Source organism: Leuresthes tenuis, unplaced genomic scaffold (genome assembly GCF_036924035.1).
Source record: "Leuresthes tenuis unplaced genomic scaffold, fLeuTen1.0.hap1 SCAF_12, whole genome shotgun sequence".
In the NCBI taxonomy this organism is placed as follows: Eukaryota; Metazoa; Chordata; class Actinopteri; order Atheriniformes; family Atherinopsidae; genus Leuresthes; species Leuresthes tenuis.
In genome coordinates this window covers 3,605,268-3,893,625 of record NW_027325366.1, presented here as the reverse complement: position 1 = coordinate 3,893,625, position 288,358 = coordinate 3,605,268, and the positions used below count along the sequence as shown (strand labels likewise).

Here is a 288,358-nt window from a genome sequence, read left to right as displayed (position 1 = left end):
ATAGGCTTAGACTGCTGGGGGACCTCATCTGTCACATCTTTCCTCACTTTGCTCTCTTTTCCCCCCCGTTTAATTTCACAATTGATTTTATGTACATGTGACATTATTGTGGTCATTAACTTGTGTTTCCCTGTTCCAACAGGTATCCTTTGAATGGTGTTATGGTGTTTTCCCCCCTCTTTTCCTTCTTCTCTGTCTTCTCAAACCCCAGCTGGTCGAGGCGGATGGCCACCCTTCCTGAGTCTGGTTCTGCCAGAGGTTTCTTCCTGTTAAAAGGGAGTCGTTCCTTTCCACAGTCGCCTCAGGCACGCTCAGGACGGGAGATTGGACTGAAGACAAGTTTCGGTGCAATCTGTTGGTTTCCTTAGCTAGGATATTAATTTTTTTAATTGGCTCTATATGAATTAATTGGATTATGATTACAATGAATTGAATTCCAATTGGCTTGAATTGGACTATATTACTTAAGTGCCTTGAGATGACAATTGTTGTAATCTGGCGCTATATAAATAAAATTGAATTGAATTGAATTGACATATTTAGTACAGTATAAGTGATGGTCTGATGGTGTTGGATTTATTACTCAAGATAAATTAAAGAGGGTTTTTAAAACACATCCTTAAGATTGACAACAGGAATATCAAAGAGCAGTTTAACAGTTATTTGAAAACATAAAAACATTTATTAGCAGCTAAAAGATAGAAGAGGAAGGTGAATCATCAGAGAGAAATACAATAGGAAAGCACTGAAAGAAAGACAAACGAAAATCCCAGCAGAAAAAGAAAAAAACCCAATGTGGAATATAATTAATTCATGAAAAGACAAGATTACAAAGAATCCTTTCAAGTCAAGATTTTTTTAAAGCTTATGCTGGAGCAGGAGAGGCACTGACAAACAGGCATGCAACAAGCGGATACAGTTAAGAAGCCACAGACTTGTACCATAGACTTTACAGTTAGCCCATTAGCTGACTGGAGAAAAAAAGACAATTTTAATAGTTTCTTAATATCACGTTGATTCTGTTGTGTGCAACTCATGGTGGCACTATTAAAGTCATATTCATAGAAAAGTAATTGTATCCACATAAATATACAATTTAATCAGAAATTCTCTCAAGATGTGTACACTTCACTTAAATGAAAGAAGAAATATATACAAATAAAAAATGCATACATTCCAGTTTTTTTAATGGTAGATTTTTACGTTACAAAATGTACGATTCTTCACAATGTGGGGTGGCTGCCCACTTCAAATATTTTACCTTTTCACTCACTGTTTTATAGTACATTCCATTTACTTTGGAAACTGGAGCTAGGAATTATTCTCCATTTTAGTTAATAAGTTAAAAAAAAACAATGTTATTACAAAGCAAACAGTTGATAGATTGCATTACGCAACATTTTGCGCCTTTAGCTTACTGATTTTTTTTTTCTGCTTCATGGCTCAATATAATTTCTTTGCAGTGTTCTGCTTTTGTTTTTGGGAAACTGATGTTTTGATTTTAAAGCACCGTTTTCACATTTGGAATCAATTATACCTGTCCTTGCACATTAATATAAGGTTTACTGAGTGCACATGGTTATTTGTCTGTGAGGCCCTGTGATGAACTGGCCTACTCCGGGGTGTGCCCAGCCTCTCACTCAATGACAGCTGGGATAAGCTCCAGCCCCCCGGTGACCCTGAATTGGATTAAGCTGGTATAGAAAGTGGATAGATGGATGACAGGTTAATGGACCATTCAGATCTTTGTCTGTACTTAATTGAAGGCAATAACCTAATTCTTTAACTGCAATTATTTTGTCAAGTTTACTTCTGGGGAAGAATGACGGACAACTTTAGCATATTGGAGTTCATAATATTATGCTTTATATTTTGCTTAAAACACCAGCTGCCATTGTGCTACAATAATGGAAGGAATGTTTAGTATTTTATGTTACATTTCTATTGAAAGAATCTCCTACACAGTTTTTAAGGAGTTTTGGACTCGCTCAGCTTTCTTGTCAATTAAGTATTGACTGCATGTAGCTGTGGGGAACAGAACATCAGTGTTAGAATTTGTATGGAGCTCATTGTTAATAATGTTTCATCTCATTAAAGATTTAACTTTGATGTACATCAATCTGAGACATTTGAAAGGAAAATTAAGGAAGTTTAAAGAGGAAAAAGGGAACATTATGAAAAGATGTAGTGTAACTTTGTTGAAGTGTGTGTGTGTGTGTGTATCTGTGAAACCATGCCTCAAAAGCTACTGTGTCCGCCATCAGTTGTCTAAACAAAAACAATATTCCAAAAGCATAAAACCATGTCTCTCCTGGTGCTGTCTTATCACTTGCAGGACAATAAAGACAATGAAACATTCTAAAGCGGTTGTAGATTTAAATATCAAGAACAACTGTTTGCAAAATCAAAGTTTCATGATATTTTTTACAGCTATCATGCTACTTGTGCTGCCACTGTTTTCTTACAACTCCTTCCTAACAACATCATTTGTTCTTATGTATAAAAATGTCTGAGTGATTGATTCTATGAAACCTTTCATGTGTCTCTGGCATGGAGCAGCAGGAGATATCACTGCTCAGCAGTGCATGCAAAGATATTTTTATCTTTATTTAAGTCAAACTTAACCTGGTCTCCAGGGGGCTGCTGGCTAATGAAGGGCATCATGGTGTTTCCCCCCCATAAGAAAAACAAGGGCTCTTTTGTTGACGAAAGCCTTTCCTTCTCACCAACATTGTGCTCCTTGTGTTTGTTAAATAACTTATGTCCATATGCAAACTGTCTACATCAGATGTCAACAGCGTTTAACACCACTGCGCTTGTGCTGTTATTTATGTTCAGCAAGTATGTGTAATGTTTGCAGCTCACTTTCACAGCTTGTCCGCCAAGAAGTCACTGTGATGTCTCCAACTGGCAGCATAAACCATGTGGCACAAACTATTTTGCATACATTATCATTGCTGTTGGACTTAGCGCTGTCGCACAGCAAGAATGCTCCCAGTTTGAATCTCTGTTGGGACCTTTCTGTGTGGAGTTTGCATGGTCGCCTCATGCCAGCATGTGTTTTTTGCATGTACTCCGGCTTGCTCACACTTTCCAAAAACATGTATATTAGGTTGATTGGTGACTTTACATCAATTGTGTGTCCCTGTGATGGACTGGCAACCTGTCCAGGGTGCACCCTTGCCTCTCACCTGTTGGCAGTGGGAAAAATCTCCTGCACCTTAAATAGGATGGCAAAATAATTAATCATAGCTTCTTTTTAATCATATTTCAAGCTTTCATTCAAATAGAGTTTGTGACATTTCTTGTTAATACATTCTTCTTTCTGCCTCTTTGTTGCCTTCATCTACAGAGTGTGAAGTCTTGAGTTTCACAGCTCCATCAGTAGAATTTTTCATCAGTCTCTACAACCTTTCTTTACATTAGGTGACTGCTACAGTGTTTCCTCCTCATCTTCAGCAGTTGTACTTGTATTTAGCACGGGCAGATTTTCCTTCAGGGAGATATCGTCCACTCGCTTTGGACCACTGTCCTCAGTTTCCTCAGGTATGGATGGATCTGAGTTGGTGATTACATACCCAGGGAGGGTTGCATGCACGTTGATAATAGGGGAACCAGAGCTTCGATAAGCACGACTCGAAGTGAGTGTGGTGGAGCGTGTTGAAGGCCCACCACCGGCCAGATGGGACTGACTGCTGGTGCTGTTGTTGTTAAGACCTACAACCACAGAGCCATAACGGTAGCGGCCACAGACCACTGGGCCCTCCCATTCAAAGGCCAGGTTCCAGCGTGTCCATGTCTTTTTTATTTCTGTCTGGACCTGTAAAGACGTGAGCAATAAAAGCTGAATAAAACAAGATTTATTACACGAGTGGATATAAAAGCATGCGCAAAGTGTTGCAATGCATACTATTAAAAAACAATGGCTGCTTTAGTGGTATTGGAAGACATTGTAAATGGTGCAAATGGAAGAAAGCGTGTTTTAAGAGACTGAGAGGATTTGCTGGCACATGATGAAAACTGGCTCATCAGCCGTTTTGAGGGCAATCCTCCTGGAACTGTGCGCAGAGCTGCGGCCGGCGCTGGAGCGCAACACAGCGAGGGTCCATGCGCTGCTTGTGCCACAAGAGACGTGCACACTGGGGTTTAAGCAACCGAGGCTTTCCAGAGGGAGCAGGCCAACCGATTGGAACTGTACCAGTCGACCCTGAGCCGAGCCATGCCAGCCGAGTGGGACGGAATTATCTGCATCTCAGCAGGTTTATCAAATTCCCACAATGCAGTTGAACAGGCCAACATTAAAGCGTAATTTGCAGCAAGAGCCGGTTTTCCTAATGTAATCGGAGCTATCGACTGCACACACATTGCTATAAAAGCACCATCACATGATGAATTTGTATATCAACTAGGAAACATTTTCATTCCATCAATGTACAGATCGTATGCGATACTTTGTGGGGGTGGCCTGGTTCAACGCACGATTCAAACATTCAGTAACAGAATTGTTGGGAACAGACTACAAGCTGGCACTGTGCGCGACGGGTGGCTTCTTGGTGAGTAACTTTATTGGTGTAATTGTCCTAATATTATTCCCCATGAAGTGCATTGAGCATGTGCGCAGAAAATTTCTATCCCGTCTTCACAGCATCATAGTTGGTTATTAAAGTTAGTAACTTGCTGTTTTTTTCTGGTTAAACAACAGCTTAAGATCTTTCTAACAAGCCCCTGATCGTCTCTGTGTGCAAATGTTAATAACCCCATGCATAAAGTGTGAAATGTCTTAATCAGCCTCACCTTTTCCCCGGCGCACTTCTGCACTAGTTACTGTATGAAGACGTTTGTTGTGAGTTACACAAATATAGGTATTTACCTTTAATCAGTCACCCACACTCCCACCACCCCTGAGAGAGCAGTGTCACCCACAGCTGTTCAAACAGGCTCCCCCGCCTGTTTTAGCCACACTTCGGTGGTGGGCAGCCAGTCTCCGCTTCACATCCACCTTGATATCGGACCACTTCTTTTTCACCTCTGCTTGTGTGAGCTTCTCAGACCCCACAGCATTAATGGCCTAACTCACGCTCTCCCACCCACTCCTGTTACGTTTTCTGCTTATATCGTAAGACAGCATGCCAAAGAGCACATTTTTGCGGGCCTCCGCTTCAGAAAGTAGCACCTCCATCTCGCTTTCCGTTAAGTTATTCTTTTTTCCCCGTCTTACTCATTCTTTTTTCTTTTTCTGATCGTGCAGCGAGAGGAATCGCAGGTGCAGGGCTAATTTAAATATGCTTTGCATATTTAAGAAGGGGCGTGGACAGGAAGGACTCGGTTACTCCGACATGTGCGCTCAATTCCATGTTGATTGGGATGTACCAACGAAATGTGCTTGGATTCATGCGTGCGCACACATTGATACATCCAGATATTTTTGTACGTTGGAGGGCATTTTGGTTTGAGTGTACGCCATGTTTCAGTAGGAAATTCACGCAAGTCTTAGTACATGAGGCCCCTGGTCATTACCAGATGACTTGATATTTAAACCTTAGACCTGAAAGACACTAAACTTAGTTTTTAAACAAGACTGTAAAATATCTAAGAAGATATTTGTCTTTAGTATGTGTTTATTTTCCACTCCCAAGTAGTGTGAGTAACAACACCAGTTACTTTACCCAAACAGGTTGTTGCTGCCTATGGTTTTTATTGGCAGTTTTAATGAGAAACATTCAATGCGGAACACCATATGGAGCTAAATGACAAAATGCATGAAACCCCCACAGACTGGTTGGCCCTTATAATGCCATTAATTTCTATTCTATCTTTACTTTTATCCTTCATGGAGCTCTGATATAACAGAAAACATAGCTCCTTTGCTATATCAAAACTCAGTCAATCCAGAAGCTTTACAAGTATCAAAGTGGGAGCTTCAGATGAGTAGTGCAAAATAGAAAAAAAAAGAAACATTTTACAAAGGTTTTCGTGAAGATGAAACTGTCCAAAATTGTTATAATGGATTATCCTTAGCCATTTCTAGTGATCATTTTAGCAAGCTAAGGTTCTGCTTCTGCTATATTTTGTTGTAAGCTTTTTCCCCCTGATCAATGTAATTTGAAAAGAAAAAAAAAAAAAGCTCACTCACCTCTCCGTTGCAGAAGCAATAAATGATGGACACAAAGAAGCCCTGAAAAGTAAAGATTGACACAAATCTTTGGAACTGAGATCACAGTCATCTATATCTTTTTCTTACCTGAGTATAGAACAAATGCTTATCAAATAATGAAGACTCCAAGTTGTAATTACTTTGCTTCTCATTGCTCTTATCTGATAAAAGAGCGGGAAACTGTTACCTCTGCTCCTTCTGTTCTGACCTGCTTCACTCTGTGCTTCTGCTTCGCACCATGACAGAAACAACTTAGACGCGTACAGGATGATGGGAAGGAGTCTGCCTCAAATTAGTGGAACTTAATTCTATTTCAGCCATAAAATCATGGACATATGATGTCCTTAAGTGGACAAATAATGCAATAATATAACTTTAAATTTAGGGTATTGCTAGTTATGTGTCAGTTAAGGGAAGGGTTAGGCAAGTACAATTAAGTCTCCATGAAAGTAATTGTCATGTCATGTTTTGAGTTTGTTTTTTTGTCATGTCTTGTTTTCAGGTTTTAGATTTATTTCTTGTCATGTTTTTTCCCTTGCCACATTAGGTTCCCTCAAGTCACCTGTCTTTGTTTCACAGCTGTACCCCATCACCAATCACCTCCCCACATTATTTAGTTTCCAGGTTGCCCTCAGTTCATTGCAACAAGTTTCTCGGTCTTCAGGTTTGGTCAGGTTAGGTTTTGTCTTATTTTCCACAGCCATAATCTAGTCTTGTTTTATTTATTCCACAGTTTAAGATTTCATGTTATCCGGCTCAGCCGCGCTTTTTGTTAATTTTGTTAAATAAATCAAGTTTTTCTTTTAAAATTCTACATCTGGGTCCTCCCTCTACACCATTGACAGTAGTATGTCAATGTAATGTCCCCTGAAGTGTTGGACACACAATGCAGTAAGTGCACTCTTCTTTCTTATAGGGTCCAAAACTGGGAGCCTTATCAGAAACTGTAATTGTGGGGTCTAACAGATTTTACGGGACCCAAATGGTTGGTTTGATGGTGAGGGTTCACATTGGGCTATGGTTAGAATAAGGGTTAGGGTTAGCTTAAGCTATGGTGGTCAGGGTAAGGGGCTGGGTAATGCATTATGCAATGGCAGATAAGATAGATAGACAAGGATAGAAAAACAAGTTTATGTGTGTGTGTGTATATGTATGTATGTCTTGGTAACATGTGCCTAGAAACCCTTACACATGAATATATTATGTTATCAAAGTCCCAAGAGTAACAGTCTTCCATACTGATCAAGACTGGCAAGACCCAAACTTGTCTCCTTTTAGAAATCTAATTATTTGGAATTCTGTAGTTTTTAAGAAAACTAGCAGAAAGATGAAAGCTTGAACACCGAGAGCATATGTAACACAGCACAAATGTTGAATTACTAACCCAATTGCATAAAGGCTCCTGAACTACAGGGTCAGTATTTAAGACCCCAACGTCATCTGGCTGATGCTAATTTGACAAAAAATGGGCATCACATAAATGTCCTATACCCACACCTATCGTATGGTTAGAAGTTAAATTCATCAAACTCAACTGAACAAAATAACTGTAAAGTGTGTCCCAAAATGTGACACATAAGGATATGCTATATGTTTATAGTGAGTAACATTCATTTAAAGGTAAAGAGTAAAAAGAAATAAACCTCACTGAAAATAAGAAGCAGCCACCGTGCTCTCAAAAAAGGTGCGCGTGTGACTGACCAAACAGAAATATGTTTGCCTAAATTAGATGTATTACATGAAACTGTCCCTGCGTGTTGCTCAGAATTTGGTTCCGTACAATACTATACTCGGTACCTTTTTTCACCTTGGACTATCTTTCAGTTTTTCTAAAAGTTGACTACTCTCTTGTTAATGATAAATGGACTGTACTTACATACAACTTTTCTAGTCTAGTTGACCACTCAAGCCACTTTTACAAGCCACATTCACTCGCACACTCATCGTAGTCTGTACAGTGTTATAGGCTACATTAACTTTTTTTATCTATCGCACACATTCATACACCCATAGACTCATTAGGGCTGATGTGGGGTTCAGTGTCTTGCCCAAGGACACTTCAACATCTGGTCATGGAAAGCCAGGAATTGAACCTCCAACTCTTTGATAGTCTTCCTCCTGAGCTACAGCCTTGTAAGTGTCATATACAAAGGAAAAATACATTTAGTTTAATGCTGATCAGAATCTTTCCTCTTGGGAGCCAGAATATTTTTTTTACACTTCTTTTTCAAGGCTTAAGTGGATGCTTGCATGATAATTATTTCATGAGAGAAACATTGAAGTCTTTACAATAGAAATATTTACGTAAAATACATCAATTAAATATTAAATGGTACTAAATAAAGCGTAGGCTTCTTTATGTTGTTTAAACTCATAGATCTGGCTGTTGATGTGATGCAGGGCTGAGGTACTGTGTTCAGTATTGTCAGTCTCTATGTCTCCCTGCCAGTCTATCTATCCACAAGATTACAAAAAAACTACCCAAGCAAGTGAAACTTGGGGGAGAGATTGATCTTCATCTGTGGAGGAGCCCCAGTAACTCTTTGGTTTAGATCAGGATCTTTTCATTATGAAACAGGACATTAGCCATGGCAGGGGATGTGTTCTGAAGTTATAACTATAATTATTTATAAAGTTTTAGCTTTTGCAAAAAAGAAAAACAAAATGAAAATGAACCAAGACAAAGGTAAGTATTAAACTATTATGTTAACTTACATGCAGGTACAATCTTTGTTTTGAAATCCATTCTTTTAAGGCCTATCGTTTGTTTTTGAGCTTTGTAATAAGTCTGCTAATGCTTTGTTGGATGAACTAGTGCAGCTGAGGGTTATTTTGGCGTATCGGGTGACCCGTTGTTTTTTGATGGTATAAATTATTGTTCTATTCTTCCTTGTCTCCACATATGATTACCAATGCAAAAGTTGTGTTCATTTTGTTATTATTTGGCAATGGTGCACACCCAGAAATCATTTAATTTCATAGTTTCCTTTCCTTTCCAACTGACTGTAACTATCAGTAACACTGTGTGCTCCAAAAAAAAACAAGTTTACTAAAAGAAATGTACTGACAAGGTTCCTACAGAGTAAGCCCCTGTGAGTCATGCTTCCAGTTTCTTTTACATTACTGTCATCCTTCATTGATTATAATACAACATATTTGTCCTAAGATGAGCACTTTTTTTTTTTTTTTCAAAACAAGAGTGACACATACAGGGCGGCCTTGTCAGTTTTAATTCTGTTAAACCTTCTGAATCAGATCCTTTATTATTAGACTTGCTCTAATGGATTGGAGCAGCATTCGAAGATGATGGAACACCTTTTATCTTTGTCTGGTTCATTCAGTCTAAGGGGGGACTTGTTGTGCTCATTTCAAGCTCTATTCTTTTATTCTCAGTTATAGTTTATCCTGTACATTTATTTATCCTAATACATTTTGTCCACTGTCCGAAATAAGCTGTTTTAGTGCCTGTTTCTTTCAGTCACTCTACCTCTCGTCACTGTGAAAGTTCAGAAAGCAAAGTGCAAACTTCTAGGTAAAGCAGTGTTATTAGCATTTGTATTTTTTGTTGTTTTTTATTAATTTATCATTCATTTTTATTTAGTTGTTTTTTGTTTGATTCTGTTTCTTGCTGCGTTCTTAATATTGTGTTCTTATATAATCTGTTTATATTAGTCTAGTCTTGATGTGTCATTTTGTGTCTAGTCTCTTTTATGATTTGCCTTAGTTGCTGTTCTTGCTTTTATTGATATTCATCTGATGTAGTCTTAGTTGTGTCTTGCCTCAGTCCTGGTTTCTGTTTGTGTTTACGTTTTAGTTTATTTTGTCTTAGTTTCGTGTACACGCCAGTAATGGTCCCCAGTTTCCCTTGGATTTCCTCAGCTCTCTTATAGACCTACCTCCAGATAATTGGTCTCAGCTGCAGTCACTTGTCTCATCAGTCCCTTCTGTAAGCTCCATGGTTTAGCTCAGTCTCTGTCAGATCCTTGCTATTGCTATTCCTATTCCTATTCTCATTTGTCGTCTGGTTAAATAAAGTCTCATGTTCATCATCCATCTGCCTCTGGCTTGCTATTCTGCATTTGGGTCCTCAACAACCACCACAATCCACCGACCTCGTTCTTGACTAAAATAAAGACCTAAAAATCCAAGTTAGCAACTAGAAGGCAATGGCACTGGAATCATTGCAGAGAATTTAAAATTAAGACCCATCTTTAAAAAATGTGTAGTGATAAATAGAGTAGGGCAATAAAGTTGCCACTTTGTACGGTAGGCTCAGTCAAGACAAAGTGAACTCCTTTTTCTGGGGCTTCCTGAAGTTTATGAAACCTGCTGAATTAAGAAACCTCCTTTTTGTTTCATATGACAAAAGACCTTCAGTTTACAGTAAACTTGTTCTGTGGTAAAAAAAAAAATGCATTGCCATGTTTTCAGTGAGTGCAGAATCTTATCATATTCAGCAGATATATATATATATATATATACATTATTTTCTTTAATACATTAATTTTCAGAGCTTAATATATTAATTTTCCTTCTTTAATTTTTACATTAAATTATTTACTTCCCGATTTAGTCATTAATCGGTAAATAGAAATATATAGTCTATAATATTTTAAATACAGTCCATTTACCAGAGTCTGCACATGCTGACTAAGTGTGACCTGATCAAATGAAACTTGGGATATTTGTATAAATTGACTACTATTTGTATAAATTGACTCTCACACAACTCCCCCAGAGCTCGGTTACAGAGCTGAATTAAATCTCATAATCAACCTTCAATACTGTACAATGAAGTGCAACACTGACTCAGAGACAGTAAGAGACAATTATAAATTTGAGATTTTTCCAACTCCGTGACATGGAAATACAGATTACTATAAGTTAGGCTGCAGTTAGTCACTCTATATTTATGGTATGTGTTAACAAAACTGTTCTTATGCTGAATTTGATATGCTGATTTATTGACAGCAATGGTTTAAAAAAGTTATCTACTCTGTTCAATGTATTTCCCTCAAGGAAAAAGTAGTGAAAAAAATTAAGAAAACAACTTTTTTGTTCAACATTTTGTAATCTTCACTTCAAAATACATGCATTGCTGTTCTGTGCTTTTACTAACACATACAGTTTGCAAATAGGGATTAAACTTTGTGATTGTGTATCCTGTTATCTTAAGTGAGTGGTGTTAACCAGATAGTCATTTGACAACCGGCAACTATCAAGCTTACATGGTAAAAGTCAAACATCAGATGTGCAGCAAGGTAAAATGCATCCAAAACCAAGGCCGCATCTCTGTTTTACTGATCACCAAAAAAATGTTATAAGCTCTTTCTTTGGCTAAGCGTTCTCACTGCAACAAGTTTAATTCAAGTTGACTTGATAATTATCATGTAACGTTGCAAATAAACTGGAACAATCCCATTATTTTGCCTATGCTCTTTCTTTGGCAGAAGAGTAACTTTTTATAAGCTTAATAAGCACAACGGTTTCTGTGATAATTATAAGGCAGTCCAATGTTGATTGTGAAATATTCAGCCAAGCATAATTGTGGCTTGTAAAGGCAATCTCTCCAAACAAACAGAGGAGATGTGTGCTGTGCTGCTAATGAGGCTCTAATGTGATTGAATTGATACCTTTTATTCTCACTGGCGTTTATAGCACCAGGTCAGGAGTATGGAGATCAATGTGTAAATGCAATACAGAGCACGCAGTCTTTGCTCCAAACTGGACCTTGTGTCCCTGACAAGTTTTGTCAGTTGCTACAGGTTGTGACAATGCAATCCATTTAAAAGCCCTTTAGCGACAGCACTCTTCATAATGCACTGATGAAAATTTTGTAAACCCAAAAGAATGTTTCTCTTGAAGGTGCCACTACACGAATAAGAACAAAGCTTAATTAAAAACTAAACTAAAGCTGCTGCCAAAGCAGGAATAATGAGCAAAAAACTAAACTCAAATGGAACAAAGGAAGCACAAACTGACTGACTTACAAGCCAATAAGGAAATCACAACATGTACGATAGCAACAGCAACAAACGTAGAATGATCTGGCACTGAACAAAGGAAAACCTGGCAGATATACACCGAGGGTGGTGATTAGATGTGGCAATCAGTAACAGAAAACCAGGTGCGACACAGGAAGTACACACAACAGAATACACACAAGGGTATTTTGAGGGGTCTGGGGTCTGCACTTTGTCAACACAGTTTTGGGCAATGAAACCAAATTTTTTTGAAAAAGCAAGAATTTTAAATTAATCTGACTATAACACTTGTGTGTAAACTGGAAAACCAGGATCTCAGGTTTGCTATATTGGATCGTGCTCCGTTATCTCTTTGATTTAACGTCAGAAGATGTGTCAATATCACCTTATTTTACGTGCATAGGTTGCGCTGGTGCTAACTTTGTAAACAGCCATTTTTTACATTTGCACATATACATGCAATTACTCACCGGCCATATTGAGGAATACAAGCATCAGAACACTTTATTGTGTTTGCTAAGCCTGACAGCAGCAGCTGAGATATGCAGAAAGGAGCATAAAGACTTTCTTTAGGCTTAATTTTCTTTAGGAAGTATCTTTAAGTATCTGCTTTTGGTGATTGTAGTGTGTTTTCATTATCTGCTTATTGTGACATACCTGAGTGCCACATAAATGACCATTTTCCATATAAAACTTCTATATTTGTAAAGATATATAAAAACTTCCCATTCTCAGTCCCTTTCATTTCTGCAGAGGCAGGTCTACCAGTATTATAATTAAAATGCGGAACATGAGGTGATCTTTTTGTTGAGGTTTTAATTGCTGAATGATGTTCGTAAGTCTGTGTGAAGTGTCTCTAATGTGTCAGTATCCAAGACACCTGTTGATTAGCAGTAGAAATGGAAGAAAAATTAATCAAATAGATTAATTGGATGTTCACACAATCAGTTTTCTGTGGAACAGTATTTTGCATAAAACCAGCGGCTCTGCTGTGTGTAATTGTGGTTTCACTGTACACGTCTGTCCAGTCTGGCTAACAGCTTGCTAAACTCGCCAGCTTATAATATATACAATAAAAAATATAATTAAAAAAAAAAAAAAAAAAAGCCCAAACAAGGGATGTTGAGTGAAAGGTTTATAAGGGTGTGGTAATCAAATCAAATAATGTTGCCCGAGTATGCAGGCAGAAAATCCTACTAAATAATCCTTTCTTAACAGAAATATTGCACTGTGTGGCTGGAATGGCATCATCCAGTTATCAAAGAGGTGCAGTTTTACCAAAGTTTTTTTGGTACAACGCAAATTCTGTGCTGTGCCTGGCAAAAAAAAAATGGATGTGAAAAGTACACCGTCTCTCTTACTGTACATTTCAGAAAAATATGCAGAAAGTACCTGAAATGAGTTGAAGAATAGTTCACAGTACATCCGGATCTCCCAGCTTGGTCCCTGAAATGTATGAGGCATCCCAACAAAGATGATGTAGTGGATGCCAAACACGAGCACCAGAACAAGAGTGGACTTAGCCAGTTTCCTGTGAGGACAAAAACACGCCTACAATATATATTTGTAAATAATTCACATCACTAATATATACATTCAATATTAAAAAGGACAATTAGAAAACATTAAAATGAACACAGAACATAACATGTCAGCCCCTCATTCCATTTAAAACAGGCTGCAAATGGCACATTCAGGACTTTTTTCAAAGCTGCTTCAGGATGTGCCACAAACATTTATCAAATTAGATGTTGAACTGAATGAAAGCAACAAGAATTACTGTAGGGAGATAAACAGCTAATTAGTTTTATGTTTGCCTTACAAATGATTTGGCACACTCAAAATACCATGACTATAGAGATTTTTTTTTGTTGCCAAGCTCAAATTCTTCCTGGTTTATACAGAAAAGGACAAGGACAAGATGTCAAATTTGTCACTGAGGCATATCAATTTCCTAGGCTCCCATGGCTCTGTGACAATGAGACTGAAGAATGGAGCATTTTTCAGCTTATGAGTTAGGCGTAGCGTTAGGAACTATTAAATCCTTCAACCAATCTCTGGTCTCAGTTTCCCAAAAGCATGTAGTAGCATGTAGCTTTTAGTAGTCAGATCTGACTCCAATCAAAATCCAGTCACTTAGCTTTTACATCAAAATCAAAAAGCTATACATGCTTGATTTGAGCCTATAAAGTTATTGCTGAGTACAAACTCTTGGAGTGGAGTTGTAGATGGGATGTCTTCAGCAGTTTTATAGGCAGTGTGATTGTGTATAGTGTGCCATGTTCCACACAGGAAATATTTAAAAGCCTTTAGAAGTGTGTGTGAACAAATAGTTTTTCATTATTTTTCCAATTTTAATCCCTGCAGACAGCAGCAAATTGCAAAGCTGTATTTGCATACCAACACAAACACACTTCAGAGTGTGTGCAACAGTTTTACTTTAAACAGATGGGCATTACAAACACGTTGTTAAATCATATTAACATAATGGCTTTTATGGATCAGTATACACAACACAAATTGTCAGTCACACAGAAAAGGATGAACAGCTCCTTTGCCTCATTTTAATTTACTGGTGCAATGACTGCTGCCACATGATTGTCAGCATCTGTGAGATTGCATCTATGGCTCTGGTTGATAACTTCCTGGAGCCTATCCCAGCTGTCATAGGATGCGAGGAGTGGTACACCCAGGAGAGGTCGTCAAACATAACCTTCTATCGTACCACATATACAGAACCCTTAAACAGTAAGTCTATACAAAGATTGTTTTAAATGCATTTTTCAGTCATCAGACGGAACATATTTGAATCAGGCCTATTTTAACTCTTGTTGATCCCATACTCCTTTTGAATACAAACAGATGGAGCACTGAAGCTGCTCTAGCTGCTGCTGCTATGACTGAGGTGCTATTATAAACAGTGAATGATGACAAGGTCACTGATGCTCATACAGTTTGTTGATCGAGTTTAGCTAAAGTAGCTACCTACAACAATAAGCTTGTAGGCCTGTAATATTGACAATAACCCATTCTTGCAAAAGAAAACTACTCATGGAAGGTCATCCGAGATGGATGTTTATACAACACCGTTTGAGAGATAATTTTACTGTTCAACTTTGTTTTCTCTCCCACGTATGTCTGGCTATGACAGAGGTTTGCTTACAACTTCTTGTCTGCATTTATTGCCTGTACAGCAATGTGACTGCATCCCAATTGAAAATAACTGAATGATGTTCCATTAATCCCAAAGGGAAATTAGATTTTTGCAGTATATATCAATCATCAAAAGGAAAAAATTGAAATACAAAATAAGAAAAAGCAGTCAATATAGAGAGTAATACGGCTGGCAGAAATAGGCTTCTGTATTGATCCTTATTGCTGTGGCTCTGAAGAAGCCTTCGGCTTGCTGGCTTCGTCTTTTTGAGATTATGCAGTGTTGTCCATTAAGTTGAGAAGCTTATGCAATATTCTTCTTTCCACAATCAGCACCATCAGCTCTGGAGCAGTCACTGTTATTTTAGTTATTTTAGTCACTAGCTCCGCTCAGCAAGGGACTACCAAGCAGATTGCACTCTACAACAGACATATGCCGTATCGTACTGCTAACACTGAAAGACCTATGCTTTCTCAAGAAGTAGAATCTTTTCTGTTACTTCTTGTAAAAAGCCCTGGTGTAGCATTTCATGTCTGGTCTGTTGTCCAAGTGAACACCTGAGGATCTGTAGTCCTCCTCCACCTCCACTTTTTCTCGCAGGATGGAAATACTGTTCAGCTTTTTCCTTCTACAAAAATCAGCCTAATATTACAGAAAAAAATCTTATGCCAAAGATCAATAATCTTGTCCTGTTTGTTTGTTTTTTTTTGTTAAAGATGAGTATATTTTTCCCACACCATGCCACTAAGCATCCTGCCAGTCACTGGCCCACCCTCCAACTGCAGAGTCATCTGAGTAATTTTGCAGATGACAGAATGCCAAGTTGCACTGAAAGTCTGCGGTGTAAACCTTTTTTGTTACTTTTGCAGTTACAGTGGTACAACTGTTGCAACCAATGGTCATCACTGGGAAAATAAATCATAAGTTGTTAAAGACTGTAGTTGTTACTTTAATCTAGATATGAGCAAGCTGCACAAGCTAACTCTCCTTCGATTAGCTGCACTCAGTTTTATCAACAATTATTTTTGCTCACTCGTTTTCTGTCTTTGTACTTTTTTCTTGGCTGCTCTAACTGCTCCTAGATTTTTGAAGTGTGTAACACATGCTGTATTTGGCTTCTAGTTTCGTGCACCCAGTCAATACACAAACCGTCCTCGCCTGAACCATTCAGCACAATACCGCTGTTGGATTAAACACTGTAATTAAAATGTTTTTATCTGAGACCAGAACTAGCAGGGGAGGAAAAGACTGATAATTGCAAATGTAAAAATGCATCTGCATTTCTGTGTGTGTAAGTGGGAGCACTTGTACATCGAATTTAGTGAGGACCAGTGTTGAAATGTCCTCATTTCTTCTTAAAATGTCTGATTAAGGATTAGTTGTTGGTTTATGGGTTAAAGTTGGAAGCAGTGATGGTAGAAGCTTAGATGCAGTGCACAAAGCACTGCATTCCAATTGACTTCATACTTAAAATAGACTTCATGTTTAGTAAGGTTCATAACAGAAACAGTTCAAAGCGAAATGTGAACTATGTAGGAAAAAAACTAAACAATGGTTCATCACTTCATGTTAAGTTGGATAGCGACATTACCAATCAGTCTGCTCACTCGAGTTCAAAAACTATGAAAAAAGAGAACTTACTGAACAGGTTAACCATGTCTTTGCATAGTAACTAATGTTATCATTAATCAAGTGACATTTTAGTGGTAAAGAGGTTAAAAACAAGATTGTTCAAAACTCTATAAAGAATGATCTAATATCTTCAGGAAAACAAGTTGTTCACATTAAAACTAACCTATGTGACAAGCTAAGCTACTGTTTGTTGAACTAATTAAGTTGTGAAACTGTTAATATTATCTTACCATGTCCTGGATTGAGGAATTTGTTTATTTGTCCCACTAAAATAATATTAATCCTCATACCCATTTTTTTCAATCTTTAGGTTTTTGAGAAAAAAAGTATGGTACACCTTTTTCCTCATTCACTGAATGTGAAACTATGAAACGTTAATCTGGTCCTACCCATAGCTACCCCTAACCTCAAAGGACTAGCCTTATCTATTTAACACTAACTCTGCGATACTGTGATAAGAAGAGTAACCTAAACTATACAAGGTTGCATGCAAATGAATGTATCCGAATGGTGATTTACTCACTATTGCTTTCAAAAGTGTAAGACTAGTACCACTTAATGGTTGGCCAGAGCCGCGGCTGAGTGGCTGACAGCAAACCCAGCTGTGCTTGCAGCCGCAGCAACTAAAAGCTAGAAAGATTGGCCTAAAATCGGCTCCCACTGGTCATAGCTGCTCAGTGACCACTGTTGTTTACTGTGTTTATGGTTTTACAGTCACTGCTGTGGCAACCAGGCATGATAGTTGCTGTTCTCTGAGGTCGGACAACCAGTGAATCAAGATGAACTAGACAATCAGTCATGCAAGTACATCACTTCATAAACAGAATAAAGAAAAGATCATGATTATTGATGTCAGCTATAGTGTGTGATTAGTTATTAACATAAAAAAAAAATCACAACATCAGAATAATAATCATAGTGTAATAATTTATGAACACAAAGACACACAAAATAATTCTCTACAAAGTCCAACTCTGGTATGGGCATGGAAAAAAAAAGCTGGTTTTGTGGACATAACCAGTTGGGTACAAACCTGTACTGTTTCCTGGTGTCGTATCTCCCTGCGTTTGTCTCTCGAATCTTAGTGGCCAACACTCGCACGATATTCACAAACAAAACAAAGTTGAGCTAAAACACAAGAAAAGAGGTAAAACTCATGTTTATGTTGTTGGCAGACACTTTCATCCAAAGCAACTTACACTCATATCCCAGGTAGGCAGGTAGCATAAGGGGTCTTGCCTACGTGGAGGTAGTATCTCTCATGCAGGGGTGTCAGGATATGAACCCAGATCACCCACATGAAAGGTGGCAATCTTACCAACATACTATCCAGTCCCACTCACATTATGCTGTAAATGTGGGAGCTCCTACATCGGCACATTAAACGTAACAACAATTTAACTGTGATAGGCTTTCAAGGGAATTAAATGTCTAAACAAAGACTTGCTTGTGTGAAACAAAAGTGATCAAACAAATGTCATCAGTGCTGTATGGACTGGGTAGCTTAGTGCTCTAGTGCAGTATTTTCAAATCTGTGAATCATATAGTATTAAATACTATTCATTGTCAGATATACAGGCACCCCTTTACAGAGCTAAATGTAGCACTTAGGTCATTGTATCTTCAGAAATAAATGCAAATAAATTTTGTATACTCAAAATATTTCCATAAATTCACCAAAGTACTTTAAAAACAATAAAAAGCTTCAGAGTTTAGATTAATTTAGGATCAAAGGGTAATAAAAGCTGGTTTAGTTCTTGATTGAACCAGCTCTTACATTGCTCTGTCTTTGTAAATACTGAGTAAAATTGTCATCACTGTTAATTTTTAGTGGCCCATTTTAGAGGACAAAGAAATGACCACCATACTTTTCTTATATTAAAAGCTTTTCAAGCTAATGTTCTCTATCAGTGCAAGAATTGTTGAAGCAGCATAAGGTCTAATTAAGAATGGTTTGCACTCTGTGATTTCAGGAGATAATCGGTGAAAGCCTGCAGGGTATTATTCCTGGTACATAATGTAAATGTTGCCTCTGATTAGAATCTGCAAGAGATTTTCCAGTCACAGCATGGCAGCTACTTACTTACCCTTGAATGCACTGACAACCCGAGTCAAAAGTGTTCGTTCAACAACTGAGTAATTTTTAAGTAGTTTAGTCATTAATTCGGAGCTTTTGGGAAAGTTGCCCTCACAGCAAGACAGTGCACGACAAAAGATTCTCTCTTCATCATCTCTTTTCTCAATTTATCTTTTTACAACTAGCTCCAGCGCTGAAAGATTCCTCGACCTCTGGAGGATTTCTGTGCTACATTCCATAGAGGATGAAAGAGAGAGATTTACTGATTTCCATCATTTGGATTGGCAAGCAAGATTTTCGCTCTATACCATGAAGCTCCTTTGATTGTGAATAAGAAAGAGTTATATACTGTATGCAAAAAAGAGAGGAATAGAGATATAGTTTTTTATGTCTTCTGTTTACTCATGCTTCTATAGAGGGCACTTGTTAACCAGCACACATTGTGTTGTCTGCAGTCTCTCTCTGTGCTGTATGCATATTTAGTAGAAAGGATTTTCATTTTGAACACCATCTCTGCATAAGTCTTCTAAGTAATAGAAGAGGAAAGTCAGATTCAGCTTTTCTAATTACCTTTCTTCTTAGTTTCTTTGTTTTTATTTGTGGTGTTGCTTTCTTTTTAGAAGTAGCTCAGAGATAATTAAAGCATTCTCAACTAACTCTGAGGATACATCTTCTCTGAGGGTTAATTGTGCTCACATGTGTGTTTCAGTGCCCTGGTGAAATCATAACACATGCCTTTATATCTATCTGCTTTGTGACCACTACTTGTGTTAACTTGTCCAAAGAGGGACATGTTATGGTGATGAATTTCACCCACTTGAACTTTTCCTTCACCCACATTATTGTCATTGAGGAAAGCTTTTCTTTATTTTAAAATGTGCGGAAAGGGTCAGCGGTCTATTCTACCCATTTCCCACAGACCATAATATATAACCATAATGGAGGATTAAATATATTTAAATATATTCCACTATTGGGTGAAATGAGCACCCAATAGTGTCTTATGTATTACAAGCTGCGTCTTCAAACCCAGTCAGATTTTATTTGGAGGCTGGAGCGGTGGATAAGCAAATAACAGAGAGGTGTAATTAAGTGTACCAAAGAAGATACTAATAGGTCTGTAATATACATATGAGATAAGGTGTATTGTGTGTGTTCTGCATCTTCCAGTTAAATATTTTTGTTTAGGCCAATAGAAGCCACATTTTTATCTGTTGGTCATGGGAATCCCTCAGTTCCACACATCATTCACAATCCAACGTAGAGTTTAGTGTAACCAACTTTTCATTTGGTTTTTAACCTTGGCAAAAAATGTTTTGTATATACAGTCTTGAAAGAACAGGCAGCTCAACGTTTGGCATAAAAAAAGAGAACTGAAAACCAGTATGATGAAATACCAAATGGGAATGAATTATAAGGCACTGTAGTTTATGTTGGCTTTGCTGTCTTTCGGCACAGATAGCATGCCATTACTGAGGTAAAATTTATTCTAAAGTTTATCAAAATATCTCGCAATAAATTTCTACCAACTGAAGCAAATACAATTGTTATGGTGCAGCCATACTGCAGAAATGTGACCCTAAGCATTACAGTAAATCTAACGTAGAGCCAGATCAGACAAAGAAACCCAATCAGAGTCAATATCATTATTAAACAGAGATCATGTGGAATCAACTCAAGAAAATTGTTTACGGTACAAAAGATATAGCTGAGCTGATGCAGTTCTGTAAGGTATGGGAAACTGGTCCAAAACTCCTGCACAAGATTGTGCCAGTCTTATCCATAGATGGCGAAAAAAGGACTTATAGGTTATTGTGCCAAATGAGAATATGTCTGAGAATATGTCAGTTGGTAAATCCAAGAGTTCACTTGCTTTTTCCACCTGCAATGTGAAGTTTACATTGAAGTTCTCAAACGGCTGTAACATCACACACAACCTCCCTGTGCATGTAATATGGCTCTTCCCCACCCAACATGTACATGTAGGCCCCATATGGGTCACAAAGGGGCTACATGGGAATCAAGTGGGCATGGGCTTGAACTGGGAAAATTGTCTGGGACCCATATGATTTCAGGAAAACGGGTCCCATATAGGAAGCCGATGCAGGCTTACCAGAAGCAGGAAAGTTGTGTGGGCCCCATGTGGGTTCAGTGACATGGGCCCCACATGGAAAGCTCATGTGGGCTTATAAATCTCCAAAACAACTTCAGACTTGCTCAAAACTGCCAAACATTCAATAGTTTTCAGGATTTTAACCCTTTAAGTAACATATAAATATAATTATATAATAAATAGTAGGGGGATGGGGTTTTGGTAGTAATGAGAGTCTTGGATATGTCAAAGATCAGCAACAAAATTGATTTGATTGCATCAGTATTTTTCATGTTGCATCAAATACTCCCTTTCAGCACCCTTCAAGCCAAAAATGTCCCATTGACTTCCATGAAAACCACAATTTTTAATGTCCCTGTCATTGCAGTATAAAACCATTCTGTGATGCCAGCATTTCATTTTGAAGAAAGTAGTGATATTTGACATTTTCACTGTATTCTACCAGATTCATCCATATTCACATTGAACACATGGAACCCGCGGACAATCCCATATGGGGCCCATTATTCAACCCAGTTTGTACTCACATGGGCCCAACATAAAAAATGTTGGCTGGGTCCAAGTGTACAGAGATGTTAATCATATTTCAGAATGAGCATATAACTGTAAGCAACACAACCCACCAAGGGTCAGCTGCTTACCTCTGTTTTTATGCCCACAATTAGCAAACTAGCTGCAATTGTCTGTGGCAGGGGTTGCAATAGATTTTTGTGCCATTTGCTACCCCAGAAAATGTGTTCATAATTTCCATTACAAAAAAGAGGTTAATACCAAGGTTCCAATACTACAAGTGAAACATGTAACAGCTAACCGTAAACTCTGTTATCTGAACTTGTAGATTGGATTTTTTCTGGGGGAGCTTGTTTACCACAAAAGGTACCTGTACAGTTTGAGAACCATAGCACTGTGAAATGTTTGTGGTCTGCAGAGCTTCATGTCTCTTTGTAAATATCTGGTCATCAGGTTCATACAGAGGGGAGTGCCTAAGATGTGGAATACCTGCCCTTTTGTCCCTTTTTGTGGAATATGTTTTTCTGTATATCAATCATAACAAAAATATTGCTCTGGCTGCAGTCAGTGATTTAAAAAAAAATAATAATTTTAATTGTAACTATATATCCTTTAATCAAGAACATTGTGCTTTTGGTTTATTTTACTGAAGACTTTCAGCATTTACCCTTCTATAAGTCTCAACACAGACCTGCTCCTCAACTTCCTGGAACCTCAATAAAAGTTGTTAAAAATAAAATAAAAAATTAGTACAATCCACAATTGAAAACAGCCATTTCATGCAGTATAAAACCACCACAAGACTCTTTGTTCAGGCAAGTGCATGTGTATTTGTATTTTACAAATTTTTTACCTAAAGTTTTGCTTGTGATGCAAAGAAGTATAATAGAAAAAGTTCTTGAAGCCAAGGAAAGGAAGAAAACTATTGTACCTAGCACTGAAATATTCACAAAGCCCAAAAATATGGCAAACCTGGCCATGTTTAAAATGGTTTCCTCCTTATTCATACTCAAGCTATCAAAAGAGCTTGAAGTTTCTTGGAAACATTTTAAATCGGATTCACAGCAAACTCTGCTTTTCACACTCTTACCCCAATTGCTGTCAAGATAGGCACCTGGTAGATCCATTTTATGTTACCAGCACTTAACTCCCAGCACCTGCAGTTGACACAAAGCAGAGGGAGGGATAATCAAATTGAAAAGGCAAGAAAAGGGAGACTGAATAGTGAGCTGGAAAGAAATTAATGAAGATGAGTCACTTTTGATTAAAAATAAATAAATAAAAAAATCCATCCATCTACATCCATCCAGAGAGAGTGATACATACATACACTTTTCCAATTTCGTTTTAAAAACACTTCCTGTTTCATAAAGTGTTTTATTTTAATGTTATATTGAACCTTTAACAAATGTTTTACTTTATACAGCGTTTGTGAGAGAAATTCATCACATATTTCAATGGTTTTCTGAACAAAGGACAATGAGAGACATTCCAGGAGCACAGAATATTTTTTTCCCTTTTCATTACAGTGAAAAGGATGTTATTTTCATCAAATGACCCAAACATTTGGTGATTCTTCCTCTACAACTCAGTTTTAACTCTTGTAAACTGCTGTAATATCTGCTTGTAATATATGCATGTTGTTATCATTCAGAATTGTGTAGCATACTAAATTCTCTATGCTTAATTGGATTTCATTGATGACTTAAATGACACTCCAATTAAGTACTTATTTTGTTTGATTTCCTTTTGACCTGGTGAAATATTCAAATTATTTTTGTTCACGTTCTTTGAAACCTTGCTTTCTTTTGTCATTGTTGATGTGACAGAAGTCACAAATACTGTATGAATACAGATAAGACTTGTTCTCTTACCTTGCATCTGCTAGTGTTGCCCTTACAATTGCCCAGATTGCCACAAAAATAGCTGGAACACCTGAAATAAATAACAAATATCTGTGTTCTGATGACATATACAAACCTGATTCCAAAAAGTTGTAACACTGTTTTGTCAGATATAAATAAACTCAGAATGCAATGATTTCTTGGATCTCATAAACCAATATTTTAGCTATAGAACAAAGAAGAAAGGTAGTACATTTATTAGCTCATCTTGAATTTGATGGCAGTAGAACTTTGGGATGTGAGCAACAAAAGGTTTGAAAAGTAAGTGCTAAAAAGAAAAAGTAGGATGATAAAAAGAGCACCTTAGAGAGGCAGAGTCCCTCAGAAATAGAGATGAGGTTCAGCAATGTGCAAAAAACTGCATTAACAAATTGTGAAGTTTTATGTCACTCAATGTGAAATTGAGAAGAGGAAAAAGACCATTCCATTATCTGCAGCATATAATACTATTAAAGATTCTGGAGACATCACTGCATTTGGGATACGGCCAAAATCAATATTAGACGTTCATGATCCCATGGGCTCTGCATTAAATAAACAAGCATGATTCTGTTATTGAAATTTACTGCATTGGCTCAGGAACACTCCCAGAAATCATTGGCTGTGAACCCAGTTCAATGTGACTGTCACAGACCTCAGGACACAGATGCAGGGTCAGTTCAAAAGCAAGAGTGTTTATTTTTAACACAGCAGCAATGAGGCAGGTTGAGGATCTCCAAGCAGAGCAAAGCAAAGGCTGTAAAACTCCTGAGCGCTCTCCTCAGTAACTGTGGTTGAGGACAAGTGCAGCTATGAAAGTTAACATGAACAAAAAAACCTCTCCACTCTAGGAGGAAAACAGAAAAGCTATGAATGATAACAAAACAAGGTCACGCTCTACTATTGAAGCGGATTTAAACAAGAACACTCTTAAAAAAACGAGGTACTATGAAATGTTTAACTTAAAGTTCGCCTTTAACGGCAGCACAAAAAGTCTTAAAGAATACAACACAAAACCGCTCCATTAGGGGAGGAACTATGAAACATTACAAATCAAAACTCTCCAAAAAACGGAGAAACAGAATAGAGCTATGAAACCTACCGTGATTATATAAATTGACTATGGCTATGAATAAATTACAAAACAAGATAGCTCTGCAGGAGGATCGCTCACTACAGGCTATGGAACAAGAGGCAAGTCACAAAACTCATGGGAAGAGGCAACATACTGGCACAAGACAAGGGAAACACAGACTGTTTGAATACATGAGGAGCCATGGGGAACAGGTGGAAACACTTTGGAATCAGGGAAGACAATCAGACACTTGACACAGGAGGAAGAACAAGATACCTGAAACGAGAGGGCTGTTAATATTTCAAAATAAAACAGGAAATGACGAGACAAGACATGAATCAAAGCATAAGTCATGACAGTGACTTTCACCAATGCAAGTTAAAGCTCTATAATTCAAAGGAGAAGCCATTTGGGAACATGATCCAGAAATGCTGGCTTCCTCTCTGGGCCAAAGCTCATTTAAAATAGACTGAAATAAAGAGGAAAACTGTTCTGTGGTCATATTAATCAATATGTGGAACTCTATTTGGAAATCATGAACATAGCATCATTCAGACTAAAGAGAGAGGGACCATCCAGCTTGTTATGAGAGCCAAGTTCAAAAGCCTGCATCTCTGATGGTATGTGGGTGCATTAGTCTTATGGAACTGACAACTTGCACATCTGAAAAGGCTCCATCAATGCTGGAAGGTATATATGGGTTTTAAAGTGACAGAGTGCTTCTACCTAAAACCTTAACATCTAGTAAATGTCTTTTGCAGGGAAGACCTTGCATATTTCAGTAAGACAATGCTGTATCTGTTCCAACAGCAAGGCTTTGTAGTAGAGAAGTCCAGGTGCTAGATGGTCTGCCTACAGTCCAGACCTTTCATTAACTGAAAACATTTGGTGCATCAAGAAAAATGCTGAATACAACAAAAAAGACCCTGAACGGTTGAGCAGATAGAATCCTTAATCAGACAAGAATGGGACAACATTCTTCTCCTAAAGCTCCAACAGCTGGTCTCTTCAGTTTACAGATGTTTACAGACTGTAGTTGAAAGACAAAGTGGTAAACATGGTCCTCTACCAACTCGTTTGAGACAATTTTCTGCCATCAAATTCAAGATGAGCATTTTTTTCATGAAAAAGTCAAATTTTCAGCATTTCATCAATAATGAAACAACATGTCGCAGCATGGGAGTAAAGATATGATGGCATCCCAAGTTAATATCTACACCTTAACAGCTGTTTTTTTTTATTTTCTAATATCCCAAACCCCTCTTACCCTCAACAAGTGTGATTGTGCAAAAGTTAAATCTACTGTTGACATTGTCACGTTATCGTTGTCATGGTAACGGCAGTGTAATCATCACTCGATCGCTATTGCAAGAAAAGCTGCAAAATGTAATATTTGTGTAATTTTAGTCTTTGTAGTTGATCTGCAGCATTTTGAGTTCCAGACCAATGTAGGCATCACACATTTTGTTGTGAGATCACATTGACATGGAATTTCACCAGAAAATATTATCTGGGAGACAAAAGGCACCAGACAGAAGGCACCATGTAGAAATGCTGTCCACAGGATATCTGCTATGATATGAGACTTCATACTGAAATTAAATTTAGCATTATGAAATCCAGTTACTCTCTATTATCATTACCACTAACATTGACAACGCAGTTGAAATTACTTATGGTGTCTCTGGAATATTCAGCATAAGCAGAAGTGCAAGTAGAGGGGATAAGATTGTAATTGTGGTCAGGCAAGATTAATTTCTCCCAGAAGCAAAGCCACTTCCATCTATCATCCTCCAAAGAAACTCTTCTAAATGTGGCACCTTCATTACAGTTAACATAATTATTAACTGAAACTGTATTGGACCATAAGTATTCAACTGTCTTTCAAAATAGATCCTGCTAACTGAATACATTTTAATTTAATTGGGTATCGTATCCGCAGCTCAGAAGGAAAATCGAGAAAAGAAACATGTAGGGATTTGCTGAGCTTCATGGTAGTGTGACACACAGGAAAGTGCAGGGATGTAATTATGATATTATTGATCATAATTACTTATGTCACTGAGAAAAGCTGAGTTCTTACTGCACTATTGTTTGTTCTATTCATAGTTGATTACAGTATATTTTTTCAGCCATTTTTAGAAGAGACAAAGATTTCCTTATGAACATGATTGTATGAATAATTCATGTGAAAAAATTATCTAAACTTTTCTTAAGGCATAAAAAACACTTGCAGCACACTGTTAATAATCAGAGTAATTCTTCTGATAAAAAATAATTGTAGGTTCATTTGACAGTGAAACCTTTCAGACACAGCTTGTCTACAGAGTTTTTTGCAGACAGGATTTACTTCCTCTCTTATCTGTAGCTCAATTCATGCAATCAAGCCAAAGCAGCACACAAAACCTGCTGAAAAACTATTTGTCTCCTAGGATTCAAGAAAGAAAATTAAAGAGTTGATGTGTCATTTGTTTCTTTTTGTCACATGTGTATGAGAAGGAGAAACAAGATCATTCTGGGGCACTGCCTCACCTGTGTTTGCCTTTTTGCTCTATATTCAGCAGCATCAGTTTTCAAGTGACTAAATAATAATGTCCCTTTTAAATGTAGTAAAAACAAATTAAACCCACAAAGAAGAGACGATAATATGTAGAGAAGCTGAATCCATAAACCCTAAGATTTACTATTGGTCCATTCCTCAAGTTAGAAGTCAGATATCCTAGTCATAATATAAAACACCAGATCAAGACCAGATACAGCATTATCTTCTCATTTCATTCTTAACTGAACAGTATAACTGCTGGTAAGAGTTTACTGTTGATAGGAAAGCAAAAAAGGACAACCAAAAGAGCTTCCCATGGGTGGCGGTAACCCTAGGTATTTCTGAGCTGGGAGCCACTGCATATCCAAATGGCTTACTTAATGGGGAGTGAGTGCAAGGGTCTGCTTTTGGAGTTTTCATTGATAGGAAATCTTAAAAATATACTCTAGAGTAAACATATTTCTTGTATCTGCAGAGCATCATGTGATGGAATCACACCGACCATGACACCAACGAGTAATCAAACTTCTTTCTGCAGAGAATGTCTACAAGACTGAATCCTGCCATGAGGGTACTCATGTATACACACATAGCCACTCAGGTGAAAACAATACAAGCAATGCCAAGTTGCTGAAATAACAACTTGAAACCGTTTCAGCAGCTCTGTTTCATGAGAATAATCAAAATGCAATCAAAAACTCGTTTTACCAATCTCGATCAGGTTCACTTTTTTATTATCATCGAACTGATGAGGTTAGAAACACGCCTTGTTTTGAAACCACACAACACTGTGGAAAAGGATTATCTGTTTTCACTTTGTCTCATAAAACTCTTAGTATAAGCATTATAAAGTGTAGAAATACTATTAATACACTTCCCCTTTAAGATAGGCTGTTGAATAAAAACGCTCTGTTACATTTGTGCCGTGTTCCGTGTGTTTTCTGCACTGACTACATATGACTATGACATACGATTATTTGAAAATCATTCAGAACCGATGCTTCAGTTACACTCCATTGTGTCATTAGAGTGACATGAGAAATGCACTTTTATTACTTACCCCATCCAATGAGTATGAAGCCCCAGAGGTATTTTGAATCGGACCGAAAGGCCATGAAGATGAGACTGTGCAGGTAGAGACCTTCCACCAGGATCCAGTAGTAGTTGGTGGCCAGAAAATAGATAAAGAGCAGCACTGTTACCTTGCAGCCAATCTGATGAGAAAAAAAACATTTAGATTCATCCTATATTTGTCACTGAAATGATGCCTTTGTGTTGACACATTTTTGTGATGTTAGCAGTACATCACCCAGACTGCTCCCACACCACAGATCCACAAAAGAGAATAAAGGATCTGTAAACAGTCATGGCTGACGAGCAAAACAAAGCATACCTCTTTCAATTCTAATGTGTCAAAAAGAAAAATACTCTGAGTCTTAGGTCTTAAAATCTTTAGATTAACAACATCATATGACATACCACATACCATGTGTCATTTATTTAACAAAAACTAAACCTAAGTAAACAAAAACTAAACTGCAGAAACAGTGAGTGCAAAACTAAGTACACTTTTATTGCTTCCATAGGAATTAAGAGGGTATGTAGCAACCAAGTGCAGCTAATCAAATGCACTTGATTAAGAGAACATCAGTATGAGCACCTATATAAAAGCACAGGTTTCATATATTTGCTGCTCTGCAGCATTCAGGTGTGTGTTAACATGATGCCAAGGAGGAAAGACACCAGCAATGATCTTAGAGAAGCAACTGTTGCTGCCCAGCAATCTGGGAAGGATTATAAGGACATTTCAATCTGCAGTGAGAAAAGTTATTCACATGTGGGAAACATTCAATACAGTCGATAATCTTTCCAGGAATGAATGACCTAGTAAGTTCACCCCAAATCTAGACCATGCAGTGCTCAGAAATATTTTTTTTAAAAAAAAGCCCAAGAGCTACAACTCACTCTACCTTAGTTAGCATTTTAAATGTTAAAATTCATGACAGAAGAAAAAAAATTAACATGAAGGGCCTGGATTTACCTCTCTTAGCCAACAATACAATGCAATATGGTGGACTCATGGACTTGTGATTATTGATTTCATTCTATAGTCTAAGATCTGTATGAAACATAACAGATTATGAAACTTGAAAGTGTCCGTTATCATCAACACTATACTGTTTGTTACTTTATGACTGGACAAATAAAATGTGAAACAAGTTACTTTTTCAGATTTTTCTTATGTTACAATCAATATTAAAACTTTTGGCTCATTTGTGCACAGCGAAAAAATTCTCTTCATATCTTCAATAGAAAAAAGTAAACATATTCAATCATTGTGCTACAAGCAATTATGCAATATGATACACTTGATAACACAAAAATTGTAATGAAAAAATAGATGCCATCTGGATGTCCTTACATTAAAGCATAAGAGCATTGTATTTGAAAGTGATTTATTAATGACATGAGGGAATCTCACAACAAAAACAAAACAGCATTCTGTGTTTCTTATTCTGTGTCAGTGTGTATTCTGTGCAAGTTTACATAAATTATACAGTTTGCCTTTGTGTACATAACACAGTCTATAGTCTATAAAACAAGTATATGTCCATATACTTGTAGCAGCATAGCAATACTGTGTATGCAGATATATTGAAATTACAGCTCCCACTGTCAATGTTACTGATTATTAAAGAATCATGCTGTGAATGGCTCTTTGATTCAAATGTACCACTCTAATTTGTGTTTTGCTTAGCCTTCACTCACTTTAATGTTTTACCGTCACCATTCAGAATGCTGAATGTGCAGTTTAACACCACAGGGTGACTGCTCTCAAAATCCTCTGATGAGGGCAGAGAGCTGCTTTAAGTCACAAACTACATAAATTACATAAATGATTGCATTTTATTATAAAGTTGTACTAAGAACCAGAAAAGTCACAATATAAAACCTGTCATGGAGTTGTACTGTCAGAGAAATCTGTAATATTGAGAAAGACAGTTTCCCCTCATTCCTCGTTTGCATCTCTATAAATGCCGAGTCTGATGCTACTTTTTTATAGACCCCAGGTAGTTTCATCATTGCTTTTTCCTTTCATCATATGACATGGAGATACTGGAGAGAGCACTCCTAATAATGAAAAATACCCACAAACAATACTATTCTTTATCACTGTCAAGAGGCGTTTTGGCATTAGCTGTGGCAGCCATGTCTAACACGAACTACACTGAAGTAACACAGCTGTTGAATTTTTTGTGGAAAAGACAGGAAAAAGCATTGATGAACAAAATAATGTCTGTTTTCAGTCTTTTTCCTGCACATTCATTGGATTCACTGCCTTATTGAGAAAGTGCCATCTATTTCACTTTCGCAGGTTTTCTAGACCTCAGCTTAGACATCCACCATGGTCACTGGTTTATGTGAGTATTATTTGTAGGAGGGGCAGACCCAGCAGGCTATAAGGCAGAAGTCTGGATGAGCATTTGATATGGAAACCTTGTAGATAATTTGGGGAAAAAAATGTTAGAGCTACAACAGCAAAGTGAACTAATCTGGCAAATTAATAAATAAATTTTTTCCTCACTTGTAAAATGAATCAATTGTGCCTGTTTATGAAAATCCCCATAAAAGTTGCGCATGTGGAGTTTTAAGACTTTTAAAATTTCCCTTATGTGTGATTTGACTGCATATTAATTGCAAATTACCAGGTATGTTTATTACTGGGTCGAGAAAAATGCTTACAGAACAGTAATTAGTTTAGCGTACAATAACTAAGAAATGTTTAAAAGAGAAACAAACAAGAGGAATCAATGAGTAAATAAATGAATGGATTTATGTGTTCAAGGTCCAAACCCTTGGTGAATTACAACACAGTTAAGCTGACATCAGAAAGCCTAATTAATCATGTTGTATAGCACAAGACAGCAGATTAGAGTGTTTAAATTGTCCAAACGTTGTCAGTATTTAAATTTGGTAGTCTGTAGCCAATTAGGTGGTATTTATGTAAAACCTGAACATTAAAGCCAGAAATTTTGCTCAGCCAAGGTTTCTAATAAGCTACATTGACACCATCAAGTCACAGACAGGGACAGACTACAGGACTATTGAGCAGAACATCCCCATTACATATTTGCAATCATTTTGTTTGTAAAGCACTGGGAAGAAAATCAAAGCCCACATATTCTTAGTAAGTATTTACTGCAGTGTAGGAAGAAAATACTCTTTAAAATTAACATGAAGACATTTTGAACTTAAAAGTCAGTGATCCCAATTTATAAATGAAGGTTAGGTTGAGAAACATATGTACATCTGAACAAAAAACATGTTTTATCTATAGACTGTTTACTTCTGTGGTATGACATTTAGAGAAAAAAACTATTAAAAAATGAAGAGTTGTTACTTACATACTGGGACTTGTCAAGTGACGCTATGCTAACTGTTTTTAAGTTGTCCAACAGGGCAGAATCAAAGTCTTGCAATCCGGCACTTGAATACACAACTTTGTCCTTCACAAAGATGCTGACGGCACGTAACATGAAGGAAACAAACAGGTGCATATGGATGTAGTTTCTGGTGCAGTGAAGACGTCTGTCAAAAAAAAAAAAAATAATGCAAGTCAATAGTTAAATCTCAGTCAAGACAATGGAATCCAAACAAACCACATTTGTACAAAGGGCTGAAAACAAAGTTTCCGATAATAACCATGCGAGCAGAAGATAAACTGATCCAAAAAATGCCTACAGCTACAATGTGAACAGTCTTCTTTTAAGTGAGACTACTGTATCATTTTATGTTGTATAGTTGAGTTAAAAAGAGGAGCCATGCAAAATATGGTGTACCCCCATGAGATTTCAGCTCTCAGGTAACTCTTACTGAGATCTCAGACCTTTATTGCCTTGTTGGACTTATGGCTTGTTTCCTGTGGTAGGAAAGTCAGAGCTTATAAAAACCTTGTCCTGACAGAGGCAATGGTTCGATTTATGCAGCTGCCTATCACCCTAAAATTTAAATGACTGATATCCACCAAATGAGAGAAGGCTTTAAGACATGACTGAGTGTGCAACAGATTATATAAATTTATGTGTTTCATTCCCAAATCAATCATCAGTGGCCTGAAAAAAATATTGAACACGAAGAAGAAAGCCTTCAACGAGGTGGACAGGGAGTTGGAGCTCAACAGCTGAAGAGGGAGATGAGAGTGGGTAAGGAAGTGTACAGAAAAGAAATCATCAGAACAACGTGAGGAATGTGTTGTCAGGGATGAAATAGATCACAGGCCTCAAGATTCAGGGGGATACAACTGATGTCTGAATAGAACCGATAAGCTTAACATGCATTTCATTAGGTTCAGGTCAGATCAACACTCAACATGGTCCTCACCTGCCTCCAGCAACTCGGACCTCACATCGTACCTGTACCCACATCCTCCCAGTCACACCTTTACAGTGTCACCCTGCATCCCAGTCATGATTCTTAACATAGGCTCACTGACATCTGCCCCACATCAGTACACACTCAGACCTCCACTACCTCCTCCTCAAGTCTGTCTCCAGCAGTCAGATGAAGAGACAGCTGGAGACACTGAACCCGAACAAGGCTGCAGATGTTGTCAGCCCCACGGTTCTGAAGGTCCATGCAGAACAGCTATATGGGATCCTACAGCACCTCTTCAACCTTAGCTTGAGTCAGGAGAAAGTTCCAGTGCTGTGGAAGACATCCTGCCTTGTTCCAGTACCTAAACAAATCTAACCTGCCCTCAGTGACTTCAGACCAGTTGTCCGAACATCCCATAGCATGGAAATTTGTAAGAAGAAGGGTTGTGTGTCTGAGAAGGTGGTCAGCAGCACAGGGACTATGTTTCTCTCCACTCTGTACACCTCAGACTTCCAGTGCAACTCAGAGTTCTGTCATCTCCAGAAATAATCAGATGACTCTGCAGTTGTTGAATGTATCAGGGATGGAAAAGAAGCTGAGTACAGGGAACTAAGGCTGGAACTTTGTGGTACTGTGTGGCAACAATTATGTTCTATCTTGAATATGAACAAAACAAAAAATGTGATTTTGGGAGGACAAGGAATAAACCAAAGATTTTTTCAATCCTGGAGGAAGAGGTGGAGCTGGTAGAGTACTACGAATACCTGGGAGGTTACCAGGACAACAGACCAGAAGGAAAATGCAACACTTGTATAACTCTGAGAGCACACAAAGAGGAAATAAAATAAAATTGTAAAGAACAAACTTGCTTAAAATGTCAAAGGAATGTTTCATCGTTAGCTATGGCTTTTAGCTAAGGTGTTTTTACTCATTCAGTTATGCACACTTACAAAAATCCAAACATTTGAGTACCACAGTGTGATCACTAACTAAAATTCTTATTATCTTATTTTTACCAAGGCTATCTCTCTCTACCTGTACAGACCGATAAAAAATACAACCAGTTACAATACAACACAGACTGCTTGTATTTTCACCTCTGCTCTTACATACAGAGGAGTTGAACAGTGAATGAGCAAAGTTTAGAGTAGAAATCAGCCCATTTCTGCCACTGCAGATAAAGTGCTGATCCAGCACAAACCTGTACTGCAAACCACCGGCTTAACAAGCATCATAACACAGAGATGTAACTTAAGATTTTTCAATTTACAGTAAACTAGAGGTGAAGACACTGTCAGGGACTTTTCTAACCCACCTTATTATAAATATAAAGCTCCAGCTTTGGAACATTGTTGTTCCAGGAAAATCCTATGATAGAAGCCAGCATAAATGCTGCACATCTCCCTCTCTGAGGTACCAGAAATCTATTTTGCTGCTCTTCATGGATGCAAAAGGAGAATATTCTTGGATGGAAACATTTTCAGTCTAATTAGTGCTATTGTTGCTGCTGCTGCTTACAATTAATTTGAAAAATCATAGTATCTTCCCATTCAATTGCGTGGTTTTTACCTGCATAATTTACTGAGCAGTTAATCTTTACTCATTTGACTTAAGTATCATAGAGGGAAACGTATTCCAGCTATGTTCGTGAAAGTGTAGCGTGAAATTTTTCAGTTAGAAATATCTTTTAGCTACTTTTACTTTGAACTTGTTGTGAGTATACCCTCACCATGTTTTTATTGGTCTCACTGAGCTGCATTAAATATCAGGGATGTAACTGCATTTGTTATCCCTTGAGAAGCTCACTGTTGACTCATTAGGGTTTTCACAAGTTATTTCAATGCAGCTTTGTAAATGAAACTTGGCATTGGCTGTTACTAGCTGTTTACATTATTAGCATATAATAAAGGGAAAAAAGGAGACGAAAGCAAACAGCAAGAGGCTGATGAATATTCAGAGCAAGAAATGATTAAGCATCCTGACAGTCAAAACTAGAAAGGCTGCAGGCTTTGATCATATTTAAAATGACTATGGAAATAGTAGTGGTCCTAAAATCTTATCTTTTTATGTTTTGTCTTTTAATAGGACCCAGTGCTCTGATATAATACCAACAGACTGGGTCACAGTGTCAGTCTATGGGGAAAGGTGTACTGAAGAAGGTTATAGTTAAAAAGGTTTTTGTAAATTGTATATGATTTATATATGTGCTATGGGGGAAATGTGCTTCATAGAAATAGCTCAATTAAGAAGGCTAGTAGAGATTTACATAAACACAGAAATGTTTGGTCCTGAGTAAATGCAGAAAATTGAATTAAATGTTGGATTGGAGCTGTTTAAGCAGTTAGTCACATCTGTTATAGGGTCACAAATATGAGGTGTGAGCCTTTAAGAATGATTTAAAGTTCCTGAAATAAATTCAAACAGTAAGAAGGACAACCTCTAATAATGTGGTATATGGAGACTTGGAAAAAACATTATATTTTGCTATTAAAATGAAAATGATGGTAACTAGGCAAAAACTGGGCTTTGGAATAATAATTGATTAATTGAATAATTTCATGCAAGTCTTCATGAATGTGGATTTTCTAACATATGGCCATGAATAGAACAATCAAGAAGGTCCCAAAATTCAGAACTGAGATTGATTATTATGATGGTTTACTTTAAATGGAAGGTGGTAGGTTTATCATTGAAAGAAATAGGCAACAGTCCATCTTTTCTAACTTTTCTTTGAGGCATACACACGAGTCCTTGTAGTTAAATCTGACTGCTCCAGCTGTGGTGAGGCAGGGAAGGTGCATATTGTCATTGTTAACTATGAGAAAACTAAAAGTTTCACATTGTATTATTTGTAATATGTTTCAATAAAGGCTGCACACTGGTGTGGTGGGTAGCTCCATTGCCTCACAGTAAGAGGGTTCCAGGTTCAACTCCCAGCTGGGGCCTTTCTGTGTGGAGTTTGCATGTTTTCCCCATGTATGCGTGGGTTCTCTCCAGATACTCCAGCTTCCTCCCATCATCCAAAAACATGCATGTCTCTACCAAATTGTCCTTAGGAGTGAGTGTGAGCATGTGTGTGTGGCCCTGTGATGGACTGGCGACCTGTCCAGGGCATACCCTGATGACCACTGGGATAGGCTCCAGCCCCCCCGCGACCTGACTGACGGAAGCGGGTATAGAAAATGGATGGATGGATGGATGATTCAATAAACTGCGGTGATTCAAAGTAATCAGTCCATGTCGTCTCCTGCATTCTCTTCCAAGGCTTTAAAACCAAAGCAGGGACACTTCAGTAAAGTGCATCAGGTTCAAGTGGGCAGGGATTTCCAACAGGCTTTTGAAGTGTTTATAGATTATTGCATCTTCTGCAAAATGTCATAAAATACCAGAGCCTTCCAGTGAAAATTAAAGACAGTTTAAAATGGTGGCCTTTTGTTTTAGATGCGTCTCTCTCTCTCTCTCTATCTCCAACTCTAAGATGTCTGTGGAAAGAAGTAATGCTGCCTTAAAAGCTTTCATTTTCAACTCTAAATTATTTTTAGATCCAGTTCTTGATGGAAGAACATTAGTAAGATAGATCATTTTCAGAGACACAAACAAGTGGAATCCATGGTAACATGACAAACACGGTTCAATATTCAATGCTCAAAACAAACAAAAAAAAAGTCCAGTTTCCTTTTGAATTAAGCAGTGTTTACTTGTTGCTTAATGATTACATCATTGAATAATGTTATTGATAAAATGTTACAGAAATGTTACCAACAACTTAACAAGCTAGATTGTTTGTTCCACAGAGCAATGATGTAATCTAGTAAACACTGCGTTATTCAAAAGGAAGTGGGCTTTACACAGAACTGCATTCTTCTGAAGGAGTTTTGTGCATTGAATTGCTTGTCATGTTACCATGGATTCCACTTGTTTGTGTCTCCGCAAATTATCTATCTTAACGATGTTTTTATAAATGTTTTGTTCCACAGAACCATCTAGGAAGTCATCCATGGAAAGTGTTAAGTCTGACTCTGCCAGTGTTGTGCATGAATGCAATAAGATGAGTGCAGTCACGTGTGGCGTTTAAATTTTCTTTGAGTTTTGTACGTCACTTTTACAACTCTCCTCACTCAACAGTGAATGACAGTGTGTCATGCTGAATTGTGCCGACACGCATGGGTGTGTGCACCAGTCACAGACATAATTATCATATATACAAATACTCTAACTTCATCAGGATAGGCACAGACATGTGCAGTTATAGATGTGTAGAACTGCACAGCAACATTCCCCCAGCAGAAAGCAAGACAGAGACTAACAAAAGGCGTTGTGGAGGTCTCAGAAGACAGCTATACATGAGTGAAAATAGATGACATCAGTGGCCCGCTGAATCTGAGGAATGTTACAGATGACTTTGCAATGCAAAATGCCAGAGCGGAGCACCTGTAATGTAAGTTGTTTACTGTCTTCGGTCCAGACAGCTGTGCATTTATCAACTATCCTCACTTTCGATGATTTTATCTGCCGTCATGCTCCCAGATTTTGTCACAGAGTTGCTGCTCTCATTTGCTTGTTTATTTTAGGTGCATGATGTAATGTTGCAGCTGGAATTTTTGAAGTTGCCTTTTTTCACCAGCTGCTGAATTTACCTTATATTAATGTGTTATTAATTGTGATACTGAAGAGTTTGTCACCAGGCCTCTGCTGGCTAATATGCTGTCACCAATGAGCACAAATGATCATATAGAGTAGGCTGTTCACTAAAGACATTTTTTTCTCACCGTTTCATTTTGAGTGTCTTGATAGGTAATGATACAATGAATACATGCAGAGATGTGGATCTGCTTAGATAGCTGTAGGGCCCATGTTTCATTACCTCATGGCATTCTATTTCACAATGTACCATATGAAGAGGAGAATTGGTGATCATAAAAAATTGACAAATGAACATGAACTAGATCATTTTGAGACTGTGAGCTTAGTTCAGAATTTCAAATGGTGAACAATGAATTAATACAATTTTAACCTATGTGAACCCAACTACTTCTAGTGAAGTGTAAACTTGCACAACACTGTCCTTTGCTAAAAACATTACAGATTATTAAGGATGTACTAATAACAATGTACTGCTCTCAGTGTGTAACATTATAAACTGAGAGCAGTACATTGTATTGAGGGTGCAGAGGACTGGGCAATGTGGATAATGTTGCACAGCATGGCTGCAATGAAGAGAGACCTGTAACACACTTTATCCACACAGCTGTGGGTTCCCTGATTTTAAGAAAGTGGCTGTTAAACTAGAAAGCATTCAGTTAACAATGTAATGATGTAACAACAATGTTAATGTTACAGGCAGTGATAAAATTAACTCCCAGAGGTTTCTTTGCATCAGCTTCATTACCTCAGCTGTGCCCCTTCAATATAGGAAATGTACAATGCTCTGGAGAAGATGAGCTTGTGTTCTGCTCTATCTGGGACTGTAAAAGCCACTCTACTCTTGAAATCTGCATTCGCCTGATCAGATATAGCCAGATCATTATAACATTGATAGAACACAAGCCCGTCTTCTTTAAAGGCATGGTTAATTTCCAATGATGAACAGGAATTTCACATATCTGTATACTGAGGTTTTCATCCAGTAAAAGCTAGAGATGTTCAAAGCCCAAATCAAAATGTGCAGCTCGTAAAATAGAATGCAGATATAATAGAAGAAATATCAGAATCCTTTAGCCCTAGCACTAAAAATAAAGATATAACAAAGGACATCCCCAGGACCTCCATTTGACATTTCCACTACAGTTCCCGCTATAATGCTCTCAGCAGGAAATTAGCGGGATTTTGCTGACATCCATAGCAAGATGTTGTTCGGTCTCTGTGTGACATTCTGAATGAGATGGAAACCAGGCCTTCAAGGATTGATCTCCTTTAGTCACCCTGATAACATTTTCTTCTTTCACCACCCATGTAGTGAAACACCAAGAATTTTCTGTGTTACAACAGACAATTGTATCTGTGTGTTTTCACATGTAAATAATTCAAATCACTGTGACAACGGCTTTCTTTTTTACAGGATGTGTATGACAAATATTGTCAATAAAAATCACAAAAGGGGTGGTGTGGTGGTTAGCCCCATTGCCTCACAGCAGCGGGTTCCAGGTTCAACTCCCAGCTGGTTCCTTCTGTGTGGAGTCTGCATGTTCTCCCCGTGTATGCGTGGGTTCTCTCCAGATACTCCCGTTTCCTCCCACTGTCCAAAAACATGTATGTTAGGTTCATTGGTGTCTCTAAAATTGTCCTTAGGAGTGAGTGTGAGCGTGTGTGTGCTTGTTTCTCTGTGTGGCCCTGTGATGGACTGGCAACCTGTCCAGTGTGTACCACGTCTCTCGCCCAATGACTGCTGGGATAGGCTCCACCCCCCTGCAACCTGACCGACAGATTAAGCAGGTATAGGAAATGGATGGATGGATGAAAAAATCACAAAACTATTTCCCAAATTAACCAGCTAACAGTCCGACTCAGCAACACATGGCAGATATTCTGAGGAGAACTTTAATTAAACTTTTTCTTTCTTTGTTTGCTAAGTGTATTGTTAATACGAGTTATCCATTTAGGATATCCTTATCTGAAGCTTTGATTTGAGTAAACCTGCGATCATAAATTATTTGCTTCAGATAGAGATTTTTTGTTGAAACTTATTGCTGTTCAGAGAGCAAAAGAAAATATTACAAAAATCCCTATTCACTGATTGAGGAAGGAGTCCCGGTCATTCCCAGTGGCGTTATAAGGCTATAAGAGATTTCTTTGTGGCAAGAACTTCAAAACATACAATTTTCAGGAACATAGATGAGTTTTTAGGGGAATTATAGCGCTGGAGTGTGACTTGTCAGCCGACAGGATAAAGCACCTGTCCATAACCACTTGTCACAAATTAATGACAACCAATGAGAGCAGTGAGGCATGATCATTGAAGCAATGTGGTGAATTCAGGCTGTGACTGTTAACATCATTAATAGTACAGGAAGTTTGTCCATACATTCTTCAAATACTAACTTACAAAGTCATCCACATTATTTTTTTCATGTTGATAGTTTTCAGCACTTGCAAACTGTTACCTTTTAAAATCTACAGATGGAGAAAACCATGTCACATGCAGCTTGAAGGCATCCGCTTTTCACCTGAGAGAGCCGAGTTTGGCTCCTGTTGAAAATGATTCTTGTCCTCATCTTCTAGTTTGGATATAAATATGGTAAGTCCTGTCACTGGTATTAATTTAGCCTCAGCCAGGCAACCTTTTCTAATTGGCTCTGTATGAATGAGTATGAATTTAGAATTTAATTAATTTGATTATGATTGAATCAAAATTAACTGGATTATAATAGTCTTGAATTGGACTGTATATTTAAGTGCTTTTAGTGTGATTTGGAGCTATATAAATAAAACTAAATTAAAATTAATATTTCTCTTTTATCAAAAAATACAATGGGATACGTATATATATATATGCACCAAGAACAATTGGTTAGCTTTACAGAATTAAATAAATGGTTAGATTGAAAAAAAAAACATGGTATTTTGATGTGCCATGTAATAAAAATTACAAAATTTGGACTTAAAAATTAGGATGTTCCTCACAAACTATCACTACAGCCGTCTTCATCCATCAGTACCAGATGGTATATATATATATATATATATATATATGTATATATAAATAAGAGAACGTGCAAACAATTTTGTTGCTATTTTTCTAGAAACCTTTCTCTCTCACAGCTTGAAAATGCGACATTTGTCAAGAGCAGGAAGTAGGACATGATGAAAAAAATGACACTGTGGAGTTTGTTTTCTTCACAACATATTGAGAATAGCAGATAAGGTTCTGCCTTGTGTTAACAGCTCTCCATGAATCTGAATGTATCCATAAGAACAAGGAGCGAGTGGAGAGCAACATGCAGGTCAGCAAAAACAGAAAAAGCAGTAGCTCTCACCAGCTCACACTTGCTCATTCGCACAGGGGCAGTAAATGTTACGGAGGATTTGCTGCTACGTTTGTGCACACAGGCTCTCCCACTGATCTTCTGGAGATTTCACTTAGGGCCTGGGTGGAAAATATCTGCAAAAAGTCCTGTGCAAATACAGATTAATAATTGCATGCCACAGTGCCAGAACATCTATAGAATATTTCAGGATTCCAGTGCATGGGGTGGCTGTAGCTACAGAGGCAGAGCAGTCAACTGCAAATCAGTGGTGTCCTAGTGGTTCAACTCCTGGATTCCCTCATGTCAAATTGACTTGGCCAAGACACTGAACCCCACGTTGCTTATTGATGCATTCATCAGTGTATGAATGTCTGTGAACAAGTAGAACACAGCACTGGGTAGGTAGCCTGTAAAAAAAAGCTATATAGACTAAGAAGTGCTGTGTGAGTGAAAAGCACTTTGAGTGGTCAGGTAAACTAGAAAGGCGCCATAAAAGTACAGTCCATTTACCAATTGCATGTGTAAAAACAGCTTATATCACATGGTGGCAGAGACAACAGGCTCCTTTGGCTAAATAATGTACAAATTATATATAATTGTGGTTCTAAGAAGAGACGGAGGAGTAACAGAACTTGTCACAACATATACTGCAGTCTTTAAAACATGTGATTGGTTGATCAAAAATGAAACAGTGATGAACTTTTCTGCTTGTAAATGGCAGGCCCTATTTTATTCACACGCTCTCTTAATTTGCTAATGTGATGCTCTTTCACCACGCTCGTAGTTTTTGTTCTTTTTCAATGTCATAGTAAATGTTGGAGAACAGCTCAGCTTTTGGACATTTTTGTAGTTGCAAGACAAAAGAAGTACAACTGTTTGAGATGTAAATCTGCCACACACCAGCAAACTTTCTTCTCTGACATAATGAGACAATGATTTTGCGTTTCTAGCAGACACTTTCTCCTTTCCTTAAAAAGGCAAAATATGACATGAAGAAACTACTGTGAGCAGCAGCAAGCCAGAGCAAAGCAAATGCAGCTAAAACCGAAAGTGAAGCCTCAGATGCAGCCTTCCAAATGGCTCATAAAACTCATTACCAGACTCCTCTGTTCGTCTTTCTAACCAGAGAAAGCGTGTTATTCAGTAAATTAAAAGCTGAAACTTCGCTAACTCAGAAATAGATGTGCGTGGGTGCTTATGCATCTGTGTGAGTTTTTGTGCACATGCTGCAAGTCTGCCACATCCCAACAGAGAGAAGGGAGTAAGAGGCACAAGGAGGAGACAGGTGGTTTGCTTTGGTAAGAACATCAATACATTGCTATATCTACACATGGTAGATATAGCATTTGTGTTCTAATACAGTGTATTAGAACACAAAGAAACCCTTAAACCTCTTAAAAGTCCCTCTCCAAACTCCTAATGGTTTTTAGCTTACAACAGGAGCTGTCTTGATGCCTATAAGTCTTGTGAATACCTTCTTTCTTTACTACAGTCTCATCTTACTTGAAGAGGACATACTTAGAAATAACTTAATGTGCTCATCAATGTGTGAATATGTTACGTCAAAAAAAAGCATATCATTTGAATAGGAAGCTCTGTATGAATGTGTGGTGGATAAAAAATACAGTTCTTCAAAGAGCCCAGCCAAGAGAGAAATGCATTATACAGGGCAGTGTTGGGCAATTAAAAAATAGTTCCCTTGACCATGGTTCTGTTATTGATGTGTATGCATTAATCGTTGGCTCTGAATGTTGGATATAGTTGCTTTCTGGAGTTAACACATTAAACACTGGACTTCATAATTGTGGCTCTCTACTTAAGCGAACTTACTGGCACATGTGTGGAGTTCAAAAACAAAATGCCAAAGCATTTCCAGTTTTAACTATCAGGATTTGTCAAATGTCTTGTAAATTCTTTATGCTTGTTTTTATGTCCATTTCTTAGTTTATATCTTCTATTGTTTGTGAGTACACACACACAGGCCTAGCATTTCACTCTTTTCAGAAATGTGCGTAAAAATATGGACAGAACTCCTATCATATAAATTTGTGGATGTGAACATAGACAATGGCTGACACTTTTTTTCTAAATAAGCACAATGCAAATACGATCAGAATAAATCAGACTGAATTGGATTATAAAGAACTGGGCAGGATAAAATAAAAAAACAGGATTGCACTGGACTGTATCCGGTTGGAATGTATTGAACAATTCTAGATTCTCCTTGGAATTACTTTTCTTGTGAATTGGTGTTACATAAATAAACTGAATTGAATTGAAAAACAGAATTTAATAGCAGTCATCCATAGCTGTGGAACACATGTAAGGGACCAGTTCCTGCTGACAGTCTGATGATGCAGGTTTCTGTGTCCATTGTCTCATCAGAGGATTTTGTGATTTGTTCTGTGAGTTGTTACAAAGACAATACAGAAAAAGTCATTTCTTACCTGAAATATCCAATGATCATGAGGGCCACCAGCAGAGAGCTGAAGGACACAGCGTAGCCTGTGGTATACATGATATACAGCCTCTCAAAGAAGTCTTGCTGTGAACATACAGAGAATTATTTGCTATTGACTTAATTCTTTCTCAGACAGACTCACAAATTCAAATTATACACAAGCATGGTTCACAGTACCATGTCTAGACAGGATGCTGCAATGAAAACAAGAAAGCTCACATCAATATGTTTTAGGAGCTGAAACAGATAAATGTTTTAGCTTTAAATCCTTAATCTCTGACAAACGAAGAGATCAAACAATTGCTAACTAGATGTCATAGCAGGACTTTTGTTGACTCACCTGTTGGTCTGAAATCTAAGATAATGATATATTTTCAAGAACCTGTCAGACACAGAGCAGCCAGAAGATTTAGCTGATCTCTCCCTGGTGATGTCTATTCATTTTCACAGAGCGTGTGACATCACTCAGTCTGAGCAGCTGCTTTGATCAATACATTGAAAATCAAAAGGTGAATAGAATATTGAAAAATTCCTTAACTTTTCGCAAATTAATACAGAATGACAAGGTAAGCTGCACCTTTAACACTTCTAGTGAAGCAAAGGAGCTGCATCTTCAGTTCTTGAGATATAAGGAAAAAGTCAATCAGGGAATACTCTGCTGCAGAGGTGCACACAGAGAACAGAGTCCACCACAGGAAGGTAGTTCTTATTATTACACTACCTGCTTGGTATGTGCTTAGAGTCAGCATTCCAATGCATGCGTAATTGATCAGTATCCACAGGAAGACTGATTTCAAATGATCACTGATTATGAAGCCAACTGCCTGCCTTTGAGCAAGTTATACAAATGCCACATCTGAAAATATATCTTTTACACTCTGTCTACTTAAGTAATCCTTTAGATGTACCTAGCATTGTCCACCTGTAGCAAACCAAATGGATTTAGTATCTTTTTTTTTTTTATTCGGTGGTGTGAATACCCAAAAAGGGCCAGGACACAGCAGCTCAGTTATACACATAAGCCAAACACCTGGTGTGAAGAGGGACTGATGCTCAGTCTATCACAGCTTATGAATTCCTTTGTAGAGTTGGGGAAAATATTCCTAAACTATTTTAGCAACACTCACTCAATCAATCAATCAATCAGACAGTTATTATTGAGCAGCTTGATGGCATAACAGCCTGCTTGGACTTTAACTGCATAATGTTGACTCTGAGAGAGAAAAACAACTTGTTTAATGAATCAAAATCTGAGCTATTTTGGTTAATATCCAAGCACTTTGGAAAAGACCAGGAGGTCCTTGGGCAAATACAATCCCTACAGTAAAGGACACTGGTGGTAGCATCACACTATGGCAGTGTTTTTCCATCATACCTGACAAAGCTTGAGTAGGGACTTTAAGAGAGAATGGGATATATTGTCCAAATCCAAGTGAACAAAGCCTGCAGAGACTTTGTTCAAACGAAGGTTAGAGGCTATAATAGGTACTCTAGGATTTTCTCTCAAAAGGTTCTGAATAGTTTTATAATAATAGTTTATCATTTATTATTAATGAATTAATTTAGTCATTAAAGGTTATTGAAAATAAATTGATCATCTGAAAAGCACATTTCACTCATTTAAAAGAAAATTTATGACAACACAAAGCATGAAGTGAACAGATTTTGTGCTTAAACCGATGGTGAGCAAACAGGTCCGCACCAAAATGCAAAAGCACTTAGTAGTTGAAAACCTATGTGAGCACTTAGCAACTTAAAAGATTTTTGGAGATGTGGGATAAACTGTGCACATGTACAATAAGGTTATATATGCCTTGTCGGACAAATCCCCCCCCCCTGGTATGTATGAAAATGAACAAAGCATGAGAATATTGCCAGAGCCAAATTACAAAGCCCTGTCTCTTCACAAAAGTCTCTAAATCAATGCTATATCTATCAAAAATCCTATTCATGGAAGCAGATGCGCAATTAGTTTGATCATTTGTGAGGATTTTACATACTATTCGAAAGGCCAAAGCCCACACGGTGTCATCATATTTACAGTTGCTTTATTACTGGAGGTAAATTCTATTTCACCCAGTATTTTCATAACATAAAGCAGACTGAAAGCCACTGAAAATTATGTCCCATAGTTAACATATATCACCTCGCAAGCCACAACCTCAATTGCCAATAGACAAGACAGCATTCTCCGTTTATAGGAGGTAGACATTTAATGGCATGTCGTGGTCAATTTACTAAATCACAGAGGCATTAATGACACACAGGAGGCAAGGTGAACCTCGCTCCAAAGAGTAAAACCAAATACAAATGCAGCTGCTGTACAGCATTATTTGGATGTGATGCAATGAATTAAAAAATGACCAAAACAAATCTTATGTCATCAAGCACATCATTTGTCTTCTTCAGTTAATTGGAAATGTCTTTCACTATATGAGTAATTTATGTGACTCCAGTATTTTATAGGACCCAAACAGATTTCTGGCATCTAAAGTCTAAGCTCAGAATGCGGAGGGACTGTAAGCTGCCCTATGCTGGGCCTCCCATTCTCTTTTCTCCGACACAGATGGGCTCATGGTGGCATCTCTCTAGCAGCAAAATCCCTTGTTTCTACTTCACAGTCGATGCCATTAATTACTATAACATTGTGCCCCTGTGTCCAGCCTCCTCATTATGCATATATAGTTAGAACATATATGTTCATGTGAGTTTTGCATGTAGAATATCAGCCACCTTCTCTTGGTGCCATCAGCTCTGGCTTTCCTGTACTTTCATCTGCATCAGTCACACCTGACACAATCACCCTCTTCCCTCATCTTTATGTCTGCGTTAATGTCAGACTAATACATTTTGTCTGACTTTTGTTCACACACAAGATGAAACATGGGTTTGCCTTTCATCCAGTTTATTCCTCAAAGGATATCTAACATTGTTCTCTGTCATTCGCTTCTGCCGTATATAATAAGTATCTGTGTGCACACACTTTTATGTTGCTTCCACGAGTCAAGTTGGAATAGATAGTTAACCAGTGATACTTACTTTTGCCTCCTTATCACTGAAGGGCTGAAGGAAGCGTAAACACTCTGAGTAGTTGGTCCATGTTTTGTTCCAGTGCTCCACAAATACCCAGGAACCATTGACATCACATTTCCTGTAGGCATGTCCTGTAAACATATACTCAATGATCACGTTTTGGAAAATAAAAAAACGTGAGGTTCTTATTTGGTATTATTAACACAAGCTTTTCTTACTATTGCAAGTCAAAAGATCAAGGACTATAACTGCATGGATGTCTGTCCCTCACTCAGGATGTGAGTATTGTGTGCTACAGAAACATGTACTAATATAAACTAGATAATTCTAGATAACGAGATAACTACTGATAACTACCTTTGAAAATAACTTGATAACTTTGAAAAAAAAAAAAAAGAAACTCAATTTCAAAAAAGAAAACCACAAACTTAGCCAAGACCTCTGGGTTTCATGTGTGAGATTTTAAGTGGTACTTCAAAAAATATTAATCGACCAGAAAACATTTCAGCTTGATTTCAGCTCTTTGTTCAAAGTTTCTTGCATTTTAGTTGTCATTGTTGGGTGATGCTACATGAGAAAAATAACAGTTAACCTTTGTGATTGAAGTCATAGATGTAAGATGGGCAGGGAACCTTCGTAACCTGCCCAGGGGAGCCATGGGGCCAGCAAATAAGGCCGTCCCAGTCTGGAGGGCACACCTCATCTGCAGGGAAAACGAGACAAAGTCAGCACATTCTTCTGTCGAGTGCCTGGTTACAGGTCTGTTTAAAACTAAGTTTTTTTGTTATTTTAAGTTTGCAAGGGAACAGAAACATTGTTGAAACAATTCCAGCAAATGTTCTTCAATCAATAAAAACATGCTAAACCTTCTGAATGGACTTGTACATTATATATTAGATTTCAAAAAATAAGATGATCTTGTCTTTGAAAATTAAGCAGTCTGAAACATGTTGATGGTTTACCTTGGCTGTTAAAAAGTTTCGCATGCCACATCTAAAACACTGAAATGAAACATTTGTGCTAAATTGATACCTTCAGCCAAAACAACAAGCAAAAAAATTATACATGGTATGAATTGTTATATGTAAGAGCCCAATTCCCATAAAGCTGAGATGGCGTGTAAAGTGTAAACAACAAATTTAAAAAAAAACACAAAAAAGTGATAATTTACAAAACTCATTAACTGATATTTTATTCACAATATAATATTGACAACAGATCAAATGGTGACAGTGACACATTTAAATTTTCATGAAAATGGGATGGATAGGCCACAAAAGAAAAGAAAAGTAAGTGGTAACAAAAGGAAACAACTGGAGGTACATGAAAACTATTTGGGTAAATTGTCAACTCGTCAGTAATGTGAGTGGGGATAAAAAAGAACATCATTTAAAGAAAGAGACTCTCTGGAGGACGGCTAAGCCAAGGTTCAGCAATCTGCAAAAAAGCTGTGTACAAAAATTGGGGAGCAATTTCAGAATACCATTTCTCAATGTAAAATTGCAAAGACTTTAAATATTCCAATAATAAGAAATTCTGAGAATCTGGAGACATCCGTGTTCGCAAGGAACAGGGTTGAAAATCCATTCCAGATACCTGTGATCAGGCACGCTTTATCAAAAACAGGCAAGGAAACTATCATGGAAATTACTAAATGGTTCACAGTTCACCGTGCCATCCACAAATGCAGGTTAAAGTTCTGCATATCCATAGTGATACAAAGTAACTAGGACTAAACAGAAAAAGCACCATCTTGCTTACTATTAGCGCTCAGTTTAAAAGCCTGCATCCACAATGTTATGTATTAGTTTCTATGCAAAAGCCAGCTTGCACATCTGGGAAGACCCAATCAATGCTGAAAGGTATATACGGGTTTTAGAGCAACATATGTCCCCATCCAAAGGATGTCTTTTTCAGGTAAGGTCTTTTATATTTCAGCAAGACAACGCTACATTTATTCCAACAGCATGGCTTCCCAGTAGAGGAGTCCAGGTGATGGATGATCTTTCACCAGTCCAGACCCAGGGCTGCTGAACAGCTAGAATCCTTTATCAGACAAGAATGGGACAACTCTCCTCTCCCAAAGGTCCAGCAGCTGGTCTCCTCTGTTCCAGATGTTTACAGGCTGTTGATAAAAGAAGAAGCGATACTACACAGTGGGAAACATGGCTCTGTCCCAACTTTTTTGAGACAATTTGCTGCCATCAAATTCAGGATGAGCTCAAATTTTTCATGAAATAGCAAAATGTCTTACTTCTAGCAAATGATGTTTTCAGAGATCTATTGTTGATAAAACATTGGTTTATAAGATTTGCAAACCATTGTGTTTTTATGTACTTTTTATACAGAATCTCAACTTTTTGGATTGAAGGCTGTAGGTCAGGAAAGCAGAACACCTGGCAGATAGACTTATAATGAACCAAGGTAACTTTAAAAAATTACAAAATAATGAAATAAATTTAAACAAGGGATGCATCAACACCAGTATCGGTACCAATAACGAGCATGTACTCGTACTCAGTACAGACGCGTTCACAAGTCATTTATTCCAAGTCAAGTCTCAAGTCTTTGTGTTCGAGTCCAAGTCAAGTCTCATGTCTCAAATGACTGAAATGAACATTCTATCATTAGACACATGCCATTTGATCTAGATAAGACTGCATTGCTGTATGTTATGGACTGAAAGCATGTCCTGTATTATCAATATATGTAATATCACTATACACTGCAGGATCAAAATTGATCAGAACATGGTCACTTAAAGGGGTTAGCCGACTGTCACAGAGCAAATAAAATGTGCTGCAGGGGGGCTGTGGATGAAGTGATCCCAGTAGAGTGCCTGTGCAGAAATCCCTCCGTTAGCTCTCCTGTAGCCGCAAGTAGCCACATAACAGCACCTATGAGCTAACAGAGCTATAGCACACGTTCGTTCATTCAGTCGTCTTAAAGTATTTGTGAAATAAAGACAGATAATGCCTTTTTTAGAGGCTGCATAGTCCCTGCCCTGTTCACTCCGTTATATGGATATACGCCGATCGCGAGTTATCTAAATAGCTTCCGAAGGACGCTAGTGTTGGGAACTTTGAGTCTTTTGGCTGAATCGGATCTTTAACTCTCGAACAGTAAATTGAACGAATCTTTGAACGAATCATTTCGTTCATTTTTCCAGCAGGTGGCGCTGTAACCCTACTGTGGGCGTTGCACAAAACGGCCACGGTTCTAAACACTTAACACTGAAGGAAACATAGTTTGCTTCAGCTGAGCTGATAAAGTACAATATACAAAATGCCACAAACAATTCAAACCATGTGAAAACCTGGGAAAGCAAACACACAATAAGGTGGCTTGTGTCTGTATCCTCCCTGCCATTGTTGTTTAAAGCCCGACACTGACTCAGTAGCTGTCACGTGACAAATTAACGAACGAGAACGATCGTTCAGCCATGTCACGTGACAGCTGGTAGAGAACAAGTGAATGTAAAACTCACATTGATTTTGACAATTAGTAACACAATTAAGTGAGAAAAAAGTAACAATAAGGTCCCTAAAATGTTAAATAGTGCATTTATTGTGTCTTATTATTATTATTATTATATTATTTTATGGTAGAGTATAACACAAAATCAATATGTTGATATAATTTTCAAAAGTATCTATTCACATTATTACATTATCATTTATCTATTTACACACAACACTATACATATCTACAAGAACCGAAGACCACTAATTAATTATGATTTCATGACAAATGAATGAACATCATTCATTTCCTCCTTCGTTTCTCTGTCTACAGTAGAGTCCTGTGCGGGACTGTTTTCTTCACCCCGCTCCCGCTGAATTTCTGACCATTACCACCGCAACGTGTGTGTTGCTCCCGGCCGCAGCCGCAAAACTTTGAGAATTTATGCCCGCACAATAATAGAAATGCATTGATTTTGTGTCTTCTCCCGTCCCGCAGGAGAAAACACGTCATTTTATAGGCTATTAATAAAGAGATTCACGGACAATTGAGAAACTTCTCCAAATATCACACTTGCCTTGCTTTGTCTTTGTGCTGTAAAGACCTTCTTTGAGCTTCCTTTCCACATCATTTATTGACATCCTGTCGCTAGGCTACATCCCGATCTCACAGTGTTTTTAGCCGCCAGCAGTTCAGTTCAAAACCGTTTCCTGTGCGAGGAGCCGTAACCCGAGGAGTTGACTCGTGAACGAATCAAAACTGTTTCCTCTCCTGCTGACTGAGCTTATGCAGCTGCCGCCTGCCATGTGGCGAGAGAGGGTACTGCATGGAAATGAATTAATCATTTCTGTTTCCTGTCGTGCTGACTGAGTTTATGCAGCAGCCGCCTGTCATATGGGGAGGAAGGGTGCTGCGTGAAAACGAACGAATCACTCACTGAGACTACTCGTTACTCCCGAGTCATATAAAAGATTAGTTAATATCGAACGAATCGTTCGCGAACGACACATCACTAAAGGACGCTAACTTTCACCAAACTGTTCTCGTGAGTAGATAAACGTATTTCATGCCAGAAATAAAGTCTAGGTTTAAAAATTAAGAGGGCTGTTTCAATCCAATGTGTAGAAATGCCATGAAAGCTTGTTTGGAGTATATAAATGAATTTGGAAATATGTGTGCTTGCTCTGCACCACTGGCTACATTAACAGACATATTAATAACTGCCTGTGTAGCCTGAACTTCTCATGCATAACATTTTTCAGCGCAATTTCAGTGCATTTTTCAGTTTTTTTAATAGTGTCAACCTGGAATTTTATCAGGTGTTCCTGAAATTGTAAAAGTAGGCCATTTTAAAACAGAAATTCGATTAACATTAAGCTACATCCACATAGACTTGGCTTAGCAATTAATTTGGTAACTGTTAATCTAGGCTACTTAACCAAAGTCCTTCCCAAATTTCATAGGCTGCTGCAGATAAATCAGCAACGCCGTGTAATGAGCAATGAAACTATAATCTGCATATAGTTTACAACACTGTTTACTTTGATTAGTTTGTTAGCGGTACCTGTCGACACTCGCTAAGTTTCACTTTCACATTACAGAGAGACTGACCTCTCCTTGTGCGTTTCAGGTTCCCGATAAAGTCGGACGTAGTTGAGCCGGCATCATTTACCCTGATACTACACACTTTGCAAGTGGCCGTTCGTGTCACGTTTTAGGTTTTGATTCATGTCTTGTCTCGTCATTTCTAGTTTTATTTTGAAATATCAACTTCCCTCTCGTTTCAGGTGTCTTGCCCTTCCTCCTGTGTCAAGTGTCTGATTGTCTTCCCTGATTCCAAAGTTTCCACCTGTTCCCCATGGCTCCACATGTGCTCAAATAGTCTGCTTCTCCCTTGTCTTGTGCCAGTGTGTTGCAACCTGTCTCGTTCCTCACTCTAGCGTCCTTGGCTCACGAAATCCATAGTCTTGCATCCATGAGCCTAAAGTTGAGCGATCCTCCTTCAGAGCTATCTTTGTTTGTAATTTATCCCCTAGTTTATCGCACGGTAAGTTCATAGCCTGTTTTGGTCCTCCGTTCAGAAGTGATTTTTTTTTTTTGGTTTTCTAATATTTCATAGGACCTCCTATAGAGGAGTGTTGCATTTTTCAGTTATCGGAAGAGCTTGTTTCAGTCCGCCTCAGTAAGAGAGCGTGAGAGTTTAACTGTGATCGTTCATAGCCTTTTCTGTTTTCCTCCAGGAGTGGAGAGAGTTTTGCTTGATAATTTTCGTAGCTGCACCCTCCTCAAATATTGTTATTGAGGAGAGTGCTTAGGATTTTCACAGCCTCTTGTTTTTGCTCTGTCTGGAGATCCTTGACCTGTTTATTTTGAATAAACCTTCTTGCCTTGAAAACGACCCTGCATCTGTGTCCTGTGTGCTGTGGTCCATGACAGTTCGTTTGTTTGCTGTCTGCCTGAACGCTAACTAAATGTGACAACATATGGCACAGTTCCAGATGAGCTTGATGTTGCCATGGTTACAGTAGTTTTGATATCAGACGTGACGTTCACTCAAAATTTTAAATGGTGAAATATTAACAAGAGCTAGTTCAGTTTTAACCTATATGAACTGAACTTTGAAATTGTTCTGTGGAGTGTGAACACTGCTGCTGCCCCTTGGGGACATTACAGATTCACACCTACTCTCTTCCCTTTTAGGAATGTCCAAACAAGGGACAACCAGAGACAATGCCCAGATAAGAAGTACACCGTTAATATAATAAAGTAGGGATGCACCGATACTAATCGGTACCGATACCATGTGCGAGTACTCGTACTCAGTATTCATTAAAGTGTTCCGATACTACAGAACCAATACCAGTGTGACAGGAGCTTAATTTTCCTGCAGTGTGTTTGCGCTAACATATTCCAGTCAAGTGAGGGGTAGGAACATACTACGTGGCTTAAGTGACGTAAGCCACATGAAAAAGACGTGTGGAGGCATTTCTAAGTGAATGATGGTGACAAAACTAAAGCGGTCTGCAATTTATGCTCAGCAAAGCTGTCTAGAGGAGGGACAGAATCTAGCATCTAAATCTAAAACAATATGTTGCACTAATAGTAGTTTTATATTACTAAAATACACAAAGTGCAGTTGTGTTTGGGTTGAATATGCCTAAAGAAAATAATTGTAAGAACTGTAACGGCCTTGATAAGTACTTATATCGGTACTCGATATTGGGAAGCACTAAAAGTACTTGTACTTGGTCAAAAAAAAAGCAGAAAACAATGCAGAGACAAAAGGAGACACTCGAGAGCAAAGGGGTGAATAAGCAGGTGGAAATTAATCTTTGAATATATGGAATGAAACTTTGAATATCAGGCCACTCCTGGGAGGTTGAAGGCATGCTGAGGTTGGCCTGACAAACAGGCCAGGCCTGTTGTCGTAAGTCTGCCACGAGCGAACTTCTTCGTTAGAAGAACGGGTAGGGTTATCGGGAGGATTTTGGCCCATACATGCATTCGCCAGTGTGTTAACGATGTCCTCATACTTTAATATTCCTCCTACGACATTCCGGGCGGACTGACTCATTGTCAATCACTTTTCGCCACAGTAGCCACACCTTAGACAAGATGGCCGCTGGCACTTCCGTGAAGTCTGACGTCAGTCAAGTTTCATTCAATATATTCAAAGGTTCATTCCATATATTCAAGGTTCATTCAATATATTCAGAGTTTCATTCAATATATTCAAGGTTCATTCAATATATTCAGAGTTTCATTCAATATATTCAAGGTTCATTCAATATATTCAGAGTTTCATTCCATATATTCAAGGTTCATTCAATATATTCAAAGTTTCATTCCATATATTCAGAGTTTCATTCCATATATTCAAGGTTCATTCAATATATTCAGAGTTTCATTCCATATATTCAAGGTTAATTCGATATATTCAAGGTTCATTCAATATATTCAGAGTTTCATTCAATATATTCAAGGTTCATTCCATATATTCAGAGTTTCATTCCATATATTCAGAGTTTCATTCAATATATTCAAGGTTCATTCAATATATTCAGAGTTTCATTCAATATATTCAAGGTTCATTCAATATATTCAGAGTTTCATTCCATATATTCAAGGTTCATTCAATATATTCAGAGTTTCATTCCATATATTCAAGGTTCATTCAATATATTCAGAGTTTCATTCCATATATTCAGAGTTTCATTCCATATATTCAAGGTTAATTCGATATATTCAAGGTTCATTCAATATATTCAGAGTTTCATTCAATATATTCAAGGTTCATTCCATATATTCAGAGTTTCATTCAATATATTCAGAGTTTCATTCAATATATTCAAGGTTCATTCAATATATTCAGAGTTTCATTCAATATATTCAAGGTTCATTCAATATATTCAGAGTTTCATTCCATATATTCAAGGTTCATTCAATATATTCAAGGTTCATTCAATATATTCAGAGTTTCATTCCATATATTCAAGGTTCATTCAATATATTCAGAGTTTCATTCCATATATTCAGAGTTTCATTCCATATATTCAAGGTTAATTCGATATATTCAAGGTTCATTCAATATATTCAGAGTTTCATTCAATATATTCAAGGTTCATTCAATATATTCAGAGTTTCATTCCATATATTCAAGGTTCATTCAATATATTCAAAGTTTCATTCAATATATTCAAGGTTCATTCAATATATTCAAAGTTTCATTCCATATATTCAAAGATTAATTTCCTGAACGGCATGCCATAATATATATATATATATATATATATATGTATATCCAAATCACTCTCAGTTTGAGTATCATAAAATCATAATATTTCAGCAGTTGGATGATAATTGTGTTGATCTATCTAAAAAGTGATTGTTAGGTTATCTGGTATTAATGTGTTATATTGTTTTTTGTGCATGTAAAAGGTTAAAAATTTGCTTGGTTTGAAATCCCAAAGCAAAGCCAAGGAGAATTATCCCTGTTCAAAGAGGACATTTGAAGATAAACTGCCTCAAATGCTTTGTTTTTAGTCTGTTTTTTTACCCTCATTATTCCACATTTCAGTGAAAAACATTAACCTAATGTCTACTGAGTGGCTAATGTGACACTATTCAAACAAATAATGACCTGCTTGTATTATGCTTTTGACCAATTAGCAGGAAAATCCCATTTCAGGAGATTTACATCATTTACTTTTTATTTGCTTCTTTTTTTTCAATAATTTTTTTTCAATTTCAATTCAGCAGCTTCAAGGCCCTGCTCCTCCCCACATAATTCCCCCTGAAATTATTTATATCATTTAAATATACATGTAGCAAAAGCAATGTTGAAACACAGAAATCACAATAATAATGAATAATAAAATGACTACACTACAAATTACTGACACATTAAAACATGAAAACCGAAAATCCCCTTAAATGACATAAAGCAGTATTAATCTAAAACTGAAAACATATATAGTCTGAGTTTTACACCATGAACCAACTAATTAAACACTGTAAAAAGTCATCATCTCATACAAATAATATTGAATCCAACAATCATTTAAGACCTTTAACATTACAATTAATATCGTCCACTGTTCGCAGTGCATAGGTGCAAAAATCTGCTGGCTGCTACTTTTGTAACTCATGTTCTCATTCACGGGAAAAGTCTCCTATGGCCCTCCTGTGTGTGTGTGTGTGTGTGTGTACGTAAATTCGGCTGTATTTACGAAATCTAAAACCCACGGTTGCAAATTTACAACATCACTTTTAACAATTCTAAAAAAAGACCTGCACATTTCTTTTTTCTCAAGACCACATTTACATAGTTAATAGATCCTATTATTTGTTCTCACAATGCTATTGGATAGAAGAAGTGTTTATAGGTCATCTGGCCTTGAACTCACTCTACCTGCAAATTTCCTGTTGAGTTCATCTCCTTTTTTTGCATGACTGAATTTGTCAGGATTAAAGTAAGTAAAATTCCTTAAATATTTTTTGTTTTTATTACAATCTGTAGAACATGTACATATTTAATTATCTTGAAAAACATTCATCAAATTTGATTTAGAGCTTGTTATGTCTTTGTTCGTTGGGTCTTTGTTGAGTGGTAGTGAAAATAGCCTGAGCTCCTTACACATTACAGAAGGACACTTCTGTAATGTGTAAGGATGTGATCCTGAGCTATTTTTCTCAAGCAAAAACCCAAGCAGCAGTTAGTAGCACTAAGACATAGATAAACAGGTTCTGAATGTTCTGAAACTGTTGCATTGTTCAGGGACAGGTGTGAATAGTCTTGAATGTGAACCTGTAAGAGCTCCGGGGGATGCATGTGTTCCTTTTAGTATGATAAATGGATGGAAAAGAAGGACAAACTCTGGAAACCTTGGTTGAATTCATTCAGGGAGAAATGCCTGCAGGTGCCTCCAGACAGTTCTGCTCCCAACTATGCCCAACGTTGCAAATTTACAACATTTCCCTAAAAACGTACTAAAATGTAAAAAAACTGAAAACCACTTAATTTCTACATCAGAGGCCTCCTAAAACAATATCTGAGAGGTCAAAAAAATGTTTGCTCATTTTTTTCTATATATGGGTTTTTCATGTAATAGGTAGTAAAAGAAACTTGATTTTTCACACAAAAGACCTTTTTCAGATTCCCATAAAACAGCAGGACTTCACACACAGCAGCACAAATGAACACAAACAAAGTTACACACACCAAGTCAGTCAGTTTGTAAGTCACCATTCATTTCCTCACAATTTCAAATAGTTTAGTTTCTTTTATTTCGTCTTTCATTTTTCAGGAGATATTGACATGACAATATATGAGATTTAAAATAAGTCTTTATAAACCTTGCGGTTCATTCAGAGAATCAGAAGAAGTTGACGTGCACTTTATCAGCCTCACTTGTGACCTCTTATAATAGCTCCTGTGGCCAATTCATGGTCAAATTTGAATTTTCTTCTCAAAATATTTTCTATACTGAGGTCAAAAATAACTCCAAAGAGTTTTAAGCAGATATAAAATTATATAAACACATATATTAAAACATGCCCCTATAGAGCTGGAATAAATTTTTCAGAGTTTTCTTGAGATACTTATTGATTCCACCTTCAAACTTTTTTCTGTTCTCAGGTAAATCAATCATCAGTATCCATCTGCTCCAAAATAATTTCCACATATAATAATAACTAATGTGTGCCTTGATCCATTGTTATCGCCCTTCTATGCACTAAAGGTTGGCCTTTGGCACCAAGACATCACCATGAGCGGATGCCTTACTCCCCTGACTACACCCTGCTCGCTCCGAAAGCATATCCACAATTCCAGTTTAAGCTCATCGACTTACATGTGACCAGCCACCTGCTTCACAAACACATCTCACAAGCTGCTGTTTGCCCAATTTTTGTCCTAATTCAGACACTCAGCACTTCTATGCTCAACAGTTTTCTTGAAATAATTTCAACTGAACTAGCTCATGTTAATATTTCACCATTTTTATGACCACCTCTGAATTCTCCTATGTGGAACATAGTGTAGAGAAGTGCAATGAAGTACTTCACCATGTACCCTAATCCCATCAGAGCAGATGCAAATACATCTTTTTTTTAATCAATTTTATTACTAACCATCAATATATTTAAAATCAAACTGTGTTTTTATTTCATAGCCTAATTTATTTGATAAATTATGCACATTAATGAAAGTATGTTAGCCATCAGAGGTCCAGTGAAAAATGCTTGGTCCCATAATCAACATTTCAGTAACACTAGGTAGGTTCGCCAGCCAATTAAAAAAAATGCAACCTCAAAACATAAAGCAACAATGCCTTGAAGAAACTATGATATAAATGAGAGGAGCATTTCAGTGACACAATCTGGTGTGGGACCACGACAGCAGATAAAATCATACCAGCGAGGGACAGAGGAGGGACAGAGCTGTAGAACCCACAGCTGTCTGCGCTAAAGCAAAAAAGGTCAACTTGCATAAAAGGTGCCCTCCACTGACTTTCTGCTATAAAGTTTGATCTTTTAAATCCTTCAGAATCAGCTGGCAGGCCTCAGCCTTATTTCACTCCTTTACAGCTGTCTTCTGAAACCTCTTTTTATTTTGGTACGCCACATTTAGTCAATTTCTGTCTTGCTGTGTGCTGCGGGAATGTTGCTGATTCTACACATGCATATAACTGCACATCTGTAATTGTTCTAATGCAGTTTAATTAGTTGTATATACAGTATTCATGCCTTTGACTGCTGTAGAAATTATTGCAAGATATGTGGCTGCTGCCCAAGCATGAACCCGCAGCAGTTTGCTTGCAGGCACAATTTAGCATGGCAGGTTCACTGTTGACAAGAATGCTGTTCAATGCCAAAGGAAAGAGATGCACTCACTTTTCATTTGTCACTTGAAAACAGCCTTGTTTGGTTCAGTGTATTTCTGGTTAACTAATAGATCTTGAAAATAAGGCTTCCAAAATTTTTAAATCACTAAATAAAAACAACAAAAGTGTTTACGAGACAGAACTTCTTACATCATAACTAGTGTTTGTTTCTGCTAACATATTAAGAAGATCCCTGCAAATTTTCTCTCATATTAGCTAAATAAAGTTCATGAATGCAAAATCTTTAAAGATAACTTTTCAGATTATCATTTATGACTTACATAGTCATTCACCAGTCACCATCTTATTCACTGTACTGTCCAAATGAGTTATCTCCCATATGCTTGCACACTCAAAGCTTAACATCTGAACAGCGTATTTTATGTGCTGAATTTAATCTTGGCACTACTTTGTTTCAGTAGGACCATATCATTTTGGTTGCTTCAAATGTTCAGAATTGTGTTTTGTTTTACAATATGTTAAAGAACCTGTACCTTCAGCTCCTGGTTCCATGTAAGAAAGGTTCTGATAGCACTGCATTTTGACTTCGTACAGGATGTACATCTGCTCCTGAGCTGAGAGAGGGCCATCAAACCCCATCTGTGGAGCACAATGAACAAGGTCAAAACTGATGCTACATGTCCGTGAAGTATGTGAATAAATCACCCGTTGCTCAAACTTTAAATAACATTTTACACAACTTTGCATCCACCATCTGCTCTGAGCGGGTTGCAGACAAAAAAAGGTGAGCAATAATGTCAGAAAGCAGTAAGAAACATTTCATTGTACAATGTCATTTTAATACTGGTGCTTGTCCATACATATTGTAACTTTTAACTCTAAATGTTTGTTTAAAAAATGTATCAACATTATGGTGAGCGTATTTATGCATTCATTTACTGGGTTTGGTTTAAGTTCTTTTGCAACATGGTTTCTACAGTTTTTACCTTAGTGACATGTCAGCAATATCATCAGCTGAATACATTTTTCTGCAGTTTTATGATATAGTGCCATGCTGACAGTATATTTCAAATGTTGAACACTTTGTGTACAATCAGACGTCCCTGAAACGGTGGCATTCCTGACAAGTATCCTTACTGGACAAGCTGGGAATGAGAACAGGTTGGCTAAAAATGACAGTCACAGCATGACAAAGTAAGTTTAAGAGGTGCCACCTTTAGTTTTGCAAGAATGACACTTACATTTTTAACTTGTAGGTGATCAAATATTAAACAACTATTAGAGCTACAATACAGAATGCACATTGAGGACTTGTTCAGAGTTTTTAAACCTTTTCAGTGCAAGTAGAAGATCTCATTTTCTAAATAACTTAAAACTTTCTATCTCTTAGTGTGTCCAAATTAACGTACTCTGCTAATAAATGCTGATTAATGAGAACTTTGAATTCATTACAGTGAAAATTTAAGGCAAAACTATTGGCATATTTTTTGTTCTGCAGCCTATTAGGATCATCTTACAGTATTAGAATGAATCCATCCATTTTCTATACTTGCTTAATCCGTCAGTTGGGTTGCAGGGGGCTGGAGCCTAACCCAGCAGTCATCAGGCAAGAGGTGGGGTACACCCTGGATGGGTTGCCAGTCCATCACAGGGCCACACAACCACACACACCCCTCAGGACAATTTTAGAGTCACCAATTAACCTAACATGCATGTGGGAGAAAGCTGGAATACCCAGAGAGAACCTAAGCATACATGGGGAGAACCTGGAAACTCCACACAGAGGGATTGAACCTGGAACCTGCATGCTGTGAGGTGACGGTGCTAACCACCACACCACCGAGCAGCCCTCATAGTAAACATCATATGGAAAATTGCTTGGTCTAACCTTGTCCAGCCTCTGTAATGACTTTTACACAAAATTAAGTAGAGTATTTCAGTCAAGACACCAAAATGTCAAATTCATTCCATGAGGACCATAAATGTCACCACAACAATTCATTGAACTCTATCTTGGAACTCTTGGGGTTCTACTTTGGTTTGGGCCAAACTGTTTGACTCGGTCGTCTATAATAAAAGGCTGCCATTTGTTTTCATTTCTACCAGACACTACCCCGCTCTCCTTAGAGAGCTTAGAAAGGATGTTTAAAAAGTCCTTTATCTGTGAAATGCACTGACATTTGATTTTGAGATTGGCATGCTTGTATTTTATCTGACAAATTAAAAATTGAACTCCCATTTGGAGAAATGTACGTCCATGGTTTTAAAGTTTTATTATTTGGCTGATCTTCTCATACTGTCAACTTCCTTTTTTCTTTGTTTAATGTTTCCAATCATTTTACAACCATCTGATACATTTTTGTGTTAAAATTTTGCCTAATTTGCCTAACTTATTTATTTCTAATACTTAATAATAGAAGCAGAATGAAAATCGGCAAAGAAATTGCTTTCAAAGTGACCCACAATCAGGAAGGAACTACTAAACTGCTAAAATCTTCAACATTATGCCAGTGCCTGATATCAGTCCCTTGTGGCCACAAATGACAGAAGAATGCTCATTCCTCCACCAGTTGGGCACTTTCCAGTCAATGACCAGATGAAGTTTGAAGCATATCAAAGTTTTCACAGTGGTTTACAGTTATCTGCAGACCTGGCAATTATTCCAGCTATCGTAATTTACTTTTTACATGCAGTGATAAAAAAATATTTTCATTTTAAATCACTGTCCTCTCACTACCTGTCAGACCGTCCAGGAAAATCACAGTTATTGTACCAGGTCAAGTTTACAGAAGCGTGTAAAATAATTTCTCACAGGCCATTACATAGAATAATCAAGCCTTCTAAATGTTTTTAACAGATTCTTGCACCAGCGATAATATTTGGGAGCTGGTATGAAGCATCACTGTTTCACAGGATTGTAGATTCTATTAATTTATTTAAAGTAATATCCAACAGGTCAGTCAGGACCATGACAGGAAAACCCTGTGACTGTCTTTATTCAAGCATGATTAATGTTTTAATCTTAATCCAGCTCACCGCATTTTGTTGAAATAAGAGGACTATCGCCTTGCTTTCTTTCGAAACTTTGACATTTTTAACTTGAAGCACAAGAAAAGGAAAGTTTATAAAATAGAATATTTCTAGGCTTTACTGCTAAACTAGAATAGAAAGAGATACAAGCTACAACTGTCTCCTTAGCCAGGCGTGTGCTGGCCCACTCTTTTCGACTTTCTGGGGTGCCTGGCCCGAATATTGGGCAGGGCCTCTGCCGCTGCTGGTGTTGTACTGCTTGTGCTTTTTTTTTCTCCCTGTTCGTCTACTTGCAGGCTCCTGATGGCTCTCCACCTGGTTTCCCCACAGAAGCCGTAGGATGTTTTTGGTTTCTACAGATATAGCAGCTAGTAGTCTGGTTTTGTCTTGTTTTTCATTGTTTTCTCCAATCCTTTCTTTCTATCTCTATCTTGTTTCTCTTTCTTTTTCTTTGCTCTCCCTCTTTCCCCCTGTCAGTTCTGGCACTATTACGTGGAAAGTATTGTAACAAAAATAAATAAATGAGCAGTACTTGGGAATCAAGGGGAGCTTTACATTCATAAAGCTTCCCTTGGCAAAGCAAATGGCATAAAATGGTATTCAGATTACAATTCCGCTGCCGTGATGCTGAACAGGACAAGGGGAAAAGAAAAAGATAAAAAAGTAGAAACAAACTGCTGTATGTTTAGTATGATATTGTGCTTTAGCTAAAGTCACACTGTTCAAGTAATCAGTAATCAACAAGCAGTGAATGTGTAGTGCTTCTCCAGGTTTTATAAAAGAAGGACACTTCATTTACAGGTAATTATGAACTGATTAGGTAATGATCAGTTCATAATTACCTATAAATTTGTAAATTAATAGTCCTAATTTATTACATATTCAGAAAGTATCATATGCATGATCTGATTATTGCATCACATTTGATGTACATTATCTTTATTTCTAAAAAAAACTTTGGTTGGCTTTATATTGAGCTGGTTTTACTTCAAACAGAGAACGTGTGACTTAATGCTCAGATGCAGCAGCAGCTCTCTGTTGATACACAGTGTCTAGCCTCATTCTTTCAGCCCATGGTCAACTTACTGTCTCTGAAAACCCTGGAAATCACAGGGACCTCTTGTGCTGCGTTTTTTCCACTTGAATCTTTTTCACACATAAATTTCCTATGTACCACAATATAAACCGTAAAGGAGTTGAGGAGTCCTTTTTGAATTGTCAGACTGCATATTTCCTCCTCCAAATGTGTTTTAATCAGATTTAGGTAAAGACTCAGTGCTGATCATGGTTCCTGTTTGCCTTCTCAACCACTTTTTTTGTGTTATCGAACATGTGCTTTAGATTGATGCTGATAGTGCTGAGGGATCCAAGATCTTCATCTGAGGGCTAGTAACACATTTCACTCTGAAATGCCTTGGTAATCCTCTGATTTTAACATCTCTTTCATATATTTAATGCCTCCTACTCCAGAGGCAGAATGCTTCATGCTTCACAATGTTTACTATTCCTCTTTTCAATACTGCCCACATTTTGTCGCCTATACATAAACAGATGCTTTCGTTTCCAAGGAACTCTTTTTTAGTTACAATATATAAGAAAGGTTTATCTATAAATGTTTGTGCAATGTTTGAATTTACTTATTTGGGCTTTCTTTCAATGGTACTGCTGTGCTTGGTTTGAGCCCATGGAACCCTACTTGGCTCAGTGTTGCATCCACTGTGGATGGAAGCCTCAGTTTGAGATTGCTCCATATCAGCAAGAACAACACTGTCCTATCAGCACTTCCAGATTAGTTTGTTTCCCGATATCTTGAAGCTTACTGTTGTGATTCATTTGTCAGCAGTGGAAGGTGAATTCATCATTCGCTCTGAAAGCCCAGTCTTACCTGAAATCATGTTTGTCCATGTGTCCAAAACATAGTAATATCACAAAAATTGTAAGATGGTAATGTATCTCTAAGCAGTTGTTTTCCGTCAGCAGAATTCATGTGACATGAATGTAATGGAGATGCGTTAAGCATAGAAATATGTAAGCTGGAACTGTTTAGCTCTTTGTAATTCGCAAACTATGAATCGATTGATATGTTAACCATGTTGTTTTAAACCTAAACATGTACAGGTGAGGCACAGCAAACAAATAAGGAGGTAAACAGAAAAGTGCCAGAAGTATAATAAGTATAACATTTTCAAAAAATTTGTGCAAATCAGAGATCTCCAGCACAAAGGTGCTTAGAGTTTCATAAAGGTTCTATGGTTAGGACCTCCTTTTCAATATGTCTGGCCAACTGATTACTAGCAAGCCCATGTCTTGTGGAGGTTGTTACATAGGAACAGGTATGAAGTAGGGTGCTGATGTGTTGACAAAGAATGGGAATGTGCTGATCTAAACTTCAGTTGTATCAAGGTGGGGAACACGGTAAGGACATTATCGTTATTTAACTTTTTTCAGCATCCTAAAATGTTGTGGGTTGTGAACAAATGTAGCCATTTAAAGTTCTGTCATGAAATTAGGTTGTCTCAGGACAAACTGTTGTTGTTTTTACACTGTGGTTATAAAGGCAACAATCAACTGAGCTGGAAATAGGTGGCATGTAGACTGATTGTGTTTTGAAGGCATTTCATGCTAAAACTTTTTAAACTTAGTGAAATATAGACATTTAAGTGTAGTGCTGTTTTTAAAAAAACGTACATCAGTTACTTTGAAACACAAAATACAACTTAAACTCTACATCACCAAAATGATTATTAGAGGGTGAGATCTTTTCAATCAGATGTCCATAATTAAACTATGTCTTACATATTTTCATCTTCAGTTGTTGCCACCCACATTTCCTCCCATCACCTCATCACTGATTAAAAAAATCAAATCAAACGTAAGGACTACATTTACCTGTTGCCATGGTGAATCAAAGTGTGGTAGCTTCATTGATGATGACTTTGTTCTCACCACCCAGTACTTTAACTCAGCCAGAACACGGAGCCGACTGAGCAAACAGATCAGCTGTTTGAGAGCCAAGTTTCTCATTTCAGTGTTGATCAAGAGAGACTTTGTTTCATACAGCTGCTTTCTGGAACAGACTCAACATATGTCTAGTCCTATTTTCAACTTTGTTTGTGGATTTTTAATTCATAATCATATGGGTAGCAATTATTAATCAATAATATATTTTATGTAAGCCTTTTTTTTCGATATGCCAAAGCCTTTTTTATTTATTGTTGAGGTAGTTGTTTTATAACTTTTTATGTTTAATTTAAATAAATTGACAGCCATTATTTGTGAATGTCTAAATTCTCTACTTATCATATTGATATTCTGACCAGAATGCATTCTGAATCAATTTTCCTGAAATAATTATTTTGGCACATACTAACAAAAACAAACCAACACAATATCTGAATTGACCATATAAACAGAGCAATTTCTAAACTATTTGTTATTACATTATTTTTGCCTTGAGTCATCCACCTAAGTGGTGACAGCAGAATTCCTGATATATTTTTGAAGTGCATTATTTTTATTCATTAAATCCTGTAAGGGGTTGCGGTGCTGGATCCAATGTCCATGATTATGTAAAAGCAAGATGACTCTTCTGCCCACAAAATCAAAATGGTGACAAACATTTTGTAGCATCACTCTAAACAACTCTGACTCTTCACTGGTTAATGACTAAGGCAGCATGTCATGCATAATAAATTCAGTTCAACCTAAGCTTATGTCACATTTCTAAGATGTTTTGACTTTTTTCTTGCAGCCCTTCACTGCCAGCATTTAAACTTGATTAGTCTATCACATATTCTCTCTCTGTTCTGCAGATGAACTGTCACATTCACACTTTTTAAGGGTTAGCGCCACATCACATTCATTCATTTCATTGAAAAGTACAGGGTCATCTGAAATGAGACAATTGACCATTTTAAGGTGTTTTTTCCTAAAATTTCAATTTGTGGGGGTCAATAAATACCTGATAAAATGCTTAAAATGACAGCCTTGAAAGTGAATGTTGACCAGACTTGTCAACAGTGGCAGCCTCTGGCGTCAATAATCACTGTATACACTGTATGACTCATGCTACAGTTTTGTCCCTGGGTGGTGACTCTTCAAACCCTTTTGTACCTACAAGGTACAGTGTAATGCTGAGGGGAGAATACAAATGACGGACAAATAAACAAGACAATGTAACTCAACACAGACTGGTGTGTTAGGCCTGACTGTCTGTCTACAATGAAATTAAATCAAACATCTGTTGCTTGATCAGTTGCGCTCACTTTAACAGCTGATGACTAATGTTATAGCCTGTTTTTGCTATGTCGTTATTTTTAATATGAAACTATTTAAAACTCATAAGGTGGTCACTAAAGTCCAAAAAATATTACTCAGAAAGCTAAAAAAAAAAAAAAAAACTGCATGAATAAGAAAAGCGGATACAGTGTTTCCTACCTGTGCGTCGATGCACGTCCAATAAAGGGAAAAGTTTAGGATCCATAAAAGCAAGTTCATAGCTCGTTGGTTTGCTTTCACTCCCAACAGTGTAGGAAAAATAACACCAGAAATACAACGGTGAGATGTCCGTTAAATTAAATCCCCTGTGATATCGGCGCTGCTTCAGATAAGATTAGAAACTTTCCCCTCAAGTTCTGGTCCACAACCTCAACCACCCAATTACACATCTGACTTAATCGAATCTTCAAATCCACCTTTTCCCTCGCAAACGCTCATCTCGTGTGACGTGCGGAGAGGTTACCCGAAATGTCTCCTGTGAAAATCATTCACGATCGCATCATTGCTGCCTCTGCAGAGGAAGAGTCCCGGAAACGCACTGGTGATTCCCGTTAAGGCTGTGATGTGGTGAATACAAACCTGAGCGCGAGGAACAATCAGTGGGCTTCACTTTTTAGGTGCCATACGATTTTCATATAGGCTATCATGAGACCTCTTACCGTGGAAACACTACGCTGTATACAACTGCAGCAAGGCTACCTGCCTCTATGACTGTATTACTGATAGCCACCATGTTATTTGTATGGAAGATTCTCCTTCTTGAGTATTAACTCCTTGCACGCGCTGCTGATTAAGAGCAGCAGCAGTAGCACCATCGATGTATGTCCACGCTATTTGTAACAGGGAAAGTTTATTTTTTTAATTGCGTTTTTTTATGCATTTAGGTTGTGTCCACATACAACATCCAAATCTAACTTAATCTAACTTAATTCAAAATAATTTTAAATTTAATATCAGTTCACTAGCAGAATTTTTTTCATATCAGGCATTTTGCCTTTTAAGTTTAAATCACTGTTACCACTAATAGTCATGATGACATGAAGGATGAATCAGCTTGATTTAGTCTGCTGGTCAACCTTTGTAAAAACAGGCTTTTGTCATATGAAGGCCTTGTTTGCAAATAAAAAGGACTGAAATTACTTCCCTGCATGAGTTGTTCTTAGTATTTTACGGACAACACTTTGTTGTTAGCAGTTTAGCGAGCAGTGTTTGCTAAGGTCCTAAATGAAATTATCATTATGATGCAGAAGTAAACCCAGAATGAATTGTTTTCAATCACTTAAATCTGTTAACATTCTATTTCATTATCAAAGACATCTGAAGAGCCTACATTAACTTGCTGGCAAACATTTACAACACTGTCACTCGTTAGGACCAGCAACTTTATCCATCAGAAAGAACAGAAATCCAGGTATGGAGCTCGGCAAATGCCACCAGGAGAAAAAAATCCAGTGGATTATTAAACTGTGCTCTTGGTCTAAACTGATCTGTGCGCAGGGATTTTTAAACTGTGCTCTCGGTTTAAATTAATCTGTGCGCAGGGATTATTAAACTGTGCTCTGGGTTTAAACTAATCTGTGCACAGGGATTATTAAATTGAGCTCTCGGTTTAAACTAATCTGTGCGCAGGGATTAATAAACTGCTTTCTGTTTAAACTAATCTATGCGAAGGGATTATTAAACTGTGCTCTCAGTTTAAACTAATCTGTGTGAAGGGATTATCAAACTGTGCTCTAGGTTGAAACTAATCTGTGCACAGGGATTATTAAAAGGTGCTCTAACTTTAAACTAATCTGTGCGCAGGGATTAATAAACTGCTTTCTGTTTAAACTAATCTATGCGAAGGGATTATTAAACTGTGCTCTCAGTTTAAACTAATCTGTGTGAAGGGATTATTAAACTGTGCTCTAGGTTGAAACTAATCTGTGCACAGGGATTATTAAAAGGTGCTCTAACTTTAAACTAATCTGTGCGCAGGGATTATTAAATTCAGCTCTTGGTTTAATCTAATCTGTGCGCAGGGATTATTAAACTGTGCTCTAGGTTGAAACTAATCTGTGCACAGGGATTATTAAAAGGTGCTCTAACTTTAAACTAATCTGTGCGCAGGGATTATTAAATTGAGCTCTTGGTTTAATCTAATCTGTGCGCAGGGATTATTAAAGTGTGCTCTCGGTTTAAACTAATCTGTGTGAAGGAATTATCAAACTGTGCTCTCGGTTTAAACTAATCTGTGCACAGGGATTATTAAACTGTGCTCTAGGTTGAAACTAATCTGTGCACAGGGATTATTAAAAGGTGCTCTAACTTTAAACTAATCTGTGCGCAGGGATTATTAAATAGAGCTCTTGGTTTAATCTAATCTGTGCGCAGGGATTATTAAAGTGTGCTCTCGGTTTAAACTAATCTGTGTGAAGGAATTATCAAACTGTGCTCTCGGTTTAAACTAATCTGTGCGCAGGTATTATTAAATTGAGCTCTTGGTTTAATCTAATCTGTGTGCAGGGATTATTAAAGTGTGCTCTCGGTTTAAACTAATCTCTGCTAAGGGATTATCAAACTGTGCTCTCGGTTTAAACTAATCTGTGTGCAATATTAAACTGTGCTCTTGGGTTAAACTGATCTATGTGCAGGGATTATTAAACTGTGCTCTCGGTTTCAACTAATCTGTCCGCAGGGATTATTAAATTGAGCTCTTGGTTTAAACTAATCTGTGCGCAGGGATTAATAAACTGTGCTCTCGGTTTAAACTAATCTATGCGCAGGTATTATCAAACTGTGCTCTCGGTTTAAACTAATCTGTGTGCAATATTAAACTGTGCTCTCCGTTTAAACTAATCTGTGTGCAGAGATTAATAAACTGTGCTCGGTTTAAACTAATCTGTGTGCAATATTAAACTGCGCTCTCCGTTTAAACTAATCTGTGTGCAGAGATTAATAAACTGTGCTCTCGGTTTAAACTAATCTATGCGCAGGTATTATTATACTGTGCTCTCGGTTTAAACTAATCTGTGTGAAGGGATTATCAAACTGTCCTCTCGGTTTAAACTAATCTGTGTGCAATATTAAACTGTGCTCTTGGTTTAAACTAATCTGTGTGCAGAGATTAATAAACTGTGCTCTCCGTTTAAACTAATCTGTGTGCAATATTAAACTGTGCTCTTGGTTTAAACTGATCTATGCGCAGAGATTATTAAACTGTGCTCGGTTTGAACTAATCTGTGCACAGGGATTATTAAATTTAGCTCTTGGGTTTAAACTAATTTGTGCGCAGGGATTAATAAACTGTGCTCTCGGTTTAAACTAATCTGTGTGCAGAGATTGATAAACTGTGCTCTCGGTTTAAACTAAACTGTATTCATTTTAAACTAATCTGTGCGCACGGATTATATAACTGCTCTCGGTTTAAACTAATCTGTGTGCAATATTAAACTGTGCTCTTGGTTTAAACTGATCTATGCACAGGGATTATTAAACTGTGCTCGGTTTAAAGTTTAAACCGAGAGCACAGTTTGATAATCCCTTCACAAAGATTAATGTAAACCGAGAGCTCAATTTAATAATCCCTGCATACAGATTAGTTTAAACTGAGACCACAGTTTAACCCAAGAGAACAGTTTAATATTGCACACAGATTAGTTTAAACCAAGAGCACAGTTTGATAATCCCCTCACACAGATTAGTGTAAACCGAGAGCAGTTATATAATCCGTGCGCACAGATTAGTTTAAACTGAACACAAGGATTATTAAATTGAGCTCTCGGTTTAACCTAAACTGTGTTCAGTTTAAACTAATCTGTGTGAAGGGATTATCAAACTGTGCTCTTGGTTTAAACTAATCTGTGTGCAATATTAAACTGTTCTCTTGGGTGAAACTGTGCTCTCAGTTTAAACTAATCTGTATGCAGGGATTATTAAATTGAGCTCTCGGTTTACACTAATCTTTGTGAAGGGATTATTAAACTGTGCTCTCGGTTTAAACTAATCTGGGTACAATATTAAACTGTGCTCTTGGTTTAAACTGATCTATGCGCAGGGATTATTAAACTCTGCTATCGGTTTAAACTAATCTGTCTGCAGGGATTATTAAATTGAGCTCTCGGTTTAAACTAATCTGGATGCAATATTAAACTGTGCTCTTGGTTTAAACTGATCTAAGCGCAGGGATTATTAAACTGTGCTCGGTTTAAACTAATCTGTTTACAGGGATTATTAAATTGAGCTCTCGGTTTAAACTAATCTGCGGCAGGGATTAATAAACTGTGCTCAGGTTAAACTACTCTGTGCGCAGGGATTATTAAACTGTGCTCTCGGTTTAAACTAATCTGTGCCCAGGGATTATTCAACTGTGCTCGGTTTAAACTAATCTGTGCCCAGGGATTATTCAACTGTGCTCGGTTTAAACTAATCTTTGCTCACTGTTTTTTTTGTTTCTCCTAGTGGCACCTGCCGGGCTCCGTAACTTTGTCTGCTCCATAATACAACTATTTTTAGGCTGTTTATCCGGATTTTTTTATATTACACATGATGTATATTAATTAAATTAAATCTAATTAATTATAAATTAATTATTTATTATTTCATTCATTCCTGAAGAAAATTATCTTACTGCAACATGAATAATTCTTAATGATATCTTATTTTTGTAGATGAATTACAAAATAAAGTAAAATAAAAATCAATTTGCAAACTTTTCAAAAACTGAAGTGTAGCAGAGAGTGAGTGTAGTTGAAATCTTAAGACACTGCTATAAATGCATTGGAATGTTTTGTTGGTTGGCAGCGGATTACATTGGTAAACTCTTGGTAAAATCCGACAGCATGAACAGAAACTCACAGCCAACAGCTCAATATGCAGAGACACAAAGACAGGTAGAGAGACACTATAGCTGTTCCTGTAGCCAAATAACATTGCTTTCCCAATATTCCAGCCTCATCTCTGCCAGTGTCCCAAGCTTGTCCAACCCATTAGCCACTTATTCCACTTTTCCCTCAACGATCAGGTGAAAGCTCCTCCTCCTTTCTGCCTGCCTTGTTCCTGCCCTGTATCCCCAACATCTTCTTCAGCTCATCTGGATTTGTCAGCTTGGACTGATTGAACTTTGGAAAATTTAATCAGCTGCTCCCAAATTTAAACAACTCTCCCATTAAGCATCAGAATGTGCTTAAGAATACGTAAGAATGTGTCAGAATTAGTAGCAGAAATCATTACGGACGGGCTGTGGCTCAGTGGTTAGAGTGGGTCGTCCAATAACCAGCGGTTTGATTCCCACTCTCGCCACTCAAAAATAGATTGGTGGACTGAAAGCTGGAGGGGCAACAGTCCATCTCCTTGCCACGGCCGAGGTACCCTTGAGCATAGCACCATACCCCCATGCTCCCCGGACGCTATGATTAGCTGCCCATCGCTCCAGTGTATGGCATTTGTCTCTATGAGTGTGTGACCCTGTGCATGTGTGTTCAACAGGTGCCAACCTGGATGGGAGAGAAATTTTGGGTGAATAACATGACGATAAAGTAATCTTAATACAGCAGCATTGCATCCAGAACACCAAACATAGGAAAATGTATCAAAAATCAGAAACCCCGGTGGAAAACTTTGCTCATTTGAAAATCTCAAAAGGAAAGAAAAAGAAAGGCAGAAAATGTCGAGAGCTACTGCAGCAGGCTGCCACTTGTTAGGATCTCGGATTTAGGACGCAGATGCAGGATCAGGTTCAAAGCACTAATGTTTATTTACTAAATAAACTTAGAGGCAGGTCGAGATCTCCAGACAGAACAAAAGAACGTGCTGTTACAACTAAAAATCACTCCTGAAACGGAGGAGACAAAACAGGATAAAAACACTGAGAATGATACACGATGGCTACAGAATCAAACTTTAACAAAAGGAATGCTCACTTCAGTGGACACAGGGAATAAATACTACAGATGGTTTGGATGACTAGAATGACGGACTGATGACACGACAATCTGACACTGGACACAGGAAGACAAAGACTATTTAAACACATGAGGATCCCAGGGGAACAGGTGGAAACACTCAGGGAATCAGGGAAGACCGACAATGGACACGGGAGGAAGGGCAAGTTATCTGAAACGAGAGGAGACGTCAATATTCCAAAATAAAACAGGAAGTAACAAGACAGTACATGAAACAAAAACCTAAATCCTGACAGAAACCCCCACCCTCAAGGATGGCTTCCAGACATCAACAGAGGGTGGGAGGGAGCTCTGAAGGGCCAGGTCAGATCTCCGGCGACCCGGACGTCCCTTCAGGGCAGCGATGCGAGGTGCGGTTCTCCCAGGAACAGTCCAGGCGCCCCCTGGCAGCAGAGAGTACAGACGTGGGTCCGCCTGGACTCCCACTAGTGAAGGTGCGCTCACCTGAGTTTCTGCAGGTGATGGCGAGGACACAGCTGCACCCACCCGATCCACCCCGGTGACGCCTGTAGCCTCCTCCTCAAGGAACGGCTTCCAGACTTTCCCCAGATGGGGTGGGCGGGTGGGACCACCGGAGCAGGCTGGATCGTAGGTGGGTCAGGCGCAGACTTGGCATCAGGTGTGGACTTAGAGTCAGCGGAGTGCTGGTGCAGGACCTCTTCAGCAGCAGGATGCTGCAGCAGGGCGACCTCGGCGAAGGCCGTCTGAGGCTCGGAGAGGACCGGCTGGAAGGCCGGCTCGGGCCTGGAGGAGACCGGCTGGAAGAAGGCCCGGCCCGGGCGTGGAGGAGACCGGCTGGAAGAAGGCCCGGCCCGGGCGTGGAGGAGACCGGCTGGAAGAAGGCCCGGCCCGGGCGTGGAGGAGACCGGCTGGAAGAAGGCCCGGCCCGGGCGTGGAGGAGACCGGCTGGAAGAAGGCCCGGCCCGGGCGTGGAGGAGACCGGCTGGAAGAAGGCCCGGCCCGGGCGTGGAGGAGACCGGCTGGAAGAAGGCCCGGCTCGGGCGTGGAGGAGACCGGCTGGAAGAACGCCCGGCCCGGGCGTGGAGGAGACCGGCTGGAAGAAGGCCGGCTCGGGCGAGGAGGAACCCGGCGAGGAGGAACCCGGCGAGGAGGAACCCGGCGAGGAGGAACCTGGCGTGAGGAGCCCGGCAAGGAGGAGCCCAGCGGAAACGCCGGCTGTAGCTTGGCAGCTTTAGCGGTTCCTTGGCGGAATTAGCGGGCTGTGCCTTGGCGGAGTCTGCGGGCTGTGGGAACGGCGACATAGAAACACACACTGGGGAAGCAAAAAGAGAAATAAACGTCTCATGAAGCGCGACCGATACCTCAGTCGAGTTTTCTCCGAACATGTCTATTAGAGCCACTAAATACTCTTCCTGAGCCAAGTCCCAGACTCCCTGGAGTGCGAGGTTCGCTGGAACCAGCCCCGTCCCAAACTTGTCCAGGACAGAGCCAACGGTCTTCCAGCGGATGTACTTTTTGGCCCCCTCGGCCACACAGTGGGTCAAGTTTCTGAATCAGCTCTGGAGAGCAACGAAGACTGCTGGTTCCATTGTTGGGTAGATCCTCTCTGTGGCGTTCTGATCCTGCTGCGTCTTTACTGGCCAGTTTGTACTGTCAGGATCTCGGATTTAGGACGCAGATGCAGGATCAGGTTCAAAGCACAAATGTTTATTTACTAAATAAACTCACAGAGAGGCAGGTCGAGATCTCCAGACAGAACAAAAGAATGAGCTATGAAACATTACAACTAAAAATCACTCCTGAAACAGAGGAGACAAAACAGGTTATAAACACTGAGAATTATACATGATGGCTACGGAATCAAACTTTAACAAAACAAAACTTTGAAGGAGGAATGCTCACTTCAGTGGACACAGGGAATAAATACTACGGATGGTCTGATGGTTTGGATGGCTAGAATGACGGACTGATGACACTGGACACAGGGAGACAAAGACTATTTAAACACTTGAGGAGCCCAGGGGAGCAGGTGGAAACACTTAGGGAATCAGGGAAGACAGACAATGGACACGGGAGGAAGGGCAAGTTATCTGAAACGAGAGGAGACGTCAGTATTCCAAAATAAAACAGGAAGTGACAAGACAATACATGAAACAAAAACCTAAATCCTGACACCACTAATGCAATACCATTCTAGAACATTTGATATGGGCAGACTTCGTAATTAGAGGGTATGACATCTCTTTAATATGTAAAAAACGTTTTTTCAGGGACTTCAATATATGATAATTGAACAAATGTTAACAAAGATTAAATTGTTCATATTGTGTGGTAATGACAATCAAATATCTTACCAATGAACATTACCAAAGACTGGGTGTCTTGCTTTGGGTCTTCACAGAAATCTTCTGTTGTTTGTTTGTGGGATCTCTCTACCTTAAGATTTGACCTTAGTGAATTGTAGTTCCCTTGGATTTGGACCTTTTGATTATGTTGGTCACAGCAGAAAATTCTACTTGTTTACCTTCCAACTCTCCTGGGCTGCTTTTGTTCTGTGTCTTGGGACACTGTTCATGATACTATGAAGCACTGTCCAATCACTTTGTCCGAGTCAGAGCAGACAGTATATCCATGTACACCTCAGAATTTGTCCAGTGGCTTCTCTGTCACATCATCAATAAACACAGTGGCCGTGTGCCACTGGAAGCCACAGATGACCATGCAATTACACTTCCTCCATATGATTTATTGATGCTAAAGTTATTTCAGGCCATCTCCTCAATGTTTTTCATCCTATCATTCATTATATGTTGTTTTCATTTGTCCAAAGAACGCTTTTCCAGAAATCTTTTTAATTTTTGTCTGAATATTGTGAAGGTTTTTTGTTTACCATGGAGAGGAGCCTGTGGTCGCTGAACACTATTGTCTCCCATCCTCTACCTGTCTTCTTTCCTCATAATGCATTTAACTATTAATTTAGACACTACTTATGTTCCTGTTATCTTTCTGATAGATCTGGTTTGACAGCCTAAGGATGAAGACAGAGTTGCTTTTATTACAAGCTGTGAGTTCACAGCAACAGATCCCAAATGCCATTCATCGAATTAACTACAGATCTTTAGCTTGCATAACTGAGTAAAAACCATCAATGGACACACCCACAGCTGTCAACAAAACATATTTTTGGTCAATGGTGCTGTTACACTTGGAACAGAAAAACATCCACACAAATAACATTTTAAAGGTGAACACATTCAAGTTAAGGCTGAGAATCTGCACTTGAAGCCCACATTCACAAGTGTAAATTTAGTATATTCTGGTAATAAGATTTTTTTTAAAACTGTTGGTGAACAAATACTTCAGAATATTATTTTTGACAGAAGTTTTCTTAGTCTTTTCAGACACTTTATATTCCACTGTTATCACTATAGCTAAGGTAGTTTGTACTATTTCTATCTCATTTGTTCTAAACACATTTTGGAGCTTTCTTTTTTTATGAAAATGGCTCTCTGCTCCTGTCATTAATGAATGGATGAACCAAATCAACAAAGTTGTTGGACTGATAACCAATCAGCTCAGAGATGATATAGTCTGAGTTCTCTAAGAGCTGCAAAACTAGGTGATGATTCTCTGCAAGTTCATCACTGTAAACAACAGCCACCACAGTTATCTTTGTGATCCATTGTCAGTCAAATTACGCGATATTCCTTCATTGAAAGCAAAGTGTTAGACCTAAAAATTATACAGCCTAGAGACCAGTTAACATCGACTAACAAAAGTCTGCCTCTTTAGAATTAAAATGTTAAGACATTCATACTAAAGAAAAATAAAATTAAAACATTTTAAAATCATGTACATTTTTCATGTTTAACTTTAGGAATAACAATTTGTTCCACAGTTTTAACTTCTGAGTGGTTTACATATGAGGCTGAGCATATTAAACATCTAAAATATCAAGGAAGTCATATATTTTGTTTTACTAAACAACCGACACAAAGCATGCAATACATTATTTGATAGAGACACAACAATATGTTTGAACATGTTCAAGAAAGATATCATTAACAACATCACAATTAAGAGACTGTTCACAACATTTTTGCCAGTGTGACTTTTTTTGCATTATAATCAATGACCACGACGTTGAAGGAGCTGTCCATGGTGCTAACAATGCATTTAGTATACAAATGGTGGAAAAAGCATTTATTAAGTATGATCTTGCAAGCCTTTTTTCCCTTGTCATACTCATGTTTTGTTTGTGCTGTAATACTGTATGGTTGTGACTGAGAAAGGGATGAGAGGGGATGATATTTCACTTATTTGCACAATTTGTCATGCTTTCCAGCAGTGAATTTGCATGGATGAAAATCCGTTCACCTGCTCTTTTAAAAGGTCTAGAATTGTTCATAATGTGCTTCAGTTGCAAACAAGACCTGAGTGCACAATGCCCATGTGGGCCTAGCCAACTCGGTGACTCATTAATGAGTTAATGCATTTAGTGCTTACGCCGGGGCATCACACTGTGAACAGCAATCTGCTCAGATTGTGACTGTTGATGGCACACAGCTGTCAAATTGTCATCTCTGGGCCAATTCTAACCTAGTGTTTTAAAAAAAAGCTTGTAAAATAAACCACTTAACAAAATTATGTGTAACAACAGAGAGGAGGGACAGAGTGAGACAGAAACCATAAATGAATAGAAAAACGTGTTCTGAGTGTATTCTGGTAGAAAAAGAAAGAGATCCTGGTTACATGCACCCACTGTCATGAAAAACAGTTGAATAGGCTGTGATTATAGTATGACCTTGCACCCAAGAACTCATTTTCCCTCTGCTCCACTGAAGGGAAAAAAAAGCCATCAACTTACACTGACTTTTCTTCAGAATCTCAGAAAGTCATCACCAAAGTGCTGAAGTGATAGTCTGGGCAGGCTCAGTCCATCCACCCTGTTGATTCCTGTATATCTTCATATGTTACCCCATGTTGAGAAAACTTTAAACCAATCTAAAGTTTACCGCTCTGTGGATATTTTAAACAAAAGTCATTGCACTGAAGACACTAAACTCATACCTTGGATGATACTTGTAGAAATCTTTTTTTAAAAAGCCAACTTTTACACTTTTTTTAACTTACTCAGTTAATACTGCATATAAAAATGGAGGGCTTCCTCTGCAGTCTTCTGGGTGGATGCGTGGTTGTCCCTGCGGTGGGCTTCCTGGGTTCTGTGCTCCGTGGGGGCTGCTGGTGGCCTGGGTCTTGTGGCCCTCTCATCCTGCTTCTGATTGCTGGGGGGGGGGGCTGTGGATTGTGGCCCTGTACACTTATACACTCATAACTAACCACGGTTACCATGTAGATCCTGTGCCATGGGTGTTGCATGTTCTCACACACACACACACACACACACACACATTCATTAGCCCAGTAGCATGCTCGCTAAGCAGTTGATGTATTATCATGTCGTCTCAGGTCATCTATATCCACAGCTGTGTTGTATACGATTGCCGCTTCTTGTGCTTGTTTTTGTTTGTTTGTGTGTTTGTTTTTTCTCTGGTTGTCTGCTTTCAGGTGCTCCTGGTGGCGCTAAGGCTGGATTCCCCTCAGAGGCCATGGATTGTTGTCTGTTTGGTTTTTTACATGTGTAGCAGCTGGTTGTCTGGTTTTTGTTTCTATTTTTGTTCTGTTTCCTCTTCTTTCCTCTTCTTCTTTCCTTGTCCCCCGGTCCGGTTCAGTTCTATTACATGTTATATATTGTAAACAAAAATAAATAAATGAAAAAAAAAAAAAAAAAAAAAAATGGAATGGAATTTTTTTAGATAATAATTTGAACAGTGCACACTGTCTCTTTTGCTCTCTTCATGGACTTTTTTAAAACCGTAACCAAAGCCTTCTCAATTTGTTATTAATAGCCAGGAAACAGTGCCAAAATATTGTCCCTTGCCTTCAACTGCATATTCATCATATTCATGTGAAGACATTTATAGAAATAACTATGTCAAGAACAATATATAAGTCAAATTAATTCCCTTGTTATGAAAAAGCATAGTTCTCTTTGTGTTACACCAAGTCTATTCTCAACTTCTTTGAATGTCAGTGTTTCAGCTTTCCCAGCTCCAATGTATTGAGGGTACAATCTGTGATGTGCCATCTTGACACCACCTTGAAGGCTGTCCTAGTTATGCTCAGCTGGCCATTTATTTTTTTTCATGGCAGGCATTTAGACTCCACTTCACTTTGATGACTACAATTAATGATGACTCTTTTTCTGTCTTCTGGCTTCTCTGTGAGTGGAATTCTGCTTTCATTAGTACACTTTATTTAAAAAAAAAGGCTTGACTATTTATTTAATTGTGTTTGTTTTGTTTTAATAAATTAAATTGTTTGAAATGTGATGATTGTGTAGACTCCGCTCCGCTCTCTTGTGTAGACTCCAATTCATTCTCTTCACCTTCCACTTCAGCTTCAATCAAGTGTGTTCACATCATTGTTCATCTCAGAAGCCTGCCTAGCTGAAAGGGTGCCGCTTATCTTGTGCTAATTTTGGACATTTGAGATGTGAAAAACAGTGCTGATGTTTGACTCCTCAAAAAAGACACTTGTGACTAAATGTGAGTCAGTTATACACAGGGGAAATTTATGTAAAAAAAAATTACATTTATGTATAGTACACAAATTGGATCCTGTCATTATTTCTTCTGCCTTCAGACTTATGGTTTCGTGGTGTTTGCCTAAATGTTTAATTTTTTTTAATTTTCACTTTTTGGATTGTTGTTGTCGCCCACTAAATCTGTCTGTCTGTGTTATTTTCCAGGTCCAAGTCCTATAGAGGTTATTATAATTATACAGCCATTCGCAGTCTGCTCTGTGGATCTGAAGTGGAAGGGTGCTAAACATGAATCTTCGCTTTTCTACCAGTAAAACCTGTTTTTTTCTGATTTGAAGCAGTAAATGACACATTTAAGTTTTTAATGGTTGATTCATGTACATTCATATACATTAATTCATATTTATAACTTGGAAACTTAAGATGATAGAGAATCTAGTATTTTAGCATATTTATAGTTTAAATTAACAATGTAAGCCACATATGGTTTGGTCCATAGCTTTAGCCAAACTTGCCACCACCATTGTCTTATTGTGAGCAGAAAAAATATATAAGTGGACCTCCTCCGCAAACTGCTGCTGGTTAAAATCAAAGTTGCTTGTATAGAAATGTTTGCTCTTGCAATACCTTAAAGGTAATGGCTTAACAAAGACTTTGCCTAATGCTCTTCATCCAAAAAGTTCTGCAACAAGATCGTCTTTTGTCTCCAGGGGAATTACCTCTCAAAACCGTCAGTTTCCCGGTGAGTGTGACTGCTCTGTGATTAAATAAGAGGAGCTGATTGAGGCAGAGTGCAAGAGGTCCTTGAAGGACAAAGGCTGTTATGTTGTGATAGATTAGCCACCCGTCATCCTGCCAATAGTTTGAGCACTCCTCCGCTCAATCTCATAGTTGTATGTTTTTTCAGTATGGTTTAAACCATATAGTAAAATATTGTATATGGGAAAATAAAGAATACATGTTAACATGCCACAGTCAGTTCATATAATACTTTCATATGAAAAAAATCTTTGTAACACTAGCCCTGAGGAGTGCTTACAGCATATGTATCCATCACAGTAAAAGTCACATTGAAAAGAACATAAACCTGTATATTCCTTTGGAAGTTTTTTTCATCCAGAGGTCCTGTGTTGTAATAAATACATTATGTTGTGATATTATTTCATGAAAACAGTTCTCACAGCCAGTGTAGTTTTGTCATGTCATGGTTTCAAATGATGATGTAAAGTAATTTAAACTTTCAAACTAGAGTCTTTGATACTCTTTTTATACTTTTAAAAGAACCTATGCTGCCAACAGTAGATATCTGGCTCAAAGCTGTTGTCTTAGACACAGTGGCTGTATATGAACAGAATTGTACGTGCAGTCTAGTTACAGTGTGTGTTCCAGATATGTTATTACTGTTGATGCCTAACTTTTCAAGGCTATAGAGGGTTGGAACTGCATCAAAGTTAAATGTAACAGGGAGGGAAGATGATGTGGTTTACTGAAGATCTGATAGTGTGAAACACTACACTCAGAAGAGATAGAAAGTGTCCTGAAGTGTATGGTTTTACAAAACTTTCACAAAAAGGAACAAGGTTATCATAATAGAGAGCTACATTAATAGAGCTCAGCAAAAGGCTTAGCACTGTCTTGTTACTGTATGCAGCCAGACTGGTTCAAGCACTCCACCCTCCTACCATCTTAAACTTAACACTCAATGCCAAAACTCAGTGCCAGAGTAGGAAGTAATGAAAGCGACACAGAGCAGCACAAAGACAAGCAGACGTTAATACACACAAGCTCGCATCCCTGGTCACACTAGTAGGCAGAAGTCATGCTTTTATCCTTGTGAGACCACAGCTTTACAGACCTACTCTAAACCAAATGGCTTTAGTCACCTAAAATGTAAAAGCAATTTGAATAGTCCTTTGTGTTTTTTTCAGATAACTGGGCAGGGTGCTTATCCCAAACTGGCAGGCTCAAAGAAGCTCAAATTGGAGTCAACACTGAACTGCTGGATGAATAGTTTTTACAAAGTGTCTCCTCTTGTACCAGATAAAAAAAAAGATAATCAACACCTGCAGCGTTTTTCAGTGATTTTCTGCAAAAAATTACTGTGACATTTTCAACATGAGCGCAGAAGTATAATGGTGACACTATCAGGTCTGAATATTATTTCTAAGTTTGAAAGGTACAAAAAAATCTCTTGAATGCTCTGTTGAACAGCACCAAAGTCCTTCACAGTTGGCAGACTTGACATTCTCCATTGCATACATTTGTATGAAGACCCACTGTGGTTGACATGAATATTGTCAGCCGACTTTGTTTCATGTATTTATTATACAGAACAACATTTTCCCTGTCTTGTATATTGATAAAGCTTTCATATAACGATAAAGTGGAGAGAGGAATGACTGTATGAGAGAGAAGTGTCAAGAAATACTATTTTGGAGGTATTTAAAATTCACATGCTTAGTTGAAAGACCCCATACTGTTTCACTGTCCTTGGACAAGACACTAAACTCAAACTCCATTACCACTAGTGTGTGTTGGGTATATGAGGCAAGAACACTGTAAACTTGTTTGGATCCGCTGAGATTACAACCATGATGTAAGAACACTCCATTTATCATTTCAAAAACAGTTTTGTTGACCAATGTATCTTTTGCTACTTGCATAGAAACAACCCTTTTTGTGAGCGTAGTTTTCCTCTGACATTGTAACAGAAATGCTGCTATTTTATGTTTAAATTACTTCTATGGTTTCAAGTTTCAGACTTGACGCATAAAACACACTTCGGCTTATGAAACAGACGAGCATCCATTGTCATACGACTTTGGATTTGATCTTAGCATAAAAAAGGATTTTATAAGACATCTGAATGGAATTATTCAAATGAGTAGCAACACATAATTTCTTACCACTAAATATAACATTTGGGAAATTCATGCAGGCCACTGTGCCACACTGTTTCCATGACTACAAAACGTGTCCAGTTTTAAAGCTTCCCACTTGAAGTTTTATTTGGTCCCTGCTAGCCCATGTATTTTGGACAGATGTGTGAGGATACCGCCTATTCCAAAATCTAATCAGCCAAATTAGGTGGATGATTGCTGCTTTATAGTTGTTAGACACCACTTCCCATCAATCTGCATCATTATGGTTAACAGTAAGTCATATTGCACTGATGGGATACATTATTAGTTAATATCTGCATCATATACCTTATTAACCCAGACCTTCTTGTAACAGAAGACTCTTGCTTTTCTAACTATCACCAGTGCTGTTCGTGTTTCATCAGCAATAGCACTGATTTATTGCTGAGCTTCCACCAAAAGAACTAGGAGAGATCAGTGGTTCACATGCATCATGCTTTCTTCTGTAGAAATCAATATCTAATCACTGCTGAACAAAGCAGAGGATTTTCCCTCCTTGCTTGCCATCTGTGACCACTTTCCCGCTGGAGTTTATGAAACACAAGTTTACACTGGTCTCACTCCATGAACCCTGCTCTGACAGAGCAGAGGACACACTCATGGGACGAAGGGGGGTTAAATCAGGAGTGGTGGCTGGGACTCAACTGTGTATTAGCCCTAAACATCAACGCACTTACAATTTTGACATATAAACACAAAGGGAACACAGCCAAGTACAAAAGCTGTGTGAAATGCCATCCATTATCCATGTCTTTGAGGGAGTAGGGTTTGGGAGGACAGGAGTCTTGGTACATCCTTAACCAATGAACCAGCTTACAATGTAAAATGTATGGTCCCGTGCAAAAGTCTTGAGCCACTCTCAATTTCTTTATATATTGCCAAGAAAACTGGAAATACCTAGGCGCAGTGATTATGTGCTATTCAAACAAACTTGAAAGCCATCATTTGTTATGAGCAACTTTATTGTAATTTCCTTAAGTAGTCTTCAGGAACAGTTCTCCAGGCTTCTTGAAAGACATTCCGAAGCTCTTCTTCGGATATTGGCTGCCCAACCCTACCTTTGTACCCACCGTTCTCTGTCAAGTCATTGATGTTGAGGTCCAGGCTATACACTATACACTATGCCCAGATATATCAAGTTTTCAGCCCTATGGAAATCGACTTGTTGCTTCAAAAATACTAAATACAAAAAAAATTATATATAAATACTAAAACTAGTTTTTATACTATTAGCCTTGCCAATTTTGGGGCCATAACTCAAAAAAGGGGAACAAATGCTGTCTTTGCGACAAGCTCGGATCAATGCATCATTAGTAGGCTTGTGCAGAACTTAACAATCTTTTGAAGAGATCTATCTGAAACAGGTGTGTTGAAGCAGAGAAACAGCTAAAACCCTGAGGTACCGGTACATGGTACACGGTCTTGGCTGAAAATGAGTGAAAAAGTAGCCAATGTCCAAAGAAATATTTTGAAACACATTCAGGAGGCCTGGAGAGCTATTGCTCAAGACCGCTTTAAAAGTTTACAAAAAGGCAGGCTCCTTGGAAGCAAAATACCAAGAAATGAGTGGTGGTTGGAGACATTTTTGTCATATGACAAACGTGTCATGTGTAACATAAAACACTAAGAGATCAGCAGGACTTATAGCAGAGCTCACTTTTTCTGTAAATAATGCTAGATCAGTCATGAATAGTAGGAAGAAACAAACCACTGTATACATTATTCATTTATAGAGCTCAGGAGGTGGCTGGTCATGAGCTTAATATCTTTTTCAGATTTCATGTGCGCCTCAAAATAGTTGCTGTATTACTAATTGATACTATTACATATCGCGAATTAAAATCCTGTCTAACCCAATTACACCAGGTAAACTTGTTTCCCGAGCCTCTGGTAAAACTTAATTCTGATGTATTCTGTGGATATTGCACTTGATAAGATACCTGGTGGTAACAGGTTGCATGCTCAATGCAAAGAGAAGCACATAATCTTTACATATTAATTAGCCCATTACCCAAGAAGACAGAAAATTAATCTTAATGTTCTCCAGTACAGATGGCTGGCATCATATTGTGTATGTATTTTCATTAGGGAACACCGTAATGACTGTACGTGTCAGAAAATAGTAGGGGATGGAAACCATGTGTTTTCATGTCATTATAATGCTGGGCTGCTTGTTTGGTGACTCTTTAATTAGATTCAGGGAATTCTCTGCAATATTCATCCAACTGTAACCTCCTACAGAAGCTGTGATGATACACACTACATGACATGAAATGTACTGATGATTCAGTACATTTTGATTCCACCAAAATCAGCTAACAGGGATTCTGAATGACTGCAACAATCCTGTCAGCCTTTTTGTAGCAGCAGTTTCTGAAACCCTTTCCAAAGGGTTTACAGTAAAGAATCCAAACAATATTTTAGATTCTTAATAATGAATTAATAGTTTGATTGTTATTAGTATGCAGTTCATGAAGAGTGGGAGAGGAACATTCCCCTTTTTCCTCTTCTTAATATCTTATTGGCTAACAGTATGTGGCATGAGCAGGGATGTACATACATGCATATGCAGACACACACACACTTGCACTCGCATTCCCTTAAACAATAACACACTCGAAATCAACACTGTATTATTTAATTAAAGTCCTTTAACCTTTACCAGGTGTTAAACTCTTTGCAGCTTTTCAGGAACCAAAGCTGCAGGTGAGACCCAGCACCAGTGACTAATTACATTTCAAATTATTTTTATAAATATTTAATTTCTAATACATTTGAAAATTTAAAGAGATAGGTGCCCATGCTTGAATATGTGAAAGTAGCATAGTTGGTTATTTATTTGTTTGTTGCCTCAGGGCACCATTATGCAGTCGGACCACTTTTCCAAGGCTGACTTTGGTTAAGCAGTGCTGCTTGAATCTTGCCCTGGGCACTGCTTATTTTTGGTGCTTTCGTGCTCTAACACACCAGACTCAAATGATACCTAATAATACTTGGATTCACGTGAATAATTTGAATCGGGTTCATGTTGGAGCAGAGACTTCTCCCCCGAAGAACTCCTATGTCAGCGTTTTGACAGGCTGAATGATTTAAAGTTAAACCATGCACGCACATGAATCTGTATGCTCTGTAGTTTATCTGTTGGAGAACACCCCACAGTGCTACCTGCACTGCTTGCACAGATTTTTGTTGGGGTTTTTCTTAAGGCATTCTGCATGTAAATTGTGGGTTATGGAACATTGAAATTGATATGCTATACAATGTGACCCCAAAACCAAAGTATTGGAGCAGTTCTTATAGGTACTACGCCACAACCAATAAATGGTAAATGGGCTTGTACTTGTATAGCGCTTTTCTAGTCTAACTGACCACTCAAAGCGCTTCACTACATGAGGATAGAGGATCTTGACTGACCAGGTGAGATGCAATAGCACTCCAACAGTTAAATGTCATCAGTGTGATATCCACTGATACTTCACATCAACCAGAAGCTGCTTCCTGGAGTTACACAGAACTGTTATCTATGTCAGATGAATTCAGTCTCACTTAAAACATATTCACCGATGGGTGGTGGGTAGAGGAGAAGGACCCAAATGTAGACCCAGATAAGGCAGGAGGTACAGGTAAACCAAACTTGATTTATTAAGGACAATAACAAAAGGCACGACTCTGCCAGTACTTCATAAAACTGAACTGTGAAATTACACGCATTTTCAATACCATAGCTTTATTTTCAATAGCCCCTATTTTGTGCTGAACAGTTTGCAGACCACCTAAACCATATGCCTCTTTTATCTCTGACATCTCATAATTACTTTATCTGCAGACATGTCACATCTGTTGGTTTTGTTATGTTTTTAGTTCTTGGTTCTCTCGCCACTCCAGGAGGAAAACAGAAAAGGCTATAAACTCTTACAAATAAACTTACACGCTCTCCTAATGAGGCGGACTTAAACAGAAGACGCTCACCCGATAAACGGGGCACGATTGTTACAGAACATAAATCTCTCCACGAAGGGAGGTACTATGAAACTTAACTCTTAATACTAGGCTCACCTTTAACGGGGGCACAAAGATCTCTATAAACGAAACACAAAATCTCTCCACTAGCGGAGGAACAATGAAACTTTTAACGATAACTGAAACGCAACAAAACAGGCTATGAAAACTTACCGTGACTAAACTATGGCTATGGAATAAATTACAAACAAAGATAGCACTGTAGGAGGATCGCTCAACTATGGGCTCGTGGATTCAAGGCTGGTATTTCTAGAATGAGGAACGTGACAAGTTACAACATACTGGCAAAAGACAAGGGACTATTTGAACACATGAGGAGCCATGAGGAACAGGTGGAAACACTTTGGAATCAGGTAAGACAATCAGATGCTTGAGACAAGAGGAAGAGCAAGATACCTGAAATGAGATTATTTCAAAATAAAACCAGAAATGACGAAACAAGACATGAATCAAAACATGAAATGTGACACTTTCCCCTCAGCTGCACTCCATCACTAATCACCTCCCTTCAGTATTTAGTTTCCAGGTTCCCCCATGCACTCTGCGGAATCCTCGCCATCATTCATGTTTCAGGTTTGTCACTGGTTTTATCGCTCATGACATGACATGACATGACATGACATGACATGGCGAATAACAAACCCAAAGTTACCCTGGAGAAACCATAAAGAGTAATTGTCAAAATTGGAAAAAAAACGGACTGAAAGTTGAATTTTTAAATGTTTTTCAACCAACTGATCATTTACAGTAAGGACATCAAACAGGTGAGATATTCTTAATTCTCAAAATGAGAAAAAGAAAATATCTCGATATCCTGTTCTCAGTATTTTACAGTTTAACTAACAACATTTTTATGAAGTCTGAGAATATGTCCACCAACACTAAATGTAAGGGATTCATAGCCCACTTCAGAGGTAAAATAGAAACTATGAGATCAGACATATTCTATGTTGATGCTTGGAAAGGTCATTTGTTAACTGAAACCTACAACATGGATTATAGATCCCATTCCTTCACCCTTTTTTACACTCAGAATGTAAATTATGAATATACATTGAAAACATTAAAAAAAATCAACATAAAGCTGGCTAAGATAGCATGCAAAACATGGGGGCCTTTGTTCTGCTGTGCTAACTTTATCTTGGTCAAAGGTCAAGTTTCACCTAATGCGTCCTCCTTGAGAATAGTGCACAACCTACAGTGATCCTACACCAAAGAGCAGCATCTCTTAAGCAGGCTTGTTGAATTAGATAATAGTTTGCTGTATTTCTGTATTGCGACTGATGTGTAACCTATAAAGCCTAGAGGGCATGGATTGCCCCAATCACATGCATTTTTTTTTACATTTATTTAATTGTTTTACTGACTATTTCATAAATATATCTCTCTTTTTCATTTTCATTTTGATTGTGGTTCTAAAATACCCACTGACCTTTCATTTTTAAATTTTGCAACATCTTTATCTGTCTCTAGTGTAACCTCACACAATTTTTAATTTGATTTGTGCACCATGAGACACAGAGATATTACAGAGGTCACTTTTAGGTTTGAGGAGCTTGCTTTGTTTTTTCGCAGTACACAACTTTGGTTTCAAGCCTTGTACCACACTGTTTTGCTACGGAGGCTTGACATTTTTGACGGTACATTTGCAGAGCTCACACTGAGATTTGTTATAATGACAGAAGTGTTACATCCCACAACTGTGGGGGGAACCAAAGAGCAAAATGTAACTTTCTAATGTTACCAATCTATTTGATAAGCATATGTTTCATTGGAGTTGAGGTATATTACTCATCATCACTCTGCTGTCACACTGTAGCTCTCACAATCAAGCCAGAGTCTTTCTGCTGTGTTTATTTTAGACTCAACATTACCCAACGTTTCTGTGAACTGACTGTTTATTCATAAGATACACATGCTTTATGTGGCCTGTCCCACTTTGTTTGCCCATCTTCATTTCATGCAGAAGAAAAGCAGAGAAGGATGCTGAAGCAAATACAAGCCAACACCTGCTCTAAACAGTAGCAGATTTTCCCTATCTTTAACAACTCAAACTTCACAAACGTTCATAAACTTCATAAATGGATAGAGCTAAAATTTGAATTTGTACACTGTTTCACTTCAGCATCAGATGGTAGTTTTCTTGGCACGATATTTTCAAAACCGAAAACCATTAGTGTTATTTATTCAATGACCACAATTGATGCCAGAAGAGAAACAAAAATAATTATTACAATAAATAAGTAGATAGTGAAAAATCCTATTTTATTTGTCAGTATCAGTAATGTCACTGGTTCGGTAATACATATTATTGGGATTGTTGCAAGCACAACCATTTCATCTGGGTTTTGAATGATGCAATTAGGGCTTGCATGTTGCAGGAAAAAATAAATAAATAAATTCTCTCATTCTTTTATGAAAGAGCTCCTATACAGGAGCACCACCACGGGTCAACCAAAAGAATACTTCTTTTCGCCACTTTGGTCACTAACAGCTCCCCCCTAAGTGTTATTACCAATAGTTATTATTGCTGGATGCTCCCAAAGCCATAAATATACTTTTGCTACAAAGAAGCCTTTGTCTGTCTGTTTGATCTGACCTCGCTCAATGGTTAAATTAAAGTTTTCTTAGGTAATTATGGATGAAGTAGTCAGTATCTTACCTTTAGCAGAAAGCAGTTTAAGTGCATTGAAAAAAGGCCAGTGCCACAATTTAAAATAAGTAATATCTCCTCAAAAGTTGGTTTGGGCAAAAGCTATATACTTTATAAAATGAGTTTGGGCATTTGCATCAAATAGTCTTTTCTTAACAGATGAAGGTCCAAGTTGCTCTGTGTCATGTACAATGGCTGAGCAATGTATGCTGGACAGTACACCGCCTTCCAAATTATCATGCAAATTGTATTCAAGTTTCATAAAGATTTTTTTTTTGTTTTCCATTAAACTCATGGATGATTTTATGTCTCAGGACTCTTTGGATCACTGAAATCAATCTCAAACACCTGTGATAATTAGTTTGCCAGGTGAGCCCAATTAAAGGAAAAACTACTGAAGAAGACGTTCCAGGATGTTTCAAGCAACATGGGAAAGAAAAAGGACCTGTCTGCTCCTGAAATAGTTTAATGTTTTGGACAAGGTATGAAAACCTTAGATATTCCACGTAAACTTAAGCGTGATCATCGGACTGTTAAGAGATTTGTGGCTGATTCAGAGCACACGTGGGTTTGTGCAGATACAGGCACAATGAGGAAGGTTTCTGCCAGACAAATAGATGTTAGATGTTTATGCATTTAGCAGATGCTTTTATCCAAAGCGACTTACACTGGTAGGCATGTAGGTTAAGGGGATCTAGAATGGATTAAGAGAGCAGCTGCTAAAATGCCATTACAAAGCAGCAAACAGGTATTTGAAGCTGCTGGTAGAATAGAATATAAACTTTATTGCATTATTGTATTAAAAATACAATAAAATAGGAGATACTGGTCCTCGTGGTGCACAACAACATTCCACATAGATACTACAAATGCTAAAAGAAAGCAAGCAAAGTGCAACAAGAGAATAAAAAGATAACATGCATGAATTCAAGAAGCTATTGAAAGTTTAGAGCAGTGATAGCCTGAGGGAAGAAACTGTTAGACGTGTCCGTCCATATCTGGACCTGTGAGTCTTGATGGACCGTTAGCGTCTGCCTGAGGGAAGCAGCTCAAACACTTCATGTCCTGGGTGTGTGGAGTGTTTTGAGATGGTGATGGCTCTTTTGAGGTAGCGAGCAGTGGCAATGTCATGAAGTGTGGGAAGTGAGCAGGCGATGACTTTCTCAGTGGAAATGATCTGCTGAAAAGATTTCTTATCTGCAGCTGTGCTCCCTGCATACCAAACTGTGATGTTGTAGGTTAAGATATTTTCAGTGGCTGAGCTGTAGAAGGTCTTAAGCAGCTTGTCCTCCAGGTTCCTCCTCCTCAGCAGCCTGAGGAAATGGAGATGCTGTTGTGCCTTTTTCCTGATTTCTTTGGTGTTGATGGACCAGGAGATGTTATCTGATATGTGCAGCCCCAGGTACTTGAATGAGTTAACCTGCTCCACACATGCTCCATTAATCCAAAGCGATGTTGGATCGCCCGTGTTCTCTCCTGAAATCCAGTATCCAGTTCTTTTGTCTTTGTTGTGTTCCAGGTTATTTGTACAGCACCACCCTGACAGTCTCTGGATCTAATTCCTATAATTTGACTCATCTCCCCCTGTTATGAGTCCAATCACGACTGCATCGTCCGCAAAATTGATGATGGTGGTAGTGAGGTGGGCCGGGGTGCTGTCATGGGTGTACAGTGAATACAGCAGTGGACTCAGCACACGACCTTGGGGTGTGCCAGTGCTGAGCGAGCTGGAGGAGTAGAGGTGCGTGCCAAGTCTGACGGCCTGTGGAAGGGAGGAACTCAGTAATCCACATGCGGATGGAACAGGGGAGTCCCAGGTAGAGCATCCTCATATAGGTGTCCCGTTGCTCCAGGTCACAAAGCACTGCATGTGTTGCAATGGAAACTGCATCCTCTATGGACCTGTTGGCTCAATAAGCATATTGGAATCAAAGGATGATGGAATACACTTGATGACATTAAAAACCAGTCTCTCAAAATGCTTCATTATGACTTATGAGAGAGCCACTGGTCTACAGCTGTTTAAGTAATCTGCAGGGGCTGTCTTTTTAGGCACAGGAACAATGATGGTGGATTTGAGGCAGGATGGTATAATGTTCTCAGACAGGGATGTCCTAAAAATAGCAGTGAGGACCCCAGCAAGCTCACTCGCACAAGATTGAAATACCTTGCTTGGTATCCCGTCAGGTCCGGCAGCTGTCCTCGAGTTGACTGATCTTAGTACGTGCCTCACCTCGGGCTCCTGTACAGTATAAGGTTCGATGTTGGAGGAGGGAGTAGTAGGCGAAGGAGGCAGGGCTGTTGCCGTTCTCTTAACTTCAATCCTTTAAAGTTGGTGATATGTTTTATCCCCTGCCACATCCTGCTTGTGTTGTTATCTGTGAGATGGCCCTCCACCCTACTCAAGCTATACTGCTCCTTATTCCCCACCGGAATACAGAGTCACGCTTTTTCAGCAGTATTTTTACATCTGCAGACATCCATGGTTTCTGATTGGGAATAGACATACTGTGTCTCTTGACAGTAACACTGTCCACACAGTGCTCAATGTATGCCAGAACAATCTCTGTGTGTTTCCCCACATCAGTGCGTTGGAATAAATCCCATTCAGTCCTGTCAAAAAAGTCTTGGAATTGGGAGATGGCATTTTCCAGCCAGTTTGTTATAGCCCTGGTGCATGGTTTTGTTTTCCCTCTGCTGGAAGCAGAAGTAGTGACAGATGATCTGATTGATCGAAATGGGGGAGAGGAACAGATTTATAGGTGTCCTTAATGCTTGAGTACACTCGGTCTAAGATGCTGTTACATCTGGTTGCACAGTTCACATATTGCACAAAGCTTGGCAGCACAGTTCTTAAACATGCCTGGTTAAAGTCTCCTGCAATGATGTGAACCACCTCTGGGTGACTCTTGTTGTTCGTTTAGCATAATTAGCAGGTGGGAGAGAGCGGTGCTAACATTCGCACTGGGGGTATATAAACAGCAGTAATTGTCACAGAAGATATCTCACAAGGGAGATAAAATGGTCTGCAGAGGATTGACAAGGCTTCTAGGTCAGGGGAGCAGTGGTTCGCAATAATCCTGCTATTAGTGCACCAGTTGTTATTCACGTACATGCACAATCCCCCACCTCTCTTCTTACCGGTCCTCATTCCTGTCCTGTCGGCAGCGAGCACAGTCTGCTCGCTGCACTGTTTTGCCGGGGATGAGCTGGTGTAGCCAGGTTTCAGAGATAATTATCACGCTGCTGTTCCGGACGTAACTGTTAGTAGCGATGGTCAGCTCCAGTTCATCCAATTTTTGCATGATTGATCTGGCGTTGTTTAGGATAATGCTGGGGAGTGCAGTCCGGTGTGGTGCCTTCCTTAGCCTGGCTAGTAGGCCCGACTGGCATCCTCTCCGTTCCTTCTGCCCTTTCCTCAACCTGAGGGCACCGAATACATTCCAGGGAGAGCCTGGAGGTCTGGCGATGTCCTCAGGAAATGTATCGAGCTGTGCCATAGTCCAATGTCAGTGAGGACTTTCTGTTCATAGACGTAGTTTGCGAGACTCGTATATGATAAACAAAAAATGTAGCACCAAAACAGAGAGCAAACAGCAGCAGCAACAGTGCACGCTGCCATCTTGGCCCTCTGGAGTCCTGTGAACATCAAGATGAAGGCTCCTCCAGAGGCTTGAAGTTATGCATAAACCTTCTCTTCGGCCACCCTTAACCAGTGCTCACAGGCAGAAATGGCTGCAGTGAGATCTTGTCAGATCAAGGTCATGCTTTTCCAGTATCGTAAAGCACTCCTGTGTTTGATGTTCGGTATATTATTACCTGTCATGTACTGTGCAGTTCATTCATTTTATAAATGATTTCACAAGACAAACAGTCTTGTCCAGGTGGATGGAGTAGTGGATGGCTGGCGAACGGCCACCATGTCCCAACAAGGCTGTGACGTCAGCAAGGAGGTGACGGGGTCATGTTATGGGCTGGAATCATGGCTGGAGAGCTGGTCGACTTTAGGGCCTCTGAAGGTGTGACCTCTGAAAAGTACCTCTAGAGTTTCTGATTGACTACTTTCTTCCATGGTACAAAAAGAAGAACCGTGCCTTCCGTAACAAAGTCATCTTCACGCATGACAATGCATCATCTCATGCTGCAAGGAATACCTTTGCATCATTGGCTATGGGCATAAGAGGAGAGAAAGTCATGGTTTGGCCCCCATCATCCCCTGACCTCAACCCCATTGAAAACCTTCGGAGTATCCTCAAGCAAAAGATCTCTGAGGGTAGGAGGCAGTTCACATCCAAACAGCAGCTCTGGGAGGCTATCCTGACATCCTGCAAAGAAATGCTCCAAAAACTCACAAGTTGCTGTCAAATAAGGGGTCCTATGTTAAAATGTAACTTGACCTGTTAAGATGTTTTTAATTGAAATGGCTTTAGATTTCAGTAAGTGTGACCTTCTAAAGCTGCAAATTCATCAAATGACCATTTTCAATTCTTTACAACCTATAAAATGTTTTGAAACTCTGTTGTGCATAATAATTTGGAACAGTGTATTTTAAGTTTTTTATTTTTGAAAGAAATACTGTAATCATATAGGGAGGTTTGTTCGAATTCAAATTATACTCTAACAGTTGATGACTTGTGCTGACTGTCATTTGCATCGACTATTTAGGAAAATCAGAAAAAAATATAATTTGCATAATAATTTGGAACACGGCGTAGAGTTGCAAAGATTTAAAATATGGTTTGCATGGAAACACTTTATATATGTTAGACAATACATGCTTGAAGCATGTTTAAAGGCAGAAAAGTGTGTTTTGCACTGTTAAACAGTTTGTCATAGATTTTCTGTTCAGGATGTTCAGGGCAGGAAAGCACAACTCTGTAATGCAGTGGGATTTAGTGTATAAGGTGAAGAAAAGTGGCTGGACCCCTAACACTGTGACATTATGAATAGGTCTACAACAAAAATGCATTAGCCTTGGACAAGCAACTACAATACTCAGTTAAGCAACTAGTGAGCTGGCTGTTTTGAAAAAGCATGTTCTGCTCATTCTCTTAGGATTTTAAGACTTCATTTTTTAAACTTGGTGATTGATAGAATCATTTATTTGAAGCATTTGTGTTATGCTGAGTATTAACCTGTTTAAATGAGAGAAATCAGACTTTCTGCTTTACTCAGAATCTAAAGTTGTATAAACAGAAATAAAAATGAATAAACTAGAATCATTGTTTTTTTTCCTATATGTTCTGGTTGTTCTACACAGTTTCCTGTCCATCAAGGAGATGATTTTAAAATACTGTAGTTGGTTTATAAAGTGTTAAATGGTTTAGGACAAAGTACATTGTAAATCTTCTGGTATATTATGAACCTTCAAGACATCTGTCAGTACCAGAGAGGGATTCGGGACGCAGATGCAGGGTCTTATGGTTGAAGATGGTTTTATTATCAACACAAGATCACAGCGGCACTGCAGGGCGCTCTCCCGGCAGTGCAAAAGAAAAGGCTATAAAACACCTAAGCGCTCTCCTCCGTACCTATGGTGGAGGAGGAGCGCGGCTATGAAAATTAACAAACGTAAAATCTCTCCACAACGGGAGGAAAACCAAAAGCTATGGACTCTTGACAAAACAAAGACTCGCTCTCAAAGTGAGGCGGATAAAACAAAGGCGCACTCTTTCAAAACAGAGGCTCTATGAAACTTTAACTAAAAAGCTCTCCTTTAACGGAGGCGACTATGAATGGTTACAACGAAAAATCACTAAGTGAAAATGGAGGAAAAACAAAGCTATGGAACTTACCGTAACGATAAATAAACTAAGGCTATGGACGTGGAATAAATTACCAAACAAGATGCACTGCAGGAGAGTCGCTCACTGCAGGCTCGTGGGATCATGGAACGAAGACAAGACAAGGAGAGTGGCTGGTAATGACGCTCACACTGAGACAACATACTGGCACAAGACAAGGGAAACGCAGACTATTTGAGCACACGAGGGACCAAGGGGAACTGGTGAAAACACTTCAGGGAAGACAATCAGACGCTTGACACGGGAGGAAGGGCAAGTTATCTGAAACGAGAGGACAAGATTAGTGAATTTTCAAAATAAAACAGGAAATGACGAGACATGGAACGGAAAATAAACCGTGACAACATCTCAGGTCATTAGGACCAGGTCAGAACTAAACATGGAGATGCTGCTTCCAGTTATGCACCATATATGTGGAACAAACTCCCAGATAAATTCAGGTCTGGGTCAATTCTAGCTTCTCTAGAATCAAACCATAAGGCTTTCCCGTTCACCACTGAGGTTAATCAATTGTTTAATTTGAACTGAAGGACTGTCACTACACTGTACCTCTCACCTTGTTTTACTTTTTCTTTTTTTTTTTACAGTGAATTTTGTTTTAATGCTTTTATGTTCCATGTAAGGTACTTTGAATTGCCCAGTTGTTGAATTGTGCTATATAAATAAACTTACCTTGCTTTGCCTCTGCTTTACACACTTTCCATGGTTACGTTTGCAGGAATATGTGTGAGAAGAAAGGTTTGAGATGTAACAATATTTCAGCCGTGAATGTACTTGTATAAGTATGTACTGTATAGTATATATTTTAGTGGATTCACAGGCAACATAGTGTGAAGAGTGTTGGCTCTTGGTGGTAGGCTGAAACCAGTGTTTGTCCACAGGGAAGTCATAATCACTTGTTTTCACGCAGCTTTATTGCCCTGTGGAGGGGGCTGCATGTATTCACCTGTCAAATGTTTTTTTTGCTTGTTTGTAAGTTTTTTTTTATGGTTTTATAGAAAATGAGCCAGGCCAAATGAGTTCCATACTGGAAAAACAGCATTTTCTATTCATTGATTTAGTGAACATTGAAAAGTGGTCTAACAGACCCCAGCACCACATAAGGGGTAATAGTTTTTGGTGGTGAAATCCAGCATGTTGAGTAAGTGCACTATGAGCAACTTCTTTAATTCTCTACTAATTATTTCTGGCTCTCTTTTCACTCTGTCATACACCAATCTGTCCCACAGCAAGAGTCATAGTGGCTCATATTAGAGCTGTACTGCACAAGAAAAACTTCTGTTCACTCCATTTACAGTACAAAGGAGAGCACAACATGCAGTTCAGTTACTGAAATAATTAGTTTTTAATTGTTCTTACATGAACATGACTGAATATCAGCTAAACGTTTTAGAGAGAGATTTTAAGGCAATAAAAGATCAGTGGACTGTGAAATCTCAGATGAAAAGTAAGTTGAAGAATTGTATTTTATGTAAAAAATGAATTCCAATGATTTGAAAAAAAAATTAATAATGAGTTGTAAAATACAAAACGTGAAACTAAATTAAACTAAATCATTCCGTTGTGTTACTCTATGCTGTTGAGTGTCAGAAGTTTAACATACTGTTAACAATGTGTGCAGAGTTTCACATTTTATTTGCCTGCCTTATCTCAACCACAAGGCAAATCCAGGTCCTGCCTTCAATTCACTGGGTCACCACAACGGAAAATTAGTTGGACAAAAACTCAACCTCTTATATTCATAACTTTGTACTTCCACTGTGTTACTTGGTCAAAGCCAGACCCACACCTACACAATAACATCAGACCATCATTTCATCTCAAACATTCAAATTTGATCTACATTGTTAAAACAATGTCAGTGGTGTCTATAGCAAATACTGTACAAGGCAATTGAATAAGCTATGAGATCTGGAGGTTGTCTGTCTGGTGGAGACAGACATTAAGTTGAAGTAAAATGTGGAATCATTTGTAAAATGAATTAACTGCGCAGTACATGATGGGTAATAATATACTGAGCACCAAACACAGGAGTGCTTTAAAATACTGGAAAAGCATGACCTTGATCTGACAAGACCTGTTGTCTTTTCTGCTCTGCACAACTGGTTTATTTCTGTTCATAATGTCTAAATGTATTCAGCATGTTATGCCTCTTAATTCTGGACAGGTCCTCTTCCACAGTGCCTTTTTACATTAAAATGAGCTTTGTGTAACAACACAAACCGTGTTCTTTGTAATTTCTTTAAAAAACAAAATGCTTCTCAGACATTTGTGTTTTAGTAATATGAAGTCTTCAGGGCATTTACTGTGGATTTGGTTTCACTTCACATATTTGTGACAGATTGTGTTTTTAGTGCTCAGGTTATGAGGAAGAAAAGTAAGTACTGACCCCTTGTGGTAGGACCTTCAAACAGCACTGTGAGACTTTGACTTCCTGGTAAAACATGTTGAGTTTTTGCTTTGTTACTCTCTTTTCTCAGTGATTTTTGTGCACTTCGTATTTTCTTTCTCATATTTCTGTCTTGTGAAAGAGAAAGTACACCCTATTTTAGTCCCATGACATAGACACATTTGGATAAAATTTGAAAAAAAACCCAGCTAAATACAACCTAAAGTTAACATGTGCCATATTATCAAATCCAAATCAAAGTACTTTATTTTTGTTGACTATAATATAACTTGATTAGGTGTACTTACTGTTTGCTGCTGCATCAAGACAATTTGCCCTTGCAGAATTAATAGAGGATAAGCCAAAGAGATATATACATAGTATAAAGATAATTAGAATAAATATATATGTTCATAGAATAAAGTAGTTATGAAGCTGTTTTTTTGTGCAAATCAATAATAAACCGAAATAGATAGATACAAACAGAGTAATGAATGTGCAAACTGTTTTATCTGTTGCCCAAAGGAGAACTGTTAAAAAGTCTCATGGTGAACGGAAAGAAAGACTTCTTGAACCATTCTTTGTGACAGCGGAGCTGAATCAGTCTGTTGGAGAATGAGCTCTGCTGTCCTTGTAGTGTTTTATGGAAAGGGTGGGAAGGATTCTCCATGATGGAGAGCAGTTTGTTCACTGACTCAAATGCCTCCAGTTTCAGTCCAATAACTGTGCCAGCCTTTCGTATCAGTTTGTTGATCCTGCTGGCATCCCTGGCACTGATGCTGCTCCCCCAGCAGAATACAGTAAAGTAGATGGCACTTGACATCACAGACTGGTAGAAGATCTCCAGCATCTTCCTGCACACATTGAAGGATCTGAGCTTCCACAGGAAATACAGTCTGCTCATCCCCTTCTTGTACACAGCGTTGGTGTTGGTAGTTCAGTCCAGTTTGCTGTTCAAGTGCACACCTTAATATCTGCACTCCAGCCTCCTCGCCTATGATGTACACAGGCTTGCTCTTGACTCTTGTCCTCTTGAAGTCGACCACCATCTCCTTGGTCTTGTCCACATTCAGGACCAGTTGATTCCGGTTGCACCAGTCCACAAAGTTGTCCACAAACTGCCTGTACTCCGACTCCTGCCCATCCTTAATACACCTGACCACTGCAGAGTCATCAGAGAACTTCTGCAGGTGGCACGATTCAGAGTGGTACTGAAAATCAGAGGTGTACAGGGTGAACAGCAATGGAGACAGAACAGTCCCCTGTGGAGCTCCTGTGTTACTGAACACCACATCACACAGACAACTCCCAAGACGAACAAACTATCTGACAGAAAATCAGCAACCCGGGAGACAGTAGATGAGTTGACATCCATCCCTAGCAGCTTCTCACACAAAAGATTTGGCTGAATGATGTTGAAGGCACTGGAGAAATAAAAAAAACATGATCTTCACAGTGTCTCCACCACCATCCAGGTGAGAGTGAGCACACTGCAGCAGGTAGATGACACCATCATCCACACCCACATGAGGCTGGTAGGCAAACTGAAGAGGGTTCAGTGCAGGTTTCACCAGCGGTCTCAGGTGGGACAGAATCAGTCTCTCCAGGACTTTCATCACATGTGACGTGATTGCGACTGGTCTGAAGCCGTTGAGGCCAGATGGGTTGGTTTTCTTTGGTACCTGTACTATGTAGGGTGTTTTCCATAGGATCGGTATCTTCTCCTGCAACAGACTCAGGTTGAAAATGTGTTACAGGATATCAGACAGCTGAGCTGCACAGGACTTAAAGACCCTCGGGCTGATCAGATCCTGCTGCTTTGGCATGTTGGAGTCTCTCCAGCTGTCTCCTCACCTGGCCAGATGTCGCAGTCATGATGGGGGGCGTGGCTGATCCTGAAGAGGTTGTTGGAATTGGGGGATTGTAGTCCAGGGTACTCAGCAGGGGTGGCTGTGGGGAAAGCAGTGGCTGAGAAGGTGTGAAGGCAGTTCCCGTGTGGGATCGCCCACCAGGGGGTCCTGAGTTGAATCTGTTGAAAAATCCATCCAGCTCATTTGCTTTGTCCTGGCTGCCCCCCTGCTGGTGGTCTTTGATGTTGAAGCCGTTTATCTGCTTCATACCCTTCCACACATCCTTGGAGTTTTTCTGCTGGAGTTTGCGCTATTTCTATTTGACATAGTAACTGAAGGAACTGATGGTTTGTACATCCTCCGCTTCTCCTTCACCCTCATACCTGCTCGACAACCTCGGTTTCTCCTCTTGCTCTCCTCCGGTACCGCGGGCCTGACTCCGGGCAGTCCCACTGTTGAGAGCGCAAGCAGCTGTAGGACATCATCATGGCGCTCTGCTAAGCACCTCTCCCAACCACAGAAAGCATGAAAATAAATAAATAAATACAACGAGCCAAAAAGGCCAACAAAAAGTAAGCGTGGACCATTCCAATGACTAATCACACAGTCCAGGCGAAAAAAAGAGGAAAGAAGAGGGCACATAGTGTAAGTAACAGAAAGAAAGAATCCAAACACAGGAGCTGTTGCAACAGGGTGCCACCCACGCTGCACCATCTTCATCTTCATCACCATGTCATTCTTTAGTTTTCAAAAACAAAAACAAAATGCAAAAGTGGTATGTGCCAAACTAAGCACACGCCATGATTCCTACGACCACTTGATTACTCGAAGTAATCATTTTCTGTATTAAGTTTTTAGTCTCTCACATCCTTGCGAAGGAATTTGGGCCCACTCTTCTCTACATTAGTGCATCACATCATTGAGGTCTGCACTGGTTTATGCAGAGCTCTCTTAAGGTCCCACCACAGCTTTTCAATCAGGACGAGGTCTGGACTTTGACTGGACCACTGCAACACCTTGATTATTGTCTTTTTGCTGCTGTGTTTGGCATCTTCTTCCTGTTGATGACTCACTTTTAGCCAAGCTTTAGCTTGCCAAAATTATCCACCACAGTGCTCGATAGTTGCTTCGAAGTGTTGGTGCTGATATGTTGATACGTATCTTTTCTGTTAAATATGGCACTGTGCATTATAACCAAACATCTTCACTTATGTCTCATCTGTCCAAATGTTCTTTTTAGAGAGAAGAGGCTTTCTCTTGGCAACCCTTTCAAATACTGTCACAAAATTTAACTTTTAACATTCCAACGGACTTCAGATCTGTAGCTTTTGGGGTTTTGCAATTACTCTGAGCATTGCAGGGTCTTATAACCCTTCCCAGATTGATGGGCAGTAACAATTGCTTCTCTTAGATCATTTCTGATGTATTTCCTCCTTGACATTTTGTTAAGACACACCTGAATGCTCCAGACCAGCAATTTGACTAAACTTTGGATTTATAGAGATGCTCACACTTGCTGATGGTCAATTAGTCAAATTTAATTTAATTTGAAGCACCTGGCTACTACTTACCCTTTTAATTCCTGTGGAAGTAGCAAGGGTAGACTTAGTTTTTAACAAACTTTAACTTTGTAACAAGTTTTTGTAAAATAAATAATGACATGCTGAATTATGTCATGAGTTGGCTTTCATTTATAACTGTATTTGACACATTTTAAGACACGGTAAGGACCAGAGGGTTTTAAATTATGTTCTGTGTAACAATTTTTATATGCCGGAGATGTATTTACTTTATTACATTATGTTTGCCTTTCTGGTCAAATCAGTGTTATGTTGAGGTTGATTTCTTAACTTTCAAGCTGTCTTGTATGTCCATGTTCAAATGAATTAATGGAAAGAGTTGTATTTTTGTAATTCAGCCCTTCAGGGTAGAAATTATATGATATGAAATGATACCCTTAAACCTATCACTATCTTGTCACCCTTGGTTCATGTTGAGCACCCTTCTTTACCAATTTCATTCTGACAGGAACATGAATGTAAATCAATTACAGAGATGAAGTAGCTGCTCTGGGTGTCGACCTTCCTCGCTTCCCTGAGGGCGTGAAATCAATGAGGCAAAATGGAATATTCAGCATTCTTGCAGAGCTCAACTCAATGGACTTTGGCGGCTCTGAAGATTAATGAGGAGAGCTTCTGATGAGCAAGGAAGCTGATTATTGAAACACACGTGGCCACGCTCACCATGGCCGCTGCACATGAATTTCATCACAAGTCCTTCACCAAAGATAATTTGGACATGTTTACAACCTGCCATGCAACAAAAGGTAAATCAGCCAAACATGTGAAGTCACACTACTTGTATGTTTTTTTTTTATTTTATTGACCCCTGAGGCTAGATTTTTTTAAAAAAAGGCCACAGTTCATTTGTGCCTCGTCTAGCTCCTCCGTCCGACATCGCCAGTTTGAACAAAACTGACATTCCACTTCCAGTTATGGCGCTGTACTGAACACACGTGTGTCAGAGCTCCCATGAAAATTTAGAGAATACACCAGACAAGCAGCCTGCATAGGACTAGTGAACAGTCACAATGTGTTCTGAAACAGAACTACCAACCCAGATGCTTCCGAACCAGCCAACAGAAACAAGGTGTGGTTCTCCGTGATAACCAGAGAGTCACATTTTCCCGACGTTTCTGCTGGTCTGGTCAGATGGAGGAAAGTTTTCGATTCAGTAAAGAAAGAACTAGCTTCCCTCTTCATCCAGACTCTGCGCTATGGGAAAATTCATCCTGTTAAGGATCTGGTGACTGGGGAGAGAAAGGGGAGACTGCATGATTTTGACACCGCAGCTGGAGCGGAAGTTCCCTTTCAGTCGATTCACACGGTACAACTGACTCGGGTTAAGTTTAGTGTTTCGCCATGAGCACACAGCTAAACAAGCAAGGCAAAAGTCTTCTATTCACCCCTGTCCTCAGGGGTGCAGCTTTACACTAAGGAACAGCACAAGGTGTGTCCCATCTATCTGGGGGCCGTCCACGCCAGGAGAGCTTTGGTGGTCCGGAGGTTTGTGCATTCTGTCGCCAGCTTCGGTGTTCAACCCTGGAAAGACGGGTCACGTTTCTGGACAAGGTGCTGGGAAAGACAGCTGTTGCTGCTGCTGACCCCCTACTCTCACCGAGTCGAGGGAGAGACTGGAGACAATCTTTCGGTAAATGTCCCTGTGTGTAACTGGGCAGACCACAGGAAGTATGTTGCGGGGCTAACCAAGACTGAGCAGGAGCACCCCGAGAGCGCCATCATGCCCCAGTTCCAGTTGGACGCTCACCAGGAGGACAATGACGTCCTGGACATAGGCCTTAAAGTTCATAGCTTGTCAGACCACGACCATGACGGATTATTCTCAGGTCAGTGTACTGCCGCTGCTGCACCAGCGAGCCAGGATTACACATTGTTCCTCTCGCTGTACTGCCGTGCAGCTGAAAAAGTGGACTTTTATGTGGACTCCCTTCCTTCTGCTGAAAAAGCGTTGCGCTTTGCCAGATTTGATCTCCTGCCTTCCCTACCACTCCCGCCCTATGGTGAAGAGGCGTCTGCCAATGTATGCAAACTTTGTCTCAGAGCTAACATCATGTTGGATTAAAACCACTGTCTACCCACGTCAGTGTCCGGCTATGGACAGTATTTGGATTTGGAAGGCGCTGAAAAAACTAGGCTGGATAACCCGCTGCCCATGGAGCCGTTAGTGCCTATTTGGCCCCGTTCCACAACCATGGTGTGCCCCACCACGCTTCCATCCAAGCCCTGCAGATTTTCAGCGTCTCAGCTGGACAAAATCTAGTGGGCACAAGTGGCCACGGCACGCACACTGAGCTCTGTAAAAAAGCTTCAGACGTACCAGGCCATATGTCTGGCAGAGCCTGAAGCACAAGTAACTCCAGAGAACCCACTGTCATCCCTCCTGAATGAGGACGGATTACATCCTTCGTGTATCCCGCGTTGCGGCTCTTTCCCCGGGAAAGGGGATGGCATACACGGTGGTGGCGCAAAGGCACATGTGGCTGACTCTCTCTGACGTCCTTGACAGGGACAGGGTTGTTTATTTGGACGAGCCGGTGTCTCCAGATGGGTGGTTTGGGTAATCACTCGATACCATACAGGCTAAGTTTGAGCTGAGGAAGAAGCAGACTGAAGCGCTGCGCAGTGCTATTCCCAGTGGCGATGTGAGATCCAAACCTGTGATTGTTAGCAAACCTACGGTACCACCACCTACCTACCTGAAAGAGGCCAGTTTTCTCTGTGGGTAAAGACCTCCAGTCAGTGAAGCTGCAAAACCCTAGTAGGACTCCCCGCCAGTGGGGCCTGGGGTGAAGGTCCGCCACCTTAAAACACAAGCAATGTAGACTGGAGATGGAACAACTCCTTTGCAAATCCTTCTCAACACTTATTTGCGGAACTTAATGAGCTAAGAGCTAAATATGATTTTCTATCCACAAATAAGGCAACTAAAAGCTTGTTGAAGCTGAAACAGTCCTATTATGAACAGGGTGAGAAAGCCTTGCTTGGCGTATTAAACAGATAGAAACTGAAAGGGCAATCATTACAATACAAAAAGATAAAGGTTTGGTAACGAGTGACCTTAAAGAAATTAGAAGACTTTTGAAGTTTCTATGAAAATTCATACAGTTTGGATTATTCAACCTCAGCTTTGCAAAAACAAAAGAAATTTCTTGATTTATTAGACTTCACCACCATAAAGGAAGACTCCCCAAATGCTCTAGAACTCGACTGGGAGGCTGAATAATTGTCTGTGGCTATAGGTAGCATGAAAGGGGGGAAAAAACCCGGACCAGACGGGATGCCCATCGAAATATTTAAAACCCTTAGAACCAAAGTAATGTCACCTTTACTCAGGAGTCTTTAGACAGCGGATCGTTTCCTCTTTCTTTCAATACAGCAGTAATTACTTTGTCGTTGAAGCCAGTAAAAACACCCACCCTCTATGGATCTTGAAAAAATTATTTACCCTTGCTATCAAGCCACTTGGCATGACACCAACCTGAATGGATAAAGACAGGAGATATTGAACATCGCATAGCTTTATATGTGGATGATGTAATTATGTTTTGTTCTATTTTGAAACAGATTCTCTCTACTTTACTTGATCTGCTAAGCACTTTGTAGGTTACAAAATAAATAGCATCAAATCAGAAATATTATTAATGAATGGAAATTAGATACTCAACCCTCCAGTTCATACTCCTTTTGCGGTGTCATTAAAAGGTTTTGTGTATTTCAGTGTGAAGATCACTCTTACCATCGATAAAATTGCCCCAGAGAACTACAATCCCATAACAGATAAAATTACAGAGCTTATAAACAGGTGGACAAGATTATCTGTCTATGATGGGGCTCACCAACGTTTTGAACATGTCAATTTTACCCAAGTATTTGTATCTTTTCTAATCTATTCCACTAGCTCCCCCACTTTCATTTTTCCATTCTCTTAAAAGGCTCTTTGCCTTCTTCATTTGGATCAATAGGCATCCCAGGCTCAGGCTCTGTGTGATATCTACCCTATGAAAGAGGTGGATTGCAGCTACCAAATCTTGTGTGGTATTATTGGGCAGCTCAAATCAGAGTAAGAATGTTTTATTTTGTGAATGACCATCCCCCAGCCTGGGTTTCAATAGAATCTCAATCAATTAATATTCCTTTAAATTTGAGTCTATATTCAGCCAACAAGAACTAATTAATCAAACAGACCAAAAACCCCTTCCTCATAAATACAGTAATGATTTGGCACAGCGCTTTGGTGTACTTGGGAGAGACTTCCAAAGGATCCCAGTTTTCTCTTATCTTTGGTAATGATGACTTTCAACTTGGAAGAGCAGGTTCAAAACTTGGGCATCTCAAGGTGTAGCAAAAATATCTAATTTCTTTAAAAACAATCATACATTTATGTCTTTTGAAGAACTTCTGACCACATATAGAATACCCTCAAAACATTTCTTTAAATATCTTCAGTTGAGAAGTTTCATACTGGCCAGGCAGTGTAAAGGTTTGAAACTTCCCCCGCTGTCTACCCTTGAAGACTTTTTAGACTCCAAGGGACAGGTGTCCTTTTTATATGATTTGTTTGAAAGTAAATCCAAAGTGTCATGACAAAACATATTAGACTCATGGAGATCTGCAAAAAAATTTGGCAAAGGAAGAATGGTCCAGAGCCTGTTTTATAGTTCAAGTTATTGCAATGCGAAGGGATAAGCAGACAGTATATTACCCCAAGTAAGCTGTACATTTATTTATTTTTGCCATTTTTAGTTTTTCTCTAACATCTTAGTTGTTGTAGTACATACACAGTGCTAATACTTTGGGTGGGTATTATAGGTGTCCTTTGTTGTTGTTTTTTACTTGTATTAAACTTTTCATTTTCATCATTATTATTGTTTCTTACATGTGCCTTTTTTTTCTATTGTTCCCTGTTTGTAAAACTAACACATTGTGCAATAAATATGTATTTTAAAAAAAAAAACAGTACGCGATTAGTCTGAAAACTTTTTTTTTCTGTCATAATTCAAAGTTCACACAGCCCTTCACATACTGACAGTCTGACAAGATGTACACAACTCAACTCATGACTTCAACTACAAAGAAAGAACAAGAGGACTAAATTTGGCTCACATAATCCAGGGTCAAATCATTTGATATAAATATTCATTTTAAACATTTATTTTTATCAACAGGTAAAAACCCAAGTAAAATGGACAGCACCTGTCTGTTTGAAGTGCATAAAGAAAAACACTGACTCACCAATTTGCTGCAAGTTAGAGGAGAAGACTGCTTCCACTCTCCTGTGTGTACAGTAAGGAGCTGAAGCCAGCAGCAGGTCAGTTTAGTTTAGTATTACCCAAAACAAGGGAGCATTTTTTTTTTCTTTTGTCACACTGTTTTAACCCATTGTGGACTTTTGTTGTCAACTTTGAAGCCATCCACATGAGGTCCAGTAAAGCTGAAATCCATTATCAGTTCAGAAGTAAATCCTTTTCTTTATCTTGACCCTCAAAAAGCATAAAGCTTGGGTACTCAAAAAAAAAAAAAGGGCAGGGACACAATGAGGTAACATAGACTGTAATAAATTATTCAGTTGGAAAAAAAACATTTTGCAAGAGTCATCAATAATACAAAAATGGTATCAAACACACATGATGCAACATTTTCATCAAACACATTGTTCTTTTTCAGCCGTCGTGTCTGTTGCTTCACTGTTAAACAATCCTTTCTTTAAAGTTTTGAGTCCTCCTCTGAAGTCCCTTTAACAGTAGTTGTAGATTAATTCTGTGTTCCTTCTCGTTGAGGCTCCACTTCCAGGGGAAGGTGAATTTGTATGCCATTTATCAAATACCAAATGAGACTTTTCATAGGTAACCTTCTAAATTCAAAACTGGCAAATGTAGAGCTTAACTTTCTATGCTTTTCTTATGATAAAATCCCAAATGATTTCATATGTGTTACAATCAACGCAAAGGCAACAGGCATACACAGGCACACAAGGCTACAACTCTAATCAACGGTTTGCTTGTTTTGTTATTAGATTTTACATTCAGATATTCTTTTGTCTGTGCCTTTCAGTTGACTTACAGTTTTGAAAAGAAAATGACATGCCAATAGGAAAGTCAGAAATTGTATTAAAAGTGCAAAAATGTATTCCTTCAAGAGTAGATACACATCCAGACGAGAAAGTTGTCCACCCACACTAAAGTCCGATAACAGTACTTGCCATTTCATAGGTTATTAAATTGTACACATTCCCATCCACCTCACCATGACAAACATGGATACAATGAATGTATTCCTGCTTCATCTGTGAGGTTTTCCTTCAACTAACATGGTTTGTAGCTACTGTAGGTTAGCATGGCTTCAAGCCAGAGCAGTGCCACACTGCCCACTTTAGATAGCCTTTGGAACACTGACGTATTCCCAGGGCTACAGTATTTTTTTTCCTCTGTCCTTTACCGAGTAGGACTTGTCCATTAAGACTGTCCTGAATTCAGAGGTGGAGTTGGAAAAGCCCCTGGATTGGAATAAAGTGACATCACATTATTTTGGTTAGTGGCCAGTGCAAATCAGCTTCACCAGCCCGTTTCAGCTCTGAAGCATGAAGCTCTCATCATCCCTTATCTATTCTATTTATTTATCGAGTTCTATAGGATTCTTTGTAAAACAGCAGTGAATTTTTCTACTTTGCCACCCATATTTAGATACTTTTTATATCACAAATATTTGTATTACACTTTAAGATACAAAAAATATGAAAAGAAAGAAGTTTGTTATTTTGTTAAGAAAGGAAAAAATACACGAGGACTACTGTTCATACAGTACTGATCAAGGATCAGCAACTGACAATGATTAAAGAGGCAACCAAACCATCGATAACTATTTCAAATAATTGAAAGGGCAAATAAAGTGGCTCTTTTATACTGTTCATGTACATGTGGGAAAATAATCTTCAGTAAAAATCTCTGTAAACTTGGCTCTTAACAGATCAGTATTGGTATAAACCTTATTACATGTACTGTGAGGATTTTTTTTCTCCATTTTTTTTAATGTTACAACACATAAACAGCCCATATGGCCACAATAGATATGTCACATTTTCTCAACACATCACATTTCCTTCATCATCTCCCGGCTGACATCACAAAACCAAAGCATGACCACAAAGTACATGCTATTATCTTTGTACTCGCACTCCACGTAACAACATCCCAACGTCCTCCAACACCACCAAAATCACCACTCATATTCATCCACCGTGCTTAGAGGTCCACTCTGCAATGGAAGAACACACAGAAGCCAGTGTGGGGATGACGGGGCTCCTCTTCCACAAGCTGCAGGAGTGTGACGTAGAAAGTGATGAACAGCACTATGTTCTCTGTGAAACACAAGGAGCCACTTTGAGCCAGTTACTCCCTTTTCCTCCATTCTCTAAAGAAGACAAAAGTTTTGTCAACCCCCCCCGCCCGCTAAGTTTTGCCTCTTGTGCAACTTTTAATGCTGAGGTCAAAAATTACACTTGATTTAGAATCAATTATCTGACCAAGTAGTTCTGGGTTAAATACAGAAATAGGAGGACAAGGGGTCAAGAAAAACCTTTGAAAGTGAGGAGAGAGGGTACAGCATTCATTCCAAGGCCTTGTGAAGGGACACCGGCCCCATGTTTCAGGTTCATTTCAGCCTTCGTCGCTCTAGATCCATCAAGATGATATTCTGTAGCCATCTCCCCCCTCCTTTTTGTGCTCCAGCAGTCAAATACTGCTGGGGAGTTCCCTGACATCCAAAAGTGTGTTGGTGTGCATGTGGGTTTGTGTGTGTGTTGTGCGTTATGACTGACAAGGAGCGTAAGGGGCGGGGTCACAATATGGCACAGTGGAACCTGTGGGAACCCGTGGAACGCTCCGCTCTCCATTTCATCTTCTTTTTCTTCTTCTGGTTTCGCTCTGGAACCTGTTGTCTGCAGATGGTGAAAAAAAAAAAAAGCATTGACAGAGCAGGTTGTAAGAACAAGGACAACTCAAGAGTCATAATCTAAGAAAAAAAACAATGAAAAAGCCCTCATATAAGTCAAAGCTGGTCTCAAAGGAATATCTCTACAGGAAGTGAATTGCCACACTGTAAAGACTTAGATAAAGAAGATATCACTCTCAAGCCCACTTAAAGTTACCACCAGAGGCTAATTAGATTAGCATAGCATAATTATGCTACAATTGTGTGCATTGCCAGATTTATTGATTTAGTTGAGTGTGTGCTCTGATTTTGCATTTTCCATGTAAAATGTATTTCTTCAAGCATCTATAATTCTGCTGCAGCATTTCCAGTAGCTCCTACTGTAAATCAGTCAGTGGCAGCAGCATAAATGGCTCAAACTTAAAAAAATAATAATAATAATAATCCAATGGCAAGGAAAAGCATGAACTCAAGATATATCATGTTTTTGTTTTTTTTGCTAACCACATTTGATGTGTTATTATACTGCTATTTTTGCATTTAAAGCCTGCAGCACATTCCAAAGAAAAGCTGAAACTAGGGCATTTTGGGCTAGTAATGCTGCAAAACAAATAAAGGAATTAAAAAATAATAATAAAAAAAAAGTTAAATTAATAAATACTTTCAAACAGATTACCGTTTGAAAATCATGATTTGGAGTGTACCATCACACAGTGGAAGAAACATTTATTGTGATCAGACTAATCAGCGTTTAAGCTTGTTTCAAAGACAGAAATAAAAATGTACTTTGGACCAAAGAAGAATAGAACCATCTAGACTGTTATCAGTAATTAGTTCAGAAGGCAGGCTCTGTGGTGATCAGGGAGTGCGTCGGTGCCCTTTCAGATGTGTTTGCAGGATGAATGTTACAACCGAAACAATAGACAATGCCTGGTATCCTCAGTGCCAGAAAGTCTGAAGTGTTATGAGAAGGAATGGAAACATTACAAAGTGATAAAGCTTCACTGTGCCAATGTGTTGCAGGGCAGAAACACTGGAATGGACATAAATTAACTAATGAAATAGAACTGAATAGAACAGCTGGAGCTGGTGCGGGAGGTTGAGAGGTACTGGCTAGATATAGCAGTTGGGCTCACGTCCACGCACAGTGTCGGCTCTGGAAACAAACTCCCTGATAAGGGATGGTCTCTTGCTTACTCAGGAGTTGCTCAAGGTGGAAGGCACCCTCCCACTCACAAGCCCCTGGCTAACTGCCATAAAGTTGGAGTTTGTCCCGGTGGATGAGAGGGTCGTCTCTATGTGGCTTAAAGTTGCTGGAAGGAAAACTCTTGACTTTTGTTAGGACTTATGCACCGAACAGCAGTTCAGAGTATCCAGCCTTCTCGGAGAGAATGGGTGGGGTTATGGAAAGGGCCCCACCGACGGACTCCATAGTCCTACGTGGCGACTTCAGTGCTCACGTTAGCAATGACTGGGTAACCTGGAAAGGGGTGATTGGGAGGAATGGACTTCTGTGCTCATCATGAATTGTCCATAAGTAACACCACATTCTAACACCAGGATCCTCATAAGTGTACTTGATACCAGAGTTCCTTGGGTCAACGGTCGATGATCGCCTTTATTGTCGTTTCACCTGACCTGAGACCATTGGTTCTGGACACTCGGGTGAAGAGAGGTGCTGAGCTATCAACTGATCACCATCTAGTGATGAGTTGGATCAGATGGCAGAGAAAACTGCGAGCTAGACCTGGCAGACCCAAGTGTGTCATGAGGGTGTGCTGGGAAAGGCTGGCAGAAGAACCTGTCCGGAATGATTTCAACTCCTAACTCCGCAGGTAGGGGACATGGAGTCTATGTGGACCCTGTTCAATACCTCCATTGTGGAAGTGGCGGCACACAGCTGCGGCCAGAGGCTTGTTGGTGCCTATCACAGCAGCAACCTGTGAACCCCAACGATTCAGGAAGCCGTCAGGTTGAAGAAGGAGGCCTTCAGGGCCTAGTTGGCTCGGGAGGCTCCTGATGCAGCAGATGGGTATTGACGGGCGAGAAGGGCGGTGGCAACTGAGGCTGCGGCAGCAAAATCTGTGGCATGGAAGGAGTTTGGGGAGGCCATGGAAAGTGACTTTCGGTTGGCCTCAAAGAGGTTCTGGGGCACCATCCGGTGACTCAGGAGGGGGTCGGAGTGGTCTCGCTCAATCTGTGCTCAGCAGGAATGGCGTGTCTCTCCAATTTCGCTTAGGACCTTGGGACATGGGAGTTTGCTAATCCAGTCTATGTGTTTTGTGGACTTGAAGAAGGCCTTGTGGGAGCTGCTTTGGGAATATGAGGCCGCTAGTGTGGGCTATTCGGTCTCTGCATGCCCAACGTGAGAGCTGCATCCGTATACTTGGCATTAAGCCGTACTTGTTCCGGGTGTGTGTTGGACTCCACCAAGGTTGTGCCAAGTCTCCACTCGTGTTTGTGATATTCATGGACAGGGTGTCTAGGCATAACCGAGGTCAGGAGGGTGCTGTGTGGGGTAGTCTGAGGGTTTCATCGCTGCTGTTTGCAGATGATGTTTTCCTTTTGGATCCGTCACATGAGTGCCTCCAGCTTACACTGGAACGGTTCGCAACTAAGTGTAAAGCAGTTGGTATGCGGATCAGCACCTCCAAGTCTGAGGTCCATGGTCCTTTCACAGAAAAGGATGGCATGCCCTCTCCAGGTAGAGGGAGATAACCTACCCCTGGTGGAGGAGTTTAAATATCTTGAGGTCGTATTCATGAGTGATGGGAGGAGTGTTGGTGAGATCAGCCGCAGACTGAGACAAGCGGCAGCAGTGATGCAGTCGCTGTACCGGACTGTTGTGGTGAAGAGGGAGCTGAGTCATAAAGCAAAGCTCTCAATTTTCGGGGCAGTTTAACACCTCTACCCTCACCTATGGTCATGAACTCTGGATCATGACCCAAAGAATGAGGTCACGGTACAAGTGGCTGAAAATGTTTTCTTGGAAGGATGGTGGGTTTCACGCTTCATGATAGGGTGAGGAGTTCAGCCACCTGGGAGAGACTCAAAGTAGAGCTGCTACTCCTCCACATTGAGAGGAGCCAGTTGATGTGATTCAGGCACCTGATCAGGATGCCTTCTGGTCGCCTTCCTTTGAAGATGACCAACTAGGACAAGGCCCCGAGGTCAGCCCAGGACCCGCTGGAGAGATTATGTCTCTCGATTCCCCTGGGAACAGCTCGGGGTCACCCAGCATGAGCTGGAGGAAGTAGCAGGAGACGGGGATGTCTGGGTTTCTCTACTCTCTATAATGTCACCGCGACCCCATGTGGCCTAAGCCGTTAAGAAGATGGATGAATGTATTCGATTGTCAGTGTTTTCTTCAGAAGTCTCTCTGAGGAGAACAAACAAATAAAGAAAAGGTGAACCTGAACAGACTGGTTGAACAATCAATGATGTCATCATTACACCATATGATGCATCATCTCATTGCTCACAGATGACACATTGAACTAATGATCAATCATATTTTGCATCCTTCTCCAGTAATGCCTGGGTTTCTTAAGACTGGCCACAAGGGGGCATTGTGGATTCATCCAGGTAATTTTCTCAGTTTTGGTACATTATGAACCAAACCCCCCCCACACAGGTACCCTTAATACTAGTCTTCTGCTGCTCTGTATGCAGGTATACACATACAAACCTTAAACAACGGGACAACAGTTCTTTTTGCCGATTGGTCCTGATAACACTTTACAAAGAATATGACCACATAGAAAATATATACTTGCATATTCTGGTATAAATAAATGAAATTACATGTCAAGATGAGAAATTGTTCAAACATTTTTCTCCTTTTCTTTCCAAAATCACTTTCACTACCCTAACATTTCCAGCATTACACTCCTCTAATGCCACTGTCCACTAAAAACAGTCAAATAGCCCCTGAAAAGGTTGGAAATTCACAAAATGAGCTTTCGCCATAAAATACGACTGACTGCACTCTCATTTGGAAGCTGTTTCCAAATCAACCTTAACAGCAAATTACTGTCCTTGCTTTTCTCATATAATATTTAGTGAAAAGATCTCAAATTTTCACCAAAAGAAAACAAGTGAAAACCTCAAGTGAACCTGAAGTTACCTTATTACTCGGACCAGTTCATGAAAGGCTTTGTCCACATTCATTGGGGGATCCTTGGCACTGGTTTCAATGTACGTTATCTGAGGAAACATGAAGAAATATTCCAAACTGAAATATGAGCAACTTGTTTAATATTTTTGGAATTTACAGTACAGGGAAACATAAAACAACTATTAAACCCTTGGAAAAAGAACAACTACATGCTACACGGTGGAGAATCAATAGTGGACACAATGTTCCAGTCTGATTACCCGGACCTGGCATTAAATCACATCCTATGAGTCATGGACAGTATAGAGCTTAATCAGCAGCCTCTGACGGTAGTAAGTGTGGATTGTACTTATTCTTTAGGCAGCAGACAAACAATGGAGAAATGAGAAAATCAATTAAAGTCAAATGTGATATCATGAGTTTTGCTAAATGAACCCTTATTGAACAAAGTGATTCACCACCACTGGAAGAAAGCCTACCCTGCAGCTTCATTTGCCCGTCCCTCTTGCTGTTAATGGTGTTCACTTTATCTGTATCATTAAGCTTTTTTCAGCATTCAATTTGCTATGAATAGTCACTGATAGGCCAGCTGTGGGAATTAAATAAATCCTGTCGAGGAGAACTTTTGTCTACCTCTTCTAGTTGTTCCATTTATCACGTACGTTTAAGATGGAAGAAAAACAATTATTTTTCAACTGGAGAATCAGAAGCTGTCATTGGACGCACTCTTGAGTTATTTTCCCATTGGCTCTGGCATTCTCCTTGTTGCTGAGGATTTCTGGTTCTCTGTCATTATGGCGATCCATTCTTCAGCTCTAAGAAATCTAAAATACGCTAATGCCAATTTACCAGCTCAGAAATGTCACCAAGGTTTTTAAAAGCTGGTGTACAGCCAAATATAGATAGATTTATCTGGTGTAGATGGGCTTACTGGGAGAATAACCATGCAAGTCGCTGACATTTCGTCCTTCAATTGAAAAGTTGGCGGTTCTATACTCTGGGCCTTGACAAGTATGCAAGACAGAGAATTCCCACATTACCCCTGATGCTCATGGGTGTGTGATTGTAGAGGAACAAACTGCATCATACTGAACATAAATAACATCAGTGCTGTATGAGTGTTTGTGTAAATGGATGAATCAGCACATTGTTCAACACTTTTTAGAACCTGGACAAGGTTAAAAAGATGTTACACAGTGTGAACCATTAAACATTCAATGAGTATCATATTCATTTGTTTGGCAATGTTACATAGGTTAACTTAGATTTCAAGCTTTAACAGTTCATTTCAATCAGAGTTCACCGATTTTAGATTCAGTTATTTCAAATATAAGGACACAGCTCTGAGGCCAAAATGCATTATAAAAAAAAACTGGTGCTGCACATGACCAACAGTAAATCTGGATTCAGGAAGTGATTCAGAAAAGGTTCACGACTCACATTATGCTTTGCAGCCATCTCTTGGCCCTGGTCTGATGTGACTTTTCTCAGATGGACTAAGTCCACTTTGTTTGCTACCAGCACCATGGGGAAGGCCTCCCTGAGAGTGAGAGGAGACAAACAGAAAATGTTAGCATTTCTGTGAAAATATACAATTCATATTCTAACCTCCACCTCATCACAGTGTTAATATTCCTCAGGATTATGTCAACAACAGGTTTGGTGAGGGTGTATACAGCTTTTGGTACTATGTAACATTAATGCAGAACTCAGATGCTCAAGCACACTACAAAGTGTGTCAGTGAGTTGTCAGGTGTTAGATTTCTGAGAAAATGTGTAACAGTTTGAGCAGCACCAAATACGGACAGATTGCTGACACTTGCTGTCATTTCCAGTTTCTATTTTTGTTCAATCTCAGATTCAGTTTTATATCAGTTACTCTCAGTGATTAGGTGCTTTTCTTCTTCTAAACTTAATCTCCAACTTAACAGATTCTATTTTGAAAACAACTCTGATGTTGTGCAAACTGTTTGCATTTTCAGGACAAGTAAACAATCCCAAATAATATGATAACCCAAAATCATAGTGGCACTTGAGTCATAGCACCTGACAAAAGCATCCCTGACTAAGTAAGCTCAAACTGACCCGACAGGAGAGGTGGCGACACCACACAGACCATATATGATAGGATGTGCCATATCTGATGGAATCCTAAAGGGGATTTATTATTAGGTGTTGTTTGTACAGCTGACAGCTTTCCTAACAACTCAAGCAGTGCAGTAAAATAGCAAGAATTCAATGGAAATATGCAACTGGGCTGTAAACAGATTCTCTGTATTGCCAGAATGTAAATGCCTGTTTCATCTGACAAAACTACTTCCTCTTTTGTTAAATCTGTCTTTCTATATTTACCATTGTTGTGCATGCATATTTTGCAACCTTGTCAAGGTTGATGGTATAATCAATTCAGATTCATTTTTAATCTTGTTTTCACACTTGACAGACAGGGTAAATGAGACCAAACGATCCATCTCCCAATCTTCACCTCTACATAACCTACCTTTATTCAGCAGACCAAACAAACTCAGAAGTGATTTCTGTACAGTTTCTCAAAGACAAAGAAACCATCTACTGTTCATCTACAAACCAGTTCATCCAATCACAGAAACAAACACTAAAATACGTCCTAATCAGAAGAACTGATTCTAAATCATAACTCAATAACATTCCTGCTCTACATCATAAAGCCAAGTTGTTGCATCCTACCTGTCTTTGACCCGTAGAATGAGTTGATGGAATCGGTCAACATGTTCAAAGCTGGCCTTGTCTGTGACAGAGAACACAATGAGGAAACCATCTCCTGTCCTCATATACTGCTCCCTCATTGCACTGAACTCCTCCTGACCGGCTGTGTCCAGTACTGGGGAGACGTGGGGACACAAATGCATCACTTCACACAACAAACTTTAATGGGACAAATATATAGACACAGACACAATTTATCACCATTTCTTTTTCTTATTAATAAAATTTTGTCTTCTTGTAAGAAGTCGTTAATTGTCATAAATATCATACATAAAAATTATATATTATATGTTGTATATCAATCAAACATAAAAAAAAAAGAAAAATTCCATAAACTAATAAATCCTAATAACACAATTTTTCTCATTTGTTAAATGGATTTCCAAAGTAAATCGATATTTTACAGGGGGAAAACAACATTTTTCCCACATGCAGAAAACATCAGCAGCATCTTCTTAAGGTTCCTAATTCTGTTTGAGAATAACTCGGTATAGAAATCAGCTACCATAAGAGGGAGGTTAGAAGTTTCAAACAAAGTCAACTCATTTGACAGTGGCGGACATGTTCAACTGAAACCAAAAGGGAAATAAGTAAGAGTGAAATCAGCATGGAAAACTGAATCCTTGCTCCTCACCATCCAGTATTGCCCACTGTCCGTCTATTTCAGTGTGTTTAAGATACGAGTCCTCAATCGTGGGGTCATAGTCTGGCACAAAGATCTTCTGGAAAAATTGGATGGTTAGAGCACTTTTCCCAACACCACCATCCCCCACCACCACCAGCTTGTATGTTGGCAGGTTGTCGCTTGGCACAGCGCTGGTCGCCATGGCTACCTCAACAGTGGTGGTACAGGTGGGAAGTAGGCTAGTCGGTGGCTGATGAGACACACCTGACTGAAAAGGAGGACATAGAGAGAGAAACAATGGGAGATTGTCAACAAAGAGGAGACGGAAGGAGAACAAGGCAGAGATGAGTTAAGTTTTTTTTTTTTGTTGCAGCTGCTTTCTCATCACTATGGAAACAACAGATCACAGCTAAGAATTGCAAATCATAGCAGAGAGATGGAAAAATAGACAAACGACAGATAGAAAAAGTTCAGTGTAATTTCAGCCAGCAGTTTTATTACGTGTGAGTGATGGCCATTATAATCTAAAGCTGCGCTCATCAGGTTGAAAGAAACCTCTGAGGAAAAAAGTCTGAAAGCAAAACAACTGGGGAAATTATTCCTGATAATTAGATAAAGGCAAACAAAAAAAGCTTTTTTCTTTTATATTTTTAATTAGTCTTAATGCACGCATGTAAAGAACTGTATCAACAGCAGATCTTCATCAGGATCACAGAGGTGCTGGTGATATGAAATACACCTGAAGCCAGGGAGGAGAGGCCAAACACGCTCAGCTTTTTAAGTTACACTGGTATATGTCCTGCCACTATACTTGAAGGAAAATTAAATTGAAATAAAAAAAAAAAATTACTTCAAGTAGACCAGCAGCAGGTAAGACACTGACTCCTTTCAAGTACTCCATGCAACCGCACTTTAAAATATATAATGTATCCCTTTAAAAATGCTCAACATTTGTCTGCATCATAAGTATCAGGAAAGAGCTTCTGGATTCGTTTCTTTGTTGCACTTTGATGTGCCTCATGTAAGCCCCTGTCAGATCAGCCATAAGAGCTGAAACAATGGACTTTCTAATAGCCAGGAAGTATTGCTACAACAAACTTGTCAGCTGTTTTAACATTTTAGCAGCTTCGGTGTTGCATGTAAAGTTTATATTGTGATGTGTTCAGAAGAGAGTTTTGTTATTTTACGATCAAGTCCAAAGATCAGAGATGTCCTAAAATGCTCTTCATTGTTAGCCAGACAAATGGCTTAAAACAGAGCTTTCAAGTAGAGAGCAACAAAAAGCTTTTGCTGTAAAGCAGTTGGTGGGAATGAAGCAACATTTGTGCCTCACTGTTATTATGGTGACAGTCTACCAAGATATGGACAGCATAAAATAAGTGTAAATAGTAAAAGAAACCACAACCACAGTCTGGTTAGAGTCAGAAACCAGACTAATGACATCTTGCCTCTCTAGCCCAATAGAACCACAGAACCAGAAGAGAAACGATGACTCATGGATTACAGTATCTTGTAATTATGGCTTTTTCAACATAAAAATAAAAATCTTCAGCAGAGGAGTGTTTTCTGTACACGTTAAGTCTATGCTCAATGTAACAAAAGTATCTAAACCTTATTCACCGCTTGTAGAGCACTCAGAGTGCAAAATGTAAGATGATAAAATGATATGTTTCGGATTACTAAGGGTCATGACTTTGTGTAGATGATCTAACAACCACGCGATCACATGCAGGAATAGCAGCAACCTCCAATTACATTTGGCTGCAAAGCCATGTTGTAAATATTGACCACACATGGACGGAAATGCACCAGAAATTATCATACCATCAACCTTGTGAACACTGTTCATCAATAAGCTTTAAAATTAATTATGGAGTTCCACGAGGATCAGTTAAGACTTAACTGTTAAGTCCTACAATACTCAAGGATTTTATATATTTTTTCTTTTTTAAGAATTCTACCTCTAGCGTGGCCTCACACACATTTATGAGTTTCTGTTGTTGTTTGTTTGTTTTTAATAAAGAAAAATAAACAAAAACAATAGTTTCCTCAGTTCTTCAGCCTTTACATTGTGTCTCATTCCCTCCATTTAAGGTTGGGGTGTATTTCCTTTAAGAATTGTTTTTACATTCTGTAAAATACTTTATGCTAAATAAGAATTATATGAAAACTTCTATATAAACAAAGTCTGATTGAATGAACTGGTACAGACCTGAACTAACTTAGTCCAATCAAGGAAAAGCTCATTTCCACATTTAGTTAGCATAATCATGGCCTTGCTGGAACTTATGTGTGACAGTAGAATATCTTTCATTTCTCTGGTTTTACATGACATAAAACTGTTAAAATTAGGTAAATACAAACTCTGATGAACAATATGTGACTTATTTAAAAAATGTTTTTACACATATTTGGAACAAATTATTCAGCAAACCTTAATGCCAAAATGCAGAAGCGGTGTGTGAAAAACTAAGCGCACCCCAGGATCGAATAGCTTGTAGAATCACCTTTATTAGCAATAATTTGATGTAATAACTTCTTTTATTCGTCCCTCATAGCTTTGTGAATAAAGTCTGCACCACTCTTTTTGCCTTAGTTCATTGAGGTTTGCAGTAGAGCCCTGTAGACGTGGGACTGTTTTCTTCATCCTAATCACTAATCAGCGGCAAACAGCATGAAATATCCAGCTAATAATAATCAAAACAGTAAATAACCAGCCGATAGATCTTTCATTGATATAGAATTTAAACTAACATACATCAACCTCAACATTTGTAGATTAATTGCATTGGTTTTTTTTTTATTTACATTTAACGAAGACTTCTTTGATAGTGTGGGAAGGACACCATACCTGTACGAGACAGCATTTTACATCTATTGCTAAATGAATAACAATTCACCGTGTTCTGTGTATGGCCTTCATCTGTAGGCAGTGCCATTGAATTAAAGATAATCATGTGCGTGTCCAAATATTAAAAAAAAATATTCCCACAAGATTATGTTATACTGAGAGTAGGGATGCAACGGTAAAATATTGAACCGTTCGGTCCGCTATGCATGGGACAACACACTCTTATGGACTGCGGGTTTTCGGTTTTGCAATTCATTGTGTGTGCCTGCCCAGGCAGCTGAAAAGCCCTTCCTGCTAGTTAAACGTAGTTTATGCTTCTCCGTCATTTTGACGACGTAGCTACGACGTCGACGTTGACCCCTCCCCCGTAGCCTGACGTGCACCTCTACACGTCGCGTAGACGCGGGCCATAAGGGCTGTGATTGGTCCGCTCAGAGCGTAATTTCCAGCAGTTGCTTTTTCCGTCTTAACGGCTGTACACAGCAAAGAAGCTCGTTGACATACGAAATGATCAAACTTGCATTTGTTCATCCAGGTTGTAAATTCACCCGTTCCCAGCCTCGGCCGGTCGTACAGACCACCTCCGCAAGCGTCTTCTCTGTCGCCTGTGCTTCAACATTTGCAATTTAAGCATTTGTTCTTCAATATTGATGAGCTCCAACTGCAAATACAGCAGCTCCACCTCGGTTGCCATTGTTTACTGTTGTTAACTGTGACCGGAAGAAGAAGCAAGGATTCGGCTATAACCCCTGAAAGCACACAAACACACAGTCGCACCCCCCTACCGACATGGTGAATTGCAGAGCAATGTGTTCCCTCGATACAGAACTTTGAATGCTCAATGACGACGTCACGTCAACGTTATGGAGGAGTATAAACTAAGCGTTAATGACTAATCACTGCTGTGCCTCCACCCACGCACCCCCTGTCAGTCACACTGTAACTGGAGGCGGGTTCAAAGTGCAGCTCGCACATGGAACAAAGAAAACAGAGAGGCATGGCCAAAACTAGCGGAGGAGTTGAGAGCAGTGGTGGACTAGCCATCGGGAGCACCAGGACATTTCCCGTGGCCTGGCCGCCGAACTGGCCCGTTCGGCAATTTCCGATGGTCGGTGGGCCGTCTAGCGGGGGCTGGTCTCTGGTGTGGACGGCTGGGCTAACAGAGTCTAACAGCGGAGTAGTGTTCCGTTAGTTAGATTAATTTACATTGCAGCATGCATTGACAGGGCGGCGTTTGTGTGCTGCAACTACTGGTGCGTTCAAGTTGTACGCGAATGTCGGAATTTCTGAGCTCCAAGTCATAATTCTAATTTTATCATTTGAAAGTTGTGTTTAGTAAGTGTTAACTTGAAAGAAAAGTGTTACATTATTCAGTACAGCAGTGATACTGGTATGTTTACAGTTTACAGGAAAAAAAATTCTCTTCTCTCTACGCACAAAACACGTACTGAAACTGAACCGAAACCGTGACCCACAAACCGAGGTACGGACCGTACCTGTACCGTTGCACCCCTAATTGAGAGCAGGGCAGGTCACTATATTGTATTCCACTGTCATGGCCTCTGTATGCCAAGCTGTCTAATGCTATACTGCCTCCTGTGGAAGCAAGAGTAAACGCAGACTTAACTCCCATTTCGTTAAGTTTCACTTTCGGTTTTTGTAGAAGGAGAGGAGGAGATGGCTGGTGCTGGAGACCATTTTCTTCGTCTGTTGAGCTGTTGAAGCAACAGAAGACCATATCTGTACGTTTTTACGTTTCATTTAGTATATTGTAATAATTCAGCCATGTATGAGACATAATTTGGCCATGTAGCTCAGATGCTGTTACGATTCTTTTCCTCTTTTTGTGCAAAGGGGTCCTGAAAGGGTTCAGTTGTTCTGGGAGCACAGCTCTTACAGAGCTCCAGTCTGTGCAACACTTATTCAGACAATGGCTCCCATTAAAGAACAAGAAAATAAAATTAGCTTCGGAGACATTTTGGCTCTGATATATAATGCACAGTTTGTAGTAAATGGCTTTACACCATGTATTCCATACATATGAGAGATTTAATTTCCATCTTTTCCTTTTTGCTATGCATCTTCTTGATTGAAGTTCAGAGCAGACAAAAAAGGCGCACATTCACTTACTACTCCCACTACACCCCCACCCACGCACCCATTCCTCCTCCATCCACCAGGAAACAGCTGTCAGCTGGCTGTAGTCCATCCTTTCCTGCTCAGCACAATAGGGGGAAGGAAGATGTTTCCTTCCTTTCCAAAGTCAGCCGGTCATTCAGTCATATTGCAGCCAGCCAGGCTGAGCAAAGAATTTCTGAGCCACATTCCTGATGTTAAAAAGCTTATTCTGTCATAAAGTGTCAAAATGCCACAAAACTAGACAACTGGATCACCAAAACATTTCAAAAGAGACTTAAAATTATATATTTTTAGAGTTTTGGAAGAAAAAAAAAAACCAAAATACACATAGCAGCCCCTGAAACACCAAGCTATCCCAGTACCTGCTGCCACTCGTCATGCATGGGTTGGCCTAGCTGAAGTCAAGTGGGGTCACAACACTGCAGGGTGTGTCAGGAGAGTTTCTTTGGTGTGGTGAACAGTTTGCCAAAACACCACTAACCAACTCAAGCAAAACTGTGGGTTTGGCCACTGCGTGCATTAAACACACTGACTTTGGACAGGTTTGCAATCCAATCTGTCCATGTCCATAAAACTGGTCAAGCCTTCTTAAAGAGAGGATGGCTGGAGCTCAAACTTCATAAAAAAAATTTAAAAAAAACACTGGATACTATTTGGGCCTTTAAATTATTCTGGAACTAGTCTGAAAATGCCACAACAGACTGGGCCATGCTTGACATGCATTTGGTAAATTATCCACATCAGAGCAAAATTTCAACTTGAATTATTTTGTAAATCCAGCTTTGTGGTGATAATCCATGAAATACAGCAATGTCCCCTTCAAGACAGCAAAAAAAAAAAAAAAAGTGTATCAGCAGGTTACACATGGTCCACTTTCACATCATATGCCACCACCAACATATGTGAACATACGAGTACATTTATTTTAAAAATGGGTGCAGCCGCTTTGTTTGCACCTTACATTTTGTGTTCACAGGGCCAACGTACAGTCTCTGGGTACTTGAGAGAAGTGTCTGGTTCCCTGTTCACATAGGAACAAATCAGCAACATAACTCACAGAACAGGAATAAGGAAAAACACACCCCTGCTCTGGTATTAACTCTCATCAATCATTCAGGGGAGATCTTTAGATTAAAAACATTTCTTTAAGGTTTAAACTGCTCGTTGGACCAAGTCAACATCTATCAATAAACGTGACAGAGCTTTAAAGGGGACATGTGTGCTTGCCATTTTGGTGTCTGAAATCACTCATTAGCTTGGAAAAACACAACCCCCGGCTCTTTGGGGCCACCAGGTCTGGAAATATGTCATTCAGTGAGCCAAACAGATTCGCTGTGGATTTCTACGTCACATTTCCAGCTCAAAGTAGAAGTATCCAGCCTCCTTGTGTTCATCTCCAACAGACTTTAATTCATCCTGTTTGTGCTGTATGTCAGTTTGAAGTTTTGTGCTTTGCTATAACAGCCAGTTCACGGCAGCAGTTATATTGTTCACATTATCATTAAATGAGCTAATAATGCTTGAACAGATTTTTGTCCAGCGTTTGTGACTTAAGGTTCTCACTTCTAATTGGTGTTCTTTCATTTTTTTTACAAAAACAAACTTAAACATTGGTTAAATTTTGCCCATAAAAATGGAAAGATTAGCTGATAAACACTTAAAACCCAGGTGAAGCGCAGGGTTTATGAAACAGAAATGTGATGAAGGAATTTTGACTGGAGTATTACCAGCAACTCTATCAGTACCGCAGCCTTCCTATCTGTGGTGCACTGTTTTACCAACAAGGGCTACTTCAACACATGACTCGAGACAAGACGGCGCCTAAAAGACAGCCATTACCATCTCTTCGAGGTCAAACTACAAACGAGAGAATTTTTGGGAAACTTTGGTGTGCCTGAGATTGCTTTGTGTGATTTCGCTAGATACTGTATACTCACTCATACGATAATAATGGGCTTCAAGAGTATCGAGTGGTAATTTGTATCCAAATTTACGTTTGCAGGGTAGCTCAAAGCCGTAAGACTGATCTGAAATAAGACAAACCCTGCTGGAGAGAGGATTGGAGAGGAGTTGGATGTTCACTTATGCCCCTAAAATGAGCTGCTTTGAAAAGAGCTGTAAATTTCCTATTCAAAATGGAAGTGTCGCAGCGTATTTCTGTGGTACTCTGATCAAAGCATCTCACAGACATTTCCTTAAGACGTCAGATATTTGTGTCATTGATAAAAATATGTCTCCTTTAACTTGAGAATCCTTTAAACCTAATTATCACTTTCTTGGTCTTGGTTAAGAATTAATCTGCGGGTGATGCTGTCATCTAAACATCCATCCAGCTGCTTTATCCTGGAGGGGGACTGGAACCTAACCCAGCTGACAGCTCCATACAGCCAATTCAGAATTAGCATGTAACCTGAAATCCACGTGTCTGAACTGTGAAAACAGGCAAGAATCGACACAGACTGGCTGCAACCAACCAGCAGGTTCACACCCAGAACCTCCCTGCTCTGACGGAACAGTGCTGATGAATGCACTACCAAGACGCCCCCACACCTCACAAATATTCCAGCAGTGTACTGTGACTTGCAGGGGCCATGTCCTGCTTTGACCTTTGTCTTCACTCAGATAATTTTGTTTTCTTTTGCTGGCAGTTGAGGAATGTCACCAAGGTTACAGTATGTCAGGACTGACCCCCCCACTGATAACACTGAGTGAAGAAAGAAATGCAAGAAGGTGGTAATACAATGTTATTCTTAACTCTAAAAATCTCATGTGCAGTAGTAATGATATAACAACACCACTACTTGATTGAATATAAAGAAGCTTGTCCAAAGCTTTAATGATAGTTCTTATATTGTCTGACATAAGAACTTTTTCATAATGCATTAAAAGATTGTTGCAGGATTTCTACAAATGATGTAATGAAATAGTTTGTCTGGTACGGCAGCTCCCACGCCATTGTTAGCATTATTCTCAGCACTGGAGTTCATGTAGCAGGGTACAACATATTCTCATGCAATTATTGTGTAATTCTGGCCTTTTGTATGCATTTTCAGATTTTTTTGTGTCATTTTATGTAAATTAGGAGCTGGGAGAGCACATGTGATGTACTTGTGTGAACAGCAACAGCAGAAAAAGATCAGATGAAATTGTTCTCACTGTTCATATGAGAAAATGGCTTCGATATAAAACGGGTTTAGGTATAGATAAATAAAAGCTCTAAACAATGAACGCATCACTTTACCTTTTAAATCTAATTTAAATTGTTTATTTTTAGCTTTTGGTAAATTCATATCATGCTAAAATAATGCTAGAAATATTGTCCAAATTCAAGTTTTTGAGCAAACTGTGTTAAACTTGATGAATTTATTTTATTTGTTATTTAATTCATCATAAATTTGGATTGTTACTGAAAAAAAAAATCCCTTGAAGGTATCATATTATATAAAAATCCCTTCTTCCTGTTCCTGGGAGCATATATCAGGGGGTCTGAAGTCACCAGCAAGTGTAAAACTCACCCAAAACACAACCCTGGTATCCATTTAGTTCCCTTTGTTTGAAAGTTCCTCATTTAACGAGCCGTTCTGATTTTCATCTCGAAAGTACATCACTCCTTAAGTTGACTCCGCCTCCTGTACTCAGCCCCGCCCACTCACATCCACCCTGCTGGACGGATGAAGCCAGCTTCTGGTGGAAATGTTCTGCTGTCAGCTGCACTGAGGAGCATGAATCTTCCATCCAGCAGCAGCCTCAGAGGATATAAGAGCCCAGTGGATAAACTATATCTGAGGCTAATGTTCCAGCAGAGTTAGCTAAAGACTGTGAATGTGCAGCAAACACTTTTCATCCCACTGTTTTAACAACTTGGTCCAGTTCAACGCTGGACTGAAGGAACAGAGCCACAAAGAGGATCAGTTCCAACTCTCAGAGCCTGAACTTCAGAGCAGGGAAATGGAAGTATCTGAGAAATAACTCCTCATGGTTTATTTACCGATTTATTTCTTCCTTTAGCAGCAGCTAACGCTAACAGCTTAGCTAATGAAGATGACGTACGCCAACTTCTAAGGAGTTACTGCTGTTCCTTTTTGAAAGATGAGCATTATTGTTCCCACATTACTTTGTTAGCTGAAGCTTTCTAGTTGAACAGTTCCGTTCTGTAACTCAGACAACCTGCAGCTGTGTGGATAAGGAGTGTTTCCAACACAACCCTGGTCCTCTCCTCACTCTCGCTGCTACATTGAACGCTGTGACCCGCTCTCTGTGTGTTAACATTACATTATCAGCATGTTTTTAAATGTAGTAATTAAAGGTAAATATGCGTTACTATGAGTTACGCTGTGTCCATCTCTGGCTTAATCCATTACAGTTGATTACATCGCATTGTTTAGTAGCATCTTCTGCTAACTTGTAGTTCAACTGCTAAACTACTTCCCACTCGGATCAATAGAGTAACTATCTTCATCTATATATAGAGCTGGATTGTGGAGCGGGAAGGGCTGAGTAGCTGCTAACCTCATCAAAAGGGCGGGGGTTGAGATTGCTGAGAAGAGGTGTCAAAACAGGGTGAGACAGAGAGGCACTGTGTTTAAATCAACAGGTATTTTGACCAAAGCCTGTTTTATACATCACAACAACACCTCAGAAATTGTGTCAAACTGTTCAAAAGGGCATAATGTCACCTTTATAATTAAGCAGCAGAGCCCAGTGTCAGCAACATCATCACGATGATGTGGAAACGTCATGATGAAAATATACAACAACATTTTCACCATTTCATATTTCATGTTCCTGGCCTGACTAAATATGCAGAAGAGCTGGCTGTGTAATAGAAAAAAACCCAACCGATATCACGGTTTAATACTGAGAAGACAATACGACTTGAAACGAATACTTGACTATATGACATTGAGCTCGGCTGTATTAGCGGAGGCTGCGCTCCGTTTTCTGGTTAGACGTTGAAGATGCACATAACTTAAACTTCCTCCACATGGAATGCAGCCGTCAATAATGTGGTTTTCCTTGTGTTTCCAGTCCCAATGTTGGCTTTTGTCAGCCTGCCATTTATTACAGTCCAAGCAGTCTTTTGTTATACTGATATCGAGTATGTTGACATTGCAAAGAACATGCATTTTAGCGTTTATTTATGTTCAGTGGTTTTCTTTGTTGTGTCTATACGAGTTGTGGCCACAGCTTTTTAAAGCAGGTCATTGTCATTAAAGGTTATCATGTGTTACAATGCAAACATTATGTCACTTTATCCAAATGCTTCTCACTGTTCTCAGGTAGAGGTACATTTCTGAATACACTTAATGCAATAATGTGGGTGAAACATGCAAACCTGACTCTATAACAGGGCTGGAAGGCATATTGTTTGAAAAAGAGAGGACAGTTATTCATGTGAAAACAATATCATCATAAAGATTCAACAAATAATTCAAACAACCTCAGAAAGAGCAGTAATTATCTAATTAAATTAAACAGTTACACTAAGAGTAGACTGTTTGTATTGAGGGCAGAGCTGCAAGACCTAGGGATCTTTTCTTCGATATCTACGAAATTACACAGAACAACACCGAAATAAATAGATCTATCTGGAAAAATTCAGTCACCCTTAAATTATTTTGGAGAAGAGAGGAGTCTTTGAGAAGTTTTGATGCAAACCATCTGTTCTGTAACTTGAATGCTCTTTGTGGCATTTACATCAGGCTTTGCAGTTAAGGAACTTTGTGGCAAAAAGGTTTTAGAGTTGTGGCAATTAATGCAGGCAACCACCAAAAAAAGCACCTTTCTGTGGCCAAAATAGTTCCACATAACATAAGGTTGCATTTCTTTTTGCCAAAAAGTTTTCCTTCTATGCATGTCTCCTATGCTCACTTAAAGCCTTCATGGAACCAATTCTGTGTTTTTTAAATAATCAAAATGAACTCTGTATCCAAGAACTCCTACAGCAACGTAAATCATTTAGTAGAGCCCAGAAATGTCTCGTAGATGAGTCATGAAAAAGGAGAACCGCCCCAGATTGAACAGCAACCTGATGGGTTGAAGTTGACTTGCCTGACTTGACTCTGCACATCCTGTGCCATGCCTGAATGCACATGCGCAAATCGTCCAGCATCTTCATTTTGCTAAATAAGTAAAGCTGCAACCTTTTGGCCAAAATGCCTGCTTTTCTACACTCCAGGCCACACTGCAGTCACGCTATGAAATGCCATATGTGTCCCCTGCAGGTGACACTACATACATGAAAGGACCGATCTGAGGCTCAGCATCTACAGAATTATCAGCAGCAGCCTGACATTTCTGTTATTGATGGAGGAATTAAAAGGTTCCCCCAGACTGCCAAATGGTCTAATGCTTTCAGATATTACTGTCAGAGATTAACGCAGTTGTGGCTGTGAGTACTTCTCCCTTTCTGCACACTGACCGAATGCTACTTCTGAGTGATCTCATGCGATGATTTGACACACGAATAATCTCTGTTCTCCGTATCCAGCGCTTAATATGCACACCATTCCTGCCTCACTGTGTGTACACAGCTGGCTAAGGGGGGGATAAAGGCCGTCGTGAAATACATCTACTGTACGGGCTTTTCTTTTCTGACAGACGAGGGGAAAAAAGACGTGTTTTTCTTTCGTCCCCGCGGGGAATTTCTGACACACAGAGCCAAGGCCCGTCTGTGTGTGAGCATGAGTGAGCAGCAGCATGGGAAACCGACAGTAGCCGCCCCTGAATAACGGATTTAGGTTGCTTCATATTTCCCTCAAGTTAACTCCAAAAAGGAAACCCCCCTATCGGTATCCAGCCGTTCATATGCTTGATTAGAAGCAGCTAGCCTGCTCTGAGTGTTTAGCACACTGTCATTAGTCGCTTAGCTCGGCTTTGGTAAGTTGTTGATACTGAGAGCTGTTTGGGATTTTACATTAACGGAAGGTTTTCCTGCACTGTGTCTTAATAGAGAAACGGCAATTCACGACTTCCACAGTCTCACCAGGAAAACCACTTACCGATATGAGCTTCTCTGTCGTGGACCCAAAGAGACGTCTTCACATCGACATATTCCTCCTCCTCCTCATCTCTGTGTTCCTCGGCTTTAAACCACCGCCGCCCTTTCGCCACAGACTGGAACGTGCTGCCCACATCTGCGAAACAATACGTTGAGTAGCTAATCTTTGTATTGCAACAGCTGATGCTATAAATAGAAACGTCCCAAAGGGGTGGACAAGGTTTTTCTTAAGAGCTTAAGAAAGATGTGAAAGAGCTTAATCTAGATTTTCAGTGTATTATCATGTCTATATTTACACAAATGTGAGAGCAACGCCTTTGTTGTCTTTCTCGACTCCTTTTATTCAATTTTTTTCAAATTTAAAGAAGCAGTGACAGAGTTCCCCTTTTTTTTTTAGAGAAATGGACTGTTCCCTAGTACAGCGGACTTCTTTAAAGGGATAGTCCTGTCAAATTAGCCTCCGAAATTTAGGGGGAGTCGAATAGATTCAATATTGGAAAAGAGGAAACCTGTTAGAAGTGTGCCTACATCATATAAGCTGCTGTTGTATGCTGTCAGACTTCTGTTTCGGGAATAATTATTTACATTATATTTGCTTTAATAAATGCATATGACTGGCCTAAATCTAATAGCTATTTTCATTGCCCTTTTGAGAACAACTCATAAAAGAATTTAACATATGATTACGCTCCATATGATTATGGCTTTATGTGCCACCATTTTTTTATCTGCTCATATAATCATCTCATTTGTAAGTAATTTTAACTTCTTATCTCAGGATTACATTGGCCATGTGTGGCAGGATTTCATAGTAGTTGCATCGTGTACCAAAGGCTTCCTACAGTTCTTTTCACCTGATCTGAGCGGTAACAAATAAATGGGATGATGTGATTCAGCACTTTTCGTGGTCTTTCCTTTTCAGTAATCAGGCCCAGATAAAAACATTGCACTCTTAACAATAACATCAAGAGAAAAGGAGCAGGATGGTGTGTGTGTAAATCAAAAGAAAATTATTTAAAAAAGGTATTCATGTAACTGAAAGTTAAGGTGTTCAAATTCCTTGTTTTAATAGAAGCTTTCCTCTGACCAACTTATTAACCACACTTCCTTGTAGCCACTTAAAAAAGTACTTCCCAGAAACTTGGAAGTTATGAGGCTGCTTGCCAGCAGGTTCTCTGAATGGTAATCCACAGAGGACAGGAGCAAACACTCAGGAATGTGGCAGGCTTATGAAGTACCTGTACTTATACATTATTTAGAGAGACATAGACTGTTAGAAAGTACTCACGTGTCTACATATAAATCCACGTAGGACATAGAAAAATTAATAGCATACAGAGCATAAATACTGAGTGCAACAGAACATACAAATTGATATACTTCCACACATTACTGATAGGAGATTTGTTTTAATGTAGTCTCTCTTAATGATAAATGTCAGAACTGTGGGTATGGGTGCAAGAAAGAGGGAAAGAAATTTATAAATAATTCAGCAGAAGCAGGAAAGCAGGGAGAGGGAGCCTGATATGCATTTACTTCTGTAAATAACACGGCATTAGACATGTTGCAGTGACTGAGTGATGGGAAATGAGGTAGTATCGTGAAAAGTAGCTGTTCCAGGAAAGCCTGATGCATTTAAAAGCATGCCTGGATACACAGTAGCTCCTTCCATAGATTGTTAATATGTGCAGTTGATCTCACCAGACATTGGTGACATAATTGCAAAAAAAATCATGGACGACATTTGAAAAATTCTCTTCAGTTTTTTCCTCAAAGGTAAACAGAACTATTATCAGATCTGCACTGACAGAGGAGTTCTGTTTTTCCAGTATGTTCGCTAAGGAATCCGAAGCTTATCCTTTTAGACGTACGGATTATTTTATTTAGGCTTTGAATGAAACAATCAAGAGGTATTGAATTGATTTACATTGTTGCTCATTTATGGACTCTGCTAGATTAGGAACCAAGTTAATGAGATCTTACTTTAAGAATTGATTGCTTCGTGTCTCCTTTTTCCGTTTTCTACAGATTTTGCTGGCATTTGTTGGACAGGGTCAGCCAGAGTGCAGCGTGATCCTTCCTTGTGGCGGCTCTCCTCCTTACGGTCACATAATCTGTACAAACTGCAATGTTCCTTTTCTCTGAAACAACATTAAAAGGCTACAGGGTTCATTCTCTGACATTCTCTCTCATGGATCGTTAAACACCATTGATGTCTGTGTGTGTCAGCATTCATTTACAGATAGTGAATTCACATGTGCACATATATATTCATGTGTAATGAAACGACAAATCCAATGCAGAGCATAGACTCCCTGACCTCATGAGACTCCTTCACCATTTGACTAATTTTAGTTTCTGACAGAAAGTGAAAGGTGGGGTCAGTGGTCTTGTTGCCATTTTCAACAAGAGTTTTGCTGCAGTTTGTGGAGCGTAATGAAGTGAAAGACCCAATCACGGACACTGTAGAAGACTGGAGGCTGAAAGAGACTGAAACTTTATTCTAAAAATAAAACAGAAAGCACAGTCAAGCCGGAATACTGTAAAAAAAAAAAAAAAAAAACTAAATAGAATAGAACAAACCCTGAGAACAGGGGAAACTACGAACAAGAAGGATCTGAAAAAGTTCCAGGGAGACTAAATACTGTGGGCAGAGCGATTGGTGAGTGAGTGCAGCGGAGGATAATGAACACAGGTGTGGCAGTGGAACTAACAACCAGACAGGAAAGAAGTGAGGAAAACTAAGAGAGGGAAGGTGAAGCAAGAAACAAAACTGAGACAAGACTAACTGGTCAAAGTAAAAGAAATAAAGACAAAACATGAGTGTGACTATCAACCAATAACTGAAGGCTAGAATAATACAAACTAAAGAAACCTGACAACAGACCAATAACTCAAGACAAACAAACTGAGCTAAAAACAAAAACTGACAGGAACAAGAACAGAGAGCAACCAAGGAGGAACCATGAATAAAAAGACAAATCAAGACTAGAAAAAAAGATCAATTAAGAGAGCTGTACATAAATGATTGAGTACAAACCCACATGAAGTAAAGCAAAATTGTAAAGAAGGATGGGTCAAAATTTCTCTGCAACAAAGTGAGAGGCTGATGATGTCATACTGTTACCTCAAGTGATTGCTGCTAAAGTTGATTCTACCAGCTGCTGAACCATGTGGCGTAATCAGTGTTTCACACACTGCTTCTGCATTTGACTTAGTTTTTGTGAAATAAATAATGATATCATGTCATGTGAAATATTTTCACCCACCTTTACCTCGTTTCAAAAGATGGTAAGTCAGTCACAGAAAATAGAATAGAGCAGAATAAGGATTTCTCCATCACATTCCCTCAAAACACAAGACTCACATCCATTACCTCTGGCCCGTTTCCATGGAGATAGAAATGAGCTGTATCTTTCAACAAGGAACTGATTGCCTGACTTCCTCACAATGTGCACATGCACACCGTGAATTGATTTACTTTTACCATTCAAGCAGCTATGTGATTGTGGGCTTGTGTTTCTCATAAGCTCATTTTCTCATCACAGGAAAGCTGTGGCTTAGGAGCTGATCTTCTCCTCTCTGTGCAGCACCCAATGTTTCAAATCTTTTCCACATCTTGAATATCCCTGAGAATACTGTTTAAAGACTGCATGTTGTTATTATGGGATGCATGTTGGTATGGTGGTTAGCATCATCGCCTAACAGCAAGAGGATTCCTGGTTTGAATCCTGGCTGGAGCATTTCTGTGTGGAGTTTGCATGTTCCACATGTGTATGCATGGGTTCTCTCCAGGTACTTTCTCCCACTGTCCAAAAACATGCATGTTAGGTTAACTGGTGTCCCTAAAATTGTCCTTAGGAGTGAGTGTGAGTGTGAGCGTGTGTGGTTGTTTGTCTCGTTTGTCTCTGTGTGGCCCTGTGATGGACTGTCCAGGGCTGACCCCGCCTCTCGCCCGATGACTGCTGGGATAGGCTCCACCCCCCGCGACCCAACCGACGGATTAAGCGGGTGTAGAAAATGGACGGATGGATGGATGGATGGATGGATGGATGGATGATGTTGGGCTGAATGCATGGGTTCATGCTGCAGCAATAAGTGGTTATTGAATCATTTTTTAAACAACACAAGCAAGTACTCGATGGGCTGGTGCGCTGCACCTCCGCCCATCCTTTTTGAAGGGTGCAGCACACTTCCACCTCAACACCAGCAGCAGCACATTTGTCATCAGAGTATCAATGTTTGTCCAAGGCTCCATGAAGTCTGTGACCATAAGACGTTTTGACCGTCCCAGCAACTTCACTTCGTGACTTGAATTATGGTGTAAGTGGGTGTCATGTCATCATGCCACTCTGACAGTTTTCTCACTGATATTGTATGTGCACAAGTTTCACTTCCTCCTCAACACAACACCGCTGCGTGTGCAGATACTTTACTGCTTCTGTTCAGCTTTATCTCCTTGTCTTACACATACGGTAACATAATCCATTCATAACAGTCCCTACAATTAAACAAAACCTTCCTCAACACATTTTTTTTATACTTTCATCAGTGTCACTGATAGAATAAATGTTTTTCCTCCACAGTTTTCACATAGAGTCACAGTCTGCATGGTTTGTCTTAAATATTGAAAAACAAATTAATAAAACCGGTCATGCAAGTCATTTTTCATTCTGAAAGACTGAGAAATGCCTGGAATAATCAATGAGGCTAAACCCCCTCCACAGGAAATAGACTTGATGAAAGCGTTCAGATAATGTGTTAAGCAGTAAACAGACCTGTTTTTTTTAACTGGTTGCAATCAACGAAGACGGTTTGTATCAGGAATTGAAACTCTTTAGAATTCAGATTCTGAAAAAAAAGATTTTGTGGTACCGGATGTGTCATGATCTGTGGCTTTTTGTGTTTTTTCTGTCTTGTCTCAGTCCTGTTCACTTTCTCACTTCCTCAGTCTCTCTTCAGTCTGGACATCAGCTCCACTCCCTTCACCTGTGTTATTTCCCTCAGCTGTCTTTACTCACCAATCACCCTCCTCTGTTTTTAAACTCCTGGTGTCAGTTGTTCTTGGTCAGATCCTCTGTTCTCTTTAGGTTGCCCACCTTGGGTTTGTTTCCCCAGTTTGTTCTTGTTACTAGTCTGTTTTGTTTTTTCCAGTTTAGTTTTTCATATTCTCCCAGTTTGGCTGTGTTGTATGTTTAGTTTTAATAAATCAGTCTAAATTTCGTCTACCTCTGATTTCCCATCTGTGTCTACACCTGGGTCCTCCTTCCTGGCCACCTCCCACACGTGACAGGATGTGCTGCTGGTTAAATGAGCCACTCTAGTCACCTCAGTCTACATACTTGTCATTTAGACTTTAGCCTGTTCTTGTGTCCACTTTTTTTTTTTATACAGACGAGAGAGAACATAAAAATACAAACACATAATTGTACTTGCATTAACATTTGGAAACAATAAGGTCTCCTTTAAGGATAAATAGAACAGTAAAATAAACATCCATCCATCCATTTTCTATACCGTCAATCCGTCGGTCGGGTAGCGGGTGGGCTGGAGCCTATCCCAGCAGTCAGTAAAACAAACAATTTAAGCTTAATGAGGTACAACAAAAAAGTAACTTAGTCAGTCTGAACCTTTGTTTAACAGATACTCATATAAAGAGAATTATTCTCAGTTCCTTCACCAACCAATGTCATTGTTTTATGAAAATATAAAGATTTTATAGAATTTCGTGTTAGCAACACTCTCAGAAAAATTGGTTATCGAGTTGCATTATATCATTGTAATCATTTGGACAGTGATTACACTAACTGTTGCAGCTTTTCATGGAAGTCTGTGTCTGTTCTTGCTAAATCCAATATCTCAGTTGCTCATCTGCTTTTCTTCATAATGCTACACACTATGTAGCCATCGTGCAGAACAAATTATGACATTGTCCTGTTGAAATGACAAGGAACCTTCAGGAAAAAGACACCACTTAGATGGAAGGATCTGTCTCTCAAAATTCCAACATACACCTCTGCATTAATGATACCTTCAATAGTCCAATTCCATGCACATTGGTGCAATAATAATGACAACAACCTGGATGTTCTTTCCTACTTTTTCCATTTAGATCTTAATGCCTATTTTTTCCAAGAGCAGGTGAAACGTAGACTCATCTGACCACAAAACCTGTGTTCAGCCTCTGTCCATCTGGGATGAGTTTGTGCTCTGACAACTCAGAAGTGTTCTATTTATTCAGCTTCTTCTTTGGGTAATAAAGCCTCAGGTTTCACATCTGAATGCAGCAGTGGACTTTGAATGGTAACAATGGTTCTCTGAGGTACTCTTAAGGATCTACTGATCCCAGAGGCATGACATTTTTCATATTGCGCTGGCTGAGGGCTCGGAAGTCCCACGGATCCAACAGTGGCGTCTATCCTTGGACTTGACACACTGTGAATCACCCAGACTCCTTGAAAGTTTTCACAATATTATGCACTGGATAGATGATGAAAGTTCAACGTTCTTTATAAACTTTCATTTAGAAATAAACATTTTTAAACTTATTGATGATTCTCAGACCAAGTTTGATGTGAAGTGGTTGAGCCACAACCCCTGCCTGCGTGGAAAGACCAAATATTTGATATCAAACTCTGTTCGGTATTAACTCCCGACACCCTCACCTGTCATCTGTCCTAAGTTCATCTGTTGACTGCAGAATCTGACAGAGCACTATTGTTGTTTATTCTTTTCTCTTTTCTGTCTTTCTATGCCTCTCCCTCACCATTTTTGTGTGTGGTTGGCATTACATTTAAGATTTGTTTAAAGTCTCTGAATACAATGAAGCTCATCAGTGAAGATGCTGAGAAGTTCCATTGGTGTCTGTCAAAGAAAGTTTCTAATGAATTAAGAAATGACATACTTACGCTTCTGTTTTAATTCAAAAGACTCCATTTCCATTATCAATTGATCCTTTTTTTGGAAATGAGGTTGGTATCTTTAAGTTTTGACACCATATACAATATTGCTGTATGTTGCCATCGTTGCCTAACTAAAGCCACGCTTGTTATTGTGTAACATGTAAAATTTAATCCTTACAAGGTTGTCAAGAGTGAAATGTTTGTGTTATTTTGGAGTCTGTTATTTTTGTAACAGTGTGTTTATGTTTAATTAAGCAGACAGATGTGAATTCACGTGTGGTTTCCACTTGAAACAATTACTTTGGTCCCCTTAGTATTGAGTACAAAGGGGAATTGTGATCCTTTTCGCTCTCCACAATAATGACATTATGGATCCATTCATCACGTAATGTAAAATGTGTACAATGTACAGTATCTGGAACTATAGAACCAATTTAACAGCCCACCCCTCCCATTTCCTCTATCTGTTGTGTCGTAAAAGATGTCGCAAAGCGCCATGACGACAGCTGTATTGCTTTACGGACATCCGCACCCGTCATGTAACTGTTTCGAGCTGTGCACTTTGCAGCTGTCCTTGTAAAGATGTACCAAGCCAGTAAGTTTTTATTGCTATTTTCTCTCCTAATTGAAAATAAGAGCAACTGTTTTAGCCACATTGAGTTGTCGTGGAACGAAGAGAAACACGTGTCGGTGCTGGTTCTGTGCAATGGAGCTCGGTTAGATACCGAGCTGCGAAATGTTATGCAGGCGCCAAGTGAAGGGAGTCCACAACAAGATACTTTAGGATTAGACACTCATGTATTGGCTTGATGTAGCTGCAGTTCTGCAGCTTTACACCATTACTACACATGGGTCAATATAAGAGCGTGCGTGCGTTTTCTGTTCCTGTTGTAAATGATGGAGGGGGAGCCTGGTGCGTAGCTAAATATTTTCATTTAATTTTCATTATCAACCAGTTGATAACATGTTTAATAAGGAACCAAACAAGTGACAACATTTAAAAAAGCAGTTCATTTTAAAAGCTGGAACTGGGACTTTTATTAATGACTTAAGTTTTTCTGTATTTACTTGACAGTAGATAATGATAATTTTAATGATTATTATTATTTTATAGCACTTTAAAAGTTTTTAATCCTGACAAGAAGCAGCTGTAAAATACAAGAATAACCAGATAAAAAACATCTAAAATGTTATTTAAAATTTTGAAAGTCAGCCCATCGGTTTATCAAAACTGTTTGATTTGATTTTCAATCAACCAAGGGTATTAGGTCATTTATGATGAAGCATTGGAATGAACGAGGTGTAACCGAGGCCGAAGGACAGGACATCACATGACAATCATGGCTCAGGTTCCATCTCAGAAACAAACTTTAATGTCAAGGATGGAGTTGTCCAACATTAGTCAACAAAGTCTCAAGTTTCTGTCTGTATAACGTGCAGATCTGACTCACGAATGAATCTTTCTTCCACACAGCTGTCAGTTGCTGAGGCTTGTTGCTCCTCGCTGACACAAAGTCAAGTCAAGACCAAAAAGGCAATATGGCGTCTCATTTCCTCAAGTACTCTGTACTTGTTCAGAAGTACCGGACTCCGCTGCTCGTTGCAAGCTGTGGAGGAGTTTTTGCAGCCAACATGTTCTACCATGTTTGCCCTGACTTGTCCTACCGGCAGCTCTATCAGGCCTGGTTCAAAGGAGAACCAGTGGAGCTGTCTGAAAAGCTCAGCGGCGTTTTTCAGCAGGTACTGTATGTGTACGTTTAAGTTTCATACCTTTACATGAACAAAGTTACAACACAAAGGTATTCAAAGTAGCATTAAGACCAACTTTTAGTGTTTTTGCTGTTTATAGGTGCTGAAGGACTATGGTATCAGTTCCACCAAGAACTTCTCTGCCTTTGCCTCATTTGGGTTCCATCCGGTCGGTGCTGGTGTCCCGTGGCTTCCTGCTGGGGCCCAAATTGGCATCCCTGCTAACTTTAACAGCTCTGCCGATGACCTGAGCGGGATTACAAACCGCTACATTTTCATCAATGGCAAAACCGTGGACTGGAGTAGCGAACCTGGTGCTGCTCTGAAGGAGGCTCTGGTGTTTTCCATCGAGGCACAGAAGTTTGCCTTAGCGCGAGAGGTGGCTCGCCTACAATCTGGTGGGCCGATTGTTAATGCTGCTGTTGCCCCGTTCTGCTTGGGTGGGGTTTGGGTGTACAGCGTGATGCTGAAACAGGTGTTTGGGCTGCATGGCGGGCCTGCGCTGTTTCGTGGGGCTGCGAACGTTCTAGCATTGGGCATTGGTGCCGTTTCTTACTTCCTCATGTCGGATGCTGTGAGCCAGTGGACTGACTACAACTCTGACCGGCAAGCGGCTGGAGTGTCTCGAGAATACGCCAAAGGAGGGGTCGAGTTTTACGATAAAATCCTGTCAAGAAACAAGACGCTGCGCGTATTGATGGGCAAGAAGGGAGAGGAGGTGTATGCACCCAGTGGGAACCTGTTCCCAGCTCACATCCTGAAGCTGAAGCACACACCATACACATCCAGGAGGGAAGGCATCATGGCTCTGCTGAAAGAGGAGAAACAGTGAGGGGAGGATTAAAGGGCATGTCACTGGGCCTCACCCATTGTCTCCATAAAGACAGAAAATAACAGGCTCTGAGCATCTTTGTTCAGATTCAGAACCTCAGTAGCAGGTTTTCCATAGAAAAATGTCATGCGGCATCTGCCGAATGTTATTTTAGTGTGTCATGAAACCCAAAGTGTGTAACAAGTTAAATTAAAAAGACAGTCTTTTAAAGTCTGGGGTGTTATTTCTTCTGTGATTATTGACTTCATCCATAGAGAGAAGGAGCTCATAACTGCCTTACAGTAATAAACAATGTGATGTATATATGTGGCTATATAGACTGGATTTCTATGTTGAATAGGCACAGTCATAGAAAATAAGTGTGATTTTCTCCTTTTGGGGCTTTAGGCAGCAGCAGTACTGAGTAGCGATCCAAAAGCTGTGTTAAATTCATAAGCTGTATCGCTCACAGTGAGGAGGTGCTTTTTCTGCGTAAAGCAACATGAAACCCTGTTTAAATGCTGCTTTCCTGACTGTGGAAAGTTCACTGAAGCAGTAGTGTATCAACCATTACTGGTATGAAAAGGGTCCACGTGTTTATGCAAAGAGTAACTTGGAGTGAATCGTGTATGGGTGTTAACTGGTAAATCACTGGGATTATTTAGTAAGGAATGACAAAACAGTGCTGGTCTGTGACCAAAGGTGCCCTCTGCTGGATAGTGTTAAGCACGAACACACACCCTCGTGCAGCACATGTGATACATATCAATCATGTCATACAATAACGGTATACTTAAAGGCTTATTTAATCTGACAATGAGAATGTATTTAGATACGGTAAGTACTGTCAACAGAAGTCATTTGGTTATTCTCTTACCATGAAGATAAACGTATTTTATCGAGTTGGCATTCAATGAAAGGCAGGAAAAACAATTAAGGAGGAAATAAACGTTGAATTGTGGTGGAACTGTATTTCAGTCGGGGTTTTTTTTGTGTAAAAATGGAACTGCGTCAAAGCGCGGGGCCTTTGCTTGGGAGACACACTTAAAGTTGACATCTTGGAGATGGTGGTATTTCTCGCACCTCCTTTCTTTTGTTTCATCTAAATATATACATGGAGAAACGTCTAATTTTGCTCAAACTGTTAACAGCAATGTTCTTGTATTCCTTGCAGCTAAGAAAAAATAGAAAGAGTGTGACTCAATGGATCCACCGGGATCCTACGGATTGCAAAACAGAGAGTACAGTTTAATAATCCACGTGCACGGATTGCAAAACCGAGAGCACGGGTTAATAATCCACGTGCACGGTTTATTTTCTCCTGGTGACACTTGCCCTGCTCCGTAAAATCTTAATATGCAGCATGTGGTGACTCAGAACTCGTCATGCGGCACATATCCCCCCCAGGTCATCTGTCTGCATATTAACGAGGTTCTGATATGGTGTTTTAATTACATTTCCAATCTTGTACCGTGAGGGGTGAGTTAAATATAGAGGCACGTTATTAATTGTGTTGCGATACAGTCCCCGCCCCCCTTTTCTTTTCTTTTCTTTTTTTTAAAAACATTTTTTATCATCATTATCCCTTTGAACAAAGGCTTTTTTTAAACTGAGTGAATATAGATTATAGGGTAAATTTTATGAAAAAAATCTAAAGTCAAATATAAAGAACATGAAGCTGGGAGAACCTAAATGTACGCAGCAGAGTGTGTGTGTGTGTGTGTGTGCGTGTGTGTGTCTGCGCTCGGCCCTTGAGCAAGATGCTGGATTTGTTTCAGTACGATGGTTTTTGCAGCAGAATGTGGGCTTTGACACACTGCTCTTTAACATAAGTGCTTCCACAGATGCATGAACTAATAATCTATCTGATTGTGCAGAAAATGGTAAAAAGTTAAGGGAAAAGTGAGTAGAAATAGTGTTGTATTTAATAAGCTTTGCATTTTTAGATCCACTCTATTATTTCCGCGACAACAAAGTGTCTTTTGGAATATATGCATGTCAACAACACTGGGATTATTATCTTGCTCTCACCACTCTGCTTCATCAGTTTAGCTCATTGTAAACCCGACAGAGCTGTGCACAATGGCCCATTGTTTGTTGCATTGCAGCGTGTTTCTTTTCGAGCCACTTGAGGTCAGTACAACCTTACCAGCCTCACTGTCTGCCTTTCGCCATGTTCATGAATGAAGGCCAGCAGATTAATTCGGTGTGAATGGGCAGGTTTGGGCTTGAAATTAAACGAAAGAAATACATTTTAAGAACTGCCATCATCACATCCATTTTGAAAGTGCTACAATAATTGACTCCTGTGGGAACAGAGCTCAATTCAAATTCAAAGACACGGTAAAAGCACGTTGCAGATTAAACACAAACCAGCGTTTGTATTTGCATCGAGTTACAGCATGAAGTATGACTTACATTCCTGCAGCTACTGCCTTTGCAATTGTCTTATTTTTACTCTCTACGACATTTTTTGTGGTCTGCATTATAGCCTACATATTCAACCTGCTGCTGGTACAGACAGCAACACTGTTTCAGTACATATAAAATAGTGTTATCCTCGTCAGCTCTGGGTCATTTACAGAAACACAACGTTTGGTTTGAATATAAAACGTTTTAGCGCCTCGAGATTTTGCAGCAGGTCTACCTGGTCAAAGCAGCACGCGCCCCTCTGCACGGCCCCGCCTCCTACCCGCCCCCCTACATGGCCCCGCCCCTGCGCGTTCAGGTTGCGCCATTACGTCGGTGTACAGATCGCTGCTGTGCTGCAAGGCAAGCAGGCAGGCAAAGCAGCTGCAGAGGGATCAGGGATCGCTGGTAACAACGGACAGACTCATGCTGGGCATGTCGAAGCCGAAACATTTGTCTCTTTTGTGAATTGACAGTTTTCGTGTATTGCCTTTTTTTTACTGACCACACGTAGTTTGTTTTTACGTATTCGTGGGATTATATTTCTCATTCTCTCGATCTCAAATGACTGATAGTCCCCGTGTGTAGCCCATGGTTACTGCGGGGGCTCCTGTCTTGTGGATTATCCGTCGTCGCCTAGCCAGTCGCATGGTCGAGCCCGGAGGAGGCCCCGTTCTGCCGGATGGATGTGTGTGAAGCAGCGCCGAGCTCCAAGTACTGATGTTTACGGTGATAATGGTGATGCTCGGGTTTCATCGGCAGTGGGTGAACTGAACTTGGATGTTCGGGCTATATCGCCCCTACACAAAACATTTTCTCATACAGCAACAAATATATTACCTAAAAACTGGACGCCCCTGGAGCAGTTTATGACGGTAAGAAAGACTCGTTCACAGGCCACCAGTTTTTTTTCCACAGCCAGCTGACGTTAGCTAGCTAGCTTAGCGCTGTCACTTTTATCCAAGTTGCTCACCGCACAGCTAAAATAGCGAAATAACAATGTGAGAATGCTGTTCCAAAAGGCCTGTTACGCAGTTACACTGACGTCTGTTGGAGTTGAGTCTACCAAAAGGATCTAAAAGCCCACAATATACGTTATTTTATCTCTAACCTTAATAGCCAGGGTTTATGTAGCCTGTTTGTTAGCTAACTGTTTCTTAGCCCATTCAATATCTCGCGTCTCACTTTACGTTCCTAAAAAAACGGGAGAAAATCCCATGTGCGCAGTGTTGGCTTGCAAATAAAGATTTATTGTTTCGATAAAAGTTTGTCTATGCTCCCTTGATTTGGCATGCATATATATTTGACTTAAATAGGTCGTTTGTAGCTCATTCATTGGGCAGTATACAATAAACCCTTTAATGAGTCCAGTTAGCGCTCAGTTGAATCAGTACGGCGTCACCTATGTAATGGATGGGCATTTAAATTAGCATGCTTTTATCTGTCGATATGGACAATTACTCATAATAATGCCAATTGTGTGGCAGTGTTTCGGTGCTGCTGTAGCTTTGTGTGGATAAACGGATGTATCTAACGCACGGCACATCGTGAGGACAGAGCTGTTTCTGCGGTTTGTCCGCTGATTGGTAAATAATTGGAGCTTGCTACCACTCCTCTCACGTTCATGTCACATTGTAGAAATGTCACAGCAGAGGGCCTAAGTGGATAAGCCGCTTATAGAGACCCTGCTTTTATTCACATCAATAATTATTCATTTTCTTCATAAGTAAATGATTCAAGCGGTGTGGTGGCCGAGAAGTTGTTAATTATTTGGTGTTCCGTTATGGATGTGCGGGTCTGCTGTGATGAGCCGTCCTCCTTTTTTATTTTTCGATGACGTAATCCTCCACCACATCTTTGGGTCGCAGTTGGTTCCACTGCTGCCTGCTGCTTGTCAGTCTGCTGCCGCCGCTGAGATCATATGGAGCCGCACAGTCCCGTCTCACCACCCCTTTTCTCTCTTTAGGCGCTATCTTAAATTGCAGAATGATATTGCAGTCGTGGCGCAGTATCCTTATGAACAGGCTTGCACATCGAGGCGGCCAACCAAGAAATTGTGAATGAAATCCAGGGGCTGTCTTCAGTGTTCTGCAAAACAAGGTTGCCCCAAAAGTGTGGTTGGGAGTCCCCAGGGATCCCTGTAGGTGACATCAGAAGACCCCTCCACATCCCTATCCTAAAATAGATTATGCATTCTGGGCAGTTTTACTTTTTGACTCATTGGACACCTGAAATTATTACAGCACGGTCTTTTCTACACAATTAAAACAAAAAGTTAACAGATAAGTCTCCAGAAATGTATTGGACCAATTATTTCTGACTGGTCTTGACACAAATTCATGTGGGAATCGCTGTGTGAGGCTTTATGTTTACATATATATATGTTAAGAAAGGAATTACTATGCAGTGCAGAAGTTGTTAGTTTTGTAAATGCCACCGAATTGCAAGTTAAAACATTACAGTGTAAAATGGTTATTTTTTATTACAGATGAAACCACTTTGAAAGCCAGAGGGAAACTTTGAGATGGTGTGGTTTGAGCTCAGAGTAAACTTTCTTGTTCGGTGCACGTTGTGTAGATGTTGGTACCTAAACCTAAACTAAATAACGGTGCGCAAACGTTGTTTCGTGCAATAGAAATGCATTCTTTCCGTTTTTATTTCGAGGAGAACTCTTGGTTGTACCTCAAATCTTTTTCGTCTGTGCTGCTAAAATCCTCCATTTCAGAGGTGGAATGACTCAGCTGGTGATAATGACATTGTCAGTGACAACAGCCCTGCTTTACTTGGGTTTCACTCCTGAACCTGCCACCCCTATGGTGCACGACAGAGTTTTTGGTGTCAGAGACCATGGATAGCAAGAAGTATGTGGAGAGAAATGCAAAGGGACAAAGGCGGCAGGTGTGCCTGGGGTAACCGGTTCAAAAGGTACCTGCCATCAGAAGAATATCATCAGATCCTCGAGTATCTTGAGACTGACTGTTTGTATGATGCAGAGGCAAATTGTAATATGACCGCATGCATAATCTTAGCCACACCTAGTCAAATATGGTATTCCATATTTACTGTGTAGATTTAAATCAGTCAAACATGAGTAATTCTTTCCCCTTCCTGTTGTTCCAGCTGAGTGGGCAACTCTTTGAGATATTAGTCATAGAGACATCAGACCTCCCCTGATATAATGGGACTAGATAACATGGAGGACATGAATATCTGTTTTTAGAATGATGACCATATGACATTCACAAACTTTGTTGTGACCAGTTTTGTGTCTGAATCCATGTTCAAACCAACCCTGTTCCCTGGGAAGGCATGAAGCATGCATCTGCTCACAACTGTTCTCATGACAGGATGTAAACCTTCTCCTCCTCCATTTGCTATAATCTTGAAATCAGAAGATGATAATGTTAGTATATAAGAAAGCCATTAAAGCGTGTATTGCTCAGCTGTAGTTAGTTGAACCACAGTGGGCAGATGAAGAGTTGTAACAGGTGGATACAGAGTAAGTCATGACCAGATGCTGCTGTTGGAGACCCCAAAAGTTAACCACTGCATAGGGGGTAAAAAAATGCAAGCAAATGAAACTGTAACTGAGCGTCTTTGTTGCCAAAAATGGGACCTCATGAAGCCATCTGTAGAGGAAGCGTAGATGCGGTAATATGCTTGACACTTTTAGTTTGGTCAGCAGACGGATGTGAAGCGTGTGACACGGTTATGTGCAAAATAAGGCTGCTTCTAGTGTTTATCTGCAAAGAGGTGTGTGAATTCATGTCCAATTCAGAGCTCTCCTTAGGGCCAGCACTGCCAGTTCATCGGCATGCATTTCTGCAGAAGGATCGCCACAGGTTTGACTATCAGCTGCTCACAAGATGCATAAAGTAGGCAGCATCCTGATTACACATCATAAACTGGCCTGCGTACCACAGTCGTCAAAGTCTGGCATTTGTTCTCGTGAGTTTAAAAGGCTATGATGTGTATACGATATTAAATGGGCCCAGATCGTATCAGGGGCATTTATACAAGCAGTCTGTGCTCAGAGGATCTTGGGGAAGCTCAGTGGATAAAGCCAACAGATCAAAATACATTTCTTATATATTTAAGTTGTTTTATGGCATTTCCATGTTTTCTCATATAAGTTTAGAGGAATGAATGTGATCTTTAGCTGCCAATTGACCACCTTCTTTTTTTCATTTTGTTTCTTTCCACTTTTCTTTATTTTTGCTTGGCAGCTTATTTCTTGATGGTTTCAAGGCTTTGTGTTGGTGTTGAAAAAAGAGTGCTGGCTGAGGGCCTCAGGCCAGATGCATTATCAGGCTGGAAAAATGCAAGCATTTGCATGTCTTGGATTAGTAGACCTGGGATCAGTGCCACAGGTTTGTAAATACCAACCTAGTGCCATCACATTGATCATTTCAGCTGTTTACCCACATTAATAACCTTGCCATTAAGACTTGTGTATCAATGCCTTTACTTACTTCAGCAGCTTAGGGTACTCTGCCTTTATTAGAGGCAGGTCTTCATTTCAAATTCTCATTGTTCTCGTATTTTTCTACAATGCAATATTTCAATGGCTCAAAACAAAGTCTGGAATGATGCACATAAACCCCTGGTCCTCATATTCATATGTCAGCATGTTCATGCACGAGTCAGCTGGATATTTATTTATTCCTGTGAGGAGCTCCATAGTTGCGACAAGCGTGCGAAACACCGCTGTGGTTTTATTTTTTCCCTCAGGAATGCTTCGAGGATCTTGAACAAGTTGAACTCCTGTGGGGGACTGTGCAGAGCGGCCATACAGAGAGTCGAATAAACAAAGTAGCGAACAGGCTAACAGACTGTTAGTTTGATAAGCTGTGACAACACGCTTAACACTTCCTCCACCCTATCAAATTAGAAAAGCCCTCTTTGCAGCAGGGCTTTTAGGCTTTTAGCATGCATCCGTATTGTATGCAGCAGCTTACTGGACTGATTCAGAGTGGTTTAAAACTAAGGAATCAAATGGTGACTTTAAGCAATGCTAAATGAATTCCAACAACGGGTTTAAATCAGCATGTTGTTTGATGGAATTGACATAGAAGTGGTATAGACTGACATGTTTTGCTTTTGCTATGCACATTGTAATTTTCTTTTCTTTCCTCTGTCCTTCCTTATTAGAGGCAGGCCCCTATTTGTTTCTCTCAGCTCCACCTCTGGCTGTTATAAGAGGCCTGGCTTTTAACTGAATCCTGTTTTTTATTTGAGGATGTGCCATATATGATTAAAGGGCACCTACCTTGAAGATTTTTCATGCTCTTTCCTATGTACTAATTGACTGTTGTTGACAGCCCTTTTAAAGAGGAGCCTATCATGTTCAATCATGATGAGCAGGTGCCTGACCAGCCCAGGAAAACCCTCTGAACTGGGACATTTCCTTTTACAGTGGCTGCCTTTTACAGGGCTACTGGATCGTTTCTTGTTATGTTCTGCTATCTTGATTCTTAAGTATTATTAGTTTTACAATCAGCAATTATTTAAAGGTCATTGGTGATGTTTTGAAGCAAAATGGTTGCTACTTTTACACCATATCCACGACTGTTCTGAGTTACAGTCCTTTTAGTTTGGTTGACTAGCAATGTTGAGGGAACCAAGCAAGCAACCATCCATTCACACAAATATCTAGCTAGATAGACCTCAGAAAAGCAGCTAGTTAGTGGTCTGTTGCTTGGTCGGATATGGCATGGCTGTTCAGTGAAAATCATCTCCCAAACTCCAAACACAGCTGTGTTTATTTGCTGCAAGACACCGCAGCTACAGGATGCCAGGATGAAGGCGCCTTGACAATTTTAGATCTCCAAAGTGGAACACATGTAGTGCCACAGTGACCGTGATGTGTTTTGTTTTCATTAGTTGCAAAGAATGACTTTATAATGTTGATGGCTCTTTCAGGATTTTACCGCATTGACTCGACGTCGTTCAGGAGTTGGGAAGAAAACTCACTTTGTTTGTTTTGGGTTTTAAAGTTTGAAGCTCAGATCTAAGCCAGTGGCCTTGTAGACTTGGTTTTGATGAAATCAATTATGAGTGAACAATGATTAATAGTAGTTGGATGGTTTTTCTAGCTTTAAATACTGAATATCGCTGTGAATCTTCATAAGCATTTAAAATGGTTCTAATGATGAATTTGTAATCATCCTGACTGGCTCTTGGGCTTTTATTTGAGATGTTTTCTGTCAGTAAGGACAGTAAACCGTTAGAGACCGTAATCATCTAATCCCTTATTGAACATCCTGTCCCTTATTATTGTCTTCCACTTTTTCTGTCTCTGCGTCCAGCTTCGGTGTCTCTTCATGCATATCAAATAAGATAAAACTGCAAATTACAATAATGTCGTTCTCATTTAGCAGGCAGTCAGAGTGGGTTGATTAGCTGAAACATTAACATTAGCGAGATGAAAACCACAGACTTCTTACACACACACTCCCAATAAATCCCATGTACAAGGGCTCCAACACTAACAATTTGTCAGGAGAAATTATTTTGATTACTGGTGAATTGCTCAGACTTTTTTTTTTTTTTTTTTTTAAAAAAAGCACACATTTTTATGATTGCTATATAAGAAAATGATGGGTATTGTCTTTGTAGTGCTTAGCACATTCTCTGTCACTGTGAAACTTGTAAGAGGGGGGCTTCTGTGAAGACATTAATATCATCATTTAAGGATTTCTCTTGAACTAGTTTAATTCAAGCCAGACAGCTTGAGAAATATGGAATGATTAATTTTGATCCCTAATGGTTGCACATGTAACGGTCACAGAAAACTTTTAGCTAACGGATGGATGCGTGTGCCTTGATTGCGCGTTGTTGTCCCGTGTTAAAGTACAAAAGATGAACTGGGGGTTGAAGTTGATCCATCACTGATCTGTCTCTGAGCCGGCAAAGGCGGTTAGTCCCAGGGCCGAAACAGCTTGTGTGTGTCTGTGTGTAAGAGAGAGAGATCTAGCTTTGCAGAATATGTCGCTCTAACCAACGATGCCATCAGAGCTCTGCTGAGTGTGTGTGAGCACACATTGATGCAATGCTGAGGCCCCTCTGTTTGGTCTGTGTGACTTACCAGAAGAGAACAGTGCAACCAGTGTGAAATGGCTTAACTGTAATGGGAATGTCTCAGAGTCGAGCTGCTTTTCTTTGACCAAAACGTAACCTTTAGAGAACTATATAAAGCTGTCACGTTTTGTCCCTCTTTGGTCTGATTAGCACATGTTGCTCTTTGACATAAGAAATGTTTGTTTATCCCCCTGAATTTTCTTTCCTTGCATTACATAATATATTCTTATTTTTTGCCGCTAGGAGGCAAATTTAGGGGAAAACCCCTGACGTCGTGCACAATCACAAGAGAACTGGTTTGATCCCAGGGTCCTCCAGGGTGTCTTTGAGCAAGAGACAAGACAAGAAAAGACAAAAAAGTGCTGTTTAAATGCAGCGCATTCTGGTTGGTCACCTTTATCCTGTGATGAAACGTTTCTGTACTCATGAGAAAGTCTTCGTCAATTTTCTCTGAAAATAATCGATCAGTTTAAACACCTCCCAGAGTTTTTGGACAGTGCTCAACTAAAACACAAAATGAGGGAATCATCTTTAAAAGAACGATGTTCGATCCCCTCGTTCAGGTCCAGAGACGTGTAGAATCAATGCCATTGTGCCCTGAAGCTGTTAAAACTATAATAAGACATTTAAAGTTGTCTTTTCCTGTAATTGGTTCGCTATCTTAATTTCTGCTAATTTGTCCATCTGTTAAGAGGGATCTGATGTTTCACTGTTGGTTAGATCAAAGCCATAAACAAAGTGTTTTTATGAAACCACCCTGATATTATCTGTCACTATCGTGCTGTATCCCCGGGTCAGCCTGGATTATGAAAGCACATTCTTCAACACAATACAGCTTTTATTAAATCTGTCTTGAAAGAGGAAAGTGCATCTGAGGATTTTAAAGAAAATGCACAATGCATACCACATAAAACATTTGGGGAATTCCTCCCCTTTATTGTAGGGAATGATTAGATGAGAAAGCCCCGTTTTTGATTCACTCTCTGTCAGTTAATGCATTAAAAGCAATGGTTTCCAATGGTTTGTTTTTTCTAACGTTGCATTTGTTACACTAACTGAAAGCTGTAGCTGCACCACAACAAGACTTAAGAGCACTACTTAAATCAACTTGACTTGACTGCATTCGTGGCTATAGTATTAATTGGTTACCACTAAAATGACCAATAAGTGGGTGAGGCGGCGTCTGAGGGAGAAGGAATTTTCTATAATCGATCCTTTTAATATCTTCCTTTAGAATAAAACAGCAAAACAGTAGCCAGTTCATTACCAAAGCATTTATCACTATCAGACATGGTTTTAAGGTGGAATACATTTCATTGTGTTGAGTTGGATGATCAAAAACATCAGTGTCACTTCCAGTGAGTCACAGTGCTGTTAATTGTGCAGAATTTTATGAATGAGTCAAATGCTTGATTTGCTTGGTTCTGTTCTGTCTGCTCCACTGTTGGCTTGGGGAAAAGTGTTCATTGGTGTGTGAATTTGATAGACGAGAAGCACTGTGTAGCCAGTAAGGCTCTACAGACTAAGAAGTGTGTGTGAATCTATGAATATGGCTCGTTGTGCAAAAGCACTTTGAGTGGTTACCAAGACTAGGAAAGCGCGACATAAATGCAGTCGATTTACCAAGCGAGCGCGGTAGTAGGCTGCTTTTTATTAACCCAACCCAGCGGTGACAACAGGCTCTTCAATCCTGCTCACACAAGACATGTGTCACCAGACACACACACCAGTTCTTGCTCCCTCAAGGCATTTCATAAGGTTTAGAGGGACAAAATGAGGCATATTTGGAAGACACACTGGTCATATTGCCTCTAAAAATGATCCCAAAATGTGACTAAAACTGTACATTGAGAAAACTGGGCTCCATTCACCTACACCCCAGTAGAATTCATCTTTCATTGGCTGTTATGAGTCAGTTTTGCAAGCTAGTTTCTGAAAAAGACAGGACTCCTTTACACCAACAGAGCCATGGGGTTAAGTTTGCTAGATTTCTATTTTATTGCAGTGGTCAGACTAAGAGAGTGCAACATAGAGACAAGATTACAACACAGTCAGTGATGATCCGCATATGAAAAGGATGACCAATGGGATTTTAAGACAGGAGAACCATTTCAAACAGTGCTCGACTTTTGTTACATTTAAAAATATTCACCATCATTCATGATTTCTCTTCAGTGTCTGGTATCAAAAATAGTTCTGAATGACTGTTGTTGAGTCGTCGTCAGACACCACGCCGCTGAGCTCCTGAGTCTCAGCTGTAAAGTCCCCATTTTCTGCTGGTTTTGTGGACTGTAGTGGAGACTTGAGTTTGAGAAGCAGCAAACTTTATCAAAGCAGACGGAAAAATGTGCTGATGGTGCATGTTCTTTTTTTGTCTAATAGGATGAGACTCTTAACACAATGGGACAACATGCCCAAAATCTGTGGTGTTTTGCACCCGTCTTTGTAAAACGTGCTCCTGTGCAAGTCTGGTAATCACGTCTGACATTTCGGGGGCTTCATCTATCTAGATTCACGGTTTTGTATGTAGTCAGAACCTGTTAAGCTTGGACAAAATAAAGTGTGATGAACTGTTTTTAGTCTCGTCTAATGTGACTTAAAAAATAGAATAAATAAATCTTAAGAAGCACTTAAACTGATACTTGAGTCCTGGAATTACATCCTGAATGCTTTTTTCCATCTGAAAGAGAGGTTTCTGCTCTGCTTTTACAACCCTCAGGTATGCGAGTACAGCTGCTTTCTTGCTCTTTACTCAGTTATGCTCCAGCACATGTTTTGGCTTGTCCTTTCCTTCACTATCATCCCCTAAAATGCATACACACAATGACACATACCCTTCAGTATGCTTCATACACTCATGTACGTGCCCCTTGTGTGATGACTTGCAAAGAGTTGTTGACCCTCTTGCAGCATACCCATTATAACCTGCCACAAGGGTAAATGAGCTGTGTGTGTCTCTGTGTGAGCTTCAGCTCCTCAGGTCTGCCTTTGAAACAGCTGCTTAAAGAGCTTTGAATACCTCAGGAGGGCAAAGGACACAGTTGGTTAAGAACAGTGGGTCAGAGCCAAAATTGGCCTCCTGATTTTGTTCTGATGGTGTTGACTGTTGCATGAGGCTGGTAGTTATGCTTTGGCTCTGTCATGTAATAAATAAAAAGTAGACGGTTTTATATTGGTTACCTCTTCTAAAGTTTAAGCTTTTCTCTCTTTTTCAGCTGCGGGAGGTGTTTTTGTGTGGCACCTTACAGTTATTTCTGGACCATCACAGTTTACTTAGTGAACCTGAGTTTTATCCGTTGCATGTTTTTCTTGGGGGGGGGGGGTATGTGGAGGAAGTGCAAAGTGCTTCCATATCCAACTCAAACACGGAGGGCACAGGACATCACTGCCACCGTTTTTATTTCATACCGCTGCCAGTAACTTCACTGTCAGGCTTTTTTTTAATGCTCAGCTTGTCCGAGGCGAAGCTTTTTGTGAATTCCTCCTCTCATTAATTTCTTCTGCTGAGCCAACAGACATGTGCCAAGTATGGATGTGGGCTGTGAAAATATTGTGATGGTGAGCAGGAGGAGATGCAGTGAGGTCGACAGCATGCATAAACTGCTGTGCTCTTTTGCTGACATTTGGGCCTGCCCCAACCTTTATTAGCTTGACCTTGTAGCCTGAGGAGAGGAGTTAACTGTTCCTCAAGCTATCTTCTTTTTCCCTCGGTGAATGTGGCCTCATTTCAGAACCTTTTTTCTTTCCTTTTTTTTTTAAGAAGTATGCAACAAAAATGTTCTTGCAAAAGTGCTAAACTGTTACAGTCAAAGACCCTGAATGTGTCTGAGTATTGTGTTGATCTACAGAAGATATTTCCTCATGTGAAATTGATCTAAAGATTTTGATAAAATCTTGTAGTTGATGTTAAATGGGGGCCTCCTGATCTGAATGTGCCTTAGCTTGGAGCTGGGAACCATAGACAGCTACATGTAGACAGAAACAAGGCCACAGCGCAGTTATTCCCTCCAAAAAGCTGCAGAGTCAGCCTTTTGTGACCAATGAAGGCCTTCACAGTGCAGCAGTGGAAATCACGTACAACTCTGTGTTGCTCCAGTTTGACCTGTTCTTTCTGTGGAGCTGTTTTTCTTTATCAAAAATAAATGTATTGACTTTATTGTGTGCATAGATACGTGTTGTTTGTCATTTTCACTACACTGGTTTCTTTCACCCCCTTTATGTGGTTGAACTAAAAGAATGTGGCTCTGAAAATGTAAATCTTAAGTAGGTAACAACTCAATCTGGATCGTACCTGCACAGTTAAGTTGAGCTACGGTTGGACGTTTGATTTGACCACTGTCCGTGTCCCAGTGGTCAAACGAGAGGAATCAAGTTACCGGCTGAAGTATGTCCGACAGCGCAATGCTTTGGACTGTGTGAGAAACGTTCAAGTCATCCTTCTGCTTCCAACTTTCTCTGTGGGAGTTCATTGTACACGTGAGAGCAGTTCAAGTCTTTACATTACTAGAATGGTGATTTTGTTAGATGACGCTGTGGTTTTGAAATGACTGATTTATGAGAGTAGAGTGACAGTCTGGAAATGCTAATGGGCTGATTTTCCATCTTAATTTCTGACCCATTTAGCCATCTGACAAAAGGCACAGAACAATAAGTGAATTGAGAGCAGCTTTGTCTTTAATGTGCTTGTATTAGTTCACACTTCCCATTGACACGCAGGCCCTGTGTTCTCTGTGGAAGAGATGTGAGAGACTGGGTCTGTCCTGAACTGAATTCAGTATCTTGTTGGTTTTACTTTGTGTCTACAGGCTGATGATCTACTCTACATCAACGTGACCTGCGTGTGTGTGCCTACATATAACATTTGTGTGCTGGGAGGAAAAGGCAGGCAAAATGGACTGCCGTACTTTGTTAATGATTTTCATTTTATGTGTCAGAGATGAGAAAGAGTGTGTATGTGAGAGACGAGGAGAGAAACAGGCAGTCTCACTGCTATTTTCTAGGGCAGGCCATCAGGCTGTGAGGCAGCAGGGAGGGATAATAACAGAAGCTGTTACATTCTTGTGGTTTCTCTGATTTCAGCATGAGGCAGGGGGCTGACTCATGGCTACTCTGCCTGCTTTCTCTCGGTCAGTCTCTGTTGCAGTACATTACCCAGGAGATAATATGTGACATTTCTTGGACACTTTAATCCAAAAACTTTAATTACAGGACCATAAAACTGTGCATATTTTAGCACCTCTTGCTCAAGCAGAACCTTGCTGACTGATTAACTCCAGCTGAGCCACTATTTATTTGGTCTTTTGCAGCTCCTGCCTAAAAGTAGGTGCTCCCTCTGAACAAGAGGAGCCAACGGTGACGTATCTGTACTGGAGGTGAATTTGAAAAGCCTATATGCTGGCCTTTATCATTTAGGTTTCTGGTGACACTAAAGATGAATTTAAAAATGGGGGGAAAAAGATAATTATTGTTCAGTTTTACGATACAATCCCAGAGTCCAAAACTGTGGGCAGTCATAGTAAAGGCAGGGTGCATGCATGTTTAAAAAAGCTTTTCTGTTCCACACAACAAAATGGTGGCCCTTGAAACGTTTAATCTATGTCATTGGCCCGTTAAAGCTGTCACCTGAGTCTGGGGTTGCACTAATCTTCTTGTGTGAAATCAGATTAATGCAGAACAGGCTAAATCAAGCACTGTTTGAATCCAGGTTCGGGGTTGCGTGTGTCAGGCCTGTAGATGAAACGTCCCCTTCATCACCACATGACATGTGGAGTGTTTCTCAGTCGAGCAGCTTGGTGAAAATGGCTGCAGCAGAAACTCCAAAATGAAGAAAAATGAAGGGAGGATCAAGTATGTGTTAGAAGAGACATTTAAAGAGCGGTTGGCTGTTCAAAACCAAACCAGTTCTGAGCTGGAACCAACTTAGCCCTGACCCTGGAAGCAGTCCTGAACCAGTGATGGAATTGCTTAGGTTTAAAGGGTATACACAACCACCCCAGGGGCCCATCCTTGAGTTGGGTGCTTGAATGATTCATAGGTCAGTATAAAGTAATCTGTGAAGGAAACAAACAAACACATTCCTCTCTAACTGCTCTGTGCTGAACTGAAAATGAGGACCTTTAAAAACGTTGGAGAACTATTGCTCAAGACCTCTTAAAAGATTGCATAGAAGTCCGGCTGCTTGGACGAGGGGGGGCTTTTAGTTCTGGAAGCTGCTGTGCTGTCGCACATTGTTCTGTGCTACAGCTGTTATCCAAAGGCTTCTCCTGTGCACCGCTTTGGTGATTGCCTGCATGAATAAAACGCCTGCTTCTTGCAGATGTACCAACTATCTGAGTGTAGCACTAAAGCATTGACGACGATATGTTTTACACGACTATTGTGGCCGTTAGTGGATTATTCTTATCTTTTAAACCTCAGGATGGGAGCTTTAAAAAAAACAAAAAAAGATGAAATAGCAACAATTTGCTGTGTCAGTATTCTTCCACAGCGGCTAACCTTATTTTCTACATCGTGGCAATAATATGACTGTCAGGTGGGCCCACGCTTTCCTGTTTTGGCCTTGTTTACCAACCACAATGTGTTCCACCCACCTCCATCTCTTCATCCTCACCTCGTCACACAAGCAGTGGCAGAGAGATATCCCCCAACACCTTTTCCACACACATGCTTCTTGTTTTATGTGCTACGAGCTGTTTAATCGTCTACTCCGCTTTTCAATCGCCTGTTCTTCTTGGTCTGTGTTGCACGATTTAGCTGTCATGAATTTAGCCCAAAAAATATATCTGGCTTGAACAATTTTTTACTGTTAGCATTTGGAAATGCTCGGCCTGAACTGAGCTCAAATAGAAATAGAATAGAAATATGCTTTATTCATCCCCCAGTGGGGGAAATTCAATACATGTAGCATGAAAAGCAGCACAATAAACCAAAACACGGTGCATGTATGAGAGAGAGAGAACGTCTGCAGCAGCCAGGAAGTGCTGTTTTGAAATGTTTCAGACAATAAGGTGTAGCCAGCAGCTAAGAGACTTCTACTGAAGGGATGTTGACCAAAAAGATTAAAAGAGTAAAACTTAGGCAGGGCCTCAAGTTTCCTCTATTATGAGTTAAACAGTGTTCCTTGCTTCATTATGAGATCACACACACACACACACACACACACACACACACACACACACACACACACACACACACACACACACACACACACACTGACTGACCGTAGCAGATACGGTGTTGGAAAGCATGCTCTCTGAAAATCATTTTAGATGTTTTTAAAGGAGCAGCTATGTTAGCATCTAGCATGGTTTAGCATATTGTAACAAATGAAAAAAACTATTTCTCTTTCATCCATTGTTTGCTACAATTGAAGAATTCTTATTCTCTTCAGTTACTTTTTTAGGCAAATATGTATGTATTAATGTGAATGCCTGAGCCCATGTTGCATTCAAAGAACCTGCCACACAGTTGTAGTCAGCATCCAGACGGAGGAAAAACTCCTGTGCTGTTGGTTGTGCCATTTTTATATTATTGTTATTATTTTTGTATCTTGGGTCATTCTCTGCTTTCCAATTACACCTTAAGACCTGATCGGTAAATATGACAAAGTAATCGGGCAAATCCTGGTACTCTGTACCTTTTGGAGGCTGTTTAATGCAGCTCTGATCAGCAGCAGGAGGTGCTGAGTTTCCAGGAAAATGACTTGTGTTTCCTCTAAAGGATTTGGCTGATCATAAAAGCCTCTTCCTAGAAGTGCTTCTGCAACGACCTGCTGCTTCTCTGTCATTTTAAATGTCAAACCCCTATTTAAGTCTCCATCTCAGGCTTCAGTAGTGTGAGAGGAGACTGAAAATGAAGAGATTTAATGAAATTTCATGAGATTAGTTCCGGATTTGGTTTAGTTTTTGATCCTTCCTGATAGTTGATCAAGCAAATAATGTACTTGTGATAACTGTGTCACATATTACCTCCTGTTCCAGTTTTTATGAGAGACTGACAGCTTTTGTTATTCCAGTAACCAGGCCTAAAAGAAGTGGTATCTGTTTGTGCTCGAGTATGCGCTTCACACCACATGCTTTTGAGTTGGATGTATTTGTCATCGTTGGTGGGCTCAGAATAATGTTTTTGGTTCAGTCCTTTGGCTTCAGGAGAAATTAAGTGCACACAAATGAATTTTTACCGTGTTTGCTTTGTTTATTGTATTATTCGTGTTTAAATGATACATTAAAAGCAAAAAACGTGGCATGAGTTTAACATTTTTCTATTTTTATTCTATTTTCTCATTTGACCTATTTTTTTTTCTATTTTCATTAATCGTGTCTGGATAGTTTTTGCATTTTAAGTGCTGTTTTTCTTTTTTTTCTTTTTTAAATCATTCTGATGTTGCTTTGACCTTCTAGCTGTGCGTGTCATTTTTTTGTTGTACTTCCATCACAGCAACGCAGCTGCTTTTCGCTGTCTTTGAGCAACAGGAGAGGTTGCAAACTTGCAACTTGGTGCCTTTGTGTTCATACTTTTTAAAGCCGCCATGTGTTGGGTAATTGATGATGATTTTTCTTTCACACTGCAAGCTTTTCTTCCAAACCGCTGCAGAGCAGACTCTGCAGGCTCTGAACACGAAACACATTCCTTATTTCTTTGCTAAAATCATTAAAACACACCTTAAAGTTATCACCTTGTTAAAGCTAAAAATGTGAAGGACTGATTTTAAAAGCTCCACCTGTGAGGATGACGGCTACAAGGGAAACAAGTGGGACATTTCTTAGTTTTTTTTTCTCTTGTCTCCTCTCTCTTCTTACTTTTCGAGTAGATTGTACGTAAAAGATGGCTGTAGCCACCATGACGTCAGCTCTTCGTCTATCTACCATTTTGAAGCTTGAATCCTCATCATTTTGTCACCATCATGAGAACCCGTAAACACATGCACGATCGTTGGCTGTATGAGCGCGATGGATGTCTGTAGTTCAGGTGCAGGAATGAGTGAAAACTATGAAAAAAATGAACATATGAATCCAAAATTGGAAAGTGATTATTTACCCCACAAACAGATATCCAGAGTGTGTTATTCTGCCTCCGGCCTGTGTGCAGCCCCGCTGCTGTGTGAGAGAGGCTGAGTCAGCTTTATGGTGGATTCCATGGATACCGTGAATAAACTGTGATTTTCAGTTTGTGCATATAAAACAGACCAAATCTAATCTTGTTTTTTAAGCTGAGGAGGGGTGCAGAGATGTTGGGCGCAGATACTTTTGTGTGCTGTTTTAGGGTTGCAGATTGAATAAAACAATCATTTGGTGGCAGTTTTCTTTTAGAAGTACACAACCAAAAACTATAATCATATCCTGGCAAATATTTGGCAACGGTAGCATACATGCTGATAATATAACGTACAAATTCACCTTTGGATTTCAAAACCATCTCCTAAAAATCTGGAAATTTGAAATGGAAAATGCTTAGGAGCTCTGGTTTATCTATAAATTGTAAAGTTTACATCACTTTGTACATCCCAGCTGTGAGACTTCATGTTGCATTCAAGGACCTCTTGTAAACTGATTTGTGTCCATATTGAGATGCACTTGACTGTTTAAAAGTGAAATGTTTCATTATTTTATTTGTTGAAATAAATGCAGCTACCATTGGTTTCTTGTTCCTTCGTCATACTGAAATAATGTATGAAAGCAGTTTAAAAAATTAAGTTTAAATTCTTCTGAAGTGTCCTTTTTTAATACTAATGAGTAAAATGAAGTTTACTTTGATTATACAATCAGATAATTGAATGTATGATACGTATTCTCAAACACAACAAACACAATAACCTGAGTGTGCCGTTGATTGTGCAGAAATTCTTCAGTTTATCTGTGTAATTCAGAGTTGGGGGAACCCAGAGGTCACAAACCCACCCGGGCTCAGGGACATGCGGACTGCACACAGAAATGCTGCTGTCAGCTGCTGCAGCTGGTTGGAACATTTTGCTGTCACACTTCTAATCGCTGTACCACCATGCTGCCTCATTTTTTATCAGAAAAGAGACACTCGGACACACCCTTTACCCCCTCAGCTCAGAGACCGCGCTGCTGAACAGGAGGGGCTCAGCCTTTGGGGTTATGCTTAGCTTTCTGCAGGTCTTGCGTTTTTTCTCTCTCTGTTGCAAGGTTGAGCTGTGTTGTCCTGGTAACCATGTCAGAAGTTTTCTGCTGAACACATTTGCCAACAAGTGCAAACAGCCCAGGCTGCAGCGTAGCTGCTCCCTTCTTGCCTGTGGTCTGTTCCTCTCCGTCTTCCTCGTCTTGTTTCCTCCTGTTCTATCGAAGCTAAAGACGACCTCAACTTTGGAACATGGTACATGCTAAATGGATTGTTAATCTGAAGAAGATGGACAAAAATAGAATGGCAAACATTAGCTGCTGGTGCTGGAGGGCCACCCAAACCGCCTAATGAGCATCATAGAAACTACATTTGCACACATGCAGAAGTTGCAAACGCAGCAGTTTTGGTTGCAGTCTGTAGCATTACTTCAGGTTTTTGCTAATGCATAATCAGATTATTCTTCTAGCAAACAATAGTGTTTATTGCAGAATTACTGTGAAAATGACTAATTCTATATAATCTTTGTATGCAGTCTTTGCTTTCTTTGACTTTTTTGGAATAATGTCTGCCTAACAGTCCCATTGTTCTTTGACTGTTGCTTAAAAGCAGTGCTGAAGCTGCTTTCACGTTATCAAAGTGCACAAACTGCTTGTGGCTGCATAATTCCATTCATATTTCCAATGTGTGGACGCCCCGCTGCACAAACAGAGTTGCTCAGACTTAAAACTGTTTTGACGCGGACTCTGCTATGTGACCTTGTTTTCTTTTCAGACAAATGCATCACAAGGCTGTGAAGACACAGATGCATGCCATAATAACTGGATCATAATCATAACATCATTTGGAACTAAACTATGTCAGAGTTTTGGACACGATCAATACTGAAAGATGAGAGCTTTTGTTGACATCTACGGCTTTTATGGATACTTGTTACCTGATAGCTTGCGTGGCAGACATTACTCCTGACAATCATACATTCTGTGTGTATCTGTTAGTTTCTGAGAAGCTCCATAACTGTCATTCTTTGTTCATGACTCATCACCAGCAGACATTCACTGCATTTACTCCTCCCTCATATGCAGGAAACAGTTTTACTTATCTATGCAAAAAGGCCATATTAAAACTACTGAATTGTTTTAAATCATAATGTTTTCATTTTTTTGCTCTACATTATAGAGAATTGTCTCAAAAAGTATTTATAACTCTAAATGCACTTTACTTTTTTATTACAGAACTTTTGTCTGAACTTTGTCCTCCGTTAGCTCTCCTATAGCTGCAAGTAGCCACATAACAGCAGCTATGAGCTAACAGAGCTATAGCACACATTCATTCATTCATTCTTCTTAAAGTATTGGTGAAATAAAGACAGATAATGCCTTATTTAGAGGCTGCATTGTTTAAGCCCCTTTAACTCCGTCATAAGGATATACGCCGATCGTGAGTTATCTAAATATCTTCCGAAGGACGCAGACTTTCGCCAAACTGTTCTTGGTGAGTAGATAAACGTATTTCATGCCAGAAATAAGGTCGAGGTTTAAAAACACCTTTAAGCACAGATCTGTTCGTACGAACGGTTCTTGCATGAGGCCCATTCTTTTGAGTACAAATCTGAAAGATTCTTTTATTTCCATTCGGTGAGATTTTGTAACACAGGCTGGTTTAACTTTTAAACGTGTGATGTGATGATGCAGTCAGGTGTCGATGAACACCAGATCTTCTCAACAAGATGATAAACTAGCCAGTAGTGTACTTTAAAAGGCCGATCCCAGTCTTTCTTCTAATGACTGAACAGACAGAAGGTGTCAGACTCCGGGTGAAGTTTCGCTTTGAACTCTCTTCAGTAGCCCAAACATGCGTGTTGGGGCTAACATGACCTGGCAGCAGGAGGGTGTGTGCTTGGAATAGTACACCTGACCTCCCTGCTGGTGGGGTAGGAATGTCCAGGGTTGGATGCGGGTGTTCAGAACATGAGCCCTGGTACCATTTAAAGGTGCCAGCATCAGCAGAAAAGGAAAAATGGGGGAATGTGCTGCTTTAATCAGACGTGCATCTGTGTTTCTCTGCTTTTCGTTGTGTACACCGGGACGTGTGTTGGAGGTGTGTGTGCAGCTTCAGCAGAGAGGAGGGCCTCTTGTTGCATAAATGAAGGAACACTGTTCCACCCTGCTCATATTTGCAATCTGAGTGCCTGGTTTGCCTTTTCTATGTTTTCCCCCATTCTTTACAGAATATATTAAACCTTAGAGGCTTCTCTTTTTAAATGTTAATAGTATTTTTTATTCTTTTCCAGCTGAAGCTAAAATTAATGCAAGGGAATTCAAAGAGTAAAAAAGCACCGGGGCAAATCTATAAAGATAATCATGCTCTTATAGTAGCTGTCACCTGAAAAAACCCCACTTAGACTAGCCTGCAGAGGCACAAACAGGACTTCTTTTATTTTTCTAAATAGGTGATAGTGTGACAGTTATTTGAATTATGAGCAGGTGTGTTACTTGTTAGCTGAAAGCAGGAAACCTCAAAATGTGAGCTTTTTCCTTCACAGCAAGGCAGCCACCACTGTGACCTTTGTGCTGTATATAAGTGTGAAACAAGTGAAGCCACATGAAGTTCTTAAATGGCACGAGGAAATAAAGTGCATCAGCCTTTCAGTAGCTATGACATTATCTGACCGAAGCGTTTTGTTTGACAGTTTCCTGGGTCGGCTGCTGTCTTTCCAGGCTCATAAACCAATGTTTTGGTGCACGTAACAGGAGTTGAAATGTGTGTGCTGTTTTTGGTTGTTTGGTTTAAGAGCCACACATGATTTTGTAGTTTTCTGTGATGAGATGAGTGTTATTCTTTTCTGTAGCTCAGGAGGAAGAGCAGTCGCCCATCAGTTGGAAGGTCGGTGGTTCGACTTCCCCCACGCGCAGTCGGTGCATGAATGTGTGTATGAATGGTTAGAAAGCACGTAGTTATGTATAACTTAAGACGTGCTGTATGAGTGTGTGTGTGTCGTGTTAGAAGCGCTTTGAGTGGTCAGTTAGACAGAAAAGCGCTATCCAAGTACAGTCCATTTACCACTTATTTACAAAATGCCATTACAGTCATTATTTGTGCATCTTTTGTTTACTCCTATTAGCCATATTGTGTGCTTAAATAATTGCATAGGAAGAGGCATTTAATTCATTTGGCTTTGCTCTAAGTGGCATTTGCATGTAAGTAAGGTGAAGAATGAAGGATTGGCAGGCAGTGAAGGATGTTTGGCAGGCAAAGCATGTAAAAGATCAAACTGGAGGGCAGGGAGAAGGGGAAGGATTGGAGGATGTTTACTGGGTGACATGATAAAGATATTGTGATGGTTGGGGCTAAGGGAGTCCTGATGTGGTGCTGATGGCTCAGAATGCATCATCTGCATCCTTGATTCAGCAGCGGTCTCTGTGACAGGTGTTGGGGTGTATGAATGGCTCTGTGTGCATGAGTATGAGGCTGCTCCCTGGCACCGACTATTCCAATTTGCATAACAGACCCACAGTTAAGAACAGGAGAAAAGGTGAAGAAATATCAAGGAACATAAGGAAAAGGGTTTCAAAGACATTTGTGAACGAGGAGGTTAAACGGCGTTTCTGTTGTGGGGTAACAGATTGTGCTTTACTCTTCATACCGAGGCGTTTGTCTCTGGTTGCTTTGGCCTTCTACACAGCAGGCATGTTGCCTTGAAAGAAATCTTTCAGGCCCAAAGCTGTTATTAATTCCACTTGTTCTTTTTATTTTAAGCATTAACAGCTTCTGAGTGTCCTAATGAAACAAGAACTCTTCGGCTTTAAAGCTGTGGTGAAAGGAAACACGAAATGTCATATGCTTGTACCTTTTATGGCTGCGTTTCCATACAGGAAATAAATGGTGTGATATTTATTTTCCAACATGAGGATGGTTTTCTTAAAACTTGACTGGTTTCTTTCTCACAGGGCATATGAGTAGAAGAACTCCACCAGCAGAGAGGGGCTTTAAAAGATGCAGGAATATTCACAGATTTTTGTGACTTAAAGAACCTTAAAGATAGACTTCGTAACGAGTGGTTTCTTTCTAAGGGAAAGAAACCTGCAAGAGAAAACTGCTATTCTGCCATCTCTCTTCCAGCACTGCTGTACCTCTGCAGCTCTTCGACAGCAGTATGCAGGAGGCATCTGAATTGTGGAGCCTCAAAACTGAATCTCTTTCTCAGTGATAAAGAAAGGATAGAGGTGGCAGATAACTACAAACTCAAGGTAGTTGTATGGAGAAAATAAACTGGAGCTGATACACAGAGAGAGGATGGAGCCATCCTCCCGGTCCTTATCACTGTGTTAGATGTGCAGCAGAAGGGCCTCAGCTGGGAACAGATGCTTAGTTGTTCTCAAACGGAGAGAAACTAGTCGAATCCAACATGAAGTTCAGTTGTATGAAGATATCAGCGACAGTCTCATTTTACAACCAAATGCTCATCTTTCCACTGTTCTCTCCCTCATTTAGCTGTGAGTGCAAAGAACACGTCATTTCCCAGCCACAAAGTCTGTGCTTTGTGAGCAAAGTTTTTGGCTTCACTTCCTTATCTGTATATCTGCATCTTCCTTCTCTTCTGACTCCACCAATCACATTATGGGTGGCACCATGTGACTTTAGCATTGGTGCAGGCCACACACGGCGAAACCTCCAGCAGATCAGAGGTCATTTGCTGCCCACATTCCTTCAGCTGCATCTCTCACACCTTTTCCACAAAGGCCAGTTTTTAATGTTGTTTTTGTTTGTTTTTCCCAATCAGTGACTTCTAAGAACATGCACAGAGAGAGGCAAGGAGCAGTGGGTGATCAGTGGAGGGGAGTGTGAAACACCCGGAGGGGGGTGAGGAGGGACAGGTAGAGGATGGGTGACAAGTGCGAGAACATTCACAGGAAGTGTTGATGTTTCCTCCCTCCTTCTTGAGCAGATCTCGTCCTGCAGATACACCGGGTCAGGTTTCATTCTTTGCAGTTCCGTTCTGTTTATACTGAATACATGCAACACTTTAATGTTCCAATTTAAATGAATTTCAGTTTTCTGTCTGTAATTGACCACCTGTTTGTCTATGGCCTCGTTCTCTTTATGAAAAAGATACAGAGCAATTATTAACGATTCCGCTGGGATGTTTAAATGCAAGCCTCTGAATTCAGTTGTTCCAAAGCAATACAGAAGGAAAAGAAAACCATATTTATAACATGCCTTTGAGTTACTTAGAAGAAAGTAGAGCATAAATAAAAATGTATGGGCAAATGAATGCGTATTGGAAAGACTGTGGCTTTGTCTTTGAGGACTTTTCTTCTGTTGGGTGCAAACATGGCTCATTGAGCAATGCTTGGATGTGATTCATTGCTGTGTCCTCTTCTGTTTGTGTGAGTCAGTCTCGGCTGGACTTTGATGATGGGTTACACGTGTGCCTTTATGTTTTTGTGCCTGTTAATAAGTGTGTGTTTGTTTTTACGGATGCATTAAATATGAGGGCTTTATATTCCCGAGAACAGACGGGATGGCTGCTGGACCGTCTGTATTAGCCATAAGCTGAGAGGAGCCCACCAGTCAGGGAAGCTTTGGGTTCAAGGGCCCTCATATAGTACAGACACACACACACACACACACACACACACACAAACAGACACACACACACACCAATATGCTCTCCTGCCCGTTTGTAAGATCTGCTGACTGCAGGAAGCAATAATGGTAGCTTGCTTCTGGAGTTCCGGAGGCTTCTCTCAGGGGAGTGTGGCTGTCTTGTCCAGCTCAGCAGAGCGACACTGAAAAGAACACAGCAGAGCAGGAAATTTTAGAGTATTGTGTCCAGAATAAAGTACAATAGAAAATGGTCCAGTATTACAGGGCAGGAAGGAACAAAGAATGTTGTAATGAAAACACGCTGAGCATAAAAAAGGTTCAGTGTTAACAAGTTGAAATTCTTCTCCAGCTGAGAAGAGCTGAAAATACTTTATTAGTTGGTTTAATAGGTAGTGAAAGTATTTTTCAGAACAAAACAAATTAAATAAAAAGGATCATTTAGCTTCAGGCCTGGTGCCCCCCCGACAGCATCACAGAATATTTAACAAGGTTAACATAAAAATCTTGATACAACATTGTGGAAACACGTAGTTGCAGATGTGTAATAGTACAGTCATGGCATGATATGTAGACCACCCACCACCACATCGCAGAAGGATGGCAGTGCAATGTGGCAGATGAGACCTGTGGCTTGAATTAAAGTGGTTTCATTTCTGATTCTACAGTGATGAAAACGCATATTGCACATCTACTTTAATGTTACACACTGCAGCTTTAGAGACCCGTCTCACCCTTTACAGTGGATGCACTGGTGCTTCTAACTTCATGCTTCTCAGTGCATCTGTAGTAGGTTTTACAGATGAGCCTCTCCATGCTGTTACGAGGACAACTCTGTCACTCGACTAATTCTTCATTAGTAAAGAAATCCACCTCGTTATAAGCTGCCTGATGCAGAATGTGCGGGCACAACAGTGGACGAGCCCGCAGCAGGGGTTAGTCACTGACACAGTGCACAGATTTTCACCCAGGTTGACTCACCCCCACCACCCCAAACCAGCAGTGACCTCACACCCCACGTGATTTGCTCAGATGCTGTTTGGGCTTTGACAGTTTTTACAACTGACCAGATTACACGAGACGGGCTGCTTCTGTGAAAAAAGCCAGACCACTGAAAGTAGACAGAAAAAGCCCACACAAGGAGACAGACAGATTTATATTTATTGATTTGATCACACTTTGGAGTCCTGTTCAGATAAAATCCCAAACATACGGTGGGGATAAATTAGAGTGTAATGATTGCACACGATAGAGACGATGCATTTCTGAGGTTATGGTCCTTTTTAAAATGGAGAAAAACAAGCAGTAGACAGTGATGCAGCTTGTGGGCTGTTTGTCAGAGCTCATCATCTTTGAGTCCCACAGCTCTTCCTACAATGGCGGGAGCGCCTCGCTCTGTTCCCCCTTCCTTCTACGTGGCTTCAGCTCTTTATCCGTTTGTGCTTATCTTTCCCAGTCGGACCGTGCACCCAAACGCATCAGAGCGCATGCTTGCCTGTGTCTGCGCATTTGCCCGTATTTGTGGTTTTGTGCCTGTAATCGCACGTATTGTGTGTGTGGTTGTTTCTGTGAGGTTGTCCTGTTGGCAGTCAGAATGTATTGATCTCAACGGGCCTACAGTACGACTAGTACATCTTACAAATCACACACTTCATTTCACGCCACTGGTCATTGTTTTACCCGTGGAACTGTGAGCAGAGGTGGTATGCTCTGCAGCCCACTGTTATGAATCAGACAGATGGTGATTAATCTCATCCTGTCATCTGTTTTTTACTTGGTGACACTGTAGAAAGTGATAATACTCTACATGACACATAAATTCTGATGTAACGAGCCTTTGCTCTTTTCCTGTGTGGGCTGATTCTGTATTTCTTAGCAATGTAAGAATTTCCTGACAGCAGCAGGGTTATTTTTCTACCACTCTCACACAGAAATGACATAAAAGAATAGTATCGGCTCAGAAGAATATTTGTTGAAAATGACGTGTAAAATCAATTGAATGCTTGAATATGGAATTGGATGGATACTCCTCTATGTGCTCTTTGAAATTGTTTAGTCCATTGAATGCAATGGAAATGGGAGCATGGGACTAATCATTGCAGGTAAATTCCACCAAAAAATCAAACGTATTCTTGTGCCATCTTACTTATGCCGGTCTTATATTGCTATCAAGCTTTTCTCAGTTATATATGAAGTTGGGATCAGGGGACTGTTAGACTTTCTGAAGTCGCCTGGCAACCATGCAGTGAGGACAAGCCTTTGAGCCTGGGCAGGCCAAGAAAAAGTCCAGGACTCTCCTCATTTTGGAACACTTCTTGCTTTAACGCGCTGGTATTTTTACAACAGGGATATTTCTGTGACCAAGTTCCTCTTCATTTGTATTTTTATGTGCTTCCTCAGGGGTTCTCAGGTCAGGAGGCATTTAGTGTGACCTTTTCACCAAGAACTTGACAGAGTAACTACCGTGACTATAAGTCACACTTTTTTCCATAGTTTGGCTCGTCCTGCGACTTATAGTCAGGTGCAACCAATATATCAAAATATATGTAATTTAACATGTTTTTAAATGTTGATTCATACTGACTGACATGAACCAAGGAGAAATATTGCTATCACAAACAAAATGCAGCCAAAAAGAAAATCCTATTCTGCAGATTACAAACTGCAGGTAGTAAAATAAAACATGTCATATAAAATATGCAGCCAAAAGCAGTAATGGAGCAGCAGAAAGCTAATCGCGGGCTGAAAGAAAGATGGCCAGAGCTGGAGGAACGAGTCCACAGGTGGGTGCTTGAACAACGTACTGCTGGGAGAGGCTCGTTAGCGGTGCAGTTATGTCTCCACGCCCCGGTACATGAGATGAATCTCCATGATTTTGCAGGCTAGTCTTCTTGGTGTTACTGCTTTCATGCAAAGCAAACGCCTCTCTATCAGAGCACGGACAGCGGCGTGTCACAAACTGCCAGCAGACTTCCAAGCCGAGGTCCACAGTTTCCGTCAGTTCATTGAGAAGCAGATCTTGGATTTTGTGAAATAAATTTCTAAATAAATGTAACTTTTTTTACTTTTTCGCATTTTTTTTGACTGATGCGACTTATGGTCCGGAAAATACTGACCTGAGATGCTGCGGAAGGCAAAAAGTGCTTCTTCAGGACAGTTTCTATCATCTTTTTATGTATCGATCACCCTTGATATTTTTAAAGAGAGTAATCTCTTCAAGTTGTAATCATCCCAAATACGCCAGTAAGTGTAATCTTCTCCATGTCGCCCCAATGTTTGGTGGTAAGAAAGTGGGCTGTCTGGCTGTTACTGGTGGCTGTGAGTATAGATTTGTATGTGTGAGTATGCATCCACAAAGAGCACGCCATCTGCCAGTGGTCATGGGGGTTTGTGCTGATGTGTTATGACAAGCAGCTAAGAAGCACAGAGAGCCCTCACTATATAAAAAACAAATCTGCTCACACAGAGCCATCCGTACAAATGCAGCAGCTCCAGATGATGGGCCCAGGAACCCCCAGGGGTTATTGTCTCATGTCGTGGCGGATCACATGAAAATAAAAAAGGCTGGAGGTGGACAGGAAGGGCACAGAACCCATTTTAATGGCATATGATATCCAACAGAACGTAAACTGCCGCAGCTACGCCAAAATGAAAAGAAATCCTGTGAAACTCAGCAAATTTCCATCAAAGAATTGCAGACATTTTTAATTGTGGTAATTCTACTTATTGTTTGCTGGTGAGGGAGAGGAGACCTGCAGTCAGATCGGACTGCATCAGAAATGAAGTAGCTTCAAATTGAGCAGTTAATTATTTGCACTGGAGAGCATAAGAGACACAACTGTGTGCAGTTCCATCATCTACCAGCCAATCTTGAGCCTCTCAGGTCAGGAATATTGATGATAGATTGATTAAAATGCTGAGGAAATTCATGTTGGGGTTATTAGAATTTATTTCTGCTTCAATATTTAAAACCAGACACCTGAAAAGACAAAGTGTCCTACATCTTGCTTTTTACCTGCTGTGTACTTTCCAAAACCTATAGAAGCGAGCCGGCTCTTTGCTGACTCTTTTTTTCCTCATGAAGCGCTCATTCTCTGCTGCCGCACCATGCTTGTACAGACTTGCATTGGTGCCTGGCTTCCTACACTGAGGCATGTGGAAGAAAATAGCATACTGTACGTTGCCTAATTTTACAGGTTAAGGATTTGTTTTTTGTTACCTGACGCACATGCAACGTGTCAGACTTTATGTATGCATTACAGGCAGTTTGGAACTCTTTTTCACAGATCAGACCACAACATGGTGACACAGCTGTTTTTCTTTCTTTTTTTCCTGTTCTCTCATTGCTCTCGCTTATCTTTGTGCCCTCTCTGCTGTGCCTTTGGTTGTTGCAGACCCTGGTAAGAGCGTGATGAGCGCGCGCTTCCGCTTGCCTGCTGGCAGATCCTACAATGTCCGGGCGACGGAGCTGGAGCGAGACAGGCAGCACACACAGGTTGTGTGCAACGTACTGCTGCTGGACAACACTGTCCAGGCATTCAAAGTCAATGTAAGTACTGCTCTTAGATTCCTGTATATATTTGCAATAAATGATGAGGACCTGGGCTAGAAGGAAAAAGCAATTATTAATATTTTAGACATCAGTATTGTGAAACTTTCCCACCATTTCTGGTACACCGACTCTGCCTTCTGTTTATTTTCACACAGTGGCCCTATCAGTATACCCACTGAGTCACTGCAGTCTCGCTGATGGAAAACGATTCTATTAATTTGAAAAGTACATTTCACCTATTTCCTGAAAGTCATACAAAACCATATTCATATATTCATTAAGTCTCAAAACGAGCCCTCAGATTTATTTTTTATTACCCCAAACACACCTTACCGGTCATTGCTCCCCCTCTTTCCTCTCACAATCTTCCTCCACTTCTTCCATTGCTGCAAATATCTCCACCTCAAATTGATGCGAGAGTAGGTGGGGGAAAATATGTGTGTGTTACATGTGCTCCAGACCAGGTGACAAGCAGGCTTGTGACTGACAGTATGTCTGTCATCATGTGTTTGATCAAATATTAGAAGAGAAGAGCTGGGAAATTCCCTTTGTGGGTCAGAAAATACAATTCTTCTTTTAACATTGCTTTCTGACAGACCACATCCTGTTGCTGTGGAGGTCTTCGTGTGTGAGCATTTGTATAACTGCAGAAATGCACGTGTTAAAGTTGTGCCATTCAATGAGTTCATTGGTGATAACCAGAGAATTTTACATTTCTGCTCTTTTTAAAGTCTGATTTGCACTAAAATAATTACTCATATGCTTTCTAAAATGCATCAAAATTTAAATATCTAATTTGTTCATTCACTTAAAGCTTTGTTTGACGAAAGTACAATGGAAATGATTTGTTTGTCTTCTGATCAACTTTCCGATATATGCCGCCATATCAGTGAACTCATCTGAACACGTCTCTGATGTCCTCCTGATTATCTGAGATGGTTTTGTTGTTCAGAGAACTCTGACATTTCTGTGTAGAATTAGTATATGGCTTCCTTCTTGTGTAATACAATCTCTGATTACATCTTTGGATGCAGCAGCTGGCTGTGTTGAGTGAAAAGGGTTTTCCAAATGACTCCTAAGCCCATGTGACAGTACTGATCATGTTGGGGCTCAAGGGCTTGAAGGACATGCACATCCAACAATGATTTCCATCCTTAAGGTCGGGTCATGAAGGCAACCGGTCCAGGAACGAAACCCAGACATCCCTCTCCCCAGCAACACTCTCCAGCTCTTCCTGGGGGATCCTAAGGCATTCCCAGGCCAGAGTGGATATACTGTATATAATCTGTCCAGTGAGTTTTGGGTCTGCCCCGTGACCTCCTCACTGTTGGATGTTCCCAAAAAAAACCTCTCTCCGCATTGCCAAGCTCCTCACACCATCTCTAAGGCTGAGCCCAGCCACCCTCCGACAGAACGCTGCTTGTATTACTGACCTCATTATCTTGGTCACTATTCTGATCTTGTGAACTATAGTAGAGGATTGGAACAAAGATAGACCAGTAAACTGAAAGCTTCACCTTCCGGCTCAGCTCCCTCTTTACCACAACGGACCAGAGCAGTGTCCTCATTACTGCTGACGAAGCCCCAATCAATCTGTCCATTTCTTACTGGAACTTGACATCACTCGTGCACAAGATCCCCAGATATTCAAACTTCTCCGCCAGAGGCATGGACTCCAGGGGAGAGCATTGCACCTTCTTCCGGTTGAAAACCATGGCTCGGATTTGGAAGAGCTGACTTTCATCCCAGCCGCTTCACCCTCAGCCGCGAACCACTCCAGTTCATGCTGAAGGTCATGGCTTGAGGAAGCCACGGATGGTCAAACTCCCACAACGTCCTCAGTAACTCTGCAACGGTAAAGATCTGGTCCACCTTTCCCTGGCCTGGGCAAAAACCGCACTGCACATCCTGAATCTAAAGTTCGTAGGTCCTCACGAACAGCCTAGAGTAAACCTTCCTGGGGAGGCTGAGTGATGTTTCCCCTGTGGTTGGTACAAACTCTCTTTCTCTTAAAAATGGGAACCACCACCCCGGTCTGCCACTCCACAGGTGTTGTCCCAGACCTCCCTCTTCACCTTGACAGCTTCCTTTACTGCTCGTGTCCACCAGTAGGTCCTCTGGTTACCACCATGATAGACACCGGCAACCTTCAGGCCACAGCTCCTGGAAGCCACCACCTCAATGGAGTTCCCGAACATGGTCCCGAACTTTCCCTGACAGATGAGAAAAATTCTCCTGGAGGTGTGAGTTGAAGATCTCACAGACCGGGGCCTCTGTCAGACATTTTCACTTCACCCTCGACTGCAAAGCCCATCATCACCCTTTGGCCTAAGGTTGCCTGGTACCAAGCACACTTAATAACCACCTTACGCTTGAACATGGTGTTTATAATGAGAATCAGATCAGGGAGGCCATTCCTCCCAATCATGCCTCTCCATGTCACTCTGTCATTGCCCACATGGGCATTGAAGCCCCCCAGGAGAACAGTAGAATCTCTACCTCTCGAGGACCCCACCCAGAGAAGGTCAGGTAATCCGAGCTCCTCTTTGGTGCATGCACACAAACAACTGCCAGAACCTTCCCTCCTGTGACTTGAAGCCACATTTAGGTCACCCTTTTGCTCACCCGGCAGAACTCTTAACACCACGGCGCTCGTGAGTAAAAAACAAAAACAAAGCTCAAGTGGAGGTTCCTAATCTATCGAATCCTGACACCCTCACCTTTTACTAATTAATCTGCTAGTTGTAGAGTCTTCTAGAACAGTTTTATTCCTATAATCTAGAAACATGTTCGTGTTTAGTTTCCTTGCTCAAAACATTTTGTGTGTTGCGGGCAACAAATTCTACGTTTGTCTACATTTTCTAATAACAGGGAAGTTTGTCAGTTAAGTCTCTGAAGATAGCTTGTTTTGTCATTGTTTACTTAAGGTACAACAAAGGAATGAATTATAGTTTAAAGTTTGTGTTGCATTTTATAAAGCCTCCTATCTTTTCTGAAAAATGGAGTTTGTAGACGCAGCTCTCCCTTCACAATTTTCTGTCTGCTGCAGAGTTCCCCTATTCCAGTCTCTTCCTGCAAATTGCTGAATGAATGACTCGGTCTGAGTCGGTCTCTGTCAGTGTCATTGATCAGACCCCTACTGCAGCAGTAACTTCCTGGAAAGGCAAGCCATCCTGAGAGGAACAATACTTCTATTGATCCTCTCTCTGGCAGAGATTCTAGTGGAGAGTGAAAATCCAGAAGCAGTCACTTACTGTCATGGAAACCAAGGAGCTTGTCTGCATACAAGGGCTTGTATTGATTATCTTACTGATAGGAAGTCTTTAGTTAAAATAATAATACTGTTAACAAACAGAATTTGTAATAGCTTGACAGCCTGCACTCAAATGATCCTCCTCTTCATTGATACAAAAGCAAGGCCAGTGGCAGTTTATTCATATTGAATAAAAAGGTAACCATAGTGACTGCTGCATACTACATAAATGTTTGGACATCTGGGAGAGCTATTTATTAATGAAGTAGCTTCTAGTCCAGACTTGGAGATAAAGGAAAGTTAAAAAAATGATATGTAATCCTTTGAAACAGCGTATTTTACTGCAAAAAGAGACCCTTGAATGCAATTACCTTTTGTTCCAATGCAGACTGTGATACAGTTAGTCTTCTGTTTTACTTTAAGAAATATGAACAAGGTTAGTCTAAAAAGATGCTTTGAATGTGAAGTAACCACAGCACTTTACAGGAACTTTTAACAGATATTTGGTTAGACAGGTCATACCTTTACACACATTTTCAACAACAACAGTCGTTTATTGATTGTTGGTGAGAAGATGAAACAATATAGTCTTTGATATTGTGCCTAGTTGTATCACAAGTCCCAACAGAATTGCCTGCAGATGTAACCAGAGATATCCTTTCATCTGTCTGTTGGCTGCAGTTCCTGGTGTATCAGCTCAGCCAAAAGAGTCATTTTTTAAATCCCCTAAATGGTTTAAATTTCTGGAGTTTCTCTTCAATGTCTGCTTACTAATGACACTACTTAAATTCTGGGTCCAAATTGCCAGTATTCATATTACATTTCACTGACCGCAGTGATTGTGTCCAAAAGGAAACTGGGGGCATTAGGATATGTAGCTAATGTAGATAAAGTCACTTTGTACCAGGTCAGCATAACTTTTTACTCAAATCCTTGAGCCTGTATTCTTTGAGGGTCATTTACAATAAAGATGGTTCAGAGGATTTAACATTATTTATCATTTGTTTATTCACAAAAATACAAAGACAAATTCTCAGACTGAAAGTTAACCTTAGTAAAACCCCTATATTCGTTCAAGGTACGACTCACAGTGCAACAGTGCATACGTGCACATGTGCTGGCTGCGCAGGACAAAAGACCGGTTTAATCTAGAAGAATCTTAGCTGCACGCTCAGGACGGGGGACCGGACCCAAAACCAGTTTCAATGTTTTTGAATTGGCTCTGTGTGTATGAATTGGACTAATTTTGAATTTAACATTTTGATTACAATGAATTGGACTCTAATTGGTTTGAATTGGACTGTATCATTGAAGTGCCTTGAGATGACGTTAGTTGGGATTTGGTGCTATATAAATCAACTGAATGGAATTGAATTTACTTAGTTTCTCTGGGTATTTTTATTGGAATGGGAATATTTCATGTGGGTGTGAGCTGTACCTCATCTTTACAAGTTCAAGAGTCTGCTTGTCTGGAGCTAGCTCTGGCATCTCAATGTTGTCTTTGTCTTGAAATACTCTGAGGGGTTGAGACAAAGTCAGGACCAGGACCAAAGTCTTGTCACTCTTGCTCTTGACCTGGTCTTGACCTTCACAAATTTGCTGTTGGCTCAGTCTCAGATCCTGACCCCTCTTCGTCTTGTTTCAATCATCATATACTCTGGTCTGGTTTGGGCTTAATCCCAAACTAGAAAGCGTTAATTTAGTCTCAGACTATACATTTTTTGGTCTTGGTCTCAACTTTTTCTCGACTCCTCAGTCTTTGTCTTGTCCCATTTTCAGGGCACCCTGACTTCTCGGTCCACATGGCATTTATCACAGCGCTAGTTCGTACATAAAACTGTTGGTCCTGCAATTTGAGTACTTTTTGAGCAGAATTTACCTGCTGCTATAGCATTTCTGTGACTGAAGGAGCTGAAATACAGCTGCTCTGTTTTGGTTTTAGGCAGGTGCTGCTGTCGCACATTTTGAGTAGGTGGGCTTGAACTACAAAGATGCTGCTTATTCATTTTTTATCTGTGGGCCTTTTTCCATCAATGCATATCTTCATTTTAATATAGCAAATCATTGTTTGCATGTGTATAAGCTTAATTTGTGGATAAAGTACATGATATAGTGGATGTGATCCCTGCAATACACAGAGCATTTTATTGTGTAAGCTGAGTAACTATTAAACTGGTCAGTAACCATTAAACTGGTCAGTAACCATTAAACTGGTCAGTAACAATTAAACTGGTCAGTAACCATTAAACTGGTCAGTAACCATTAAACTGGTCATGTAGCACATGTAGTGAGGTGGGTCACAAGTGTTTTTTAACATTGCAGGCTATTCTTTAACTGAGATTAGCCTAACCACACACTCATTTACCAAATCCACCATTATGTTCTCATCCCATATGTATTTCTTTTACCCGTGAAACGTACTGCTGTGATTGTGTGCATCTTCTAGGCCCAGTGTAGGACTTCTGCTTCATGTGGTTCTTTTCCTGTCTGGACAAGCTGCCTCACACATTCCTGAATTTCCTTCATTCCTTAAGCCACTCACATACACATACTAACACCTCAGTTGCGTTTCCTGAGGAAAAAATCTCACTTTTTATAAACCCACAATAAAAACTCTGGGATTTCCCCTTGAGTGCCACTTCATCCTGTGTTTGATGGTCTTTTGCCTTTTGAAGACAAACCCTGAGGTTCTAAAAGTTATCACTGCATCTTTCTCTTTCACTCCCGTTTTCTTTCAACCAATCTCTCGTGCTCTGATTGCTCTCTATCACCATGTCTTCTTCCTCTCTTCTCACGCACACAGACACTGTTTCAGTGCACTGTGCTAGCAGACTGCACAAAGAGCGTTTGTCTCACTCAGTCGCATCGTCAATCACTCTCTTTCTCTTCTTCCATGCATTCTTTTTTCTCCTCTCTGTGACTCTCTGTCTTCTTCTAACATTTGCATTCTTTTGCTCTTTTTCCTTTGCATCGCTGTTAGTTTACATTGCGTTGCACTTTGTGACACTGCCTCTGACTGAGCACTACCCCATGAGCCTCTCCCTAAGCTGTATGATGTGCAGAAGTGTAAAAATAATGTGTGTGAAGACATGCTTGCCTTTATGGGTGTTTCTGGTTGAGTTTTTAACACTGTATTGCTGTTTGCTGTTGCGTTGGCATCACACTTTTGGCTGGCACGCTTTTAGAATCCCAGAAAAGGCTGATGCACTCATGCTGACGCAACAATGGCTTTCCAGGGAGCACAGTGTAAAAGTGCACAGAGGACTCCCACATCACAGCTGAAAAGCTACCTCATACAAAGGACAACAAGCTTAAACACACAGTTTGTAGCCTTACATGCGGAAACATTACACTGGAGGCACTTCTTCATTTTCTCCATCCAGACACATTTTTCAAATCATCATATTTTGTGGGTTTTCATCAATTCGTACAGTAGCTGAAAGTATTCCAAGTAATTTTACTGGTTGATTTATTTTATTTTATTTATTTACACCATTTGACAGAAGATGAGTGTGCATACGAGAAAAAGAATCTGCCCTCCAATAATAGAGAGGAAATGAGCACAGAGTTGACTCGCACTCAAGTCAGCTATGACAGCAGTCGACTTCACACTCAAGCCTGCTGCGAGTCCTCCTAAAGGACTGCCATGTCAACTGTCAGCTATCATGTCTTCTGATTCTCTAACACTCTCACTCATGCTGTGCTGTAAAACTGTGTCACCAGGGCAAAGGGGATAAGGGTACGAGAGCCGTAACTGTGTGTTTGTGTCTCTTTTCTCCCATGGGAGCTCTAATGGAGGTACTCTCACAGTTCCTACCTCCCTCCTGCTCTAAAAGTTGCAGACTCTCAGGAATCTATGTGTTATTAGTGGTGGATTGGATAAAATATTTCAACCCGTTACAGGGGGTTCTCTATTTATTCTTTGTTTTACACACTGGATTACCTCCAAGGATTGAACAATCCACCCGGTTTACATTATTTCCAATTACTTCCAATTATACTTCCATATTCAATTCTGGACAGCTGCTTTAATTTGAATGCTTTTAGTTGTAAGTTGTGTGCAGAGTGTGGCCACCATCCTACGTTTGTGTGTGTTTAAAAACAATAAAGATAAAGTCATAATCGGCAAAATGGCTGTGATCTTTTAAAGGGGAACTCCGGTATTTTTAAACTTGGACCTTATTTCTGGCATGAAATACGTTCACCTACTCACCGAGAACAGTTTGGTGAAAGCCGCGAGTGAACGGGGCTTAGAGGATGCAGCCTCTAAATTAGGCATTATCAGTCTTTATTTCACCAATACTTTAAGAAGAATGAATGAATGAACGTGTGCTATAGCTCTGTTAGCTCATAGCTGCTGTTATGTGGCTACTTGCAGCTATAGGAGAGCTAACGGAGGGATTTCTACACAGGCACTCTACTGGGACGACGGAAATACCGGAGTTCCCCTTTAAAGCACACAATCGCAGTACCTTTTCTAAGTTTAGTTATTTCCATTGCTTTACACAAGCTTATCAGACAGGATGTAGTTTCAATGCTGAATGTCAAAACATGTCCATGTCAAATGATCCTTCTGGAGTTGTGGGTATTTATTGGCTCTAGCTCCAATCCGCATTGACAGGAACTCAACACCCAGGTGCTCAAGCTGCATTCGGACCTGTGAGAATATGCACAGCTCGTTTAATCTCTATTGAAACAAACGTTTAATGATTGTAATGTCTCCCTTGGAGGCCCTGAAACAGCAAAAACTCATGGACAAAGGGACCAGATTGACCTTAGCTGTCTTCAGGACAGCTGGCAGCTCACTCTCTGCCCCATTGTTTGGGCTAACATCTGCGGTTCAGTCAAAGATAATGAACTACCCTAATTATCTAAAAATTCATGCTATTGGAACCTGTTCATCTCATCTTGCTGTTGTAGCTTACAGCTTTTCCCTCTTGGAGGTAAAACATGTAATAATTGGCAAAGGGAAATAATTTGATCGGCCAGTTTTAGCAGTTGTACCTGCATTAAAAACGGATCAGCACACAAATTTTGCTGTCAAACACCAGTTTCCAGTTTGGTAAAGCAAGCCAGTTTGTTAGTATCAGCAGTGCCGGTTGTTCTCACTGTGGTTTTTCTGTAAGTCAGTAAAACCAACATTACACTGTTTGCATGCTTTTTGGGCTGTGCAGCTTTACTCGGCTGCTTTATGTCACACAGCAAAATAGACAAATGCATACCAGAAGCCCACAGGCATTCATTATTTGAATCCCATGAACTTGTTCTTCTCCATGGGGTTGGAACAATATTAAATTAGGCTCAACATGGGTGAATCACAGATGAATTTTATGTAAGTGCAATGTTTCTGCAGCAGTGAGTTTAAATAATTTAGATGTCTGCGGTGGGAAAATGGATTCAGCTCGCTCACTGTTTCTACCATTTTTCACTGGGATGTTCAGGAGCAGCAATGAGGATTCTCAGACCTCCGAACCAAGTGACCTGCTGAGCAGCAAGTTCATTCTGTGTTCTTTGTTCTTCTCTGCAGAAGTCCGATCATGGCCAGGTGCTGCTGGACGCAGTCTTTAAGCACCTGGAGCTGACTGAGAGAGACTACTTTGGCCTGCACTTGGCTGACGATGCCTCAGATGCACCAGTTAGTATGCTTGCTGTTTTCAGTCTGTTGCTGTTTCAGAAAGTTGTCAGTTAGTTCTGCTACAAAATTGTATAAATTGTCCATATGAATCATTATGTTGATGTATGTTTATTCATTTGTTAACTTATATAATATTACAACAAATCTAATGACATCATGTCTGTAAATAGAAAACAAGATTAAACATCTACATTTCATATTGATTTGCATCTATGTGCGCAAGTATTTCAAGTGTGTGTGTGTGTGTGTGTGTGTGAGACATGTTGAATAATTTAGATTGTGTGGTTATGCTTTATGGTGTCTCTAAGTGACTCTGAATGAATATTTTACAGCGCTGGTTGGATCCCAATAAACCCATCAGGAAACAGTTAAAAAGTAGGTGACATCCACTGCACACCACCTTATCTCAACTGCTGCATTATAAGCAAACATCAGAAAGTCAAAGTTCACTCAAGTCAAACTTGAATTCTTGATTAAAAGATTTTCCAGCTGGTGGAGGCAGCAGTCAGTAACGTTTAACAATCCAAACCCTGCCTCGAGCAAAAGTCTCCAGTGGCTAGTGCCGTATACAATTCTCAATCTGCTGTAAGCAACGATTAAACTTGATTTGAACTCTGCTTTGCTTTACTTATTTTTTGATAGCCATAGACTGCTCTGTTTTCATGCCGGCTGATTGACTCAAAGAGTGAAAATATCACTGTTTTTTCTTTTTTTTTCTTAGTCCATACAGCATGTGGATGGAGGCTGATCTGTTTTATACTTTGGCCATTTTCTCTAACCTATAAACCATTTTAAAAAGCGAAATGTAATGGATCCCACACAGAACACACTGTTATATCAGTTAATTATATCTTGTTGATCCTATCCCTTGGTTACAGTTTGTACTCGTACTCATAAATCTGCATGTTGTATTTTTCCTTTCTGTTAATCCCTTTCCAAATTCCCTTTCTGCCAGGGGGGTCTCCACACAACTTGAGCTTCAGAGTCAAATTCTTTGTGACGGACCCCAATAAACTTCAGGAAGAATACACACGGTGAGAGGTTTCATTTGACCTTTTTTACACTGGATGGTTGGTGAGTTGTTGGATTACACCTGTTGCTATCAGCACTGCAGCACCGTGCTCGCCTGGTCTGCTTTTGGTTTTCCTTTTTACCAGTGGGAGTGTTGGCCTCACTGCGTAATGTTACGCTGTATTTTGGTCTTTTTCAGTGAGCTGCTTGTTGTATTCATTTTAAACAAACTCTGGCAGCAACAGAAGCATGTGAAGACACCACAAGCAGACCAGTATCAGCTGCTGTGGTCCCAGTGAGCCGTTTTGTAAACTCGTGGTCATTTCAGCTTTGCTTCTTAATTACACAAATGTTTAGCTCTAGCTTCACTGTGAAAAAAGATTGATTAATTGTTGAAATGCACTGTAACAGAATTGTATGTACCGGCTAACTATGACCGAACTACCTGTTAGACACTGCTAACGGAAATAATGACTACAGTTTAAAACTTAGGCAGGTAAGTTAGAATCTAAATTTGATATTAAATTAGTGTCTTTGTGCCTCCACACACAGTTGCATGTGGCATTTTTTAGATTGTGTATTTATGAAACATTTTCTGTAGTAGATCTTAATCATTAATTAAAAGATCAATCAATACATTTTGCATTGTATCAAAATATTTTACAAATATCTTGACAGAAAATTTCTGTTGTCTTTCTACAAATTTAAGTGGAATACTTGATTTAAATCATTGTTATTTTTCAACCACACTTTTATGGCACCACGGCTGTGGACAGGGACTTAAAATGGAGGAGCTGGAAGTATCTTCCATCCATCCTTTTTCTACACCCGCTTAATTAAAATAACTCTCCCCAAGGGTCAATTTTAGAGTCACCAATTAACATGACATGCATGTTTTTGGGTGGTATGAGCACCCGAGGAGAACCACTGGCAGGATCTTATTATTGCAAATTGATTTGAAGGACCGGAGCTCCATTGATTATCTGCAGGCTCCGTAAAGGAAAAAGAAACCAGTATGTTCCATATAAGGGCCATAATCGGGGCCACTCTGTCCTGCTTGTTTGCAAACAGCATCTTTATTAAACAGCATTCAGAGGAGGTGTCGGCCCAGCTCAACCTTATCTGTTCGTTAAAGCGAACAGTAAGTCCTGGACCTGACCTCTTGTGCCACCATCTGAACTGAACCCTGCACCGTATATATGGCCTCAGTTGTTTGCTGCACTGCAGAGCTTTGTTGAGCAGTACTAATAACAAAAATTTCTTTCACGGTAAATGAGCTTAATATCCTGTAAATGAGATACAACATTTGACCTGAGGCGATGGTTCACCGGTCTCTTACAGTGATGCCTGTGTTATCCCCCCTCAGGTACCAATATTTCCTTCAGATCAAACAGGATTTATTAACTGGAAGGTGAGTATGTCCAACTTTGTGTATTAGATGTTGTTGTAGAAACAGTGTGGAACTTTCTGCCCCCTTTATCAAGATGTCTGTGACTGGAAGAGGGACGGGTGTGTATACGTAACACATATGCTTGTGGGTATAAAAGCCAAAGCATGCCGATTATTGTTTTCAGTTCTGCTTTTCTCTCTGGTTTCTTTTCAGAACAATGAAACGAATCTTGGGTTTTTTCTGTTGCTATCAAAAATGAGGGATCTCTGTACTTTGAAAATATCTTGGGTTTTGTCATCTTATATAATGATCCAATGATTAATCATGTATTTATTTCTGTGTATTCTGTGTAAATGCATCTTTGTTTGTGATTTCCAGGTTGCCCTGTCCTCACAATACAGCTGCATTGCTGGCATCCTATGCTGTTCAATGTGAGTACTGCTCCCTGGGTACACCCATCCCACATAACAATGGAAAGGCAATTCATTAGGATTTTCTTTAGCTGCACACACTGTTAAATGTAATGGTTGTGGTTGCTGGAGTGCAGTTATTACTGCAGCTGTGAAGCCATAGTGATTCCGTTTAAGTCGTGTGGTGATATTTCTATTGCCATCAGTGACATACATATTGTATTAGGTTGCAGCTTTGTGCAGTAAGCAACCTAAGCTCCTTTCACACATGTACTCCTTTCTGTTAATCTGGTGCCAACCAAACCCCATGTGTGAATTATCCTCCCAGAGCCTTTCCGTTACATTTTAAGACAGAAGTCTGACGAGGTCACATGCATGCTTCTCTTTCTGCAGCAGTTGACATTAACAGCAGCAGGGGGTTAATTTGACATGATATCATAGATCAAAAAATAACTTAAGGATAATGACTTTGCATAGATCTGAGCCAAACAATCAAGAGAGAAGTGTATGAACTGTAGCTGAAGCTTCTGCTCTTATGCGTGGCACTTTTGACCCGATGCTCTGTGTTTGTTAGCGTGATAGGACTTTTGATTAAATAAAAACTGTAACTTTTTGTGTGACGATGCAGCTCATCTTTTGACAACCTGCTCTGATTGTGTGGAGAAGGTTTCCTCAGGTGAAATAAAGCTACAATCTTACAATGAGGTGCAATGAAACCCTCACAAATAAAAAAAAAACTACTGTTCAACAAGCTTAAATCTAGAAAAGCCAGATTGTTCAGCCACTGTGGCTGTGTTTCACCTAACTACTGCACACTTAGCACGCTGATACGAGTCCTTTTGGTGACACGACATATTGTTGTCAAAAAATGGTGAAGGACTATGACGTTACATAGCCTTATTGCCATAGCCTATGGACTCTGTCAGGTCGCTTCACACGAACACCGTTTGTCACAGTCACGTCTGAATGAAGGGTGAGAAACATTGAGAGAAAAATGACTAAGATGGGAATGACTGAATGCCAGCTTTCATTTTATGTACGTTATGTGTGAAAATGGCTCTAAAAAATGCCAAACAAACCAACTTTATTTTGTGTGTCAGTGGATGTTCGGCTTAGGAGTGAATCTCATCTGCTGCTGTGTTTAATGTTGGTGTTAAATGCTGGCTTGGCCCTTTGTCATCATGATGGGGACTACTGACACCACAGTGGTCTATCTGTGTCACATTCTCTTTCTCTTATACATCAGTTCATTGTTTTCATGCAGTCTCTTTTGCGCTCTGCCTGCTTCTTTTTGAAGTATTCCTCATCCCTTTCTTTGTACCCCTCCTCCCCTCTATGCACTAATGACCCCACCTCTAACCCCACACCTCTTTGCTCCCCTCATATCCTTCTGTGCTCCTCCTTTGTGGCAGATTCTGCAAGCACAGCTACAGTATATAGGTCAAAGAAGAGATTTGACCTAGACAAGCAACACCCTGACAGTACGGCTTTTACACACACACACACACACACACACACACACGCACAGTTTTGCTCGGTCCATGTTGTCACTTCTCACTGTGCCAGCACAGATTATGGAGATAAATGTTTGCTTCAGGGAGGAAAGAGGGAGGGGAAATATGGCCTGAAGCAGCTGCTATGCTGCTAATTCAGCCCAAGTTGCCAGCACAGATGACTCTAAATCCCACACTAAAGCTTCCATTCTCAAATCATCACAAATCCCTCCTGGTAAATTCTGGTTTTGTGACTGACTAAACACTCCCCAAAACCACAGCAACCTCTTCCTTAAAAGGAAGTGTAAAGAGAAATAAAACTTCTGTTTGTTTTTAAAGCAGGTCATGTGAGCTTGTTTGATGCAGTTTTACCATCTCTATCAAAATGTTGAATCATCAAACACTTTAAAGACATATTTAAAGGTGCTTTTCATTGGGTTTCTGTGTAACTGGCTCGTGTTGACAGCGATGGATGCATGCACACTTGATTTACGTGCAGCATAAGGAAATACATCATCAAAAATGGAGAGTTCAACATCTTGTCTGTTTCTTTCCTTTTATTTTTTGCTTAGTTCTGTCACCAGAGGCAGCCTCGAGCTCAAGCTTGTCTCTTCCACTTAAAGCAAATTGTCATCTGAATATGGATTTCACATCAAACGACTGATATAAATAGAGAGGAGGCTGACTAGTCTCTCAAATTCCCTGTTATTTACATCGAACATGACCAACAGTAGCCTACTTATCTGAAACATAAGTTAAGTTACAACTGATAAACCACAACTCTAACCTTGTGTGGTTTATCATGACCAAGAAAAGGTCTGAACCGTAAAACTTGGACTCCATCAGACTTCAGAACAGGTCCTGTGGTATCGGGCACCTTAAAAGCTGACGTGGAACTGGCCTGTTTTATGAATTTGGGGTGAGAATTGACGTCAAGTTCTGTGATCCTGTAAGATACGAAATTATCTGACCCTCACAATTTGGCCCTTTTCTGAGTCATTCAGATCATTGCTCTTTCCTTTTTTTGTTTTCTGCATCCAAGACATCATGTTTATATGTTAATGTGCTGCCCAAAATATCCAGACAGATGCTATCATAACCAGATGCTCGGTGTTTTTCCCTTCACCTGTCGGTTATTATGCTGTTCATTACTGTTGTAGCTGAACAGCTTTTCTCCCTGGTGGTGTGCACTCTTCAATGAGTGTATAAGCTTCAATTGATTATTTGGTCAATATACTTAGGCTACCAGCTCCTAGGTCAGTCAAGGAACTACTTGAGCGAATCAATGTTTTTTAAGCTTCAGCTGCAAGCGAGCGAGCTAATAGAATCTGCTTTTAGTTCTTCATCTGTGAAGGTTCTGAAAGCTGCTGCGAGTCATTTAATTCTTTCTGTGTTTGTTGTCTGCAAACACTTTTCATTTCGTTCTCCATGAATGAAAATTGTTATAATTCCTCTCTACAGTCTGAGCTGCAGTTAATGCCTCGGCCTAACTGCTTGATGAAGGACAGCGTGTAATAAAAAGTTCTAACACATGAACGCTAGTCCCCGTTCAGACATTGTTGTCATTTGTAGTTTGTGTGCCAGCTCCTGACCAAATGTATGCGATCGCCCTGTTAAGGTTCAAATTCGAACTATCTTAGCTGGTAATATAAAGTACTACTGTTTTATTCATTAATTTTTTCAGCTGATACCTTGCACAGGGATACAGTCACTCTGTAACAACTTCCCACTCCACAATACTGCAGAGTTATCGCACTGTAAGAGGAGTGCTGTGGTTTTAATCCCCAGATGTTTTCACTGTGCTTTAATCTTACGTGCACAGTTTGTAATAATGCTCGCTTTTCCTAGTAGAAAAGGATTGTCAGAGACTGAGAACATTTGCTTTCAGGGTGTTAGGATTACTTTGTTTCTGTGTAAATAAGCACATGACAGAAAGGAGATTACACAAAGACTGACAGTTTGGTGTTACTAATGCTCCTTTGGTTGTCATTGGTAGGTTTGCCTTGAATTGTATTATTTGCAACTGGGCAAAATATATTTTTGCAGATTGACCACAGTTGAAATATCAGCTTTTAAATGAGGTAGAGTAATACTTTATAGATATCCATACTGTAAGGCTGTTGCAGGAAAGACTTCTCGTACTGGTTCTCATTGTGGAGAAGCTGAAGAAACCTCTAACGTTTAACAACTGAGAGGTGTAGAGGGTGTGCAGTATTGTTCATTACGTTGAGCAGGTTGTTCAGCCTCTTTCCACAATCAATTCCAGGCTTTTAAGATCCGTCCCCAGCAAATTCTTCTCAGCTTTCTGAGCACACCGGAGTTCTTCCTCCGTGCTCATGTTGGTTGTGTGAATATTTAACTTCTCTGGGTTTCTCCCTGTTGTGTCCTCTGTATCCATTGCTCTCATTGGCAGTATTTATTGGCTCACTTAACGACTCCTCGGACCACTTGAAAAAATAAAAAAGCTAAATATTCGGTCAGACTGGAATGGTTCTGCATCCCATGTCTGATCAAGTCTGTGATTTGCCTCAGATCTGAGCCGTTTGTCTGTGACTTGAAAAATGTCCTGACAATGCTGTAGTGTGAACAAAGCTTTAGAAGAGTCCGCTCCATTCCTTCCTGAAAACAGCCCATGCGTTACATTTTAATTATTTCTCAAGCTTATTGTAAAAATGTGTTACTTCATTTAATGAATAGTTTTACAACCTTCTTTCAAACAGTTAGTAGACTCTATAAAAATGTTAATGAAAACACTGCAAAGCCTTTGTTGATTCAATAATTGTACAAAGAAAACTTTGACTTGATCAATCAGCAGTTATGTTTTATCTTTTTTTCCAAATGCCTGCTCATTTTTGATGTTTTACATAAAAAAAAATATATATATTTTTTAAAAGGTGGGTACGGGTCAACAAATAATTGCAGTTTAATGCTACAACAGTAATTACCAGGTCAGTAACCCGATAAGGTGTGAAAAGAGCACTGCAGATAGTCCCGTCTTTTAGAAGTGAAATATTAGGCTGGCACTGTGTGCAAATTAAAAAACCTGACAATGCAAAAAAAACAAAAAAACAAGTTCTGGTGAGCACAAAGAGAGGGATTATCCAGTTTGCTGTCAGCATCCAGTTCAAAGACCTGTATCTGGGCTGGTTTAAGGGGGTTTATAGCATGTTTTCCATTTAACAGCACAACTGAATTGTATATCTGTCTTTTTCTCTCCTTTTCTGTAGCTGAGCTGGGGGACTATAGTGAAACGGATCATAGTCCTGGCTATCTGTCCGATTACAGCTTCATCCCAAACCCCCCACAAGACTTCCATAAAGAGGTTGCCAAGCATCACCAGCAGCACAGGTACACTCACAGCTGAACACACGCGTGTGGACTTTCCTGAACCTGCAGCATTAGTGGTTCATTCTGCCTGTAGTTTTGATCATAGTCACTAAAATTAAGGAGGAAAAATGTGTAAGAAAACTCACAATTTTACGTAGTTAACTGTGTGCTGACACTTATAGATGTACACACACACAAACCGCTGCATATGCTGCAGATTACCTGACCTTTTCCCTCCCATTGCTTCAGTTTATTTCTGATTGCCTGTGTTTTGTTGTTTCTCTTTGTCTTCTTTCTCCTGCCGTACCTCTGACACACCGCCCTGCCATCGCCGCTCCCTGCTCACCCACACACAACCTTGCGTCCCCGTCTGTCTCTGTACCCTTCTCCCTCTCAGCGGTCTGTCTCCTGCCCAGTCAGAGTTTAATTATCTGAACACAGCACGCACGCTGGAGCTCTACGGGGTAGAGCTACACTATGCAAGGGTAAGTAAGGATTTATTCCATGCCTGTCTGTGTAAGTGCATGGTAAAGACTGGTCTACATGCAGTTTATGTTTGTGTGTTTCCGTATTTCAGCACATCCAAAGCAAGTTTTTTCCCGACAGGAAAAGCAAGAGTCTCACTTCCTTGCTCCCCCCCCCAAAAAAAAAAGAAATCTAAGCATTTTCACTTGATTTAGTCTATGTATCCTCTCAACCATTATGATTAGAACTGATATCAAGAAGCTCCAGTCCATAACAGGTTGTCACGTCCTCATCAGCACAACATGGATGATGCTGCACTGTTTTATTAAGCCAGCAGCCAAGCGTCTCTGCACTGAGAATGAGAACAGGTTGGAGGAACTGCAGTGTTTACAGTAGACGCTCACACTCCACAGAAATGCCACACACTGACGTTCGCTCTTATCATAATACCAGCAGATAGAAGCAAAATGTTTAAAAGCACCGTTTAATATGCTTTCACTTTTCTTTCTCAGCTCCAACAGTTAGTTGTTAAAAAAGGATCAAAGTGCTTTAAGCTTTAAGTGTCCTTACATGACCTCCTCTGGCTGTCATTTCCAGCTCTTCCTACAGATTGGATCCACAGGAAGGAAATTAGAACGGTGCAGTATTAGCTCTGATGTCATGATGGGATGGAAAGGTGTAAAGCTTAAGCATTGAGCAAACTGGGGCTTACACATGGATTCAACAGTTTTAAAGTAAATGTCTGGAATGCTCATGAGGGCTGATTCTGTGTATGAGTTCTAGTTATTAAACAGTTGAATTAAACATATCAAATATGCTGCGTCACAAGTCACACTTCAGTGATCTTCTTACCGGAGAGGGTCTTAAGAAGATCATTACAGTGCCCCCCTGTTTGCGTTGCTCATGTGGCAGCTGGCCCAGTTACACATGTTGGTGCACGAGAGTCCCTGCTGAGCACAGAGTCCACCTTGCCAGTGCTGTTGCATCTTTTGAACATAGCCGTCAGCTGTGCCCAACTGTGACAGTGTTCTTTACATATTCTTTTTCAAACCGCAAACTGGAAGAGCTGGAAAACATCCTGGCTCTAGCTGCTGCTCGTGTGGAGTAATGGCAGATCAGTAGGTTGTCCAGGACACATTTGCATCCAGGCCTAGAAGAGCACCTCTGACTGTGGTCTGAGTGATTGTTTCTTAAGTGCATCCCTAATCCATCCTGAGTGTGTTCACACCTGTATTTAGTACTGTCCGCTTGTGTTCGTATAGCCCAGGATGTATACGAAACCGGCCCCTGGGCCTCTTGAAAGGTTTTATGTTGTTGAAGGTTTTGGCTTTGCTCTCTGTCTTCAACACACACTCTGCTTCATTCTCCTCAGGACCAGAGTAACACAGAGATTCTCATCGGAGTGATGTCTGCTGGCATTGTGGTTTACAAAAACAGGGTACGGATCAACTATTTCCCATGGTGAGTGGCACACGCACCGATCACGCAGTGAAACGCACATCACTAAGTGTGTACCTCCAGTTTTTCTGGAGAGATTTATCTCATGCTATTTCTTACCCTGGTATTTAAGTGAGATGATGGTGAAAAATGGCAGCTTGGGATTTGGTTTACATGGTGTCCAACTGAGACGGAGTGCAGCCGTGTATGATGAGGGGCAATTTGTGGATCCCTCTTGTGAGAGCTTTACACCCGGAGATGATGATCATATCATATCATTTGTTTCAGTTCAGTGTTAGAAAGTTGGCTCCATGTTTTATTTTGAGGAAGGAAGTTGGTTACACTGGTTACAGATCAGTGAATGTGTAATCATCGCTGTAGAAACGAGCACTTTCTGAACCTGAAAAACTAAAAGCGTTAGTTTCAGAGTAAATAAAAGAAGCTTCAGTTCCACCTGCTCAGAGATCACAGCTGTTGGAACTCTGGCAGGGAACCTGGCAGCTATCAGGTGTAAATGAGTGGGTCTGTGTGGATGGGAAACACTGCTGAGAAGCTCTGATAGTGCGAAAAAAAAAAGTGTTCCTCATTGATATTTTCATACTTTGAAGTGTGGATGTCCTTGTCACAAATCCACCTCTCTGCCCATCAATGTGCTGCCAGCTCCACTTGAACTGCCTCCAGAAACTCCTTTTACAGAGAACTTGGCTGCATATTATTCTGGAAGCCTCTCACATGGTGATTATTGGCATTGCATTTTAATGTTTAAGCTTCTGTTGATCTTCTCTAGAATTACATAGATGATTACATACAGTTCTTCGACTGGAGAACTTTTTGTTACACTAGAATTTTGTGGAAACATTAGTGGCATCTTATCTGCTTGTTCTCTCTGACCTCCATTCTCCTCATTCTGTTGCTTCCTCTCATCAGTCCGTCTCTTTTTCGATCTTCAAAGAATCAATTTTTGGAAATCTCTTGTATTCTGCTGCTGCTTTATGGGAGACTAAATGTTAATGGGTGCAGAGGGTGTGAGAGGAACCCGATGATAATTTACTGACATGAAGGCTACACTCTGACCAGATGCACACAGCAGCTGATCTGTGTGTGTGTGTGCGTGCATGTGTGCGCGTGCGTGCGTGTGTGTGTGTGCGCATGGGCGTTTTTTTGTTCATTTGAGCAATTTAGTTTTTCTGGCGTTGTGGTAAACAAATGCATTGCAAAGAGTACGACTCTGTGCAATGAGTCTAAGTCAACGCAAAGTCCCTCTGTCAGTTGAGCTAAATTTAGAGTCCAACAGTGGTGTCTCCAGCAGCTGTTGAGCACCATGTGTGCGACAGAAAGAGCGAAACATAATAGTCCACAGTGTCCCTCAACTCTGCTCTCAGTGGTTTTCTGTTATCCTCTTTCAACAGAAGAAAATGATCATTTCTACATATGTTTAAGCTCTTTCCGTGCTCTTACTGTCTCTCCTTTCTTGTTGTCATTTTTCCTCTTAGTGTCAGTTAGAATGTGAGACAAGAAAGGATAAAGAGAGCTGCAGATTTAGATTTTTGCCTTTTTCCTGTTTCTGTCCGCAGCAGGGCCACACTTAGATGGGGTATGACTCACACTCTGCCTAAGCTTGTGTGTGGTTGTCCATCCAAGTGTGTGTGAGTAAGTATGTAAAATATATTTAGCAGGGAGCGATGAGTCACAGCAGCAACAGAACTCTAGGAGGGGATTATGTTACTCTGCTGCTGCCGCCGCTCATCGGAGGACGGTTTACAGCGGCCACACGTGTGTGTGTGTGTGTGTGTGTGTGTGTGTGTGTGTGTGTGTGTGTGTGTGTGTGTGTGTGTGGTCCTCTGATTGTAGCACAATTCATTCTGTCTCTTCTTTGTGTGGCTATATGAGAATCTATGGTGTTGTTGAAGTGTTCTGACTCTATTGCTGTCAAACTTCTGTTCATTAATGATCACTTTTCATTACAAGTATGAATTAGATTAATTTCAATTTAATCAGGAACCTTTATCTTGTTTCATCTGTGGAATATTTTCAAAATCAGAAGCATGCTTTCCCAAAGCGATGCTGAAAAGTTGGTCTACACCTTTTGTACCTCTGGGCTGGAATACAGTAATGCCATTTGAGCTGGGTGTCCAAATAACTCCTTAACAATCTTTCAACTGATCCAAAACCCGGCACCCAGAGTACTGACTGGCACCGGCAAGGGAGAAAACATTTTTCCCGTAGCGCATTTGCTCTTTAGTACAAGCTGAATAGAACGAAAGATTCTTCAAAGCATCAATGGTCGAGTACCCTACCACCTTAAAGATATCATTGTTCCATATCAACCCAAAAGAAGTGTTTCCTTTCCTTGCTGGTTGGTTTGTTATTCCCAGAATGTCCAAGACCCAAACGGGAGGAAGAGCCTTTAGTTTTCAGGCTCCTCTTCTTCACCAGCTCCTATCTAAGCCTAAAGTTGTATTTCATCTTCTCTAAAGCATATTGGGTTGCTTCAAATGCCTGACAAGCTTTGTGTTAATCAAGCTGAGTAAATCAAAGTCTAAACTTGATGAAACAAAGTGAGTTTCCTGCTTTGAATGACTTATTTTTCATTTTATTTTTTGTATTGCACTTTGAGGCCTCAACGGAGGTGTTAAACTTTGCATGAGCTTCGTGAACACTGTGACAGGAAGTATCGTTCTAAGCTGTGAGGAATTAATTACAGGAGGGAAGTTTTCTCCTCCTTCTGGTTTAAGATCTCATGCTTTCTTCTGTCTGCTGCAGCTTTTTTACCCTCTCAATTTGTTCCACAGAATGACAGCTTTAGTCTCCTCTTCTATCAGTGTGCTCTATATATCAGAATGTTCTGTTAATCCTTAGTATTATAGTATTGAGAAAAGAAACGTAAAACAAAGTGTATTCATTCAGCCTGTTGTGTCAGCAGTTAACATCTGCATACTGCCATCTGAGCTCTCACGCGCTTCATTTGGATACAACTGAATTCCTGATAAAGCTGGTCTTTGCTTTTACTGTTTCTGTGATGAGGAAGCACAGTGAGCCAGAAATACATGCATGGATGCTTTTTTTTTCATTCTGATTGCATCAACAATGCAAATATCAACAAAGAGCAAAAGTAGTGTCAGGTCAATTATAAGAACTCTACAACACTTTACTACTACACTTTATAAAGTGTAGTAAAAGTGACACGAGTTAAAAAAGCTGATCCTTCACGGTCCTACACACTGTCCGTAGCGCCCCCCTCCCTGTGCGTGCTGTTGCACGCTCTAACTGGCAGTAATACTACGCTGTATTTAGCAGATACTGATCTTTACAGTTGTGACATCATCTGATATGAATGTTAGTTTACATTTGCTGCTTACAGGGAGTTGCAGCTCTGCTCGGCAGAGAGAAGCGAAGGAGGAACATCTAAACTAAATCTGAAAGCGAGTTGCTTTTTGGGAAAAAGTCTTTAGTTTGGCAACATACATTTTTCTTTTTTTCCAACGAGAACAAATGTACCGTATTTTTTGGGCTACAAAGCGCACCGGGTTATAAGACGCATTAAATTAAACTAAATTAAAGTCTAACTCTATTTAACTCGCTTGTTGTGCTGCGTCACTGATAGCGTTGAGTTTGAAATCCGCTTCGTCAGCATGTCTCTTAACAGGAGCCATTTTTGGGGCAGCGGGTATAGAAAATGAATGAATGAGTGCACACACCTTAATGTTGAAGCACAGATCGTATTACTCCGCCAGGTTCGTGACTACGGTGGCCGTCATGCTCAATCCATCAGGCAGTGCAGCTTTGTAGCTTACCAAGGCCGTGCTCAAACATTTGGACAGATTTTTGAGCGCCGTGTACCACGTAAAATCAGTTCTAGGTCAGAAAGCACAACCAGAATTAATTCATACATTAGGTGCACCGCATTTTAAGGTGCACTGTCGATTTTTGAGAAAATTAAAGGATTTTAAGTGCGCCTTATGGTCTGAAAAATACGGTACTTCAGATTCATCGGGCTCCAGATCCCACATCAGCTGTGTGGATATTTGTTCTGTCTCATGCTCGGTTGTTCGATCTGGTGCTCAGTGACAGCGGTTCCTGCATGTTGCAGAGAACAACTTTGACGTTCAAAGCATTTGTTTGCACAGTCCTCCAAAGAATCCAACGTTGTCACCCTGAGGTGTCGGAGAATGAAGAGTTTACGTTTGAAACTGGAATGATGGTGTGTGAATGCTGGTAAGGAACTGACTTTCTTTTTTTGCCTTTTCCTACTTCCAGGTTGAAAATAGTGAAAATTTCCTTCAAGTGCAAACAGTTTTTCGTCCAGTTGAGAAGAGACGGGGTAGGTGTACACACACACACACACACACACACACACACACGTGTCCTTACCCTTATTGAACACCACCTCCCACCTACATCCTAGTTTCTGAACAGATGGAGTTGATCCAACGTGAGGTTTTTTTTTTTCTGTACATACTGTGCCGGCTGTAAAACTAAATCTATGTACAATAACACATTACAACATGTTCCGTGTGCTATGTTTGCATTTCTGTAATCTGTGTTAAAGAAATACATTGCTTCTAATAATTTATTGATAAGACTAAAAGCTAAAATTTACAAGATTTAAAGGGTAAGATTAAGGAAAAACTGTCAACAGCTGATGTTGTAATGTATTTGTATTTCATCTTTATTCACTGAGCTGTTCAAAGCACCTGTATTGGATCAGATCATTTAAGAAAAAACTGAAATTTCCAGCACATATTGAGTACTTCTGACCCACTAAATGTCCTGCTGTTACTATTGTGTCATTCTTCTGCTGTTTTGTATGAGTTAGCAAAGGCTAGTTATCTAAACTTGGTTCAAACAGGCTTGTGCACACAATTAAGACGACAGAAACATGACCAAACACCATGAGAGGGTAGATTAGGTGGGTACTTTCTCACAAGTTTTTACAAGATAACAAAGTCCTAGTCAAGCCAAAAGAAATGTGCATTCAGAGTTTTTCATGTCTGACGCCCCTGGGCCAACAGAGTGGTTTTACATTTTTCACTTCGCTGTTGTTGACCTCAGAGAAACGTGCATCCACAGTGCAGAGGAGAGGATCAGTCTCTGCAAAGTTCACTTTGCCTGGGAAGGAAAGGGGCTACTGAGCAGACAGAAAACCAAACGTACTCAAAGGCTGATGAATGAAATGGCTAAAAGTCATATGTAATATACAATAAAACCTCCACAAAGTTTTGAAGAGAGTTTTAAGATGACTCGAAACTGATGAGCTGAAAAAGCCAAAAGTAAAGAATAAAGTGTAAATGTATGAAAAAAGATGGTCAGAGAAACGTAAGGAGCAACTGAACGGTCAAAATAGTTACACATGAAAAGTAACGTTTAACCAGCAGCAGCAACTTAAAGTAACGGATTGAATGAATGAATAATTGGCCCAACTATGGGGAATTTCCTTATTCAGCATCCCACAGAACTTCATCTTCTTCTCCCTCCACACAGACGGAAACTCGCGAGACTCTGCTGGGTTTTAATATGGTCAACTATCGGGCCTGTAAGAACCTGTGGAAAGCCTGCGTGGAGCACCACACCTTCTTCAGGCTGGAGCGACCCGTCCCCCCGCAGAAGAACTTCTTCACTCACTACTTCACCTTGGGCTCAAAGTTCAGATACTGGTAGGAACAAGAGGAATGAAATGCATGTGCCCAGAGGAACAGAAAGACACAGACCAGACGTGATCGTGCTCTTTGTGTTTGACTCACCAGCAGTTGCACGTCAGGAAAAGACCCAGCAGAAGTGCTTCTTCTTTGAAATTCATGCTGTTGTTCCTCTTTGGCTTGAGAGGCTGAAACAATAGACTTTCTTGAATCTCTGTCCTATCGTAACTATATAATTTATGAATAGTTTACTGAAAAGCTTATTTGTGCTGACAGTTACTGTTAGGTTTTGCAGAAATTGTTTGTGTCCACTCACAGTTATGTTAGTTAATTCCACACACCAGTGCTGCTTCCAACCAGTCGACATATTTCTCAGCTGACATGTCCTTCCTAAGTGTTCACGTTGTAATTGGGACTAAAAGCATCAAATGAAATGCTTCTTACTGGATTATAATGTCACCTCATGTCAGCTTTGTTTTACTTTTCTGTTGGCATTTTTCATTTCCTTTTGATCTTTTCCTCTTCTTTTTCAATGTAAGAAATGAGGTGAGAGTCTTGTGATGTTTTATTGAGCAGCAGTGATGCAACGTGAGCGAGCCTCGCCGGTTGTTTTGCTTGAAGCTGTTCGTGCGTGCCCTTGAGGTATCGATAGATTCTCATATAAGGATAGTCTTTTAACTTTTGGCTGTTTAGTATGGTATTAACGGTGTTTCAAAAGATCAATTATGCTGCTTCTGTTACTGGCTGGCAGACTGCTGGTGTTACTTTGACATGGTACAGTGTGAGATCATTTGTTTCTGACACAAATGTCCTGTTATTAAAAAAAAAACCTCAGGTAGTCAACTGGCGCTGCTGCTGGTGGTTTAATGGTTAGATATAGTTGCTTGTGTGTTAGAGGAGGATTTCAAAAGGAGGCACATGGGCAAATTCGGACTGTGCACAAGTTCCAGATTTGCAGAATGCGAACAATGCAAATGGAGAAAATAAAAGAAGTTATTATTTGAATAGTGTTAAGATCATGATAGAAAAAGCAACAGCTGTGGTATCACAGATGGTGTTTAGGTTCTTTAATCAAAGACATCAACAAACACAGGATATGTGAGGTAGCCATCATTCTATGCCTTGGTGCAGAAAAACCAGTTTTTAAAAGCCTGCTAGACTTCACATCAAATGAAGGTTTATGTTTTGAAGTCAGTTCATTCATTGCTGTTTTTGTTGTTTCTGTCTTCAGCGGGCGGACAGAAGTGCAGTCTGTACAGTATGGAAAGGAGAAATGCATCAAGGACAGAGTTTTTGCCAGGTACGAAAACAGCTATTGGCTTAGTCGAGTGTTTCGGTTCCTCTTCATGGTACAGCTTAACTGAATCTTACTATACTCACCTTCCTTTTGGTCTTCCTCTGTGGACAGAAGGTGATCACTTGCTTTGGTTCCAACCCAGTTGAGAAGAACTCTTGAGTTAACAGTTGTTGTATTGTTGAGGTTTACCATCCCCCTACCATTAGCACGTAAAGTCAAATCAAGCCGAGCAGTACCATGCAGTTGAAATGAGGCATAAAAGTAGTGAGAATTATGGTTCCCATTTGGGCACAGCTGATTAATATGTTGGTCTGAGCAGGTCTCCCAGTAAGCCATTGGCCAGGAAGTTGATGGGTGGGACTGACTGGGAGTCGGTCAGCAGGAACAGCCTATCAGATGAGAGACTGGAGACCCAAAGTCTGCCCACTCGCTCACCGCCCGGCACACCCAACCAGTGAGTTCTGCCTGTTTGATTTTTTTACCAGTGAGTCTAGAAATAACACACATCTTCTTTAATGGGAAAGTCGGTTTTCTGACTACAGTCCTCACAAACGTTTTTGTTTTTTGAAACAGAAACAGAAAAATACTTTATTCATCCTCCATTGGGGGAAATTCAACATGTGAAGGGGTCATTGCATGACTTTTGGTAAACTTTTTGGTGCAGGAAGTCTTTAAGGCAAAACCAGAGAAGTTTGTGAGCCTTAAAACTATGTGCTCGTGACTCATTTAGAAGAACACTGACTTGACACTTGATGTTATGCACATTCCTGGGCCTGAAACTGCCCTGGAGTGCCCGAGGGCCGAGATACTGCCGTTCACTGTTTTTCAGTCTACAAAACTGTAGGGGGAGCCACAGAGCAAACAAATAGCTAAATTCTTTGTTACTTTAAAGCCCAACCATGATATCTCACCTTTTTTTTTTTTTAATAAAATGTCACATCATCTCTGTGCCAGGCCTGTCTGCAGTGTAGAGTTTGGAATGCTCAACAATGTCTATGACTGGTCTAATGACTAAAATAATGCTTTTCCATAAGAAGTCCACAATGAGTCTGAACAACAATGTTTTTGACGATAATGAAAGACAAAATCTTTGAGGTATTTCCGTGAAGCGACAAACACACTTCCATCGCTCTCAGAACAGCTGACGTTAAACATTACAGTTCTTTGTGTGCACTCAGGAACTCGCTGTTTGTACAAGAAGGCACACGACTACGCCCTTCATCAGTCGGCCACCTGGTTGATCATGTGATCCATGCTTCCCCCAGCCTGCCTGTATTCTCCTCCAATCACAAGTCGGCCTCGTCCACGCAGGCCAACAGCATCAGCCTGGACTCGACACCGTGAGTCTCATCCCTGCAGCACACCTGAACTAATTCTTGGAGCCGTTTGTATCATTCTAATGTGTACATCTCTACCGCTCCCTTTTCTCTTTCTTCTATCCTTTACTCATCTCTTGTTTTTCATCCTGGCCATGGTGTTTAAAGCTCTTTCTCTTTGGGAAAAGCATCACTTTTGACTTTGCAGAGCATTGGTTAGATCATAATTTCACTGCTTCATAAATAAAACATCTCCTGAGAAACAGCCACCCTTTAATTAAGCAGTTCCATTTTCCTCATCAGCGGTAGTCTCAGTCTGTCTGACTGTACTGCTGCGTTGACTGTTTTATTTTTATGTCTTTAAATGTCTGTCGGTGTCTGTGGCTTCTCCCAACAGTTCACACCCTCTCCCAGTGTCACTTAGGCAACCTCATTGGAAAGATGAACCCTTTGAGAAACAGCCCATAAAATGTGTTTATAGAAGGTTGCAGGGTGGAGAGATTGTGCAACAGGGCTGAGCCAGTCTCAGCTTTGTGCCTGCTGTATTTCCTTACAGTGCTCACACACTATAAAGGATCTGGTAAAGTTCTTTTAAGTCCCACGTTGCTGTTTCAAAGTCTGAAGTTGGAGAGTAGAGGAGCTGGGAAGATGGAACATTTCTCAGTTGGAAATCAGTGTGGTTAAGTAACATCAAAGTGGCAGCTCCACTGCCTGCAAAGCACACAGGCAGACGCCAAGTTTAGTGGCTCATCGCTCTATTTCAGAGCCAGAAGATGACATAATCACCTGCTTTTCTCCCTCAGACAACACAGACGTTACCCATGCATGCTGTTTGATTAGCTGTCTTTGGTTTGATCTGAGAACATTTTGTGTTTAAATAACCCCTGAAAATGTCATTAAAATGATATTAAAAATAGAACATCTCATTTTAAGCGATTAGCAGGAAACAAACAAGGATTACTGTTTGTCTTTAACATATTTTCTTTGTTTGTGGGGTGCACGTGTTTAAAATATCACCTTTCTTGACATAAATGATTGGACACTCTGTCATTAGACCGTTATTGCCCATAAAACTTAAATGAGAATGGGTCAGCTGTGTCAGACAGACATTCAAAATAATTCCTGTGAAATCGGAACAAATAAAATGTTCCAGTTTCCCTTCCTGAAAGTGTTTTCCCCTTCACAGAGAAGATTCCTCTGAGAAATTCCTCAGAGGCTCAAATCAGTCCATTGCTGGACCTTCCTTGTCCCAGATGTTTGTATTTGGCAGCAGATATTCAGAAAATAGTTTTCTTGTTACAATTTCCAGAAGAAAATCCTTGTAAATAGGATCAAATTCAAGTTGTTTTTATTTTCTCTGTAGTGCTCTGAATTATCTCCGGTTTCAGTGTCTTTTCCAACAGATTTGGTCCAGTCCAGACAACACTGTCATTTCTAAATAACTCCTGCTTTGCACTAGGTTTGAAGCTGCCTTTTTCTTTTGAAAAGCCTCATTTTAATGTAGAAGATCGAAATGCAACTACATGTTTGCCGTCTCCAGATTGATCACTTTGCTCAGGTCTTTAATCCAGATTTCCCCAGTTGTGGGACATGTGCTGTTTTGAATGCAGTGTTTCCAAGAAAGAATTATGGGATTACACAGTAAACAGTCTGACAGTATCGCATGCAGCTTTATGGGACTTTACGTGCTGCTAATTTATCTTCGAGTGTTTTTGGATGTCATCTGATGTTTGTTCTGCTTGTTCGATCATGCACGCATTTGTTACTTTTTTCAGTCAGTCAGACATTCATTCACTCATTTCACTTCAGGCTCATTTGTTCTGCCATGTTCTTTAAAGATTTAGTATTTGGATAAAAGCAGTCGACCAGACAGAAAAACTAAGATACGTCCTGTCCTGTTCATTTGGTTTGATTCTCCTTATCCCAGGGCCTTTCCTGTGTTGGGGTTATGCATGCAGATGTTTACGCACTCATCACACACACGTGTGTTATGTTCAGGGGATTAAGTGAAGGAGGAGGATGTGCCGTCTTGGCTCAGGCCCGCTGTGCACTGCCCTCTAACTGAAGGCCTGACCTGATTTTGACCCATAATAAATGTTAGCTTGTGTATGTGTGTATTTAAGACACAAAGTGGCACCAGTGGCAGCAGCCAAAACAAAAGCAATGCTCTTTGAGTGATGCCCCCACCCCCCACACACTCTGAAATGACTGGCTTTTCCCCACCAGAGAGTGAGCCACGGCGCTGCTGAAAGCCTTAACTGACTGACCGTGTTGTTTCACTTTGCACACTGACTGCCTTTTCTTGTCTGGATGATGGAGGGGGTTGTTTTCCTTCCTCTTGCTGCCTTTTTTATTGAGGTTAATGCATTGTGACTAACAGTGCTATTAAGCTTCTCTGTCTTCTCTCTTACAATCTTTTTCTCATCATATTCCTTATCTGGTTTTCTACATTTCTCCTCTCAGTTCAGCTCTTTATCAAATTTGTGTTGACTTATGTGTGACTTTAGTTTCTAGGTCTATAAAACACCCACAACTACTATAACATCCATTTTTCTTTTAATGCTCATCGTGACTTGTTCTCTAATGGACAGACGTCATCACTTCTGGAGCATGTCAGATTGATAGAAAAAAAGAAATGACTGTAATCTCATCTGAACTTCTCTTCCTGCTCCATTCTCTTTTTTTTCTGCTTCCTTATGTCTGAATTAAATTTCTGTCCCCTTCTCTTCCTCCGTTTGCCTCCCACAGATCTCCAGACGGGTTAGATGGCCAACCTCCGGCCCTGCCCCCCAAGCAGCTGAGCAGGAAGACTCTGAGCCAGATCATCCAGGCCCACTCCCAGCAAAGCCTCCTGGACAACCACCTCAACGAGATGTACGACGTTCCCGTCAACACTGACAAAATCACTGTGAGTGTCTCTACACACACGCGCATCACATAAGGGTAGTGTAGTGGTAAGATTGCCACCTTTCTTGTGGGAGACCTGGGTTCAACTCCCCTGCGTGGAAGGTACTACCCCCAGTAGGGGTCCTTAGGCAAGACCCCCTTACCCTACCTGTAAGTCGCGGAAGCGTCTGCCAAATGCATAAACATAGTTTTAAGTTTTTGTGTATTGTAATATATTAAAGTGGACTCATTTTCAGTCCAGATGTTGTATCTGATCATTTTCAGAGGATTTTGTTTTTGGCTTTTTAGCCACTTAACACTGACCGATGAATTATTCAAGCATTAAAAAAAGATGCACCTAATTCGAGGGATGAACCAGTGTTGTGTCGTGTACACATTACCAATACTTCTACTAACAGACCACTACTTTAAATTGTAAGTTTAGACACGTTGTTAGTAGCAGTCTGTTGCAAAGGCACATCATTTGTTCCCTTTTCTTTAGATGCATCTATGAAAAAGTGCCAATGATAGTCTGACAGACAGAAAATAGGATTTCTGCAGCAACAAGGTGATTCCCAAAGAGCTATTAGCTGAAAACTTGGCATATCTCAGCATGGTGTGCAGTGTGTCCTTAAAACATTTGAGGAAACTGGACAAGTGGAGGAAGAAAGGAGTAGTGACAGACCTGTAAAAGACTATCTACAGCAGATGAACAGGATCTGAAAGGGATTTTTATGTTTGAAGTGAAAATACAGAACAGCACTGGGAGGTGAAATTGCAACGGCTTCAATAAACATTTTTTGTTTGCCCCCTAGTGGCTATGAATGAATCATTGATGCTCTTAGATGTTTACTTGAGATTTAAATGAAGGGCAGATTTCAGTGAACATAAGAAGATTTCTGTACTTCTTGTTGATCAGTCCAAACTGCCTCGAGCCATGAAAGTATCAGAGTTAGATCAGAGTTAGCAGGGCACTACAGAGGTACGATGTGGAGCACGGCAGGATGTACATTTCATTCATCCTTGTTCAACTCCCTTCTTGCAGTTGAATGGAGTAGTCCCTCATGATAACCTGGTCCTGATCAAGATGAGACCTGACGAACACGGACGTTTTGGCTTCAACGTCAAGGTGAGGGCTGAACTCAGCTGGAACATGTGGTTCTGTAGATGATCTTTACTTCTAACTGTCCTTATCTCCACATCATCACACATCCACACTTCTTGCCTGAAATGTTCTCTGGAAGTTTGTTCCAGCCGTTGTGCTGTGTTATTAAGGTATCCATTTATCTCCAGGGTGGAGCTGATCAGAAGATGCCCATCATTGTGTCTCGAGTGGCTCCCGGAACATCAGTGAGTTTCATATGCAGAGACGTGGATTATAGCATGTATCAAACAGAACGGGCTTGCTCTTTAACCACAGAGTCAAATGTAACTTCAGCCACCACAAGCCGACACCTTCAGTCATTTCAGCTACCAGCTGCACCCCCACTGCAGGCATTTTATTGATCCAAACACTCACAAAGTTTCAGGACAGAAAAAACGCATTCTCACATCCTGTTGTTGCCGTTCTTCTCTCTGTTTTTTCCCCGTCTTTCTCTTCAGGCTGACCTGTGTGTGCCACGCCTTAATGAGGGGGATCAGGTGGTACTAATTAATGGGCGGGACATCTCTGACCACACCCATGACCAGGTGGTCATGTTTATCAAAGCCAGCTGTGAGAGCCACTCTGGAGAGCTCATCCTATTGGTCAGACCTAACGGTGAGTTGTCCCCTCCATCATAAGCACTGGGACAGATTTGAACATGTTACAAATCATCTTTCACTCGGTCACTTAGCCGGCTGGAGGTGCAATTCTCTTAGAATTGTCATGTAACCCGAATACGTAACACTGTGATAAATTAGATCCTTATTGTCAACAAGGTTCTCTATTCATTGGTTGAGAGGCTATATTAGGATTACTTCTAGCAGTCACAAGGTGTAAGTGCTACTTTCATTTCCTTTTATTCCTCTGAAAGAACTAGTTTGTGCAGTGCCACCAGATTTTTTTTACAGATTGTAGACACTTTTGTAAGCGTTGTGAGGGCAGGGTGTATTAATGAAAAGCTTGGACACCTATTTCAAAGTCAAAGTAAGCTTTATTGTCAGTTCTGCAACACATCCACAGACATACTGAGAATTGAAATTTATTTTCTAGGTTTCCCGGACAACACAGCAAAACGTAAACAAGTCTTAATATAAAAAAAGTGAATGATAAAAAAATCTAAACTGTATAAAAGGTTTCCCGGTCAAAGTAAAATGGAATTGTAAAGTTTTGGTTTCTGTATGTCTCAGCTCTCTGTGTGGGGGAAATAACATGCAAAAGCATTTCCTTTAATCAGTGAGACGGACAACTACCAAAAAAGAGGAAACATTGACATTCTTGTTATTAGAACTTATTTTCCCCAGATGGGATTTACACACTCGAGCCTCTCTTACACCAAAGCAAACTGCATCAGTGTAATAAATGCCCTTCAATTCTCATATCTGGATTTTACTGTTGGAAGGATATATTTTGTCCTATTTCAAGATGAATCAACTCACCTGAGGTCTCAGCCGACATAAACAACCGTGCAATATCTTTTTCCTGTCCCGTTCAGCTATCTATGATGTGGTGGAGGAGAAGGTGGACTCTGAGCCTGATTTTCAGTACATCCCTGAGAAGTCCCCACAGGACCCCGCTCAGCTGGATCAGCATGCTTTGAGGGACTCCATGGTCACGCTGAAGGAAGGCCTGGGCAGTGGAGCCATACTGGCACAGTTTGATGTGAGGAGAGAAATAAAAACATTCACAGTCACAACCTGAGCAGATAAAGTAGAGAAGCACACAAATAAGCCATTAGGTTTTCTTTCTCTGCTCCTAGCCATTGAACTACTTCTTCTTCTGTGTTGTGCCTTGCTTATCGTCTCAGGAAAATATTTGAATAGATATACACTTAAAGTCTTCTGCACAAAAAATACTAACATGCACAAACTGAGAGAAGAAAGCTTGGTGTTTGATAATCATTTCTTTTTCTTCTCCCACAGCAACTGTACAGGAAGAGGCCGGGGATGACCATGCTGTGTGCCAAATTACCTCAGAACGTCTCCAAAAATCGCTACAGAGACATCTCTCCTTGTACGTGAGCAAACATGGTTGTCGTTGGTGTTCAAATAAGCGCTCAACTTGACCTTTAGTTCCTGCTATCACATGCTCTCTTTTCTGAGCCTGTTTTCCTCTCGCTCATGTGTCATCTCCTCTGTTCTCTGTATGTGTAATATTACCTCTTTTTCCTGACAGATGATGCCACGCGGGTCATTCTGAAAAGCACAGATGACTACATCAATGCAAACTATATCAATGTAAGTTTGTTCACCTTCAGCCCTCGCTTTCATTTTTCATAGAACTTGTGTGAGCAATCATACGGTAACCATCTAAACAGCTGATGAGATATGCTGGCCACACTGGTGAATGCAGGAAAGTTAATTTTTTATACACGTATACTTCCTCCCTCTTTTTTCACTTATCTGAAACGTGATAGTTTGGTTTGTTGAGGTGATGTTGGAGGCACCTTTACAAGAAGAGTATTTGCGTTTAAACCAATGAGGTCCTCAGTTTTCAAACAGGGATTTTTAAAAATCTGATTCGCAGTTGAATAATTGTTTACTCTGTGTCTCAATTATTGATTATTTAGCAAACACTAAAGCCTTCATTTGTAACTGTAGGGATATATAATATAAAGATTAGACTGATGTTTCATGGTGACAGTCCTAATCAGTAAAAACGTCATCACCTCTGCATCTTACTCCCTGTGTCCCCCTCTATGCAGATGGAGATTCCAGCCTCCAGTCTGATAAACCGCTACATTGCATGCCAGGGCCCTCTGCCCAACACCTGCCCGGACTTCTGGCAAATGACCTGGGAGCAGGGCTCATCCATGGTGGTCATGCTGACTACGCAGGTTGAGAGGGGGCGGGTATGTGAAAGCACTCATTCAAGGACAAGGACTGGAAATAAAGTCAGTGACTCTGTTCCAAATTTTTTCAGAAAAGCCCTGAAATGTGGACTCACAACACTCTAAAGTGCTGCATCATTTTTGTGAATCGAGTCGTCCGTTTGTAAAAGTCTGTCCTTTAATCCCACCGCACAGAATATTTTATTATTTACAGAGCACTGGTACATCTCACCCAATTAAAGACTTTTGTGCAACTTGTCTTTTTTCTAATTGTAGAGGGAGCTCTTCACAGCTTGAAAGCAACATTACGTAACAAAGACGACTCCAGAAACCCTGCCAGGCTGCAGACAAAAATATCTTGTGTCTTGTGACAGCAAAGTTGATAATCATTATTTCTGCACTGGAGTTTGGAAGCAGCTTCACTTGCACTGTGTCTGTTGTATATGTGATAAATGCTTGTTTTAAATGTGACATCGAGGAACAGATGGCTAACTGAAGAGTACCAGACCCTGACCTTTGAGCTTTGAGCTTAGAGTAACAGTTTGGATATGTTAGATGTTCAGTTATAGGCTGAATCCCTGCTTTGTGTTTAAAGGTGAAGTGTCACCAGTATTGGCCCAACCCAGATAGCAGCGCCACCTACGGGGACTTCACAGTTACATGTCACAACGAAGAGGGCAACTCTGCCTTCCTGGTCCGGGAGATGACTCTCATGCACACGCAGGTAACCACTCAGTCACTCACACACACACACACACACACACACACACACACACACAGCTGAGAGGACAGAGTGGAGGTAGAGCAGGCTGGACAGGAGGGTGAAGACGCCGCACAGAGAGACTCTGTGTCCAATCAGAAAGAGGGACCAGTGTTGAGGAAGGAAGAGCTACTGAGGACCCCGAGGAGGTGTGTTGCCATAGTGACCAGTGTGGGCTGTTCTTTTTCTGGCTCCCGCTGCTGCAAGCCAGCCACATATTGGGATCTGGTTGCCATGACAACATAACCACCCAGTCAGTCACTTTGCTGAAGCGAACAGAGAGGGAACCCAAACAGAGAGTGGGATGTTTGTAAAAAAGCAGGAATGCAGAATGGAAGTTGATTTAATTTTCCTGTTTAAGGCTTTAATGCTTTCTTCAACATGTGATGCTGAACTTTCATTTTGTGAAATGCAAAGGTGAGTTTTTGCAGGACGATACGTAACATGTAACTTCTCATGCCAGAGATTTTCAGGGCGATCAGGGATCGGTGACATTTCCGTCTCGCCGTCTGTTCCTGCTGGTTATTTTCCTGATCACTTCCCTGTGTTGTAGCGTGACCTTTGAAATATATGGATATAATAAGAGGCAGTTAGCATTCTCCTCTGCCTGTTATTGTTGCCATGGAGAAGGATGTGTTACCATGGTGATGCAGCAGAGCAGGTTTAAGGAGAAACACAAGGGTCTGAGTTGCAGAAGAAGCATTGGTTTGTACCTGCGGTTTTCTGTAGCAGGAGCAGGGCCGGCTCTGGGTAATATGACGCTCCAGGCGAGACTAGTCTTTGCCCCCCCCCCAGGAAATTTCGGCATTCCTGTTTTGATATATTACTTTGTAGCAAAACTTTTAAAAACAATGAACATGGCTCCAAGCTGATATTCATATTATATTTACTAATAAAAACAGATCATGAAAAGTAATTGTACTTGAGTCATATTCCAAAATAGAATAAGCTTCCATTCTTCTTCATGGAAAGGCTCAGCTGAAGACTGTGAGGCCTCTTGTTAGGCTCCTCAGGTGCCTGTTGTGCTTTCAAATATTTTTTTTCATTGCACCTGGAAAAATCCAAATAGTAAACACTGATTTATTTGGATAATAGGTTACATTGCAGCCAACAGCCAAGCTTACAATAAACAGAGTTTATAGGGTTCCTCTCAGACATTCCTGGTGTTTAGGCTTTATTCTGAAGCTTTTACCCTCTATTTACTGCACAAGTTCAGACAATGTCAGCTTGGCAGCCGTTTGCAAGACATATATATAGTAGAGTATAGTGGAGTATAGTGGAGTATAATAGCTAGGGAATCTGTCTGTGAGTAGTAACTTTAGCAGTAGTAACGACAGTATAGTGCTGCTATTTATCACAGCTTGCTTAGCTTTGCAGTAGCTGTTAGCCAGAATGAAGAAATCAACACCTAATGCTTTCAAAGTTAATTAATGTTACATACCTCTGCTTTGGGCCAGTTTTTCCTCCTCCTTCCTTTGCTTTCTAAAAGCAGCACCTGGGTGCCCTTTTCTTTATAAAAGATGAAAAAAAATAATAACACGACAACGTCCTTGTTTATTAATTGAAGAAGCGGGGATGCGCTGCCCCTCCCCCACCTCACCTTCCACTAGCCTCAGGTTCAGGGCGCATGTCAGCCGGATTTTTCATATTGAGCTTTTCTGTTCTTTTTATTATTTATTTAAAAGAAAAATTTGAAGAATAGGTTGAAATGTATTATTCGTATCTCAGAGTATAATTCTAAAAAAAAGAAGAAGAAAAAAATTTTCACTTTGAGAATTCAATTCTTGCGCCCCTCCAGCAGATGGCGCCCCAGGCGACTGCCTGGTTCGCCTATGCCCTGAGCAGCAGAATGGGTATTTAGAGTTAACTGTGAAATATCATGTTTTACAAAGTAAAACAACTGTGATGTGTTTCTGTGGAGTGGAAAGAATAAAACCAGAGATGTTTATTCATACAGCATGTTTCATAACATTTTTAAAGTTCACAGATGCACAGAAAGGCTTCTGTGTTGGAGGAGTTCAATAACGCATGCTTGGAGGTCTCCCGCATAGACTTTAATCACCTGCATGGATTTTACTATCCGTGATATCTGAGAATTACTTGTAAATTTGGTCTTGACTGAGATTAGAGTGGATAGAAAGTGTCAGACAGATGTATTAAGTCGTTTGTTTATTCTTGTTCAGAGTGAACAGCAGAGAGAGCTCACTCAGATTCAGTACCTGGCCTGGCCAGACCACGGCGTTCCGGACGACTCCACAGATTTTCTGGACTTTGTAGCTCTGGTACGGAGCAAACGGGCCGGACAGGACCAGCCGATGGTGGTGCACTGCAGGTATATGACAAGCCGGGGATCAACACTGTTGCCTTTTCAATCTTCATTTCTCTTGTTCTATGGGTTATGATACACTTAAATTGACTGAACAACATATCTTTCCATCTAGTGCGGGCATCGGTCGGACAGGGGTTCTGATCACAATGGAAACGGCCTTGTGTCTAATGGAGTGCGGTCAGCCAGTTTATCCACTGGATATTGTTAGAACCATGAGAGATCAGAGGGCCATGATGATTCAAACACCTGTAAGTCGATTTGTTCGTTTGTATGGGCAGATGTTCAGCCGAGCCAAGCTAACAGCTATAATATCCATTGTTGTGTCTTTCCTTTATCAGAGCCAGTATCGCTTTGTGTGCGAGGCCATCGTGAAAGTCTACGCAGAAGGTCTGGTCAAACCGCTCAAAATGGCCGTATACCAGCAGAGAGAAAAGCCGAGTGATGAGAGAGACGAGGAGGAGGAGGAGAAAGAGCAGCAGAAAGCGGGAGAAGAGGGAGAGGAGACGGCAGCGGCAGAGGAAGGGGAGCTGCTGCAGGGCGGACTGGATGAAGAGGAGGATGATGATGATGATGAGGAAGTGGAGGTGCTGGATGTTGGAGAAGTGACTGAAGAGGAGGAGGAGGAAGTGGAGGAGCCGAGTGTTGCGAGCGCCACCAGCGTGATAAGCGAGACCAGCGCGAACCCTGGCGCCGAACCCGACCCTGCTAACCCATGTCGTCTGACCTGAGGGTGTCGTCAGGGGTTACCAGGTGGAGGTCGGGGGGGTGCGGGAGAGAACAAAGCACTGTTGCACTTTATGCTGACAAATATGGAAAAAGGACAACCAAACGTGACAGTTGTGGACAAGATTGAAATAAAATACAAAAGAAAAAAAATCCAGCTGAAAAGGTACCGTTGGGGGGGTAAAATGTCATCAGAGTAAAGAAAAAATGATACAACAAATGGAAAAGTACGAGGGCAGAAAATGTTGATGGGGAATTGCTGTAGTGCCATAAGAACGAAGGGGAGGGGCTCCCCCTGTGGATGAAAGCCGCCCCCCCTCTTTCTTTTTTTCTTTTTTTACCCTAAAGGTCCCCCTTTCCCCTTCTGAGCGAGTCTGCCAGACAGACCTGCCTTTTTTTAGTGTCCTTTTAGCTGATGAAGAGATATACCTAATCTTTTGTTCTTCAGAAAGAGTATTTATTGTGTTTTTAGTTTGTGTCGAACCCTGTCCACTGAACAAAAAAAAAGCTGTATGTTTTGTTCGTATGAGTCTAGAGCTTCATGCTTTCCGGATTAAATCTTAGGTAGTGAAGTAGCGTGACTCCTCCCCCTCTAACTACTTTATTTCTTTTAGCTTTTTGTGAGAAAAACAGTTGATTAATTTATTGTATTTGGTTTGATCTTTCTTCTTAGCTTTCTTGTCTGCGTCGCTGACAGCACAGACTGACAGGTGGACAGCTGAAAGCACTTTGTTTCTCACCTTTTGTTCAATGCTGTGGCAAGTCAGATACTGTCTCCTGCTTTGTGCTGTGTTTTTGAGCTGACAGACACACAAGTGGCCATCGTTTGGTGTGGTGATCGACATCATTAGTTTACAGTTCTCTGGGCCATTGTTTACTGGGGACCTCTTTTTAACTTTTGCAAATAGTCCCAGCATTGATCAGTTATTTGGCACAAGTGTTCACGCATGAATGGGGGGAAAAATACAAAAAGCAAGACCGAGTAAAGCCTCATGAGAGGCTCCAGTAAACATGTGGTCTCACCAACAATTTAACGAGGCTGAGATCGGATCATTTCTTACTTCAAATACAGACCGTCACCGACAGATACGTACAGTGTTACTGCAGCAAGCTGAGGTGTCCTTGAGCCAGACACAGACAGCAAAGCCCAGTTTTGTGTGAGAAGTCATCCTGCCTCTGCTCACCATGACTTTCGGCTGATCCACTTCACACAACCTTAATATTTCATGCTGTCTGACCGTCAGTGTAATTAATCAGTTCAAAAGTGGTTGAAAGCTGCTAGAAGTTTGAAGCAATCAGTATTTGTTTTCCTGCCCATTTTTTTTCCTCGATACTTTTGGTGAACTGATCTCAACCTTGGAGTGGATGAACTTTGACAGCTCCCTCCACATTTATTTACACACAGCGCTTCAAGACCTTTCTAACGAGCAGCCTCACTTGCCTGCTCTGACTAGTGATTTGTTCTCCAGAGGATATTTCTGAATGAAATGCTGCCTGAACCAAGTGTCTGTGCAGCGGGGGCTAAAACCAGCCCTTACTGATAAATGTGTCTGCCAAACAAAACATTCAATCAATTTTCCTCCATCTTTCCCAGTGAAGTTTCACTATTTTAAGGCACATGTTGCTTTTAAGTCCAGCTGTGTTATGAGTGATAGAAGATAAAATGGGGCTGATTTATCTCACAAAAGCTGCTCAACTTGCTTGAGTTTTTTCTTTAAATAGTGGTATGAACGTGTGGTCCATGGAGTGAAGCCTCTTCATATTTTTCCTCACCAGCTGCTTCAGTACCTGCTGTCACCGGCTCCCACGATGGATTCTGCTGGATAAAAAGCTACTGCTGCGTGTGTGTGTGTGTATGGAACAGAGTGCTTGTTTCTTATTCGTCTTAATGTGTACCTCTTCTCCTCTACCATTTCTGCCGTGAACTCTGTTAGCTGTCTGATTTAAAGCCTGCTTGTCTGTGAACTGGAATGAAAGGTTGTGCCATGAAGCCACAAACCCTATTTTTAAAATGTATTTTTTTTAATGCAAGCAGAACTAAAGAGTCGTGCTGGATCATTCACTGTACTCATATCTTCCTTTTTAGACTGTTGAATCTTTTTCCTGCCACATGTCGAGGTGGGATCAAGATAAGCGTGATCTCCTCTTCACCCTTTTTTTCCACCTAATCTCTCCCGTATTGCATCACTCACAAAGTCAGCTCAACTTCTTCTCTGAATAGCCCACACAACATCCAGATTCCATTTTTCTCATCGCCCCCCCCAAAGAGATGCCTCTTTGTTGGATCATCGTACATGGATCCCACTCTCTCTGCATGGCATTGGGCACATGTCACATCTGAGCAGAATATCATGAGTACAGAGGCACAGCTTGTTTTCCACAGGACACAGCGAGGCTAGTCAGTCAGTCAGTAACTGTTTCTTTTTTGCTGATTCATACAAGTTACAGGTACCATGCAAATGTGTTTGAGCATATAAGTGAAAGAACAAAAAAAAAAATCAGCCTCTGTTCTTGGTATCAAAATGTCTCCAAATTAAAACCAATCAAAGCAGAACATCTAAAGTGGCATCAAGCTTGAGCTCAAAGAAGCGTGATGATTTGTTGCCAGCAGCTCTGCAGTCCAGGAACGAGCTGTCGACGTTCTGTTGCTGACACAGAATTGGTACTGTCTTTTGTGTTTAGGGTACTGATGAAAAGTAGTTTGGAGGGGCTCAGACGTGGAGAAGGTTGAGGTTAGCTGTATTTTTGTAAAGATAATATCAGTACTAATTGGGTAGGAAAGGGACAGCACTTTGTAGAGGGCTGAGTGGCAGGTAGTGCTACTGGATTAAGAAGAAAAAAAGTGAGTAGTTCAAATGAGTTCTTTTTTTAATTTATCATTTTTATTTTGTTTGAAACCAAGACACCTGTACGGAACATGGAAAGGACTCCTAACTACACAGTGCCACTTGTTAATTTTGTGTAAATAATACTAGACAATGTAAATACAATGTTGTATATGAAAAAAATCTTTAAAATAAAAGGGAAAATCATTTGTGAGCAGACAGATTTTGTTTTCATTTTTACTTTTATTTCTCTTTTGGATGACTCTAATGGTGTGTAATTCAAGTTTTCTTCAGTTTTGAATCTATAACAGCAACTGTATACATAATGAACCACAACATGATGACTAAGTATTGACCGTATTATACCCTTTGTCCTCAGTTGCTCGTTTCTTTCTGGTTTCATGGTTTTACAGTGCTTTGGACATGTCTATAAGTTTGATTATGATCCATTAAAGCTTGTCTGTCAAAGCATGGAGACGTGGCTTCAGATCACCTTGCTTTTCCACACTGTAAAAGTGAGGTTGGGCAACATTAGTTAGCAGAATAGAAAGGGGGTGCGGCTGCTTAAGACCTAGATTACAACTTAAAAAGACTTATTTTTGATTTTTTGGTTTAAACACAGAATAAAACCAAAGTGCTAAAAAATAAACAACCATATCTCTGAATCCAAATCAGGATTTACGGTACCTTTTGAAATGATCATTTGTAAATAATTCATGAGATTAAGAGTTGTATTAGGAGTATGTACCAGAGCGCAGGCACAGTTTATAGGAGGAATATTTTACAGAGGGAACAAATACCAACCATTACTTTGTTAAAGTCTACTGAGAAGTCCTCTTACATGGTGTTTCACTGTCAGTCATGTTTCAACTTAATCTCTGGTGCAAAGACTCAAGTCATCTAAATGTTTTGTATGACATACACTTTTTATGACATACACACACAAACATATGTCAGAAAAAATGAATAAGGAGACATGCAGGGATGAGTCCCAGGGCTGTGTCCCCGATTAAAACACGACAGCCGCAGCCGCCCTAAATGCTCACTGGCTGTTTAACTGGCAAGCAAAGGTCCTCTGTCTCCATATAAACTATTATACCTTCAAGCAACCAGAGGGGGGCGCTGCTGACAAACAGGGCCGGAAAACGCTGTATGACTCCGAATAAGAGAATTAAGGCGTAATCTCACACTGTAACGTTTAAAAACCGTGAGATGTCGTTAAGTGTCTTTTATTTGTCTTTTCAAACATTTGAAATTCTACTTGAAAAGCAGCTTTGCTGTCCTTTGCTTTAGTCGCATAACAAATGCAGATGAACAGTTTCTATAAATGTACAATATGAAAAAACAAGCCAAGAGTTGCCTTTCTTTCCAAAAGTTCTAACATGAGATGAGGGAAAGCGACGAAAAAGAGGAGTTTGTCGCTTTAAAAATGCTAATTGAGTTTTTGTTAGGGCTTTGTCGTGACGTCACATCCTGAGGAGAGCTTGACTCCTACTTTTTGTTGGGACCTGGGAGAGAAAATTATCCTGCGGAGCTTGTGCGGTGGAATAAAAGAGAGGAACAATACAATAAAAAAAACAGGCCACGGACTATGGAAATGTACCAGATCTCCGTTTAGTCGTCTAAAATGCAAGCGGACGTGCTTTCACCGTGAATTCCTGAGGAGGTTTTTCTTGTAAGTATCCCATCATCCAGACGTCCTCGGTCCTTCAAGTGGTTGCGGAGCAAGTGTGTATCGAATCAAGCTATCGGAGCTAAAGCGTTGTGTTCGTTTTGTTGGACGGGACCTGCTCGCACGGTCGGAGCCTTACCTTTTTTCGTGAGTTCTTATGTGGCGGTTGGCCTGTACGATGTAACAAGTGCACACCTGTTGCTTCTGCCTCCAGCTTGTACTTCAGGCCCTGATATTACCGGGGAAGCTAAAGGGTTAAATGGTTCTACTTGTCATCTCATCGTAAGATTTGTCCCACAGATATAAAACCTATTTAGGGGTGTGTTTCATAAATGTGAGGGGTTTTCGTCCCCGTAAAAGTACAGTCCAGCTTTTTGTCGCTTACCTGAAAGCTGAGATAATTAACGAGTATACCCATGCTTGAAGCGAGGGTTGTTAGCTAACGTCTTCAGATTTATTTGTTCGGGACCGTATCTCTATTCAAGTGTCCTGTATTGTGTTTTCCGGACCGAGAGGCATCCATGTGTCTTTTGAAACAGTTTTATTCGGTGGAGGTTAAGTTGGCATCAATAAATAAATGATAAAATAACGGCAGTTGGTTATTTAAGCTCACCATTCATTTACGTCAGTTCGACTGATTGTTCCTTTGCTGAGCGAAGGTAACTAACAGTAATATCAGATGTAGCTGTTATCAGACTGTTGGTGGCCTCTGAATGCTAACACAGTTAGCCACCGAAGTTTTTCACTGTCAGTGTACAGCTGTCGTCGCCAGGCTAACGCAACACCAGATATGAACGCATAGTTTGCCTTCAGCTTGGAGGAATTTAAGCTCAGTCATGAGTTTTAACTCTGATGTCCTTCTGTTGGATCTCAGTCTGGAGTCCCAGATGTTTCATCCTAAAACATGAGTTATATTCTTCACGAACCATTCTTTGCTTAAACAATTCGTGTCTCGTGGCTTGTTGCTGTTTGCCTGATCCTCAGTGAAGGAGTTTACCAGATGAACACTAATGTAAGAGGGCTTTTCATCTGTTTGTAAGTCTTCTTTGGCCTCACATACTCCTAACTCACTCCTTGCGTTGGAGTAATCTGTTACTTTGGCCTTTCATCCACCACTGATTGTTATCCCACTGACCAGAAGCACCTGACCTTAGTGACCCCTTTCATGATGTCGAGTGGTTGGACCCTAACCTTTTTTTTAACATTTCTTTGCAGTTGGCGTTTTATTCTAGGTGCTGCTTGGTATTGGGAACCATTCTGCACTTTTGTTTCCCTATAACTTGTGGAGCAGCGCTGAAGTCCTGTCCACACCGACACACCCTGTTATTCTCTGAAGAAAGAAGCTGTTTGGAAATCTCCACTCACGGTTTACCAATCTGTGAGCATAGATGGCGAAATTTAAGCTATAGGTATCCCACCATAGGTAACCAACCATAGGTAACCCACCGTGGGAATCCCTCCAGTCCACATTGACAGCAAATACATCTGCATGAATTACAAATCCAGGGCAGGACTGATTTACTGGCCTCACAGCTGTTGCAATCAATCTGAAAACATTCAAAACCTCTATTTAGTGGAATGCGTCACAGGATCACAAACCATGCAACTGCGTGTAATATTTTTACATTTGTTCGTTTGGTAAACTACGTTCTCTGGATCCAAACTCATCTTCCAGGACAAAATTAGATGTTTCCGGTCATATTAATGCAGAAGTAGAATTTTCTGTGGCATGGAAGCACATAACTGTTTCTACATTCTTCTGTATGTTTCATCATTCATTTCCAGGTGCGGTACTGTTGCCCTCCAGCTCACCCATGATGCTGAGTTTCCTTCGCAGGACGTTGGGGCGGCGCTCCATCCGGAAACATGCTGAGAAAGCCCGTTTACGAGAGGCTCAGCGCGCCACAACCCACATCCCCGCTGCCGGGGATGCAAAGTCCATCATCACCTGCCGAGTATCCTTACTGGACGGGACGGATGTCAGCGTTGATCTGCCGGTAAGGACTGTTGCTAGACTTTCACAGATCGATAGCTCACGTGCATATGAGGGACATAAATGTAGAGAATTATATGACTTGTGTGCCAAACCAGGCATGGATGATTTCTTTTTCTTTGCTTCTCTGTTAAAAAGACAGTTAATGCCAACTGAATTCTACTTTGTGGCAAATTACCGTCAAGTAGCCATGGGACAAACTTTTTTTGGGGAGGTTATATCATCTGGAATGTGAAAGCATTGGACTAATGACCATTGTGTGCCTGTGTCAGTAGAGCAGTCCTGTTAAGCCTCTGAAGTGTGTGTGCGTGCGCGTGTGTGGCAGTCCTGCTGATAACCTGTAAGTCCATGATCCTCTCTGGAGAACAGTCACATGACAGCATCACATGACCTGTTGGAGTCATCGCCAAACAGTCTCTCCCCTTTAATTCATACATCTCATCTTTTCAGCTCTCGCCTTTTATGTTGTCTTCTTAATAAATAGGGAAAACGCCAAGCTTCTGTTGGAGAAGTATCATGCAGTATTGTTTATGTGAATAAATACTCAGAGTATAATTTGATATCTTGTTCTTTTCCCTCGTGTGATCTTTGTTTCTGTGGCTCACAGATTCAACAATTTTGTTTTTCTACAAACTGCAGCTCTCCACTGAGGGCAGTTTAGTATTTGAATTCTCTTTAAGATCATCTGTTTAACATTAAATCCATGGAAGATGTGCACAGGATAACTCCTCACTGTTACAGAGAAGATTAAAAACATCCTTTTGCTTAATGAACTGTAAATGAAAGCAGATCTTTACCGTACAACTATCCAGCACAGAATTCCTGACTGGCCTCAGCAGGAGTGCATTTTTAATATTACTATTTTAAATGTAAGCATATCTCACAAGTATGGATGCACCGATCCGATATTTGGATCGGATATCGGTATCGATATCGAAGAAAAATGGAGATTGGGTATCAGTGACAATCCGATTCATATCGGCCAATTTATTTTATTTCATTTTATTTTTTCCCCTTGTCCTGTCCAGCATTGATGTTCATCCAAGGGCCTTCTGGCCCCTCTAGTGTTTTTTTTCATTTTTATTTTTTAAAAAGTTTTTTTGTTTAATTTTTAGCAAGCTAGAGAAGCTATTGTTTTGTTCGGATGCTTTTGTAATGGATGTTTAAATCCCATTTGCACTAATCTATATAAAAGGCTGATTGCTATTTGATTTGAAAGTCCTCCAACCAAGCTGGTGAAGCTATTGTTTTTTTCTCAATTTCAGCTCTTTTATTATTTAATATTTTGTTTTACATTGGATTTGAATCCCTAATCGACTGAACCAGTTATACTGGTTATATTTTTATGGTTAAAATTGTTTTACTGGTACACAATTATTAAATTAATAAGTAATTCAGTACTTTTATGTTTGTTTAAAAAAAAAATAGGAAAGAAATGTTTAAGTCAAGTCTGATGTTGATTTTCACAAAAGAATGATCCCAGTCTTCTCCACACAATGAAACGTACCATTTGTTACCATAATTCTGCGCTGTTTTTCTGTATCGGTATCGCATCGGTATCGGCTGATACTAAACCTCTGATATCGGTATGGGAGGTGAAAAAATGCCTACTCAGAAGTGACGTCGCGCATCTTTGAATCTTCTGTCCCATAAGTTGTGACGTTAGACCTGTCACATTCTTAACATGTACCCTCCTGTCAGCTCATCGAGGTGTGCGTAGAAGCGTTGCCCCGTGTGACCATTCAGTCTCTGCTCTGGAGGAAAGTTGGCTGCTTGGACTCCTCCTCCTCTCTTGTCCACTCATGCTTTCTTGTTGCTGCTTTTTTTCCAGGGTTTATTATAACTTAAACATAAAGTCATTGCTTTTGCTCTAGATGGAGTTTAAAGTTGCCGTTTATAACTTAAAGCTTTTCAGGCCTTTTATTTATGTCCCAGAAGAAACTTTTAATGCTCCAGCAGTTTCCTGAATGCCTTTAGATCAGTGGTCGTGGTTTTATGCTGAGGTTCGAAAGCTCCTTTCACAAATGCTCTGCTTTCCATTAATCTGGTGCTAACTGACGGTGTCAGTGTCACGTGCAAAGTACACACCCGGAGCTTTGACATAACATTTGAAACAGTAATCTTATTACTTCAGTCCTGGTAACACATACATGTCACTTTGAAGTCAGCATAGCTGTGAACTGCTGCAGTCACATTAACAGACAGGTGTGCACAGCTATGGAGGGACTTTTGTGCAGTGTTGCAGCTTTTGATCGGACAAACTGTGACTGTACAGGGACAGGGTCTTGAAATAAACACCTATAACATCTGCAGTGCTTCTGTTGTACAATGTGACCTTTATAACAATGTTCAACATGTTAGAGGATATTTTCAGCTGCTTCCGTCCACCTCAGGTTCACTGAGGGCTGTGTGATTGGTGTGCTAAGTTGAACAATATGCTGTTGTGTTCTGAGTAAAGATGACATCACCAAACGTTTGTCAATATCGACGCATGTTTAAGTTAAACTTTGTCTGCGGCGCTCTGCTCTCCTTCTTTCCTCCATAAAACGAAGAAGTATCGCCCGCTGCTGGATTCTCCGTCTCCTGACACGGTGGCCCCCTCGCTCTCTATGTTAGCTTCTTGGTGCTGTTGTTTTCTTCTCTCCTTCCTTTTCGCAGGTTTTATCTTGTTGTGTGTGGCGCTGAAGAAACACGTCTGTCACATGTAACCAGGACTTTTGATACGGTTACATGCACAGTTTAGTCGAGCTATGCTTACAACTCTACTGTGTCATTTAACTCGACCGCCGTCCTCGTAACAACTAACAATCATGGAAGCAGAACAGAGTGTGTCTGACACGGCTAAGCTGTGCACTGTGAGAGAAAACGTTCAAGGCATTCATCTAACTTTCTCTGTGGGAGATCACCGTCCATTTAAGTGTTACCAAAAGTCACTGCACAGATGTTGACTTTTAACTTACTTTAATAGTGATTGTTGTCATGTGACATTCTAAAATCAGGATTTTATTGGAGCAAACAGCCAAGAACTATGTGAAGGAGAGCAGGTTTTTGGGGAATTTGGCTGTATTGATATACATTTATGTTATTTAAGAGCACCTGGGCCCGTTTGATCCTGCAATAGTTCTTCCAACTGCTGCCATTTTTCTGGGTGTGTTTTGAGAAGCTTGACTGTGGTCAACCTTACATGCTTACGTGCATTTAAAAAGTCCTGTTTTGCTTCGTGTCATGTGTACATGCTTATTGGGTACTGCTGAGCTGAGGAGAGCAGAGCCGTTGTAAAGTGAGCGTTAAATTTCCTTTTTTATTCTCGACACGCATAGATTTATTTGATAGATTAATAAAAGCATTAGAAAACAACTAATGGAAGAATGTCTGGCACAGATCAGGTGATCAGAGTCGGTGTGAACTGAAAAATTAGCTTAGGTTACCCCTGTTGCTGGGGAACATCTTTGGATACATTCTGACTCATTCACCATTTCAGATGAACAGAAGTTCAGTTTAAGAAGCTGGTGGATTGTTTGTCAAATTAAAACGGCAGTAATGCAACTGAGAGGGTTCAGAGTTGAGCCATGTGATACATTCTGTAAATGTTATTGGCTCTGACCTTGGGATACTGGGAGCTCGTTCTTTCATTAAGTCGATGCTTGCAGGCGCTTTAAGATTCAGGGAAAAGAAGTACGTTGGAAAATACCTTTTTATAGCATAGTTCCTGTCCCTAAAAGCAGGAGGCCTTGGAAGGTCTCAGTCTTAATTGTATTTCTCCTTCAAATGTAATTTATAATGGGAAGCTTATCCTCTCTGTTGGGTCAGTGTTCTTGACCTTAAAGACCAGTATTTGTTGACGTATGCTGCTCATCACTGAAGGGTCAGAATTTTCTCATTTATTAGTATTATTTTTGAGAATAATATGAAAAAGTCTAAAAGGCACCAAATATATTTGCCAACAATATTGCAACACACATTCCTGTCGTGTGTGTGCGCAAATCAAGACACTACAAATATAAAAATTCCAAGTAAGGAGATGGAAACAAGAAACTCAGTTTATTACTTATACTAAGAAGATAATTTTTCTGTATTACAATTCTTCTTATTCCATTTTAAGATATGCAAAGTGGGTATTGCAGGGTTTTAAAGTCTTAAAACGTCTAAAATCCAATTATTTTAATTTAAGGCCTTAAAATGTCTAAAATTTCATAAAATGTCTTAAATGCGAATTTGAAAGGTCTTAAAAATGTATTAACGTTAAAATTCACAAGCTTCAGTCTTGCTTTTAATTATTTCTATGTTTGAGGAGCTATAACGTAACAACAAAACGGAACTAAAGTACCTGAGGCCCCCGGCGTGTTGTGCGTGCCCCCCGGCGTGTTGTGCGTGCCCCCCGGCGTGTTGTGCGTGCCCCCCGGCGTGTTGTGCGTGCCCCCCGGCATGTGTTCTCCCCCCGGCATGTGTTCTCCCCCCAGGCGTGTGTTCTCCCCAGGCATGTGTTCTCCCCCCAGGCATGTGTTCTCCCCAGGCATGTGTTCTCCCCAGGCATGTGTTCTCCTCCAGGCATGTGTTCTCCCCCCGGCATGTGTTCTCCCCCGGCATGTGTTCTCCCCCGGCATGTGTTCTCCCCCAGGCATGTGTTCTCCCCCCAGGCATGTGTTCTTCCCCAGGCATGTGTTCTCCCCAGGCATGTGTTCTCCCCAGGCATGTGTTCTCCCCAGGCATGTGTTCTCCTCCAGGCATGTGTTCTCCCCCCGGCATGTGTTCTCCCCCGGCATGTGTTCTCCCCCGGCATGTGTTCTCCCCCAGGCATGTGTTCTCCCCCGGCATGTGTTCTCCCCCAGGCATGTGTTCTCCCCAGGCGTGTGTTCTCCCCCAGGCGTGTGTTCTCTCCCGGCATGTGTTCTCCCCCAGGCATGTGTTCTCCCCCCGGCATGTGTTCTCCCCCGGCATGTGTTCTCCCCCGGCATGTGTTCTCCCCCAGGCATGTGTTCTCCCCCGGCATGTGTTCTCCCCCAGGCGTGTGTTCTCCCCCCGGCATGTGTTCTCCCCAGGCGTGTGTTCTCCCCCAGGCGTGTGTTCTCCCCAGGCATGTGTTCTCCCCCAGGCATGTGTTCTCCCCCGGCATGTGTTCTCCCCCGGCATGTGTTCTCCCCCAGGCATGTGTTCTCCCCCAGGCGTGTGTTCTCCCCCAGGCGTGTGTTCTCCCCCAGGCGTGTGTTCTCCCCAGGCATGTGTTCTCCCCCAGGCATGTGTTCTCCCCCAGGCATGTGTTCTCCCCCCGGCATGTGTTCTCCCCCCAGGCATGTGTTCTCCCCCAGGCGTGTGTTCTCCCCCAGGCGTGTGTTCTCTCCCGGCATGTGTTCTCCCCCAGGCATGTGTTCTCCCCCCGGCATGTGTTCTCCCCCCGGCATGTGTTCTCCCCCCAGGCGTGTGTTCTCCCCCAGGCGTGTGTTCTCCCCCAGGCGTGTGTTCTCCCCAGGCATGTGTTCTCCCCCAGGCATGTGTTCTCCCCAGGCATGTGTTCTCCCCAGGCATGTGTTCTCCCCCCGGCATGTGTTCTCCCCCGGCATGTGTTCTCCCCCAGGCATGTGTTCTCCCCCAGGCATGTGTTCTCCCCCAGGCATGTGTTCTCCCCCGGCATGTGTTCTCCCCCGGCATGTGTTCTCCCCCAGGCATGTGTTCTCCCCAGGCATGTGTTCTCCCCCCAGGCATGTGTTCTCCCCCCAGGCATGTGTTCTCCCCAGGCATGTGTTCTCCTCCAGGCATGTGTTCTCCCCCCGGCATGTGTTCTCCCCCGGCATGTGTTCTCCCCCGGCATGTGTTCTCCCCCAGGCATGTGTTCTCCCCCGGCATGTGTTCTCCCCCAGGCATGTGTTCTCCCCAGGCGTGTGTTCTCCCCCAGGCGTGTGTTCTCTCCCGGCATGTGTTCTCCCCCAGGCATGTGTTCTCCCCCCGGCATGTGTTCTCCCCCGGCATGTGTTCTCCCCCGGCATGTGTTCTCCCCCAGGCATGTGTTCTCCCCCGGCATGTGTTCTCCCCCAGGCGTGTGTTCTCCCCCCGGCATGTGTTCTCCCCAGGCGTGTGTTCTCCCCCAGGCGTGTGTTCTCCCCAGGCATGTGTTCTCCCCCAGGCATGTGTTCTCCCCCGGCATGTGTTCTCCCCCGGCATGTGTTCTCCCCCAGGCATGTGTTCTCCCCCAGGCGTGTGTTCTCCCCCAGGCGTGTGTTCTCCCCCAGGCGTGTGTTCTCCCCAGGCATGTGTTCTCCCCCAGGCATGTGTTCTCCCCCAGGCATGTGTTCTCCCCCCGGCATGTGTTCTCCCCCCAGGCATGTGTTCTCCCCCAGGCGTGTGTTCTCCCCCAGGCGTGTGTTCTCTCCCGGCATGTGTTCTCCCCCAGGCATGTGTTCTCCCCCCGGCATGTGTTCTCCCCCCGGCATGTGTTCTCCCCCCAGGCGTGTGTTCTCCCCCAGGCGTGTGTTCTCCCCCAGGCGTGTGTTCTCCCCAGGCATGTGTTCTCCCCCAGGCATGTGTTCTCCCCAGGCATGTGTTCTCCCCAGGCATGTGTTCTCCCCCCGGCATGTGTTCTCCCCCGGCATGTGTTCTCCCCCAGGCATGTGTTCTCCCCCAGGCATGTGTTCTCCCCCAGGCATGTGTTCTCCCCCGGCATGTGTTCTCCCCCGGCATGTGTTCTCCCCCAGGCATGTGTTCTCCCCAGGCATGTGTTCTCCCCCCAGGCATGTGTTCTCCCCCCAGGCATGTGTTCTCCCCCAGGCATGTGTTCTCCCCCAGGCATGTGTTCTCCCCCAGGCATGTGTTCTCCCCCAGGCGTGTGTTCTCTCCCGGCATGTGTTCTCCCCCAGGCATGTGTTCTCCCCAGGCATGTGTTCTCCCCCCGGCATGTGTTCTCCCCAGGCATGTGTTCTCCCCAGGCATGTGTTCTCCCCAGGCATGTGTTCTCCCCCCGGCATGTGTTCTCCCCCCAGGCATGTGTTCTCCCCAGGCATGTGTTCTCCCCAGGCATGTGTTCTCCCCCCGGCATGTGTTCTCCCCCAGGCATGTGTTCTCCCCCAGGCGTGTGTTCTCCCCCAGGCATGTGTTCTCCCCCAGGCGTGTGTTCTCCCCAGGCGTGTGTTCTTCCCCAGGCATGTGTTCTCCCCCCGGCATGTGTTCTCCCCCCAGGCATGTGTTCTCCCCCCAGGCATGTGTTCTCCCCCCGGCATGTGTTCTCCCCCAGGCATGTGTTCTCCCCCCGGCATGTGTTCTCCCCCCAGGCATGTGTTCTCCCCCAGGCATGTGTTCTCCCCAGGCATGTGTTCTCCCCCAGGCATGTGTTCTCCCCCAGGCATGTGTTCTCCCCCAGGCATGTGTTCTCCCCAGGCATGTGTTCTCCCCCCAGGCATGTGTTCTCCCCCAGGCATGTGTTCTCCCCCCGGCATGTGTTCTCCCCCCAGGCATGTGTTCTCCCCCAGGCATGTGTTCTCCCCAGGCATGTGTTCTCCCCCAGGCATGTGTTCTCCCCCAGGCATGTGTTCTCCCCCAGGCGTGTGTTCTCCCCCGGCGTGTGTTCTCCCCCAGGCGTGTGTTCTCCCCCGGCGTGTGTTCTCCCCCAGGCGTGTGTTCTCCCCCAGGCGTGTGTTCTCCCCCCGGCATGTGTTCTCCCCCCGGCATGTGTTCTCCCCAGGCATGTGTTCTCCCCCAGGCATGTGTTCTCCCCCCGGCATGTGTTCTCCCCCCGGCATGTGTTCTCCCCCGGCATGTGTTCTCCCCCAGGCATGTGTTCTCCCCCAGGCGTGTGTTCTCCCCCAGGCGTGTGTTCTCCCCCAGGCATGTGTTCTCCCCCAGGCATGTGTTCTCCCCCAGGCAGGTCTCTCGTCCTCCACACACACACACGTAAGCTCAGACCTGACCACATATATTCTCTGTCATAGCGACCAGCTGCTGCTGCAGATCAGCGACGTCCCGTTAACGGTGTATTTTCCTCTGGGTTCTGCTCAGGAAACGAGAGCAGCCTAACGTCACGTGCACTGACACACGCTGAGATTGATGAGAAACCCTAACGTGACGATGTTCGTACACGATGTAAAATCCCGTTACTGTGCACCACGTCCCCTAATGTTACCGTGGTTACTGTATTTTCATGTATCCATTAATGTGGACCTTCACAATCCACTTCTTCTTCTTCACTTCGTTTACATATAAGTGTTGCAATTCAAAAATGGGGGGGGGGTTCATCTCCAAAGTAAACAGTAAAACAAATATTAGTTCACAGTAGAAATACTTCTGGTGTTTTTAGTTGGGTTAAGCATTTTGTATTCCACTGTGAAAGAGCTGTAAAAAAAAAAAATCATTTTCAAATCAAGTTTCCTTCAGGCCTTTTGTACTTTTTTGCCAGTATGGTTGTAAAATGGGTCTTAAATTGTATTCATTATGGTGTTAAAAAGTCTTAAATTTGACTTGTTGAAACCTGCAGAGACCCTGGGGTTGGTAGTGGGGGGAAAAGAAGCAGGTTAAATTAATTAGTGTGTTTCATTGATATAGTCTGCAACAACATAAACATGATTATTATAGAAAGAGTCAGAAAACATTGTTCCTACTAACCTCAGTGTGGAGTGGTTCTGTTCCTTCTTCGTGATACTTCAAACAAATCACATCACCTGCAAAACATCCCCCTATCATGGCACTACCACCCCCATGCTTTACTGTGCGCGTTCTGCTCGGTGCTTTAGGACATTCATCAGTTTGTCTGCGGACTTTGCGATTGGAACCGAATAGTTCAAACTTGCTTTTGTTGGTCCAGAGAACTTGTTTCCTGCCATCATGGGTCAAAGGTTTGTGCTTCTGCTCACTCGTCTCCAGTTTCTTTTGCACATATCCGACCCCTCAGACCAGCCTTTCTCAAACATCTTTTCACAGTTGTCAGAGATATTTTTTGACTAGTGTTGTCATTATACCAACATTTTGGTATCGATACCGGTACCAACATGTATTCTGATGTCTTCTCGATATTTTTCCAAATAAGAAGGGAACACAAAAAATGTCATTATTGACTTTAATAGAAAATCTTAGAACTTTAGCTATGCATCGGTAAATAAAATAAACTACCACAAAGACAGGCTTTTTGTAATGCACAGAAACACAATTTTAGAATATCACGTAAAATAATAGAAATATTTAAACCAGAGAAAGTGGTAGCTAATTGCAATGCAGCTTTCATTTTTTTCTGTTGTGGGGAGTGACGGGGGCTGGCGTTGCTTGCCTTTAGCACTGAACGCTGCTTTTTTCATGGGTTAATAAGTTATTACCTGTCGTTCTCTGAACTCCTTATGCAGGTCTGGGTGCTTGTCCTTCAAGTGTTTTGCTAAGTTGGAAGCGTACTTTCCACCCTTGGCCAGACGTGTTTCCTGACACCGTTTGCACAGTGGTGCTTCAGTGTTAATGGCTTCGCCGCGCTCATTTGTTTCAAAGCCGAACTAATTCCATGTAGCACTTCGTGCACCTGGTTTATCTACGAGTTGCGTCGTGGTGGAGATAGCAGCAGCTGCCATTCTCTCCCTGCTCCTGTCTCTCTTTCTCTCCTTTATCTCTCTCTGACGCTGCTCGCTCACTTGCTCGCCTGCTTGCTCCGGCTGGCTCGCTGTCATGTGACGGTGATGTCACATGGCAACGTTTTAATAATAATAAAAAAAAAAAAAGTTCGGGTCTCATCCAAGCGCAGTATTGTACCATTTTAAATGCTTCCGTACCAACAAGCCTCGTTTTGACCTTCTCATGTTGATTTCCTCCCTTATTTGTCGTGCAGATCTCTCTTACTGGTGACAGTGATGTGTATCCTCTTCTTTTGTGGTAGCCCTCTTTCTTCCAGACACTTTCCTACCATCATCACTTCCAGTTTCTTCTAGCCTCTTCAGGGAGAAGTGAACTCCTTTATTGGACACCATTCGGTGTTTTTCAGTTTCTCTTTCAGTGTATCCTTCTTTCCTCAAAGTGCAAATCTGTATCAGCTGTTTCTTTCTAGCCATTTCTGTGCTAGTTTGTTAGAGAGAAGATAAGAATTGCACTGATTGTGGTAAATAGTGCACTGGTGTAATAATATAAACAGAATAGAATATAGACAGAGTTGTATTGTTGTAAACAGAATTGTATTGGTTTTATATACTGATTCTTATTTTTTTGCATGTTTGTCACACTTTAATGTTTCAGATCAAACAAATTGAATTATTAGTAAAAGACAACGCACATAAACAGAAAATGCAGTTTTTAAATGAAGGTTTTAATTGTTAAGAAGAAAAATAAATCCAAACCTACATGGCCCTGTGTGAGAAAGTGATAGCCCCCTGAGCCTAAGGTTCAGGTTAGCCACCCTGAACAGCAACAACTGCAATCAAGCGTCCTTTGTGATGGTTTTTGCTGTGCTGAGGCAGCGGGGGGTATAAATTTCCATCAGGGAGAGGAGAGGGCAGCCAGTGATCCTCTACGCTGTCTTCACTGCTCTCTGAAGCCTCTCCCTGTCTGCCTTGGTGCAGCTGTACCATACTGTGATGCAGTACGTCAGCAGGCTCTCGATGGATGGGCGGTGGAAGGTCAGCAGCAGGTATGAGTGCAGATTGTGTTTCCTGAGGACTCTCAGGAAGTGTAGCTGCTGCTGAGCCTGTCCAGGACATGTCAGCAGAGATGAGGACGCCAAGAAACCTAACTGAAGAAGGTGTAGACCCCCTCCACACACTCGCCGTTGATGTAGAGGGGGTCTGCTGTGCTTCTTGAAGTCGAGGACGAGCTCCTTGGTTTTTGTGGGCCGGACTGCAGTCGTAGGTGTAGAGACAGTACAGGAGGGGGCTCAGCACACAGCCCTGAGGGGAACCAGTGCTCAGTGTACGAGTGGAGACGAGGTGGGGGCCAAGTCTCAAAGTCTGGGGCCGGTCGGTGAGAAAGTCCTTTATCCAGGCACATGTGAGAGCGGGGAGGCCGAGTGTGTCCAGTTTGGTGATGAGAATGTCCGGAATGATTGTATTGAAGGCTGAGCTGTAATCCACAAAGAGCATCCGGTGGGGGTCGAAGTCTGGGGGGAGATAGTCCTTGATGTGCTAAACAACCAGTCTCTCAAAGCACTTGATGATTACCGGAGTGGTAATCGTTTAGGCCGGTGGTGGGAGTCTTCTTCGGATGACTGTGGCTGATTTTAGGCAGGGCGGGAAGACTGCCTGCACCAGGGAGAGGTTGACTATTCTGGTGAAGATGGCAGGGAGATGGTGGGCACACGCTCTGAGCACCTTATCAGGAAGTCCGACTGGGCCGGCAGCCTTCTTAGGGTTCACTGCCAGGAGCACCCGTCTGACATCGTGCTCCTGTGCAGTGAGTAGAGTGGAGCAGCAGCCGGGTGGATGTGGGGGAGGGCTGGAGCGGGTGAGCGCTGCACTGATGTTTCAAAGCGGGCAGTTAAGCTTCTCTGCCAGCAGCACACTCAGGTCTCCTGTTGTTGCTTCAGTCTCTAAAGTTTGTGATGTCTTGTATGCCCGCCACCTGTCACCTGACCTGAAAGCGGCGCCGCGGGCTCTGAGGAGAACCTCGGACCTGGCTGGTCATCCAGGGTTTCTGGTTTGGGAAAACCTGAATGTTTTTGTCCACAGTCACATTTCCGATGCAGAACTTGTGAGAGTTTCCTGCTCTTCATGTTTAAATAAGTCCCAGTCTGTCTGCTTGAAGCAGTCCTGCAGTTTGGAGAGTGCATCAGCAGGCCAGGTTGGAACAGCCTTTGTGATGGGCCTGGCACTGCGCCGGAGGGGGGTGCAGGCTGGGGAGAGCAGGATGCAAAGGTGGTCTGACTGGCCGAGGTGGGGGAGGGGCATGGCTCTGTATGCGTGTTTAATGTTGGAGTACACATGATCCTGAGTGCTCTCTCCTCTCGTAGAACACTTTGGGAGTACGATCTTCAAGTTGGCCTTTTTAAAGTCGCCTGCTGTTATGTGAACACCGTCGGGGTGTTTCCGCTGCTGTTGGTTTATGGTGTCCAGCAGGAGTGAGAGCGCCGTGTTTACATTGGCGCCGGGTGGAATATACACAGCAGTGATGATTACTACTGTTGGCTCTCTCGGGAGAAAAAAAGGCCGGCATGTCACAGACATGTACTCCAGGTTTGGGGAACAGTGTTGGTCTGTAATTGTCCCGTTGTTACACCAGTTCTCATGCACAGGCGGCTGTGATGGAGCTGCTGTTGGTGTCAGCTCAAAGCGGGCAAAGAAGATGTTCATCTCCTCTGCCAGGGAAGGGTCTCCGTCTGCCTGGTGTTGCTGCTCCTGAGCTGGTCCTCTATCCTCCTTCTGTGTGTTGCCTTGGCCTCTTTTCAGATTGACTTTAGCAGCACTGTAGAGTGCCGTGTCCCCGACCTGAAAGCAGTGTTCCTGGCTGTCAACAGGCTCTGGACCTCCCTGGTCACCCAGGGCTTCCTGTTGGGATAGATCCTCATACGTCTGTTCCTGGTGACATTGTCCGTGCAGAACCTGATGTAATCCAAGACTGCTGTAGGTTGGTTCTCCAGGTCCTGGTGTGCAAAAACCTCCCAGTCAGTTCTCTGGAAGCAGTCCTGTGGCTGGTGGGAGGCATCATCCAGCCATGTGGTAACAGATATGAACACAGTTGAGATCTTGGGGGATTTTTCCTCGGAAAGAGCTAAAGTGAGTAATGCAAACAGTGATTTTTTTTTTTTTTAAACTTGTGCACTGAAGTTGTGACTCTTGAAAAGTCTGATGCTGGCTAACCCTGAGCCATTTATGTTCAGAAAAATGGATAACACCGCATGGCCGTTATTTGAACAGAACCTCATGCAATGCCACTGGTAGTGCATGTTTAATAAACTGCATTTACTCACATGGTCTGGGTCTGCTATGGGAGACTAAATGGCTTTAGAATATTCCAGAATATTTCTCATAGAAAATATAGACATCTTAAAATTTCCCTTTGTGCTTTGATGTGAATGGAAAACTATTTAGATCATTTTGATGCTTGCCTTGGTTTTAGACAAAACTGTTACAATAGGCTCATTACTTCAACTTGAATGGCTGCTAAGTCTACACATCAGCCTTTGTTTGATTTATTATGCAGACTCAGCTGAATATGGTCCAGTCTGCTACTGACAGGAAAACACTGCACTGGATCGTCACTTCATCCATCCAGCCACACAGGAAAAACGTAACATGTCGCTGCCACCCTTGATGCTTTTTTAATGTTTTCCATGATGTTACAGCCAGATGAAGAAAGACGTGCAATGTTTTTCTTCCCAGTACTCTCCTGCTGGCTTTCTGCGGAGTTCTGACATGAAATGCAGGAGTTGCAACATTCTGCTGGTTTTGGTGGGTTGTGTAAGCCGGTCCCTGCTCATGTGCAGCATCATTCCTGGTTACATTTTGAGGAAGCGTGGACGAATAAACTCTTCTTCTGTAGAATAAGGAATCTGCTACAGAACTCACAAGTCTGTGGATCAGTATTGATTTCAAACGCTGTCCAGCTAAATTAGCTAAATGTCTTCCCTCACAACTTAATCTAAAGGCACACTGTGACCTGTCAGCCATGCTGTGTTACGCACTCATTTTCCTGGGTGGCCCGCCCAACTATTACCATTATGTGGAAAACCTGGGATTTTTTTATGTCGGCTGTGTTAAAAAGGAGCCATGCTAGCAGTAGGGCTGTCACAATAATTTCAAACTTAAATCTAATACCCCAAAAATACTGCATACCTAATACTATTTTAGATACCACGGAGGGAAGAATGACAGATGAAGAGGCATAGATTATTTCTAACTAACAGGGCTCAAGACTAACTTTTTCCACTAATAATGCGGGTGCGCCTCACTAAAACAGATATAGAATTAAATCATTAACAATAATCCCTTTCTATGAAGTAAAACAGCAATTTGATATTTCTCTGGTTGAAACTGTGTTCATTGACAAAACAATTATCAGTAATGATGTTCAGGTGGAATAAATATGAATTGACTGAGTTGCATGTCCACTTAAGCTACCTGGTTGACACATTAATGTGACTTTCACTGAGCTGCACACATAATGTGTCGCTTCTCTGTCTGATATTCACTTTAACTCCTTTTTTCAAACAATAGCAACTGGATATAATGAATATCAGGTTGAATGTCCTGTTGAATTGTGTTCAATGTTGGACCATTTATCAGCCAACAATAAAGAAAACCTCAGATTTCCACATGATGCTGCTTTAGATTATAATTTTCAGTTAAAAGACAACAAGCAGGTCCTCTGAAAAGGACCTTTTAAAGACCAGCGACGTGTTCTTGCCACATTTCCTGCTGTTGTTTTTGATAAAACCAAAGCAAAGATCATTTATCATAGTGAAAGATCACCATTAAGTGCAACACTTCCATTATTAAAAGGGAGCTGATCTTCAGACACTCGTGTGACTCTGATAAAGTAAATTGTTGTAAGATTCTGTTTCATCTTGTTATTGGATATACTGTAAATTCCGGACTATAAGCCGCTACTTTTTTCCCAGGTTTTGAGCAGCTCAAAGCGGCTAATGTGTTTTTTTTTTTTTTTTTCATGCCGCCAAAAACATTTTGCCTCGTAACATTAGACCAATAAAATTACCGAATAGTTCAGTGGTCCAATGAAATTGTACAATAAATCAAACACGCTAACTTATTGTAAATCGGTCATTTGTACTCACCTCAACATGGAAAACAAACGAAGAAATGCATATGATGCAGCTTTTAAATGAAAGGCGATCAATGACTTTTTTCTTTTTTCGAACCAGCCGTGCTGGAGGCAACAGTTTGAGGGGGAAGAAGAAAAAAAAAAGTATATCTGCCACGTATTTGTGCGTTACGATAGGTATTTAAGTTAAAAGCATCGGTGTTACAGGCACTGTTAGGGGAAAAAGAGCATTTACTGCATGTTTATGATGTTTATGGGACCATACGCATTTAATTAAAGGTTTAAGAGTCCTCAGGTGTAACATCTTTCTGTGTAAATATCTCATATTACAATGTGGACATCCGCGGCTTATAATCCGGTGCGCCCTGTACATGTACAAAATGGATTTTCTTTTTAAAATGGGACGGTGCTTCTTATATTCAGGTGCGCTCTATAGTCTGGGATTTACAGTACTTCTTTTCCTCCACCACCATTCTTTTTTTTCAGTGTTCATTATTTGTACGTTGTCCCTTTTATAAACTCAAGCTGGCAGAAATCAAGGGACTTTCTGACGAATGTTAGTATTTTTTAAAAATGTATTTTATTCTATTTCTAATACACACCTTCAGTGGGCTCATTGAAATGTTTCACTGCTGTTCTTGTGTGTTTGTTGAATGCAAGGCCGCTCAGAAGTTGTTGCCAAGGGATACTGCTGTATAGGAACATCCATGTCCACACCCAGTTCCACACAACATTAAGATTCACATTCTTTCCTTCAATATGTTTACTTCCTTGTCTTTTATTCATGCTTCCCTCTACACACACAAACTACCTTTTCAGCTTCACATAGATACTTTTGCTCCCGAGATTTGTAGCCCATAGAAATGTTTTCCCTCTTGTTCTACACTTTGTGTTTATGCCCGTTGCAGATGGATACGTCACTACACTGGTGGGTTAATGGATTTGTAAAGTGCAGTTTCTTAGATCAACAGTGAAATACTTGACAGAATGTCTGAGAGAAAGAGCTGCAGGCAGACAGAAAGACTGCAAACAAGCAGACAGTACAGCATACACACACAATAAGGGCTTTGTGCTCTCTCTCCATGGGTACTGTAGGGGAGCGGCATGCCTTGTTGGTTATGCCAACTAGCAGGGGCCTACCCCCCCAAGTTGGCCAAGAGCTCTGCAGAAGACATGGAGCCACTCATTAGCCAGCCCTTCCTTAGCCACCTCTCTGTGTGCTCAAACAGAGCCAGTTAAAGACGGAAGATGCAGTGAGGTCGTATAAATGTAAGTGTTGAGTGATGTTTGTGCATGTGTGTGTTTGTGTGAGGGAACATGTAAGGAAGAAATTTCCCAAGAAGAACACAGGCAGTAACTGGTACGGCCCATCAGAGAGGGCAACACCTATTTAGATTCTGGAAATGTCATGTTGGTATTTCTCAGATTGTTTCAGGGAGAAATTCACTCTGTCCAAATGAAAGTAGATGTACTCCCAGCAAAAAGTCATTCAGGACAATAATCGAAAGAAGAATTAAAATGTTTTTGCAGCTACTTTGATGGTCAGATAATCATTTTCTTTTTTAAAAAAAACAAAAAAAAAACTTGCATCATCATGAGGATTTGAACTCTTAATCTGACGTCTCCTCTCCTTTTTTCTTTTTTGTTTCCCTCATCAGAAAAAAGCCAAAGGTGAGGAACTGTTTGAGCAGATCATGTATCATCTGGACATCGTAGAGAAAGACTACTTCGGGCTGCGCTTCATGGACTCTGCTCAAGTTCCAGTAAGGACTCTGATGGAGTTGGCACTGTTGACACACCATACATATGACCTGATATTTTAGGCATTTTAAAACAAAATGTTTTTTATGATACATCAAATGTCAACTTTACTGTGGGGATATTTTCCATGTCACGAGTGTGTTTCAGGCATTTCATGGTCAGACTTCTGATTTTCCCCTTAATCCATTTCTGGGAAGGCTTTAGACGGGGACTTTCTCTTTTGGTGAAAAGGCTAAAAGGATTGGTTAAGGGACACTTGTCAGCTCTGGGTGTCACGCTGTACTCCAACACAAACTGCTTTAAGTCAGTAGTCTGCCAGTGACCCTGGTCTTTCACAGTGATACTCTGCCACTGAAGGAGGGGTGGGGGCTGGTGAAGGGAAGGATGAAGACAGGAGAAGGGTGGAGAGCATATTGGAAGTTAAGAGGAAAAAAGGAGACTGGGAGAGGCAGGACTGTAATGAGGAATGTGGGGGAGAGGAGACAAGAAAGTGCTGTGAGTTCCTCTCTTATCTCCTCCGTCTGTGTGTCTCGGTCTCTGCTTACACATAACTGTGGCCCCTCCTCTGAACATTGTTTGTGCCTCATAGAGCCTCAACTTCCAAGAGGAATCGCCACACTGATCAGATCACTGACTTGAGTGTTTGCACATGTGTGTAAATGTGTGTGTGTGTGCAGAATGAAGTTGCTTGTTAAATGAAGTGGTGGCTAAGCTTTTGTAGATCCATTCACCTGCACATCGACTGCCATTCCCACTTAGTTTTATCCCACTTTGAATGTGCTGATGCGCAGATTTTATTTTTTTTTTATCTGAAAATGCTGGCTGCTTATTTTTAGGAGAAACTATGTGGATTCTGGGTATTTACAAAGCTTCAACCTTTGCATCAGTTGAGCTGTCTTGTAAACGAGGCACAGCCCCGAAAAGCTCAATAAAATCTGAGAACATGATCCGGTTCTGTAAGATCACGTATCTGTTGATGTGCTCAAACTTTTGCATGATGCTCCTTTTTGTTTTGTTTAAAGTTTTCAAACATTAAAGCTGTTCAGGACAAAACAAACGTGTTATTGATTATTACTTATGGTTTAGTTATTATAACTGATCCAGAAGAAGCACAAGGTCAGATTTAACAACTACAGGCTGCTGGGTGTGATGCTTACTAAACCTTTATGAAAATGCTTTGTTGTTTTACCTCTCGTCATCTCTGTTTTTATTCAGCATTGGCTTGATGTCACAAAAAGTATCAAAAAACAAGTGAAAAGTAAGTATTGAACTTTTTTATTAGTTAAATCATCCGATTTAATTCGCCTAACTGTTTACGCCATCAGAAACGTGCAGGACTCCAGACTAACTTGTAGCACTGCTTCAGGCTGAAAATACTTCAAACACCAACACAAAATTTAAGTTTTTCCATCTCGACTGTGTTTCTGAAGGCGACTTGACACTGAAATGCCGAACTGTCCCTTTACTTTCAGTGAAAGACCTTAAAGAGTGAACAGGGTTCATTAAAAACAAACGCAGATCTCTTTTTTCCCTTCCAATTAAAAATTTGACAGCATCATGGTATTTCTGTAAATTGTCGATTCATTGCTAAAAGATTTTCCTGGAATTCAGTCAAAATGGAAATTGTGAATGAACTGAATTGGCTGCATGTTGGGTACATTTAATTGGCTGCTACAGACAATGCTAACATTAAAAACCAACACCATTGTCTTAGTCTGTAGTCCTGCGGTGCACGGATCTAAGAACTGGAACTTCTTTGAGTAAAGTACCATGCATGTTTTTCAAAGGTTTCCTTTACTCGTGCATGTGCTTTGCCTCGTTCATATCACTTTTAAACTCGATGAAGCTAATCACTCAGCTGTCATTTTTGTTTTTCTTGTAGTTGGTCCACCATACTGCCTTCACATGAAAGTCAAGTTCTACTCTTCAGAACCGAACAACCTGCACGAGGAGCTCACCAGGTGCTTAATGACACTGATTATACCTTTAAGTTACATCTATAAGAGCCACATTCGTGCACACAATCAGCCATGGGGAGTGTTTGGAGCATCTGAGCGCCGTCTGTGCGGTTTGTGACGTGCATTTTTCGACATGTTGAATCTCTGAATGGCTGCTCTGCGTAATAAATGAACTGAATGTAATTTAGCTTTAATCGTGTTAATTATTGTTCATTTTTCAGTGCATAAAGCATAAATGTTTTATGATAGCACAGCTGAACAAAACCATATGATCCATTAGTGTTAGTTTAAATTCAAGTCCAGCTTTTTTTTCTTTCCCCTTGTCCGAGCCAGCATCACGGCAGCAGAATAATCTGAATGCCAAACACATTTACTTTGCCAACGGAAGCTTTATGAATGTAAAGCTCCCTTTGATGCCCAAATACTGCTTATTTATTCATGTTTCATTAAAACTGCCTTTTAACTTGTTGGGTTATAAACATGTTTATCTATAATGATAACTAGACTTATACAAATGTACTTTATTTCTGTTTTTTTTTACCTTAGTGCATCGTTTATGGTTCAGTTCTGCACAGCAAAGTAGTGTCCTCTTGATCACGTGTACGTTTTACCTGGGAGGTGGCAGCTGGGATCTCCGTGGTGTGTTGAAGAGTATTTTCTTTTACCCAACTCTGCCAATACCAGGAGACCCAGCAGGGGACCTCTTCGCCTCAGCTCGCTCTTGTTGTTGGCCCTACAAGTTTAAACGGCTGCTAATCAGAGCTTAAATGGGCAGTCAATAAAAAATAACTGGCAGCAGATTTCTTGATTCATTACTTGTGGCAATGTTGTGATTCTCTACATGCAGCTAAGGTGGGAGCACCTGCTGCTGCTACTTGTGTAGCTCTCCATGAATTTCATGAAAGCTGTCAGAGGCAGAACTGAAAGTGGAAAGTTCCACAGACGAATGTGTAGAGGGAGAGGCTAATCTAACAGTGGGAAATATCTCTGGACTGTTACTTCTCTCGTGTCAGACTCAAGCTACAGCTGATTTATAAAAAAAAATAAAAAATAAACGCCTGTGATGTGGTGGTTTTATATCAGGGACCTGACTGCTTCACAAAACAGAGATGGTCTGTTGTGGGGTTTTAAGATTACATTGAACAAAAATATGGCAGAAACTATACAATTCGATAGTAATGGATGGGTGCATGACACTAAGTATCCCACAATTATGTTTTGTGGACACTAGTAGAGAGTCAGTCTAATGTGGAAGTTTTACTGTAGACAAGGGAGCAATATGAATTGAATTTCTTATTTAATATGCTTGTTTGACCTCGAGTACAATCAACTAAAACAAAGACGCGTGTTCAGCTGTAAATAAGAAGGAACCTTTGCGTTAAACCTTGCATATTAAGCCGGTATCAAAATAATTCAGTTTATTACCCTGTAACACGCTCCCAGTTTGACACTGATGGGGGTTTCTTCACCTCATCTCAAAGCGTTTGACCTCCCATTGCAATAGTTAACTGTTGGCACTTGTTTCTTCTTTGTTTCAGATACCTGTTTGTTTTACAGTTAAAACAAGACATCCTCAGTGGCAAGTATGTCATTTTCCTTCTACTTTTTATGAAGCAATTAAGAAAAATAAATTGTGGATTTGACAGATTTGATTGGATCATTAACTCTGCCATTAGAGGTGGCCAGCTCATCATTCAAGCCCTGTAGCTTCCCTGCCATTGAAACAAACCATCAACCTGACATATTTTACTGTGTAGTTCACAGTAGTTGTTTTGTTTGTTCAGCACATTCTTACTGGTATCTAGTTTGATTATTCAGAGGTGAACAAAGTGAGACAATGGTGAGAGTAGACAAGAAAGAGATAAGTTATCTCTTTCTCTTTATCTCAGTGAAATAAACCTACGTGCATTTCCTCCCGTAGGTTTTTTTTTTTTTACACAAATCCATCAGTTTTGCTGGTAATCATGCCTACATTCATTTCAGAGCCTCACTTGTTGGCCACTGGAATGGAGTCACAGCAGTGAAACCCTATTAGAAAGTGGTTGGGGCCAGCCGGCCACAGTCATAAAGTGTTTTACTAAAATGTTAGTTTTTATTTCATCTTTAACGTTTCTTCATTTCACAGTAACTCATTTTAGCATGCTTTGTACTTTCAGGTTAGAATGTCCATTTGACACAGCGATGGAGTTGGCTGCCTTCTCACTACAGGGTAAGTGTGTCTTTAATCTGTCTGTCCGTAAGGTCTATCCTACTCTGTGTAAGGTAATGTATCTTGAATGTTTTGAAGGAACTTCTTCATGTTTGAAGAATCTAAAGATGTTTTTTTTTTTATTCCACAACTAGCAACCAGTATTGGGTTTATCCACAGTGGTAGAATAGCACAAGTTTAATGTCTCAATCAATGTATCAATATTGTTTACGGCCATTTCCACAGTTATAAGTAGAAAATGTAAAAATAAAAAAATTTGGGCTGGCACCCCATATGCAGAGGCTGAGGCTCCTGGATGCTGCCGTCCTCGAAGCGACTCCCGGCTCGGGGCGATTCTCCTGCACCCCCCCCTCATTTCCTGTTGAGCAACTTTCCAATAAAGGCCACTAGTGACAAAAAATCCTTTTTAAGTGGGGAAAAAAGGGAGAAACAGTAACAAGCCATTACTTTTTCTTTTTTTTTTTAATGGTCAGAAATGCAGTCTTTACCTGCAAGCGTCCCTTTAGCAGTTCAGAGTGCCTTCAGAACAACAAAGCTTGAACCACTGCAGACATTCATGGAATGGGATTGCGAGCACAAACCCTTGGGTGCACGTACACACACACAGTCATTGTGGGGTTAATGCCAGCTCATTAGTGTTCTATCCTCTTCGGAGGCCCCCTAATCTAGTACCCTCTCTGTTTTCTCTCTTTCCCTCAGTTGATCTCTCTCCCTCCACCCTTCTATTATCCCCCTCCAGTTACAGTCAGAGCCATAAGTATCTGGACAGTGTTCCTTTTCATGTGTTTTCCTCTTTACTCTACTTTTGACTGATTTTGAATGACACAATCAAACTGTTTTTGTATTTTAGGGGTTTGTTATGTTATATAAACCTTTTAGGAATTTTTCCCCCTCCCAGTCCCACCATTCTCACACGCTTAGAACAAAAATAAATTGATATACTGCATATTTGCATGCAAGTGCTAAAAATATCATGATGTTAAAACATTTTCTTTCACCAAAGTTTCCTCCATTAAGAATCCAGGCCTAACCTGCAGCTGCTGCTTGTTTGTAGACCTTTTTTCTTGTCTGTTTAATTTTCTGTATCTATGAAGCAACACCCCGTTTCTTTACCTTCAGAAGCTCTTGGATTGCTTTAGAGTTATGATTTAGATCACTATGTATATGTAGTATGATGCAATGTGGCTCATGCTCAGCATCCGAAATGAACAGCATTCATCCAGTCATCTATTGGCAGGCACTCATGCCATAATGTTGACTCTACCATGTTTGTAAGGCTGCATCATCATGAGCTGTCTCTTCCATGTAGATAGTCTTCTCTCCCATCTTCTCTGCCGTCCTGTCGTGAATCCCATTTTCCTCTGTCCAAAGAATCTTCTTCCAGAATGGCGCAGGTTTATTTAGATGTTTTCCACAAACTATGGGACGTGTCTTATATACTGTTCCTTTTTCAGTATGCCAGTCGATTGACTGGTGGAAAGAGGTGATGTCTTGCTCCCGTGTGCTGCCAGCTTATCCAAATGACCCAAAGCACACACTCAATACTGTATGAGATGGTAAACACACAATCTGTTAAACCTAGTACTAAGTGTGCGCCGTTTCCCACTTGGCAGCCAGACCTTTGTCTTCCACAGAAGTGTCTTAAAACAGAGCCTAAGGTGAAGCCTTTACACAAGTCAAATGTAATCCCTTACTGCTGCAGGTCATGGCAATCAGCAGTCATGGGCAAGGGATGATGAGATGAAAGTGATATTCAGTGATGAATCCCCAATCTGCATTGGGCAAGTAGATGATGTCAGAACTTTTGTTTTGTGCAGATCCAATGAAACATACACTATAATGCCAAAAGCATTCACCCACCCATTCAAATTATTAAATTCTGGTGTTCCAATCACTTCCGTGGCCACAGGTGTATAAATTAAAGCACCTCGGCATGCAGACTGCTTCTACAAACATCTGTGAAAGAATGGGTCACTCTCAGGAGCTCAGTGAATCCCAGTGTGGTACCATGATAGGATGCTACCTGTGCAACAAGTCCAGTGGTGACATTTCCTCACTACTAAATATTCCACAGTCAGCTGTCAGTGGTATTATAACAAAGTGGAAGTGATTGGGAACGACAGCAGCTCAGCCATGAAGTGGTCGGCCACATACAATGACAGAGCAGGTCAGCGGATGCTGAGGAGCATAGTGCCCAGAGGTCTCCAACTTTCTGCAGAGTCGGTCGCCACAGACCTCCAAACTTCATGTGGCCTTCAGATTAGCTCAAGAACAGTGTGTAGGGAGCTTCATGGAATGGGTTTCCATGGTAACTGCATCTAAGCCATACATCACCAAGTGCAATGCAAAGCGTTGGATGCAGAGGTGTAAAACACGCCGTCACTGGACGAATCACACTTCTCCATCTGACATTCTGATGGAGGAGTCTGGGTTTGGCCGTTGCCAGGGGAACAGTACTTGTCTGACTGCATTGTGCCAAGTGTAAAGTTTGGTGGAGGGGGGATTATGGTGTGGGGTTGTTCTTCAGGAGCTGGGCTTGGCCCCTTAGTTCCAGTGAAAGGAACTCTGAATGCTTCAGCATACCAAGAGATTTTAGACCGTTTCATGCTCCCAACTTTGTGGAAACAGTTTGGGGATGGACCCTTCCTGTTCCAACATGACTGTTCACCAGTGCACAAAGCACGGTCCATAAAGACTGGATGAGCCAGTTTGGTGTGGAAGAGCCTGACTGTCCTGCACAGAGTCCTGACCTCAACCCAATAGAACACCTTTGGGATGAATTAGAGCAGAGACTGTGAGTCAGGCCTTCTGTCCAACATTATATTAAACCCTATGGATTAAGAATGGGATGTCACTTAAGTTCATATGTGTGTAAAGGCAGCTGAGCGGATACTTTTGGCAATGTAGTGTAGAAAGATGACTGGCTGATGAAAACAAGCACATCTCCTCCATCATTGATGATGTGGGGTTGTTGTCAGGTGAGGAACCAGGGGAGATGGCAGCCATTACCTCCATAATAAATGCACGGGTGGACGTGTAATTTTTGACATATTTTTCATTCCATCCATGGAGAGGAGGTTTGGTAATGCTGATCTCATTTTTCAGGACGATACAGCATTTGGGTGTTTAAACTCTTCTTCAGGAAAGTGGCATCAGCTCACTGACGTGGTCAGCAAGCAGTGTGAATCTAAGTTTGATTGAATATGTTCGGTGGAATCTGATCTGTCAACTGCTGTAAGAGAAAGTTGGGACCCTGATTGCTGAAAAATATTGTTTTTCATTGGGGAAGTCCATGCCTCAAAGAATTTCAAGCCGTCCTGAAAGACAGAAAGTACGACAAAGTACTAAATGTCATTTTTCTCCATTTTTGGCGTCCATTTTGCTCCCTCAATCGTGAGGAAATGTGCTACAATTTTCTGAAAATGTTTACTTATGTTCTGTGGTTATATCCTCTGCGCATAAAGATGAAATCAGTTTTTATCACTTTTTATAACCTGAGCCTTTCTTCTTGGCTGGACTGCCTGTTAGACAGAAAAGCCCACAGCAAATTCTTGTTCCCCAGTGAAAGGGTCTCCTCACAGCTGTGCTTAAGTTTCTCTTGTTTTCATTCTGCTGTTCTCATTCCAGTTTTAATAAGATGATTTACTTTCTTCTTTGCTTGAACCAATGTTCTGTCTCCATTTTAAAACTGATAAATCTGTGACCCTTTGTCCATTGAAAGGGATCACAGCACATTATGTTTGTGCTGTGAGGAAGGCTCTCCGTTATTTAGTCAGTTCGGATATCTGAGATCTGCCATCTTGTTCTGTTCCAAAGGTTTTAGTTCAGGACCAGGTCAAGTAATTACATTGAGGATGTTGTCGGTTTTTTAAATGATTTTTTTGTTGAACCAAGCTACTAATCTGTCGTTGTAAACAATGAGTATTTGTGTCTGTGTTTTCAGCTGAGTTAGGTGATTGTGATCCACTGGAACATAACCTGGACCTGGTGTCAGAATTTCGGTTCATCCCTAACCAGACAGAAGATGTGGAGCTTGCTATATATAACGCATGGAAGGAGTGCAGGTAAGCATTCATTTAACTACACTTGATGTTGATAAGAGGGAAAGCATTCACTAAACGGCGATGCATACGGCAACAGCACGTTTTTTGTGTTTATTGTGGTCCGAAAGTTATACACTGCATCCACACCACATCATCGTTTTCTCTGGCTTTTTTTCAGAGGCCAGACCCCAGCACAAGCTGAGATAAACTACCTGAATAAAGCCAAGTGGCTGGAAATGTATGGGGTGGACATGCACATGGTCAAGGTGAATAAGTCTGATTCGACTTGTTTTACATGGGTGCAGTTAAACATACATGGAGCTGCACATCAATAGCAAAGCTTGGATTTTAAACCCAAATTGTTTTGGATGATAAACGGGAAGTAACAGGAATGTGCATAAGAACGTAAATATATGATGGGATCTGTTTAAATGTCTCCCATTTCTTCTCTTTTCCTGTTCTTCCATCTCTGGCCTGCAGGCAAGAGATGGTAATGAGTACAGTCTGGGTTTGACACCCACTGGAGTTCTGGTGTTTGAAGGCCAAACTAAGATCGGACTCTTCTTCTGGTATGTTTAGTTCTGACTGAATTAACTGAAATATTTTCATTTACAAAATGTATTTATATAGATTATTAATGAAGATATTATTTCATTCATGTTAATGACACTTTTTTATTTAAAATGAAAGCTTTTAATCATGTCACGTGTCTTTCTGTGAGAAAGTTGAACTCTTTTTCTGTTGCAGGCCCAAAATAACTCGTCTTGATTTCAAGAAGAGCAAACTGACACTTGTGGTAGTGGAAGATGATGAGCAGGTGAACACAAGCTCACACAGCATCACTTCACTGAGAACATGTTGAAGGCACAGAGCGTACTGCGGTTATCACCGGCTCTGATATGACTGTACTGTACTACACTTTGTCCCTGTTCTACCAGATTTCAGCCAAGAATTCTTTAGATCAAAAGCTTTTTTTTATAGTTCATTTCAAGTGTATGTGGACTCCTCGTGTCTCTTCTTCAGCATTGTCAACTTATGCGAAACATTTTAAGGTTTTTTCATTAAATTAGTTAATTATTTACTAACTAAGGTTGAACATGCAAGAAACTTTGATCCTGCTACAGAAAATCTGTTCGTTTTTAAATTCAAATATTTTTTTTTTTAATCGTCTTTCCATTAAAGGGCTATTCCTCCAAAAACCTTTCATTTGTAGCTGTATCTGAGCTGTAGAAATATGTTGGACCATGAGGTCTGCTCCTGTAAAACTACGAGAGAGAGGGAGAGCCTGTTTATCTCCATGGGTCTTTGAGTAAGGTTAATAAAGAAGCCTGTCCCCTCTGGTATTCCTGGTATGCGCCATTCTCTGACACACGCACAAGGGAAAACAAAGCAAACAGTCAATTCATTGATTAGTGGACTTACAGACAGACAGGAATTTAGCTGATGCCTATTTTGATAACTGCTGAAGACTTCAGTTGTGTTTTTTAATTCAAATATAGTTTTGGCCTCTCAAATTTAAATACACTGCGTCCCTGGATTTAACTAAGCAAATAGATGAGAGCCTCCCATAGGGCAATTATTTAAGTTATTAAGATGTTTCAGCTGGCAACAAGTTATTTAACCCTAACCAATGCAGCGAGTAGCCTCAAATTAATTTAACAACCATGTTAGAAGACACGGCCTGGGGTTATGAAAGAGGCATTTCTCTGTTTCAGAAAGTCTAATTATTGGACTGCATCAAGCATACAAACCCACCCAGCTGGGACAATTAAAACTGGATTTAAATCTGTCTAATGCGTAATTAAAACCTGTAAGGATAGTGATGGATCTTGGAGTAAGAAAATTTGGATGGAAGGAAACTTTGAACAAATAAAGATCATTTGAAAATTTGGTGAAATCAAATAGAAGAAAATCTTCAGGGAAACTTATAATCCTGTTTAATAGTGAAGGAGCTTTTTGACACCTGCAGTGCATAGAGAACTTAAAGTTTTGGGTCCAAACAGCTGTGTAATCTTAAGAAAACCCCTTATCAGTTAGGATAAGTAAGTCGAGATTTACCAGATGAAGTGCTGCATCCATCATTCCGAGTGTGGGGGCAGCTTTATGATCTGGGATTGCTTCACTGGGCCAGGTGTAGCTTCAGCAACGTTCTGGACTCCTTGAATATAGTGAATGATCAGGATTTTTATGAATACTTTTTTTCTTTCGTGATGACAAAGGTTCCAAAATTACACATCCCAGATTCATTGTGCTCCATTTGTAAAAGAGCAGTTCAGGAAGCATGATTTTGACACATGGATTGGCTACCGCAGAGTTTCTACAAAGATAAAGGTGGTCCAACAAAAAATTAGAATGTGTCATACTTTTTTTCTTCTTCTGTTTTTCAGAAAAATCCACTAATTGCAAACAATATCCCAGGGCTCAAGTTAACAAGCCGTTGTATGTTTGAGTCGTGCTGTTTCCTATTTAGAGGTTTTCTTTCTGGTTTTAAAATGAATCCCAAACGCATACCTACATTAAACTCAATACTTCCGTCTTTCTGTTGGTCACTGGGCGTCGTACTCGGCAAACGTCTTCATTTTGTTCGATTTAATTTTTTCTATGGGATCTGCGACATGCAGAGACTGCATGCAGGTCTGATTCATGTGTTTTGGTGTTTGTCTGTCTGAAATGAAAGAATTTCACCTGAAAACAAATAAAAATGAGCAAAGAAATGCAAAACTGTGACTCTGGATTTGCTCCAGCACAGTTTGTAACCTACTTTCATCCAGACTATTGCCAAGTGGATTAATGAGGTAGCATCTGCCCTTGTAAAGCCACCATTCATTCTTCCGTTAGCTTTTATGAGTAAAAGTAGAAGTGAGCTTGGTTTAGCGACTTCCTGCAACTATATTGAATTATTTTACTGCTGAACAGCATATGATAATATGCCCCCCTGCCATATTTGCACGTTTGAAAGATCAAATAACACTTCCTCCTTTCTGAGTTTTCCAATTCTAATCCCACACCAATCCTCCTCAGGATAAAGAGCAGGAGCACACCTTTGTCTTCAGGATGGACCACCCCAAGGCCTGTAAACATCTCTGGAAGTGTGCTGTGGAACACCATGCTTTCTTCAGGCTGCGGGGGCCGGTGCAGAAGAACTCTGCACAGTCTGGATTCATTCGCATGGGATCTCGCTTCAGATACAGGTGACAAATGTGGGGGGTAGAGGACAGAACCTCAGAAAGGTTGAACTATTAATTTATTTGACTTTTTTAGTCAACTTTAGAGTGTATCTTATGGCCAAGTAAATACTTAGCTTTCATAGTTGCACCTAAACTGATCATTGGAAAAACTTTAAAGAAGTATTATGAATTCAGTGCTACTACGTCTGAAACTTGCAGCTATTGATTGGTTTATCATGAAAGGACTCTGTGTCTGTCATGTTGGACTTGACCTGCAGGCAGGTGAAATACAGTTGGTGGGAGGAATGGCTGAAGTTGGGTTGGGTTAAAAGTAAACTCTGGGGGATGGGTGAGTTCTGATGAGTGCTGTGCCTCTAATTTAGAGTCCCTTTTTTCCCTTTGTGCCATGTGTGTGAGTGTACCAACAGGATTATCCTAATTTGAGGTACAGTGCATTCTCTGAGCATACAAAAAGGTCCCACATGTATACACACAGCTACTTACAGTTGTGCTGGACAGACACTCCCTGTCAACATACTGCAGTGGCCAGCTTGTTCCCCCCTGTGTGTTTAAACATTACCCAGATGGATAAGCATTGGCGGTAATGTTGATTTAACACAGAGGTTGCAGGGCTTTGTTGTTGGTAGGAGGTTATCGCCTGGATGGGTCCAGAGTTCAGCAGAGGTCATTCTTGTGTTAGTTATTTTTGTGGCAGGGACATTGTTAGGTAGATTTATTTCATTTCTGAAAAAGTGTTTGTGATTCTGTGACCAGTGGAAAGACGGAGTACCAGACGACCAAGGCCAATAAAGCAAGGCGGTCAGCCTCCTTTGAGAGGAGACCGAGTCGGCGCTACTCCAGAAGAACCATGCAGAACAGAGGTAATAACAAGAATCACTCAGTCACACACCTGGAGTCCATTTCAGATGTCAGGTTAAACCAACTCTGAGCAGAACCCTGAACTGAAGTGACCTGATTAACTCCAACATATGAAGCTCCAAGCTATTAGTCCTAGAACCGCCCAGAGCTGTGTTAGCTCAGTCACCTGAGTTAAACGCATACATAAGCACTATACAGATGTACCATCGATAGAGCTCTGACTCTGTCATTGACTGAGCAAACTCACCAATAAAAAAGGATCAACTCTCTTCATTCCAGCTTTTAGAATGAAAAAGAAAAAACACAAGAAAAAAATAAGAAGGTGCCAGAGATGAGCTCTGATTTTGGAGCATTACAGGGTTTGCTTGCAAGGCTACTCATTTCAATCCACCAAAACACTGATTAGGTGTAATAAATGAGGAGAAGGCACCGTATGTCTGGTAGAAGATTTGAAGAAAAGAGCCCACCGGCAATAAGTTCAAGGTTCAGAGTCACTTACGTCTCTTTCTGAGTGGTAACACCCAGAGTTTCCCTCACATCAGAGAGCACAAACTACCTGCACAGCAAAGAGTGATACGCTTAAAACCCACCAGCAGCAAGTGTTCATGCAGAATCTATGTCAGTTCCAGTGTGACCCCTTCAGGGTTGTGCGCCTCATTGTGCTGTTGAAGTCATTTCTTTTTTGTTGCCTGTAACAACCAGATGGAAACTTCTCTTTGGAACGTTCTCTTTTGTTGTAAAGGAATTACTGAAATGTAAAAGTTCTCTGACCAGCTCTGCGTGTATGTTCCGGAGCATCCTGTGTAACTATCTGAGATGCTTGATTGTCCAACTGTGAAAGTGAATCGGTTGCTGTGCTGTGTGCCGGCCTAAAACTCCAGGGAACACTAAACTTTTGCTATAAAACTGTAACCAAACAATTTCACTTGATCTATATTAATATAGAAGTGTTGATTGATTAGCAAAATGGCATTTCTAACCATTTAAACTTCCCAACACAATACTTACTGTATGCTGTCTGTGTTTTGCAGGACCATTCAACCCCCAGGAGTAAGTACACTGATGCTTGAATAATGGGATTGTTCTGGTGCCTGTTTTTGAGATTGTCCCTGCATTGTTTAAGCTTTTACTGTCGTGTTGTATGTCCCTGAGTGAATATCCTTGAACGGCTGCTGTGTAATGTTGTTTGCAGAACAGCTTAATTAGTTCACAGAATGAAACTGCTTCTAGCCTCAACAAGTTCAGTTACTTAAAGTTCTACACTACACACACGGTGTCATACTTTTCACTTTGGTCTCAAGCTTCCATACGGAGCCTTTTGGTATGGGAAAGTGTGTGTGGGCTAAAAGTTTAATCACAGCTGGGGTTTTGTAAATTGGCTCGTAGAAGACTTCAAACAAAGAATGGAATGTACGAATCATGTCATATTGTATGTTGTACAAAATATGGTTTGTGTGTCATGGCCTGAAGGCTTGATGCCTCGTATAGATTCCTCTGTGTAATGTTCAGAAAACAAACAGAGACTCTCAAAGTGTTCCTGGATGTTGACATGGCTCTTTGCTTGCCTTAGGTCTGGGTGCCTGGCCATGTCTCTGTCTGATAGGTGTGTGTGTGTCTGTGTTTGTGTGTGTCTGTTCATCTCAGTGTCTCTGTGGGTATTTATGGGGGTGGGAGGGTTGGTATGTTTTATCATTGTTGGTTTTAGCCTCTGTGAGGCACTTTGTGTTGCTTTTAAAGTACCAAAGGTGCCATATAAATGAAATTTGATTTGATTTGACCCTGAAAATCAAATACCGTAGTGCATGTGCAGTACTTTGAATGTTGTGTTGCTGTGTGTGGTCTGAATAAAGTCTAACTTCTATCTTTTTCTCAGCGTTCTCTCTTCAGGTAATGGCATCAGCTCCAGCAAAGATGGCAAGGTAAGGAGTCAAGTGTTCACACAATGGAAAGTTAAATGATGTCCAATATTGAGCCTTTTCATCATTTATTCTGTTGCTTCATTTTCTCACCGTTTTGTCCTCTTGTTCTGGTCTTTTTTTGGCTATATGTCATATAATTCCTCCTCCAGATTTCTTCCAGCAGAGGTGCCTGGTCTGTTACGCCTGTGGTCAGCCCAGTAGCAGCTTCTGCCTGTGGACCAGTGGAAATCGAGGCTCTGCCCAGAAGCCCTGGAGGAGAAAAACGAAGGTTGGTACCCAAATAATTTGAGGTCTTTACTCCGTTAAGCCACAATCTTGACTCTTCTTTTGTTTATTTATCTATATGTAAAAAACATAACATATCTAAAACAATATTTTGAAGTCAGTTTGAGTTAATTTTTATATGCGAGTGATGGCGTACAACTGCCCAGTGCTCACTAATGGTGAGGAAAACAAAACCGGATTAGAAGAGGTTGGAGCAGGCTGAATTGATCCCTGTTGGTTGCTGAAAGAAGTAGCTAGGTGTGTTTTTCCTGGTCTAATGCCATGTGAGTGGCTTAGGATGGCTTATCCACTGACCCTGTCATGTTGTGATCAGGAAGAGGATAAAAGAAGTGAGGACAGAGGCAAGGAGAAAGTTAATTATGTGTGCATTGTTTGTCCATACCTGCTTTTACCTTCTATGTGGGGCTGGAAGGGAATTCTCCACAAAACAAGTTGGCATCATACACTGCAGATTATGCCGGGATCGTATTTGTTTTCTCTTGTGTATAATGCAGCAGCACAGTATTCACCCAAGTGCCAAATTGAAATTGAACAAAGCTGGACAGCCGGCTCTTAAAAGAATGTCAGACAGTCAGTTGGCCATGGGAAGGTTAGATGGATGCTGACAGGATATTTTCCTTCATTAAATGCAACATACAAAAACTTGGCTGGTGTTCTGCTCCAATCTTCTTAATATTGTCTTTTTATTCATTTATCTATTTCTTTTTGTTTATTCCCTCTGAGCCGCTTCCTTTGAGAAATGTGTACAGATGTCCTGGGATGATTTTTTTGTCCTAAAAGTTTTAAAGTGTGTGCATGTTGATGAAAGGCTTTTGTTTCCCGCTGTTGTAAACACGATGTTCCCCTGTTTGTTCCAGTATTATCATGTACTGAGGACAAACTGGTCTTGTCTGGAGGCAGGCTGGGTAGGTACAACCAAACACTGAAACTGCTTTGGCTTTAACCAATCAATCGCTGTGCAGTGGCGGGCTTCATGATTTGGCTTTGGAAAACATTCTCTTGCAGTGGACAGACAACAGCTCAATGTGATGTGCTGTTTGTCCACTCTTGATCAGCATGAAATGCCAACCTAATTGATGCAGGAAGCAGTGTTGTGATATGGGATGCTGTGTAGGGATCTTGATTTGGTGGCATGACTCAGTGATGTGGTATGATTTCAGCTTTGGATCTGTTCTGTTTACGACTGTGGTGCCCTCTACGGTGTAGGTATCTATTCTTTCATTCATCTAATACCCTGCTGTGCATCCTGTTCACCTGCTCCTCTTTAAACTTATACATTTTCCAAATGATAAAAGGAAAAAAATACAACCGTATCTGAGGATGATGATGAAGGGAAAGGCTTTTCGTATTTTCAACACATTAATGATACTATAGCTCAGGGATTGAGGGTCCTGAGGCTTCAACACACCTGATTCAAATCAGTGCATCATTAGCAGGCTTTTAAAGGGATCTATTTCATCTGAATCAGCTGTGTTTGGTGTTCATGTGACTCTGGGTGGGTTTAAAAAAGAAAAAGAAATAAAAAGAAGCTAATTCCCATGAATAGCTCAAGCTGGTCATTCCTCTCATAAGGCTCTAAATTTGAAGGAGGAGAAAATGTGGGACAATGTAACAGTGGAGCATTGTCCCACATTTTCTCATTTGATGATAGTTTGAAGCTCGTTGACTCATTAAGCTAATGGTAGTCATCTTACTCTTAGTTATTTGCTTGTGAATCTACAAAAAAACTAAACAAACACAGCAGAATGAAGGCTGTGACAATGTAAGATGGATGAAGTACTAAAGTAGCATAATATAGGCATGTGTACACATAGGAATGATCAACCAAGTAGAACAGTTTCTAGGTTACTTTTAAAGTTGCTTCAATAAAGATGTTATTTCAATAAAATGGTACTGATTCATAAACTCAGCGTGTCTCAAAGGAAACGCCTCGCCAAAGCACAACCCTACAATGAGGGAAAAGTTCTGTTTGTCAGACTCCCAGTTCCAGTGTGCTCTATCTGTAATGAGACTGATGAAGCCAGATGGCCTTGGAGTTGTTTTTCACGTCGTTAACTCATAGCAACAGTTAAAACTGAGCCGGGTAGGGTGAGGAGGATGCTTTCAAAGTGACTTTGTTACATAACTAATTCTTGATCTCTCTGATGCTCTTTAATTTTCCACACATCTATCAGTTTTGCTTATAAAGGCACTGTAACTAATGATTTTGCATGCAGCTCTGCAAGCCTCAGCTGGTCTCCTGATGACATGAGCAGAAATAATGAGCCTTTTGCACGTTCGTGTAAATCTGTAATATGACACTTTACCGTTGACAGTGTAGCATCAGTCAAAGTGTTGGAAGGTGTGTTCTGCTTTTAAAATTGTGCAATAGCATCAAAGCTTTCTTATGGAAATGTAATGTTAACAAATACAAATTGAACAAATAGAAAATATAAAACGTATATAAATATCTTAAAAAAATATTTGAAATGAGCAAAAGGTCACTTTAAGTGTCATGTTCCCCACGATGGCCGTGTGTATTTTTGCCTTATTTATGCAAAAGTCTGCCTTAAAGCTCTCTGTGTCCCTGTCCAAGCTACCCTGTAGTGCTGTGCCTGTAACTACTGCCTTCTCTCTGACCCTTAATTCCTGTGTGCTGCTTCACATCTCTGAGACATATCATAAGTGAGGGTGGACGAGTTTCACATCAGTGCTTTTGGAATTAATTAGAATTCATCTCTGTTGCCAATGAGACACTGCATGAAAAATACTAAGGTCAGTAAAAGTTCATCTGCTGACCATTTAGTTATCAACCGTTAGTCACTATTTCCCCATGGCAGTTGGAAACTGAACGTTGTCTTCCCATCTAAACTCTGGAGAGCTGTCATGAATAAAAGCCTCTTCTTCTGGGCCTCCAGCACTGAATATATAAACACTATAAACAGACTTGACACAAGCCATCGAACCTCAACCTCACTACTAGAGGTACAAAGCCAGGTCACTGGCACTCCAGAGACATCCAGTCGACTTCACTTAACTCGAGTGTTCATGTGCCAACACGTGTCATATCACACTTGAAGGCATACCAGTTTACAGTTGTAGCAATGTACTATAAGCTGCATGATTTATTCAGTGTGCTGACGCATGACCGCTTTATTTATTCTTTTTGGTTCATATGCATTGAAATGACTTGTTTTGTGAGGGCTCAAATGAAAAAACAGACTGTCCTTTGGCAAAGTAAAATGGATCATTTAACCCTGAGACACAAACGCAGAAGATATGAAACTTTGTTCCACAAATGGCCGTTGGACACATCAGGTCATGTAAGATGATTTAGACATTTTCTTTCACACCTGTATTAACTTACTGCTTCCTAAATTCTTGTCTGCAGCCTCCTGCTGGTTTCTTCTTTCCTTCTGTTTTATACCGCTTTCCCTCCTTTACTGCTTTCATGCTTTTTTTCCACACCCATCCTACCAGTGCTGCTTTTAGTTTGCCTCAACGCTCACTCTCCCGCATCTTTATGCTTCCACCTCCTGTTTGTCCCCCTCCTCTTGTTCTTCACCATTGCCTCCGCCCTGTTCTCCTCAGGTCTCCTCCTTCCTCCATCCACACCCTGCCCCTGTCGCATCAAAGCTCCCTACAAGGAGTTGGACTCATGCAACCCGTTGACAGCGCTCTCACCTTCTGTACTGATATGAGTTTGTCAGCCTGCTAAGAAATGGGAGTGGCTCGGCCTCGAGGTGACTTGTCCTTGACAAGCTTCTGGCACTTGTGGTTGTGACCATACAGCATGGAAGACCTTACATGTTATGCCTTATTGGATGAAGCATTCCTCAGCAGTAACTGCTCAGAGTGCCAGTTCATCAGACCAGCGTCCGACTGACACTTCTAAATCATGACCTCACACTGCCTCCTGCTTCATAATGTTCCATTTCATCACTGCATGTCATGCCTTTTCTCTTTTCATGTTTGTTCAGTGAAAGTTTGAAGTCACTCTCCCATTCCTGCTCCATGCCCCCCCCCCAACCTTCTCTCCCAAACACACAATGAAGCTGGCTGACTGATGTAAGATGGTATCAGTGTGAGGCTTAGGAATCCAGTTGCACTCTCGACTCTTCGGGGAAACAACACTGAAGGTCACATTGTTTCTGGAGGTTTTGCTCGTCTTTGCTCCTTATTTTCACTCAGACAAAGAATTTCCTGTTTTTGTAGAATTGTAATCTTTAAAACACCATTGCTATGTTAATTCCATCCAGTGTTTTTATTTTTTATGAAATATGATTTGTTTTGTATTTACTCTGCTCCAACATTTCATCGATCTGCTGCTGTGTTTTTAAAGGGAGTTGGATAAGAGGGCTGATATCTCTCTCGTCTTTGCACAGGTTCGCAGAGCAACATTCCAAATATCCCAGATCAAATCCGTTTCCACATTGATTCTTGAAAGTGTTTAAGATTTTTCTGCTTGTTGGTGGAAGCTTGTACTGCTTCTATTGTTAAATTTGCTCATATATCAACTGCACCTTCTCATCCAGCTTCCATCATGATGGTCTGAAATGTTCAACACTGAATCAAAACTAAATGCAGTTTCTTGAGTTGGGTTCAGGTCTCTTTATCTTGTGAACACAGCTGTAGTGGTGCTGGCTTAGCACAGAGGGTATGATGAAAGGAAAAGAGAAGATCATGGAGAGTAGATGGATGCTGAATTGGTCACTCACGCCTCAGCTCCTGTGTTGTATAACTGTTAGTGACACGTAGAGGATGATTAAACAATATCATTGCTTAGTTAGATGTTTACATGACTGACTGACCAAATGAAGTGTATCTCTTTAAATTATTTCAAATCATTTTAGAGAATAAAAACAGGAATGACACAGAAGTTGTTTTTATCCCTTTAATGCGGTGAAGGATTACCATTCTGTGTACAGTACAGTAAAGATTTGTCTCATCCTTTGCTGTCATGTAACTGCTACCGTTGCTATTGAACACAGACTGATATCAATTGAAAATATCAGCTACATGCATGGGGACTAGCACAAATGCACGCCTCTGTATAGTGTTTGATTAGGAGCAGACAGTAAGTCTGTGGTCTGTTTTTGTTTGGTTTTTCCTCTTCCTGGTTTATTTCCCTCATGATGGCAGGGTCCGTCCTTACTGTCCATACCGTTTCCTTCACCTATGTTTATATACGTTTGGTTTGTGAGGCCTTGGACCGAGCTTTGCATCTTTTTGTTTGTTGTCCTCTCCACACATAATAATGTAATATGCAGCAGACATCCTAAGTTCTGTTGTATCTTCAGGCTATAGAAATATGAGGTGACAAACCAGGCTGCTGGAAGAACTTCTAGCAAAATCTTTGTATCAAATGTTTGCTTCAAACGTCTCAAAGTTTTAACCCACAGAAGTTATTGCCTGCTTTAAATGCTTATATCCATGGCTGGACTCTTCTTTTCATTTGTGTTTTTATTAGCATTATTCTAATTTCCATTTTTGGAGTATTTGCCGTCATAATGGTATATTTTTCTAAAATGTCTGCAATGATGGTAAAACCAGCCCTTTTATCAGAGGAGTCCGTTCATATCTTACGGATGACAGAGGTAAGCTGTGTAATCCTAAATACTTTTTAGGTGAATTGTTTTTGGTTGTTGGTTTTATATAAAATTTATTTCATGTTAATTGATGATGGATCTTTGAAGTGTTTTCTCCTTTTTTGATATCTTTATGCCTCCAGCGTGCCTGTGGCTGCTGACCTGATGGAGACGTGCATTGATGAAGTCCTCAGGACTCCTGTCGTCCCCCCAGTGTCAACCACAGACGAGCTTGCATCATGCAGTGCCTATGCCACATCCAGTGTCACTACAGAAAATCCACTCAGTCTCACTGGTGAGGCTAGAACAACCACACCTTCAACAGCTTGCAGTGAGACAATAATAATGGTGGAAACTGAAGATTTTCACTTTTTAAAACCTTTTTTTTTTTTTCCTTTAAGATGCATGTGATAATATTCTGACCATTTGTTGGACCCTGGCACTGCCAGCCTCCCTTATTTTTATTTCTTACATCTACCTCTGCTCATATTTTTCTATTACCTCAATTTAAAAAAAAAAAAAAAAAAAAAAATGAAATGCAATGAGAACAGAATGTAATGATTTGTGAATCCCATAAACTAACATTTACTTACGAATAGAACATGGAAACACTGGAATTAAGTTGCTAATTTGTGAAAAATGTTAGTTTCTCTAGAATTTGCAGAAAAAAGTAACATGAAAGAGTCGTAAAAGAGCACCTTAGAGGGGAAGGGTCTCTCAGATGTCTGCAAACTGTGGAGCAATTTCAAAATAACTTTTCTCAATGTGAAATTGTGAAGAGTTTGGATATTTTATCCTTTACTGTACATAACCTCATCAGAAGGCGATGGAGGCATTAGTGTGTGGACATGGCCGAACATAAACGTAATCTTTGGACACTCGGGTAGAACTACATTAACATCAAGTACTAAAATTGCCAGAGGAAGTCATTTTGACCTTTGCATTCCAAATGCAATAATCTCTCATGATAAATGTTCTCCTGAGACATTCATTTCTTCTTCTTGAAGTCTTTCAAATGATGAAATGACATTGAAACTTACATTTACATATGCTGTACTAAACTGTCATATGATACACTGGCATTTTCTGAAACTGATTCAATATAATAAAAAAAAAACTCCATATAAATGACAATAACTGATAATGACACATTTGATCATTTACAGAAAATAATCAAATGCTTAATAATAATACTAAGCAGCTAAGTTATTATTATAACCAAACAACCTTGTAAATTGCCTATAGTTGATGTGCTGTGAAGCTCACCAGCCATGCTATCTATGAGCAGAACATCCGGATCAGTCTCTGAAAGTAGGTGTCTCTCGGTTCTCAGAGAGCCCCTCCAGCAGTGAGAGGTCTAAAGGTTTGTCAGCTCTTACTAAATTCACTGTTATTTATTATTCAGTGTAATCTGATCAGTTAGCCTATTTGTTGGAAAACTAGAATATGAAATAGCAGGAGAGACAAGAAGAGTACCTTCTTTACAGAGAGGAAATAATAGTTGGTAGTACAACGTCAACCATGGGACAGAACAGCATGAAATTTAGTGCGGTCTGCTAGAGTTGGTCATATTTTCTCTGCTTTTTTAGTAATTTATATATAAAACCAGTTTTAATTGAAAATACAAACTCATTTTAGGAAAAGTCATTTTTTTATTCCTTTGGACTAAAGAGAGGGACCATCTGGCTTGTTTGAGTGCTCAGTTCAAAAGCCTGAATGTCATTAGTGCCTTTTAAACTAGCAACATTTCAGGGAACACATTGCATATTTCAGCAAGACCATGCAAAGCCACATCCTGCATCTATTCCAACAGCAGGGCTTTGTAGTAGAAGAGTCCGGGTGCTGGACTGACCTGCCTGCAGTCCAGACCTTTGACCACCTTAAAACATTTGGTGCATCAGCAGTTAGAATCCTCTATCAGGCAAGAATAGAACAACACTCCTCAATCAAAGGTCCAGCAACTGTCTCCTCAGTTCCAGATGTTCACAGACTGTTGGGGATGCTACACAGTGCGAAACATGAGACATGTTGCTGCCATCAAAACCAAGATGAGCTAATACTTGTCATGAAATACTGAGCGTGTCCCATAACGTCCGAAAATATTTGTTTGACATTGGAAAATCAGTGCTTTCTGTGGAATCGGGGTTGTATTGTGCGGATATCTCACTTAAATGAAGTCAGTTGTCAACAAACCCAACAGATGATGATGGTGGTGTGTGCGTTGGGCACACTGGTACACTGAGAGGGGAATTCAGTAGATACAATTGTATTTTTATAATTGGGGAAAACATTTTATTGGGCATGTAAGCAGAAAAAAAATCATTGAGTTGGTGTAACAGCATGAAAATCCCTAGAAATGAGACATTTCATTGTTTACCTGGCATTCAAGGAAAAATAAAACCATCAGCTCCATGATTGTTTTTGGCATCTGTATTGACCCAGATTTTCACAATCAGTACATCCCAAGTAAGAATGATTATAAAATGTTTTTTTTTCTTTGCATTTTACTATTTAAAACTGTTTTTATGTCTCCACAGAAGCAGCAGCTCGTCTGAAGCAGCTGGAGTTGGATGGTAGTCCACTCCTTCCTGCTCCAAGAAATAATATCAATGTTAATATGGTCATGAACAATCAGGTGTGCGTCCATTTGCTAAAACTAACACTTTTGCTGCCTTTTTGATACAGATGACTAACCCTTTAAGCTGTTTGTCCTGTCCAACAGGATGATGTGGTGAAGATCACAGAGAAGTGTGGTCTGAACAGTACAGGCAGTAGTCCAGTTGTCACTCCACTGCACCTCCCAGAGGATCTAAAGAGCAATATCCTGAAAGCTCAGGCTGAGGCTGCTGCTGTCAAAGTGCAGGTTAGATTCCACTGAACTGGATATAAAGGAAAGGAATGAAAGGAGGAAAGACACTTGATGACATAGTTACAGTATTTCTTATAGCTCAGTTTTTAAGTTTTTTGGCTATTCCATACATTGCTTCATTGTATTGATTAGTTTAATCTGGAAGATGTGTAAGGATGAAAGCATCATCATTGGTCGTAGTTTTTTTTTTTGTTGATAATTTGCTTTATTTCTCTCGTTGTTCGTCATGGAGAAGCATTAAGGAGGCATTAGTTGTTCTAGCTTTTTTCCAGCCCTGGTCCTCATGGCACACAGCCCTGCATGTTTTCCATGTGTCCTTGCTCGAATACGCCTGATTCGAATAAACGGGTCAGCTCTTCATCTCTTTGAGCTCTGCAGAAGGCTGATGAAGACTTCTTCACTTGATTTAGGTGTGCTGGAGCAGGGAAACATGGAAGACATGCAGGGCTGTGTGTCCTGAGGACCAGGATTGGGAATGTAGATGGTAAATAATGAAAACTCATTTTATACTCCATAATTATTTTATTTTTGATAAATCTTTAAACTGTTTTTCCTGAGACCACCATGTCATACTTTACACCAAAGTATTTGGCAGTTTTCTCAACATGTGGATTTGCACATTGCTTCAGGTTGGCTTCCATTTGAGCTTAAAACTAAAAAAGTCTTTGGCATTGTGGGCTTTTGTGTGTCTGTGTGTGTCACAACAACATGGCAGCTGTTGCGTGCCAGAAATGTGGAATATCTCATACTTTTTATTCTGCTGTCAAGTGGAGTTGAGAGTAATGTCGATAAAGTCTCTAATATGTCTGCCTGTTTTCCTCTGTAGGGGCCTTTGGAGGAACACGTCATAATAGTTGGAGATAAGAACTGTAACTTGCAGGAGGCTTCTGCCAGGTAGGAGCACAAAAGAATTGGAAAAAAAGTGGAGGCGATATTTATTAAACTAAAAAAATGTGGGAATTAAATCTTTATAATTAGATTTAATAATAGAAAATACTCTGCCTGTTCAAAAAAAGTTACCACCTGGAATTAACGAAGCAAATGGGTAAGAGTCTCCTGTTGGATAATTGCTGCATGGATGATTACGTTTCAGCTGGCAACAAGTTATTAAGCCATAACTGAAGCAGTGAGCAGCTTCTCATTTCTAAAAAAGTCAGAAAAGATGTTCATCTGTTTCAGAAGGGTCAGATTATTGTCACGCATCAAGCACAGAAAACATCTAAGAGAGACTGCTGAAACTACTAAAATCGGGTTAATAACTGTCCAACACATTAATAAAAACTGGAAGGATAGAGGGGAGCCATCATCTTCGAGGAAGAAATGTGGTCAGAAAAAAATCTCGAATTAAACGTTTGGTGAAAAGTCGTAAAAAAACACCAGTAGAACTCACAGCTTTGTTTAATAGTGAAAGTATTTTAACAGTTCCACATGCACGATGAGAAGAGAACTCAAGGCATTGGGACTAAACAGCTGTGTAGCCTTAAGAAAACCACTGATCAGTGGAGAAAACAAGGGAGCATAGAGATTTTTAAGACTTCTTTGCTAAAGATAAAGACTTTTTATTCATGTATGCAGCATTACTCTGGATTCCTTTCAGTTAGTGGAGAGCAGAAAAGCTGTTGTTACCATGAGTCATGCTACGAGTCATTCAATGCTTTGTTTGAGCCAATCGCAGCACTGCCTGCTGCTATAGCTGATTAACCTTTTAAATTCTTCACATTGCTCACAATATTACATCCCTCACTTTTTATTCTTAGAAAGAAAAGTGTATGGACAAGAAATGATCTGACTCGGGTTTTTATTGAACCACTCTGAATAAAGAAAAGGTTTTACTTGAGACTCTTCAGTTCACATTTAAGTAAAATTTGTCCTTTTTCTGCAATATGTTGTTTAACAACACAAAAGGATTTCCTAAATGCTCTGTCTGAAAATGCAGTGACTGCTAATAGAACCATGAAAAATGGGCTTTTTCATACAACTGTGATATAGTTTTAAGCTGGACAGTGTAGTGCATATTATATTGTGCCAAGACTCTCTCAGTGCAGTAGGAACAGTTTAATCCTATCCTCTGAGTCATGTTTTATCTCTAAAACAGACAGAATGTGTCATGCTGGTATGTGCAGTATGAAAACAACAGAATGCGTTGTCTGTTTGCCAGGTTGAAGGTGCGTACTGGCCGACTGGGCAGTAACTCGTCTCTTTCTGTTAGCGGCCGCCCTGACATCCAAGACTCCTGGGAGCTGATCAAACCCGCCTCTCTGGTCTCATCTGCTGCGGCCAGGTCAGTGTGTTTTTCTGCTCAATGCCTTGTGTGCCATGTACACTCTACTGTTTCTATCAGATGAAATCTCTTTGTATTTCAGCTTCACGTTGTTCTGTATGCATCGGTAGAGAACATGTGACAGAGAACCAGGGAGAGCAGATGAGCAAAACAGGCACTCTAATAAAAAGCTGGACATTCTACTGAGGATTTGACATGTTTCTTATTTCAAGTGAATCTAAATCAAATGAATAACTTACTGAAAATCATCAGTAACATTTTATTCAAACAACATAGCATAACTAAATATTTCCCTTATTATTGCTATTATGTAAAAAAAAATTGTCAGGAAGGGATTTCTTAGTATGAAAACACATTAATCAACAGCCACAACGGTTAGAAGAGGTTTAGAAAGTTTTTTTCCTTCAATGGTATCAAACTTCATATGTAATTCTACAGTTTGATACTCACAACTACAGCATTATGGGCTGCATCACTCAGAGACCATGGAAAGTATCAATAATTCAGACTTCAACCAATAAACAGGAAACAAAGCTGCTGCCTGTTATTTGTAGCTTTTGCTGACATCTGTTGGTGTCATTGAGTAATGCAGGTGTGTGTGTGTGTGCGTGTGTGCGTGTAACATGAGTCACATGGCTTTATTTCTGCCTGGATACTGCTGGCAGAGAGTGACACCAAAAACAGACATTTCACAAACGCTGCGTGACTCTGAGCTCATTGATGCAGGAAATGCTTCCTCTCTCCAGGCTGTTTTTCTGCTTCAGTCTGGAGATTTGAATATGCACTGTTGTTGCTGAAATGAACAGATTTAATAACAAGTTATTGAGTCACAGAGCAAACAGTCGCAGTTTTTGTTGCTATGTGTTGTTTTCCCTCATATGTGGCGTTGTTCAAAGATGAAGAACTTGAAATGCATTAAAACACCACTGTGCCACAACCTGTATTTACAGTCATTTATGCTCTTTGTCCATTGTTTAGTTCTGAGAAGTTAACTGAGGATTTAAATCCATCTGCTCCCAAGATTCCTGCTGCCAGCGAAGGCTTGGCACCAAAGGTAACAAAATGATTTGCTGTAGGTGGAATGACTTCACACTAATTATTTACTGCTGGGCAACTATCCTGGTAACTACTGAACTAATTAACATGTACAAAGTGGCTATTGTAAGGAGCAGGGAAATAACATTGTTTCCAATAGAGTTGCACGATACCCACGGTACTCTGCGTATTGTAACGGTTTCTACTAAACTATAAATTCTACACAACGGTACTACCGTGGATTGCTATAGTAACGGTGCCAGTTTCCACTACACAGCGGCCGCCTCGACTCTCCTCCCGGCTTCTCACCGCTTGCTACTCCCTTGTAAACAAACCCACACGACAACCACTGCTGTGTAGTTCACAGCTGCTGAATGATTGGCTGTTTGCCTGTTACTGGTGACGTCCGGGGACATGATAGGCTGTTTCCACCCGTCTATTAGCTGATTGGCTGTTCGTGTGTTTCTGCTGGCAAGAACGAACTCCATGAAGTCGGCATTGTTTCGATAGAAATTCGCTTCAAAACTAAAATTCTGTCTCTCCCAGACGCTCGCACAGCGGTCACAAACACGAGACAACACACACACACACACACACACACTCACCATGGCAGAATTATGTTTATCATGCACCAAACAGCATTATGTCATTGATAACTATTTATAACTTGTACAAATACATTGCAGTTCATAAGAATAATAATAATTAAAAAAGGCTGCAGTATCGCGATAATACCGTGATACTTTGTCTGGTATAGTATCGTGGTTACTTACTGTGGTATCGTGACAACTCTTGTTTCAGCTCTGTTTTTGTCATTTAAATCATGACATGATGGGCACATTTAACTGCCCCTTCAACGCTTCGGTGTGTGTGTGAGAACGATGATCTCCAGTACTGCACTGACTCACTTTGAAGGAAACTGTCACCATAAAGCACTACCACATCTTAGTGTTTACATTTTCAAGAATGTTGGGTTTAGTTTCTCATCCCAGCAGAAGACCCAAATTAGATCAGCCTTCGTCAGGACATTCTGAAGCATATTTTGTTATGGTGCACAGGCTGTGTTTCTTGTTTATAAGTTGTGGTAAAGACTGCTTTCATCGTGCTGCAGGTTAAAGCAGAGGAGTTTGATCTACAAAACACTGCCCTGCTGTCTGACAACCTGATTGATTTCACTGACCCGACTCCCCCGGTAAGTGTCAGCGCACTCTATATTGGAGGAGTTTCTTCCATCATCTGTCATAAAACCCTCTTGGTGGCTTGTTTGTGCACCTCTGCACAGAAAAGGCTTCTATGATGTGAAATACTCCTGAATGGACAGCAGCAGTAATTCAGGGCTGTTTCAGGCCAACACACAGTGACCCGGAGCAAATACGGGTCAGCGGTCCTAACCTAAGCTGAACATTGCTCACTCAACCAAACCTTAGTTTAAAGGTGTTTTCCAGTTTTGCACGAACATTGAAACTGAGCTCAAAATAAGCATCTATTTGATAGTGTTGTAGCTCAGCAGTTTTCATGTCCTTATTAAGGCAGTTCTGCTTGAATGAGCACAACGTTTATGTGATCAAATGCATGAAGGAGACTGCTGCGTAGATTATGTTTTTTTCCTCAGACATGTGAATTTTCATGGCTTTTTATCCGGTTTGGAAGTTTGAACCCCACTCTGCTGCCACACTGGAGACTCAAGTTGCCCGCTCCACTTAAGCATAATATTGTTCCCAGTGAGGTGATCCAGAGTCAACATGACTCTCTGAATGTGAGGTTTTATAGATCTGCAATTACTCTGTTTACTAGAAGGAAATCCTGCAACACGTGCTGCCTGTGCACCGCCCGATGCCCCATACTGGTCAGACACACCTCAGGCCTTCAGTCCATAGCTCTTTAAAGCATTGTAAGCACCCTGATATGTGTAGAGGCCAGTGATGATGCCCACCTGAGCCTAAAAAACAGTTAATTAGGGACGCAGCCTCAGCCCCTGCTGCACAGTGGTCTATTGCAGGAGGTCTCGTGTTATTGAGAGCGTTGCTGTGTACATAAGATTTTGGTGCTTCGCCCTCGTTTTCTAATCTGTCAGAATGACAGAGGCTTTCACTTTCTTCTGTCCTGGTTGTATGAAAGGAAGTTGACAGAAAAGCACAGTTCCTTTGGGCTTCTGGGTGCACAGAACATTTCACAGCAGTGGCAGAAGATCTCATTATGGCTGTCCTCCGCTCGATGTGCAGGCGAAGCTGCTCTCTCAAAAACAATATATTCCCTCTTTCTTCTGCAGCGACAGTCGCTTCATTCTCAAACCAACTCCACTTCCAATAAGATTTTATCCAAAACAAGCAACATTGACAGCTCGCTCTGTGTTGGGTTATCTCGGAGTGACCTCTGAAGCACATTCTGACGCCTCCATTCCTCAACATAGTGGACATGTAACTGTACATTTCTGTGCAAACATGTCTCTAAACAGTGTTCACATCTGCCTTTTAAACAAAGGAGATAAAGTTCCATGGAAAAAAAGCTGCATTTGTTTAAAACAGAAATGCATTTATGTTCTTACCATTATTCATAAATAATTGCATTTTTCATAATTATCCATATTCAGGGTAGTCATTAAGATATGAAAAAAGCTTATTTCTGATTTGGATGGAGGGTGTGAGAGCAGTCTTCTGTTGTGTTCCAGCTTCCTGTGGTGCAGCACCCCAAAGCACTGATCACCCCCCGCTGGATCATCCCTACGGCCGCTGTGAGTTCTCCTCTGTATCTGTCCTTTGGCCTGTCGCAGGCTTCTGGTTGTGCATTTGTGATGGTTTTCTCTTAAAATGATATTAAAAGGGAGTATTTTCGTGCATAGCATACTCTCTGGCAGCTGTAGTGGCTCTTTAGGAGCTGACCTTCATCCTTCTTCCTCATCCTTTTCTAATGCAGCCTGCTGGCATCTTTACGAACGGCCTGCTCGACATAGACCCCCCATCTAAGGTCACCCCTCTTCTCCCTGCTGATGGGGGAGCAGCTCTCACCCCAACCCCTCCCCACCTCGCTCCCACACGTAATGCCATCTCCACCAGGTAAAGATCTTTGTCCTTTAAACCCGAAGCACCTGAAGTTTGTTTTAAAGCTTTAAAGTTTGCCGCCGTGTGCTGATGAGCAGAAAAATGCCACCTTCCCTCAGGCACGGTTTCAGTGTGTAGAACACTGCGGAGGCTTTGGGCGGCACAGCAGAAGTTTAGTTTAGTTTCTTGCTTTTTTTCCCTTTTCTTAAGCATGTGACTGGTATTTTTTGTGATGAACAGAGAAATCCAGGCAGCAAATTAAAGCTAAGTGCACATGACTGTCCAGTTAGCACAAGGCTGTGCGTTCAGTGCTTCTGTCAGTAAAGTGTTTCTCCCGGCCCATGTCCCACAGCACTGTGGGTCAGCCACCAGCCTCGGAAGATGGAGCCAAACCCAGAGGTCTGTTGACCACTGAGCTCTGATGAAGGGATGAGGAGCCACCATCACAACACTCCTCTTTCTAACAGCTTTCCCACAATCTGAGGCTCGGAGGAAAGGACGAGGCAGCTTTCAAGCAGTACACTTGTATTTGTAGTTGCACACACTCACTGACGAACAGAACTACTTCACAGATCAGTGACGGGACATTTTATTTTTCATATCACATATTTTTCAAAAATGTTGAAAACAAACAAAGCTCTAGTGTTAAGAGTGTGTAAATTTCCTGTTTTTCTTCCACCACCTGCCACATTCTGAGTCATCCACACACACCTCTGCCTCCATCAAGCAGCACCACCTCCCAGCAGGTGGTACAGAGACTGATCGGAGATCAGCGATGCCTAACAAAAAGCAACAGCCTCTGACTGAAAGGTGACTTAAATGGTAGGTCGTCTGTTTTAGTGCCCTCTGTTCTTTGAATGTTTGAGGGATGTGTTTTAGCCCTGATGGTGCGCACCGCTGGATCTGAGCTTCTCACACGTAGAGCTGCTGAAGTACACTGGAAAAATGACTGTGAAGATGACACTAAGGAATGCATCTGTACCCCAAACATGATGAAACACGCGGGTGGGGGTCTTTCTTTTCAACGAGTCACTGTGAAAGTCGTCTGTTGCAGCCCCTCGGTTTGAAAGCTTCACTGGATTCTCTTTGCCACACTGGACTTTGCAGTGGATTGAGATGGAAATGACCACTTTGCTTTTAGAAATATGTTTTTAATATTCTTTTCTTACCTTTTTGTTTGTTTTAAATTGTTTTAAATGCCCATTGCAGAACTTTCACATATTTTGGTAGGAACTGATCACCAGTGGTAGTTGGCTCTGTGTCTCTTTGGTAAACTATTTGAAGGTGTAACATTTTATTTAAAGTTTTATCCCACAGTCAGTTTAGCCTCTGTGCCAGTAGTGAAAGCTGATGACTTGCTGTTGTCTCTGGAGTCGTGTAACCCGACGGCTTCTTTTTCAGACAGCAGTTTGACTCTACTCATAACATGTTGTAGCTGCCTACCTGCCTTACATAACTGAATGTATTCAACACATCTCATCTAAGAATGCTGGAAACAGTACAGATTCGTGTCACTTTTACGACTGCTCATGTTAAGCTCACAATGGCCGATAAGGTTTAGAAGTGGAAGAAAACCTGTGAAATATCTTAAAGCAGATTTTTGTACATGGAGAAAGTGATGCCTGTTGCTACACTTTCCAAATGATTTAGTATAATACACTGATGCTTATTTTTTAACTACTGTAGTCTTTAAGTTGGACATTCATTCACGTTATGTGTAGTCTTTTTCAGTATGACGATGATTTCATTATCTTGAACAAGGGGTTGTTTTCCAATGTCTTCTTACTGTAGCAGTGAGCAGTATTTATGCTACCACTCAGTGTAATGCTTCCAACATTACGTGTTGTTCAAAAGTATTGTAGCACATAGTTGATTATGTATTATCAGTATGGCATCAGCCAGCTGTTGTCATGAAGTAGATATATATATATATATATATTTTTATTTTTTTTCTGAAGATGATGCTGTCATAGGTACTCCAGATGTTCAGCCTTGGGATGTTTTCTAATTACAGCAGCAGTAGGACATGTAAGTGATTACTGGATGAAACGCTGATTTATGTCTCACATGCAATTTTCTATTTTTTTCTGGATTATCTGACCATGACTCAGTAAAGCTTTGCTACAGTAGGAGACAGTTGTTTGTCGTTCATTTTTATTGCTTTGATTATGTTGAAATGAAGTGATAAATTACTGTTAAGTGGTTCCTGTTGGATTCTGCTGTGGATCAGGTGTTTTTAAGGTAAACTATCACAACACGGACGCTCTTCTTTTAATCTAGCTGCTCTGTAAGAAAGTAAAGCCTTTATTCTGTGTCAGATACAGTGACAGTGTCACTGTTACCGTACTTAATGAAGTTAAGTGCGGTTGGTACAGTGGTGTGCGGTATATTTGATTAACTGCAGTTGGACCCAGCTGTTTGTCATATTGTGTGTTGTCCTTCTGGCCACTAGATGGCAGCACAGTTCAATTTTTACCTTTTTTTTTGTTTATAGGCATTGTGCAAGTTTTTAATTCCTCCCATAGCATAACTCTAAATTGCGTCTTGTGTCTGATTCTCTTAATTTAGGTTTGAGCTGGTGGTAAAAAGCTTTGACTATGAAATCCTTGAAATGGGCCTGGAGTAAAAGCAGTTCTGGTGAGATGAATCTGTTGACTGCAGTGTAGTGCTAATTTCAGCCTTTAGGGTGTAGTGTCGCTCCAGAACGAGTCAGATCTCCACAAATGGACATTTACACCCCAGTCAAACATCTCAAGGTTCAACATTAGTCTCATTTGCTGTTGGTCACTATTGAGTCATGGGGGCTATTTGTGACAGTGGTTTGGTATTAGAACAATGCTGTCTGTGAAGACTTTTTTCTTTTTCTGAGCACTTTAATGGTATTTTTCTAAACACATGAGTATTCTTTATTTATTTATTTTTTAATTAACTGTTCATCATCTCTTCAGTTGCCTCATCAAAAGAAACTTCATTTTTCTTCAAGGCAGAATAAACCAAATTTCTTGTGGCTCATGCTTCTGGTTGCACAAAGCAAAAAAAATTAGAGCAAAGTACAATTATTAAAAAGAAAAACATTAAATAACAGGAAATCATCATTTGATACCAAAATGAAGGCAGACGCTGTGAAACACGGTGACTTTGCTCTTATTGACTGGTCCAAGCTGCAGAGCGATACATGGTTGGATCATTATTAAGCAGCAGAACGTCCTACAGCTCAATAAGTCAGCCAGGACTGCTCCCCTCAGCAGATGGGCCGCCTCTCCCCCACCTTCCAAATGAATAATTGATTTTGTACATGGACCTTATGCCAGGTCATGATTGCTTAAGCGTGCTCAAAAGCTCTGGGTGGACTCTGAAATCTGGCACACGCACGTGCCCTGATGACACCGAGCAGATATTACGTGGCATCTCTTACATTAAGATATCTTTACTGTTGGGTGAAAACCAAATGCAACCGTCAGCCTTGTTTCTGGCTGCCCAATGATATTCTTAATTTTGATAGTCACTTAACCTTAGCTGAAAGATGATTATAGAACAAAAAATCTAAATCAAATGTTTGTCCAGCATCACCTGATGTGCCGTCGTTACTTCAGCAATAGCACCCAAAGAAATTGTGGTAAGTATATTGTTATTATTTTGAATTAATTTCATGAAAGAACAGATTTTTAAGTTCTTAAACAGTTCTGAGAGATCTGCGCTCTCAAACTGTGAAGAAGCATCATTCCTGTTATGACTTGCTTGAACACATCTGATTTGCCACGTCTGCTTCTCCAGGCTCGCGGGGGCTGGGTACAAAAAGTCATTGCAACAGTGCTGAGGAACAGAAAGTGGGTTTCTTTTTTTACAGTGGGTTTGAAGCAGTTGGTGTCTTACCTGCAGTGGTCAGAATGCTCTAACAACTGGAAGCTTAAAAATGGCATGGTGGTTTGAGAGAAAGCTATCTCTTTTTACATTTATACTCCTGCATCACAGAGTTACACAAAGGGGGCCCATAAAATGATCCATATCTCCACACGGTGTGGCAACCTAAGTGTTAACAAGCATCCAGTGCAGACATGATGTGGTGTACATATCCTCAAATTAGCTCTCCCTCAAACCGCTTTGAAATTTTTAGGTTTAAGGGGTTTTAAAATGAAAAATGTGTTCTGTTGGCCCTGTTCAGATTGGCTTTTAGTTTTAGCTCACCCATCTGGAATACTGCTGATTCTCCAAACTGGGAGAGCTCGGGTTGTTGACAGCTGCTGAAAGGACACTTACGACTCTAAAGTACTTCAACACAAGCCCAAAAGTCTGATATCCCATTAATGTGCCTTTACAAATTAGATAAAACTGTGTTGTGCTTAGTAAGAAAAAGGAGAAACTATTGTCCGGTAAGTAGCTGTGGCTCAGGAGATGGGGTCATCCTTTACCCATCAGAAGGTTTGATCCCTGGCCTCTTCAGTTCACATTTTAAAATGTCTTGGGGCAACATACTCTGCCTTGCTGCTCCCGGTGCTTTAATCGTCTTATGGCTGTCTCTCTGGGGAGCTCTTTTTAAATGCAGTCATGTTTCTGACCTGTAGTCAGTGTTTCAGAAGTAAAGATTGAGAGGGCTCTAAAAAAACAGTAGAAATCACTGCATGTGCTCAGGAACTCTGAAAACTACTGACAGTGAACGTTTGTCACTTTTTCCACTAATACTAGTTAAAGCTCTTCCACACAGTGAAAACAATCCAAAAATGGCCCCATTGGGCTCATCATAGCTGCAGTGCTCTCAAGAGGCCATCCAGCCTTTTATCTGAATCATAACAGCCAGCATCTGTGATGGTTTGGGTCGTGCATTTGTGCACATGGCTAATAGGGTAGTTTAATGTGCACCTTTGCACAGACCCCATTAATGCTGAATGATATACTGTATGCAAGTTTTGGAGCAACACATTCTTCCATCCTGGTGGAGTCTTTCTAAAGGAAGCCTGTTCTCTTTTCAGTATAACAATACCAAACCACATGGCTCTAAAAGAGTCTGGGAGCTAAACTGACCTGCCTGCAGTTCAGGCCGGTCACTCACTGGAAACATCGGGCACATTATGAAGTGTCGGATAGAGGGGGTCCAGAACTGTTTAACAGATCCTGTGTAAAGCAAGGATGAGAAAGAACTACAAAACCGGTGTCTTTAGTTCCCCAAACACAACAAAAAGGTTGATGCAACCCTGTGATAAACCAGCTGCTGTCCAAACCTTTTTAAGAAATGTTGCTGGCATTCAAGATGGCATCAGCTGAAAACTGCTCGGTTTGAACTTTATATAATTTAAGTTGGATGCCTGCTAATCTCATGGATTCACATGCTGACAAGACCTTTGCAAATATTCTGAACCCCAAATTCATCTCCACAAAGATAGGCCGACTCTAGATAAAGACGGAGCTTTCCATTAAAACTGAGACTGCCAAAATTGTATGTAAAAATCCAATAAAAAATGTTTCCCTCCACTAATTTCTGCTACTTTCTCTGTGAAATTCTGATCTGATTGGACATTTTCTCTCTTGGGCTCACATCTTTCTGCGACTCTTTGATCTGGCGCTGAAATCCAAATAAAGTTTCCCTTTTCTGCTGAACAGTGATTTCGATTAACTTGAATGCTGCACAAGATGAGTAAATGGTGGAGCATCTGGATGGACAGAGGAAGTGAAAGCTAAGTGTACTGCTGCTTTCCTGTGCGAGTGTCTGTTTGATCATGTCTGGAGAGAGCCGGTTCTTGGTATTTCCAGATGTCCCACAAATTGGACAGGTAAACTGAAACGGAAAACGTCGGACACACACAAACGCACACAGCCTTGGGATTCTCTGAGCATCACCACAATGGAGCCTATTGTGTAGTTCAGCCAGCTGTTGTGGGAGATACTGTAGCTTTCTGAGAAGTGGCGTTGTGAAAACTTTACATCTAATTTGTGAATATGTGTGTGTGAAAGCGAGAGGGGAGGAGGTTGTATGTATGTATGTGTCTGGTCAATCTGAGGCGGTATTCTTTGAAATGATAAAGATGTGAGTGAGTGGTAATTGATCCCTAAAGGGCTGCCTTGTGCGTGTAAGTGTGTTTTCTGTGCTTTTGAGTGTGTGTATGTGTCCGTGTCTTTGCCAGGTGAGACGATGATGTGCCAGATTCCGTAAAATGCCTCATTATTCAGACCAGAACTGAGACACATGCACACACACACACACACACACATACTAAAGCACGGTCTTTAATTGGCAGTTTTCATGTCAGCAGTTTGCATCTGTTTAGGAAAAGCTTATTATTTATCTGTCGTGTGTCGAATGTTGTGTATTGAATTATGTTAAAGAACAAACAGCACATGCATGTTGTAGATGCACAACCATGAATCATCTGTATAAATTTAATAAAGTCTTCCACTGTGTGTTTGGAGAAAAAAACAGCCCAGCAGGTGTCTCTTTTAAGAACATTTTTAGCCAAAAATAGGAAAAAAATAAAGTGCTCCAGTAAAGTGTTGTTGGGTTCTTGGCTAAATGTAACCATGAGATGAAGCAAATGTTGCATTTTAGTGTTAAACTTGTGTTCCTGAGTGCTGTCCACACTCCTCCTTTTTCCTTATGAGGATTCTGTGGCTTGGCAAGGGAAACACTTCAGGCTGATATTTCCTCCAATGTGGAAGCAGTCATGACTCACATTTCCTTTGTGCTACCAACAGGGATGTATCCAAGGGATGTATTTACCCCAATGTATCTGGTCGTTTTGATTTGGGGACGTCTTGAAACAAATTCAGGTTGTTCAGTTGAAGTGCTATATCCCTGCAGCTCTGAGGCATTTTTAAGTCTGGTGTTTGGCATTTTGGCCGTCTACGTATTTTAAATACTAGACAGTACAAGTGGGGGGGATCAACAGAAATCCACGGACATGAGTCCCTTCAAGCTGGCTCGGATAAAGAATGCAGGTTTAGGATACCTGGCTTTATTTTTCAGACCTGGATGTTTCGTACATCTTTTACATAAAACTTGTGATTATCACCATTTTGAAAATAAGAAAATATCTCAACAACGGTTCAGTTGACCTATTTCAAACTATGTGGATGTGTTACTGGGGATACAGTTTGGATAGGCCCAACAAGAAATTGCCTCTGTTGCTGGGCAACAGCGCTGAGACGTCAACTGTGACCCTACAGGTGGTATTACAGCTCTGATTCTTGATTTGTGACTATGTCACCAGTTCAGACAATATGCCTGCACATGCTCAAGGAGAAATATGGATGAAGAGGCATGGGTGACTCAACAGAGCTTTTGTGTACACAGGACTCTGAGGCGGATGGAGACAACAAAACATTGCAGAGGAAACTACCACCCCACCACCCCCTTTCAAATAAATGGCCAACAGAGCTTCTTTTAATAATGATTGTTCCACAACTTTAATAGTGTGGAACAAACGAGAACAAAGGTCCTTCAAGATGAGAGGCTTTTCTTTCTTTTTTTGTAAAGTAGGTTTGCATAAAATTAAATGAAATTTAAAAATAAAAATGAAATGCTGTTGAGTAGTCAGCGTCTTACCTGCAGTATTCAGCAGTCAGAGTGCTCTCAGTTTAGACAAGCCGGGAGGAATTCTCACGGGGAGGCTAAGCTAACAAAAGAGAGGCCACAAAGGAGCAAATTTTCTCCATCTCCAACAGCTCAAACCTAACAAACATCACAGTAATTCCAGTAAATGCTGTGTATAATCAGTCTTACACTGCATCACTTCAGCATCAGGCAGCTGTTTACTTTTTCACTAAATGCCAGCCGAAGAACGTCCATGTTACTCTGTGCCATTGCTTGAACAAGGCTGGTTAATGTACCCAGCTGCTGAGTCACTGAGAAGTTGTTCTAGACCTTTTGGGTAGCGTACTGGTGGGTATTATTTTTGCAAAGATTTAAAAGATAGAATAATTTGTGATTTTCAAGATCACTTATTATATATATCACAGTATAAGATGTACTTATTTTCCATGTCTTGTATTTGGTATCATATTTGTGAATTTTATATTATATCATGAAAGTAGGGCATTTACTGGTGGTTTCCTCATCTCAAACAAAAGCCAATAACAGTGGTGGGTATACCACAACAAAAAATGTCAGTGTCTCAATAACTTGTCATGTGCCCTTGAACATCGATTACAGCTTGACAACGACGTCTCATGCTGTTCACAAGTCGACTTAATGTCTGCTGAGGCATGGCATCCCACTCTTCTTGAAGGGCGGCCCTCAGGTCATTGAGGTTCTGGGGATACAGTTGCGAGCCTCTACATGGCGACTCAGCTGACTCAGCAGGTTTTCTATGGGATTCAGGTCTGAAGAAAATGCTGAAGGCAGTTCTGTACTGACTAGACACACCTGCCCACACTGTAACAGCAGCATCACTAAAGGCTTGTCTGGTGACAACAGTGGCTGATGCATAGTGTGGTCCTTGATTTCTCCAAAAAGCACCCATTACAGATGAATCTGTAGCTTACAAATAGACTGGCTGCTCCCACATCCAGGGGCAAAACTCACAAGTCGAACTTTTTAAACAAATATTCATTTTTATCATTTGAATATTATTGTTGATTCAATAAATAACTAAATCATAAAATGATGTTTCATTGTTTAGAGTTTTGGTGGTTTTGTTGAAATGTAAGCTGACACTATTTCTTAATAATCTTACCTGGTTTTGACTGGTTGTGTGTTGCTGCTCTTCTTGTGTTTTTATATCAGCAGCATATTGGTTTCACTGGGCTGGATATGTAAAGATGTTCACAACAAATTACACTTTTCAAAGTGCCACATTTACCTCCTGTAAACAGTGGAGGACTCTGGTGACAGCTAGTTTAGTCTGGGACATTGGCTGGCACAGATTGCAGTGTTAGCTTGGACCGCGTAGATTATATGTATTAAAATAATCAATAATGTTATTATTATATTAAATGTTATTGTTCTACACTATAATAATAATGGATAATAATAAAGAAAAATGACCAAACTCTAACATCAAATGGTGAGAGATTTCTCTGTAAGGGACTGCATCACCTAACATGCATTCAGTCCCTGAGAAGCCCAGTGTTGATACAAAGGGAAGCATCTGCTTTGCTCGTGAGGAAAATCTTAATGTATTATGCGTGTAAAACTATGTTTTGTCACTGGGCGGTCATGGCTCAGTGGGTCGTCCAATAACCTGAATGTTGGAGGTTCGATCCCCACTCTCACCGCTCAAAGATTGGTGAACTGACAGCTGGAGGGGTGGCAGTTCACCTCCTTGTCATGGCTGAGGTGCCCTTGAGCACCATACCCAACATGCTCCCCGGGTGCTGTAATTGGCTGCCCACCGCTCCAGTGTCTGTCTCTATGAGTGTGTGACCCTGTGCATGTGTGTGTTCAACAGGTGCCGACCTGGATGGGTTAAATGCGGATGAGAAATTTCATGCATCTACATGACAAATAAAGTCTTAACTAACTTAACTTAACAATAGTTTATACACATTATAGCAGCACCTCTGGAGCTCCTCTGTCAGGTGCGGTGATGAAAACAGTCCCCATCAAAGTGTCACTATGGAAATTCTCCCACTAAAACCCTCACGGTGCATGTGAAACATGGCTTCTCCTTGTCTGTCTCAGCTGCTGCACTGACATGCATGTCTCTCTCTAAATGCCAACCAGAGCATCCACAGAGATGAAACAAGTTGCAGAGATTCCCAGACTCATCCAAAGATACAAATGAATGAGACAGTCCCGCCCATCTGAGGAGAGGGCTGTTGTTGCTGTTACCGGTGTACCAGGTTCAATGACTGGTCATGTGACTCGCTGTCACAGGTTGTGTGTGTTTGCGTACATAGAGGATACAGAAAAGATTTGAGGCCTGTGATGAGTGTGTCTTTGGAGGCAGAGTAAAATAATCTATAAGTAACAAACAGGAGTCAAAGGATGAGTCTCTGAGAGATCAGTTGTGTTGTACGTTTGTGTGAGTGCGAGTAAAAGAGAGAAGTCAAAGGAGTAGCAGTGTGTGTGTGTGGGGGGGGGTTTGACTGGCAGACAGCTTGACAGAGCTCATCTGTGGCAGTTGCCCTCCTGTGAGATATCAACAATACCCAAACCCATGATGCCAATCATCCTTTGTGCTATCAGGGCCAGAAATCAACCCACTTAGCCAGGTGATGAACACACACTAACACACACACGGTCTGCAGCAGCACCCGCATGTCCAACAGGCTGCATGCTCGTCCCTGTCTGTTGCTGTCATTTCCTTCCCACATGCTGGGAGCAGGTGTCCCAAACATTGAAAGGCAGAGATGGGAGACACCCCCCATCTGCACACAGATCCACAGACAGCCGCCCGCCCCCCCTCTGTCAAATACACGCTGGCGCTATCTCAGGCACACACCGGTAGCTTCTGACCCTAAGATGTGGTGCACCTGATCCAAGTATTGGACTGATGTCATACCGTAGCAAATAATGAGGAGACGATTACCTGTTTTCGCGCTTGTTAGGCCCTTCTTTGGAAGTTGTGTAAAAAAAAGGAATAATTCCAGACAACATCAATATGTTTAAGTCACAAGTTCGCACAGCAGTGTGGCAGAAATGACAGCAGCTTTGAATTTCAAATGTGTGCAGTTTGTATGAGAAACTCCTCAGCTCTGAATGTTGATGGCAGTTTCACCAAGCTTGTTTTTGTTTTCAGTCTACATTTATCCAACACATCTCAGCTCCAGTAAATCTTCTAAAGTAATTAAAGCAAGACAGAAGAATTGGTTGGAATTTTCACTCATTGTTTTTGGGAATGATTTAATTTCTTCCGCTTAATTAAGTCTTTAAATCTGTACTCAGGTGGAATAATGTTGCACATTGACACATGCCTGCCAGTTTGTTGGCATTTAGTAATCTCTTCTTTCATGTTATGAATAAACCTATCCACTGTGGGCATTGTGATGGTTTAATATTGTGTTTTTATTCTATTTATTCTTCAGCTTTCTATTCACCAGCTCTTCTTCTCTATCCATGTGTCCCTTGTGGTTTGCCGTATCCTGAAACGCATCTGTCACACCAAACGATGTTTCCATAACAACCACTATTTAGATGGGGGAACTGCAGTCAGTGCAGAGTGTCAATTAACTGAAAAGGGAAAGATGCACCAGCCTGAGAACAAACACTGTCCCTGCAAGCGTCACAATGATGGCAGCGGCCCCATTTGCTTAACTGGAGATCACATTATTCTCATTCAATTAGAACATAATGATTAGCTTCTCATTAAAATGTCTTCCATATCAGTCTCACACACTCTGTCTAGGTAAAGTAGTAGTATATGTTATCAGAGACACTGGATGGTTTAGATGACAGTGGAATTATTAAATTAAGATGTCTGACCAAGCAAAATGTGTGTTTTCATCAAGGTGTTTTTGGAAACAACCTACACAGACATTGGACAAGTTTGATCACTGTGTGTTTAATCTAGAATTCTGTACCCATGTTTTCCTCTCAAAAATGGTAACTTCCCTTTGTTTTTGGAACTATAACATGTTCCAAGAGATGCTTATAATACTGAGTCCAAATACTTTGAAATATACCCACAAATAATGAATTACAGATGGTCACATGAGTAGCGGGTAATCCTTAAGCAACCACGGAATCTATTAGAAAGTACATAAGAAAAAGGAGATGGGGAAAATTACAAATGTGTTCCAGGAATACTTTGGCGATAACCACAGAGCAAAATCAATGAATTTGAGCTGTGGTTAGACATGTCTAAAAGGAAGCATGAGGGATATTGAGCATATTTCATAGTATTTAATGGAAAAAGTTCAATGGAATTTGCTCACTTGAGATTTTAAATATGTTAGACGTCACATTCACTGAAATTTTTACAGAAGTGAGTCCAACAGAAATGTTTCCTCCTCTGAAAAATGACTCTAGACTGCGTTTTCTCTGATGGATCCATGGACAGGAGAAGGGTTCCTCCCAACCAAAACTGTTGCATATTCCATTGGTCCGGGAAATGACCCCCTTACCTGTCACAGAGCAAGGAAATTTAATTAGGACACACCTATAAATCACCTGTGTAGATGTGTGAGCACAGATTGTTCGATCAGCTCCTCACACAGAACAGCCTTTAAAGTATAGAAACAAGCTCTTAACTCAGACGACCAGTTTAACCACATGTGCTTCTCCACGGGGTTTTGGACGGGAAAGACTAAAAAAGACTCATTGGATTGTAAAGAAACAGACTGAAAAATGATGACTCAGCCTGAGCTTTGGTTTCTTGTCCTTCAGTACATGTTTGTGTGCATTGTCCTTTGAGTTAGCTTGTTTAGTTTGTTTAATTAAGCTGTTTGTGGGTTCAGATGTCCCAGCTTACAGCTTTGTTCCTCAAAGTGATATCAGCCTTTGTGAATCTCAGTGATGTTTGTTCACACACAAAAGTGGCTGCATACATAGCTCCAGTCAGGGATATTAGATGTAACTTGGTGTCCAGAGTCCACATTTGACTGTTTCCTTTCCAAAAAATGAAACAGTTGAACTGATGTGCATTTATTCATACGTTAGCACAGTCATTGACAGGACTGAACGCCATGTGTATATGATCAACTGCAAAAAATCCCAACCCCTCCTTTTTGTGTCATCCACACAAGAGCATCTTAAAAAGTATTTGAATGTTTGATATCTGTTTTATAAGTTGTGATGACTCTTTTTATCTGTAAGCTGAAGCATTTATAATTCCCTCAAAGGACATCAAAAGTCCACAAAAACACCAAGATAAACAAGGTTTCCCCATGATGCCAACATTTTCATTTACATGAACTGTGACTGTGATGGGCCAGCCATGAAAAGGAACACTGAAATTGTCAAAAGTGAGTAATATTTTTAATTTTGGAAGTGTGTGTGTGTAATGGCGTGGAACACGCTGAACAGGACAGAAATCAGCGGCCTGAATAAAAATGATTATCTTATTAGAAAAGAGCCAGTGTAAGGACAGTCACCAGATTTCCACAACCCCATTGCAATGATTCATATTTGAGTGACTTTCAGAACTATTTCTATTGCATACACATGCATAATAGAGCATAATATGTCACCATGGAAATGAATGGTACTAGCTATGTCCCACAGAGCTCTGTAAAATGTACTTAATCAAGTAACATGGTAGAATTAGAAGGGGCAAAGAATAGCAGTGGCAATATCTATCAAAACCACAATTAAATAGAACTGGTTCCAGAGGAATGGTTTTCACTTTTAACCTTTACAGTATTAATGTTACATTCTTCAATATTATCAGTAAAAAGGAGGGCACAAGAAAGTTCTGGCATATGCAGAAGCCTTTTATGAATTAACCCTCAACACTACACCAGTGAGTTGGACCATAAATGGTGGAATCATTTGTTGGGTTGCCTTGGAAATTCATTTACATTTAGTCAGAGGAAACAGTGAATCTGTTTAAAGTCCTGGGAGAACAGGTGCAAAGTGGGCATGTTAGGGTTGTTAGAGGTGTTAGGAGAGGAGTTGTTTTCAAATCGGATGAGTCTTCAAGAGACGCTTGAGGGAAGTGAGCGATGCCCAATTTCTGGTAGCGCTTGGTTTCTCATTCCACTTTCATGACAACACATGAGAACAGTCTGGATTTGGACCGCATTCTGCATTGTTTAGGAACCACATGTGAGACCATAGTTTTCTAGTTTTTTCTTAGTCTTGTATTCTATTAGATTTAGATACAAAAAGACAAGAGAAGACTAGAAGACAAAACTGACCCAGCAATGCCATTTTTTGGGGATCTCTGGCTCCCCAAATCAACCAGGAAGTAATTGCTATGTGTATTTTAGACTTTTCCTAAAACTAACCAAATTGTTTTAGTCCCTAAATCTATGCTGAAAATTGAGTTGCCTGACTGAGTCATGTGATTGTGATGTGAAGCTGAGTGTTAGCAGCCAGTCAGTGACAACCCCACATGCTCTTGGCCTCCATTTTCATTTGCAAGTCCACTGAATTTCCCTCACCTCACCTATTGTCACCTTATGAATACCTTTTCACTGGTGCATTAATAAATACTCCTAAATGATGTAATGAAGTTTGATTTTTTTTGCTTTCTATCTTGAACTGCTGGGTATGTCAGGCTAAGCTTTGTGGGTATCTCAGTGACACCAGGGGCTTTGACAGAACGGCAGTATTTGATGCCTTGGGACTAACAATTGGTTAGACCTCTATTTACTGTTATCTGGTCACATTTTGAAATTGTTCAAATATTTGCTTGTTTTGTCACATCCATTTGATCTTTTTTACAGTTGTTGCACTCTGTCTTGAAGCCTTATTCTTTTATTAAATCCCCTTGTTCTATTCAAAGTCTTCTTTTCTTGTGAATTTAGTGATGTCTTTCAGTGAGATTGTCATCAAATTTGAAATGGTTCACTAAATCCTCCTCTTAACTCCTTTTAGTTTGTGCACAACCAATGCTCCAACACACATGTCACCACCTATTCATAAGGTCAGGGTTATGCACTGTGGCAGGCCAAGCAGTTCAGAGAATAATATCAATTCTCCATGGGAAACTGAAGGGTGGAGGATATGCCCACTGGCCACAGAGGACACATTTTGTTCCGTCACACTGGGCGTCTGTTGAAGTCTGTGTTGTGTCTCTCTGTCTGGGTGTTTAGAGCCTTTCCCTCATTGCACTGCCATATGGCTACCGTGTCAGTCCGCTCCAGGGATCTTTAGGAGACTTCTGACTCTCTGTGTCCAGACATTGGCCACTCATGCTAGGTCAAGATGGACAAACAGTGAGCCACTGGCCTGAATGGAGGAATAGGGTTTGGTAGAAAAAAAATAGTCTCAAAAGGACAGAAATAAATTTGGACATTTGGCTTAGAGATTAATTGAAAACGCACAATCTGTTAAAAAAACTGATTTTGAGTTAACTTTAAGCTGTAAAGACCTCAATCTGACAAAAAGAGAGGGAGGAGACGGTGATGTCAAAAGCTTTGATAGTTGAGACGCAGATGCTGTCAGATGGAGAGAAGAGACAGACTGAGGAAGACACAGAAGAGAAAGAACTATTCATTTGCAAAAAGGAAAGTGAGCAAGAGGAGGAGGGTAAAATCTGGCAAATTGAGAAAGACAAGAAAAGATGTGAGAGGAGAAAAAGAAGTAAAAGAGCGGAAATGGTGTGAGAGAAAGCAAAGAGGCCAGGTGCAGTGGCAGAGCAGATGGAGAGAAGGGGAAGAGGGAGGGAGAGAAAGAGTGATGGTAGATGGAAAAACAGAGCGGAGAAGTTAATGTTTCAACTGTTGTGTGATGGGGCGTGTCTGTTCCAATGCCAGGCGGCTTTTCTACACACTCATTTAAGGACCCTGTTTTTAGTGGGATTTATTTCTGTTTTTGCCGGTTTTCTCCCTTTTTTTTTCACAGGCTTTCTCTTTTTCTTGCTCTTGCTGCTGCTGGTTCAGTTCAGTAACTTGGCAGACATTAGCTTAACTTTCATTGCAAAATGCACCCAAATCTGTTTAGCAAAACATAACTATGAAATCACAGTTATTTAGCAGTCAAACAGACAACAATGCGGTACGTAAGTCATTACCATTTTTTATCTATAATAGTAGCAATTGGTCTAAAGCCTAATTTGTATTCTGTGGTATCCTATATTAAAACAGGCAGTGTAAATCTTGCAAATGCATCATGCTATAATGTATAATGAATAAAAACCTGCCTTGAGGCTGGAAGTCGGTTTAGCACAATAATAAACTAAATCTATGAGTAAACAAGTTTTTCCTTCGACCATTTTTAAAAGTCTTTGAAAAAAACCCTGTTCTTTGGTGCTGTCTCTTGGAACAACAACAAACGACATCATTTGATGATGAAATTACAGAAATTGTTTAAGATTAGATAATGTATTAAAGTTTTTGTTGTCCACTCTCGGGGGTTAATTACCGCTGGTTGTAACAACCCAAGTCATTCCCATTAAACACACCACCTTCAGTTTTTCATCCATGTACATACAATATTTTTGGGAAACTCGTTTCAGGATGAAGATCAGGGAAAACTGGAGACTTTTTGCCTCTGAAGTTATCGTGTGCATTTCTTTGCTTAATCTTAGGTATCTGTTATTTTTTCCAGATTTTCTTTTTTGTAATTGCTTTAAGAATGCACTAAAAAGAAGGTAGTTTGGGTTGAGAGTGAGACATTTCTTTAAAAGTTGAAAGAACCTCAACAGTGTCATCATTAGCAGAGAGTATTTGGCTCTGAAGGGATTCCACTGAGAAATGTACAACTACCCTGCATGCTAAATGATTCTGTTAAAATCATGTGCTCTGTGTTTTCATATCTGAAAATGAAGTGAATTGTTTCACATATCTATGAGACACTATAATATGTCGACATGTTTGCGATGTTTGCGATGTTTATTTTGCCCTTTACAGGAAATGTTCAATGATGTTCAATAAATTTTGTATTGGCATTTTGATAAGGAAATGTGACATATTGTACCCCTCTATACATCTGTGCTTTGATGTCTTAATCCCCCCCCCCCACACACACACACGCACACACAAACATCTCTGTGTGGTAGTGAAGTCCTGAAGACACTTTGCCATCACATAGTGGCAAAGGGTGGAAAAAGCAAGAACAATCTCTCTTCTTTTCTGTCTCAGAGTCACTGAAGCAGTACAGACATAAACATTATAATCCCTTTGAGTACCACGGGGGGACAGAATGCCCATATTAGGAAGCGAGGAAAAAGGGAGGCGTGGTGGGCCCTACAGGACCTTGATAGGGAACTTGACATGGCGGAACGAGTGAATTAAATTGGAAAGCCTGAGAACAGTTGAACATCCAGACTGTTGGAATGGTGTGATTGTCTGTCTGAGGTTGATCTACTTTCTTTCTCTTGCTCTCTCTCTCTCACACACACACACACACACATATACACAATTCCCCTCCTTCCATTTCCCTCTCTCCACGCCTCTGTCCTTCATGCCCATACTTTTCTAAAACTCTTATTTATTTTCAAACTCATCTGTCATCCATGGCAACTTTTACATCCTTTATTCTTTCCTAATGTGTGACTTCTCTTCTTTCTCTTCAGTTCTCTCACTGTTGCAACCACGATGTGTCACACCTGTTAGCTTTTGGTGTAATATTCAGTATTTTCCATCAGTATCAGCTTAACACTGAATGATCAAATTTCTTCTGCACCAACTGTTTTGCTTTTCACACAGTGCATAAAATTAGTTTCCAGTGGCTGCTGGTGGTCAGAACCTCCATCATAAAAACTCCTGAGAGGCGTGAGCCATGGGATAGACTTGTTTTACCAGAAAATCCCACAGAATTTGAAACTCGAGTCAATACCTTTAACTGTTTGTCACGCTCACCAAACCATACCTGAGTAATTTTGCCAGTGTGCCAGGAAGCACTATCATGCAGACAGACATTAGTGCCAATACTGAATACAGCTGCCATGTGGTTGGCTGTGATGTTCACAGCTAAATTTGTCACATAAGGTCACCTTTGTCCCATGGTTTTGCACTAAACTTCAGTTTCCCATTGAAAGAGCTTTTGCCCTGTCCATTGACCCATGTCTGTTGAAAATGGACAGGGGCAATGGATTCTGATCCATATGCAGCCCCACTTTAGTCTTGTGCTAATCTGTATATTCACATAGACATATGCACATTTTAAACTTTAATTCTGTGTGATTCAGCCATGTGAGAAGTTATCCCTTCAAGTGTGAATCCTGCTAAACTCTGCACAACAAAGTATATTTGAAATCAACTTGATTTTGACACTACAATAGAAATATGTAACCCACACCTCTCTGTAGTTTCACATCTTCAACCAGAAGATGCACAAAGTGTAACACTAAAAGCACAGTGTGAGATTTGCTTCACGCGTGTTGAGTTGGAGAAAAGATTTGATATCAGTGTCATTATGGTATTTTTCTGTCTGTGTAAGATTAAAGTTGATCAAAGATCCTCAACGTTTTCTATTGTTTCCACCTGCCTATGTCCTGAAAGAATTTAAATGTTTAAACAGAGGCTACGGTCAATGATAAATCACACTGATGTGGACCACACACACACACACACACACACATACAACCGCAGTCATTTGTAAACACCTAATGGACACGCAGCCAGGCATTGGCCTTTAAGTGCTACGTTTATCATGTACTGTACACACGCACACAACACACATGCTCATGCACATTCATTATAAGCTCAATCACTCACGCTCATTAGCCCTGTTCTTCCACACAACAATCTTCCTGCTTATGTCTTATTTTCACATTAATTTCTCTTTACCTCCATCTCCACAGCACACCATTCCTTCCTTTTTCTTTCAAATACTCTTCTTCTCTTCTTCCTCTGCCCCATTGTGTCCAACCACATCTCCATCACACTTTTCTGTCCTCCCACCACCGACTCAGGGCATCATCCTCTGTAGTAAATCTTGTTCCCCTTCCTCTGAGGCTGAAGCTGCCTGCAGCTCTATGCAGAGTGATAGATGATACAATATTGAGCCAGAGTAAGACTGCGACTGAGATCTAGGGTTCTCATAAGAGAGGGTCTTCCATAGCCTGTAGGGAGAGAAATACAAGGAGGAAAGAAAGAGGATAGATGTATCATGAAGAAAATGAAGAAGAGATGAGAAAGAAAAAGAATGTATACAGAGCAAGAGGGGAAAATGGGAAAAGCAAAGGTGATTGGCATACATATGGAACACTGGTGATTGTGATCATGAATATTTTAGGTGCCATGGCAAATAAAAAAAATGTAGGATAATTTATTCCTGTGATGCAAAACCAATATAACTTACAGATGTGGCATCCCCCTGTCAGAAATATTTAATTTTAGACAAGAAATTAAAAGGAAATATGAAAAAAACAAGAATATATCTTAATGAATGTTTTTATGATTCTAAAACACTGATCTATGCGTCCCCACTGAGATCCCAGATGATGGTAATAATGTTACTCAGGCTCTACCCAAAGTTATGGGAAATATACCCAAAATTAGACTAACAGTGGACTTTATTACTGACTATTTTTGACATTCATAAGTCAGCCACGATGCTTTATGTATTTAAAGCAACACTGAACACCGGGGATGAGATGCCACAGTTTTCCTGCTTGGCACAACACCGTTGCTCAACAGTTCCATGTCACTCAACAGCCAGTGGATAAGAAAAACTGTGGCTGATGCAGCATCTAAACCCAAGAAAACACTTTGGAAGGAAGTGAGGAAAAAGAGATACGGTGAACGAGTAAAACACGGGACAAAAACAAACATCAGATCTGATTTTACTGCTCAGAGAAAAAAAAGGATGACAGACAGAGGCAGAGTTGGCTTCACTGCTGTCAACTGTAAGTAATGACTGATTAGCTCTCTTGATCTGTCGTGTTTGCTTTGCTTGGCTCTGTTGGTGAAGTTGCCGACATGCGGGTTACGGATCATTATAACAATATGGTCATGATCATTCCCCACTCTGCTCTGTGTTGGCTGTGGATCAGAAAAGATTGAAGCTGCGGTTGATCCCTGAGATAAAAGTTATGAAACGTCTTTATATACTCCAGACATTTGCCTGAGTACCCTGTATCATGACTAACAAACATTACAACAGCAGCGTGTTTGTTCATTTTATTTTATGCTATTCATCATAAAATTCAAATGAAAATTTGAACCTTCATCATCATCTCTGACTCCCAGATGAAGCCTCAGTTAGTTGCTCAGTTCCTTTTCAGACGAACAAGGAAATAAGCTCTTCTCGAGTAAAAATGTTTGGTCAATTTAAGCCAATTTAAACACCAAAATGTTTTTTGCTGCTTTCAAAATGTTCTCTTCTGTCTTGCAATACATGGCTATGTAGTATATACAATGAGCACTTGGTTGCACACGTATCCGTTTCACACATGTGCCACATTGAATTCCCTCAAAAATGTAAAACAGAAAAAGCCAACTGTACTGTAGATGAACACATTTTTTTAAGCACGTTTATTCACCACATATATCAGAGTGTATGCAGCCTTATAGGTCCTGTAACATCTCCTGCCTCGCCTCTTAACATTTTGGGGTTAAGATGGTGGCACCATGTGTTGACAGAGTACAGTAAAAGAAAAGTGTCAGTATGAGCTTGTTAGTTAAATATCAAAACCAACCAACGAGTGGTGGACAAACCAATTTAAAGACCCAGGACCTTCAAACCTTTCATTGGTTTAACATGTATCAAGTACTCCTCAGTCTTCAGATGTGCAGCCCATAATAGATTAAAACAATGAGAGGAAACAAATAGAGTGCCCAGAAGCTCAATTTTAGGCAGATAACATCATCCAATAGCACATGTTGTTTTTCTCTTTGACCTTTTAGGACAACCGAAGTTTGGAGGAGGTTACTCTATATTAAAGAGAAAATTATGTGGAATTAAGACTTCATTCAAAGAAGCTGGCATCTGTGTCTCACAGACAATGACATCACACATACAGACAGGCACAGGCGTTCAAAAGCATTTGCACAAACAAGGATGAATTCTAATATAGGTCATTAATACTCATGTTAATCTTCAGAGAAACTTCCAAGAGACAGCATTTTTAATAGCAATTAATTGCATAACTATTTGTCACTGATTGCAATTAATCTCAAACAAATGACAAATATAATTTCTTAATCTACTGAAATTTTACCAAAACTAAAGATTTCTAAATGCAAATATGCTCCTCATAAATGAACTGCAACCAGTCTTGTGCAAGCTGTTTGGGACCTGCTGTTTGGGACTGCTGTGCTGTAAACTCTAACATTGGATTAGATGGAAGATATGTAGTGGATATAGCCTAATCTCTTTTTAATCAAGCTGTTATCAGCTCTCATCTTAAAAGTAAGTCAGGATTTCTTTGGTGTAAGAAGAAAGAAGTCGAATAAATCAATACACTTAAGTTGAATTAATTTGAAAAAGATGAGTATGTGAAAATGGTAAAAAGCAGGGAACAAAAAAAAAATCACACTACATTTCTAAAAATAGATCATTATGTATTGCAATCTGGAGCCTGGAACTGATGGGGAGTGCTACTGCTAGCATTCACAGCAGTAGCACCAGCCGAGCTATAAAGCAGGAACCTTTTAGCTGTGAGACGACAGCACCGACTATCACACCAGTGAAAGGCACCCAGGAAACCGTGGAAATTCTGATAACAGAAAAGAGGTAGGGAGATGCCAAACATTCCTTTATAAAGAAAATATTCACAATTCTTTATGTTAAATGGACTTTCTCTGCACATAATTCAATTAAACTCTGTTTCATTTATGTAGCACCAAATCACAACAAATGTCATCTCAAAGAACTTCCAACATACAGTCCAATTCAAACCAATTACATTCCAATCAATTGTAATACAATACAGGAAAGAGGGGACAACAAGCACCATAACACCAGGCCAGATACCTGATAACAAAGTCTGAACATCAGACGTTTTAGAGCCCCAAGCACACAGTCTGTGTGGCTTTATTTGAGCATGCACACACTGCAAAATCAACTAACGCCTCTATTGTGTAAAGCATTTTGTCTCACTTCAGAGTCACATCTTTCAAAAAATTTTTACTTTCTGCAAGATTAACTTTTAGAATTGAATCTACAATTGATCAGTCCAAATTTTGAAACAATCAGTTTGTTGTTTTTCTAATTCATTCATGTTTAAGAGGATTTGACTGTAAAAAACACAATGTAAAGCATCATGTTTATGATTAAGGATAAAAAACACTCTCTAAGTGCAGATCAGTTTTATGTATTGGGGTTAGGGCAGAGTAGAGGCCCCCCCACCCACCAGCATTTACAAAGACACACTGACAACATCTGTTACTACTCTTGTGACATCACAGAACATTTCATGTTTCTGCCAATTATGCGTGCAGATGGTGTCCCACTCCACTGTGACCACAATGATTTCTCTCTTAATGATTCAAAGGCCACATATCATTGCAGTACAGGCGTGTAAGTAGCTGTTCCAACTGTAAACACAGGTTACCCCCTGGTTGCATCTCATTTCTAACGTAGCATGAGACTTAGAGAACTAAAATAAATGTGAGATTTTTTTTTTTTTTTTGTATTTTTAAAAACTTTTCCACAGGTAAAAGCACCCATCTGATCCAAATTGCTGCAGTGACAGTTATCCAGAGATCCTTTTTCTCCCATTTTAGCTTCTCTTTATTTGCTACCTGCAAAATCCAGAATATATTTGGAAATTATTCTCACATTTAAAGCTTTTTATAATAAAACTCCATCATACCTTAAAGAGCTCATAGTTGATATTTTTTCCAACAGAGCACTTTGCTCTCAGACTGCAGGTCTACTTGTGGTTCCAGACATGCACTTTCCCTTTAATATAAGGCTTAAAACTTCCCTTTATGATAAAGGTTATAGTTAGGAATGGCTCACTTTGATCCTGAAATATTCTTTTTGTCTTATTTTCAGCATTTTTATTCAAATCTATAGACAACCATTAGATATGAATTATGACAAGATATAGGACATAACAAATTAGCTTCATCTTAAAAATGTTGTACTCTTTATTACAATGAGGCAAATGCAATAAATTCAAATCAGACTACAAATGTGCACCTGTTATGTGAATATGCAGCACTCGTCATGCTAAATAAAATGAGGCAACAACACCCCAGGTAGGACAAAGCAGTTTTGGTCCAGTTTGTTGTTCTTTCACTTTGATAACCATGAATCCAATGTTTTTTGAAAGATTTTGGCATTGTGATGGTTTTTTAATCTCGCAGCATAAAATTTCTGATTGAAATGTCGAGCTACACAGTCGTTAAACACAACAGCAAGCTCAGCAGCTTCAGTAATGACTCACTTTGCTGAGAATGGAGTGTTTGGAGTGGCTTTATCCAAACTTTCCCTCTGAAAACAAACCTGCAGAGCAGTATGCAGGACATACGTTATGGATTAGGACCAAACCGGTTGGGAGCCAGAGTTTAAATCAGGATGAGCTTTTATTTACAGCTGAACACTGGGGTTCCTCTAGTCTGAACAGTTGTTGCTCAAAATCACCAGCTGTCATTCACTGCATGCTGAGAGGAGACTAGAAAGAGACACACAAAGGCATACGCATAAAGGCGAACAAAGTGCATTATTTGTCACACACACAAGCACACACACCATGCTGGGCAGGAGTTGCTTGGGGTATGTAACCTTCTCTTAACTCAGCAGGAAATGGAAGAACCTCTCCTGCTCTTGCTGAGTCTTCTCACTTTTGCTGATTGATGGATGATTCAAACCAATCTTGGGCTGAGCACCAGCTGTAAATCAATCATTATTGTAAATTGAATCATTATGTTACATACAGGATTCAAGACTTCACACACACAATTATACATGGTACAAATCACAGTGAAATGTATTTTTTGTGCCTGTGAAGAAATATACATACATATATATATATATATATATATATATATATATATGTATATGTATATTTGTATAGCAGGAAAAGAAAATACATAAGAAATATATAAGAAAAAGTTAGACCGTTAGAAACATTAGAGAAGATTTAGATTAAGTCAGGGTTTGTGTGATTGTGATTTATATTTTTTCACTGATGTGTGACAATTTTTCTTGATTAATTTTTATCGCATCTTTACGTTGTCTTGGCCTTGAATATGAACCACAACAAAAAACAACTGAATAAGGTTAAAAAAATACATAGATTTCTTCCCACACTGCAGACTAACTCATCAAATCATGAACATCAACTGACTTACCCTGCTGACAGGATCAAGCATTTGACTGACTCTTCTGACCAAAACAGCAATGGAAAACTGACTTTTGTTGGTGTAGATAATCAAATGTGGGCCGTACTCAGTGAGTGAATTGCTGTTCATAACCCCACTTTCTTCACGAGTTGTTTATTTACCACTCATTATACCAATATTACTCACTTTTATCCAACGTCTGAAGCATCGTACTGATAAATTATAAGTTACTTCTTGTGATTCTCAAAATACATACTGAGAAAAACTGATGCTCTGCTATACTATTGAATTCATAATTTGTAAGGTAACGATGAATTAATCATAAGATTTTATCACAATGATATTGCAATTATTATTTTTATTCTAGTTTTTATTCTAGTTTCCTGTGTTTAAACCCCCAGAGGAGGGGTTTGCACGTCACTATGGTTGTATGTCAGTATGACTTTATAGTATAGGTCAACTGTAATAGACAAATGTTGATTTTTCAGTTTTTAATCAAGGTCATGATATTTCCTCATCTGGAAAAGTGAGCCTTGCTGTACTTATATGAGAAGAACAAATAGAGTGGGTTGATGATAAATATCTTTCTGATGTGTTAAGCATCACTATGTTGTATCCTGAGTTAATCATGCAGCTTTAATGACAACACATCCAAAAATAGCCTTATCAGTATTACTTCTTAAATGAATAAGTTGAAACATGCATGCACTCTTAAAGGGAGTCATCTGTCACTCTCCGTCTGCTAATGAATAATGCAACCAGTTGTTGCCAGTTCGATAAGCACACTGCCCCAACCTGCTTGTGAATGCACAGCATGGTAAAACTGACAAACACACAAACAAAGGAAAGCATAAGAGTAAGTACAAATAACCTCCCTGCACATGCACAGAAAGAAATGCAGCAGTGGCACACACAGACATGCTCTGAACCATGATTGATGTTTTGGAGCTCTTTTCACACTTAAAGCCATGGGGTCATTATTAGAAAATTATTGATGGTGGACTTTTTTCTCCCTTGGAGAAGTACACACACACACACACACACATACACACACAAAAGGCATTATTTGAAACCGCATGCATGATGACAGAGCTAGCCTGCTTCGTACATCATTACTTATTTTTTCATGTGACATTTTTCATTACAAAACATCACAGAAGACCAGAAGGCTTTTTTTTTTCTCAAAAAAGATTGAAGTAAAATGTAACAGAGAGAACAAAGGCAACTATTACAGCCAATTGTTGCTGTCAGGTGGAAACATTCATTTCATGACTTGTATGCAAATTGGCTGCAATACCTTTTAGAGTTCATTATGAACTAGTTTTTAAGAGCTTTCTATGACTTAATCATAAATGCTGAAAAAATGATGTCCACACTGACTAAACCTCTGTGCTTTAAATCCTTCTGCACCTCCTGGCACTGCCATAGCCACAAGCTTTCAGTAATATCTGCTCCATACAAGTATGAAATATTTAAAACTAGGAAGGTTTTTGACTACAAGGGTTGTGTAATGTATCCTCAATGCTATGTGAATGTCATGAGAATGCAGTATGTCCTGTTTTATTTAGTGTGTTAAATGTCTAAAGGTAATTCTTTTTTTTCAAAACAAAAACTGGAAAAGAAAAAACCTTTAAGAACACCCACAAGGAAATTGTTTTACTCAGTGCTGTAGAATTAGAAAGTTGTAAAATGATCCTCTAACACTGTTCTGGGACACATCATCAGTGATATTTCTTAAGCTCATCTGGTGATCAGGTGACCTAGCCAGGCTTGGTCAGACCCTGACTTGTGTCCCAGCATCACTGGCCCACATTTCAGATCATTTTAGTCCAATCCACCCACAGGCTCTCTCTGAGGCCTCTGAGGCAGACTTGACAGCTCTCTTCATCCCGAGCAGGGTGTTGAACATGCAGCACAGCCTCTACATCCCAGCTGTATGGGCTCAGAGCACGCTTTCCAGCCACTCCTCTGATACTCAACCAGTTTGTGATACTCCAGCTGTTTGCGCTTGTTAGTCTCTTCCATGTGATCCTCCCATAGGACTGTTAGCTCCAAGAGGTCTTCCTTTAAAAAAGTAGAAGTTAGCACACTGTCTGGCCTGAAGGTGCTGGTGTCACATGATCTGGAAACTGAGCTGTCTACCCAAGAAACATAATTAAATAGTTGAAATAAATACATACATAAAAAATAATACAAATTATGGGTGTGTAGATTTGGACCAACAAGAATCCAAAGAAATGTCTCATAGCAGATCAATCAAAACTAGATAAAAATATCAGAAAAAAATTTATATTGAATGATTCAGGAAATCATCATATGCTTTGCAATATTATATTTATACCCCATCAGCGAAAATGATGTCAGAGAAGAGGACAATTGTTCTGGTCCAGGGTGATTTAACCTGCATGATGTAATGTGTACAGGAAGAGTGAGTACTATACATGTATCCTGTCTTCAAGTGTTTATTTGAAAAAAAACATTGTCGATATGCCATTGAACCACTGCGTTTCAAGCATATTCCTGCCTTGACACCTAAAGGGACAGTACTGAAGACAGAATGCCAACTGAGTGCATCCCAAAATACTCAGTCAATTTGAAAGGTAGGTATCATTTGATGTTACAGCACACAGAGCGAAGGGTTGCTCTGTAGGCAGTTTGTGTTTGATCCAACACATATTGACAGGTGTGTGTGGGTACAAGCTTTTGCTGGAAGGTAAAGTTAGCTGGCTGTGTGTGGGATAGGACAGCGAGTGTTAAACACACGCATTTTGCTGCTGGTGCCTGCAGCTCTCTCTTTACCACACATACGCACAAGCACTCATATATGCACCCTCACACTTGTGCCACCTACCCAGATGAAAGGCAGACCACTCTGTAGCACCTTTAGAGGCCCTGCTGAGGACTATTGTTGCTATTTATGGGGCTAGAGTCAGCAGTAATACCATACCATACCATGAATACCATTAGCTATTACCAATAGGTATTAGCATAAGTTCATAAGTGAAAGGAATTTTGGACTGGGTGCATTTGTAAAAAAATTACACATCTCATCTTGATCTTCATTACTTATGCACACACACACACACACACACACACACACACACACACACACACACACACACACACACACACACACACACACACACACTATTGGTCCTCAGAGTGGGGTAAACCGCAGACTTGGATTGTTTAAGAGTCTTAACGTCAACAACCGCCTCTAAAAGCACAAGTGTTTGTGGCTAAGTAGCAGTTCAGCATCATCCAAAGGCAACTGAATGGAAAGACTGATATCACCATGGCAGAATGTGCTCGCTCCAACGCTGATGGAAGAAATGTTTTCCAACTTAATCAAGCAGAAGGGATAAAATATTAAGTAAAAGAGAAGGAGGCTATGAAGACACTTATGATAAAATGTTTCATAAGGAAAATGATGGCAGAATGAAAATGAGATGTTTCAGATGATTTACAGTTAGCGAAAGGATGGTGGTGGTGGAGAGAAAGAGAAGAAAAACTGGATTAAAATGATTAAAATACCAATGATGGATGAAAACAGAGACAAGGAAACCAAACATGAAGCTACTTTTTTTATGGTGAGTGTAACTTTTAACTTTGGCAAAATGTTCAAGGGATTTTGAGCCTGGCAAACAGCTGAACACATGAAAAGCCAGAAAGGCGAATGCGATAAACCTTATGCTGTGTTTAGATTTTCAACAGTTGTGTTTGAACATGAGAAAAAACAAAGCTTTTGTCTTACAAAGTGAAATTTGATTTAACTGCATGCAGCCAGTGAGTTGGCGACATTAGCAGAGCAGGGTGCTGCAAGCTGCCAAGACTATGAACAAGCTCTCTCACCCAGCCACCCACCCAGGTTGGCACGATTAAAAAAGAGAGAAGATTTTTTTCATTAAGCCTACCTTTTTATTTACAAATCGAAATATATGATTCAGTTAGAGGCTACAAGCATACAAATCAAATTAGTAACTCATTATTTTATACATGCTTTTCAGTCCTGCTCCTTCCTCTGTTATTAGTGCTGCTTCATTGAGCCAAAACTATATACAGACAATTAAGATGCAATGCAAATGAAAAACAAAAAACACAATTACATTATAAAAAGAAATGAACTGTGAGTTTGATGGAAAGAGAAGGCAAAAAAAGGAAGAAGCAGTACTACATTTGCACTTTTCTTTGCAAAGTGGGAACATGTTTTCATGTGGATTTGTATTAACTACACCTCTTCTGCAGATTCCACAGTTTGGATTTGCACTCACAAATCACTGTAAGCCCACAAAATGGTGAAACACAAACTTGCACACAAACATTCCCTCACAATGTTGTGTAGAGCCTCAATGAGGGAAACTATTGAACTATTTAATGTAAATGTAAGTTTTTACTCAGTAGATTTTGTTTTTTGTGGTTGTTGGGGATATTTTGCTTAATATATCATATTAAGAAGAATGCTTCACAATAAGATTGCTCTATAGTGAACGTTCAAAAAAATATGTGGCCTTTTTTTTATGTACATTTGCCTTTTGGATGAATGCTTAAATTCATAAGGAGGTTATGGTGAGTGCACATATAAGGGAAACTACAGCTGCAACAGTTTTGTGCAGCACAAACATTGTTCACCTGGCTGTCAGTGCTGCTGCAGCTTGGTTTTACTCGGTTAACTTTCCACATATCAAAGGTTGCCAGATGGCTTATGTTTGAGCTGTGTGTATTTGGCTGTGTGTGTTATATAAGAAAGAAAGATAGATCTGGAAAAAGAAGAAAAGAGGGGGATAAGATAACACCTGCAGGGTGTTCTCCTTCATAAAGTGAAACTTATCAAAGCTAAAGATGGTTAGGGCTATGGTTAATACTGTAACGGAATTGCTGGAGTTAATTTGAATACTTACAGCAGGATCAGGACTGCATCCCTGCTCTTTGGGGATGATATGGTTTGGTTAGGTTCACTGAGCACCTCTTGCTTTTTTACACGACACTAGAAAAAATGAATTACAGTGTTTCTTTGACTAGAACCCCCCCTTTCAAAATGCATGTAAGTTCAACCAGAATCGTGCAAAATGTAGGACATATATATACTTTGCACATGCTCCAAAGTTCACCTTCAATTTTATTATTCTCTTCAGTTTTGTTGTTCTGTTGTTAAAAGTGACAATAAAGATTTATCTATCTATCTTTTTTTAAAAGCAGTGAAGTGTTTGTTAATACAGCTGAATTCTCAATAAAGCTGCTCTTTATTTGTCTATTTTTCTGCTTCTTTTGTCAGATGGTTAAATGTGTCAGAAACTGGGTAAAGCAGCTAATAAAAACTACATGTCAAAGCACTTTTTGACTGTCTATCTGCTCTAATAAAATCCTGATGTCATAACAACATCATCACCTGACAAAGCACAATTCAAATAAATTCAAGACAATATCTGTGCTGTGAATTCGGCTGTACTTGCATACATCATGATCTCCCACAGAGAAAGTTAGAAGCAGCAGAATGTCTGGAATGTTTTCCACACAGTCCACAGCATCAGACATTCTTTGATCACTCGATTAACTTGATTTCGCACCTGTGCATGTATACTGACATGTGATGCTGTAACTAAACAAGTGAAATTCTAACCGGAGTTCAGCTCAACTGTTCATGACACTGCGCTGACAGAGCAGAAGCCCTGATTTTCATTGAGGCAGTTTGCAACACACTGTAAAGTGGCTGACAAGAATTAGCACCTCCAAATCTGGGGCCAAGTCGGTTAGGCTGGCGTTTTCCACAGTTTCGGCCTGCCTTTCAACATATAGCGTGTTTCGGCTCTCTCTTGCCAGCTCACTGGTATTTTAACTTTAGACCCCCATGCCGCCTCTGAACTTTCCCACATGACACAAATACGTCAGTCTTAGCTTGAAGTTATTGACTTAAGTGGATTTTCTTGGAGTCTTGTTTTTGAGTGTAAGAATATAATTAAGTTCAATTCAATTTTATCAATATAGAGCCAGATTACAACAAATGTCATCTCAAGGCACTTCAAAGACACAATCCAACTTGAGCCAATTAGAATCAAATTCATTGTTATACAATCATAATCCAATCAAATCCAATTAATCAAATTCTAAATTAGTCCAATTCATACATACAAAGCCAGTTCCCCCCAAAAAGTAACGTAGTTAAAGAAACCAACAGATTGTACTGTAACTTCTCTTTGATCCAATCCCCCGCCCTGAGCGTGCACGAGGCAACTGTGGAAAGAATAAAACTCTCCTTTAACAGGAAGAAAAGAAAAGAAAAGAGGGGACAACACACACCATAACAACAGCCAAGAGAGTCCTGCTGAGAAACAGAAACACAAGTTAATGACAACAATAATGTCATATGTAGATGGAGGGTAAAGAGAGCAGAGAGAGGAGAGGTGCATCATGGGAGGCCCCCCAGCAGTCTCGGTCTGGAGCTACATAACTATGGGATGTTTCAGGGTCACCTGAGCCATCCCTAACTATAAGCTTTATCAGAAAGGAAAGTTTCAGCCTGATCTTAAAGGTAGAGAGGGTGTCTGCTTCCTGAAGCCAAACTGGCAGCTGGTTCCACAGAGAGGGTCCTGATAACTGAAGGCTCTGCCTCCCATTCTGCTTTTAGAAACTCTGGGAACCACAAGTAAACCTGCAGTTTGAGAGCAAAGTGCTCTGTTGGGAAACTATCCTACTATGAGATCTTTAAGACATGAAGGAGCTCGGTCATTAAGAGCTTTATATGTGAGGAGAAGAATCTTAAATTCTATTCTGAATTTAACAGGGAGCCAATGAAGAGAAGCTAAAACTGGAGAAACATGATCTCCTGTTAGTTCTCATCAGAACTCTGGCTGCAGCATTTTGGATCAGCATATCAGAATATAACAGTCTGACAGGCTGATTGTAAGTTGTAGTGAAGAGGGGACTGAGCCAATAATTTACTGTCTGTTCAATCTCCAGTCACACTCTCCAGGTAGGAACCAAAACAATAGAAAAGCAGATAGAGGTTGTCTGATTACTTATGTTGAGATAAGATGAGGGGCTAATTTATTCAGCTGGAGCTTAGGGCGGAGCTACAGAGATAGTTTGGCATTGAAAGGCATCTATTTAAGATACCTCTCAAGTGAGGTATTTTGAATATGTTATACCAAGAGAAGACCCCAGGGCACAACCGGTATAGGATAAAGACACTACAGCTCTTGGCTGGCATGGGATCATCCCAGCTGAAAACACTTCAGTTTCTCCTTTGAAAAGCTAGATGTGGTGGCTCCGGACAGGGAAGCTATGACAGCCCTGCTTAGGGGTTCAACATGGACCAAAATATGCAGCAGAAACAGATGTATGTTTTTTTTTTTTTACCTTGTGCAAAGTAATGATTATTTGGCTTCTCCATTAAATTTTGGGAAAAAATACTGGAAGATCTATGGATATCTAACACAATGTAACTATACACGTTTTTTTTTGTTAATTGTGATTTTTTTTTCACTGTTGAACAAAGCTATCAGTCATCAAAATAATTGCAATTCTACTGGTTTTAATTTTTGTTTTTATGTGTGAGTGTTTGATCAGATGAAAAATAAGCAGAAAAAGTTTTGTATGTGAGAGAGAGAGAGATCAGTGTTTTGTGCTACTACGCAGAGAGTGAAAATCTGTGCTAGTAGGTTACATTCTCAGCAGATTCCAACAGCAAGAGATGTGTCTGAAGTATGTGTGCTGGCACACTTGTGTTTTCGTGTCAGCCTCCCTTCAACTCAGTGTGTACAGAAATTTTGACGCTTGTGCTCGTATAAGCGTACACAGCATGTGTGTGCAGTTGCCTGTTTTATGTCAGCGGAAGCGTGAGAACCAGGTCAGTCTCCTGAGGAGAGGAGGAACAGTGGGATGAGGAAATAATGAATAAATGAGAGCAGGAGTGATGTCAAAAAGAAGAAGAAGAAAAGGCAAAGAACTGCTGATGCAGGTAGTGCCAGTGGTAATGGCTCACAAAGATAATTAGGGGCTAAGACCAAACTTTAGGACAATACCTTTAACAGCTACAGCAAACTGAAAAATCTTAACAGTAGTTCAGATGGTCAAGGATATGGGGCAGATAATGTACTGCAAATATGTAAAAAAATATCTTTACATTCTTTGTTCTGTGTTTACATTCACACACTCATTCACACTCATACAAAGACAGAAATGTAAGCATAACCAGAGGTGTCATGTTCAATTGTAAGCTAATTGTGCAAAAATCTGTTTCACTGGTGCTCTCACCCTTTTAAGATAAATTGGTTGAGTGGGCGACAAATTTTCTATTGTGATCTTCAAGCTAATCTCCACCAGGCATTGGCGCTTTGCTTTGTGTGTTTTATTAGCTGCATGCTAATTAGGAGAAAGCTTCCACAGCTCATTTAAATGAAGAGAGAGAATCTTTGATCCCTCCTACTTTGGCCTCTCATGGGTACCAACAACAGAACACCTCTGAGACATAGAGAGGGTGAGAGTGAATGTGAGTGATGACTCTTCCTAAAGGTGTGCGCGTGTGTTTGTCTCAAATAATGTCTTGCACCATTGTCAGGTCAAAATTGACCACCTCTGATAATTAACAAAATCCACCTAGTTAGTTCAAACTCTCATGGCAAACATATATCCAACACATGCTTTCAGTGATGCATCTGGCAGTGTTCTGGTGGCCTGCTCACACCACCAACCTGAGAGCTGCTGCTGCTGCTGTCAGCATCTCAAAAGGGAACCAGCCTCCTTTTTAAGGCTTTGAGCCCAGCTTCTACAAGGGTGAGATCGGTGTGGCTGCTTCCAAAAAAAGAAACAAAAATACCCAAAAATATTCATTTTTATATTTATGAATATAAAAACAGCTTACTTGTTTTTATATTCATGTATATACATGAATATAAAAACAAGTAAGCTGTAACCATAAAGACTTTCCAACCACGTTGGAACCTAAAGACCTACTGCCCAAGTAGCTTTAGTTGCTACCCTAATCATTAGCATATGAGAGCACAGAAAGGAATGGGGAAGTAGGAGGGACGGTTGTAGAAGATTGAGTAGGATTAGTCTTGCGTGAGAGATTTCATGAACGAAGGTGTCACAAAGATGTCCAAATACATGGAACACATATTTATTCCACATGTCTGGACAACTTTTGTTCCTCATAGATACGGTTTTGCAGGCTGCCTTGGTTACATGTAAACACAGCACTAAGGAAGGAAATGTTGTCACCTGCCTGGGTTTAAACAATTACTTTACTTGGCCAAGAAATTTACTTGGTTAAGAAATCAAAACTACTTGGTTAGGATTAGAAAATAATTGTAGCTCAAGACTAAAATACGTTGTATTTACAAAGTGACCTTCATTGACATCATTTTACCATTTATATGCAGTTACCCTCATTACCACTGGAGGTTTCAGATGATTTCAAACTTAATTGTAGGTTGGCTTGGCTTGTATGAGCACATAATCGATAGGGTCATTATTTGGAGGACAGTCTTGGAAAATTTGTTACAATCTTTGTACAATTTTTCTATCTTTATTTTGAAAGTGTGCCATTAAGTAATGCAAACCAACGTAACGTTCATTCATGAGATCAAGTTCACTACTTTGATAGATTGAGAGGTTGGCAGCATGGTGGTGTGGTGATTAGTGTTGTTACATAACAGCAAAAGGGTTCCTGGTTTGACTCCAGAAATCTCAGCGGGATGAAGTGAATATGGAAAAAAGATGAATGAATGACTGGGCCATGTTTGCTCTATGGTTAT

The 288,358-nt window shown here is 40.5% G+C and overlaps 5 protein-coding genes across 8 annotated transcripts; 3 read left to right on the top strand and 2 right to left on the bottom strand.

The window, feature by feature from the left end:
• Positions 1 to 3,045: 3,045 nt before the first annotated feature.
• On the bottom strand, positions 3,046 to 65,319 carry pth2ra (parathyroid hormone 2 receptor a; the record flags this gene model as incomplete). The annotated part of the gene is made up of 13 exons (XM_072397866.1): positions 3,046 to 3,820; positions 6,134 to 6,175; positions 13,531 to 13,669; positions 17,958 to 18,052; positions 22,715 to 22,781; positions 23,499 to 23,559; positions 28,185 to 28,338; positions 31,531 to 31,714; positions 42,912 to 43,009; positions 45,965 to 46,089; positions 46,551 to 46,661; positions 58,299 to 58,404; positions 65,233 to 65,319. Coding segments are annotated over 13 exons (1,656 nt in total), but the record flags the coding sequence as incomplete, so codon positions are not given.
• Positions 46,066 to 126,520, bottom strand: mrasa (muscle RAS oncogene homolog a). Of its 2 annotated transcripts, XR_011918006.1 has the most exons (7): positions 126,202 to 126,520; positions 114,220 to 114,478; positions 113,547 to 113,700; positions 112,281 to 112,380; positions 110,850 to 110,929; positions 105,883 to 106,730; positions 46,066 to 46,076 (listed from the first exon to the last, which is right to left on the bottom strand). XR_011918006.1 is itself a non-coding variant. In XM_072397869.1 (6 exons), exons 2-6 carry the CDS (start codon positions 114,410 to 114,412, stop codon positions 106,631 to 106,633), a joined length of 627 nt encoding a protein of 208 aa, XP_072253970.1. In that variant the 5' UTR covers positions 114,413 to 114,478; positions 126,202 to 126,520; the 3' UTR covers positions 103,744 to 106,630. The 2 variants fall into 2 exon arrangements, 1 of the variants encoding a protein (XP_072253970.1); XM_072397869.1 differs by lacking the exon at positions 46,066 to 46,076 and having other exon boundaries at positions 103,744 to 106,730.
• Positions 126,521 to 133,621: 7,101 nt separating this feature from the next.
• On the top strand, positions 133,622 to 135,876 carry tmem177 (transmembrane protein 177). The gene is made up of 3 exons (XM_072397615.1): positions 133,622 to 133,697; positions 134,577 to 134,842; positions 134,952 to 135,876. The coding sequence occupies exons 2-3, from the start codon at positions 134,642 to 134,644 to the stop codon at positions 135,681 to 135,683; spliced, it is 933 nt and encodes a 310-aa protein (XP_072253716.1). The 5' UTR covers positions 133,622 to 133,697; positions 134,577 to 134,641; the 3' UTR covers positions 135,684 to 135,876.
• A 2,532-nt stretch (positions 135,877 to 138,408) lies between these two features.
• ptpn4a (protein tyrosine phosphatase non-receptor type 4a) lies at positions 138,409 to 205,777 on the top strand. Of its 2 annotated transcripts, XM_072397834.1 has the most exons (28): positions 138,409 to 138,946; positions 165,233 to 165,387; positions 174,171 to 174,278; positions 174,611 to 174,653; positions 175,234 to 175,312; positions 176,656 to 176,700; positions 177,058 to 177,110; positions 178,502 to 178,570; positions 181,810 to 181,930; positions 182,307 to 182,394; positions 183,747 to 183,835; positions 188,069 to 188,132; positions 189,293 to 189,465; positions 190,679 to 190,747; positions 191,064 to 191,198; positions 191,923 to 192,084; positions 194,809 to 194,968; positions 195,992 to 196,075; positions 196,240 to 196,296; positions 196,549 to 196,705; positions 197,583 to 197,749; positions 198,010 to 198,100; positions 198,263 to 198,324; positions 198,792 to 198,938; positions 199,513 to 199,641; positions 201,861 to 202,009; positions 202,119 to 202,254; positions 202,345 to 205,777. In XM_072397834.1, exons 2-28 carry the CDS (start codon positions 165,250 to 165,252, stop codon positions 202,732 to 202,734), a joined length of 3,165 nt encoding a protein of 1,054 aa, XP_072253935.1. In that variant the 5' UTR covers positions 138,409 to 138,946; positions 165,233 to 165,249; the 3' UTR covers positions 202,735 to 205,777. The 2 variants fall into 2 exon arrangements, with proteins under 2 accessions (XP_072253935.1, XP_072253936.1); XM_072397835.1 differs by lacking the exon at positions 178,502 to 178,570.
• Positions 205,778 to 207,032: 1,255 nt separating this feature from the next.
• Positions 207,033 to 257,023, top strand: epb41l5 (erythrocyte membrane protein band 4.1 like 5). 2 transcript variants are annotated; one of them, XM_072397831.1, is made up of 26 exons: positions 207,033 to 207,229; positions 209,012 to 209,223; positions 225,539 to 225,643; positions 226,857 to 226,899; positions 227,524 to 227,602; positions 229,138 to 229,182; positions 229,756 to 229,808; positions 233,752 to 233,872; positions 234,030 to 234,117; positions 234,332 to 234,420; positions 234,599 to 234,668; positions 236,873 to 237,042; positions 237,793 to 237,899; positions 238,929 to 238,947; positions 239,771 to 239,816; positions 239,966 to 240,084; positions 245,812 to 245,963; positions 248,206 to 248,303; positions 248,391 to 248,531; positions 249,364 to 249,431; positions 250,696 to 250,818; positions 251,797 to 251,872; positions 252,965 to 253,045; positions 254,522 to 254,584; positions 254,767 to 254,906; positions 255,244 to 257,023. In XM_072397831.1, exons 2-26 carry the CDS (start codon positions 209,041 to 209,043, stop codon positions 255,311 to 255,313), a joined length of 2,349 nt encoding a protein of 782 aa, XP_072253932.1. In that variant the 5' UTR covers positions 207,033 to 207,229; positions 209,012 to 209,040; the 3' UTR covers positions 255,314 to 257,023. The 2 variants fall into 2 exon arrangements, with proteins under 2 accessions (XP_072253932.1, XP_072253931.1); XM_072397830.1 differs by having other exon boundaries at positions 245,812 to 245,999.
• The last annotated feature ends 31,335 nt before the right edge of the window (positions 257,024 to 288,358 follow it).

Coding starts and splice junctions, on each gene's coding strand:
- mrasa (XM_072397869.1), bottom strand. CDS start 114,412: ATGGCGACCAGCGCTGTGCCAAGCGACAACCTGCCAACATACAAGCTG. Junction 113,701..114,219: donor ACAGTGGGCAATACTGGATG/GTGAGGAGCAAG, acceptor ACGTCTCCCCAG/TACTGGACACAGCCGGTCAG. Junction 110,930..112,280: donor AGATGGCTGCAAAGCATAAT/GTGAGTCGTGAA, acceptor ATGTTTCCTCAG/ATAACGTACATTGAAACCAG.
- tmem177 (XM_072397615.1), top strand. CDS start 134,642: ATGGCGTCTCATTTCCTCAAGTACTCTGTACTTGTTCAGAAGTACCGG. Junction 134,843..134,951: donor TCAGCGGCGTTTTTCAGCAG/GTACTGTATGTG, acceptor TGCTGTTTATAG/GTGCTGAAGGACTATGGTAT.
- ptpn4a (XM_072397834.1), top strand. CDS start 165,250: ATGAGCGCGCGCTTCCGCTTGCCTGCTGGCAGATCCTACAATGTCCGG. Junction 177,111..178,501: donor GGCATCCTATGCTGTTCAAT/GTGAGTACTGCT, acceptor CCTTTGTGGCAG/ATTCTGCAAGCACAGCTACA. Junction 196,076..196,239: donor GTTTTGGCTTCAACGTCAAG/GTGAGGGCTGAA, acceptor ATTTATCTCCAG/GGTGGAGCTGATCAGAAGAT.
- epb41l5 (XM_072397830.1), top strand. CDS start 209,041: ATGATGCTGAGTTTCCTTCGCAGGACGTTGGGGCGGCGCTCCATCCGG. Junction 209,224..225,538: donor ATGTCAGCGTTGATCTGCCG/GTAAGGACTGTT, acceptor TTCCCTCATCAG/AAAAAAGCCAAAGGTGAGGA. Junction 234,118..234,331: donor TGGACATGCACATGGTCAAG/GTGAATAAGTCT, acceptor TCTGGCCTGCAG/GCAAGAGATGGTAATGAGTA.